Source organism: Chionomys nivalis, chromosome 25, assembly GCF_950005125.1.
Source record: "Chionomys nivalis chromosome 25, mChiNiv1.1, whole genome shotgun sequence".
Taxonomy (NCBI): Eukaryota; Metazoa; Chordata; class Mammalia; order Rodentia; family Cricetidae; genus Chionomys; species Chionomys nivalis.
The window spans coordinates 19107413-19312694 of record NC_080110.1 but is presented as its reverse complement, the minus strand read 5'-3'; the positions used below and the strand labels follow the sequence as shown (position 1 = coordinate 19312694).

Here is a 205282-nt window from a genome sequence, read left to right as displayed (position 1 = left end):
GGAAGCCATGGTGGAAGGAGTTGAGACAGCTGGTCACATGATATCCATAGTCAACCAGAGAGTGATTAACGCCGGTGCTCAGCTTTTTTTTCCAGTCTGGGACCCCAACTTATAGACTGGTACTACCCATAGTTGAGTGTGTTTCCCCACCTCCGTAACCTAATCTAAAGCTCCCTTGAAGGTATGCTCAAAGAATTATCTCCTATATAACTCTGGATTCTGTCAAACTGTCAATATTAATTGTCACACCTTGATTAACTTTATGTATCTCGGCTAATGAAAATTTTTATCAAACAAGTCTTTCATTTGCATGGTTAGAGTTACCTAAAGATGTATTATTTGAGGCTGTTGTGAAAGGCGTATTTCCCTAATTTTATTCTCAACCTGTTTGCTGTTTGTATATAAGGAGGGCTACTGAATTTAAGTTAAATTTGTATCCAGCCTCTTTGCTTAAAGTATTTATCAGCTGTAGGAGTTCCCTGGTGGATGTTTTGTTCCTTGATTTCTGTTTCCTTTCTGATTTTAAGAGGAGTTTGGTGATTGTGTGTTGATTGGTAGGAAATTTTCTGTGAGTCTGATATGTATGAGCACTGAAGTTTCCAGGAACAATGTGTTTCTGTGTATTGGGGGCCTGACATTTTGGGATAAGGATAGGCTGTGAGTTTGACAAAGGTTGATAGGAAGGAGGAAAACAGTGTTCTAGCAAGACATGTTCATTTAATCTCCTTGTCATTTAAATGTTTTGCTTTATAAGAGTTGCTGTGGTCATGGTGTCTCTTCATAGCAAGAAGAAAGCCTAACTAAGACAGAGGGGATTGGATCCTGAAGAAGAAAGACAGAGGTAAGATCCATTGAAATGTAGCCTACCTGCTTCCCTGTTTTCCCTCTTTCTTTCTTTCTTTTTTTTTTTTTTTGGTTTTTTGAGACAGGGTTTCTCTGTAGCTTGTAGACCAGGCTGGCCTCTAACTCCCAGAGATCCACCTGCCTCTGCCTCCCAAGTGCTGGGATTAAAGGCGTGCGCCACCACCGCCCAGCCAGTTTTCCCTTTCTTAACAGTATATCTTAAATCTTTCAATGAACTTACATGGCTGTCATTAGTCTATTTTGTCATCATTGGTTTAATTAATTCTTCATTTTTATGTCTGGAATTCTTTACAATTTTCTGGTTTATTTGAAAGGTATAATCAACATAGTTATATATATCCAACTATGTAAAACTTGGTGACTATATCAGTCAGAATAAACCAAGTTATGCTTTATTAAAAACTTATGACTAAATAAATTAATTTCTTACTCATGTAAAGGTCATGGCAGGATTAGGTGACTCATCTGAACAATTACGCCTATGTGTTTATTCTGAATTAAGGGATGCTTTGATCGTATGTGTTACCTATACCAACAAATACTTTTATAATCACGGTGTTAGAAAAATTATGATCTGGAAAAGCAGGTGTTGGCAATCATACTATCCTGAAGATAACCTTTGCTACCATATTATTAACCCAAGAAAAATCAAACAGTCATGCTTACCTTCATGAAATCAGGGGATGCCATTGTTCTCCGGGCCAGGAGCACAGAGGAGCTGAATACTGCTACACAGAAGACGCGACCACCACAGAGTACAGTGCATCTCAATACTGACACACAGAAAGGGTGACCCAGAGGCTGAGTCACTGATTATGGGAAAGAAGGGAGTCCAAGATAACAAAGAGGTTGTAAACTTAAGTAAGCAGAGGGCGACATTAATCAAACCCTAGGTTTCATCTGGAAATGATCAATTAGCCAAGATAGGACGTGGGCTTTAGGAAGGAATGGAATCAGAAATAATATGAGCCCTTGACTGGAAGGGTGGCCCAGCAAGTACTGTAGACAGGGAATTTTCAACTAGAGAAGAAAATGGGTGATGGTGTTGGGAAGCTAGCGTTGAGAAGATAGCAAGAAGCTATAGTCTCAACATAGTGGGCAAGCAGCTGGGGAGCAGGTCTGGGAAATCCATGGTTGATGGCCACTGAAATTCTAGCTTCACAATTGACTCTGGAAAATAAGATAAGGTTCCAGGATGTGATCCAGGATCAGAGATGTAATATCTCTACGAAGTATGAAAAGACCACTTCAGTATTGGATTTGAGTTTATGAACACATCAGCTATTTTCTAATTCTAGAAGAGAACAGCTATTATTTTTAGAGTAACTATCTTTAAAAAATTAAAAACACTGTACTGTTGTTGCACACATCACTATATAGTCATTTGTGTTGATCATCTCTTTGCGTAGAATCGCTTGCTGTCCTAAATGTCGCATTTTCCAGGGAGTCAACCCCATCTTGCTCCCGTGACTGAGTCTCATCAGCTTCTGCACTTTCTTCCTGGTAATTCCTCTTCTAAACCTCTAGTAGGTTCTCTATATCACTGTTATTGCCATAGCTCAGGCAAGAAACCTATATCCTGGAAAAGTTAAAGTTTTGTAATTGATCAATCTTCAGTCACATTGACGGATTCTAATTTATCACCCATACTGTAGGCTTCAAGTCAGAATGAATAATACATACACTCTGACTGCTTTAAAATGATTAAAATGTTTTCTGTTGACTTTAGAACCGAGGAAAAGACTAATACGGTGTTAATGATCTACAAGGACATTAGTCATTTGGTCACAATCTACATTTCCTTTTTAAACTCATGATGTGCCTTGGTCATCCAAAACAGCCTACACTGACTGTCCATCTGTGTTCCCTCTTGTCCCTGATTTGGCAAATTCTATTCCTCTTCTGTGAATACTATCTGCACCATTCCCCTCTAGATGATGTGAACGTGTCTTCTCAATCATTGCTAAAGTGTTCTTTGCCCAGTAGAACTGCCTCAGTCCATTTTCTCCAACTCTAATAGAACTCACGTGCCTAGGAAATTTATAAAGAATAAAAATTACTCACCATTTTATGTAGCATCTTGTTGGATGATCTTTGGATTGCCAGCCCCCATATAAGGACACAGAGACTTCTTGTTAATTATGAAAGCTTGGCCATTAGCCTAGGCTTGTCCCACTAGCTCTTATAATTTAACCTGCATAGGTCACAGAAACCATTGGCTTTGGTGAAGAGCCTTGGAAGGAAAGTAAGTGCCCACTGAGAGGACAGATGGCGTTACTTTGCTAAAGGTCTACTTGTGAAGGTTGATGGTTATGTCATCAACTCTGCGACCTTTCCCAAGAGCCTCACGCTTCTTTGAGTTGTAGTTTCCCATTCTGTGAAACCATTGTCTGCGAAGGTCAGCACCAATAGGATGCTGTCTGTGTTTACTTAAACACACTACCTTCACATACATCATCAAAGTTAATGTCCACACTAAACTTTTGAGGCAGATTCTATTTTTTATTCAGTTTTATAGAGTATTACTAAGAGGGGGCAGAAGAAAGAAACAAACAGAATTCTCAAGTTGGAGTCGTATCTCTTGCTAGTCAGTTGACACTAAGGATGTGAGAGGGGTCCAGCACTGGTGGTTGGTAGAGAAACAGGGGATCCTGATGTGCTCTGAGGCACAGTGGCCAGAACTTTATACTGGGTGGACTGGGATGGAAAGTCTGATCTATGGGTATTATATCACATGAGTTTTCAGAGGTGGTACAGATATTTTTGGAGGAAATGGAATCTTATGACTTTTACCTAGTGACATTTGTTGGGGACCATCCTTGACAAAAACCCCTCTTGCCAGGGTAGAGGTGTGGGGGATTCAGACATATTAATAAAGAATATGAAGACACGTGTGAAAATAATAAAACAGAAACCATAAAGAGTCAGGAGGGCATTCCAGTGAATACCAAAATCATCTGTGTTTAATTTCCCATATGTTTTTATACCCCAATACAAAAGAGGAAATAGGACAACAAAAGACTTCTTTAACATGATACAAAGGATGACTTGAACAGTTAATGCTTTAACACTTTGAGGCATCAAGTTGTTAGCATCCTGTTGTTTAGGCAGTGAAGTGAACCTAGACCAAGTATCCTGAAGGCAGCCACTCCCCAGGTAACCTCATGTCACAAAAGAAGGAGCAGAAGTACATTTGTATATCCTGACCATCTGTCAGGATGGAATTAGGCTCACATTTTTGGGCCTCCACAGACACTGATGCATTAGAAAAAGATATCTCAGGGGACCAAATTATACACTACAAGTAAAGTGTGGAAGCCAGAAGGAACATCTTAATAGCATATTGAGACTCAACTGTAGCAGTGTAGACAGGAAAAATTCCAGAGAGATTTGTGAGCATCGGGAGTCTGCTTCCCTAGACTCAAGATTTTGCCTGAGAAGGAATGGGACCCTGAGACTTGAAATAGGTATGTCCCTCTCAATGGACCTAAAAATCTTGAAATTCCAGATTTTCCTGAAACTCATGGTCTTTTAGAAGTGATTTCCTTGTCCTTATTTGAAGCCATTTCCCCCCCCCTTTGTGTTCCTTCTCCTCCAACATTAGAAGCTGAAGACACCTGTCTAAGTAGTTTATCAAGCCCTCTGCTCTCTCCTTATCAATTTCACCTGTAAAAATATTTTTTTGAACAGAGGTACTCTACCCTTAGAAAGTAAAAAAAAAAAAAAAAAAAAAAAAAAATAAGCAAAGCAAAGCAAAGTAAAACAAAACAAAAACCCCTACACATCATAGCATGGAAGGTCACAGCTCCTTTGACCCTTTAGGTAAAACATCTTCCTCAGCAATTTATACATAATCTTGTTGAGCATACTTCTATTTATATTTTTGTTATGTAATGTGCATAAGCACATTCACATGTGAGTGCACACGTTTTTCAATGCTTCTGAGTACCCATGAAAATCAGTGCAAATTCAAATGTCTGTAGTTGTACATGGAGACGAGAAGCTGAAGCCCAGTGTCTTCCTTGTTTGGCTTTTGATGTATATAATAAGGCAGAATTTCTAACTGAAACGAGACCTCACCAATTTGCTAAGTCTAGCTAGCCAATTTGCTTCCAAGATCCCCTGTCTCTGCCTCCCAAGGGCTACCTTAATTATATTCTGGCTGCCATTTCTGCTTGACATTTATGTGAGTTCTGGGAACTAAAATCCTGTTCTCACTGAGCCATCCCCCAAGTCCCTTGTGTGTCTATTTAAGCCTTATCGCATACAAATTTTGATTTGTTAATATTCAACTCATGACCAACAGCACTGTACTTAGCGTCTGAGTGATACTGATGAATTCTATTATCTTTGTAAAGTCCATCCAGAGTAGTTGTGTGTATGTTTCAATAGCAGGTCAACAGTATGTTTGCAAAATGATGAACAAAAGTTGAAGGAAGGAAAGCATATGGCATTCTAATAGACATTGAAATGATACTTTTTGCATTACGGGAGTTGCTACTCAGTTGAGAACATACTATTCTGTTTATTCCTCAAAAGTATAATGAATATTGATTTGGTGACTGTGGTAGTGGGTGATCATAGTGATGGTGGTGGTACTGATAAATTTTTAACACACGCCGAATCCATGATTAATAGAGACAGACTGTATGTTGTCAACCTGGAGGGCTTCATTGAGGAAACGAGTGTGTGGTTAGTTGGAGCTTAGTAATGAGGATGGGAATAATGGACAAAGAGAACGCAGTTCCTCATGGGTTCTGGTCCCATCACACTCTCCAAGTCCAAGGCCACAGATCTTCTCCTCACTCTAGTATGCCTTGTTTCCCTAAAACTGGATCCTTGAACTCCCAAGCGTATTATGGAAGGAATTCTCCAATAAGACACAAGAGACATCAAATTTATAGAATAAACATTATTCAACTTTTCTTCCTGTCTAAGATAAACTTCTGAGAATTAAAGAAATCTGGGGATTTCATTCTTGTAAAAAGATTTTATTTAAAAGGCTTTGGCCCATCCAATACTAATCTTCAAACAAGAACAGATTATTGCTATTATTTTGTTACTATCCGCGCACATTTGGCAGAGCAGAAATAAAACACTGGAGGGTGGTTAAGGGAGCCTTTCTTGTCTCCCACTCCCCAAGTTAGCTTGCATTATCTTTGGCTGTCATTGTTAAGTGGGAAAAAATGAGCTCTGCCCCCCCCACTCTATATTTCAAACATTACATCTTAATAGTGATAAAAATAGCATGTAGGTATTAGTCAAAGATTTGTTTTTTTCAAGACTTGGCTCAGTACCAAACTAAAACTTCCATGTGCTCCAGGAAACCTAGGGTTTCTCATAGGTTGCTATTTTTGAGGCCTGTTGCCATGACGACGGGCTTTACATCAGCAGACAGGGGATGAGGTATGAGTGATTTATGCCCACTGTTTGATATTTTAGGCCACTCAGCACTGCTCTTTTCCTTTTCTGTAGAACGAGTATACGAATATTTTTCTTGTAGAGCTTTTGGATCTTCAGATAAAGGAGTTAAAAAAAAATCCGCCCTCTATAGTCACAGTCAGGTCCATCTTGCCACGCGTGTGGCTAGAGCTGCCGTGCTGCTAGAGAAGAAACAGGAGTTACTGTCGCTGGTCATCTCTATTGAAAACCGTTCAGTGGAAACGAAAAGCCTACAAAGCATTAATTCTGTAATGCCAAATTGGGGATAAAAGCGTTTAAAATTATTATTTAAAGAAATTAGGTCAAGAGTGACTAAGAATAACTAATTTGCCTTTTAGGGCTAATCTTTTCCTTGTTAAGTCTAAGACTAAATGGTCACTAAGTAGAAAAGTTTGTTTCCCTTACAAAGGGGAAGCTAGCAATTCTTTGGGGTTCACTTGTGGCCCATGCTCTGTGGCCATCTTTGTTGCTGATTATCCTTTAAAGGAAAACGTTCACTGATCAAAAAGTCAGTTTGGATAAGGTCAGTGGTACACGTGGCTCTGACTTGCTTCCTTTTCGTCTTGGGCTTTTCTCTTTTGCCTGCCCAGAGGTCAGGGATCCCCTCCATCCAAAATGAATACGATGACAGTCTGAAAGTTTGTCCAAGAACTCAGGGCTTTGAGTGGTCCACTTGGTAGCAAAGACTTTAACTTGAAAAGAGTATTTATACCGAGCTTATGAACAGCGAGTGGAGGCGGAAATACACTTACGTAGTTGATTGTAACTATTAAAAACACCCTGCCTCCAAACTACTAGAAAGCCTTTGAATTTACAGGTAAGTAGTAACAAGTTCTCTATTTACAGAAACCAGTCACTGTCTTAGTTCCTTCAAGCTGGAGTTGGGCACAAGTCAGTTTTACAACTCTAGAATTTTTTTTTCTGCAGAGAAAGAATTATACAGCCAGGCTGTCATAATTGTGCAAAAATGAATAAATCTTTCCCTACTTCTGTTTCTCCAGTTCCTCTACTTTCACTCGGTCCCTTCCCAGGGTTCTCATTTCAAAAGGAGACAGTGCTGATATAGATAAGAAAACTCTTCCTTTCTCCCAACAGAATGCCATCTGAACATGGCCAAGCCTAATGTCGTGCCTGCTCCTTGGACCCTCTTGGTTTGTTCTCTACCTTCCCTATGGCCACCACAGCTTAGCAAAGAAGCTTCACTTCATGCATATGGGGCCATCATCAAAAACTACAACTGGACATAATACAGAGATTGATGAATTGTGGGGAACATCTGAGTCTATGGCTAAAGGAACACCATGGAAGAGGGGGAGGAGGGGGAAGAGGAGAAAGAGGGGGAAGAGGGGGAAGATTTTAACCAGAACACCAGGAAGTCTGCTGTGAAACAGTCTCTCTCAGAGATGGTTGCATAACAAGACTGGAACAACAGAACAAAATCAATAAACATGTTAACATGGGATGGAGGAAATTTTATGAGGCCCCATCCCTAGGTAAAGAAATAAAAGAAACCAGTGAATGCTGGGAGAAGGGGGGATTAGCCAGAGCTGTTTATCTGTACCAAGTGATCATCCCTGAAACCGTATATATACAAACAACAAAAGCAGACTCATCAGGTTGTATCTATATATATGTGCATACTGTTACATACAGTAATAATTAATGAAAAAGGCTATCATTTTGAGACTGGGAGGGCATGGGAAAGATTGGAAGGAGGGTACCTGGGAGAGGCTGGAGAAAGGAAAGGGAAGGGAGGAAGTGATGTTAAAATCTTATTTAATTGAAATATATTAAAAGTGAGTTTTAAAAAAGATTTGAAAAAATAAAAATTCTTTTCAGTTATCACAGCTTTAATATCTATGTAACATATAATGCACACATGTGTAAACATCTTCATATGTTCGCCTCCCTCTAATACAGAACAGACTTGATACTTAGGATTGTTCTCTTTAAAAATCAACCTGAATTAACTCTGGGTTCTCAGTCCCTGCTGATCAGAGAGCATTAGTAAACACTTGAAAATCTTGTAATGCCAGCACGCTGGTGAATAAACATTCAGAGAAAGGCGAAATGGAAAGCCCCAGTTTTTAAGAGTTAGCGTCTCTTGCTACAGTTCAAATGTTTGCTTTACAAGCACATTAGAAGTTCCTGCAGAACCTCTTGCTCTCTCTTTTGGACATATACGGCTTGCTCCTCCTACGGGGAGGCTGACGCTACCAGCAGAGTTTAAACAAAACGTGTGGTACAAGTCAGCACAGGCCGAATGCCTCTGAGTGGCCAGTGGGTGGAAGGTGTATGCAGGGTTTTTTTTTTTTTTTTTTTTTTTTTTTTTTTTTACACAAGGAATTCTAAGTACTCTGAATAGCTGGTTGTAAGAATCAAGGTGGCCACATACCTTCTCATTCTGGAACTTTTCCTTCTCGCCACCCCTTCTCAACATCCTCCCTTCTCATGTGAAGGTTCTTGAATGCTTGCCAAAAAATAGAAAGCTGGGCAGAGACTGTTTCCCCTCTCCTCTATGTTTTATTACAGCTACAGCATAATTCAATAAACACGATTATTTTTCTTCTGATAACAAGTTTATCTGGAGGCTGTGAGGAGAGACAGTATAATACAGATAGGAAAATATGTCCTTGGTTCTGCATTGAACTCATATAATCAAATTGTTACAGTGACATTTTTATTATGAAAGCTGTGTCTTAAGTCCTCATGTAAAAGACAAAGTGAAGTCTCATGCAAGGGGAGTATTTGTTAAGGACCAGAACTAATTATAAGGAAAAGTTGAGCTGTGTGCCCCCAACCCCCAAAAAGGGAGAAGTTGCGGGAGGTATAAGGCTGTGGTATTGATGTCTTCGTTGCATTAGAAGAGAAAACCCCTTGGGAAGGGCTCAGTAATTTGTTTCCTTTCACATTTTAGAAAAAAAATTCTGGAGAAAGGGCGTTTGGTCTCTAAGGATCAAGTCATGGTCTTAATTCTGAAATGCACCCTTGTGTTCTCTTATGCAACCATGTTTCCAAAACAAGTCCTTTTCTTTCCCCTCTCTTTTTCTACAGACTTCTGCGACTTCTAGACCCATTGACTGACACATCTATAATGCCTCCTGGACACCTTCCTGTGGGGGTAATCAGGCTGCTGAAGGTGGCCACCGGGCCACGTTGTGTAGCCGAACAGTTCGCTAGTTCTCGGGGTGTCACTTATGAGTGCGCAGAGAACACGCAGAGCCCACCTCCCAGACTGGCTGTGAGACTCTGGGAAAGCACTGGACAGATGTGGGTGTCCCTCTTCATCTGCAGCAGTCCAGGGACAGCATCACCACTGTGTTATTTCTGCCTGCTTGTCGCCTCAATGACCTTACTGCTCTTCCTCCCACGTTTGACCTTTTCATATGCTCCGCGTGTGAACTTCATCAGCCAGAGGCGTGGGATTAGCTTTTATTCCCTCCTTTCCATCACTTCTCTGCTCAACTTATTATCAAATCTTGTGGACTTATATTTTAATGATTTTGGGACCCATCTCATTTGTCTCTAAAGACACATTCTCTCTTATTTCAACTACATGAAGAGACTTTGGGTGATCTTGAACCTACTCTTGCATCCTTTCTCCTTACCATCGTCATAGTGATTGGAAAGAAATCTGACTGTGTTCACCTCAGCTTTTACAGTTTCTTAGATGCCAAAAGCGTTTACGAAAGTCCTACTGCCTGATCACCTCATGGGGAATCTCTCTTAACATTCTTTCTTTGCTCTTGGACCTTGTCACACCTATCTTGTTCTTCTTTCTCCTATCCTCCTCCCCTTCCTCCCCCTTTCCCTTTTCTTCCTTTTTCCCCTTCCTCTCTTCCTCCTACCCCCTTCCTCTTCTCTAGGTTTCATGTTTCTGAATGCAAGGTCTCCTCACTTGTTTTTCCCCACTTCCAGAATATTCTCTTTTCTCATCCCAGGGTTGATTATTACTAAGTATTCAATGCTTAGCTTAAATGTCATTTCTTTGGCCACATAACTCTTTGTCATATATTCAAATTAATTCTTGTCTTCTTTCCATAGGATTCATTTAAAATGTAAGCATGCCGCTTCCCAGCTCCCTTTTATGCGAGCACACAAGCTCCAGGAAAGCTGCCTTGTAACCCCTCTTCGCCTTCCACCAGCAGAATGTCCTGAACATATTTGGCATTCATTAAATGTTTAGTGCCTGACTTTGCTCACTTGGAAACTTAGAAATAGTTGAATATGTAGGAAGTCCTGTGTTTTAAAAATATCCACACCAGGTGTAAGGCATGTAGCTTAGTGATAGAATGCATAAACGAGACACTGGATTTAATCCAGTACCCCCACCTCTCTCCATATCTTTGCCAACAGTGGGTGTAGTTCTAGACAGTTGACAGAAAATACTCAATAAATGCTAACTTTTATGATTTACTTCTGAACATTCAATTTGATTGGATCTTATGGCTTGAGTTTTACATTTTAATGTAGTTTGTATTGGAGACAGTCTGATAGTTCCCTGACCTACTAGAGTTGTTCTGTGAAGCTGTGAATTCCGAGTGTCCATTTCCACTTTAATATGAAAACCATTTTAATGCTCGTAGGTGTGAAGCTTGAATTTGGTGCTGTGAAGGGACATAAAGAGGCAGCATGCCAAGAACCAACCGAAAACATCTTCCCAACCAACAGAGGAGATAAGAGAAGCATTTGGATATTGTGATTAGCTGCTTTTGCTGTCGATTTTACCAAAATCCCACCCGAATCTACTTAAGGGAGGAACACTTTATTTTGAATCACAGTTTAAATCCATCTTAGTTGTGGCAGAACAGCTCAGCTCACATCCCGTAGGGACAGGAAGTAAGAGAATGAAAAAGGATTCAGTTAGGGACAGTAAGTGTCAAGGAGCTGCCCCCCCACCCCCCGTGACCTATTTCCCAAAGCTTGGCCATCTCTTAGGCTTGTAGGATCTCCATAAATAGCATTCATATCACGCGCATATGCTTAACATATCCAAGCCATAATAATATCCAAACGCAATAGATTCATGGTGGGGACAGGATTTACTAAGGAACGTTCCAAACCCTCTTCTTGTCCCCCATCCAAAACTAGGAATTACAATAGCTGTAACTATTGTAACTGTAAGCATCAAGATTCTCTGTGTATCATTGCTTGCCTACAGTCACTCAGGGGAACTCTAAAAATATTTGAACTCGGCCTCAGTTTAATTTGAGACGCCACAGGACATGCTCTGTGCTGTGCATGGTAGCAAGCACATACATATTTGGGGAAGGACCCAGCTCAGTTAGGAGAGAAGGCCATGCTTCCTCATTCTTTGAGGAAGGCAGCCTTGGGTGGGAGGGAGCTAACAGCAAGGTGTTAGGGCTGGTGAGGAACTGCCTGCTCAGGCGTGTCAGCACAAGACACGTTCTTAGATGTCTATTAATGCCACAGAGAAATGTTCATAATCATTTTATACCACCGATCTTCAAAAACATCCAGGTGAATCTGTTTTTAGATTAGTAACCAAAATGTGTTAGAATGTGCAATAAAAATGTGCTGAGAAAAAAAAATGTGACTGAATTAGCAATTCTTGGCTTTGAGTAAAATTTATTTAAAGCTGTTCTAAGAATATATGTAATAGAAGTAAATGTGAATTATAACATTTGTGCAGGGAAAGCTACATCAAAATAAATTTAATTATAAATCAAGTGTAAAGTGTGGCAATGAATAAATCTAGGGTTCATCTTTTGTTTTAAAGTCAAGGTTATAGAGAAACAACTTAGGGTGCTTGCCTAGGTCACACACTAACTGTTTGGGGATGGTATCTTTCACACTGGCTAAATTTCTAAAGGAAGTGGAAATAATTCTTACGATGCTATTTTAAGATAACTTACATGTTATCTATTTTAAGATAACTTACAAGTTTAATCTTTGTTCTGCTCATTATCATTAGTTTTGAACAGTGTATTAAGCAAGTTTCTCTAGAGCATCAGCTCTCAACCTGTGGGTCACGACAGATCACCACATATCAGATACCAGGCATATCAAATATTTACCTTATGATTCCTAACAGTAGCAAAATTACAGTTATGAAGTAGCAATGAAAATACTTTTTATGGTTGGGGGTCACCACAGCATGAGGAACTGTATTAAAGGGTCACACAGCATTAGGAATGGTGAGGACCACTGCGCTAGAGGAACAGAACAAAAATAATGAATATAATTGAAAGGGGGTTTATAAGACAGGCTTGCGTATTGCCCAGTATTGCACAATGGTTGTCTTCACATAGAAGGGGTTGAGAACTTGTTTCTGTTTAGTTCATGAGGCTAAGTTGTTCATGGATAGCTCAGTTGTCAACCCGGAGAGACGCTGGTCTTCAGTCCATGTTGGAAGGCAGGTGGAGTTGGGTTCTGACGTTCGGAAAGGATGGTGGCCTAGTGGCAGCCATCGTTAAGATGAAGTCTCTAGCAAGATGCACAGGGAAGCAGCCCCAAAGCAACAGTTTTTTCCTTGGAGCCCTCTGCATCTAGTTAGCCCAGGAAGAGGCTGCCCGCATTTAGTGTGGGGCTTCTCACTTCAGTTAGCTCAATCAAGAAAATCCCTCACAGGTGTGCCCAGAGGCGTGCCTCTTAGCTGATAGCAGATCTAGCTAACTTGACAACCAAGACTAAGCAACACAGTGTGTAAATTATTGTAGTGACATTAATCAACAAATTGATTAATTTTAATCATATCCTATATAAATACTGAAATATATATTAAAATTTGCAATTATCATGAACCTTGATGTTATTATAAAAACTTAACACTTTTAAGGACATTTTTATATCTGCCAGGCAGACCTTGCTTCCCCTCAGTATGCTTCTCTTTGCGTACTCAGGTTTCATGATTCTGGATAAGAAATGGTAAATTGCAGTGATTCCAGTTAAAGAACACTCACTAACAGGAGTTTATGGAACAGTTGCCAAAAACCTTGGGCTTTATTGTCAATATGTGACATTATTTTCCCAAGAAGTCTTGAAAGGCTGGTTCCCAAAGGCACCAGGAAAAAAGTCACATAAACAACTTTTTTTCCACCAAAATATGAGCAGATTACTTTTTGTATCTGTTCAGTTAAATACAAGACCAGAGATAAGGGTATCATTCAAAATGAAAAGAAACAAGATCCACGGATTCAAATAATCACTGCTATGTAGTATTGACTAGCACGTTTGTTGACTCCAGAGTCATGGAACTTCATAAGAATGTTAGCATTCAGTGTCTGTGTGTGGCCACGTTTAAGCAGAGATGACAAAGGGAGGCCTTTGGCCCTTGGCAGCTGCTTCCTTGGATGAGATCATTATTTTTCCCTGTCCTCATTGGGACAAGGTAACCTCTATATTTCAAGGATTGTCTCCATGCTGATGGCATAGCATCTGGTCTGCACAGGGTCCCAGAGCCTCACACTGGTAATCATTTTTTTAGGTCTAATTCTTAGTGGATGGTCCACATTTTTTGTTTATTGCGCTTTTCCAGAGACTATCTTTTTATCTTTCTTCTTCCTTTCTGACCATCACTTTAGTTATCTTTTCTTTGTTTTCTATATGCATTTCCTAAACCAAGACATGCACAGTTCTTTCGGTACATATCCTACAAGAACTGAAGACTTTTGGAGCCATCTCGTGATACACAAACACACACCTATACTTTATGTGGCAATAATGCTCATTATGTGTGATGCTTTGGATTATATAATTCCACACGTTATAACCTTTTTGTCTATATTTAGTTAATTATTACATTATAGGAGATAATGTAGAAAAACCAATGTAGCCACAAATACTATAACAACACTACCTAGTCTATAAAATAGTCTTTGAGGTATTTTCTTTCTTTTTTTAAAATTTCATTTTACATCCCAAGCACAGTTCCCCCCTGCTTCTCTGGCCCCTTTGCCACTCCCCTAACCCTTCTGCCATCCACTCCTTCTAATGGGTATGGGCTCTCATGGGAAGTCAACAAAGTCTGGCATTAAGTTGGGGCAGAACTAAGCCCCTCCCACTGCATTAAGGCTGAGCATGGCATCCCACCATAGGGAACTGGCTCCAACAAACTAGCTCATGCACCAGGGATAGATCTTGGTCCTACTGCCAGGGTCCTCTTAGATAGTTCAAGCTTCATCACTGTCTCCCTACAGATGGAGGGCCTAGTTCTGTCCCATGGAGGTTCCACAGCTGTCGGTCTATAGTCCCTGAGTTTTCATGAGCTTGGTTCAGCTGGCTTTGTAGATTTCCCCATCATGATCTTGAACTCCCTTGCTCATATATTGCCTCCTCCCTCTCTTTGATTGGATTTCTGGAGCTTGACCTGGTGCTTGGCTGTGGATCTCTGCATCTGGTTTCATCAGTTACTGGAGGAAGGCTCTCTGATAACAGTTGGGGTATTCACCAATCTGATTACAGGGGAAGGCCAGTTCTCATACCTTGGTTAGTTTACTGGAAATTCTGTTTATTATTTGACAAATTAAAAGAATGTTTCTGTTTACCAACAATGTATTTGTTTTAATTGTTCACAAATTTTATAATAATAAATTGTTCAGGGTGTTTTATCCTTTGGTTTGTTCAAGCTGAGACTGCCCAGATATCTGGGACCAACTGCTGGCATGACTGTGAATAGAATTGTCTAAGATGGCAGTATGAGTTTCTTATCGCTGCCATAACAAATTATTTTGAACACAATGTACTATTTTCAGATAATTGAAATTAAAAACCCACTTGTAAATTTTAGTATTAGAAAGTTGGCATGTGGATATAGTTTTTAATTCAGGCATTGGATTAATTTCTTTTTAGTGAACCGATTTTAGAATATTTGAGTTTTGGCGTATTGACTTGATCTTTATTAAGTACATTATGTCATTTGAGTTTTACTGGAATTCTGATTAACACACTAATTCGGAATAATTCTTTTTGTGGGGGACAAGTGGGTGGGTGCACTTCATATCCAGTCTTCTTGATACAAATGATTTTTAATGCTATGACTCATATTGTAAAGTGTTATGTGTTGTCATTTTGACCCAAATTAGTGTCGTAAAACATGATCACTTAGCTAAAGTGTTATTTGGTAGATTTTTCTATTATTAAATTATTTTTTTCCATTTGCAGTTGGTCATAGTCTATATGGGCTTTTCTTTCAAAATGTGTAGAAGTTCTCTGCATTAAACTTTTACCCAGTGGTTTTAGGATCTGTTGATGATTCTTGCTTGGATTAATTATTATATGATTGATTACACCAAGGTAAATTTCTAATATTTGTAACCTTTATTTTTTATGCGTATGAGTGTTTTGTCTGCATATACGTCTTTACACCATATGCATGCAGTGTTGACAAAGGCCAGAGGAGGATCAGACTCATCTGGCGCCACAGATGGTTGTGAGCCATCATGAGGTGCTGGGAATTGAACCTGGGTCCTCCGGAAGAGCAGGACCTGGGTCCTTGAATGCTGAGTCATCTCTCTGGTCCTAGTTTTCTGATGGTAATGTTCCTTCTACGTGTGCATATTGGCTACTTCATGCATTGCTGGTTCAAAATGCCTGGGAAAAATAGCTTAAGGAAAGAGATTTAAGATTAACAGCTTAAAGTTACTTTGACTTATGGGAAATTAATTCAATCCCAAGGAGGCCATTGTGAAAAGAAGAACGAAACAAGGAAAGAGAATCAAATTACAATGTCTTCTGGCCTGGTCTTTGAACCACCTTGTACCACACATGACTGCTTAATCAGTCTCAGAGGGCCTCTTTCCAAGAGGCTGAATTAAACCATTGAGCTCAGGGATGCTATTGTCCTATCCTGAGGAGAAGAATTTAACCTTTAGTTCTTATGTCCCATTGCTCAGAGGATTCCTCTAAAACTGTTTACTTCCATGAACTACATACAGTTGTGCTAGTGTGTTTTCTGAGCACTTGTGGTGGGAGCATCTGCCTCAGTGGGTAAGTCGAAGGTAAAGGAGATGGAGGGTGGTCTGTTTGCAGGGAGTCTGGGCTATTGGAGAAGCTTATTGACGCTTGCACAAAATTTGTCATGGGATTGGACAAAAACTGTTGAGAGTATCTGTGGTGGGATAAGAGAGGTATCTGATAAAGCCACACTTGTTTCTGCTTTTGAATCAGATATCTGTTTTTATCTATGAAGTAGAGGCACAATAACAATCTATGATACACTAAAAATATAAAGTAAGACTCATTGTATATTCCCTAAATAAGACTTTTTTTTTCTGTTTTCATATTCATGCGGCCCATGAATGACTCAGGATTTTTTGGTTTAAAATGTTAGAAAATCTTGGATTTCTTCTTGCTCAGCAATTACATCAGGAGACTTTTCATCCTGACCCAATGTCCACAATGGCCACTGAATATTTTATCTCATCCTCCCTCACCTAAGCTACCATTTTCCCTCAGGTTTTGAGTACATTTTGCTCGGAACAACCACCTGATGTTTCCCTCTCCTCCCGCGACATCTTTCTTTTGCCAGAATAATCCTCCGGAAGCATCTGGCCATATATATTTTTTCTTCTTCAAAATATCAATTGCTTCCAAGAGTCTATTAAATTAAGCCTCTTTCTGAAGGAGGCTTACACAAATGTACACAAATTAACGAAATCTGGCTTTTCTAGTTCCTTCCATATCAGTAGTATTCTTATACTTAATTGCAGTCCCCAAACTGGATTTCCAGTATTCTTGGACACACTGTGCTTTCTTAAAGCATAGCCTCATCTTTATTCTTTATCAGTCTCAAGAGCCTTTCTTGCTACCACTTTGAAACCATCCCTTGGTACATCCCATGTACCAAGCATGGGTACCTTGGTCAAACCTGGTTTCATCATGACCACCACTGAATCTGTTGCCTTGATCTTTGCCTATCGTGTGGGCTATCATTTATTATTGGTGTTATTTTCTCCCCTTAAAGAGGTGGAAGGTTATCCAGGGTACCCCTTAGTAGAGCTACAGTAATATTTCAAGTATCTCTCTAGTTTAGGACCTAGGTTTAAGGCTGGGAAAAGATAAATCGGGCAGGATCAGATGATGGGAGATCAGAGGGAATTATACTGCAAAGATATTCATCCTTTGTCCTTCTAAATGAATTATTCTGGATTCTAGACATCTATGGGAAGATTTTTTTCCCCTTCTGTGTTGAGAAAGCTATTTTACATGATGGAGACAGATACAGAAAGGCGTTTTAAAGATAGCCGGGTGGTGGTGGCGCATATCTTTAATGTCAGCACTCGGAACGCAGAGGCAGGAGGATGTCTGTGAGTTCGGGGCCAGCCTGGTCTACAAGAGCTAGTTCCAGGACGGGCTCCAAAGCTACAGAGAAACCATGTCTTGAAAAACCAAAGGAAAAAAAAGAGTTTTTAAAGATAGTATCTAATATTTGCTGTTTTGGACCATCTGGTAAAACTGGGATAGGGACGGAAGACTATCAGGTATTGAATCCTAAGGTGGCCACCGAATCTCCTATATCCACAGTGTGCAATTACAAACTGACAATAAATGCAAGACATTTATAAAATGTGGCAATAATAGCTCAAACAATTAGTGTGGACACAGTCATCTGACATCGTTATGTTAAAGTCACATGAAATCCGGCTCCGTTGACTCATTTCCAGTCCTCGGCTGTCATTTGCTTTAGTTGGGTGGAGCTATTTTTACTAATCACCCAGGGAGAAATGAGTCTTACTGCATGGAAGCTAACATTTTGTACTAGTTAGAACATATTTTGGTAGGAAAAAGACGAGGGCTAAAAATAGCAACCTGGAAAAGCCATTTTTGTCAGGCCGAGTTGACTGAGAAAGGTCCTAGAACTCTAGTCTTAAAGATGAGATCTATTTTTCTTTTTAGTTATCTCAAGAGCGATGAATAAAAGATTATTTTTTTGGCAAATGGAACTTTATCTATGGAGAGGAGGTTTCTTCTAAGGAGAAAACTGGCTAATTTTGGCTCATTTCCCTAGGGCCCCAGTTTCCTATCTGATGGGAATCAAGGAGCTCGATTGTTTATACTTGAGCAAAGACAGCGGGGCCACTCTCTAGAGAGTGACCTCTTGCTCTAGTGACAGCCGCAGAATCCAAGATTCCGGAATTAGGATTGTAGGGCATTGGGGGTGCAGCTTCTTGAGCCAAATGTGATGTAAATGTGAGTTCTGGGAACACAGGACCTGTCGGTTTCGAATCTGTTGCCCTGATCACTTCCATACAGGATTGGTGATGTATCAGTGTGCTGGCTGAGCTCTTGGACACCAGATTCAGCCTGGTCTCCGTTTGGTGTGTGTTCAGACCCCGGTGTCATAATGGCAGAAAAGGTGTTTCTCCTTTCACCGATGTGATAACTAGCAATAAATGATACAAAGCAGCAAAACCAAAATCCCCTATGCTTGTGCACCAAGAAGTCATAAGAAAATGTTTAATCCCTAAAGGTGACCATTCCCATCATTTTGTCATCCTTCTTTATGCTGTCACCACGTTGTACTGATTTGTTGACAAGCACATCATATTTCACCAACAAATTCTGTATTGACTTACATATTGTTAATCATTAATATATATTTTTGTGTGTGAACAGGTGAGTGTAGACATGCGTGCCTGTGTGTGTATGTGCATGTGAAGTTGCTCTCCATCCTACTTTTTTGAGACAGTGTCTCTCCTCAATCAGAAACTCACCCATTCAGTAAGATTACCTTGTCAGAGAGCTCAGGGAGTCTCCTGTCGGTGTCGACACCTCTGGGGTTGCTTCCCAGCTTCAGCTTTTGTGTGGGTGCTGGGGTTTGAGTTGAGCTCTCCACGCCCGCACAGCCAGCTCTTTACTAACTGAGCCATCTTCCCAGCGCCTATCTTTTCTCTACATGGTAGGTACTGTAGTTTGGATGTACAACATCCTTCAAGCACTCGTGCATTAAGGGCTTGGTTCTCAGCAAAGCATCGTAGAGAGGTAAGAACTTCTAAGCAGTGAGACCTTAGAGATGAAGCTAAGTGATCTGGGGCATGCCTTTGACATGATATTGGGAGTCTCTCTCTCTTTGCATTACAGTTTTGCTTTGAGGCAAGTCATTTTGCTTCTTCATGGACGCCTTATTGCCATGTGTTGTCTCATGCCACAGAACGACAAAAGGGCCAAGTGACCATGGAATGAACCTTCTGAAGCTATGAACCGAAGTAAACCTTTCTTTCCTGTAAGTTGATCATCTCATGTTTTTGTTACAACAAAGGAAACTAATTAATATAGCAGGTATTCCTTACAGTTTTATGTTTAAAGATGTTATTTATTTACACAACTGTTTTGACTTGGTTTAGAAGATACAATTCAACTAAAAAATATTGATGCTCATTATGTATCTATAACTTCTTAATATCCAGATCTCACAAACTTGTTTCATTGGCTGTCTTTAGAAATTTAAGAAGCTTTGCTTGATTCTTTTTTTTATGACCAATTAATCTCTTATAAATCAATGTTTGAGGTTTTTAATCTTTTTTTAAAAATATTTATTTATTTATTATGTATACAATATTCTGTCTTGTGCGTATACCTGAAGGCCAGAAGAGGGCACCAGACCTCATTACAGATGGTTGTGAGCCACCATGTGGTTGTTGGGAATTGAACTCAGGACCTTTGGAAGAGCAGGCAATGCTCTTAACCACTGAGCCATCTCTCCAGCCCGAGGTTTTTAATCTTAAAATTAAACCTTTCACGTGTTTGCACATTTGCTTTTTGTTAGAGGAACAGATTGTAAGTAGCAATAGAGGAGGGATTTATATCCTTATGTCTCTCACGCTTGAGTACACGTGTTTCCACCATTTCCTGGGTTCCTTAAACTTGAAAAATGTACAAACTCCTTGAAGATACACATACATACATACCCAGATATGTGTACAGGTACACATTTACACACACATACACACATATTCACACACAACCTAAGGATCTTCTCTCCTCTGAAAAAAAATCACTCTCCAGTTTAAGAAAGATTGACATAAGAAAGTGTGATTTTATTTTATGGGAATTGTTTTTTATATAGCTGTAACTGGATTGTAGATTTATAAAGGAGTAAAATAAATTAAATGATTCCATCAACGTTAAAAAAATTTTATATTTTCACGAACATTTTTTGTTTTGTGTGTGTATTCTGGTCTTTTGGTAGTACTAGGACCAATGCAGTCTTTGGGGCAAGACAAGGGGAATGGTTCGAGCTCCTGCGTTACCCATTTTCCACTCTCACAGTCTGCTCTGTGCCTCATCTTTTGTGTGTGTGGGGAACCTGCTTTCAGAGCTGGGATCTTGTTCCCTCCGGAATCAGAAGTCCTGGGTACTCAGAATTTGTTCCCAATCGCTCCTCATCTCATTCTTGGAGGTAGCATAATTTCTATGGCTGGCGGATTGGAGTGGAGGGACGGGATAAGAGTGGACACAGAGGCCTGACTCCTTGCTTCAATTCAGCTCCAATATGAGGAGACAATCCTTCTTCTGAGGACCCTGTGGGATGCACCACGGCCTGAGCTGAGACTGCATTTCCATTTCCCATGTCTCATCTGATTTTATTCAAATCCTTGTAAGCATAACTGATGTAAACATCCCCAGAACAATCATTCATATGTAAATATCTGGCTCAAGAATCCGTACCAAAAAAATGGTGAAGTCAAGGAAATACTTAATTCAAATAAAAGAGAATGATTTCTAGCTGTGTTTAGTGTAAGGCAGGACAAGCGGGTCTGCTTCTCAGTCAGCAAACATCTTCTCAGCTCCTTCTTCGCATTTTCCAGAAAGGAAATTCTTGACTCTAACCCGTGGACTATAGATGTTGAATATCTGTGAGAACCTCTTCATTCTGGGACACAGTTTCTCAGAGCTCTCTTCTCCCTCCCTAGAGGGGAGGATCTGCACAACAAAGTGGATTCAGCTAACTCAGGCCAAACCAGAAGAACCCCTAGAACCAGCTCAAATGATCTTGTTTGGTTTTATGAACCGGCCGAGTAAATAGAACAATTAACGGTAAATCTTCGCTTTGGATCATGTAGGTGATATAACATTATAATGCAATATTAAAGCTAACAGAGCTTAGCTGACGTTATGAGCGTGGCAATACAGTGCAAATTAGGACTAGGAGTTTCTCCATGGTTTTATGGGGGACTAGAGGCCAATCCTTTAATCCTTTAGTAATCTTAAGTGGGAACAATTTGTATTGAGTTCCAGTAGCTGGAGGTGTGCCTGAATTACTGAGGAGTAAGAATTTGAGAAACGCACAGGGAGAACACAAGGCAACAGTGCTCAGAGTGGGAATTTAGTTTTAGAGCGTGATCTTGTAAACATGAAATAGAAAAGAATGCAACATTATCCTATGACTTGTATAAATAATTAGAGCCTCAATCCATCTTAGGCTCCAACCATCTCATCTCATTTGAATCTTTTTTTTTTTTTTTTTTTTTTGGTGTGTGGTTGATTTTTTTAAAAAAGAACTACAAGAACATCCCCTCCCCCCAGGATAATTGCCAAATCTATATTCTTTTCCTTTGCATCGTTCAGGTAAATTAACCATATTTGAGATAATATTTAGATCGACATACCTGGACACCTCTACCATCTGAATCAAGTTCTAGGGTAACCTTCCAAAATATGAGCAAGAGAAGAAATAAGCGAGCTGTCACCCCAGCAACAAAGCTTCGATGTTCCTTTTGCCTAGCCATCGACAGGCGTTGGGATGAGCAGTGGAACACAATGGCGACACCAAAGGCTGTCATTTCACTATGCTGTGGGGAAAAAAAAAAAAAAACAAAACAAAACAAAACCAAAAAAAAAAAAAAACCAAAAAAAAAACAGAAACAAGATGAGATGCCTAGTCAAAATGGAAGTTAGTCATGAGACACAGTGCAAGCTCCAGGGCTCGGCTAATTATTATTATCAAATGAAAGAGCTGGTTTAAAATGTGGCAGCCAAGAAGAACTCCAGATGTAGACTGAAAAGATAATTTCTATGCACGCTCTTCGCTGATGGTGTTTATAAAAGTGAATGTCAAGGTAAGCTTGGCAAGCAACAAAAGAGATGAGTCTCATTCCTCCGGGCCCCATCCCCAGATGCTGTCTTTTACCTTTCGGAGCGTGCACGGGTCTGCGGCTGGGTTTCTGCCGGGGAGAAGTATGCAAACACTCAAGGAGCAGCAGCACAGTCATTTGTCATGGGAGCTTTGTTTTCATTTCTGTGATTTGGAAAGACCAAGTTTCCAAAGGCAGAGGTCCGTGTCATTGCTCTGCACTCAAGTCCTTGCTTGCACTCTGGATGTTGTAAAGCAGCTAGGTTAAAAAAAAAAAAAAAAAGATGCGTTTGGATGAAAGAGCGTGCAAACTTTGAGTCGAATGCCCCCTTCCCGTGTCTTGATTTTATATCAAACAAAAGCAAGATTGTTTAGAGAGTAGAAAGGTGTGAAGAACACTTGTCAGGACCTTGGCTATTTTTTACTTTATGCATATTTCCCCCCAGCGACTGCATCTGTGCCATCAAGCACTATGTCATAACCCATGGAGCCAACAAGTATTTTGAAGTGAGAGTGCCAATGCCTTCTAGAATACGTTGAATTTAAGAATAAATGTGCCACCTAGTTTACCCATTAATTGATTGGATTATTTGTCTATGTGCTATTGAATTTTTAAAATTCTTCCTCTATTTTTGATCCTCTGGGGGGTAAATATTTGCCATAGATATTTTCTCCCATACTAAAGGATGTCTTCTCTGTTGATTGTTTCTTTTGTTGTGCAGAACTTTTAAATTTGATTTATTCTCATTTATCAGTCCCTGCTATGATTTTCTGACCCACTGGAACACTACGTAGGGAGTCCTTGCCTAGGCCTACATCTTTTTTTATTCCTTTTAAACATATTTTTGATTGGTTCCTTGGGAATTTCACATCATGCACCCCAATTCCACTCATTTTCCAGTCTCTCCATATCCACCCTTCACCCTTGTAGCCTCCCACTACCAAATTAAAAGAACAAAAACAAAACCGAAAAAACCCACTTGATTCCTTCTTCCTTCCTGGCTCTCCATCACCTATTCATTCCTCTTCGCAGCACTGGGAGCTGTAGTCTGTCATGCAGTGTACCCTTTTGCCCAAACAGCTTTGCTTGCAAAGTTCATTGCAATGAGTTGTTGGTATGGTTCAAGGTCTCCAGCTTCTGGTACACCATCAATACTGGACCCTCGCCGGAATTCCCCTTAGATACCCTGCTGTTGCCCTGAGTCATGGATATCAGGCAGTCATGGTTCTACAGGACCAGTTCCTTGTCTCACTCTAGCAAATCATACTCGTGTAGAAGTTGGGGTGGATCAACTCAGAGCACTGGATGTGAGCCTGGGTGGTAGCTGAGCTGTTCAGCCTGGACCTCAGCTAGGACCGCCCCCGCTCAGGCGTGGGGAGGAGCTATCTCTTTGTTACCTTGGTGGGGGTTGGTCTTGGCTCTCCTGAGTATGGGGGGCAGGCACAGCTTGCCCAGGGGGTGCGAGGAACAGGCCAGCCCAGCACAGCCCTTGGGCTTCAACAAGCTCTACCTACACGTTGAAGTGCTTATCTCTAGAATTTTAAAAGTTTCAGGTCTTACATTAAGGTCTTTATCTAGTCAGAATTGGTTTTGTACATAGTAGAAGATGTGGATCTATTTTCCTTTTTCTACGTGAAGTTACCCAGTTTTTCTTGATTAATGATGAATGTGGGAAGGTCCAGCTCACTGTGACTGGTGCCAGTTTTGAGCAGGTGGTCCTGGGCTGTAGAAGAAAGCAGGCTGAACAAGGCAAGAGGAGCAAGCCAATAAGCAGCAACCCTCTATAACCTCTGCTTCAGTTCTGGATTATTTCCAGAACAACTATTCCATTCTGCCAGTCTTTATGTTTCTGTGTTAGTACCATGCTGTTTTTTTTACTATGACTGTGTAGTACAGTTTGCTATCAGTCAGATATTGTGATGCCTTCAGCATTGCTATTTTGGCTTAGGATTGTTTTTAGCTATTTGGGGATTGTTGCTGCTTTCATACAAACTACAGAATTATTTTCCTAGATCCGTGGAGAATTCCATCAGAATGTTGGCTGGACTTTTTATTGAATCTGTAGATTACTTTTGGTCAGGTGAGCATTTTCTGTTAATTCTGTCAATTGAAGAACAGGTAGGGTATTTTGTAAGATAGAAATAAATACAGATAGCCAATCCATACACAAACTTTTTCAATAATGTAGTCATGATGTGATGTGGGATGCCCTTTTGTACGCTGTGAATATGTTTTATTAACGTTGGTTAATAAAGAAGCTTCTTTGGCCTCTGGCAGGACAGAATATAGCTAGGCAGGAAATCTAAGCAAAGATTCAGGAAGAAAGATGGCACAGTTGGGGAGATGCCGGCAGCTGCTGGAGAAGCAAGAGGTGACGTAACAACCCACAAGCCTCGTGGTATAATATAAACTAATAGAAATGGGTTGATTTAGGTGTAAGAGCCAATAAGAAGCCTGAGCCATCGGGCAAACAGTTTGTAATTAATATTAAGCCTCAGAGTGGTTATTAGGAACTGGCAGGAGGGAGAGAAACCTTCTGCTGCAGTGGTGGAAATACAAACCAAACTGCATGGAGATTCTTTTTCACACCAGGCAGATAGAATGATTAACACATACATATCCCCCCCCCCCATTTCCCTCTCTCTCTTGGTAAAGATGTGAGGGGAAAGGAATTTTTGTAGTGTAAATTAGCTCAGTGACTTGGAAATCAGTATGGGGGTTTCTTAACAATTAAAAATATCTTGCATACTATCATCATGGAATATATGACTGTTTCATGGTTTTAACTTTACTTTCGTTTCCAAACTTACCTACGTCCTCTGATATAAGCAACCTAACTTCCTCCTTGCTGTCGTTATTTCCTGATGCCTGAATTTGTTCTCATCGCTTCCTGAAACTTTTGACAGCCACCAGTGATGCTTTAGGAAGAGCACGTGAAGACGTTTTAAGGCTGATTCATTGTTTTGCCCTCCTCATAGCACTGGTCTTGTTGATCATCCACCCTGTCGCACAATGCTTCCTTGTTCTCTAAATTCCACAGAGCTATGAAACGGACTCTCAAAACCAGCATGTATTCTTCAGGTTAAAATCATGAAGTCATTTTTGATGCGCCCCTACCTGTTTCCTTCTAAGCCTTCCTATATTTCTTTTGTAATATTCTGCCTTTATGGCTTTAAATCTCACGATTCCTACTGTTGTCCGAGTCCAGAGGCATGTTTGTTGTTAACCGAGTTTGTTTCTTGTTCCAATAATTCCAAAAACTACTGTGTGTTTTTCCCTTCATGAACCCTTTTTTTTTTTTTTTACACTGAATAGGCTTTGCCATCATGTTCGGTGGATGGATTCAAGCTAGTGGCAAACACATCTGTTCTAATGATACATTTTTTTTTAATAATAGAAAAGCACTTCCTGTGAAGATGTAGGGGATTAGCATTTGCCATGAATAGATCAGGGCATTGCTCAAACCCTCCTCAGAGAAGCTTCTTGCAGTAGATGGGAACAAAGAGAGACCCACAACTGGACAGTTCGAAGAGAATGAGGGATTTTGGAGCGCTAGGTCCTAAACGGGATGTTTTTATCAAAGCCCTCCCCTCAAGGCTCAGGGATCTGAGTGGAAAAGTGGGAAAGGGGGCTCTAAGGGCCAGAGGAGATGGATGACTCTAAAGAAGCAGTGTCTTCCATGGACAACAGGACTGATGTACAATGAGCTCACAGAGACTTTGGCGGTATGGCATGGGACCCGCACACAACCCGCACAGACCTGCGCCAGATGGGATACAGCCCTGTGAGGGGGAATTAGACAAGCATTCCTTCCCCTAACCAAGAAGTTATTTGCAACTAATGCCTTTTGGGAAAAGCAAAATCAGTTTTCTCCAGTAGAGTGTCACTGATTACATCAATCACACTCCAGGATAGGCTCCATGCTTAGGAGGAGTTGACCAGAACAAAATGAACTCTTTGTTTTTTTGTTGGGTTGTTGTTGTTTTGGTTTTGGTGATTTTTGTCTTACTGGTTGTTTGTTTATTTTGATTATTATTATTTTTTGAGACAGGAGAGAGAGAGGGAACATTAAATTGGGTAGTGAGGAAAGTGGGGGAGGATCTGGGGAAGTCGGGAGAGGGAAAATACAATAAAACTATATTGTATAAAAACTCTGCCTGTCCTGAAACCCGCTTTGTAGACCATGCTGGACTTGAACTCACAGAGAGAACTCTGCCTGTCTCTGCCTCCCAAGTGCTGGAATTAAAGACATGAACCACCTCCATCTGGCTATTTAAAGTTTTAACACACAAATGTTCATAGTATCTTATTTTCTTTATTTGTTTTAAATAATAAAGTAAAATATAATAAGCTAAAACAAACACTAATATCAGAGTTAGACAAAACAAACAGAAAGAAAAGAACCAAGGGGAAGACACAAGAAAGAGACCTGCTCTTTTGAACACACAGGATTCTCATAAAAACACTAAACTCAAAGCCATAATCTATATGCAGAGACCTGGTACAGAACCGTGCAGGATCGAAGCATGCATCTGGGATGCATACTTACTTGCACAGGCAGAAGACTTAGGTTGGCAAGGTTTAAGAAGACTAAATAGTGAGGTTAGAGTTTCCTAAGCTATTTTGCCAAAGCATCATTTCTCTATGAGCCCCTTTATATAAATTTGCTGTTTTAACTATCTCAGCCAATTACTTGTTTTACAATATATCCCCACCTCTGGAACATTACTTATCTATCAAGCGATTATATGATCTTTCTTCCCAGACTACACGATTTTTATCTTTTCTTTAATATTTCCTTCACAGGTAAGATTACCAATCAGTTCTTATTTAAAAGAAACAGGAGAGAGTATCAGTTAACTTAGCTCTCTGTCATCCACATATGCTCCTGAAGAATACAAGGATTCCAAACATACTGGGAAGTTCACAGATTCCCGCTTGGCCAGGAAATCCATGCAGGCATCAAGGAAGCCCTGAAAGAAACAAGTGTCATGGCCAGATGAGCCTGTTCGGGACAATTGTCATTTTCACTGCTGCTGCCATGACCTTGACCCCACGCTGTCTCATGACCTTGACCTCAAAACTCTCCTTGTCCTCTGATAGCTCCCTTAGAACACCATAGAGCATCCAGTGAGACATCCATCCCCTGCGTGTTCAGTGCATGTTTCCCTTTGGGGTGGAATCTCTGTTCCTATAGTGTATGAAGAACATTAGCTATAACAGAGTTCTCAAGTTGAAAACTTTCGCAAAAAGGAGAGTAGACTATGGTTTAGAACAAGATCATTGGATACCAGGTAGATTCAAAATGACAAATTTCCTCTTGCCAACTCTTTTCTGAGCTATTATTCTAAACCCAAACTCTCATAGACTGATCTGCTCTTTAAGGTTTATTTGGTATATTGCCACCAACATTTAGTATTTTTTTTTTTTTTTTTTTGGTTTTTTGAGACAGGGTTTCTCTGTGGTTTTGGAGCCTGTCCTGGAACTAGCTCTTGTAGACCAGTCTGGTCTCGAACTCACAGAGATCCGCCTGCCTCTGCCTCCCGAGTGCTGGGATTAAAGGCGTGCGCCACCACCGCCCGGCTAGTATTGTTTTTTTTTTTTCAATATTCTTTACACTCAAAATAATGTAAACACATTGAGGGTAGAAACCTTATCTGTATATCCCTATACTCAGAAAGGACTTTCCACATTGCCTATACAGTTATAGAATATTATTTTAAGATTGTTACATTTGTTTATGCTGTGGAACATTTGTTTAATGATGCAAAGATGTGTTGCATTCTTTTAGGTTGCATTTGTTTAACTCTGTGAAGCTGGGTTACTTTGCCTGTCTAAACACCTGATCTAACAAAGAGCTGAACGACCAATAGCGAGGCAGGAGAAAGGACAGGTGGGTCTGACAGGCAGAGAGAATAAATGTGAGGAGAAATCTGGGAGAAGATCAAGGAGCGAAAAAAGAAGAGAACAGTCACCCAACCTGACAGCCAGACATGTAATAAGAAGGAAAGAAAAGATATACAGAAATACCAAAAGGTGGAAGCCCAGAGGCAGAGGCAGATGGGATAATTTAAGAAAATCTGGCAAGAAACAAACGGCGCTAAGGCCAAGCATTTATAAGTAATAGTAAGTTTTCAACTGTCTTTATTTGAAAGCTGGGTGGTGGGCCCCAAACAAGTCAAAGAGTAAAAAACAAACAAACAAAACAACAACAACTGAACTGCAATAAATATGTTTTTTAAAGATTATATTGATCATATCTTCTTTTTAAGGGGTTGGCGTCCTATGAGAATTTACGGTGTGTCTCAATTATTTTCATGTTGAATAAAACATAAGATGGCAAATAGCATTCATCACACACTTACTATTTGTCAAGGAACCATGGAAAGAATATTCTTTTCTATAGCAAGAATGAAAACAAAAACAGCTGAGGTCTACTTAGCTTTATAACCGTGTACGTGTATAACTCTGGGTGACTTCTGCTCACTTTTACATCCACTCCTCAGCAACCAATTATGGTGGGCACTATTGTTTGGATCTTTTATAGAAATGGATAGTATTAGGTTCTAAAGAGATGGTTCAGGAATTGAACACTTGTTGCTTTTCCATTGGACTCAAGTTTCAATTCTTGTCACCCATGATGCATGGCTCACAATAGCTCACCCTACAGGGTAACCTCACACATGTGGAAGACACATGAAACTATGCACATACATAGAAATAGATTCTTTTTTTTAACAAATGAAATGGGTATTATTGGTTATAGAACCTTAGGAAGTTTCTCAGAGTTTCATATCATGTAAGTGAAGAACTGGAACCCAAAGCCTCTTGGGTGTTTTATATTATTGGGTAAGCAAGAGCAGCAGAGGGAAGGTCTCAGTTCTCTGAGGATTGATTCCTTCAGTTTCTTGGGATCCATTATGAGCTCATTTGAAATGCGGATTCTCTGCGCCTCTACCACCTCAGCAGCTGTGGAGGAGGGGCTGGGAAATCTGGATTCCAGCAGACTCTCCTGATTACAGAGCACAGCAATGTCTTAGAACCATGAACTGACAATATTCAGTCTCTAAATGAGCATCCTCACGTGGCTTCTCACATTCCTGGGCTGTGCTGAAACCCTACTACCTGACAATTGAATTCTTTAGTATATCACTACTTGTTTTATTAGTATTTTTCCATATTTTGTAATTTTTCTTTTTCAAACGTCATTCCTTTATTTGTATCTGTATGGATATTTTTCCTGTATGTATCTACAGCACATGTGTGCCTGGTGTCTTCAGATGCCAGAAAAAGGCGTCAGGTCCTCTTGGGCAGGAATTACACACAGTTGTGAGCTGTCACGTGTGTGCTGAAAATCAGACTCCATATTTTTAAGCCTTGTACTAATAAATTTCTAGTTTTCACTGATTTTTTTTCCCACCCTAGAGTTTTTGGTGGTTTTCAAATGTTCTAAGCATACTCAGGGTTTAGTATTTGTTCTTTTATTTGCTTGGAATGTATTTTATCCAAACAGCCTTAAACAAGACTATAGGTCATAGTTCAAATTACCCCTACCAGAGACACCTTTCTTGCCCAACCCTTCTGGCTCTGTCATCACTCTCTGTGATTTGTCTTTCTTTTTACCTATGATGGATTTTCTAGGCTTCTGATATACTATATGTGTCGTGTATTTATCTTCATTTCTTACATTTTCCTTTCCCTTCTTCCATGCCACTAGAAGGTAAGATATACAATAGTAAAGATTTTTTATCGATTGTATTATCCTGTATTGCCAGAGACTTGAAGTTTGCTTAGCACATATTAGTAATTCCTAATTATTTTTTGGCTAGATTAATGTTCTCGCTTACATATAATTATACATTTTACCAGTTTTGTAAATGAGATTTTACTAATCTAGAATGGCTACTTTTTTCTTTTATTGAAAATAGATTTCTTAGCCGGGCGGTGGTGGCACACGCCTTTAATCCTGGGAGGCAGAGGAAGGCGATCTCTGTGAGTTCAAGGCCAGCCTGGTCTACAAGAGCTAGTCCCATGACAGGCTTTAAAGCTACAGAGAAACCCTGTCTTGAAGAGAAAAAAAAAAAAAAAAAAAAATATATATATATATATATATATATATATTTCTTTTTTATACAATATATTCTGATCATGGTTTCTCTTCCCCAAGCCCTCTGAGATTTCTCCCACCTTCCCTCCCATTTATCATAAAATGTGGAGGTAATTCAGAATAAAATCAATAGGAAACATTCAGAATTTTCTTCTATTAAGTCAGCTGTAGTTATCCAAGAGTCCTATGTGGTCTTTATAATGAAATGCTAGTGGCTACTATAATTTCATATTATTAATGAGTTTCTAGGCTAGTAGAGGAAAAAACGTCACCTAATTGATGTTTTACTAAACACCCAATTACCGCTTAGTTACAGATGCTCTTAGGATAATTCTTGCTGAGTAATTGTTCCTTTTTTGTTTACATAACAAAGGCCATTGGTAGCAGGTTTCAAAGGGATAGCTTTAGCTGCCTGCTTTGATGAACTTGTTTAGGAACAAAATTGACCAAAATCTCCTGCCAAATTAGATATTTGACCCAAAACGGATCAGAGCGCTGACGTTTAGCTTAGCGCTCAGGACTTAATCTACTTTTCAAACAATAATTAATGCTGAAAAATATCCGAGTGCTTAATTTTAATCCTGATTTTACAGATGAGGAGCCAAGGGGGAAGAAGTTAAAGGGCTTATTTAAAACACATCACAGATTCACAGCAAGCTAGGACTCCATGCGCGGTTCTCCGCTCATGTTTGGAAATTTGTTCCTGCCTTGATCTTCTGCTCGTACAATCGCTAGCGTCTAGGCCTGAGAAGTTGGTGATTGATAATTGGCCTTCTCCTGTGCTAATATGCTAACTGGAAGCTTCCATTAACATTTGATCTCTGGGCTGAGACCTGGCTTATGTTCATAAAAAGTGAATCTCTACCTGAATTTATGTCATTATTTTGGTTTCTCCCAACCCTTTGGATAGAAGAGTCAAACTGGTAGGCTCCATGAAAAAAAAAAACCACAAAGTTCCACATATAAGTTAGCAAAGAGCATATAATTGTTTACAAAGAAATCAGTTAATCTGGGCTCATAATTTCTTTCTTCGAGGCATAGATTCATCATCATATAACACTTGTAGACTCTCATAACGCAGTCAAAGAGATGTACAGGGGAATGTAATAAAATGCTCTATTTCTTCACAGGGTACAGAGAATTTCTGCTGAAGCCTGCCTATCTTTGGGTACGGGCTCCTTTATTTTAGGAAGAAAGGTTTCAAAGTGTAACTCTACTGTCAAGCCACTCACTTGTTGGTAAGATTATTTTGTCTCTCCCCTGCCTTCATAACTGTGGTTTGCTCCTCAAGTGATGGTTATGGTAAAAGTTCTCTAGTAAAGTTGTCGTAAGAATTAGGTGATGTGGTCTGGTATGAGTGTTTAGCACAGTGCTTGGCATGTGGCAGGAACAGTGTCATTACTAATATTATCGGTCCTCTCATCTTGTTCCTCCTTGATATTAAATGATGATGGCTGTTAAGTGACGATGGGAACAGTATCCTCAACACAAACAGGAATGGGGATAGTACGTGATTAGTTTTCCGCCCTTGTATTCCAAAGACCGGCTATGAACACTTACCCTAGTCAGACCTAACAAAGGCTGTAATATGACTATTACCTACTTTAGTTGTCAAATGATTCTGGTACTCAGCACAGATACTTCAAGCTACACTTAAGCAGCCAAAGTCAAGGAAATAGAATCTTTCTCTTTTAGAATAAGAAAGAAATGGCAAGAGCACAATAACTGGCTACAGCTGATCAGGGAGTCAGTTGTTTTAAGATAGTGGAATCAAGAAGGAAGGCAGAAATGCAAAGTTACTCTTGATCTGCTGTATTACCAACACAGATGCTTTCTGAGTGAGGGTCTGTGAACTGGCGGATGTGTAGCTAGTTCCTATCCTAAGCACAGCCGCTACACTTGTCTAGGAGGATAGACACGCAGATTGTCTTGTTTAATAAAACATCAACTTCCTTTCAGCAGAGATTGGAAAGCTAAAATTCCACCTTTCCCAGGCTCTATTAAAGCAGGGATGTTTGTCCGATGTGATGTGAATTGAGGGTATTGAACAGATTCATGTGAGGCTCAACTCAGATCTTTAATTACCCAGTGTACAGAGAAGGAGGGCAAGCACCTGTTTTCCCTAGTTCCTGGAACCAGGGCTGGTCTGGTGCTGTGTTATGTTTTACTCTTTTGATTTTTCTTTTGCTGTTTAGTCTTTTTTTAACTTTTTTGGGGTGAGCCCACCACCTGGCTCCCAAATAAATCACACACAGATGCTTATTCTTAGTTATGAATGCCCAGTTTTAGATTGGCTTGTTTCTTCCAGCTTTTCTTAAATTATCCTGTCTACCTTTTGCCTCTGGGTTTTTACCTTTGCTTACTTCTGTATATCTTACTTTCACTGTTACTACATGACTGGCTGTGTAGCAGAGTGTCTGGCCCCTGACGTCCTCCTCTCCTTTTTCTCTTGCTCCTCTTCTTCCTCGTTTCTCCTTCTCTTTGTCCAGTCTGTCAGCCCCGCCTATCCTTGCTTCTGTTTCGCTATTGGCTGTTCATCTCCTTATTAGACCATTAAACGTTTTAGACAGTCAACGAATCACAGCTTCACGGAGTTAAACAAATGCAGCATAAACAAAAGCAACGCACCTTAAAATAATATTTCCCAGCAGTTCCGAAGGTAGCTGTTCTAGAAGCTGCTGTCTCAGAAGTCTGTTTCTGTGGTTGGGCCTTGGCGCTTGTCCTAGGACACTTTGCTTAAGCTTATTAACTTAGCTATTCTAATCATTCTGTAAAACTCTTAATACTTGGGAAGGGTAGCATTCTCTTTCTGCCCAGAAAGGCCAACATGGATTCCATCTGCTGTAACTGAGCCTTGACCAATAAACGGTTTTCTCCTGGTTAGAATTTTCAGGGTTGAAATTCGAAGGCACATGGAATGAATTCCAACTTTCTTCTCATCTTTTTTTTTTTTTTTTTTTTTTTTTTTAATCTTGTCTTGGTCAAACTCCACTTCCCTCCTTAAATATTCCCTGATGCTCCCCAGCTAATTTACTTTCTTTGATCCTCTGGTTTTACAATTTAATAAGGGTGTGGGTTTGTTTGTTTTGATGTATTCTGTTTAATTTCAATCTTGCCTTCTTACTCGCCAGATGCAAATGCTTTGTGGGATGCACTATTAAAATATTACTTAAAGGTCTTTGCATTTCCACGGTGCTTATCAGGGTGTCCAGGTGTAGTGCGGGCTGGAGGAATTTACTCAGTATTACCTAGGCAGGCTCCCTTTGAAACACTGTGTCTGGGAGTCCTTTACCAAGACTTTGGACAATAACACACTTGCTGATGTTTGCTCAATCTCTCTTCCAATTTCTTGAGCTGCAGACCCAACCTATCCATCGTATCCATGAATTTCCACTTGAACACGCTGCTTGTACCCTAGGTCAAGCATTCTTCAAATGGGATTCATCGCCTGTACCCTCAAGCCTTCCTTTTCTTTCAGATTGCTGTTAACGAGCAGGAGACCTCATTTTCCACATCATCTAAGCAATAACAAGTTGAGAACAAAGCTGAACAGCAAGGATTCCAGAGGTAAGGTGACCTGGTAAGGCTCACCCTGGCTCTGTCACCTGATGATTTGGTTAAGTGGCTTCATTTCTGATTACTTTAGCTTTTTGTATAAAATGTGACTGATAACCACACCTTCTGTTAGAAGGGTTGAATAAATGAGAATATAGAAAATGCTTATGGTGCCTAGCTCATAGTGAGCATGTTTAATATTACCAAGTTTTTAAATTATCTTAGTGTTGTGTGATTCTTATTCAATAAGAGATTAAAAACCAGTATCTCTCAGAAAATACATGGATGTCAGTACATTTTCTATTTAGGCAACATCTACCCACTCCATATTTATGAAATTAAATATAGAATAACTTCTTTAAACTCACCTCATCTTCTAACTTTAACCTCCAAAAATTTAGCGTCCACAGATACAGTTAAACACTGGAAACCTGTTAATGAAGTATGGTCTGCTTTAGGAGAGTCATAAAGACCTGCTGATGTTTATATAGCTCTTCCAGATGAACAGTAAAGCTTGACGATTCTTTTGTACCTCTTCTTTTTAAAGGGAGGCACTGCCTATAATTTGTTAAATTTTGTGAGCTCTTTTTATATTGTTTAAAGTAGGATGGAAAAAGAAGCAAAAAAGTTTTTAAAACTAGGAATTGAAATAAAAGCAAGATGTGTAATTATCCTCCTACTACCTTTTAACCTTATTTTTAAACTTCGCTCTCTGCTGTACAATACAACAACTTGCTAATACATGAAGACATTCCACCATACCTGAAGCCTAGACAGGTTAGTGAACGTGTATATGGAGTTTAGAGTAGTCTTTTTCCTACTGTATTGGGAAAATGACTTTAGAAGACTTGCTTTTTAGCCATTAAGACAGGTCATGGAAATAGAAAATCGGCACATGCTCACTGTCTCCTGCTTTTGACCCGAAGATGCTGTTGCTTCCAGAAGATGTTATTGCCCTGAACCCCCACTCTTTTCTACCCAGGCTCTGCCATGGTCCTGCTCGGTACATACTCAGTGAGTAGAAAGACAGGCATCTTCTGATACCAGGCAGACTTTTGTTTACTAGTTTCTAGTCATGTTCTGGGGATCTCTGAGACTCAAAGAATCTACTATCAGTTAAGATTTTTTCATGTCTATTTCACAAATGGAAATTTCTCTCTCTCTCTCTCTCTCTCTCTCTCTCTCTCTCTCTCTCTCTCTCTTTCTTTTCCTTTTTTTTTTTTTTTCAAGACAGGGCTTCTCCAGGCAGCACCTGCTGTCCTGGAACTTGCTCTGTCCACCAGGTTGGCCTCAGACTCAGAAGATCCGGCTGCCTCTGCCTCTCAAATGCAGGCATTGAAGGCACACACCACCACCGTCTGGTCTATTTCCATCTTTTATAGCTATCATCAGAGTTCATTTTGGATAGGCTATATGGTGGTTTGAAAGAAAATGCCCCCCAAAAGAAGTGCCATTATTAGGTGGTATGGTCCTATTGGAGTAGATGTGGGTTTGTTGGAGGATGTGTGTTTCTGTGGAGGTGGGATTGGAGGGCTCATATATGCTCAAGCCATGCCCAGTGAGGCCGACCACTTCCCGTTGTTGCTGTGAATCAAGATATAAGGATTCTTAGCTACTTCTCCAACATCTTGTGTGCCTGCATGCTGTCTTGCTTCCTGCCACGATGATAATGGACTAAACCTCTGAACTGTAAGCAAGCCACCAAAGATTAAATGTTTTCCTTTATGAGAGTTGCTGTGGTCATGTCTCTTCACAGCAATAGGAACCCTAATAGGGCTTTGTAGGAAGCACAGAACGGCCATTCTGAGGATGTTTGGGTGGTGTTCTTTATATTCTATCTTCTCTCTCTTCGCTCCTGGGGTCAGTCAACTTAGGAAAAACTGAGACAAAGAGAGAGCTATCTTGCCCACTTAGTATACCCAGAGGGAGAAATTTAAATTTCTGAAAAGTGACTGAGGGTGGGGGAAGGGGTGGGAAACGTGATAGGGATGGGGAAGGGGGTATGAGAAGGCTAAGATCCCATAAATAGCACTCCCCATTAAAACCCACTAAGTCATGTGGACTCTTCTAGAAACTACAATAAAAACTTAAAAGAACCAGGAAAATAAATGTTGTATTTTCATTTTATGTGCCATGTCATCTTTGGACACATTGAGTCAGCGATTATATACCGGACACTGCAGTTGTACAGAGAGGAGTATTGAGGCCAGTTGTCTGGAGTTCTTCAAAGAGATGTAGTTAAGGTTCTGAGTTGTGGAATGAATGGGATTATTAACTTAAATAGTCTCATTCATTCCCACCCCTATACCATCAGTAAATGTAAGGTTTTTTTTTTTTTTTTTTTTCTTTTCAGCACAGCTTTTTTTCTGTCTATCTTGGTAGGGGTTACTATTTTCTAATCACTCAACCACTGATGCAATGTTTCTCTCCTACTTTTTGAAGACCAGGGAAGCCAGATAATATTCATTATTTATTACAGACACTTGTATGTGTGCCTTCTATTTCTGCCTTTGGCCTTCCAAAGGAGATGGGGCTGTGTCTTCTTTAGTTGGGTTCCTCACGACAGGGAAAATGAAAAAAGTCATCAGAAGGAAGCTGTGATGGAGCTGGGGATCCAGAAGAGAGGAGCAGTTTGGGTGGTGGGTGAGCCTGAGGCATGTGTCTCCCAATCTGTATTGATGGGAGATGGGCTCTTTCTTAGGTAAATAGTGAAACTTAATCAGGAAAACGTAAGTCTACTCAGGCAACTGGTAGTTTTTTATAGAAAGGGGTATGAATGACAAGCTGGGAAAGATGGGTCATGATGAACTAATCTAAATATTTTAATGTGGGAAAATGATTTGATAATAAAGGTTGAGTTAACCTACTTGACATGAATTGGCATAAGGCTATATACATGGTCTTTTTTCCCCCTCATGTATAATGGGACTTTTCTTATATTTTGCAGCAGATATGTTAATGTTTGTGAGTTTTTCCCCATGTCTTCATGGGAAGTTACATCATAATCTAAAATATTCCAAAGATTCAGAATTTGAAACTATAATAGTCTCTTAGATTTTCAAGGGGGACTCACTGTGCTCTTGAATTTGGATTTGGTGCTGGGATGAGTGGAAACAGTTTTTCCTGGTACCCCTTAAATCAGCTTGGGGGCATTGCTGAAGTTGCCTGTCTTTATTTAAAGTGATACTTGCAGAGGCAGACACACCCATTCGATTAAATAAGTGTTCTTATTCCCACCACCCCTCTCTGTTTATTTCCCACCTCCTGGGATACTGTGGCATTGGATATAGTTCTTGACATTAAATTCTTACGTTACAGGCCTTCACAGGAAACTCCTGAGTTAAGAACGCTGTTCTTCAGGAGTGCACCTCAGAGTTTTGTTGATGAAAGCAGAGGATATATGGATGTGGGTCCATCATGACTGATGTTGGTTGCTTTTGGTGATACAAAATCAGAACGGAGATGATAAACATGTGCTCAGTGGTACCCCACAGTCTGCTTTCTTTCTTTCTTTCTTTCTTTCTTTCTTTCTTTCTTTCTTTCTTTCTTTCTTTCTTTCTTTCTTTCTTTCCCTCTTTGTCTTCCTTCCTTCCTTCCTTCCTTCCTTCCTTCCTTCCTTCCTTCCTTCCTTCCTTCCTCCCTCCCTCCCTCCCTCCCTCCCTCCCTCCCTCCCTCCCTCCCTCCCTCCCTCTCTCTCTGCCTCTCTCTTTCTTTTTTGGTTTTTCGAGACAGGGTTTCTCTGTGTATCTCTGAGATCTCTGGGTATCCTAGAACTCGCTCTGTAGACCAGGCTGGCCACAAATTCACAGAGATCCACCTGCCTCTGCCTCCTTGAGTGCTGGGATTAAAGGCATGTGCCACAATCGCCTGGCTGAGGTGAGCCACTCTTGTGTTGTGCTCCTCAGGGCTGCTGCTTCTATGTCTAGAAGATTTGTCATCTTAGGAGATAAAATGTTAGTCTAGGAGGGGATAATTTACACTCCTAATACAACTCCTTGCTCAGATATTTCTTTGCACATTTAAAAGCACTTCAAAATGCCCTGCCACTTTGTGCCTCTCTTAATACGATGTCTGAAGCGGGGAGGTGTCAGGAACTGCAGAAAGGAGTATGTCCTCTTTCAAACAGAATCCTGCATGACCTCAGGTCTTTGTTCTCTGTAAATTTTCTCCAGATTTTTTTGTTTACCTTGCTGAGCCAAATTTCTTTCAAAAGAATTATAGCTGTCCTCTATGTGAGATTCATTTTAAAAATGCTTCTTTGTCTATGCAGCTATGATAGAATAATGTGTTCTTTGCTGAGCAGAATGCCAAGTAATTTCTTATCCAATAAAAATGAAAAAATGAAGCTGTTCAAAAGAAACTTCCAAATTTCTCTGCAAGCTAAGCTTCAGGGAGATGCCCCAGCAGCCCCGAGGACCAGTAAGTTCTGCCCAGGATCCCTCCATCTCTTTATCTCTCATCTGGGCAGTGGGCATTGTGATAGTTACTGGATGTTTGTAATTTCTAAGACAAAAAACAAATAGTGCAAATGCTCGAGGAAGCCTTGCTGCTCTACCTTATTCATAGCAAAAATCAGAAGTAGTCTTAAAATTCACTACCACTTACTGTCATTGGTTTTCAGTGAGTGGTAGGGGCCAGGACCTCACTGGGGTCATGGGTGACTGATGAATACAAACCCATTTGTTCCCTGAAAAGATGCTAGCTCACATAACAGTTTCACATGTTGTGAGAAAGTGCAGATTCTCAGAAATCTCATGTCTGTACACAGTGTTAGTGTACAAAAATAAGCGTAGAAAATAAGTAGGCAGAGGTGCTTTTAAAATGTCTTTTATAAAAAAGATAATTTCTGTAAATGATGCTACTTTCTATGTATGTTTTAAAGAACCAAAAATGCATCTGAATAATGTTTAATTATTTATGAAATTATTTATAACTGACATAATAGATAACAGAAATCACAGCAAAATTATTTTTAAAAATCCTCGTGAGAAAAGGTAGGTCTAAAGAAACCAACACAGATTTTTGCGTAAGTCCAAAATACTGTTTTATGTGGAGACATTTAAGAAAGAATTACAGCTGCAAAAATCAACAGACATAGATCTATCATGTTTGTATTTGAATTAGAAGTGTCTTCCCGGACTGTGGGATTTTGCCTCTGCTTGCTGTCTCCTTTGGGCTCCTTGCACGCTGTGAATGGTTCAGAGTGAAAATGATGATTGTAGTGAGAAGTGGGAAGAAGTACCGAAGTCAGTAACCATGGTGAGTGTGGATGGCTTTCCAGCTTAGGGGACCTGTGATCATGGCCTTCTATTTACAGAGAATAGCATACAGGGTTGAATGAAGCCCAGCAAGAAACGGTTGAGCATCCACTTGCCCAAAGCTTTGTCATCCACTTCACAGGTGCCAGTATAGTGAGTTGGTTAGTTAGTATAGTTAGTTAGTATAGTTAGTTCTCTTTACAACTCTGGGTCTTAGTTAATATTAGTTGTCGTTGACACCCTTACTTTTGAGATGAAGATATTAATGTCAGAAGTGTCAAGCAACTGTCCCCCTCTAATTCAAATAGTTCAAGATGAGGCATAAATGCAGGTGTCTTACGCCTTTCCTTTTGTCTTCTGTCTTTCCTTTTCCTACCAGAGACATCTTTCAGTGAGGATTTGTGAAGCTGAACCATCTTCTCTCAGTGCAGAAAGGATGAAGGTTGCCTGGGCATGTTGGGCTCATGGACAGAGAGAAAGGCCTGACCTACAAAACTATCACTTGGAGAAGAGTAGTGGTTTATGGGGTACTAGGAGTTGGGTAGCAGAGAACAGAGAACCAGTTTTCTTATTTCTTGTACTGTCAGAGATCACCCCCAAATAGTACGGTTTGATAAGGAGGAAAGAGGCCATTAGGAAAGTGGAGGGCAGATGCCTAATCAGTTTTATGTTTCATTCTTTGCTAATGAAGATCTTGATGATTTTTTTTCCCCTTCCAAATTCCAGCTCAAAGCTGAAAGGGCAGAGGTGCTGGAACAAATAGCGACAAAGACACAGTATGTTCTAAACCATGTGACAAAGTAGATGCAAATAAATAGTTGAACTTGAGGGCATCTGTCCAGAAGAATTTAAGGAGCCCAGTCTGTGACTCTTGGGTAATTTATTGTCATAGATGACTTTTGCATGTCCCTAAAATTTGAGGATCAGTATCAGACTCAGTTTCCTGATTCAAAAGATCCAACCTTTAAAAACCATATACATAGACTTTATTAGTCTTTAGCACCATTTTAGATTTACTATGAAGTTGAGAGAAATGCACACAGATTCTGTGTGCATGGTCTGTTTCAGTCTTTTGGGGCTGCTAGAATAAATTTCCCTCTGTGTGGTGGGTAGACAACAGAAATGTGTTTCTTATAGTTCTGGGAGGTGGGAAAACATAAGCATACATACACAGTTTTGGGGGCAGATGCAGGTCTGGAGCCTTGTACATGCACAACTATGTGTTCACTGTGTTTTCATATGGCAAAGGAAGCGAGGAGCTCTATGGGGTCCCTTTCATGAAGGCACTGCAATGGTGAATTAATCATCATTGAGTCCCCGTATCTGACCCAACACCATCACTCTGGGGATTAGGGTATCAATATTAGAATTCTGCGGAGATATATCCAGTCTGCAGCCTCCCTCCATACCTCCAGCATCTCCCTCTGTCAATATTCTCCACTAGAGTTATTAGTTTGTTACAACTGCAGACTTAGGCTGACACATTGTGGTCATCTAAACTCAGAGGTCACATTAGGGCTTCTTAAATTTTTCCCATTTGTGGCCTCATTCCCCTAAGAAACTTTATGCGACCTTTAAGTGTATATATAATAATAGATATTCAAAAAAAACATTTGTTAATAAATAATAAATAAATTTAAAAGCCATCCTTTGGTATACATAAAATTTTGTCATATATTAGGGAGAAACACAGTTGCCTGCTAAGGATATGGAAGCACTTGTCTATTATAATATAAAGGATGGAATCTTGTTTGAGTATTTGATACTGCAGGATAGAGCATCTTCAGCGTGTTTCAGAGTTGATCAGTATTTTAATTTTATAATCATCAAAATTATGTGGTTTTACATAACTATCTAGTCCAAAATGGCAACTTATGGTCATTTCAGAAATGGTTGGAAATTCTGCCTGAATTGCAAGACAAAATTTATTTAATAATTTTTTTTATGAAGCTCAAGTCAGCAACTCGGACTTTTTTGTTTGTTTGTTTTATTGAGACACAGTTATTAATTGCCCAAGCTGTCCTGGAACTAGCTCTTGTAGACCAGGCTGGCCTCGAACTCACAGAGATTCATCTGCCTCTGCCTCCTGAGGGCTGGGATTAAAGGTGTACGCCACCACTGCCTGGCTATAAGGCATTCTCATGAAACATAATCCTGAGATATATTAACTTGATACTTACATGTTGAGGCATGAAGATGTGAAAAAGTCTTATAGTTAAACCACGTGTTTCTATAAGAGTGCAAACCCTTGCATCTACAGTAAACCATCACAATTGCTAGCAGATCATAGTCTAGACTCTGAAGTTGAGGAGCTTTAGACAATGCGTACTGGCTTTGCATGGCATAATGGAATATGTAATACAGAGTGTGTGTTCAGAACCACAGCTTCAGTGCAGCCCTGCTATGCAACATTGGATAATGCTCACATTCGTTGTGTTTGTTTTTGAAATAAATTTTGGTTGTTGTATGTTGAAAAGTCTTTTACTGGTGTCATTTATATGGTGTGTGTGTGTGTGTGTGTGTGTGTGGTATGCAATAGACTAGTTACACCCTTCAAATGGGGTTCCCTCTTGGTGCTGTGACAGTCTATGGGTTTGTATAAGCTCATATGAACATGCATCCAACACAGCAATGTCATAGATAACAGTATTTTTCTTGTCTTAACCCCCACCATTGTGTTCTGCTCGTTTATCACTATTCGTCCTCCCCACTTTCTACCCTCGAAGCTATTTCTCTCTTCATCTGTTTCTGCAGTTTTGTCTTGACTAGGATGTTACATAGCTGGAATCACAATATGTAGATTTACACATTGTCTCTCCCCAGTTTGTTACATGTATTCAAGCTCCCTTCCTGGCTTTTCGTGGCTTGGTGGAGCATTTCTTTTCTAATTCAAATAGAGACTGGGCCTGAAGAATTCCAGAGGAGACAAGAACCAGTCTAGCCTCATAAGTGACTTTATCCTTGTTTCACTGGCAAACAGAAGTGAAACTGAACCTGAGCTATTTCTTGTAAATGCTAATATTAAAAAAATGAAACTAAAATTCAACCCATCAAAGCTACAAATTAACTTTTAAATGTATAGCTAGGGCCATCTCTCAGTGCAGACCAAGTAAAGGCAATTGTCTAGCCAGAACCAAACCAAATTATTCCTGCTCTACTCGTATATTGTCTTATAAAAGATACCCACTTGCAATTCTGCTTCCAGTGCTGTGCCATCCATAAAACATTATTTGTCCAAGTAAACGGTTTGTAATTCTATTGTCCCTCAGCTCACCTTTAAATAATGTTGACGACCATAGACTTGTTTTAAATAGACGATTTATTAATTTATGTACATGCTTTCATAAATAAGACTATTAAATATCCATGTACAAAATCGTGTGTGTGTGTATGTAACCAAAACTGTAGATTCTTCTGGTTAAATACTAAGAAGACTTATATTTCCATGGAGGGGGAAATGTGTGCTTGGTTTCATTAGAAATAGCCAAACCGGGGCTGGGGTTGTAACTTGGTTAGAGTGTTTGTCTGGCACGGACAAAGCATGATGGTGCAGACCTATAACCCTAGCTCTGTAGAGGTAGAGGCAGGAGGATCAGCAGTTGAAGGTCATCCTTGGTTATACAATGAGTTTGAGGCTGTTTCAAAACAAAACCAAACAATAGTAAGCCGCTTCCAAACTGTCTTGCAAAATGGCTGTATCATTCTGCATTCCCAACAGCAACACATCAGAGTGGCACCTTTTTTTTTGGACAGCCTTCTGGGTTCGAGCCACTCTATGGATATATATCCAACACTTTGAATTTTCATTTTCTGAAGATATATGATGTGACTTCTCTTTTCCCATGCTTGGTTGCCATCTCTGCCTCTTCTCCATTGAGGTAGCTCCACGTCTTGGTCCTGTTTTACAATTGGGGTGTTTGTTTCCTCATTGTTGAACTTGAAGAGTCCTCGTGAATTTTGGACGACGGTCTTTGCCTGCTGCAAACAGTTCTTGCTGCTCTGGAGTTTATCTTCTCATTGTCTTCACATTGTTTTTTTCATCTTCTCAGTTATTTTTTTTCGTGGATCTTGCCTTCTAAATTGTACTTTTAAAGTCATTGTTAAGTCACCCAAGGTTCCTCCTTTGTAAGCTTATATGAGTTTTCATTTTAATTTTAGGGTTATTATCTATTCTGAGACAATTTTCATGAGGATCTGTTTCTGGATACATTTTAAAATGAAAACAGCAGATTCTAGCACCTTTATTGAAAAGACTATTCTTTGCCGGAGATAAATTGACTGTTTTTATGAGTCTTTTGTATTCTGTTGATCTATTTGTCTTGCCTTTTGTGAATGTCACTGTCTTGATGATTGCAGTCTGACAGATAGTCATGTCACTTCTTCAACTTTAGTTTTCTATTTTATTAGCAGTGTGTTCGTTATTATGAATCTCTTGCCTTTTGACGAGAACTTTAGAATCAACTCATTGACTTCTGTGAAATGACTCGCTGGCACTTTGAATTGGATGGCTTTGAGTCTGTAGGTCAAATCTGAACTCGCAGACAAACAGGTTCTGCTGGGCAGATTCTCCTTTCTTTCTTTCTTTAGCCCTGAGTTCATGCAGCACTGCCACCTCTCTGGTCTGCACACCTTAGAGGTAGTAGACACCTACTGACAGGAATTGCTCTGTGGCTTCCTCATTCATGACTGTTTGCTCAGCTCCTGTCGTCTGTGTGATTGATGCCCTAAGTTAAACTTTCTGCTATGAATTCTGAAATGGTTCCTGGTTCTCTGGTTGATTCCTTATTGATGCTTGAATATAAAGTACTTAATATAATATCTGCACAATAATTTTCTTTATGCAATGGATATAAACAAATAGCTGATGTGGAAATTGGTTGATCTATAAGAATTTTAAATCTGAGTAAAGTACCACAGACTCCTAACCTCTTTTTCATAACTTCTAAATCTATAAAGCTCTGAAAACTGAATTTAAAATAAATGTATAGAAAACTCATTTGATTGCAAATTCTGACTTGAATTGATAAGAAGCTACCTGTACCTTCTATTTGGTTGTTTCATATACAGGCTTTATTGAATAAGAAAAAGATTAATGAATTTGATTCCAGAAGACAACCAGTGAGGAGGTCATGAGTTCAGTTTCAGGGGACCCTGTTGAGGAAGTATTGCAGTGAATGGAATTTGCACATAAAATTCCAAGTGACTCAGGGCTTGGGAATCCATTGGATCCAGGTGTAGGGTAGACTTTTAAAGACCCTATTACATTTTAATTAAGAAAGAGTTGTCTTTGAAATGGTGAATGGGAGAGATGAATAGGAGGAGTATTCTGAGTAAAAAGAAAGCTATGAAGAAAATCGTAGGAAAAGGGAACATTAATTAGTACATGTATGAAATACTATATATGAGCAGGAGTAGGTAAGAAAGGAAAATGAATATTATATAAATAATAAAAACTATCAGATATTGAATATTACTATTAGGAAATTGGGAACTTTTAAAGATAATGACTTTGATGTGCTGAAAGTCATTAAATGACTGGCTTGTGGTGGGAATTTTGGAGATGGGGTACAATTTAACAGGCTGCTTTAGTAGGATAGGCCAATGAATTGAAATAAAGCAACATAATTTCAAACAAATACAGATTATATGAATATAGAATCTATAAGAGGTGATAATTGGCTGTATGGGCATGGCACAGGAGGGGAAAGGGTGAGTATTTAAAGTTCTATCAGCAGAAATCTCCAAGGCAGGGGGAGGAGAAAGAGTTGGGTGATGAATGTTTAAGTTAGGATGTACTGAGGAACTCAAATACGAAAGCCATCTGGAGCTGGTGGAATTTACCGAAGATGGCAAATAAATACGAGCTTCCCTAAAGTCATCCGCGGATTCATGGGTTATGCAAAAGGAATTTCAAGTGTGTTCATCATTTGAATTTAGCATATGGAAATTTGACTTCGGAATGGGGAGATCTGCTTTCACAAGCTCTTCAAAACTAAAGTCTTGCCAATGCTACCATTTAAAATAGATTTCTGTAGCTAAGAATAGAGGCGCCTATTTCCACATTAACAATTCACTTCCCTAGCACATACACTGTGGCTTTAGAAGTGCAAGCTGAGGGGACACACAATTACAAAACAAAATTTCAGAACGAGTTCATGGTTTAGACTTTGTGATGATTTTGCATTACTCACCAAGGGCAGTATGAAAAGCCTAATTCCTCAAAAGTGGTTTTATTAGACAATTTCCCCCTTCCTTTGTGCAATGCCAGCCACCAAAGCCACGGACATACTTTTTTTGTTGCTCAAGTGGCATTGAAACCGCACTGCCACAGTGGCAGATGTGTCTCTCTTTATGGAGACAGTGCCTTGCTTACAGGCCAACATGGTCTTTAAGCTTACAGCTAGTTCCTTTCCACCACGTGGGTCTCTTGGCGGCTGGAATGGGAAAACCTGTGATATGTGTGTAGCAGGACACTTACATTCCTTCGCTAGGGCTGTGGTGACAACCGCCACAAACTGAAGTTTGCTATCCTAGTTTTGGAAGAGAAAAGCCTGACACCAATATGTAGTATGAGAGGGCGCGGACCGTTTTTTTCATCCCGGCCACTGGCTAGCTTAACCCCCAAAATAATCACACAGAAATTGTATTAATTAAATTACTGCCTGGCCCACTGTCTCTAGCCTCTTATTGGCTAACTCTCACATCTTGATTTAACCCATTTCTATTAATCTGTATTGCCACTTGACTGTGGCTTACAGCATGAGTCTAACCAGCGTCCTACTCAGGCAGGAGAACCATGGTATCTGCCACACTGCCCTTCTTCCCAGCATCCAGTTCTCTTTTCCACACCTATCTAAATTCTGCCCTATCAAAAGACCAAGGCAGTTTCTTTATTTAACCAATGAAAGCAACACAAATACAGAAGGACCTCCTATACCACCAGTGTGCCAGAGAGCTGTTGGTGAGGTGGTGGGATCTATTCTGGGCCTACGTCCTTTGCTTATGGACACTGTCTTTTTCTGTGTCTGGTCACATCATTCCCTCAATGCTTGCTATTCTCTCTGTGTATTTTTATTCTTTTATAAGAACATCAGTCACTTTGGATCAGGGTCTACACTGATGTTCTCATTTTGATATATTACTTTTATAATGACCGTATGTCCAAATAAGGACACACTCTGGGATACTCAGGAATCCACTGTGTCTTTTTGGGGCACACAGTTCCAATTATAATTGTATATTGTTATTAGGTGTGCTCCTATGACGGATGTGTCCCTTTTCCCCATTGTAAAAAAGACTGCTACATGGGTTCAGAACTGGGTAGAAATGGCTGCTGTGGACTCATAAGGGGTCTCCTGGATGATGGTCTGGCCCAAGTAGAGTGTGGATTACCAACTGAGAGGTGACCATTTGTTTATGGAGATGTCTCTTTACAATAATAATATTTTCTTGGTCTGGGAGTGTAGCTAAGTGACACAGTGCATCTCTGGTATGCATGAGACACTGGGTTTAACCTCAAGCACTGACATTTTTTTTTCTGTAAAAAATAAAAATCATATTATGAGTGCATCACAACTGTTTATCTGTGACTAAAAGCAATAACTTGGTTATGAAAAAACTTGAAGAAGGGCATTTTATTTTACTTGATTGTCATAATCATTCTTTTAAGACAGTGTTTATTGAAGCACTACTTTCAGTAGCAACAACTAAAAGAAGCACTCCTATTTATAGAATGTGTAAATAAACACTGTATATCCCTGTAAGAGTGGATATATTGTGCCTCCCATAGTTAACTTTTATTTACCTATGGTAAGTTTCTGATGGCTGGGCTTTGTTCTTTTCCCAACATAGAAATTACTTAAATGAATCAACTGTAGAACATATCATTTGTGAGATTCTATTGTTACCACTGCTTCATCATTCAGGGAGAAGAATAAAAAAAGAGATATTTTTTTTATTGAGGTGATGATCTCTAAATATCATAAAAGCAATGCAGTTTTAGAACCTAGATTCTGGCAGAAGGAATTCAGTCCCTTCTTGTACAGCGCCAAATCGAGGCTCAAAGGGATCACGTTTCTGAGTTCACCCTGGAAATTAGTGCCAGGATGAGCAGCAGTGCTACACAGTAGAAGAGCAGGCACTGGGAACTGACCCTTATTGCTGCTGTTTCACACACCACAATCTTTAAGATCTCCGGGTCAGGGTCAGTTGAGGGTAGGCTGATCTCAGCGAGGCTCAGCTGGGTGGTCCTGTGCAGGATCATCTGGGATCACTCATGGGTATGGACGTCAGCTAATGTGGGCTTGGCTTGGCTGGATAACTGGGTTTTGTTTTCTGTGTCTCATTCCTCCCTTGGGACCAGTGGGCCAACTTGAGCTTGCTGTCAAGGCCATGACTGTGGACCACGGGAGCAAACCCAAGTGCGTCAAGTCCTTTCAGGATATGTTATGGGATTCAAATTCTATTGATGAAGTCAAAAGGCTGCTGCCAAGGCAAAAAAAGAAGAAACACTCTTTTCCCAGTGGGCAGAATTGTGAAGTCACATGGAAAATGGTATTGATATAGGGAGTGCTATGATGAATTAGTGTTAATGAAGAATTAATCCTACCATAAATGGTACAAGATGGAAACGGGAGGAAAAAAAGGATATATGGGGTGTGTTTATTTCACTCTAAGAATATGGCACATGAATCTTTGCTTTGGGAAAATTAGCTCTCAGTTTATTATAACACAATTCACAATATCTGTATTACTGAATAATTATAAAGAATAAAAAGATGGCACTTATAAAATACTAGTCTTTGATCCATTTGGACTTGAGTTTTGTGCATGGTGATTGATAAAGACCTCAACATAAAGCCAGCCGTGCTGAAGCTCATAGAAGAGAAAGTGGGAAGTACACTTGAACACATTGGCACAGGAGAACACTTCCTAAATGTAACCCCAATAGCACAGACACTGAGAGAAACAATAAATGGGACCTCTTGAAACTGAAAAGCTTCTGTAAAGCAAAGGACACGGTCTGAAGCTGCAAAACAAACCCACACCAGTAAAGAATTATGGATAATAAAAAAAGGTTATTTATATGAGAGAAAAAACTTACAGATCACTGTCCCAAACAACAGTCCTCTCGTCACAAACAGGAAACAGAGAGTCTAGCAGCTGGAAGCAAGAGAGCACACAGGGTTCCAGCTGATTTTTAAAAAATAATAGACCATGCCCCAGTGGGCTGGTATCTTAAAGGCTATTGGCTGAAGGAGCAGAATGTGTTCCCGCAGCACCGGTCAACAAGACAAAATGACAGCCCACAGAATGCGGAAAGATCTTCACTACATCAGACAGAGGTCCGATCTCCAAAATATACAAAGACCTCAAGAAAAATTGGTCATCAAAAGGACATGTAATCCAATAAAAAAAAATAGAGTACAGACCTAAATAGAGAACTATCAACAGAGGAATCTAAAATGGATGAAAGACACTAAAGGAAATGTTCAACATCCTTAGTCATCAGAGAAATGCAAATCAAAACAACTCTGAGATTCCATCTTACACCTACAAGAATGGCCAAGATCAAAAACACTGATGACAACTTATGCTGGAGAGGTTGTGGGGGAAAGGGAACACTCTTTCATTGTTGGTGGGAATGCAAGCTGGTACAGCCCCTTTGGATGTCAGTGTGGCAATATCTCAGAAAATTAGGAAATAACCTTCCTCAAAACCAAGTAATACCACTTTTGGGTATATATCCAAAGGATGCTCAATTGTGCCAAAAAGATATGTGCTCAACTATGTTCATAGCAGCATTGTTTGTCATAGCTAGAACATGGAAGCACCCTAAATGCCCCTTGACCGAAGAATGAACAAGGAAAATATGGTACATTTATACAATGGAGCACTACACAGCAGAGAAAAATAATGACATCTTGAATTTTGCTGGAAAATGGATGGAGCTAGAAAACATTATTTCAAGTGAGGCAACCCAGACACAGAAAGGCAATTATCATATGTACTCATTCATAAATGGTTTTTAAACATAAAGCAAAGAAAACCAGCCTACAAATCACAATCCCGGAGAACCTAGACAACAATGAGGACCCTAAGAGAGACTTACATGGATCTAATCTACATGGGAAGTAGTAAAAGACAAGATTTTCTGAATAAATTGGATGCGTGGGGAACCATAGGAGAGGGTTGAAGGGGAGGGGAGAAACAGGGAGGGGAGCATAGAAAAAAGTTGAGCTCAATAAAATCAATTAAAAAATACTAGTCTTGTATATTTTGAATTATGTTAGAAAATTTCCAATTTATACTTTGGGGGCCAACATATCTAAAATTAAAGAAGACAAAAGTATACAGCAAATCAAGTATATAGTGATATTTTTGAATTAATGAAGAGAAAGAATAAGGGGAAACTTTCCTGACATTACGAAATTATTCAGTAAACATGGATGGAAAGGACAGAGAGGATATTCCAAGGGTAGAGGGGTACAGGCATAAAATCAAATGTGAAAATGATGTTGAATATCTCTAGATAAGCGCATTCCCTCTGTGTGAGGAAGAGGCAAAACACAAGAGAAGACCCATGGAGCTTGTGACTTGGTATGTTTTACTTTTCTTCAAGCTTCTAACCTTTTCCCAACTTTAACAACCATTATCTCTAACCCTTGCTAGAATGTGCATATTCTTATATTCTTTACTTATTGATTACTCCCAGGGGTCTACAGTGCATAAAGGATTGTATCTGATGTGGGCAGGGCTGTTGAGGAAGTTGTGACGGCGTGTTTGTTTAAAGGTAAGTGCCAAAGAAACTGACGTGGTCCAGGAGTCTAGACAGCCTGGATTTGCTTCCCAGTAATTTCTCTTCTCTTCTCTATGGACTTCCCTATTCTGCGCCCCAGGCGGGTGTCTACGAACAGCTGCAGCTGAGTTTTGTGGCCTTCTGGCTTCCATTTGAATTTAGGGCAGAGGATGTGCCAGCGGTGGCCAGAGGCTGGGAAGGCCTTCCTGCCGGCCTGAGGGCTGGACTGACTCCGTTCATAGAGGTCCACTTCCAAGCAGCAGGAAGAACCAGCCTTCTCTTACGGCTCCAGCGGCAGTCCAGTCTCCCCTGCATTCTGGGAACTGCTTCTCCCCTTGGCCTTCAAAGCCCGCTCCTGTTCCTCCTGAAGTACTTCTTCAGTTCCCCATACACACTTTTAAGGATGGCCCCTTTTTACTCAATCTTTTTAATCGTTTTCTTTTATGCCATCTGAGCTCTGTGGAGACCCTGACTGGGACCTGAAAGAAAAAGAATTCCCGTTATAAAGCTAACAAATGTGTTGAAGGGCAAATGTTGATAACGTATTTTCTTTGCAAATGTGGGGAGTTCTGGGGTTGTGATAGCTTATTTTATTTTTAGGTATTTTCATAAATTTGATTTTGGGTTGGATATGCTATTTTAGTCTATACTATTTGACTTTGCTGAGATACTAGGGATAGCATGAGCTGTGTAGTACAGAACCTCTCCCCTCTCCTCCTTTCCTTTCTCTTCCTCTAAGACTCTTTGCTTCCCTCTTTTTTTTGTTTCCGCCCCTACCCCCTCCGCATTACTTTTCTTAGTTTCTGTGTGGAGGAGGTCAAGAAAGCAATGTATCAGAGCAAAGTGATGTTTGGGCAAAACTGTAGAAGTATTGATTTGTGAAAAAAACCATAAACATTCAGGAAGATAATTTGATACTCATGATATCGTCATAAAGTTTGAGCCGCTAGCATTCACACTTATGCATTATACTTTCTCATGCCTTATAGGTTCTAGCCCAAACACTCTTCTCTCAGGAACTTTTATGTTTCTTAAAGTTTGTTTCAAAATCTTAGTCTACTTCCCCAACACCCTAGGGATTCTTTCCTATCCTTTTTATAATTTCCTTTTATAATTCCATTCTATGGCGCATTCAAAATAGGGGAAAGTGAATATTCAAAGAATTAATATTTATGTTGCGTTTTCCCTATAGAAAAACTCAGCGTAGCATGCAAACACCTCATGTTGAATCTTGTTGGGAGCTCACACTTACTGAATTAGGGAGAACGCAGGCTTGCCATCTGTTCCTGTGTGAAGCTAAGCCTCTCTAGATGGAATATCAGACAATAATCTTATCTGTTGTCTCAATGTTGCTTATTGTGCTTGCTGATTCACCCTTTGATGGTCAGTTTTTGTTTACATGATGTCACACTGACCCACTTTCTGTCCCCAGACTGTGTACTTTATGATTATCCTGACTCTCTTTTGATGATGTAGGTTTCCCCCCCTTCTCTTTCTTAACTTCTCCAATTCAGATGAGCAAACGCCTACTCTAGTTGACCGCTCTCATAAAAATGATCATCATTCAAATCTCTCGGAATAAGGTTGTTCTCATCACACAGATTGGGAATTGAGGCTGAGTGCTTTACCAGAATCATAATAGTATTGATAAAAATGGTAGTTGCTAAGGTGCAGTTAGTTGGAATTTCTGCTGTTTCCAAATTTTGTGTCTCACTTTGTAAGTCAACTTTTTTTTTTATTGAGAAAATACTTAGGTTAGAAAGATAAAAATGACTTATTTGGCTTAAAGTTAGGGGATTACTGGTCCAGTAATGTTTCAGGGAGGGAGGCTGAGGATATACACATTGCTCTGAGCCTCTGATGAGACAACACAAAATGACAAGTGTGTGACAGAGCAAACACGTGAGCTAGGAAGAAAGAAAGAGGAAGAGACTGGTCCTACTTCTTAAAGGTTGCTTACATACCATAGCCCCTGTGCTGGGTCATGATGTTTCATTGCAGCAATAGAAACCCTAACTAAGACAGTCCCACAATGTGGGATCTCATAAAATGTGGTCATACAATGAATAAGTGTGGAACGCGTAATATTCCCTAATTACTGGGATTGAGAAATGGCTTAAAAAAGCATGGGACAAAACCGGACTCGCTGAACATAGCGGACAATGAGGACTACTGAGAACTGAAGAAGAATGGCAATGGGTTTTTGATCCTATTGCACATAATGGCTTTGTGGGAGCCTAGGTAGTTTGGATGCTCACCTTTATAGACCTGGATGGAGGTGGGTGGTCCTTGAACCTCCCACAGGGCAGGGAAACCTGATTGCTCTTTGGGCTGAGGAGGGAGGAAGACTTGATTGGGGGAGGGGGGGAATGGGAGGTGGTGGTGGGGAAGAGGCAGAAATCTTTAATAATTAAATAATAAAAAAAAAGCTGTCACAGTTTAAAACAGGAGGAGAGAAAAGTTAAATGGTGGTAGACATCGATACCACAGAAAAATACTATGTTATTGAAAAGCAGGAGAGTTAGATCTTGGACAGCTAACACGTAAGTAACCTTGAAATATAAGCAAGACCTTCCTAAAAGGAATGTATTTCAGGTTGAGATCATTAATGCTGTCTTTATTTGAAATTTTGATATTTTCATGTATTTTTATATTGGTTTTGATTTTTAGGAATTGTGTTTACGGAGTTGTCTTAACCCTTGGGGGTCTTGGTAACCCTTTGAACTTTCTTCCTGCAGCGAATGAAACTTCAGCTCATTGTTCTTCTCTCAGGAACAGTTGTGACATTTTCCATGAAGTCACGGGAAATTTAGTGAGTAAAGGGTGTGAGTCTGTGGAGACGGTGGGGATGTGGAGAGTGTGCAGAAATGGGGCTTCACGTGGTCCTGAGGTGGCTTTTCCACAGACTAAAAGCTTTACCCTCATTTTTTCAAAAGAAAAATTGAAAGCATTTTTAAAAATTGAGAGAGACATAATTAGATTTGATTTCTGGAAGATCCTTTCAAAGAGAACTGAGTCGATGGGATTGACACTTGAGACAGACAGGAAACAAATAATTTCATCAAATAAGAGAAAGAGAAACTTTGGGAACCCAAATAAAAGCAATGAAGATAGGTAACGATTGGGGCAATATGGATTTATAATTGAGGTTTTCAGGTTTCTTTTGCTAATTATGCAGTTACTAGCTTGTTTCTCAAAGAAGCCTCAAGGATCGGTGTTAAGATGTCATTGTTTGATATCCCTTTTAATGTCTTACCTGTCTTTAGTTGAGGGGTGAAGCAAGAACACATTTGCACCTCTTCAATGCAATACCTTATCTGATGAACCCTGCCTTCCTTTGTTCCAAAAACACAAGCCGCAGGAAACCTCAGAATTTATCTCAGTGTTGCACCTCCTACTGAGGTCCAGAAGTAAATTAAGGGTGACAGTCTAAGGGATTGAATAGAGACTCTGGTTACCTGACAACCTTCTCTCGTTCATAAATGTTTCAGCTCTGGGTAGGAGAAAAGTCTTCTTCAATATCAATGTTGGATTTATCCTACTGTAGAATTTTTCCCCTTCATTTGTTGATTTAGTAACAGATTTGGCCCTATGAGTTCTTTAAAAAAATTATAGCCTAAGTTTTATAGGAGTAAACATTGATTTAGTGAAGGCAGCAAATATCTTTGAAAGACAATTCGTTCAAACATAACTCAACAGAGGTTATGGCATGCTTCATGACTTAATTTGTGCTAAATTGGTCGGGAATATCAGAGTTGCTATTCTGGGATGGTAAGCTATAATAATATGAAAATAATAGATAAAAAGGATAAAGGTCTGGGGATGATGGCATTTCATGTTTCTAACCAATTTGCTTTATGCTTTCAACAATATTAAAGTATGAGCTTGCAAAGACTAGAGCTAAGGCCATAGCAAGTTTTCCTGGAAAAATGTGTCACGTTGGGAGGTGATAAGTAACTTTATCTTGGCAGTGGTTCCTGGCTCCCTTGGAGCGTATTGTTTAATAGATTTTTTCTGAGTGTTTTCCTAATAGGGCATCTTCCTCACAAGCCTCAATGCCAAGTGCCTTATCCTGGATATTCCATGTTCACATTCAGCTTACTTAGGGAAGGGAGTTGAACAGCTTCTAGTGAGTTTGGGGAGTAGAATTTTGTAGTCATTAGGGTCCTGTCATCTTTGTCCTCCCTCTTCCATCCCCCCCTTTTCTTAACTTGGTGAATTGTCTTTTCCAGAAGTTTCAAATAACATTTCTATATTTGTAGCTAAACTATACCGACTCATTCCATGTTACCCACTCTCTGCACTTTTCTAACTGGATTGCTCATTTTTTGTCTACTTAAACTTGTAGCATGTGATCAACCTTTGATTCCTCCTTTTCCTTTTTTTTTTTTTTTTTTTTTTTGTCTTTCTGATCTCCCCACTCTCTTCTCTCTTCATGGCTGTACTCACAGCCGTCACAGTAGGGCACTTGTTATGACATTCCTAGACCATCAAAAACCTCCTCCCATCATCCTTCTCTATGCTTTCACCTCTCCCTATTCCTCCAATCTCTACTTCAAGCCAAGAAGATGATAATTATTATGTTACTCTTCTGTCATAATTAGGGGAGAGGATTTAGCTCAGCAATAGAGTGTTTATCTAACAAAGGAAAGGTCTAAGATTTGGGTCCAAGCACTGAAAAAAAAGTCAAAAATTATTATCTCAGGGCTAGATAGACAGTTCAGTAGATTGTCTTCCAAGAACAAGACCCTGAGTTCAGGCTGAAGAACCCCACAAAGCTCAAGAAACTAGGTGCAGCAGTACATGCCTTTGGTGTCAGCACTGGGAAGGTAGCAACAGGTGAATTTGTAGGGTTTCTTTGCCAGATAAGGATCTTTAGGACAGTGGGAGACACTTCTCCAGGGAAACGTGGTAAGGACAGTAGAAGACCCTTCTCTAGGGAATGGTGATCAGGACAAAAGGAGACCCTTCTCCAGGGAAAGGTGGTTAGAACAGTAGGAGACCCTTCTCCAGGGAATGGTGTTTGCTGCCTGAGGAACAGCAGCTGAGATTGCACTTTAGCCTCCATATGTGCACGCCCCCCAGACAGACATGTACAGACACACATACATGTATGTGTGCAGGCATACCCACCCACCTTTGTCTGCTTTTCCTTTTACCATTTCAGGCCAAATATCCCAATCCTGACCTATCTTCATTTTATTGTGTTTTCTTCTGTTTTCTATTTGAATTTATGTAGCATAAAACTTGGTGTGTGTGTGTGCACGTGTGTGTGTGTGTGTGAAGTTCTTGGAATGTTTTCATCATCACAGTAAGTAGGTTTTAGTTTTTTCAGTTCTCATCTCATGATGTCTCTCTGTATCTACACTCTTTCTTCATTCTTATCCTCATCAATCATCGGTCATTTTTCTATCCTTATACTTTTTCTTTTCCAGATCATGCTGCAAATAGAATCACATAGCTGAATCTGGTTCTTTCAATAGGATGATGAAATTGAGATTTATCCCTTTTCTTACACATACCAATAATTCATTCTTTTTTTATTGTTGAACAACAATTGTTCAACAATAATTGCTTTATATGGACCACCCATTTTCTTATCCATCCATCCATTGAAGAATACTTTATTTCATTTTGGGAAAATTAGATGTAAGTTAAATACAAATGTTTATATGTAGCTGCTTATATGAATATGCTTTTATTTCTCTAGAGTGAATACCTAAAGGTAGAATAACTGAGTCATTAGTACGTGCATATTTGACTATAAGAAACTGGCAAATTATTTGGTTGAGTGAGCACACTAGTTTAGTTTCAGCAGCAATGTTATGAGCATTCCTGTTGTTCTAGCATCACTAGCACCTTCCATAGTCTGTAGGTCTTGAAGTGTTGAATATTACCCATATAAGTGAAATATATCTCTGTATATCTAGAAAATCTAACTAACGTGTCTATAAGATTGACTATTATAATTGACTACCTATTAATTTGTATTTCTTAACTATACATTACATTTTAAATGAGCTGCACAAATATAATACCTTAAACAATAGTAAAATACACATGTACACAGTGTAACAAAATCAACCTTAAATATGGATCAATAGACCAAGATCCATGCCAATGTAAAGTATTCATTTTTATATTATATCTGCCTTTAAATGAAAGCAAATATTTAAAAAAAATCATTTTGGGAATTTGGGTGTAGTTTTCTCTAAACTGCTTCATGCTGTTTATTGGACAAAGTATTTTTAGGGTTCATGGAGACCTTTTAGGGGGATCTTGTTCCATCAAACCACATTAGCCTGGAGAAATCTACACAGCTTTCCCCAGCACCATTCACATTCTCCAGCCATGTCTCTAAGAGCCGGTGGCCAAATTAATCTTTCTAATGTATTATTGTTTAAAACGACCATTACCCAGAAGCCACCAACACCTATTAAAATACACATTTCATGGCCTGGTCTTCTTTTTTTTTTTCGGGGGGGGGTTTCGAGACAGGGTTTCTCTGTGGTTTTGGAGCCTGTCCTGGAACTAGCTCTTGTAGACCAGGCTGGTCTCGAACTCACAGAGATCCGCCTGCCTCTGCCTCCCGAGTGCTGGGATTAAAGGCGTGCGCCACCACTGCCCGCCTGTCCTGGTCTTCTGATGGAACATCCAAGGACTGGGAGTTGTAGTTTACTTTTATTTCAGTGTCTTCTTCATTAGACATTAAACTTTCCGACAGAAATGACAGCACAGTATATAATGGGTATATATTAAGTATTTACCAAATGACTAAATGAATACTACAGTCAATAAAAATTATTATAAAGAATAGCTGACATGAAACATTCTTATAAGCTATTTCTTTCAAAAGTATTGAAATTTAAGGCTATATCGTTGTGGTTCATGACCTTTTGGGAGGTCACATATGAGAGACCATGCAATCAGCTATTTATATTACCATTAATAACAGTAGCAAAATTATAGTTATGAAGTAGCAATAAAATAATTTTATTGTTGGGGGTCACCACAGCATGAGGAACTCTATCAAAGGCTCGTAACATCAGGAAGGGCGAGATGAGAACCACTGCTCTATCTTATTTTACCTAGTAAGGATAGTTTTAAAAAAATGCTCACAGTCAGGCATTGCGACTGATACCTGTAGTCTTAGCAGTTGGAAGGCTGAGGCGGGAGGATTGATGTCAGTTTGAGGCCAGTTTGACTGGATTCCTTACCAACCTGGGTTACAGAGTGAGACATTGTCTCAAGAACAACTCGACTAAACTAAAACGAAAGTCCTCAAAAGTGAAAACCATGATTTTATTATAGGAACACCCCTATTTTCATATGGACTTATGTTGATGTTAGGATGAAAGGCAACTTCTTGACTAATGAAAAGGCACCTGTAGCCTTCATGGCTAGACTCCAGTACAAAACCCAAACTAACCTAGCATTTCAGACACAAAATAGTTTCGTCCCAAACAATATTTCCATGATCACTATTTTTCTTTTCTGTTATACATTTAAAGCTCAGAGAAGTTGAAACTGTATGGTGCTGTGATTTCCACAGCAAATAACTTTATGGCAATTCTCAAGACACCCTTTACTCCTGACTCTTTCTGCCCTACTGACGAAGCCGCTATCTTTACTTGTATTGTTTATTTTCTCACGTCTGAAAGTAGCTTTCTGGGAAGAGGAGAATCCTCCCTTCAGTGGTTGGAGGAGGGAGAAATGGCGCATTTAGGGGAAAGAGTAATTAATATTACCGAAACTGAAGTAGTCTGCCTAGGCTTGTGCTACCCAGAGCTTGTGATTCTTGACTCTCCAAAAACACTGGACTCCAAGCTCTCTCACCCTTTAGTTAGAGTTGAACCCCCATGCATGATTTGATGAGTTAGTTATTGGGGGTGGGGTGGAAAGAATAACACCAAAGGGCTCTTTTGAAGCGGTCTTACAGCTTCAAATTGAATAATAGACTCATAAGCAAAGCTTGCTTCATGGCACACCCCCAACACACTCCTTTTTTTTTTCTGTTATGGATATCTAATATGAAAAGAGCAACTCAGTCACCCAAATGACAGATATTAGACTGTCCCTAGTCTACCTTGGTGTAGGGACTCAGAAGATTTAATTCAGTTTTAGAAAAAAGAAGAATAAGCTTACTCTTCTTGAAGTTAGTAATTTAGTAATTGAAGTTAGAAATGTCTTTCAAGAGGACAGCCAGCTTCTTGACATAAGATCCCATCTCTGGAAGCCCCCATTCATTCAATATGAGAAAATAGCTAACTCTTCATGCTATGGGATATGCAAGGTGAGCCAGAAGGAATTGATATTGTATTGATAAGTGACAGAGAGGAAGTAGGTGTCGTGTTTAGAGACATTGACTCTGAGGTCAGCCCACTTGGATTCTGATGCAAGGTTTGTCCTCTTATAAGTTAATATTAATCTCACGGTGTTGCAATTTCCTTATCTGTAAAATGGGATCATGACACAATGACCTCAGAATGCTGTTTTATTAATCCTATAATTAAATGAAATGATATGTACAAAACTTTAGTGTCGAGCACATTTGTCTTCAATAAATGCTAGTGATACGTATTTTACAAATGACAAATGGCTGTGTCTTCAGGCTTATGTAGGAAAATATAATAAGAATATTTAGTTAATGCTTTCATAGTATATTACAGAAAGGTTTGTGGTAGCCCTACAACAAGGTACAAACATAGTAATACATTCCCTAAAAATCATATGCATTCTAAGAAATGCATTAATTGTCATTGACCATTAGAGTATTTCCACAAACTGAATGGCTATGCTATCACCAGCAGATACAATCTTATGAAATCATCATCTATGTGTAGACAGCTGTTGTCCAAAGTGTTGCTAGGAGACACGACTGAAATAATAGTAGAATAAAGAAAGAAAGAGTTGAGTGAAGTCAACAGGGCACGCACAGCCCTGTGAGTCATATAGTCAGCCCTGCGATTCCATCTGGGAGAAAAAGAGTTTACGGTAGGCATCTATGACTAGCTCTCAAAACAGTCTTTGGGGCAATGCCCTTTCTGAATTTCCTTCTGTGCCCTATTGTATCTTATCAGTGTAGCAATGGCTTAATTTCTCCGAAGAAGGAATGTTTCTAGAGCGGAACTCACTACCGTTTCTTCCAAGTGAGTTGTTTCTTCCTGGATTCCTAATAGGCTAAAGGTTTGACTCTGTGATTAAATTTCAGATAAGAAACATGGAGTTTACCTCAGTCCCTTTTGGCCTTCATCTGTTCAATAAAGGCATATTCTGTATTTCATAGTGTCCCCCACCAGGCCCACCTTCCTGTCTCACTGGCTGATCTCTTTGGGTTCAGTTCCTCACATTTTACAAAGCTTTTTTTTCTTTCTTTTTTCTTACCCCCTGTTTTTCTTCTGCACTTTTCCCCCTCTCATCCTGATTCAATATCTTGGATACATCCCACTCAGATGCATCGTCCCCAGAGACAGAGTAGTCATATTGCTTACCCGAAAGCTTTGTGGGATGGCTCTGTGAGCAAAAGCATGAGTTATCAAGGCTGATGACATGAGTTCAATTCTCAGGTCCCACAGGGCAGAAGGAAAATGACTAAGTGACTCGCTGACTCCCACAGGTTGTCCCCTGACCTCCACTTCTAGGTGGTGTTGTACACATGCACACACACACACACACTCTACACTCATTATTAAAAAAATTTAAAAGCTTTGAGTGGTTTTCATTACATTTCAAGCCAAGCAAAACAACCCGATAATCATTTCCATCCCCTTCAGTCTTCTTTGGTCCTCACAAACACATAGCACTATTCTAGCTGCTATTCCGCAGTCTCTATGATTCTTTCCTTAGTTTTGTGTATCTGTTATGTATTCTCTTCCTTTTTATATTGCACACGACACAGAGGACACTGCCTTGCTATGGCAAAGAGTACAGTGAGAGACGACCCAAGAATTTTGGTTCCTGAGAATTCAAACTCTGCTGCCCTCTTTTGGTTGCAACAGACAAGAGTCCCAACTGCCAAATACGGAATCCTGCTGCCGGCCTGACTCATCTTTTCCTTTCGGTGAGAGCCCTCATGGAAACAAACAAGACAGGGTGAACTAATTCCACTCTCTTTTCTCATTTTTCCCTGACTTCAAAAGTTATTTGTTTAGGCAGATAGGAAGAAGATAACATCAGTGCAGGAAACAGAACCTTCTTATAGTAAGAATAAGCTCCAGGAAAGCCAATGGTTACTTTGACCACATCTATTACTCCTAGGATCTTCAGATTAACACAGACTTCCATGTTTATAAGGTAGGAGCTGACCGAAGCAAATGTTCCTAAAGGCCCTTTCAGATTGAGAATCAGAATTCCTGATTTAGGGACTGCCGAGGCAAGGGCAAGGTTATTTTCCATACTTCTATTAAGTATCCACATGAGTAAGAAAGAGAAAGGATGGCCTAGAAGGTGAAATTCTCCTCCTTTAGACCTCCTGTGTGTCAAGCCTGCATCAGCCATTCTGTTCTTGAAGATCTAGTAGAAACAAAGCAGAGGAGGGCTTGAGCCCAGCACAAATGAATGTCACATTTCTAAGAAATGATTGATGGATGAGACATTGATGGGAAAGAGCGCCCCAGTGACTAAGGGAATTTCGTAGGATAGAAGTTCTAGGGCTGTTGCTTTTCGAATGCTCTTACTGTGTCTTTGTTATGAATCTCACTGCCCATCCGAGGATACAGACAATGACAGCGGGCAGGCATACACTATTAATAACAGGACAGCTCGATTAAGAGTGTGAGCCGGGCGGTGGTGGCGCACGCCTTTAATCCCAGCACTCGGGAGGCAGAGGCAGGCGCATCTCTGTGAGTTCGAGGCCAGCCTGGTCTACAAGAGCTAGTTCCAGGACAGGAACCAAAAAGCTACGGAGAAACCCTTTCTCGAAAATCCAAAAAAAAAAAAAAAAAAAAAAAAAAAGCGTGGCCTTGTGCTTGATCTCACACGTGAATAAAACCCAGCTCCCTTGGATCTGAAAGGGAAAGGCATTCCAAAACTGAAACTCAGCGGGTGACATGAAGGCCCGCACCTCTCGGAGGAGGACGTAAAAAAGGCTGGCAGGACTGGTGCCTCATGCAATCTTGGCACCATCGTCGAAGAGGAGCTAATGTTAGCAGAAAGATCAGGTGTCCGACATGAGAAAAGCTGTTCTCCACTGTCCTGAGAAGGTCAGCAGATCCCTGCCCCTTCTTTTTGAAACATGATCTGGGGTCCACAAACAGCCACAATGAGTTGGATCGCTGCCGCGTGCTCTAAATTGGGCTAAAGAAGTTGACTTAGCGCCAGGACTTGATACAGGATGCAGCTTGAAATATTTGGCTGGGGAGGGGGTTGGGCCTTCTTTTTCATTTTCCACAATGCTATTTGAGGAGATAGGATTGTACAGGGACATCAAAGAGTAAATTAAGTGTGACTTGTCATGCGCCGAGCAGAGGAGAACCAGAGATGGCTGAAACTTTCTTGCGTTCAGTTCTAGTTCCTGTAGACCACTTGGCTGTATCAGGAAGGTGGTGTTCCTTTGAAAAGAGGCTGACCTCCTGAAACATAAGCATACACCTTGCGGAAAGGCTCTTCAGCAACTAAGGCTATCAGTCTTCCAGGCGAGGATGTGACTGCAGTGGATAAATACAGTGTCTTTTATTTGCGTGTGAACTGCCAGCAGCACCTCACTGGAGCTGAACTTTTGCTGTATAAATAAAACCATCTGGTGTATCTGAGAATTCCAGTCTCCAGAGAGCAGGATCATAAACAATCGATCCTCCCCAGGCTTGTCAGTGTTTTCGTTAGAGTGAAGCTTTCCCACAGTGCTGTTCTTCTTGCTTTAGCCTTTGTACTTTTCAAAAGAGTTTATAACGTGACTTTTCCAATCGGCATTTCTGAGGGAAAAAAGTCTACCCCATCATTTTGTCAGCGTGCCGGAAGAACAATGCATCTTTTCAGGTGTTTTGATTGATGGCTTTTTATTAAATATACACACAGGCAGATTGATAGAATGCTGGGAGAGGATGTTTTCTGATGGGAAAATGAGACAGAGAAGTGACAAGTTCAAGGTCCCAATGTCCCTTAACTATTAGCTTCTAAACATGATCCAGATTTTGTGAGTCCCAGTTGAATAATCCCTTTTTCCCCTCATGGTGACTTTAATTTGATGTTTATTTTTTTTTAGGCATGGTTAGCAAGCAAGTCTCTGAATTAAATATGGAGAACCCAGTCTTTGACCAGTTGACCAAATAAGATCCAACACACGGGACATTTGTTAAGTTTCTTGAGATTTGATTTCCTTTCTTTTTTTTTTGTTTTAAATCTCACCTGTCTTTCATCAACAATAATGTTCAGTATCAATCTACTTCTTAGAGAAATAATTTTGAAACTAGAATACAATGGCTTGGAAGACCAAAATGGACTCTTTGCAAAAGTCACATCATGGAATATGAACTAAAGAATATCCACATTCAGAAAGCTGAACGAGTGAACATCTGGGAAACTTTGGGAACAGATGAAAAGGCTTGGGTCCCTTATCTAGAAGGAAGGATTTCACTGGTCTGGGGGGCTCCCTAAGATGATTCTAAATGTTCAGGTTAGGCTTTTGAATAACTATTGGCTGCACCTGGAATTGTTGCACCTTCTTTGCTCAGCAATGATTTGAAGTGGACCTGATCAGGTCGTAATGGGAAAGAGAGTTTAGGAGGGAAAGAGAATGGTTTAAATAATGCAAAGCTCATTCCAGTCCAGTTTCTAGATCGCTGTTGTAGCCTTAGTGAGCGTTTTGAAATAAGACTCCCCTTATAGAGACTTCCCTTTTCAGCTTCAGAAAGAGGTGGCCAAGATCTCAGGCTTAAAAAATTGGTTCTAATATTATAGACTTTTCCTGGTTTTTGTTTGTTTGTTTTTGTTTTTTGTTTTTCTGACACAGGGTTTCTCTGCAGCTTTGGAGCCTGTCCTGGAACTAGCTCTTGTAGACCAGGCTGGTCTCAAACTCACAGAGATCCACCCCTCTGCCTCCCGTGTGCTGGGATTAAAGGCGTGCGCCACCACCGCCCGACTGACTCTTCCCTTTTGTCTGGACATAGAGCAGTGTTGTTATTAGTGGGAATTATGCTGGCACATCATGGCATTTGTGGCAATTATCTTCACCGCTGGATGCCTACACTGATACTTGCTGAGTCATATGTTTGGGAACAGTTTGTGCCCCGGATCTTAGCGGCCTCAGGAAAGAGCTTCCCCCAGTCTGGGAAAAGGCAGACTACAAATAGTATAAGGTTAAAAATCATACTGCTTCAAAGCGATATAAAGTTACAAGGGAGCACAGCAAATGCTTGTAGCTAATGTCTGCCTTTTCCTTTGTGAGTTGAGGCTTCCCTGTTACCGAGCAAGTATGTGTTGCTTGGTGAGAATCTATTCTCGACTTTAGCTTTTACCAGAATTATAAGCAATAGGTCACTACATCTCAGCGCAAGAGTGAATACATGTTTTGCTTAGTGGTAGTGTTCTTAGTTGTTCCTTTTAAAACATAATTCTTCCGTTACTTTGTAGTTCATGCTTTTCCCAGGTTGACGTAGTGAGCCCTGCTAAGTCTATAGTTAATAGAGAAGCCAGCTTTTCTATTCAGTGAGGCCGATTCTCCTATGAAGCAGGCTTTGCACCCCCACAGGGAAATAGGCAGAAGGCATGGGGTTTGCAAGCCTCAGACTGCTATTTCCTTACCTTCCAGAGTTGGCTAAATCTTGCCAAAAGACATCTTGAAGTTTGTTTTTATAATGTGGCTCTGAAATTATTGGATAGTGCCCAGAAACTGTTTTGGAATAAGAGAGGAAGAGCTGAGTGAATTAAAAAAAATAGCAACAAAAAACCCTTAATGTTTCTTAATGTATTCATATGAACTCAACAGAACCAAATATGGTTATACCTTATGAAGTTTTATTCTATTTGTTATTTTTCCTTTTAAAAATGAAACATTTGAACAGTTGACCTCCCAAGATAGGATACTGAGTTTTTATTGACATCTGTATAGGTTTTGATGATGCTTAGTTATAGAAAGTAATGGAGATCAGCAGGAGTGAGTTCTGGTCTCAGCTTTGTGACTTGAGACAAATGATAGTAAGCTCAGGGCATATGGGAGGAGGATGCAGGACCTGCTGCAGCAGGTGAGAGTTACTTTCCATTGAATCCTACGTGAGCTCTCTCCTTCAGAATTGCATTCAAGGACACCGACATCTGATGTCCATCGTTTTATCAGTCACCTGCCAGAGGACTCAGGTTCTTCTGAAGAACACAATATTTAGCAAATTGCTGTGAAAGACACATTAGCCCAGCCCTGACTGTTGTTTTTTCCTTTTACCGCTCAGTCTTTCTGTCTATGGAAACCACCTATTCCCCAGAGCTGTATCTTGGAGATTTGGACAAACTATATTTGTCACAGTTGCATGTATGCAAGATAAATGGTGAACTTTAAGAAGGAGTAGTGAATTTTTTTTTCTTTTGATGAGGCAGAATGAGCCCAGAGGAAACTTTCTGTTCAGCTGCATCTTCTGTTGTCAGGCCATGCCGCGCTGATGGTTTTATACCCCCCCCCCACCCCAGAACTCGAGCAGTACCAGGAGGCTCTGGCTTACTTGTCCAGCCAGAGTTGACCCCATAGCCCAGACCAAGATGGCTGTCGTCCAGCCTTTACCAGGGAGCCCCGTTTTCCCCACAGAACTTTCTCCTCTCCTGATTTCAAACTCTTGTTTCTTTCCTCTCACCGTAGGATGTTGCTTCCTCACAGTCTTGGTGGTTAAGCGGAGCTGTGCTCTACTACATGGACATTTCCGTTTGGAAACACAGTTTTTGGTAGAATACACTCTTAGGCCTTATGTAAAAGTACAGTTCTCCAAGGTGCTGGTGAGAGATTACTCAACTGCAACCCTGGTTACCAAAATAAAAATAGCTTGCACTTTTAACAAGCAGAACATTTTGAAAGAAAATGCTGTGTTAAATGGAGCGAAGAAAGAACATGTATATTTTTGTCCGACGTTTTATTATATTTTTAACAAGATCAAATAGCTGTCAAAAAGAAAAGCTTTTGGTAGTTTATTAAAATGATTACAAAAGTAGAAAGTGGCTTTTAAAAAATCCTACTTGCTCTTTGTGTGTGCGCATGAGCGTGTGTGTGTTTGCACTTAAGTAGTGCTGTGCACAGAGGTCAGAGACCAATGATAGGAGCTCAGCTGCCTCTCCCAATCTCATTCTGTGAGACAGAGGCTCTCACTAAAACTGTGTATTGCAGTTCCAGTAGTCTGGCTGTCCACGGAGCTTCTAGATGCCCCTGTCTCTAATTCCCTGGCCTGGGACCGGAGGCATATACACCCACACTCTAATTTTTACACGGTTGCTGAGGATCTGAACTCAGGGACTCATGTTTCTGTTTCAAGTGCTTTCCAACATCTCCAGCTGCTCGTATTTAATTTTTTAACCCATTAAAAACTGAGAAGTAAGTTCAGAATACATATTTTATGACTAAAATCATAAAACCAGCCCTCAGAAAATCAACAGTTTTCCAGTCTTAGATAAAATGGGCATATTCACAATATTTTTAACAAATGAGATATGATCTTGAAAATCATTAGTATGATCATAGCAAGAATTAGTGCGCTGTAGACATCTCTGAGAAGCCCCCTAAACCCCTTAAATGGAAGAACTCAAACTGTCCTCTAGATGGAGCACTAGGCTTTGCTTTATGAGGATAAATTTCCGTATTTTTGTGAACATACTTTTAAACTTTCATTGTAACAACAACAACAACAACAATAAAATAATGTAAAGAACTGTATTCTTCACTGTGGCATTTATTTCTGTGAATCCTACCTTTTAATGAGAAAAATGTTATATTTTGTGATGTAATTTATTCATGTAAGCACTGCAGCGAAGTCTATTCGTGTTTAGGTTTTTCCATGAGTTCACTGAGTTCCAGAACCTCTTGGTTTCAGGTCCAAGAGCTGGGGGAGCGGGAGGTGTCTGCAAAGGACTATGCTGTACTGAGAGGAAAGGGTGTTAGGAACTGGGACTGCAGGTATAAGACCAGGTCCCTTGTCTAGTTGGAGACATTTTTCAAAGGTGATTTCAGGGTCTCCCAGTAATCTTCATGAACACAAAATCTTTGAAGCCATCAATTACACCCATCTCATTTTATGAAAGAAACTGAGACCGAGTGAGGTGGCTGCTTCTCTTCCCTTCATGGAGGTGGTGGTGTAGCGCACAATAAAAGCAGCAGTGTGGTGAATCTTTCTTGTTTTTCGTGCCTTTTCCTAATGTCACTGTCTTCTTTTTGTTGTTGTTTTGGTGTTTTGAATTGTGTTCCTCTAAAGGTTTGGAGTCTTGGAAAGCTAACCAAGGAAGCTGAGGTGTCCCAGGAAACTTCTTATGTGTAACCAGACATTAAGCATGTGACCAATTGGTCCCTTGGGGGACTTCAACTCTTCAGCAGTTTGTAGGAAAAATGAAGCCATGGGAATGTCTGACCTGAGATGGATGATAACCTAGGATCTAAGACACCCGTCTTATCGTCCTCACAGTTCTGGGGAATTCCCCTGTAACTTTCTGGCAAGTTCCCCTTGTTTCTAAACTGGCTAAAGTTAATTTCTGATGTTTTTGTAGCCAGAGAACATTTCTGTCACATTTTCCAACCATGCAGCACGATCCTTACACTGCAATTTTAAAGCACTTGGGAAGATCACCAAGGATAATTCTAACTAAGCTACACAAGAAAATCAGAGCGCTTTTCTCTTATGACCCGAATAAGAAACATAACCACAGCTAGGCATCTTTTTAGCTGTGAGTTGAATTATAGTTATGACTAGCTGACAACATAGTTATAATAAATACTTGCATAAATGGAACTTGTTTTCTGTTATATGACATTATACCAGAAAATATACTAAAAGCCATATTGCAATATAGCTTTTATGTTGATTCTTTTCTGATTGTAAAATTAATATGTATTTTGCAGAGTTTTCCTCTAGGTCTTAAAACCTATATAAAATGAATAAACTTAAATGCATTTTCCTATTGAAAATGATAGAAAAACAAACTCCATGTTGCCAAAATACTACAAGCAAGAAGCCATAGCAAAATATGATGGTTGAATCAGACAAAAAGGATGAGAAATAATGAGACATGGAAGATTTTTTTCACCCTTTCAAATCATTCTCACAAACATCTGGCTTAGCACTGCTATTTAGAAAATAAGTTACAAAACCTCATATTTTCTTTTTAGTGTAATTCCTTTTCATGTATCTAGCGAGCAGACCATCCCCCCTTGGAAGAATTAAGAATGTCAATTTTAAAATGAAGTTGATGGTTATTAGTTTTTTTTTGGCTGAATTAGAACGAATCTATGGACTCACACAACATTGATTGGTGAGCTAACTCGTCTCCTGTATTCACAGCAAACTCCCCTAGAAGTCGCCAAGTCATTCATACCTAATGACATTTCAAGACAGAGTGCACAATTTGCCAGGGCCAGGACGTTCAGAACCCCGTCATCAACGTTGACTTCCAAAAGTGACCAGCAGAGGGCTTCTCTGTGCTTGCAACAAATGACTTGCTAATGGGCAATACCTGGCATAAATGGAAGAGAACCTACTTGATTAAATATAAGCTCAGGTTAAGGGAAAATCAGTTTTCTGCACACAAGTGCTGCTGGATAAAAATAAGGTAGAAAGATTGGTTACATGAACAAAGTTTATGTGACTCTGTTAAGTTTAATACTTGGCTTGCTAACGTTCTCCTTGAATGTCATAGAGAAGAGCATAGGTACAATCCAGCAGTGGGTGAGGCCCACTCGTGTTAGCTTTTGCTATATACAGTTCTCTAATGAGGCTTTTTAACTGGGGTACAGTTGTGTACTTGATCTAGTTTTTATTGGCTTGTGAACGATGATTAGGAAATTCGCAGGAATTTTACGAGACAGCTGCAATTATATTGTACTCAAAGTTGGCAAAACTGTGAAGATTTATATCATGGGAACCCACAGATGCTGCAAACCGTGGTCCTTCACGTTGCCCAGCGTGTGAAGTATTTACCTGTATTCCACTGGGTGTAAAACCCTGCTCACACCAGATGTCAGCACAATCGCCATTGAAAGTGTGATCCATACTTTTACAAGTCCGTAGATCCATTGGGCTCTTGGTTCACTGCTAAGTGAGTTGGAGGCTAGAGCTGGAAACCAGCCTGGTCTCAGGAGTGCAGGACAAGGTGTGGAGGACGAGCTGGTGAACAGAAGACTTGATGTGCCTGGGAGCCCTGATCTGAAATTGCTGTTTCTGTTTCCTTGGCTTATTTAGCCCTCCCTGGCCATTTACCAGGTGTGGTAAATGATTTTTTCCCATGAATGATTAAATTAAGTTTTCGTACTATCTCTTAAAATTCTGCTACCTTTCAGTGACACTTCATATGGCTTCTGACATGGTTGATGTACTAATACTGTTATTCATACACGTAGTGTGATTTCAGATTTATTATCGCCACACTCAGCTTGGTTGTCAAACTAATTTGATTTACTATTAATTTTTATTTAAGACAGCATGTCATGTAACCTGGGCTTCTTTCGGATTCACTCTGTAGTCCAGGCTGGTTTAAACTTCTGCTACTCAGCCTCTCTAGGATTAAAAATGTGATAACTGGGTGGTGGCGCACGCCTTTAATCCCAGCACTTGAGGCAGAGGCAGGCGGATCTCTGAGTTTGAGGCCAGTCTGGTCTACAGAGCGAGTTCCAGGGCAGGCAAGGCTACACAGAGAAACATCATCCCAAAAAACAACAAGAACAGCAACAAAACGTGTGAACTTTATCCCTGGTTTATTGTCTTTTTTGCAAACCAACAATCTGTTTTTCTATGTTAGAAACTTCCTTTAGGATTCTAAAGGTGACACACCAGCTCTGTTGAAGGCAGCTCCCTGTCATGTGTTTTATTGCTGTGTGTACCTGTGTGATGTGTATTATGTGCCTATTAACGCACACCCTGGCTTTAATACTCCTTAAGAGAAGATCCCTGCCTCCTCAAAACGGTCTCCTCTTCAGCATCCTCTCCTATCTTGTCAGCACATTAGTCTTTATGATACCATTTCTATCAGATTTAAAATAACCACCCAAAGTCACTTCCAGTACTCCACGTGATGTCAGTACTCTGGAGGCTGAGATAAGAGGATTTCATTATCAAGGCCAGCAATGTCTACAGAAGAGTTTCAGGCAAGCTTTGCTGCGTAAAGACCGCCCTCCCCACCCAAAACAAACGAATACCTGACTGGCCAACTAAACCAAAATAGTCAAAAAAAAAAAACAAAAAAACAAAAAAAAAAACCAAAAAAAAAAAACAAGCTAACCAAGCAGCCGCGCAAACAGAAACCGAATGACAACAAAGGGTACCTGTATCCATTTTCATGAATAAAACAACTTGCAGTATATTTCATGCTATCCAAAACTGTATTTTGTTCGAGGTCTGTTGTCATAAATGACATTACTGCCCATTCAATTAGTCATCCCAGAAAGCATCCTCCCTTACATTTCCTTCCTCTGAGAGCCACATTTGATTAAAGAGCAAATTCTATTAGTTTATTTCTAAATATACTAATATATAGATGGACTAATATCTTTCTTCAGGCTGCACATGTTCTATCCTAGACCAAATGGCTCTCATCTTTTACGGACTTTTACCATGCCTGCTTTCCTTCATTTACGGGTGTCCTTGAACACAGACTGGCTTTTCAAGTCGTCAGAGATGGGTGCGCGTGTGTAAATATCTCTGTGGGTTCATCTTTGCATGGGCGTGCACACATGCATACAGCCCTCTGCTGCTCCTTTGCTTCAGATGCTCCACTAGCTTCTGCGGTTTTTGAGGAAGAGCCCCAAGGCTTTGCTTTCTCCTCACTTTGCTTTCTCCACCTTCCAGCCCTCCTCCGGGCACTCCCTTGCCCATTCTGTTCCACACACACTAGGCCTCTCAATCAGCTACAGAAGCAATTTTTCCTGCTTGGTAGACTTGGGTGTCATTTAAAAATCACCTTTCAGATCCTCCATTTTTCCCAACTGTCTCAGAACACCTTGACTTTAATCACGTTCCCCATAGCTAATTAGTTTTAGAATGATTTTTACTATGGGATTGTTTCGGGGGGGCATCTTATTCTTTTCTTTATTTCCTTTGTCTAGTATTGTGACACCCATTGGGTTAGCTTTCCAAGTGGTTTATATGTCTTATTCTTTGATGTTTCATGTCATCGAACATAACATTTTAAACCATAGTAGTGAGATCTCTGAATTATTATTTATCTTTTTTTTGTGTGATTGGTTGGATCTTCCCATCTGTCTGCGTCTAGGAATTTCTGACTTTTCTTGTCTATATGAGCAGCAAAGTAATTTAGTTCTAACTGAAAGTAAGCCTGTTGTTAGACAATAAAACACAGAGCAAAATGGTGTAGGACAGTCATTCTCCCCCACCTTTTAATTTTTTATTTTATTTCTAAAATTATTTTTTTAAAGATTATAATCCAATTGCTTCATCTCTCCCCTTCTTTTCTCCCCCTCCAACCCTTCCTATGTATCTTCCTATATCTCTCTCTCTCAAATTCAAATATGTATAGGTGCATGTGTGTGTTGTGCATGCATGCATGTGTGTGTGTGTGTGTTTGTGTGATCAGGAAATGGAGAAGAGGATACCTTCAGAAGGGATTAGTATAGGCTGAACGTAATCTTGAGTGATTCCTGTTGTTATAAAGATACTGACCTTGACTCTCATTTATCTCTGGCTTCTCGTCTTGCTATGTGATCTTTTAAATGAGTTTCTGCCTGTTTGATCCTATCTGCCAGGAGGACCTTACGAGAATTAATTTCTCTTAGACTTTCAGCCTAAATACTTGTGACTTAAATATACCTCTATCAAAAGTAAGGCTATTTTGTGACAGCAACATAAAAATGGCCTGAGATGTACTCCTCAGGAATGGATCATTTTATTAGGTAGGATTTCTCAGGGAAATACAGTCAATAGGACACATACACATTCACACACACAAGTAATTTATAAACTAAACATTTATAAATGAATTGGTGCATGGAAGCTAAGAGATCTCACAATGTGCAACTAACAAGCTGGAGACCAAGAAAACCAATAGTTTCACTCTAGTGTGAATCTGCGTCTGAAGGAAGGGAAAATAACTTCATAGAAAACCCAGAATAGTTTACCCAGGTATCTAGACGTCCTGTCATCTAATGGAATCGACACACAAAATCAATCATCGTAACTACCCTCTCTTGTCAGCTATTATTGTGCAACAATTTCTGTAGTGATATTTCATTTCTATTTTAATAAATAAAGCTTGCCTGAAGTTCAGAGAGTAAAACAGCCTCACTGATCAGCCTTACATACCAGGCAGTGGTGATATACACCTTTAATCCCAGTAACCACACTAGTTTGCCATAGAAACTGGGCAGTAGTGGTGCACACATTTAATCCCAGCACTAGAGAAGAATATAAAACTGGAGGAGACAGCTCTCAGACAGTCTCATTCTGAGATTTCTGGAGGCAGTATCGCCATTTGAGAATGAGGTAGAGGTAAGAGCCAGTGACTGACTGTTTTGCTTATCTGACCTTCAGTTTGAACCCCAATTTCTGTCTCTGGGTTTTTATTAATTGTACTGCAAATTCTCCCCAAGACAAAAATCTTCCGTCTTGAGAGGAACTGATGAAGACTCAGCATACCTTCCTTTCTGGGAGGTAAAGCCTTCCATTTTGTAGGGAAAGCCCCTGAAATGCAGTAAACAACTGAAAGCTCCAGGAAGTCCCTGAATCAAAGCAGATTCTCTAGCCCTCACCCTGAACAGCTGGTCTAAACAGCAGTGCTGAGAGACGTTTTTAGACAAGCTACCATGCTAACAAGAGGTCGCCAAGCTGCCAGGAAAACTACCAGTTGAGTTCTCTGGAATAGGTTCAGACCAACTGAATTGCCTCTTAGAATTACTATCTGACATGTTGACCTGCCTGAAAATTGTGCAGTGAGCTCCAGCATTCTGTTTTTCATAAGCTCTCACCCATGCTGGGGTGGGATTTGGGTGATACAACTGTCTTTGATCATTTCTCCTTGTGTGAGTAACCTGTTATCTGTATTCTTCTAATAACCCTAGTAAAATCATTGGTTCATCAAGTTAGATTTTGGTTGCACCCTTACCTACTGTAGATTTCCTTTCTGGGATGAGTAGACATTTATTCATATCTCCCTAGGAATTGTGTTACACAGAATCTATGAACCATTGTCAACAAAAAATACTGATCAAGTTAACTCAAGTGAAATGGAAATCATCGGATAGACGTAGCCATGAAACCACTTGTTTCTTTGCCTCTTTCTTAGCAATTGCTTCCTGCTATTTCTTTCTGTAAAATATCTGATTGTGATTGCCTATTTAATAGCACAAACATGGATGATGGGTGAAAAATAGCTGCCATCTTCAATTCTGCCCAGGCCCACAAAGGGAGGGCCCACAACCTGAAGACGACAAATACTTTTTGTCTCTATCATTTATATTTAAGTAAATGAGAAAGATATGGATCAGTTCTAGGATTAGCTATGTGTTCATTTTATAGAGAACTAAGTGCTTATATTGGTGGACAGATGCTATAAGTGCTCTTTTGCTTCTATAGCAAATCGCCACAGACATCGTGACTTAACACAGCACAAATGTAACTGACAGGCCTGAATATCAGAAGTCCAAAATGGGTTTCGCTGGGCTAACAGCAACACATGGGCAGAACTGCTTTCTCCTTTGCCTTTTATGGTTTTCAAGTCTGTTTTCTTTCCCCATCAGTGCTTCACTCTGACTTTTTCTCTGCCATTACCCATCTTTACCCTGGACTCCCAGGCGGGCTCAAGGATAATCTCATCTAGAAAGCATAATCACGTCTCTAAAACCTGTGTTTCTTGAGTAATACATTTTCATGGTTCTGAGAATTAGGGACGCAGGCATCTTTTCCCCAGGGTTAATGAGAGAACGGCACACCACACCTGTTCAGTGGGGGTCCTGAAGGTGTGTTGCCATTGCCAATGGACCAGAGGCTATGAGAGGGAGGAACTGCTTTGGAGAAAAAGAACCTAGAAAGAGTAGAAAAACTAACCATGGCCATGTCATCTTCCCAAACAGTTAGCTTCTGCACAGTCGGCAGGGATGCTCACCATTAACCATCCCTCCTTAGTTTTTCACTTCTGTTTCTTTGTTTTCCAGAGGAATTTATCAACTCCACTGTATGTATAATTTGCCTGTACTCCTTTTTTCCTACCTGTTTTGTGTCCTATTTCCCTAAAGCCAGATACTCTCATTATCAAAATGTGGATGCCTCATGCCCTCAGAGTCAGTCAGAAAACATGAGCTGGAGGGGAGGAGGGCTTGGGAATCCATGTTTCTAACATGCTCCCTAGGTAATTCTTGTACACACCAGTTAAAGAACTACCGCTGTGTTCTAAGTAAAGTTGATAAACTTATCTTGTTAGAAGACTGGAAAAAGCTTCTATGGGGACTAGGACATTGTCACTGCAGCCTTTGGGAGGTAATAACAATTTTGTATGCCACTCAGTAAGAGTCTAATTCAGGCTGGGAGTAGGGAAGAGGTCACATTAAGATAAGGGGGTACACTCTTGGGTTCTTGACCAACTGTTATTTGATTCTCAAAACACAATGAAGAACTTGGTTTCTTCTGTTGTTTTCGTACTGATGTGTGTTCTGCTGAAAAATCACGGAAGACTGTATCTCCAAAGACCCTGCAGAACCAACCATCCCAATGCAGAGGACGTGTGTGATTAAACCCAGTTCAGGCACTAGCCAGCGATTACAGTGGCAGCCATCGTAAGCCAGATTGTTGCTGTTTGACCTGGGATCTTGGTGCGATAGCAAACCATCCAGTCATGGCACTGAGGATTCTGTCTGGTCTGGTTTTATTAATATCATTTTGTTAATAATATTAATTGTCAAATTTTACTTGGTTAATTTATGCAATATGATCCGATGATGAGTTGTTTTGATGCTACTTCTTAAAAAAACCCACAAATCTTGCAGTTATTTGTTTTGAATATATTTCCCTTATAATTAAATTGGGAAGGGAAGCCACAATTAAGCTGATAACAAATATTTAAAATACATCAAAGGAACAAAGCCTGTTTTTGATGGTCGGTGTTTTGGTTTTGATAATATGGTAATTTATAGTGATCTTTAAATTTACCATTTATAAAGCTGGGAAGAGATACATAAAATAGTTAACCACAGAAATCACTTGATGCCTCCACATAGCTCTAAGGGACATTCCCAGAAACCAAAGCCAAAGCAAGAAGAGGACTTAGATTTCCTTCAATATGGAGTCATGATTATGATTCAGACTCTAAGAACATTTAGGCTAAGAAACAAGAAACTCCTAGAACACATGATAGCAGTAGATACATTTTTGGGGGTATGGGGAGTGATAGATACATCCTAAACTCTAGTGATAAAAGGGTTCTTCCAGAAAATGCTAACCATATAAACAACACACAGTACTGCAAAACCATTGAGAGAGCAAACTACAATTCTTGGGACTGAAACCATTACTGCTTGCTCCCCAGGACCTTAAAATACCTTCTCTCAGCAATTTTAAAGCAGGTGCACACAAATGCTCACGATACAAGCAGGGATCACAGGCATGAGAAACTAGTTCCACTCACTTTAGTTAGTACCTCATGTAATGTTCTAGATCGTGTAAATCCAGCATGTGGTAGTAGTCTGGAGAACACGAGAGGTGCAGAAGTAAGATGTTGGCAAGAGGAAACGTGTTGGAGGAACATTACTTCTTTCCCCATTGGATAGTGCAAAACCAATCACTCTACAGCAACCTGAAAATTGAATGTCCTTATAATCTATAGCATGTTGACTTTTGGGTCTAAACTTTAAGTTGAAGTAATGACTAATACAGATATGATTTATGAAATATTACCTGTCCTCATATGGTAAAGCTAAGATAGATCTCACATCTAAAATAAATTATATGAAACATCTCAGGCATAATCACACAACACACAGCTTGAAAGCATATGTAGAATTCTTCAGATTATTTCATTGTAATAGGTAATCTTATATTATTATGGTATTATAATAAAAGAGTGAAACTCATAGTGCTAAAATTCATCTTAGAGATAGATTTTTTGGTATCTCAATGATAACACAAATTCTGGGAAAAAAATCATGGAACCAGCAATGTGTTAGGTTTAGCAAAGCAAATGAGGAATTTCATTTGTACTGAATTTGAATTTTACTAGTAGACTGTGATATTGTGACAGTCACGTGTTAGCTACTGTAGACGTGATCTCAATTCATGTAAATGGATGTTACGTAAATATTCTAGGGAAATACACTTTCTTCCAAGGCAATGAATTTTATTACAAAATCCCATTATCATTGATACACACACACACACACACACGCCACGAGGTCAGAGTTTTCCCATTCTTGCAAGTTGTTTTGAATGTGGTGGGTTGGGGCCAAAAGGTTGTTAGGTGTCAACTTTCTGAAGCTCATATTCCATGTGGGAAAATGCACAGTGCTTTGTGGCAGAAAGGGAACTGTTTATTGCTTGCATTTTGTGCTTGACTCAGGCTTCTTATGAACTTAGAATCTCTTCATAAAGTGGCAGATGACTCACATTTTGCCTAAGTTCCTTTGTCAGGCTAGAAAGAAATATAAAAGCTGTCATTCTGACAGCAATAATCACATGTAGAAATAGTCATAAATTCCCGTTTTGTGTCCCTGGGTCTAATCTTTCATCTAGACGCTCTGTTCTGTTGGAGCTATTCATGGAAGCCTATTTCGCTTATTTTAATGCTCACTACCATTTCAGGTAACAAGTTCAGGATGGAGTTAGTTGAAAAAGAACTTGGCATTTCGTTATTGCTTTCTTTGTCATTGTTTCTACTTCTTTTGAAATTTCTTCTCTATGAGAAGCCTTGACAGAGGGGAGTAGAGGGAAGGCACACAGTAAGCCTCTACTTATAAAAGAATGCCACATTGAGGATTATTTTTTTTAGGGTTGTAATTTTTACTGCTTCTTTAATAGACAAAACACCTTCCAGTTTCTGAATACCGAGTTTAAAAACAGAAAAAGAAAAAAAAATTCAGATGATATAGTCTTGGAATTTTCAATTTTACTTAGTGAAAATTAAAGTGATACTTTTGAATCAAAAGATGCCAGATGAAATTTGAGGTGAAAATTCAGTTATTAAATTTAATTAATTTTTTGTGCTCTCAAAGTTTATATGAGAAACGTGAAGTTCACATGACTTTCTAGGCAATTTTCAAGAGCATTAAAAATAACTAGGTTTGTAATCCAACTATCAAATCATAAAACTTCACTTTGATTTCATATCAAGAGTTTTCTATATGTGCATCATTTTTGAAAAAGTTTCAAGGCAAGAAATCGAGGTGTTATTAGCTAGAGAACACTTCTGAATTATGAATTCCAACATTTGTCATATCATACACTGCTTTATAAGCATAGCTAAGAAGCGTTAGTGTAGACTAGCCAGGGGAAGGGAAGCAAAGGCTTAGTAACATATGTTGATTTAAAGCATTTTACACAAAAAACTTACTTCCTTAAATCTGAGAAAGTTCTTTGGAAGGCAATTTTTTAAAATGTTCTAAACAGAGTGTAACCATTGTTTCTCAATGAGTCTATATTGGCACATTAAATAAAAGAGATGATTTTGTAGTTTTGACCGTGGCTTAATAGATACAAATTTCTGGACCATGTTTAGAATGTAATCTTGAACTACTAACTTAATTATCTGTGCAGACTTAGTTGTCCAATTAGTTCAAGGATAACAGACGATGAAATTTTTGGCAAATATTATTGAATGCCTGCTTTACTTTAAAACATATGCATTAAAACTTCAGAATGAGTGTGCACATGTGTGTTGTAGACAGGCACATAGCTACTTTTTAATGTTATTTATGTATATATTTCATGCTTACTTTTTATTGAGTGGGCATAATTTTTTGTTGTTGTTGTTTCATGGAATTAGGTGTTTTTCATCAATGGAGAATTAAGATCGCATGGAACAATAATATCACATGATCAGGGAATGTGGGACAATAACAGGAAACTGGGTATGTAATGGATATTGGATGTATCAGTCATTGGATACTTTGAACTTATTGCAAAGGAAGTGTCTGGGTAACACCAAACAGTAATAATTGCTATGTGGTACTGATGTAGTCAGATGTTTCTTCTTATTGTAGCCTGTCTGCTGAGTTCGATGGACAGGGGCAAGGTAGTTCACAGAATCTGCTCTAGGAAATGTGGACTCACTGCCTAAGCCTGGTGTTCAGTTGTTTGTGGGCTCAGATCATCTCTTTTGTTTCTCAGTACGAAGGATAACGTTTCTCTGATGCTGCCCTCGGCAGTCAGTCGCTTCTGGAGAAATGTGCCCAACTGCGGGAATAAGACCTCTTTCTTTGTGATCTAAACAGGTACTTACCATTGAGGATGGAAAAATGGAATATTAGGAAAAGTTTCTAGTACATACTGAGCTGTTTTGTTTCCTTTTCAAATCCGCATTTGTTCTAAAGTGTTTAACAGCTCTTTGGGCTGATGAAACCTTCAACTTATATTGGACCGTAATAGAATTTCAGTTGAAAATACGTGCACATAGTTTTAATTTAATTTTTAAGAATAAAATGCTATATTGTAGACACTGTAGGGAAAGTTGATTAGATTTCATTCCACCTGTCCTCGTCCTCAAAGGCTACTGTTTTGTTACTAAGAAGATGTGGATGATGAACCAGCACTTAGGAATTCAATGGTTATTCCATGACGTTAGAAGACATAACCAAGTATTGTTTGGATGCTTGCATCTTGCAAGGTTACAACAGGCTGATATCAGCTAAAGAGGTGTGTGATGTGCAGGTGTGTGGCCGGCTGTAACTGATACGGGCTCAGGCAAGAAGCTGCCTTTCATCGCTAACGAGAGACTCGGCCAAAGGGCTGAACGTGAGTTCTACAGCCTCAGATGCTGTGTGTAGCAAGCCAGGGTTTCCCTTCAGTCACTTTATCCCATATCTGTGTTCGTCTGCATCTGAGCCTAGGACGAGCACTCCCACTTGTAAGATGTCGTCATAGTGAAGACCGACAATTTGGCTTCCGTTCAGGGAGAGAGAAAGAGACTCCACTGAAATGAACATTGTGAGAAAGCTCAACTTAATGGTACCTTGGAGTGTTTTCTCGTTTCAGGTCCTGCTGTTTTCCTTACAAGGTAAGGACTTTCATGTTTTGACTTTTATTTATCATGAAAATCATTTATTATTTATCTTCATTCTCTCTTGAAATTTATATAGTTTCCTTTTAAGTTAGTTCTCAAGCATTTTGAAGTCATTAGAATAGGTATGTACTAAATAACGTTCAGGCAGTTTTACTGAATTCTTAAGAATGCAGAGAATTTTAAGCCTTTTATTGAAACTTTTTGAATTTTCTTTAGTGACTATTTAAAATCATGCCTTTGTCATTATACTATCAGTGTAACTTACTCCTATCAAACACTTTGCAATTATTTCCTTTATTTAAGCACTTGTAACTTTATGATAGAGAGGAATAAAGTGTTTGAACTTGCTTCATGTCATTAAAATCCCAAAGAGATCTAACTTTAGCATTTGAGGTTGTGAATTAATTTTCAATTTTTATAGCAAGTTTACCTATAAAATAATTTTTATTAAATTTTTTATGGAGATGGAATTTATTTATATCTAATTTTTACTTTTTGATCCCTAAGAAAGATTCTACATTTTGGAGCTTAGGGGGAAATGGAAGAAGTGACGGAAGTGAGAAAGATGCATCAAAGTCGCTATCTTCCTCTTACAATAGCACCTTGTTCTCAAGGAGAACGGCGTAGCTGCTGTGCTGGAGGACCCTGAGATTGGCTTGTTCACCATGATCATTTTGTGGCTAGCTTTACAGCATGCTGTAGCCTGCCAAATACTAAGCTGCAGGGCCAGACCGCGAACAGTTCTGCGATCCATGCCTAGCCCTCACTTCCTTGTGTGATGCCACTGTAGAAATCTACAAACCGTCACTATAGTTTCTGCATTGTTGGTCACCTCAGGTGTATCATAGGTTCTTCGCTGGTCAGTGTCCTCGAAAAGAGTAAAATAGCCAGTTGCGAGTCTCAATGCACATTTTAGAATCTGGGTAAAAATGATTCGTTAAATAGCAGAGCACAGACCAAGCTATTCGTGTGTGTTGCAGTCTCACCAATCTGTATTTATCTCTGGCAGGATACGTTTGTGCATCATCTATCCCGACAGAGACACCAGAGTGAGTATTTCTTTGTCCCTCTGCTCTGAAACGCCAAAGCAATGAGAATATGCCAAGTTCAACAGACGGCTTTGTCTTTTTTTTTTTTTTTTGTTTAAATAACAAGTGAAACATTGACCCAAAGCTTGAGATATTCTTCTTTGAAATATTTCTAAACATTAGAAATGAATGGGCATTGCTTTCCAGTTTGTAAGAAGATCTTGTTGTTGTCCACCGCCCGTAGGTCCCAAAGAGACATTTCTTTCATTTCATAGATTTAAAAAAGTTATATCCAGTAATATGTCTCTTTACATTTTCACATACATTATTGACTGCTAATGTATTATTGTTAACATAAATTAAAGCTGATTTTAGTGCTTAAATGACTAAAAATGGTTCTAGTAATAAATAATGAAATAGTTTCAACTGCTTTGCTTAAAAGCAGAATTATAGTAATTGGATTTTAAAAGAATACTTTTATTGACAAAATTAAAATAAAAATATCAAATTCTATAACTTATGTTATGTGTAACTTAGTGAACTAATGATTGGATTTGAATAGCTGGCAATTAAATGTCCTTACATTTTTATATCACACTACTTTTAAATAACATGGAACAGATGAAATTTGAATATTACATTTGGAAAGGTAAATGCCCCCTTGATAAGTATCTACTTCAACAAACTCACAAAGTTCTAGGGAGACTAGGCTATGCCTATTGGTGATATAATACTACATTATTTTGCTTGTTACTCAGTCTCAAAGTTCCTTCCTAAAATTCCACGTATATCAGAGCCCAGTGAGATTTGGGGCCAGTCCCGAATTTTGTAAAATGAGACAGCTTCACCACCCAAATCTCACCCTTCCGAAGAGGGGAGGGGGTCCTTTAAATGTTAAACCAAGAAAGGCCCCTTTGATAAAGGGATGGAGATCTGGAGGCAAACACCAGCTCCCTCTTGGGAAAGGCTGTTCAGGTTGCCCAGGGGCCTCTGACTACACAAGTTCTTTGTGTTTTCTTGCAGAAGTGAGTTCCATGAAAAGGGACAGAAAGGAGCTCTGTTAGGACCGCAGGTAGGTTAAGCCTCAGCTGGAGCGAGGCAGAGAAAGAATTCATTCTGCTGTGGCTTCTGCTGTCACATCAACAATGAGACCTTTGTGGAGGGAACGAAATGCTAAAAACAAGACAGGAAGGAGCTTGACGATGCGAAGGCGTTTCTCTGCAGCTTTTATTGTGTTTTAATTTTTGCGACCCTCCACTATAGTCTCGGTTCTCATTGATTTGTTTAGAAGGAAACACTTTGTCTTTCTCTTCATCCACCTCAGGAACCCACACATAGGCTTCAGTGTTGATGTGGATTGGATACCCATCTACTTGCTGGAACCTTTGAATGATTTAGAAATTAAATACAGTACTGGGCAGGACAATAGAAACAAGGCAAACACACCTAAGAAGAAATGGAGAAAGAATGAGATGACATGAGTTAGATACATCCAAAGGGCACCGGACATACCCTTATATACTGACAGACATCTTTGGTATTTTCTAAAAAAAACTAAACTATGGCTATTTCTGAAAAGCAGCTTACTGTAAATATGAGAACATTTTGCGTCCTTCTTCTTATATATAGAAGGGATACTGAGTAACACGATTGCCATATCATCAAAATATGTTGGAATGTTCAAGTAAATGAGCTTTAGGAAATATTTCTCTATGAAAGACAGATAATAAACTAGAGATTTAGTGTGGGGAAGACTTTTTTTGGGCAAGTAATATAACATGAGTATGTAGCTCTCAGACTTACTGTTCAAGGGAACCTTTGATAAATCCTGAAATCCAAACTATTTCTCTTTGGAAATTATTTTCACTTTTGGGTAGATGTGTGTCTACATGCCAGTATGTGCTCTTGAGCCCGAAGCATTGAGTTCCGCCGAGCTGGACTTTTCAGGTGGTTGTTGAGTTGCCTGATGTGGGCACAAGTAACTGAATCCAGTTCCTCTGAATTTAGCAAGTGCTCTTAACCAGTAAGCCGTCTCTTCAACCTCTGAAATACAAGTACTATAAGTATTTCCTGCTTGGTACATTCATCCTTTGTGGGTATATTTTATTAGAGTAAACTGAAGAAAATGAATAGATGCAGAAGACAAATGTGTAGCAGTCTTTCTCTTACTGCCAGCCCCCAAATCATGACATGGAGACTAATTATTAATTATGAATTCCTGGCCTTAGCTTAGCTTTTTTTTTCTAGCTAGTTCTTTTTGGTAAAACTTAAATTAAACCATTTTTATTAATCTATATGCTGTCCCGAAGCTCATTTTCCTCATCCACATACTGTCTATCCTGCCTTCCTGCTTCCTCTGCTTCTGGCTGGCTGGCACCCAGCTGCCTGCCTCTTCTTTTCTCTCTGCCCGCCAGCCCCGTCTATTCCTCCTCTGCCTAGCTATTGGGCATTCAGCTTTTTATTAGACCAACAAGGCGCCTTAGGCAGGCAAGGTGTAATAGTAACACATCTTTACATAGTTAAACAATTCTTCTGTAACACAAACAAATGTAACACATCTTTACTTAGTTAAACAAATATTCTCTTCCAGAACACAAATACGATATATTGACAATTTAGAAGACAAAACAAATTCAATTTTTTTTGTTGAAATTCGAGATTCTCGTGTGTGTGTGTGTGTGTGTGTGTGTGTGTTTGTATAGTTTGGTGTATTTGGACATGCCATTCAGACCCGCAGGGTTTGCATCTCCGTAAGCCATTGATTGATAACTTCCCCGATGCCCCGCAGGCTACTTGGCACCTTTGTTCCTGTGAAAGCTAGCCAGCAGGAGGAAGTTTCCTGCTCCACAATAATTTGGTTTCTTCATATCCTGTGACCAAAGTTTATTGTCCATGGCTTTGGCATTTTCTGGGGATGGAGATTGAAACAGAAGCAGATGCATATGTTTCCATAGGAAGTACTTCATCCATGGAATCATCTTCTTTGTCATGGGGTCTTAAAAAAAAAACCTAGAATCGCCATAGAAATAATAATTCAGTTTAAGGAGAATTCTGTATTTCAAAAGCTGCAGTAGGAGGATGATTAGTTTCAGTCTAGCCTGGGCTGTATAGGGATACCATGTCTGGGGACGAAACAAACCCTCAGAAGAATGCTCGTGTACAAAGAATCTTGTCTATCGTATGTAGCAGTTAAAATTTTCTGAAGGAGGGCGGTGGTGGCGCACGCCTTTAATCCCAGCACTTGGGAGGCAGAGGCAGGCGGATCTCTGTGAGTTCGAGACCAGCCTGGTCTACAAGAGCTAGTGCCAGGACAGGCTCCAAAACCACAGAGGAACCCTGTCTCGAAAAACCAAAAAAAAAAAAAAAAAAAAAAAATTTCTGAAGGACATGCTTGCCGGTAGAGCATATTAACCAAAAAGTTCATCTGTATAATTCAGTTGAAAAATCTGGTGGTGAAGATAAAAAGCCTCTTCCATTCTGGTGAGTGAACACTCTAGATTGTAAAACTGGTGTGAGCTGTGCCCTAAATGGGCATAGAAAGAGCTCCGTGGGTGGAACTGACCCAGTGTGCATTTACATAAGCATCTATTTCATCTGCCTAGGAGGGGTTAGGCTAATGTCTCCCCTCTGTTACCAAGAGGTGGATGCACTTGCTTTGCCTTGGTGTCCATTTTAGGCAGGATGAAGCGCAGGAGACTTGCTTGCCCTTCTGTTTCCTGTAGCCCGTGAACGCGTGTCAAGATCAATTAACATCGATTAAGGTCTCAAAGGAGAAATATGACAGGGAGCAACGAGGTCACAGTCACGCAGTGCACTGCTTAGAAAGAGGCTGGAAGGCCACGCACGTTCGGCTCATTCCTCTGCCGTAAGCAAACAGCCCTGATGGATGGATAACTGTCTGCAGAAATATGTTAGCAGTGACGTCAGCAAGGCAAGCCTAGGCACAGACTTCTATAAATGGCAGGCATGTCAGTGTTACAGTGCGTTCCCCGTGCAAGGCACATGTCTGTGGTCCTGAGCACCCTCCTGTGGAGGTGTGAGCAGGAAGGAGAAAGAACAGGCTGTCCTCTTTCGGCAGCTGTGTGAGAGTGTGCACCCACTGCCACATTCTTTGTCCTACATCCAATAATTCTCCTGCAGCAGGCACTGAGGCCAACCAAGACTTGGGCTGAAATCGCATTCCTATCCACAGTTCTGAACACCACGAGGCACATTCCCATTTGAACAGTATCTTTTGTTCCAGTTCAGTTGGTACTTGTGGCTGACATGCCAAGGGTCATGTTTTATACATATAAACAATAATACCATGCTTGTAATTCAGAAATTTCATGTCTTCAGGGATCTGTGAAAATAGCATTTCTGTTCAAATGGTTTATTGAGCCTGAGTTGCCATGAATTATTTGATGTTATGTACATAACACAAGAAAAAAATGCCCCACTTATCAAAGTGGTACACTATTCTAACTTTATATATGCTCTGAAGCTAAAACCGAGTATGAAACTTTATGCTAGCGAAAGGGCATTATGACCCTGGGTAAACAGAAGGGATGTTGAGTTGTCAGGGAGCTGGTGTACTAAGTGGTCATTGGGATTTCCTTAGAGAAGGTCAGAGTTGAGAGGAACAACAAAAAAAAAAAAAACAAGACATGCTTTTGCTTTAGTCCAGTGTTATAAAGTATACTAAGTTTAAAATTACATTTATTTATCTTTGTGTGTGTGTACACGGGCATGCATATATGCATATATATGGAGAGAGAGAGGAAGAGAGAGAGAGAGAGAGAGAGAGAAACAGAGAAAGGGAAGGAAGGGAGGGAGGGAGGGAGAGAGAGAGAAATAAAAGAGAGGAGGGAGGTAAGGAGAAAGAGAGAGGGGGTGCTCTTGTGCTGTGTTAGATACATGGATGTCAGATGACAACTTTTGGGAGCCTCTTCCTTTTTCCATCTTGTGATCATGGGAATCCAATTCAGGTCATTGGACTTTACCTGCTGAACCATCTTGACAGCCTCTATATTCCATTGTCAGTTAATAATAGTAAGGAGAAGTAAGCCTTTCATTTTTTTAAATAAATGATGATATTATTAAAGTGGTAATTATTTAACTTTATCCTCCTGATTCTATAAGGGAGATACTGGTATTCTTTTTTATTTATTCGGCCATGAGGCTAAATGGAGTAGATAATATATTCAAGTACTTAGGTCATTGTGAGGCAAAGTTGAAGTAGCTGTGCATTTGTCAGACATCAAAGATGATGGATTTATTTCCATTGCAAGGATTGGCCAAACAGGTTCAAAGATGGTCTATGCTCAACAATGTTGATGTCCCTTTGAATTAGGCGCTGGAAACAATATGGTGAAGTAGAATTAAACTTGATATCATGGTGAAACCATGGTCATAAACTGTTGGCTGAGTCTAACTTGTTTGAAGACAAGACAAATAAAAGTGGATGAGACTGAGCAGTGGCGGTAAAACATGGAGGATAAAACCAATTTGTGAGGAGGAACTAATGAACTTAGGAACTTGGAGATATGGTAGGGGAAAAGGAGTTTAGAAGTGAATCTTTAAGAGTCTTCAACAAATGGGGGAGTTCTAGTAGTATCAGGTAACATAGTGTGAGTTCTCCTGGTCAAAGAATGTACTAATGGTCTAGGGAGATGGCTTGGTATCTGCCATACAAGCCCAAGGACCTGAGTTTAGATCCCCAGTGCAAAGCCAGGCATGGCCTTTTACCCCTAAATCCAGAGTGGGGAGAAGGAGACAGGAAGATCCTTGAAGTTGATTGGCTAGTCAGTTTAACAGAATCCTGGGCTCCAGGTTCAATTAAGAGACCCTGTCTCAAAAAATAAGGAGAGTATTGATGAAGTCAACAAATGTTAACCTCTGATCTCCGTAGGGAAATGCATATCCTGTATGTACCCAAGTGAACGAGTAGACACATACACACAACACACACACACACACACAAGAAATACTGAAATGGAAAATGCTTTAATCAAGCTTGTGGCGTGTGAGGATGATCAGAATCTAGAGAAGAGAGGACCTTGCTCCTCACATCACTCTTCATTCTTATCATGACTCCCTTTCAGTTTTTTCAACATCATCAGCTACCTAATTTGATAATCACGTGACAAGGTTGAGTCTATGTCTTCAGGTAAATATAAAGTGCTCTTGGTAAGGATACAATCCCTCATTATATATGCAATTGGGATTGAGTTGGACTGAAATGCTCTAACTGATTAGCTCTAATAGCCTATAATTATTGGCAATAAGTCTTACCCTACAGTATTTCATAACGGTTGATTAAAACAATATCAGTTTCCTTCTTGCTAGTCTTCTGTGGCGAGCACTAAAGATTAGAGGACCCTTCTTTACTCCATTGCTATGCCACACGCTGAAGCAGGTGTCACGGCTGTTCCCATTTTACACATGGAGACATTAAGCTGATAGGAAATCTGCCTAAGTAGAGGTAATGTAATTCAGAAGTGTTTCTGTGAGTGGGGTTCTCGCTGTCTGGTACACAGGCTGGTCATCAGTGACTGCTAGTGTACGAACCCTGTGCATTTCCCCCCTACCTCATCTGGAAATGTCAGAGAACTGATACCCTGCTATGAAAAGTATCAGCTAATATAAATACAGTGCTTCTTCGGAACTCTGTTCAAAAAGGAATGATGGGCATGGGTAGGAGCAGGGGCGTTGAGGTCACAGAGGACAAATATCTTGCCCAAGTCACCGACAAGACAGAAAGAAGACTTGAAACCAATTTTAACCATCACTCCAAGGGAACCCTTCCTATCTCACTGAGATAATCTCAACGATAGCTTTCTGCGTTGAGTCAGCACTCCAGAGTTTCCGTATTTGCAGACACATTCCAGATTTTTTCTCATTTGCACGTTTGACGTATGGTAACTAAATGAGCTAATTTGTGTTTTTATTTCTCTGCTTTGAAGTTTGAAGCAACCTCTCCGAGATACTTTTTCCATGAAGCGATTAATTGGGGCGAGAGTAAAATCAAAGGTCAGTGTGGAGATCTGTTCCTTTGTGTATGGTTTCTGAGGCGATCCCTTGGGGGGGGAGTGTGTATATTAAATCGGTTCTTATTGTTTCCATATTTACTGGAGGGTACTGAGCCAGGGTAGTAATAATAGCTATCGTTTAAGCTCCTGTCCTATACAAATTCAAATTATTTTTAGAAATGCCCAGAGCTAAACATTTAGACAAAGCCGATGACAGTGTGACTGCAGAAAGCACCAATGAGTATCAGCGGCTTTTTCTCTCTCTTGCTCACAGTCAGTGTGACCTGTTCCTTCACACCCTGACATCCAAATTTTGTCTCAGCAGTTTACCAGTTCCATTACACAGACAGCTGATGGTAGCTTCAAATGTAAAGAAGCAGAAGTAATTCTTATCATTATGTTTAAGTCATAGTGATTCGTTTTGGATTCAGTTTGATATTTACTTTCAGGAGAGTAAGCAACTTTGTAAATACGTTTTCAAAAAGACGTATTTGTTTATCTAAATATTTAGACACCCACCCATTTGAAAAATTTAAACTACTTGACCCAAGACTAAGTTTAAAGGTAGGTGTAAAGAAAAACCAAAGTGCTTGGAAGTTTACGAAGAACATTATTTCCACCTGTATTTTGGTGAAATATAGTTTTAAGTTAAAACAGTTCATTTGTTTTCCTCGTCTAAAATTTACCTAGAGAGCTTAAGGCTTTGAAATGTAGAGAAGTCAGTGGATTATTTAGGGGCAAAATGACAGCAAGACTGAGTCCTTCTTGTGGTTGGCAGACTTCCTTGTGTTTCACCCTCTTCCAGACAGGCCCAGCTTCTTCAGCAACATTTCACAGTGACTCAAAGACAAAGACATTCTCTTCACTCCTGATGTGTTCCCGGGGTCCTTAGGACTCATTTGCCTTCTGAAATTCATTCAGGAGATACCTGTGAAATTAGGAAAAACTCATAGCAATTTGCTTCTTTTTAATGTGTATTTGGGGCAAGCTTTCTTTCCACAAAAAAAGTCCTCTTTTTTTTTTTTTTTTCTGATAACCAGAGGTGATTTTTGCTTCTGCCTCATCGTTATTAAGCACAGATCCCAAACACTGAGTCGTTTATAACTGAGCCTCAGTATTCATGGGCAAACTTCAAACGCCATGTGGCACCCTTCTCATCAAAGGTGGGTGTTTCCTTTTGGATTTTAGGCTGCCCTTGAGCCCTCCCTGAAGCAGCAACGTCTGAGTTTTTCTTCAGCACAGCGCTTGCTCTGGGAGAAAGTGCTGGTGGGATGCATTCCAAACTCGGTACAGGGCATCATCTCCAGCTTGGGTATTTCTGGTTCTCATCATCTGGGACAGGGATTCCTTACATGGGGACTTGACCTTTGGATTGCTCGAAGGAGGCTAACCTCTCTTCACAAAGTACTTTGGGACGCAAAAGCCTGTCTCTCTTGCTTCACAGGACACATAATGAAATGAATAGATAGAGATTTGATGGCTTAATTCTTATGCACCACAAGGCAAAAGGCCCAGGGTTCTGTTTAAGTTAATAGTGTTACAGTTAGTCCAAGCTAGAGCGTGACATATTGTGTTTATATGAGCTTGATCCATGCCAGAAGATAAGTTATTGTTTTATCCCTCAGGTTCTTGTCCTCATGAATGCCTTAACGGGGCTTTCTGTTCTAAGACCGGTACGTGTGACTGTCAAATATTCCAAGCTCTCGGGACAAGGTGCCAGATTGGTAAGTTTCAGGGATATTTATGAGAGAATTATGGGATATGAAAGAGAACATTAAGTCATGATTTGCTTGGAAGCGTTCGTCCCCTGGGATTTGGGACATTAACTAGACAGCTCCAAATTTATTTTCATCAATTTGAAGGAATTCAGAAACGCTGTAAAAGAACATAGCTGTATGCGCTTTCCCTTCCCACTGATCTCTGTTTGCTCGAGTATTTTTTTTTTCTGCTTCCGTTGCACTAACCGGTAGGACCATCTTTTCATTGATGTGTAGCTCTTCCTCAGTATATTTCACCACAAGCTTCTCTTTTTCCTATTTAATAAGTTGGATATTCAGTATATAGACTAGAAATAGTACTGAGAGGTCATCAGGTATGGGGATCGTTTTTCTCTTTAAAATATTTTTTATCCATAATGTCTAAGGGGGGATTTTATATTAATAATTATCAACGGATATTAACCGATATTTTACCATTTGGAAGATTATATGCTACGCATAAAGCAAAGTGTATTTTGAGGAATACAGACATGCTTTGGCAACTAGTGGCGTATAAGAGGTAAGCCGTCCTTAAACGTGAGTGCCCTCGAGGAAAGCGTGGAATGTAAGATGCACTGACAGGGACGATAGCCAGCAAAATGAACCCATCAATGTCTTTCCCTGAGTGGACCAAAGTTGGCCAGAGCTGATAAATTTAGGTAAATGTTTCAAAAAACACTAAACACTGGCCCTTATGTTTCTGTTTGCCTTGGTGCATATAACAATTCACCAAGTGACTTTTTAGCAAACATCGCTGCCTTTTACGTTATTATAAAGTGAATCATTTAAATATAAAAAAATGAAGGGTCTGTGAGATGACTCAGCAAAGAATCGCCTTGTTGCCAAGTGTGATGAGGGGAGTTTTATCCCCGGAACCCACATATTCTTAGGTAGAAGGAAAGAAGCAACTTCACAAAATGGTCCTCAGACACCTGCTTGCTTTGATACAATATGACCCTATACACCCCACATCTACAACACAAACACCAATGGTAAAATAAAATCGAGTAGAAGTTTATCTAGAGGAGAGACATAATCCTAACAGATGTCCTTTGATTTAAAATAAATATTGCTTGAAATTTCACCAGTTTGAGATCATCATTTTCATGATTCCAGGAAACTAAATGACTAATGCTTCCAGCTCCATTTTCCAGGCATATAAACATGATTTTTTTTGACCATCATTAATTTTCTCTCTGGATACCATAAAGACATTTTTGAAAGAATTATGAAGGCTGTGGTATTCTGCTGCTGTCCACGCTGCTCTAGGATACTCCATGGTGACCTTTCTTTCTCTTCTGAGTCACTCATTTGCGTTGCCGACATCACCATCTTTTGTATCGCCTTCCTTACTATTTTTTTTTCCCTGAATCTTTCTCTTGGAAACAAAAATTAGGGGAGTTTCTAACATAAGTCTTTTCTTCATAGCAACTCAGAGACTGGGTTTTCTTAAAGGAGTTGGGTAGTTTTAAGAGCAGCTGATAGTTCGATGCTAACTTATTTCTTCCTGTACCATGGACTACCCAACAGGAGGAAAAACTCATTTCAGTGAAAATTACAATGACTTCTCGTGACTGAACATTTTGAGACAGCTGTGATTTATTTTACACTAATGTTATTTATTTATTTTACACTAATAATACTAAATATTATTTAATTTCTTTTTAGTCCCAAACATGGGAAGTGGCAGAGATGGCATTTGCAAAACCTGGGGACAATATCACTTTGAAACATTCGATGGGATATACTACTATTTCCCAGGAAGTTGTTCTTATATATTTGCAAAGGACTGCGGTAACTTGGAGCCTCAGTACACTGTATGGGTAGGTAGTCCTCAAATTTCATCAATTAAAAAATTACCTCTGGTGCTCCAAATCTTAGGGATGATGAGGGAGGGGGACTTGATGGGGGAGGGGGAGGGAAATGGGAGGTGGTGGCGGGGAGAAGGCAGAAATCTTTAATAAATAAATAAATGAATTTATATGGAGAAAAAAAATTACCTCTGGGAAATAATGTATTTTAGAAATATTGGACAAATGATGAGTAATGGACAACAATTACAGAGCACACAGGGACCTACTCTTAATGGAATGGTCTAATTTTGTGGCCATATTAGTGTAATTCTATTAAGATGATGTCTGGCATGCTAGCAACAGGGACTGAATCCATGAGAGAGTGTCGTACAGGCTGTAGAGAAATATATGCTTATTACCACAGCTACTCTCATCAGTATTCCTGATATTTTTTTTTTTTTTTGGTAATTTGGAAGAAGGTAAAGTCAGATATTAATAATATTACTTATATTTTCTCCTTCCTTGCTATTTTGACTTGAGATGTCTACTTGCTTTCATGTTTTTTAAATGCCCCTCCTGGGCTAAGGAATGCAGCTCACTGGTATGGCAAATTTTTAGCATGCACAAAGCCCTGGTTTGGATCCTTGACTCCAAAAATGAGCGAGTAAATAACCCTATAAAACAAAAGCAACTCCTGGTGTGTAGAGGAAGCCATGTTTATGACAGCAACTACATGAATTATGTCATTGCTAGGTAGATTTGTGCTGCATGATAGAGTTCACAGAACTCACACTAGGCTTCAGAATTCCCAAGTCCAATGAAAATATCTCAAAATTCAGTTGCAGAAGAGCAGTAGCTGAGGCAAGGGCACCAGAGACTTCCTTTCTTGTTTATCAAGGCATCTCCAGTCACAAGTAGGGGAGTACTGTACTGTCCCATTTAAAAATGAATTCTTTATAGACAAAATGTTGAAATCTGACCTTTGTTTTTCTTCTAAATCATGTTGTAGTTGTCTGAATTCCCCCTTGCTGGAAGATGAAACATAAGTATATATAACTTTTACAAATCAGTTTAGAGTGAGGATTTAATTATAAGGATCATTTATTATATTCACAAAGCAAACAAAAAAGCTTATTGTTTCTTTGATTTCATGTTTCATTGTTTCTTTGGTTCTGCCTTTCATAGTATCGACTTGCTTCAGGTGATAAACAATCTATGAATATTTGTTTACATTTGAGAATACATGCTTAAAAATTGATCCAGAACCGCTGACATTTGCAGAGGGCTTGTTCGCCTAATGTGAGGCTGAGGAAGGACACTCTGGTTTCATCAGCAAATCCCCCTTGTATTGATGACTATCAATCTTCTCCATTTGCTCTCTAAAGAGGAATGCTTCAACAATCTGGATGGGATTGGATGATGGTTTCTGGATATTGAGAATATTTCAGTCAAATTCTTTCCCCTAGCCTTCATGTTTATTGTCTTTTTTGGTTAAATATGTTTTTTTTTTTTTTTTTTTTTTTTTTGGTTCCACAGTTTCCCCTCAAGCACCATCCTTTCTAGAATTTTCATGTCTAAGAGAAGTTTTCCTTAGCCTGGCATCTAAAATCCTCTCCTAAATCTTGATATGTATATTCTATATCTTCGCTTCACCTAGTACTTTTTTTTAGTGTTATCAACACTATATATTTTATTTCTATTTAGTTGCACATTTTACCTCTTTGTCTGTCATGGGATAAAAATTTAAGGGAGGCAGATATTTTTGTCTGCTTTATTGATGGCTATAGTTTTAGAGTGTGTATTAGATACATAATAAGTCGATAACATTTACCACTTACATATTGAATTAATATCTTTAAGCTGTCTTATTATTAGTGAATTTTTATCCTTTTCATATTTGAAAGTTCTTTTGCATTTGTTTAGCTACATATTTTTCAGTTACTTTGTAGTTTTATGACTTATATTTTGACTTTTGAGCCTTCTAAAATAAATCTTGAGCTAAGGTAAAAGAATAACATTCACTGTGTCTTTTCTCCTTTTCTGCTCTTTCCTGGCTTTGTGTTATTCCAAGTGAATGGAATTCTTCCTAATGTCTGAAGAAGCAATTTATTATTTAAATGGTTTCTTTCTTTTCTAAAGCATTTGGGAATAAAGAGAATCAATTTTTATTTTAAGCGAAGTCATATTCACTTTGTCAGCCTATAAATATTGCTTGCTATTGAACTCCATTCAACATTCTCCCATGATAATCCATAGATGCCCTGACGGGGCATAAATGCTGCAAATGTGTTTCCTTGTGGTGTTTATGATTCTTTTGTTAAACTAATTTTTCACTGTATGATTTATTCTAACATGCAGAAGCTAAGGTGAGCACACAAAATCCTGAATAACTTGCATTTTATAAAATTATATTGCTCCGTTTTTGAGGCAAATATTATTTTCCTCTCAAAAACCCTAAGTGTAAGTGTGGTCCTTACTTTGTAGGGTGTCGTGGGGCCTTTGATGCTGTGAGTTGTAACGATATTCCAAGGGTTTAATTGCCTACGTAGATACTTGCGGTTGTTTCCCATGATTTCCTTTTTGTTTTTCTCCCTTCCAGGTCCACAACAGCCCAAAGTGCCTTGGTTCTGTGTATTCTTGCTATCGTTCCATCAGCCTATTCTTTTCGAACCAAGAAGAAATTAGAATTTATGGTCACGAAATAAAAATGAATGGAATCAGGTAAGGTGAGAAAAAAAAATGATCTGTGCAAATGATAGAGGTTGATTGACAGTTCCGACGTCTCAGACTGGAAGGGAGTGGTGGAGAACAGGAATAGAGGGTTTGCTCTTCGGTTGACTTGTGCAATAGTGTCAGAGAGACCTCACACCTTCCGTGGCACTGGAGCCCACCAGGCAGCTGGGAATCTAGCTGGTCCACAGCCTAGTATGCATGTTGCAGATATATTTGCAAAGGTGCACCTATGATTGTCGTGTTCTCCTGAGGGCACAATCAAGAACTGTCGCTATATAGTTTAATTCTGATTACTTTGGGCCTCTTCAATATTTTCTCTTTCCCTTCACAGAACATCATACAAAAATTGACTTTATTTTCTCTTGGGAAGGATTCTGGAAGTCCTCCCAAGTCTATGAGAATGAGTCTTGGGGCGTCACTTGAGAGTTTCCATCGAAGCCTTGACAAAGACTCTGAGCCAGTAAATAACTGTCCTTGTGGATAGATCAGAGCAGCCACTGTGGCTTCCTGCCTGCCAACAGCGTGACCTGAGAGTTGTAGGGAAGGGGATGTTTATGTTAGACGGAGATTTCATACAGTTAGAACAGGGAATCATGGGGAACAATTTCCTTTCTGATCTAAATAATTACAAAGACACCCAGTTTAGAACATTTCCTAGCTCAGCTAGGCCAGAGAAAGTAAATAATGAGATGGAACAGTTTTATCCATCATTCAGAACTCACTGTTGGGTGTGTGAACTATGGGATTCCTTCTGTTGCTTTTCTTCCATGTAGAGTCAGCCAGAGGCAGGAGCAGCACGGTAAAAAGGTGAGCCTCAGGGAACTCCATTTGGTGGTGATTTAATTTTTGATGCCTTTTCCTCTTGGTGCAAAGTCTTGCCATATATCAGCAACCTTCTGTGTCATAAACATCAAGGAGTTAGAGATAGCCATTTTTTTTCTCTTAAAAATACATATTTAATTAAATTTACAGAAAAAAAGAGAGCTGGCAGACAGAGGTGGCTGGCAGTTAAACACAGCAAAATCCCTCTCTTCAGAGGTACACCTCCCATGAATTAGCACCCCATTAGTGTAAAATATGCTTATAAAATATGATCCACTGTTTTAAAATACAGATCTTTTATAAACTTGTAAATTCAAACAAGGAATATTTTTATTGCTGTTTCATACTGACTTTTGCTATGAATTCTTTACATTTAGTTTTTAATCATAACACTTCTACTTGTCACTTATTCTCTAGCCATAATGCATAGTTATTTCTATCTTCTTGTAACTATTTTCTATAAATATTTATATGTAAAAAAATCTTTGTGTAAATGGTCAGAGGTATTAGTGTTTCTTTGGGAATTATCTATAGTTTGCTTGCTTTTGCAGTTTTTGTTGGACAGAGCCCTGCACTTTCTAGAACAGAATTTACGAATTTGAATTTTGGAGAGGAAGGTGTGACTACATCTGTTAACTGCCTGCCTTACATCATGGCTTATAAATTTATTTTGATATGACTACCTCCATAAAAGTGAGCGTCTCAAATTTATTTTACGATTGGGACCTGCTCTTTACGGCCTCGTTTATAAATGGAAGGAGGACAGGGTTCTTTTGCTTTCCAAGTGACTCATTTTGCTTTTGCAATGCCCATTTTGTTAGTTCTTATTGGTTGGGAATAAAATCAGAGCTCCAGGACACCTGCATATTTTGACGATCACTTGTCTGTACTTTAGAACTGTTAATTTTGAGATGACCTTTAGCTGTCCAGATCAAAGGTATTTTTTAACCCTCATTCTATGACGTTGATAGAGCTGAAAAGATTATATGCAACTTTCAGCTGGATTTTGAAACAACCACTAAGTTGTAAGTATTAACTGTACATCAGTGGCATCTTCATTGTCTTTTAACTTAAATATTAAGCTTGTCAACAATGTTGAGGTTTCCCATATATTTAAACTTTTGGGGATTTCACTGTATAGCTCATTTGATAACTCTGTGTTAAAATTCTCAGTCGCCTGAATCGTCATAAGAATCTGGTATAACTATAACTTGGCCGTGGTTCAGATATTAGATTGTTCTGTTTTTTTTTTTTTTTTTAAGCTTATCTCTGCCTCAGACAGTTGGCCAGGTGTACATTGAGAAGCTAGCCGACTACATTCTGGTGAAAACTACCTTTGGCTTCTCATTGGCCTGGGACGGAATATCGGGAGTTTACCTCAAACTGTCCGAGGAGCACAGAGGGAAATCCTGTGGCTTGTGTGCAAACTACAATGGCATTCAGTCGGATGACTTCATGATTCAGGAAGGTAAGAAGATGGAGCACGAGAAACGGGTGCGGGAAGGGGTGTTCTCTTTACAGTCCTCTCCCTTTGGCCAATAGCAGTTAGTAGCCAGAAGACTTCACCAATTGTAGAAAATCCCTGGCTACCATCTGCCTACTCTGGTGATTTCAAGTGGAGGTCAAGTTGGAAAACATTTTCTGATTACTTGACAACGTTTGCTAGGTTGAGATGTAGGACTTGCTCTCATAGCAAATGTTAACTGAGCATTTAGCTGGTTTCAGGAGTTTGAGCGATAATATATACACTGTCATGGGGACTTGGGAGCTGTAGTGAACAAAATGTGGAATTTCCTATCCTTGGAGTTGATACTCTAGTGATTTAAACCTTTTGACTTGAATGCATTTACTTTAGGAGAAAAGCTATTTTGTATTCAGTCTTAACAGTAATAAATTATAAGGACTTCCAAATGATAGTTCTGTAAATACGATGAAATGAAGTCAGGCTTAGCCACTTTGCCTAGCAACTGGGGAAAGTTTTATACACCTTCCTAGTCACTCATTGTGTCTAAGGCATGAAACTCACCTCAGTGAGTCACTAGTAATGGAGTCTATTTCTGTTTGGAGACTACTGCGGGGTAAAAACACAGGCCGTAAGCATGAGTCAAGTACACACAAAGAAGCTAAATAAAAAGGACATTGCTCTTAGTACCAGGAGACCTGACCTTGTACCTCGCTTCCACTCTTACGTACTGCTGAGATTGGATCATTGTAAAATCTTTCCATTGCTGTAAAAGAGGAACACAGTAATTTTGGACTTATAGAGTAATAAGTGATAACAAAAATATACTTTATCATCTGTCATAATGTTTAATATGACCAGATAGCAACATTATTCCTATCCCTCATATCATCATAAGATTTTTAGAATATAAAATTCTTAATTTTCAAACAACGTCACAACCTCCAGCATCATTCAGCATTAAGTTGATTCTCTGAGAGTTGGAATAGATGTTATTAATTGCAAACAACTGCCTTTGAACCACAATTTGCTATATGATATTGCTTGTTTTGCATTACCAAGTTAATGATAGTTGCCTATTTATTGTACTTTAATGGGTGTTAAAAGAACATTTTAGAGCATGTATTCTGCAAGTCAGAATGTGGAATAAAAATTCTGCTTTGCTATTTATTGCATTTTTTTTTAATTTTAATGATGCGACAGCATTTATTTTCGTAGAGTGGCAAGAATAAAGTGAGACAGTTCCTGCTAGCACGTAGATTTCCCATCACACAGATACCACTCAGTTCATTTCATGTCCTTTGTAATTGTCTCTAGTGTCTCACAGGCATAGAAATATGTCTTTGTATGTCTTTTACAAGCCCTTAGTAAAATGCAAACATTTACTCACACTATGTGGGTAACTTATCATCAGGGCTAGTTCACGAAGAACTAGAGTAGAGAGCCTAGCTCCGCTGGGTCAATTTCCTAATATGTAGAATAGGAATAAAGAAAACAACCCTTGGTGCCTCCCAGTCTGTGAGTATCTAATGAGAAAATGGAAACAGAAGTGCTCGGGAGTCTGTGAGTTCAATATAAATGCACAGGATGAGGAACACTGGGGAATGGTCACTTTTATCCATTGAGGGCTGGGAATGAAAAGGTTTACAAATTTGGAATCTGGAGCCTGTTAGGAAGGAGTATTTGGAACTAACACAGAGTCAATCAAATGGCAGTTCAGGATTAATTTTCCTCATTGATCGATCTTCATGAAAAACATAATAATCAGTCAAGTTCTTAGTGTGGGAGTTGGACTAGATTGCTTTAGATGACATCCACCAGGACTTCCAGGAGCCTGGTGTGGAGGTGAAGATGGAGGGCAGGATCTACTCTTGTGAGGGACAGGAAGCTAGGATAGGCATCCATGTGCAGTGCTCTTGTGAGGGACAGGAAGATGGGCTGGACCTCCGTGTGCAGGAAGATGGGTTGGGCATTCGTTCAGGAGTTGTGGGACAGAGAGTGGTTTTTGGCAGTGAAGTAAGTGAAGGTACCAAACAATAGATGATGAGCAGCGGCAAGATTGGCAAAGTGGAAACTGAGTTAGTGCTGAGCTGTTGACAGGGAAGTCGAAAGACTCTTGAGTGACCGTGGAAGAAGTCCAGAGATGGCAATTGTCTCAAGGTGGGATTATTAAAGAAATCTCATTTAAAATAACTTGTAGGGACATAAAATGAATCGACTCTTCTATTTCTTCCCCTATGGTAAAATTCCAGGCAATTTCCAGAGGTGAGCGTGTCTCTAGTGTTTGCCTGAAAGTCAGCATGCCCTTTGCTGATCAGATCAAGAGTTGCATAGTTTGCTGGAATACTATTGAATACGCAGATTCCCAAGAGAAATGAAAACTATATTTCTCTTTGCACTCCTACTTATCTTTCAAAGATGACCTTGCAAAGAAATGAAACTGCAGAATTTCTGTTCAAGAGGGACAAATTTAATTTAATTTGTTGTTGAGAATTCCATGTTCCCAGCTCATGTCTTGGTCTTGCTTCACACCAACACAAAGGTCCTGGTGTACTCTCATGTCTCCATGAAAACTAATAGTACCTCTTCACTATCAAAAGTGTCCTGATGTGCTTGGCAAATTATTCTATGTTCAGCATCTTCCACAGGAGGCATAATAATTCTGGTTTAGTCTGCTCCTGAACTAACAGATATGGATTTAAAGTCTCACAACACACAGCACATATGACTCTCTTAATAATGCAATGTAATATAAAAGGTTGAAATAATTGGGAGTTTTGAAAATATTTTTATTCTTCAGATGGTGAAAAAATGGTATTCTGAAATGAAATACGGCTATAGCTTGACTTAAGGAGATCATCAATTTTTTCCACTTTAAGATAAGTGTTTTACAACAGGTTTTGTTCCATGTATAATGTTTCCAGCAATTCCAGAGATGATGAAGGAGGAAAGACATTCTTGTAAGATCAAGAATATATTTCAGTAAATATTAATCATTCATCTATGTTTTTAATTTGTTTATTTGGTAAATATAATTTGAGCATTGCTTTATGTTAGATATTAAACTAAGGCTACAAGAATAAAAGAGTGAGACTGGTATCATATATATTTTAGAAAGTAAAATAAATAAGGAGTCAAATTAAAATATAATCCTTGGGAGAAATAGTAGTCTTGATGGAAAGTGGGAACTGAGATAAGAACAACAGAACAATGTGTGTTGGCAGTGATCTAGAACTTGCTTTCAGAAGGCCACATTCAATGAGCCCTAAAGGAAGAGAGGAAACTGGTGTAAGAATGTTTTAAAATTTTTTTTCACTTTTACAATAGAAGGAATTGAACTTCTGGCCTTGTACACACTACACAGGGGTTCTCTCCCTATGCTACACCCTTGACCTTCTTTTCCTTTTGAGACTGACTCTCATTCAATTACCTAGCTGGACCTTGAACTCACTTGTAGCCAGGAAAAACTGAGCTGGAAGTCTTCATGCTTAACATCCAAGAAGAGAGATTTTGGAGGAGGAGGAGGCCCATGAAATCTTGAGCCCTGAGTTGTGAATGAGCAGCCCCCCCAAACCAGATGGTTGGAAAGGATTGTGTAAAAGCTGGAGTGGGAGGCATGAGGTAGGAATGGCAGGTGCCCACCTGTGCAGTCTTCTAGGTAATACGCAAGCTGGGACTGTAATATAAGGAGCAAGAATTCCTGTAAACAATGAATTTAACCAGAGTTTGCTAGTAACCCACAGATATTAGCTTACCTGTCTTAAATTGGTCAGGAAAAGTGGGGCAACATTTCACTAGAGATTTGGATTAATTAGTACAGTTATTGCCACCCACGGCTGACCTGTGACCATCAAGTCTGGATGGCAGAAAACCAAAGCTCCAATCTGAATTTCTCCTGTCTTAGTTGTTTCTGCCAATCCCATGAGATTTGAGATTCAGCCTTTGTCTGAATATGGGGCAGGATTAATTTCTATATCTTGTCTTGAACTTATTCAAAGGCCCAGTGGTGACACACTTAGGCCTGATCTGTTGCAGGCTGTGCAGTACCTGTTGGATCATATATGAACTACTAAATCTTGCCTCTTTTTTAAAAAAATTTATTTTAAACCATTTTATTGAAGGGAGATGAATGGAAGAGTAGAAGTGAAGAGGAGAAGAAGGAAGTTGGCTTTGTTAAATTGAGAAAAATGCTTAAGTACATAAATGTGCATCTAATCTTGCCTCTTAATTATTCTGGGATCAAATAGACTTTTTAATTCTAGAATCTGTTTAAAGCAGATGCTCAACCTATTGTTCATCATATTTGGGTGAAATAGGTTCACTTATTAGCATTATTTTCTTTGGGTTCTTTTCTAGTCTTTCATTGCCTATAGGGGTGTTTTCTGAAAAGTTTTTATGGTTTCAATACATTTTTAAACAACTGTTGTTTACTCCCAAAATGAAAGAGAACTTTAAAAAATGTGTGCCTGTGTTTGTGTGTGTGTTCATCTGTGTGCATGTTCATGCACAGGTAGATGTGTATGTGTGCACATATATGCATTTACCTGTGGAGACCAGAGGACAGCATCATCTTTCATTCCCAGGAATATCATGCACCTCCTTTGGAACACAGTCTCTCACTGTCTTGGAACTCAACAAGTGTTCTTAACTTTCTGGCCAGTGTGCCATAGGGATCTCTTTTTCTCAGCCTCCCTAGCATTAGAATTACAAGTGTGCACCACTGTGATTTGCACCACATGTTTACATGGGTTCTGGTGATCAAACTCAGGCTCCCATGCTTGTGTGGCAAACACTTATGGGGTGAGACCTCTTCCTCATCTCTGAAGAACAATTTTAATAAGGTTTGTGAAAATGCCTCCGATACAATCTGATACAACACCATTTATGCTTGTTTGCAATAGAGGACTACACAGAAGACATTGCTATGTTTGCAAACAGCTGGATGGTGCAAACTCTAGATGACCCTAAATGTATACTCACTCCCTCAGACTTTCCAAATCCATGTTCCAGTGGAATGCCAGCATTTGAGGTAAGTTTGATGCAAAAAAAAATGAGCATGTTGGACTTCATCCAAATCTTTTTTGGGTATTTAGCATTAGGCATTTTAGTGCAAATGCAGTATAATTAAATTATTGAATTCAGATCATGGAATTGCAAAATGGAATGGTTTCACATTAATTTCAGAAATAGTGACTATAATGGAATCCATCGATGTAGTAATTAAAAAAAAATACGTAGTTTGAAAATTGTTTACGTTTGATGAGCGCAGACTATCTGCCCTTTCCTGGTAAGAACACAGTCGGCAAGTAGATTAATACCAAGAGAAGGCGGGAATTCTTGTGTACCAGGAAGATGTTCTGATGATTGGCATCTGTTTCCCCCCACACAGGCAATCTTCTTCAAATGCCAGATATTGTTGCAATTCCCTTTCCTGAGCTGCCATGAATACATCGATCCATACTTATATATTGCCAGCTGTGTTAATGATCTGTGCAAGTAAGTGAAACAATGGGTATTTGGAGCATATTTCTTTATGCAAAAACCACAAAACACAAAACAAACACACACATAAAGTCTCAAGAGCAGATGTACTTCTGTGAAGCAGCCATGTCAGCAGTTAGCCATAGAAGGCTAAGTGTAAAGCCCAAACTGGACTAACAGCTAGTCATTAGGAACTGACTGTCTAGTGGGTAGCTATATGTTTCACAGAGCGGGAGCAGAATCCAGTGGCTTTTAAACATTTTGTGCCACTGTCCATTTTTTTAGATTCTAGAGGTGTCTCTAGAAACTTCTATGCAGTGACATTTAAAATCCTCAAAATAAAATAATTTTATGAAGGAAACTAATGAAATAGCCATCGAAAAGGTGAAAGGAATCAATATTTAATACATGTATGTGCTTTAAAATAAATTTCATATTTAATAACAGCTGAAATCTGACATCATGGGTACAAACAATAATTTGTAATTTCTATAATTATAATGAGAAATTAGAACACATGCAAAATAAATGAGACATGTTGCTGACAAAATCACGTGTTGCTAACATTTTGTGATTTGATTGATGCCTTTATGCACAATTGAAAGAAATGCTGAATTTCAGTTGGAGATGATTAGAAACACACTTTTAATGTTTGTATATTTATAGTCACAGATTGATTGATGTTATCCCAGGTTAACAACATCCAGAATAGGAAGTTGTCTAGGCAACAAATTGATCACACTGTGTTTATCGTAGTATTTAAGACAAATTACCGATTGTAACTATTTTTAAATTTTGTTTATTTTAAATTATCAAGTATATATGATTAGCCCTCTTGAAGATTCAAGAGTACATTAGGGATTTTGTATATCTAAATATTGAATTAGTCACAAGAAATATAAGTTGTGTACTTGAAAGCTTTTGTGGAACAGCTGACTAGGTTTTAGTTGAGTAAAGCCATCTGAATTTTTGATAGCTTGTTAAGATCTCTGCTTTTATCAAACGCAATAAAAAAGTCAAAATAGTATTGAAATTATGTTACTTGTAAATACTCTTCTTTAGATCAATTATTATAACAGTATATTGAATATACTAAGGTTTTCCAAATATTTTATGATTGGCTTTTGGTTTGCCTTTGAGTAGAGTGCAGTCAGGACTTGACTTGTGTAGATGGTCTCCAAATCCAGGGGTTCCTAAATGAGTACAAAGCTCTCAGCTAGCTTCTCCTCTCCACTGATGGCCCATGAAATTATTATGCATTTTTGAAAAAATTTCTTCCCTCTCTTTTTAAAAAGTAAGCACTGATTGTTATGTCTTTGTTCTTTTACTCAACGTGACCTTTTCCCTTTCAAGATTTGCAAAGGTGGGCTTGTCCCTTCTTTCCCATTTATATAGAATTAAAAATTGTTATTCTTTCCCCACAGTGGTTCGTGTTCACTGTTTCGAATTTTCCTAAGTTGCTTTGGCATAGGCATCTTTAACACGCATTTCTTTTTGTAGGCTGAGATAAAGACTCATTTGCTATATTCAAGAAGGTCACTCTCTAGTCATTAATTTGGCTGCTCCAATAGCCAAAGGAACAGTGGATAAACTTAACCAGAATGTTTATACTTCTCTCATTTAAAAGTTCAAGCCAGTAATTGCTCTTGGATTAACATCATGGCCCTTTTCCATAAACTTCACAGTGACTTTGCAGTCTTGTTGATACAGGGTGTCCTTGTTTCTGTTCTCAACTTCAAGGCCCAAACTGGCTCCTCTTACGTCTTCATGTTAACTGTCAGAAAGGGAGAAAGGAAACAAAGGAACAGTATTTTTAACCTAGAAGATTCATATACAATCCTCATTCTTAGTCTTTTGGACCAGAATGCAGAAACATGCCCGATACCTAGATGTACAGAAGGCCAGTAATGTCTCTTGTATTCATACACTCAGGAAATATGGATAAGTTTCTAATTCCGAAAATAAGGGAGATCTAGAGATGAAAGCATTCCTCTTCTATGTCCACATCATATAAACTCCCAACCTTTTTTTATTTTATTTGTTTTGAATCTCTGATTTTTCTTTCTCTAGTACAAATGGAGCAGAGCAGTCGTGTGCAGCTAATTTAAACTAGCTTGTTGTGGTTTAAATTAACTGACCCTTAAAGGCATGTGTCTGAAGTGAAAAGACAGGCTTGGGAAAGAATAGGAATCTCATATGGGAAGAAGGGCATTGCGGTTGAGTTTCGTGGACACTGCCAAAACAGAAGTGGAAACTCCCAGAATAAGTTTCCACTTCTCCTGGTATTTCCTTCTGGGTGCTCTGTACTGTCCTTTTTTTTTTTTTTTTGTAGGAAATGAATGATTCTTTTCTTTACCTGGACCATGGAACAGATTCAGAAAGATTCTGTTCAATGAAAAGGTGGATTGACTATGGACACACATTCATTTCTTGCTTCAGCAATGAGGGCTCTTTGAAATTGACTTGATGCCCATCATTTGTGCTTTCTAGTTAAGCAGTGTGGTACACATGGAAACATAGAAACCATGTTCCTATAGTTTCTCCTCTGAAAGCTGAATTCTAGTGGGGTAGAGAAGTGGGTTCCCAACAGTGGCACCCACTTTTGCCTCCTGCTTGTGATGGGCACAGAGAAATCAAGGGCTGCATACTAAGCTCCACTGAAGACATAGAATTTGATGGAAATAATACTTGTAACTATGCCTTCTACATTTGCTTCTAAAAACTTGGCAGCAAAGAAATGATTTTTAATTTTTGGCATGTTAGAGTCAATTGAATTAGAAACAACTATTATTTAATGCTTGCTTTTCTCACTGGAGTTAACAGCCAAATGGAAAATCAGCTATTTCCTTTCACCAAGTTAGGATAATGAATTCCTTCTTGAACAGTTTGATGTATTTCGTTAGGTGCCATAAGACTGTGTGCCTCGGATAGTGCCTCCCTGGAGTAATATAGACTCTCAGTAAATGACAGATATTTTGATATTTGTTGCATCGTTTGGCAAGCCCCAAATCACTTTCTGTGTTAACTTTCAAAATTACTATTAATTGTAAGAAACACTCATACCTTTTAAGGTAAACCGTGAGATTTCAAGGTAAATCTCTTCCAGAAATGCAACAGAAGAAGACTTTTCTGTTTTGTTCTCTGAGGATTTTCTGAGCCCCTGCAGTTATACGGACAGGTTTCTCTTTTGCCTTCTAAAGCTCAGTTAATTGGACTAGATAAGCTACTTGGCTTCACTTACAGCAGCACAGAATAAGGGCAATTTGAGAAGGTGGCTTTTATAACAAAGACTGAAGACGTTAAGAGTCACAGAGTGGAACATTCTTAAGGTCATTATCGTGTAAGATGCTTAACAATCCAATTTTGAGTACACACCGGGTTGAAAACCAAGCTCGCTACCTTGTTAGAAACCTGTTTATTTTGAAAGCGCCTAGTTAATCTGCTCTGGGAACTGGCAGATCCCATAAGAAATTATTGTTTACAGAGCTTCTAAAGTGATGGCAAGAAAAATAATTAGAGATAATTTACTTGTGGCAATGCTGTAAAAATGTCCAGCTTCAGTGAAAGGGCTCGGAAATCTCCTTTGAAATCTTAAGTTAAATATTATTTATTAAGTCTTTGAAAAATATTTTGGACTGTTATGGCAAGAACTGATATGGTATGAGCATAATCCTTAGGAGGGCCACAGACTATTGGGCAATTCAGAATGAGGTGTTTCCAAAAATAGTTCATCCTTGATATTTTTGTAGAAATACAATTTTATCTGTTTTTATTTCATTAAATTTTTATCTGCATTTAATGCCTATTAAATTCTAAGATGTCTAAAATATTTTGTGTAGATGTAAAAACACATGTGAAGGTTTAAAAATTTTAAATATAAATACTTTTCCTCATAGTTTTATTTGACCCATAGGAAAAGGGAAAGGCTTTGATAAAGGTGTTGATGTACATTGTATTAAATTTAGGTGGGTGTATTCATCTAGGATCTCTTGTATGTGTTTTCAACATTCTTGTCTCCTACAAGGTACGTCATGGAAGATAATGCATTCTGACCTTAACTAATGTTAGCGTCTTTATTGTACAAACCCTCATTGCTTTTAACTCGCAGGGGGTCCAATGTCCAAGGAAGATTTCTGTCTAGATTACCAAGTGTCCCTGGCTCAGTGTTTTCTCTCTCTCTTTTTAAAATTTTTTCTAGAACGGATGATGATGAAACTTACTGTCGGGCAGCCACCGAGTACGCGAGAGCCTGTTCTCACGCTGGCTTTCCTATTCAAGACTGGAGGGACGACTTCCCAGCATGCAGTACGTTTGTAGTTTCCAAGCCATGTATTTTACAAAAAGTTTCAGTCCTATCCTAGAATTCAGCTTGCCTAACTTCCCTAACACACTGCAAAACTTTAAAAAATGGCTGACATAGTTGTAAATGTACTAATTTCCTCAACCCTGTTTTTTGAAAAAATTGACTTGTGACCCACTGCACGCCCACTGCAGCTGATAAATGCGACGACAGCTTTGTCCACCGGGACTGTATCAGCTGTTGCCCGCCTAGCTGCACGTTTGAGAAGCAGTGTCTCGGGAGCAATCTTCACTGCCTTGATGGATGCTATTGTGCTGACGGTAAGCGCCTTGCGAAGAAACCCTGCCTGCACTCCTCTATTGTGGTACTCGGTTATGGGAAGGCCACATCTTGGTCTTGCTGTCCGTTCCCTGGACATCAAAGCAACCGTAACTTCGTACCCTCGTAGCATTTAATCTTTTAAGTGACTGAGAGGAACGTGTCCTCTTCTTCAATAAAAGGGTGTTTTTTTTTTTTTTTAAATTTTGCAAAAAAATTCAGAAACTTGGACACTAGTATTTTTAATTCCCGAGGTGATGAATGTATTCTTTCACTATATCATAATACTTTATATAATTTTATTTCCTGGACTATGAAAGTGAGTTTAGGAAAGAGTCTTTATATTTTTCCATGATAAGATTTTAGTCCTAGTGTAGATTTAATATTTGAAATGAAAATGATAACAGATAGTAGAAGTGAGCTTTAAAGTTATTGTATGGATAGACCATCTATAGAGAAGGCCAAAGATGTTTTCTAGCTTCCTCTCTCTCTTTCTTTGAGTGTGCACATGAGTAATTAATTATTGTGCGTGTAAGCATCTGAACGTGGAGGCCAGAGACTGAGGTTATGTGTGCTTCTTTATTACTCTCCACTAGTTTTTGGAGAAGGGGTCTCTCTGAACTGCGGAGATTGTCATTTTGGCTAGACTGGCTGACTACTAAGTTCTGGGATTCATCTGTTCAGTAACCCAGGGCTGGGATTGTATGAGCGCATCACTAGGCCTGGCTTTTCTGCATCCTACACGTACTCAAACCCTATACATACCCAGCAAGTACTTTGCGGACCCACATTCTCCAACATGTTCCCCACCCTTAAAAAATACAAATTAGCAAAAGAAGACTGGGCATGTAGCCCAGGGCTAAAGTACTTCCCTAGTATTCAAAAGACCTTGGTCAATCTCCAGGTCTCAAAATGAAAAAACATAAAGGTGTTAAGTGATTTTCCTAGCGCCTTTTTTGACTTGCCAGTGCGGCGAGCCAGTGGCAGTCTTGAGGTGTTTGCTTACAATCAAACACTGGATAAGGCTGTGACTTCAGGGCCTAAGTCCATGTGCTACGGTAGGCCAATCTTTTTTTCCTGTAGAAACTTGTTATGAATAAGATCAGCAGATGGAAAAGCTGATTTAAAATTTGCTCCATCCTCATTTACCTTCACAAAGTTTTAGCAAATGCACTTCATCGAACCAGTGAATAGCACTGTTCTTTAGTCTCTTTTATCTTTGGCTGATCAGAACATAAACTAAGGATATACTATCTCACTTTTTTCTTTCTTTTCCTTTAAAGTCCAGGAAGCATTTTTCAGCTTCCTTTCTTCTCTTTGATAGGCTTTGAGATTTTGATGGTTGAGTACAGGGAATCAATGTTGAAATCTAATTGAAGAAAACCTTTATAAGGGAGACATGACTGAGAGCCAGGTTGCTAGAATCTTCCCTGACAGTCAAGGAGCTTTTGTTTCTAGCACCTTCTATAAGCAAGGTCTCAACATTTGACTGAATTGTTGTATCATCAAAGAACGTAACCCTTACTATTTCTTTTGAGAATATAACATTTATTTTTCTTAAACAGGTCTCATAATGGACAATGGGACTTGCATCTCCTTGGAAAGTTGTCCATGTAGTTTCCATGGGTTAGCTTATTCAGTTGGTTCAAAAATTGAGCAAGAGTGCACTGAGTGGTAAGTGGTCCATGGGTAGAGAATAATTTCTAGGTACCATTCTCCTTAACAACTTGGTCATGACAGTTATCTTGTAGAATCTACTCATTGCTTAGTTTCATCTGTGAATTCTGAAACACAGTTTGTATTTTACTTGAACTGCACACGTTTGTTATCTTTATGTGTTTGTATTCTTATTATTTCCCTTGGTAATTTCATAAAATCCTCTGCCCATATGCCATTATATTTTTCATAATCATTAATTAACACAGGCTTTTATTCTTAGAACTAGGTGGTGCCCCTGGGTTTACATACTGGATAGTTTATAAAGTGATTGTCTATTGCCAATTTTTGGTCATGATCAGTAAGATTTACAATTTCTTATTAACCTAGTTCACGCTCTGGGTAAGCATAAAATTCCTCCAGGACATTCTCAGGCAAATGCAGAAGGCTACATGACCATGGTCCCTTTCTCTTTGCTGTCAGAATACACAAAAGACATACCATCGAATAACTAACCATGTTCTCAGATGCTGGTGTCATTGGAGACCCTTTCTTTCTCCAGAAACTCCTTGCTTTGTCAAGGTGGGAAGAAGCCTATAGTCTGTGTCTTCCACAAGAAGACATCTCTTTCCTCTTGTCCGTGGCTGGTGACAGTAAATAGATACATAATAAACAGCCATTTGTGAACCATCCAGTTCATAATGATTAGCCTAACTTTTTTAGAATACTAGTCAGATAATAGAGAACCTATTGTGTTTTGTATATTAACTGATATATTGAGGCGAATGTCAGCATAATGTCTGTGTCAGGCTAATATCTTTATGATTTTATTTAGTGTATGTGTTGGTGGAGTTTGGAACTGCACTGAGCATGACTGTCCAGGTAATTTTTCCAAATGTTAAAAAACAATCTTGAAATCTTAAAAAGTAGTTTTTAACATGGAAGGGAAAACAACACTGATTTTTATGAATGCATCTCATATATACCTCAAAGCATGTAATAACATAAAATTTGCTTGTATAAGATAATTGAGAAATTGAATACATGGTACCGTTGAGTAGGCAACTCAGGTAAAATTTTGTTAAAATGGGTAAATATAATGCCTAAAACTACTTGGAAAGACTATCATTTAATAATTTTTAAATGAAATTTAATGACAGTTTGTCAGATCAGTAAAACCAAATTTACACTTTAGATTTTCTTTTGAGGTATGCTTTTTTTTTTATCCTAAATTGTTGTCCTCCTGCTGTTCAGGAATTAACACATTTTTTCCTCTCTCCTTTCTCTGTGTTCTTCACCTTCCTTATTTATTTTGGATAGTTCAGTGCTCTGTTGTGGGCGACTCTCATTTTACCACCTTTGATGGGCGCCATTACTCTTTCATTGGCTTGTGCCAGTACATCCTTGTGAAAGGAACTGGAAAAGATAAATTCACAATTACTTTACAGAAAGCTCACTGTGAACAGGTAAGCACTAATGCCCAACAGTAAGCAGGGAATGATCATATTTCAAACTTCTACTTCACATTCTGATTAAGTGAAAACTCTGATTAACAAAATAGATCATTAGTCTTAATGTATTGCTTTTTAATATGTCATTATTCCTAATAAATCATAAAAGAATGAATAATGCTCAGTGGTAGTCATGACATATATTGATGATGTGGTGAACCTTGACTTTAGATGTATTTACACTTGAAAACAAAATTAACTCAAAGTTATTTACGTATGCTTCTTTTTGAAAACATGCATGATTTCATTATAGGACTAAGCCTTAATTTATTGCCAAACTCTTTGTGTAACAGGGTATTTTTTGTATAGGATCCAGTAGATTTCATATCATTCTAAAGGGATACATAACATGTAATAATATAATATATAATTCTTTGACTTATTATAATATTGATGTTAGGTCTTTTCTTTAAATAAAAACATCATTAATTTGTTACAAAAGGAAAAGTAATTTCAAAAATTTACCCACACCTTTAATAATCAGCTCGAGTCATCCTATAGAAGAGTGGGGATGGGTAAAGGATTGTAGGAGCCAGAGGGGTCAAGGACATCACAGGAAAAGTCACAGAAATAACTAACCTGGGGTCTACAGAAACTCAACCAACAATCAGGGAGCCTGCGTAGATTTCACTTAGGACCTCTGCATGTATTTTATCGTTGTGTGGCTTGGTGTTCTTGTGCAACCCCTAACAGTCAGAGAGGGGGCTGTCTTACATTCTTTTGCCTGTTTATATTGCATCTTTCTTTTCCTATTGGATTACTACATCCAGCCTTCATATGAGGGGAGGTGCCTAGTCTTAGGGAAACTTGGTAGGCCATGGCTGGCTGACAGCCATGAGAGGCCTGCCTTTTTCTGAAAGGAAACAGGGGAGTGGATTGGGGCCAGGAGGTGGGTGGAATGATGGAAGAGAAGTTGTAGTTGGGATGTAATATGTAAGAGAAAAATAAATACAAAATAATTCCAATAAAAGGCCATTTTCAACAAACATTATTAACTAAGTTCTTCCCCCCTCCCCATCGTTTGTTTTTGAGAGAGACTCTTGCTATGTAGCATAGTCTAACCTCAGATTTTTAACACGCTTCCTTCCTCAGCATCTGGAGTGCTGGGAATGAATATTCATGTGAACCAGCATGCCTGGCTCCAACTTGATTCTTTCATTGAAATTTATTAGTGTTTGAATTAGCTTTAGAATGAGTCTTAAATTGTTGGTCTTTCTTGACAAGTTTGTCAGTTGTACTTGCTAAGTGATACACCATGTATCTTAGAAGACAATTGCTGGCACTTGACTGAAAATGTTGCTATTACAGTTTCTGCAATCTGTATCATATTTGATATATCATAGCCAACCATACATTGCGAGGGATGGGATTACATGAAATGGATTATGTATCAGTTGTTTCATTATATCTATCACCAACACCAAGCCTCCATTATGTATGAGAAATTATTATTATTATTTTTTTTCTTTTGGTTTTTCGAGACAGGGTTTCTATGTGGTTTTGGAGCCTGTCCTGGAACTAGCTCTTGTAGACCAGGCTGGTCTCGAACTCACAGAGATCCGCCTGCCTCTGCCTCCCGAGTGCTGGGATTAAAGGCGTGAGCCACCACTGCCCGGCTATGAGAAATTATTTATATGTATTCTTTTTTCTGTCTTCTCCTTTCTCTCCCATCCTTCTCCCACCTTCTTGCCTCTGTCTCTTCTTTTCTATCACGAATATTTTGACTTTTGTGCAGAACCTGGGTTTGGTCTGCCTTCAGTCGATAACTCTAATACTGGAGGATGATTTCAACAAGCAAGTGACACTCAGTAGGGGAGGCCAGATCCTCACCAGTCCCAACCACGGCTTCACTCTGAACGGTAAGAAGCAACGCTGTGCGTGCATTAGCATTGATAGCAAGCACAATCTAAAGAGTTTCTTCTTGTTCGATGACAAAACATTTACTGGGTGCTTGTGTCCTTCTACCAAAATACTGGAGGGCATCATATTTACTATTTTTCTCAAGTGGCCTAGAGTTTGCACAAGCAAACAGATTCTCAAAATAAAATGAGATAGACTCAAAGATTTGTGGAGGATTTTGTGGGTTCAAATGAGGAGTAGCCCATTCAACACTGGGCAAAGGACTTTCTGGGTCAAGAGAAGATTTGAAGCTGAGAAATTCTTCGGGTGAAAAGCTGAGATAGTGCTATGGAGGGAAGTAAGGGATAAGTGTGTGAAGCTTGTTTAGGGGATAATATAACCGAATTGACATAGCTACATCCTTGATAAAGCCAACAGAGACTATCCAGAGCTGACATCAGGAAAGCAGGTGGGGTATGAACAGTGTATCAAGGGCTTTATATGTGGTAGTTTCCTGAGATGGACGTTGTTGATGTCCACATCGAAACATAGATATTAAGGATATTCTTTTGCTCTCCCAGTGAGAACTCTCAGCCATGTTCCAGCTTGTGTTACAAGGCACATGTCAGTGTCACACAGGTATCATGTTAAGAAAATTCATACAGAAGTCAATATAAAATAGTTATCATTTTCAGAAATGGCAATCTCATACACATTAGCCAAGCAAACAGTGAGTTTTAAGGAGTTGTAATTTGTTTCTTTCTTTTGTTTTCCTTTTTTTTTTTCTGACTATGAGGACAGCACTGTGGAAGTGATTTTGAGATGATAGATATCAACAATACAACATACAGCATGCTGTTTAGTGAGGCATGGAAGAGCCAAGGAGGAGCTGCTCCAAGGCAGAGAGAGTAGAGACGGGGGAAAGACAGACTGATGAGGGTCTGTCAGAACACAAGTGGCCAGCACTTACTGCTGGATTCATTGGCGATGTTTGGGGAAGACAATGAGGAAAATACAGTGACCAAAGATTTTTCAGGTTTATGGCTTTAGGGACCAAACTGAGAAATTTAAAATCTTTAAAAAAAATTGACAGAGGAGCAAAGAAGAGCTTTTGGTGACAAAGTCACTCTCTTAGTTTTGAACATGCATTTGTCTGTGTTGTGTCTCATAAAATAGTGATTACCAAGAGCTATACTTTCCATTTCTTTTTGTTGGCATTCATGAAAATATGGAATAAATGTAAGGAAATTAATACTTCCTAATATATCATGCCCCCTTTAGGATAACATGCCCTGCTACACCACGTCACATACATGTACACACACTTCATCCCCCATAAACATACACAAATGACATATACACACAAATATACACACACACAGGTCACATGCCACACCTCCACCCCCAACCCCCCCATATAACCATACACCTCATCTCTGCTACACTATTCATTCCTTCCACACTCAAACATATACACGTACACCACACACAAACACACACACTATAAAAAAGATGATTAGAATTCAAATATCTAAGACCTACCACTTTAAGATGTTTGACAATGGAAATTATGTGTTGATAACAGTCCATATGGAATACTGCCAAAGACTGAGAAAGTGAAAGACGGGGAAGGAAACAAGAAGCTACTAGGAAAGATTCATCCCTGGAGCATAGACAAGTCCTGCCAGCTGGCTACACACTTGCAGGTGTCATAGAAAGAGAGGCCTACCGTTACCCTCGGTCACCTCAGAACACTGCCTCTGTGCGACAACACTCATTTATATATGTTATTTCCCTCCAGGCATTGTGGAAATCCAAACCCTGTCATCCTTATTCATTCTTCTGAGAACCACCTTTGGCTTAAAGATCTTGTTTGCTATTGATGGAGAAAGAATTTACATACAGCTCTCCAGTGCATGGAAAAGAAGGACGTTAGGGTTGTGTGGCACCTTTAATGGCAACATCAGAGATGACTTTCTGTGAGTATGATTTATGTACAGCTCGTTGAGTTTAATGACTGTCAGTTTAGAGGAGGGCGATTCATTAAAAATGTTTACATAACGGATAGGAGGTCAGCAATCGCTGGCTAAGCACTTCCCATATACCATCATATTTAACTTGTATAGCCACCCCCACATTAGTGTTCTTGTCTCAGTAATTAGAGAAGAAACTAAGACCCCAAGGGGACAAAAAAGTCATTCAAGGTCACTTAGGATTTCTTAAAGTCTCCCCAGTCAAGACCCTTTTATCCATGAACTTTTATGCAGTACTACATTATATATATATATATATATATATATATCAAACATATAGTGATAATAAGCTATAAGAAAATTATTTTAAACAATCCTTTGCTATAATATAATTTTACTGTTTAAGATGAAAGCAAACTTACATAGTGAGATGATGATTGTGTTTTTACACAATCAATTGAATTGAATATGCCATACAGCCAGATTCAATTGAATTGAATATGACGTACAGCCAGATTCACCCAATATTTTGGTTTTATAAACATCAATATTGAGAATGCTGTTTCACATAAAAACGTAGTAGAAAATGGTAGAGCTGCGTTTAAGGTCATTTCAGATGTTCTTGAAACATTTGTCCTAACCTCAAGCCAAAATTTGATGACTTTTAAAACAAAACTCAAATCAACAAGTAAGATGCTTAAAAAAACAGCAAGCATTCTATCAATACAGTCTAAAGATAACATTAATTTGATACTTACATGAGGGAGGAATGATGGTAGAAAATATTAAAAATACACTTTCTAAAGCAAAGCTGTTGTTTGCGTAAAAGCAAACATCTTTGTGTGGTTTAAACATTGCAATTCACAGCATACAATATTCTCCAGCCAGAGATGAGGTGCTCCAGGCAGCGTTTGTTGACGTATGGCATGACAGTACGTAAAGTGGGTAGCGTACATTGTGTGTGCAGAACCAAAGTTGCCGTAAAGTCGTGCAATGCCTCGCAAGTGATTGCTGAGAGAAACACCTTGGAATCACAACGTATTTAATGTGATGTGATTGTGTATGTGTGTGTGTGTGTGTGCTGTGCAGGTCAGGAGTCAACCTAGAGTGCTGCTTTTCGGGGCCACCCACCTTGCCTTTTGAGGCAGGATCTCTATTGGTCTGGAGCTCACTGATTAGTATAGGCTGTGTGCTCGAACCCGAGGACTCCAGCTGACTCTACCTTCCCAGTGCTGGGATTCTAAGTGTGACCACCATTTTCTACAGGGATTTTAGGGATCAGAAAATGTCTCATGGATTCAAACCTGCAGTGCAAGCTGACGTTGGCCTTGAACCCCTGATCCTTTTGCTTCCACCTCCCAAGCATTGGTATTATAGACACCTGTTCCGCATGTGACCTCATTTGTCTTGGAATTTAGTTTGGGAGGTTGCTGTTTCAAAACCCTTTGATTGCTGCCAAACTTTTCATGACCACCTTTCATTTGCACAACTCCATATGTGTCATGACCACACTTTAAGATAAACTGTGAACTAGCCCATATTCTGGAGTGATGCTTGACTTGACTTTATGCAATGGGACTCAGGATGTGGCTCACTGCTGCCTCCTGTGCGCACCTCTGCTACGGAGCAAGTTCAGTCATCTGCTTTTAGAAACTTGCAACCTTTTAGAAAATCCTAATGTCATTTGTATTAATTATTATTTACAGTACGTGCTGGTTTTCTTTGGCACTACTGTTAGTTAGGAGACAAATTTTGGTGTCTAAGTTCATTGGATTTTTCTGAAAATTGCTGTTGCATTGGCAGAGAAGCGATAAATTATGTCTGTCTCCTTGATATGAGAATGTGTTTTTGCAACACCTGTTCAAATCAACAGTTCCCGCTTCAGGGTCATGATGAGAGTGCCGGTCCGTTGCTCCGAAGCCCCCTGGGAGCCAGTTAAGTGATGACTGGGTACTCATCCTCTGCAAACTGATGTTGCGCTATCAAGGAGGGATTTTAACCATTAGGAAACATGGAATTAAAAGCTAACAACCCTGGCCGGGCGGTGGTGGCACACGCCTTTAATCCCAGCACTCGGGAGGCAGAGGCAGGTGAATCTCTGTGAGTTCGAGGCCAGCCTGGTCTAGAAGAGCTAGTTCCAGGACAGGAACCAAAAGCTATGGAGAAACCCTGTCTCGAAAATCAAAAAAAAAAAAAAAAAAAAAAAAAAAAAAAAAGGCTAACAACCCTGATGGCTGTCAGGAGTGGTCAGGAGCTGGGCTGAAGGTAGGGCTCGTGTTGACCAGTGGATGACTAGAGGTCTTCCATCCAGCACAGGAACAAGTGTTGATGTGTTAGTTACTTGAACATTGCAAAGAGGCTAAATGGCAAATTTTCTCATGCAATAATGACAAGAATATGAGGTGGCATCTGTGTCCGTTAGCTCGGCTCAACCGTTGCAGAGTGGATACGTGTAACGTTAAAGAATTGTATTGTACATACAAAATGCATACAATTTTAAGCTGGCCCGTAATATCCATATAAAAGATTCTAATGACAAACTGTTTGGTGACAGGTGAGGCAGAAGCTAATAGTGCACATAATATATTGAGGTAATTTCAAAATAATAAATGTTGCCCTTTGTGGTCATAACCAGAAATAGAGTATAAGCTTAGAGGTCACTGTGGGCTGAGCATCCAGGGAATATGTCACAGAAGAGCTGTTCTCTAAATAACATGTGTTTTTTTTCCCCCAAACAACTCCACATATAATCTTTCCCTCTGTGGTTTTTCCCTTTGTAATCTTAATCGTAAACTCTGGTTTAATAATCAAACCAAGAAGACAGTATTTGCTTTGTAAAATTGAGTTTATATCTAGCCAAAGTCAAATCTGGATTAGCTGTGAGAAGAATATCATTTATTGGTTTTCGTACCAAACCGCCAGGGTTGTAATCATTAGGATGCTACTATCCTTGGTCGCTATAATCGCAGAACTTGCTCATTCCGGATAGACAACCTAACTGACCAGAACTTTTAACCATGCATCAAGAAGTTCACTGAATGTGTAATGAAATAATGAGAGCTGATGCTTTAATTAAAGTTTCAAAAGTAAAGTTTATCTTACATTATCTCTAACGCAATTTATTTACTTTCAGATTTTTTTTTATTTACTTGAAGTTAAAATAACAATGTCTCTACCACATTTTCAAAACAGAAACCAGGCTAGGAGGCTTGGCTCAGATGTCCAGAAAAGACATTAAGCCCTCTTTCTTGGCCTTGTCTGTCAGAATGGGTTAGCAGTCAGAGTTTAACAGATGGCAGATCTGTCTGCCACTCTCCGAGGCACCAGTCCCCTCCATGCATAAACATTCAGGCGCGATAAGGATGTAGGATAATATTTCAGTCAGAGATAACTCTTGAACATTGTTTAGCTTTTCAGCTAAAGTAGTTAAAATTCTTTACTTGACAAAGGTTAATGCGAATCTACAAACATAGTTTAATGGAAAAATATTAATTGAGAATTTATTTTACATGCCCTGTTAGAGTAAGTCAGGTATGATGAGCTGAAAGGCCATTTTATAAAGTGAAATACAATAAATAAACAGGCCTACATTCTGGTTCCTATCTTTAACCAATTTATTGTTTTAAGTCAACCAAGTGAAATAAGAGAGCCAGGCTCCGGGTAGCTGCTCCTGGGAACCCTGAGATATTTTGCTTTCCCTGGGAGGAGGCAGGGAGAAGGAAGGCAAGGAGGGACATAAATAGAACTCAGGCAGTTTCTTGAATTTTAATACCTTCATCTGAACAAAATGAGACGTTTATTTTAGCCTTCTTATAGTTCTTTAGCATCCTGGGGGCTTGTTGGGAAATAGGAAAAGGAAGGAGAGGATGCACGGGATGAGGGGAAACATCATCCAATGTCTTGTATACCATTTTCTTTCTCTCCTTTCTGTGCCGTTGAAGAACTGGTCTCAGCTAGCTGGTGACCGAAGCACTGACCTTTTAGCGTGCTGTGAGAGTGGAAGTCAAGCCTAGACTTCTGCTCAGACACATCGTGGCTGTGAGCACAGGCCTATATATCCTTCAGGAGACTGGATTTGCTTTCTGGACCCGTATAAGTAGATTTCACAGGCCCTGGACTGATAGGGAAACACTTAGCCAACGTTGGCTGTTGAGTTAATGAGTTTTGAGGGCCCCTGAAGGTGGAACTTCATATTTGCTCCCTTGATATTGAAGTCACACTTTAAAAGGGTGGTTTTTTCTCTTCTGTTTTGGTCTACTGGGGAAATTGAAGAAGTGAGGAAATTTGAAGGAAGGGTGACGCTCTATCACTTTTTACCCCAATTTTAATGGTATTAATTTTGCTCAGTATTTCAGGCCTTATATAAGTTGATCTAAAGAGTCAAGAGTATAGGCCATTTTACCCTATGCTATTTGCCATTAGCTTGAATAGACCATAGGAACTTTGCACTTCTACATTCCCACAATTACCCTAATCCACACTCAGACTGTTTGGTTATGTGGGTACTGTGGGAGCCAGGGCTGATCTTTTGTTTTCTTGGATACCAGCTTAATGAAACTGATCAACATTTCTCTGAGGTACTTTTTTGCTTCTTTTATAAAATGGGCATAAGGAGGATTTCTTCACAAAGCACAAATGAAGATTCAATCACTTTACATATGTCGATAATTTCACACCTTGAAAAATCTCAAGAATGGGAAGCTGAAATGTTTGTTTCTTAGAAATTGCTAGCAAAATTGAAGTTCTAAGATTTACTTAAATATTAAGAAAAGGAACATTTGCTTACTTGAATATTTGAAGGATATGCACGAATAAGGTGAATGAGAGAGACGATGGTGAACATTTTCTTGGCTTTCCAGCTCTCCATCGGGCATGATAGAAGGAACCCCACAGCTTCACGCACATGCGTGGAGAGTTTCCTCCACTTGTTTTGCTCCTGTCCACGTCCCGATGGTGGACCCCTGTAATATCAATCAACAGAACAGTAAGTCTTCCTTTTCGCACGTAGACTTAAGGGGAGATGCTCAGTATGCTACTCTAATTTTATAACATTATGCTATGATTTGAAATTATGATTTATTCATTAGGTAAGAGCACTCACTGCCATTCCTTATGTGTTTTTGTTCAGTCATATGCCTACATCCATGCCTGTTAAATGTAATTAGGGCTATTTAAAAGAACAGAAAACAACCCATTACTTTGCATTTAAAAATTTATACATCATGGGTATTTATTTTTTTTCTTCTTAAACACAGTCTGTGTTTTGGGGTTTTTGGATGCTGGAAACACTTTAACACTGCTGTCAGACTTTAGGGATGCTCAGCTTCAGTTTCATGGTGTGATAACTCAAGGTCATCACGAATTTATTCCTATGCACAGCATCTATTATAGCTTTATGAGCAGTGAGTCCATAATTTAGTTTGGATGTGCTGGGAAGAACAGATAATCTTGCTCCTAACACTTAAAAAAAAAGAAATTAGATGTTTTTAACTTGATGAGGAGGATTGTCAATCTCTCTCGTTAATCTCAAAAGTACTGGAATCTTGGCCTGTATCATTTATTACTTTGACATTCCATTTCCATTTTTCCTCCATTCCATCCTGATACTTCAAAAATGAATTCACTTCTTCAACTAATCTCATTTGGTTTTTGATATCTTGTTTCCAACATTGACGATTTCCTTCTTGCTGTTGCAGCGACTTTATTATTTATCAAGTTGCCCCGTAAAGGTTTCAGTGGAGTTCTTGCAAAGCTCTGCCTTCTAGCTGTGCTTCTTATCAGCCCCCACTGTGCCCGTTTTACCACATTTTTCATCGCTTTGCTTACACACTTGATGCCTTCTGTGCTGTATGCTTTAGAGATTTTCTTTTTTGCTTTTGCTGTGCACTATGATTTCTTGAAAATCCCAAACACGCAAATTAAGAAAGACCAAAGAAGAAAGGAAAAATTGATAAAAAGACACTAACTTTGAACCAAACTCTTGATATTTTCTCACAAGGATCTTCTTGAGTTACCTCTTATACAACGGCAGCACGATTTGATCTACAGTTTCTTAGAACACAAAGGAATGGCTTTATCGGTGTGTTCTTTTACTCTTTCAGGATTCTTGGGGTTAGGACTGTGTCTCCCAACTTTGTACAGTCATTTGTTTTACATATGCATGCATATTTAATGCAAAAATAGTGTTTAGGTAACTACCAGGGTTTTTATTATTAATAAATATGTCAGATCTGGGAGGAGTTGGAGGAAGAGTCAGGTGGTGAATATGATGAAAATGCACTGTATTAAATTCTTAAAGGATTAGTGAATATATGTCATATTGCAATTAAATATCCTTGGTGTCCTCAACAAAATCAATTCAGTATTGTTCCTTGAAAGTAAAACTATCTGATGTCCATCTGCCTCTCAGTCACAATGACAATACAAAGACTGACTGGTTTTTATCTATGAGGAAACCAATGCATGTAAGGTACACTTACATCAAGGAACCACATACCTCACCTTTTCTCTTTTTTTCTGAAAGATCTTAGCTCCCTGATCTGGTCAAACTTGTTTTGCTTGTCCTACACAGGAATGCATTTGGTCAAGGACTGATTTGAAGTTGGCAATTGTACAAATATAATGACAAATACTATAATTCAAATACTATGATATTTGTGTGTCCGAGACTTCAAAATATATTCCAACCCCTAATTTCTGTTCATTGTTCACCCATTCTTTCACACATAGATTTACTATCCAAACAAGAGTGAGCTATTCATGTTTGCTAGGTATTGGCCACTGAATTGTGTAGATGTTGAATCGAATGACTGTGACATCTGCCCCATTGTCTTTCACCCCTGAGACTCCATTGGAAGGAATGCAATGATTGCTAGACCTGGAGTAATGTGTTTTCTATAGACTTATTGGCCTATCCATTATCTGGAACCACTTTTCTCATGCACAGAGGCCAAGAAGTAATAATTGCCAGGTCCTCACAACAGGTTTCCTGAGGCGATCTTCAGGCTGGGCTGATTGAGGCTACCACTTCTGTCAGTCTTTCTGTTGCTCAAGTTATTCAGGTACACTGTAGTTTTGGCTAAAAGACAATTGAATGTGGCTTCAGTGCTGTTATCTAGGTTGCTCAACATATTGACTCTCGTTTAAAGTAGCAATACAATTCTAGGAAAGGGAGGTACTTGAGTAGGTTCGGTACCCCATTCTTAGGGTAATACCTGGCCTCGTATACGAAAGATTCATGGCTTCTTGTTCTGTCAGTTGGGTACGCAGCCCACTGTGATGTCATCCACCAGGAGCTTTTTGCTCCTTGCCATGTCTACGTGAGTCCAGGGCTGTACTATCAGCTGTGCCGCCATGATGCATGCAAGTGTGGAAGCTCCTGCCTGTGCAATGCTCTTGCTCACTATGCCTACCTATGTGCCCAGCGTGGTGTGCCCATTGATTTCAGATCGCAGATCTCCTTCTGTGGTGAGTATGACTGCACAGGCAGATGACCAGGTACCTGTTGATAGGTTTGTATTCACCATTGCCACTTTTGACTTTATAAAAGAGATGTCAATATTGTATGTAAATTATTTGAAGTATTCTTATAGTATATAAGTACTGAACATAAATGAATACAGAGTTTATTTAAACTAGATATACGTTGTATAAAAGAACTTATAAGGATTAAATACTATAGTGTTTGCTTAGTATGTGAGAGACCCTTCACTTAAATCTGTGGAACTAGAAAAGGGAGAGAAGGAAGAAGGAGTGAAAGGAGGAGAGAGATAGAGAGATACACACACAGAGGAAAACCCTAATAACTGTTATTTATTACAAAGTTGGAGTATGATTATTTATCTTGAAAGAAGCATTAGAAATAGTTGGAAAATTTTGAAAATATTCTTATCCTGGAAATGTCATATCTAAACAGTGAAGAATATGGAAGAAGATGATGCTCTAAGTGACAAAACTGATCTGTAGTTAGACAGGTACAATATGTAGTAGGCAGTTGCTAGTTCCTGTTCTTGATTTTTAATACTTTTAACTATGATGTCTGCTGTTCCATGTAAGAGAAATTCTATATGTGCCCTATAATTATTTTTGCAGCACAACTCTTCGGTCTCCTGGTTTTGTTTTGTTTTAACTTTTTTTTTTTTAAAAAAAGGAAGTTTACTGAAAACTTAAATTTATTGTTTCACGCAGCCCGCTCTCATGTTATAGAAGCAGAGCTCAGGGCCTACAAGGCTGGGAATACGAGCCCATTGACCCTTACACATCTGACCCCTGCCCTAGTCCCCTCTTCAATTGAGGCTTCTCATCTCTGAGCAGTCACCTATGGTTCTTCCAGTCTCTTGATTGATGCCATTAAAGGGGGCCTAACCGTTAATGGCAGAGCCATCTCTCCAGCCTAGCTCTTCCATGTTCTGGTTTTTATAAGGGTTTTCCCGTTTTCACAAGAGTGAAATCTAAGATCTAAGACAACTAGGATCAATACCCTTCCTCTACTTTAGAGTTTGCGCTTTAGTTCTCTCCTTGCTTATGGTGTCTGGAATCCTCTCCACTTCAGTACTCACACAGTTACATTACACACCTAACATTATTTTACTTATTTATGAATCAGAATGATCAAGGTGTTTTAGTGTATTTTAAATCTTTGTTTGCCTTAAATAAATAAAAAATTAAAAATAATATTCTTACTAATTCTTTGAAAATTTCAAATGTTTTTAACTTACTATTGTATTTCTGATGTTTTTAACTTACTATTGTATTTCTGAGAACTTTATGTGTGAGTTCTATCATTTCCCCTCTCCTCCCCCCCGACTTCTGCCATTTCTCCCCACTCCCTCTTAAAGTTATGACTTCTTCTATAATTATTATTACTACATATTTATGCATAAATACAACCTGCTGAGACTATTTAATATTACTCATAAAAATGTGTTCAGAGCCAAGCACTTGGAATTGGACAGCCTATCAGGGGGCTTGTCTCTGAAGAAGATTGATTTTTAACGGCCATTAATTGTCAATAGTTATTCATCGAGGTATAGGAGCTGAGGAGATTTCCCCCATCCACACTGGTATGTTAGCTGGTGTTGTCATTGTGTAGATCTATTTTAGGTTATGTTTAACTAGCTGCCTGCCATTTTTAGTTCCATTTGACCTAAAGAGAAGTTGGAAGTTTTTTGAAAAAAAAAGTATAAACATGATTTTAAAAAAAAACAAACACTGTATGGATCAATAAAATCAAATTGCATCACATTTACAGACAAATGCTTATTTAGATTTCAAGAATATGGTTAATGAGATGATGACCATACTGGTTAGTTTTTGTCTACTTGACGCAATAAGAATCATCTGGGAAACAAGAATCCCAACTGAGGAAATGGCTCCATCAGACTGGTCTGGTACCATAACAGTGAGACATCGATTGTGAACTGATGAAGGAGAGCGTAGCTCACCACGGGCAGTGCCACACCCAAATAGGTTGTTCTTGGATTGTTTAAGAAAGGGTAACTAAACATGAGTCTAGAATCAAGCTAGTAAGTACCTTTCCTCCGTGGTACTCGAGTCCGGTCCTGCTAAAGTTCCTGTCCGACTTTTCCTTGTGATGGACTGTAGTTAGGATGCGTAAGCCAAATAAACCCTTCCTTTCTCAAACTGGTTTTGGTCAGTGTTTTATCAAAGCAATGATGAGCAAAGTAGGGCAAAGGAATAGCACTATGAAGATTTAAATGTCACACAGGAAATCACTCAGACTCTTAAAAATATCATCTGTAAGAATGAATAAATATGGTACAGGAATTAAGAATGGCACAGAATGTCTAAGTTAATAGCCTCTCGAATAGTAATTTCACTTCCATGTTATACCCTTAATGAGGCCATCTCTCTGTTTGTCTATCTATTCTTTCATTCATTCCTTGATTTTATGCCGCATGCCTTATATCTACTTTGGACCTATGAGTGAGCATATGTTTCTACGCATGGGGGGCTGTGTAAGTGACGCTTGTTTGTCCACAGCCGTGGTGTGTCAGAAGGGCATGCTGTACCATCACTGTTCCTCATTCTGCCTCCGCTCCTGCACCTCTCTCTCCTCCCCTGAGCAGTGCAATGACGACTGTGCAGAAGGATGCAACTGTCCCGAAGGCAAATTCTATGAGGACACCCTTAACTTCTGTGTGCCCATGTAAGTCACAGAGATGGCTGGAGACAGCCAGATTGTGTCTGATTTCCCTCTGATAGGTCAAATGAACTTTTGCTCATGGTTCTTTACATGGCTAAGTATCTTTTTCCTTGTTTTGTTATTTACTTTTTTCTTAATGTGCTGAGATACTCACAGAAAGATACAGAAAGCAGTTAAAGATTCCACCAGTTAATCCTGAGGCTTTTTCCTACTTGATTTCTCCACACCCAAAATCACTAGCAAGAATGACATTTCCCTGTCATATGAGTGATAAGATTGAAGGACCCATCCTCAGAAAGGTCTTAGCCCTCAGAGGAAGCAAAGACTTTGGTTTGCACATAGGAGTAAAAGACACAGTGGATGTGTTTTTCTGAAATGTATTCGGAGACTTTTCTTGGGACTTAACTAGCAGTTCAGAATTATTTTGATCTTCAAACTCTCTAATTACTATGTCCAGTTAGTTTCTGCTATTTGCACATTGGAACTGTGAATGGTGACACCCTACAGTGACCAATTGCAGAGCAGGGAGTCAATTGCCATTTCAATTGTGTTGGAAACATTTCATATCTTATTTTATTTACTTCGCCTTTCTGCTTATAGCTATCACTGCCGGTGCCATTACAGGGGGAGCATTTATCAGCCTGGGGAGCTCATCCCAACACCCTCAGGATTATGGTAGGTGTCAACGAATACATTAACTCCATATATATCACATTGGAATGTGGAATAGGAAATGCCCGAGACATGTACTGGTGAAACAAAACCCTTTAATAGGTTTTGGTGGTTTAATAGATGTCAGGAATGGGATAGTAATTCAGACTACATCCTGAGGGCTTATAGGTTCATGGCTCATCTATTGGCTCAAAAAAAAATCAATTCTGGAATGGATCAGAACAATAACATACATAGGGGTCACTTATCACCTCCTGACGTATATCAAAACTTGTTCAATAGCTCTGATAGGATAACACCCATTCCAGATATAACCTGTCTACTAAGTGAAGACATGTCCACATAGCGGGACAAGTTTATCTACACCTCTCTCCCAGCATCCTCCTTCCAGCTCCCTGCAGGTTCTCACAGCTGATCTTTAGATGTTGATAATGCCAACAATTGTACAGAGCCAGAGTGGTGTGTTTTCTGTTGTCCTGAAACTGTTCTCAGTCTGCTGTATTTATTATTAACTAAGCACTCATGACTGTAACTGCAAGAGATAAGGGTCCGCCATTTTATCCCAATTCATACAGGAGCAGAATGAGGCACATGTAATTAAGCAACCTGATAATGATGCTGGGGTTTATGCCCTGGCACCTGGCTTGGCAGGTTTGCCCCTCGATTTCAGACCTTGCTTCATAGCTCATTTTGTATCGACGATAAACTATCATTCACATTACTTTTTATAATTATTTCCATCTCCCCCCGACCCCCTGATCAAAACACAGAGAGACCATTGCATCTTGTGTATGTGCCTGTATAGAATATACCACTATCTACAGTTTCCCAAGCTAGAAATCTAAGACTCGTTCTGACTCTTTTTTTAATGCTCAACACATCCAGCCTTAAAGACCTTAACAATCTTGGATTTAGGTTGATTTTATTTTTTTTCCCATAGGTGAAATGCATTCCTTTCTTCCCATCCCACTGCCTTAACAATAACACTCAGCTCTTCTTTCCTGCACCTTTTTAACGATTGCCTTCATTTTACATTGTTGTAACAAAATACCAGAGGTCAGGCACTTTATAAAGGTTTACTTAGCTCAATGTTACAGGAGTCAAGAACATTGGATCCACAGGGAAGAGAGAATCAAGGGAGCCACCTGCTCATAACAATCACCCTTGTATACAGTCCATTTCTGAGAGATTAATAATGACTTGTTTCAGGTAATAAACATCTTTATCTCTTCCAGAAGTAACCCCCCGTGACCAAATCAATTTGCGCCTTAAACCCCACCTCTTAAAGTTTCACCTTCTAACAGCGTCATTGTGGGCTCCAATCCTTAATATGAGTTTGAGAGCGAATAAACTCCAGCAAAACAATTGCATGTAACTCTCTTTGTCTGTGCTCTCCTCCCAAGTGTTGGAAAATCCTTCTTTGCATTTAATATCCTGAATAATATTTATTTAAATTTAGTAAAATTAAAACCCATCCTTCCTTAGTGCCAAAAATAAAACCAATTAGCACTGTGACCTTGTTTGCTACCCTGTCAAATGCCTCTGACCCATGAGAAGTATCCTAAGAAGATCTGACTGTCTCGGTTCCTCTATGGTATTTGAGGTATGAATATACCTGAGAGACATTCTATTGAGAAAAATGTGGGCACATGGTTTGCATGTGATGTGGCCCTTTATATGTCAGTTTCTTCATTTTGCAAATACAGAACACAGGCTCTGCCCTAAAGCCGAGGGGAAATCTGTGCTGGAGTCCCCAAGGACTGGTGTGTGTTCCTATTATGTTATCATATTAAGGAATTTGAATGCTTCGCTTGTCTGTATATGGTTTTCTCCTAATGTCACAACCAATCGCATGGCTGTTGTGACTCAATTCCTCTTTATTGATGCTGCCCCAGAATGGTGGTCTTAACATTCTAACTAACCTTCTCACTTCCGTGTTTAAAGACTGTGGTAGCTCAACTCAGAAGGAAAAAAATTAAAGCATCAGAGCAGGGTCTGGCTTTACCTCTTTTGCTCTCCATATCTCCTGGCACTTGATTGAGCAGAACAGTGGTTTGTATCTTGTAGTTTGTATATTTCCACTAAGCATTAGAATCTTTCTGTTATCTAAGGCATAACCCCCTTCTATCCTTTAGAATTGTGCAGGGTTTATTACCCCTGACTACCTAAATGTCAGTTATGAACAGATTTTTAAATTTTTAAAATATTTTTTATTCTCTTAGATTTTAAATGTATTTGTGTGTTGAGTATGTCACATTGTATAAATCAAATTGCATCTTTTCCCCTGTTGCTAGAAGCACTTGGGCCAGGCCATTCACAATAATGCCGTATTTTTATCCTCATGTCTCTCACAAGGCCGCTTACATGGAAGCGTTTGATAAAATACGTTAAAATGAAATAGCTGTCTTTAATAATTATTTATATGAATCACACTTTGGCCGTCTATAAATTAACAATTATTTTACTTCTAGCCAGTGTTCAAACGGGACTGTGAAGTGTGATGAGACAGCAACCCCCTCTACTGGTGAGTTCCAGATAAAGATTTTCCTGTGGAGTGTGTATCTCAAGAAATGGCTCAGCGGTTAAGAGTGCTGCCCGCTCTACCAAAGGTCCTGTGTTCGATTCCCAGAAACCACATGGTGGCTCACAACCGTCTGTAATGAGATCTGGTGCCTGCTTGAGGAAGAAACCTGGTCAGTCATCCTCATCAATTTAGACCATGAAACCCAATATGGACAAGTTCAACAGAACCGCCATCTATGGGCTGCCCATACATGCTTCAGCATTGCCAGGGCAAAAATTCCATTCATTCAGTTTCACGTATCTCAGACACTGCCTCTTACTTCTCTGCTAGAAGGCATCCAGTCCCTCCCAGGCTTTGTTACCCAAGCACATGCATATAGTAATATCACGTAGTCAGCATAGCATTTCAGTGGTTCCTGACTTTCTTCACATCAAGAGTTAGAGTATATGAGGGACAGTTAGAGAGGTGAGCATATGAGGCTGCCCCCAGCCATGGCTCTCAACTTTCCTGATGCTACAACCCTTTAATCCAGTTCCTCATGTTGTGCTGGCTCCCACCCGTAAAGTTACTGAATCGCTGCTTCATAACCACAATTTTGCTACCGTTATGAATCATAATATAAATACTTTTGGAGGGAGAGGTTTGCCAAAGGGGCATGACCCACAGGTTGAGAATCCCTGGATTAGCACCACAGCTGATCAGCTGAAGCATGTAACCTTTATACTGTCCACCCAAGCACCACTTCAGGTGCTAACCCAGATGCTGGCTGTAACACTGCTGTGGATCAGAAACCAGAAAACTCTGTCTTGGACTAACACTTCACAGTTTTTAATGTGTGCACAAAGTGCTGGTGATCTTGCTGAGACCTGGTTCTGATTCAGGAGCTATGCTAGCGATTCTGAATGTCTACCAATGGCCAAGGTATTGTCAGTGCTCCTGGGCCCTGGGGTGTGTCTGGGTAGCAGGGTTCTAGTATTAGTTGCAATGAGTTGAAAATAGCAAAGGATAAGAACATGGTGGCACACTCCTATAGGCCAGCAGTGAGGGGGTAGAGGTAAGGCAATCCGGATTGCAAGGCCAGATTCAGCTATGCTGAGTTAGAAGCAAACATGGCTTCTGTAAAATCCCATTATAAAACTGAAAAGTACAAACAATAGGTTTATAAAATATATCGGTTACCATTTCTCTTAGAATGTCACCTTCCCACTGGAGTCTGTATCCTGAAAATCTTCCAATTAGGGAACTGTATAAATCTGTATTCCTGTCAGATAAAGAAATAGCCTTAGATTTTCAGGGACTACAGAACAATTCTGAGCAAATGACAGTTCTTGGTTTTCATTCTGATAGGTAGTGAGATTTAGGCTCTGTTGTTTACTTGAATACCCAGCTTTTTATCATTATAACTCAGCTGTGAGCTGAGCCTCGTGGTGCATATCTACCCTCCCAGTTAAAGAAGCTAAAGCAGAGGGAGGGATTTAAGGCCAGCCTGGACTGCAGAGGGAGAGCCTGTTTCTTAGAACCCAAAACTAAACAATAAGATCTCCTTTGAATTGTATGTTCTAGATTTACATTGTCGTGATTTGGGTCAGTCTGGGGCTTCTCAACAGGCCCCATATACTGGGCCTCATAGTTAACACGAGCTACTGGAAACTTAACTGTTCGCCTCTTCAACAAAGCTCATAGTTGAATCGAAGATGCTTAGGTAGCCTGCTTTCTCAACAGAGTCCTCACCATTCTATCCCTCCGATCCTATGTAAGGGTTTTGATTCTTGACAGACCCAAAGCCTTCTGGAGAAACAGGAAGTCCATGTCATGCCTCTGTAATAGTGGTTACTTTTGTACTTTAGAGAATAGTAAAAACTGATGAAAATATTTATTCATAGGTTAGGCAAGTACAAGGAGTAACATATATTGATTATGACTTTATAATTGTTGAAATATGGGTTATAGTTTTCAGCTCTTAAAAATTGGTGTGTTTGATTAATCAACATACCCCCTTTTTTGTACTTCAAGAAATTAAATTAATTTATTGACGTGTCAGAGAAGGTGGGTACGATTTTCCAGTTTGAAAAAGCTTTTGGAAATTTTGATGACTGAAAAATTCTGACTAGATAATGTTGCTAAGCTCATCAACTCAAGGATCAATGAATGAGAGCATCCTTTAGTTACAGCAATGATTTGGTCCATGAATTTTGTGCTTAAGTTTGTGAAGCCAATACAAGCTAAAGCCATGTTATCCTTGCTTGTATTTGAAGTTCACGCCTGCCCAGAAGGGAAGGAATACTTTGACTGCAGGTTTCCTGACCCCGAATTACCAGCTGGTGGTATAAATTGTGAGACCACGTGTGCAAACCTGGCCATGAACTTCACCTGTGCCCCATCCTCACCCTGCATAAGTGGCTGTGTTTGCGCTCCAGGGTGAGTTCCCTTATCTCACTAATGCAATCATTTAAGATTTACAGGAAAAGTACGGGTTCTTCAAAAATATTCATGGGGCCAGCCAGATGGTTTAGTGGTTAAAAGAGCTTGCCTTGTGAGTCTAATGACCTGAGCTGGATCCCGGGAAATCATATAAAAGTGGAAGGAGAGAGCTGATTCCAAAGAGCTGTCCTACCTCCATAGTCAAAGCAGGAGACACTTAGGCCCATGTATGCACATCCACACACACACACACGAACTTACGCATGCACACACACACACACACACACACACAAACTTACTTAAAAATATTTTAAAACCATTCATTCAAGAATAGTCGAAATCTTTGTTTTGACCAGTGGTTAACTTTGAGTTGTTAGCTACCAGACTATTCTATTTCTAAGGTAACTCAACATTGTGCAATGTAACTGGAGTCATGTACCAAATTGAAGAAGGTGCACATTTTAAGATAAGGTTGGGATTTCTCCCTTTTCAGCTGCAGGTGGGAAAATGACACCATCAGTTACCTTTTCTCAAGGCACCATGTAGGTATATATACATCAAATACGTTCCATTGATGCAGGGATCATCAGTGACATTAATTTGTAATAGTGAAGCCGACTGATTTAATTATAAACATTTCAGGTAACGATATTGAGGCTAGACAGGGGGTTTCTTTAAGTGGGAACTCTGACCGCATTCACACCAGAGCTTGAATTCCTGCTCTGCTACTGTTAGCTGAATGATTTTTTTTTTCTACACATTCCTCTGAAGCCTCAACTAGATAGGCATTGTAAGATCTGTAAGATATTATAAGATAAGTGTGTGTATGTGTGTGTGTGTGAGTGTGTGCGTGCATGCGTGTGTGTAGAGTATGTTCAATATATATGAACCACAATTTAATTGCAGGGTATCTATTCTTCCTTCATTTCCTTCAGTTGCAGAAATATCGTGTACCTGTGGTACATAGAATACAGAATAGAATAGACAGACAGAATCTGAAGGCTGTTAGCTCCCTTGTAAGTGCTCATATAATCAGGTCTCCTTGGCTCTTGCTTGTCTAATGATGGATAGAGAGAGGGACATCTCAGGTAAATGGGTCACTCATTCTTCCTCAGTGAATACGTTCCACAAAGACATTCCCAGGAACAACTCATAAAAGTCAGAGCGCAGGAGGGACAGGGCTTGTGGCTTGCCTCCCAGGAGAATCACCTTTATTTAAATGGCTCCAAAGAGCCAAGTATCTGGGAATGATGTCAGTCTGTCTAGAAAAGGGCATAGGAGGGAGAGAAAGAAGGTCACAAAAGACAAGAGCCCGCAAACAAGAAGAGCAAAGACAGGTGGAAATCAGGCCATAGAACAAACAAGCAAGGAAAACAATTTATCTAAAGGACAAGGGAAAGGGAAGTTTTATTATAGTCAAATAATTAAAACCGGCAACATGACTTGGTTTGTTTGATTGTGACTGTTGGGATGAATGACCGATTAAAGCTATATCTAAATTTTATTTCAGCGTCTGATTCTGTTTGCTTCTACCTTTGACTCTCAGTTCACACTTGACATTTATTTCCTGGCTAACCTTATTAAGAAACGTAGAGAAGTGCCACCTCTCTTTCCGTAATTATATTGAAATAGTGCTAGAAAGAACTGAGATGCTTCTGGTTGATTTAGAAAAAAAAAAAAAATACAAACAGAAACAATTCTAGTAAAAGGTCAGTGATGGTAATTAAGTTATCTTCTCTTCAGTATGACCTTTTCTGGCTCATGTTGAGACAATGCCTTAGTATATCCTATATTTTCTGGGATCCTGATAGGTTTGGTGGCTGTAAAAGATCAGACGTAGTTTAGAAATCCTTGCCCTAATGCAAAATCGAGGGAAAGTCAATATAGGTGGCTTCAAATATTGGTCCCCCTTATTAAATAACCTTGGGGTATGTTTACCCAGTTTCAATTTCTTTTAAAAATGAGTGTAGTGGTGTTTGTTTTATGGATGGCTGAATACATGACAGCAGACCAGTTACATAGTAGGTGCCTAATTGGTGCTTATTGCCCGCTTCTCCCAACCCCAAGCCAACCAGAAAGACACAAAAGGACAGTGTCTTCCTCCTTCTCCCGGGCTTTAATTAGGTGTGAAAAACTCATCAGTCATCTGTATAATCACTTAAGACTATTGTTGTGTCTGGGTCTACAGAGATCGTGGTCCATTTGACTGAAACAACTAAGGTTTATGAAACAGTATTTTGGGAAGGGGATTTAGGGGAGGCATTAAAATACATGTGTAAGGTGAAAACAGATTACAGTAGTGCATTGTCGTTAGGTTAGTGAGCCTGTGGCACATTTGAAGATAGTGTCTGTGTAAGAGTAAACAAAAATACTTGCTTTTGTTATTGGGGTCTTTATCACCACCTAATCAAATATTTAGTCCACTTGATTCATCCTCAATGAGGAGTTGATACAGATTGTTAAATACCGAAGCTGGTGAGGAAGTTAGGGACAGAAAAGACAGAAAAGAGAGAACTAATGTGAGACCTAAACGATGAGAAGAATTTTAGAAAAAGAAGATTTAGAGTCAAGAAGATGGGCAGGTTTGGGAGGGTGAGGTAAGGGTGTGGAACCTGAGGAGTAGCTGGTCTGTAGGAAAGAAATTGAATCAGACAATACATCATTGACACGCACAAGTTCCTTTATGCAGTCTTTCTCACCACAAAAGTCTATTCCATGGCTAAATGATAACAAATACCATTTTCCTCCTGAGTAGTGTGTAAAGTCTAACAGACTGTATGCACCCGTAAGAAAGCACCACACTGTATACAAAGCTATGAGGACAGCAGAGGTCTAAAAACACACTTGTGGTTATTTATGAACTCAGGATTCAAAACTTTAATGTCAATTTTTTTATTGTTCTGGGGATGGTATTCAGAGTTTCATACATGCTGGGCAGCTTATGGATATTGATGTAAAATCCTCAGTCCTCAGCCATATGTTTTATAACAATGAATTATAGCATTTAAAAAAATCCATAAAAATGCATTCTATATATTTTGGTAATAATATATTTTGGTCATTTGTTTTTGTATTATTAAAATTATTTAATCAATTAATTATCCATATACATATTAATATCAATTAATTATCAAGGTTCACTCAAATGTTGCATTTTAGTGACTTTACTATATACTTAAATAATATTTAAAGTATTATAATTATATTTATTATTATTATGCTTGTTAATTATCTTAATTTATATACAGGATTTTAGGGAAAATATAAGAATATTGAAAAATTATATTTATAATGAGGGTATTGATATATATATAAAATGTATGCAATGTAGATTTATTTAATCTTAATATCAGAATATTTTGATAGCACTTTATTTCCTCCAATATTATGAGTTTGAATTGTTACATTACTATTAAATTATATGTACTAAACATTTTATGATACTAGATATCTTTAGATAGTTTGTTCTGTGGTAACTTTTTAAGATGGGAAAACACTCAAACCGCACATTCGAAACAGCATACTAGCATAAAGGAAAGTTAAATACTTGATATATTTCATTTAAATACACCTAAATCAAACTGTAATAATTTTAGCACCGAGAAACAAGCTTGTTTGCTCTCTAAATCCTTTAGCAGAAAATATTATTGTTGTCATAATTTATTGTTTTACCAGGAACTGTCAGACAACACGGCCTCTTTTAGTAGCTAATAATGGTGACAGGGCCACCCATTTTCTCTTCAAATGTGCTTTTTCTAGAACAACTCACCATGTTATAATATACTCTCGTTTTTTATAATTATTGCGCTATATAACAAGAGGTCAAATCATACTTGATCATGTTATTGGTATTTATTTAGTTAGCACTGTTATACATGGGAACCTTATGGGGGAAAGAGGGGAAGACCAGACTCAGTTTCCAATGCAAACTCAGAGTTGAGTATGATAAGCCCGAGAGCCTGCCTGATGCTTGCTGGTTTCTCTACTCATGTGACCTCTTCATTTGAAAGAATGGCCGAGCACAAGGGAAAGTGCTATGTTCCTGAAAGCTGTCCTTGCATCTGGAAGGACTGGGAGTATGTCTCTGGGGAAGTCATCTCCACGCCATGCTATACCTGGTAAGGACAGCCGTTTATTTCATGGAAGTTTTCCTGAGCAATTGTATTAACTTCACTTGTTTGACTGCCGAGACTTGACGTGTCTGATTAGGAAGAGGGATTCATAACCAGGCTTGCCCATATTAGAGCTGGAGGCTATTGGAGATTGAGCCACTATTTTTTCTGATGGAATAATGGCATTTTAAGTGCATATGTGTTAGCCTAGAAGTAGGAAATAAGACAACTTGGCAATAATAGAGAAAAATGACGAACATAAGAAAATGCTAAGTGTTACTAAGAGCTGGCCTTATTCAATAGAAGTTTTATTGTTTAGAAGTCAGTGAGAAAAGTGTCATAAAATAATTATTTTTTTGCTAAAATTTCTGTAAAATATATGCAAGTGTTCTAAAATTTTGATTATAGAATCTTGAATATAAAATTTTCATTCAATTGCCTATTTTCTGTGTGTCCCAGACTTAATTTTGGTGTCTGGTACTATAAATGAAAAAACATGACAAGTTTTCCCCTGTAATAGGTGTTATCAGAATAAATTGGTGATATTTATAAGGATTATTGACTCAGACTGCATCTGAGAACCAATGTTTAGGCTATTAGAAAATTGCTACTGTTGGCTCTCAGTAGAGCACTGGCTGCTGATGCAGAGGACACTGGTTTGATTCCCAGTTCCAGGGACTCCAAGACTCTCTTCTGGCCTACACAAGCACTCTGCTCCCCATAGTACATAGAAATACGTTCAGGCAAAAACACACACACACACGTATATAATAAAAGTACTAATTTGAACCTAATATCTTCACAAGATAATTATTGTTATCTTTCAATAGCGTTTGTCGGCGGGGGATGTTCAATTGCACGTATTATCCATGTCCTGCAGTGTGCACAGTATATGGGGATCGACATTATTATTCCTTTGATGGATTGGAATATGACTACATCAGTGATTGCCAGGTGTTTTTGATAAAGGTTGGTCATAATTACTTTCTTGGTTTGAACTCATATAAAGACGATGTGACGAACAGCCTGCTGTCCATGGCATATCACATTAGTATTTACTACTACTAAAACTTAGGAAAGCCATAGTGTTTTCAACTTATTTCTCAGCTTTAAACTCATCTTAAATTTTCTTATTTGTAATGGACACACTAATTCTTCAGCCACATACCTTTTGCCTTGTCTGTGAAATGAAGGTAATGAGGATACCGATCCCAAGGATAGAAAGGGCTTGATTACACAGTAATTGTGCATTAAATATAAATCATTTCAATTATTGTTAGCTTGGTGCAGTGAATATACATATAACTCATTAAACCATATATTTTATTCTTATGAATATAAAAACCAACAGAGATTATTTTTGATTCTAGAAATGCTATTTTGATGGTATACTTTGTCAAATTCCTGGATTTGTATATATATGAGAAAATCTTAAAATTTCTTATATACAAAGTGTATAGATAACCTATATGCACAGTTTGTTTAACCACCCCTGGCCCCAGAATTAAATTTCTAAATAAAAATGTGTAATTTTTTCAGTGAAGTAACACAAAAACAATGAACTGGACACCATCCACCAGCAAATACATATATGATTAATTTATTTTTCTGGGCACAGCTTTTATCTTAACTTATGTTTATGTGTGGTTCCGTTCTGTGAGCCCTTCTCTAGGAAGTAGAGTAATTATGTCCATTTTGAACAGTTCTACAAAGTAAAAAAAGAGACACTCTAATGAGCCTTTTGCTTATAAAGAACTGAAGTTCCCCAAGAACACTTCTGTCACGAGAACCACAATCAGCATCTTTGAATAGCCGTTTGTAAAAGGGGCCATACTTTCTGAATGATTTTAAGTTTCTTATAGAAAAATAGTCATGGATTTGGTGTTATATAATTATGACATCTGTCATATGTGTTTATATTTTTAAAATTTCATACATGAATGCTGCATTTGCATAATTTCCACTTTTTCCTCTCCCCTTCTAATTCCTCTCATGTCCACCCCTTTCTTCAATTTATTGCCTTATCTTTAATTAGTTTTTATACACACACATCTATAAATACAGCTTGTTGAGTTCATTCAATGTTACTGATATGTTTATGGATTTAGAGTTGACATATGGTGTCTAGATAATACTGTTTCTCCCTGTGGATTTTTATCTAGGAGTAGGGTCTGCTGAGATTTACACTATCCACAGCACACTTTAACTAGATTTATCATTACGCAGGTGACAGCATTTGTGAGAGTTCATGTGGGCAACTTTTCCTTCATATATATATATATATATATATATATATATATATATGACACTATCTCATAGTGGACATCCAAGTCCTCTGGCTCTTACAATCTTCCACTTCCTCTTCTGCAATGATTTCTGGTCCTTAGGCATGGGGGTTGTACTTTAGATTTATTGGTTTGGGGTTGGACAACCCAAGGTCAGATGTTTTCTGCAGTTTGATTATTTATGACTTTCTGTTATGATCTCTGACTTTCATGAGGAATGGGAGCTACACTAGTCTCTAGGTATAAGGACACATATTTAGAATGGAACTAGAGATTTAATTATTTTAGGAAAGTGGCAATAGTATGATCTCTTCTAGATTTCATGGCCTCACTAGCCACTTGGAGTTGGCAGGTTTTATAAACCAGGCATGATTTCCCTCTTATTTAGTGGGTCTTAATTTCAATGTACATAAATTCTACCCCTAAGCTGTTAATTCCATCCTAGATATAAGAGCCACTATTGTACCCCTGGGATATCTTACTTCTGCTGATCATTGTGTTATTGAGGCTTTATATTTGGGTAGGACTATTGGTTGCTTTTCTTCCTTTGCAATTTATATGCCATCTCTGGTTATTACATGTGATGGCTAATTTCATGTAAGCTTGACACATGCTATAGTTGTCTGAGGGGAAGGGAGCTTCAGTTGAGAAAATGCCTCCATGAGATTGAAAGGAAGGCAAGACTATAGGGCATTTTATTAATTATTGATTGATAAAGAAGGGCCCAGATAATTGTGAGGCATGCCAACCCTGGGCTGATAGTCCTGAGTTCTATAAGAAAGCAGGCTAATCAAGCCACAGTGAGCAAGCAAATAGGCAGCTCTCCTCCATGGCCTCTGCATCAGCTCCTGACCCCATGTTCTCACCCCACTTGAGTACCTGTACTGATTTCCTTCAGTTATGAACAGCATAAGCCAAAAAATCCTTTTCTTTCCCAGCTTAGTTACAGTCATGATGTTTCATCACAGCATAAACACTCTAGGACACTCTGAGAGTTAGTCTTCAGTAAGAATTCCAGAGCAGTTCCAGCTCAATTCTTCAAACCCTGCATCTGAAGTGTGTAGTGTTTTTGGCAATAGGGTCCTACTTTCAAGGACTGGGAAGCAACCAAGGGCCACATCAATTGCCTTCACTTTTGGGGGAGTCTTTTGAACTCTCCTGACCACCAACTCATTTCAAACATCCTTCCTGTTGTTTATGCTTTCTTCCTTTCTCACTGTTTGTATTGACCTCCCTCTAACCATCTTCCTTCTTCCTCGTTGGGATTTTGTGCCCAATCTTCCCTCCTGTGTACTGGGATTTTGTTTGGTCTAAGCTTGTACAAGTCCTTGTGCTTGTATCACCATCCCCAAGAGTTCATCTGTGAAACTATCTGTTACATCTGGAGAATGTTGCTTCTTTGTTGCTACCCACCACTGCTGACTTTTAGACTTTTTTTTTTAACCCCTTGTTGCTTAAGATCTTTGAACCTTATGAAAGAGAGGGGTGACATGTTCAATCCTTTTAGGACTGGACATTTCATAGTCTTTATTATGGGCACATTGACCAGCTGAAGTCTCTGTGTTAAATGCCATCTATGAGGCAAAGCATCCCTGAGGAGGCCAAACACATTTTCAAACAAGTGACTAGGCAGAAAATATTTTTTAATATTTATTTATTTATTTATTATGTATATAACATTCTGTCTGTTTGTATGCCTGAAGGCCAGAATAGGGCACCAGACCCCATTACAGATGGTTGTGAGCCACCATGTGGTTGCTGTGAATTGAACTCAGGACCTTTGGAAGAGCAGGCAATGCTCTTAACCTCTGAGCCATCTCTCCAGCCCCAAGCAGAAAATATTTTTACATAGAGCATTTGTTTAGACCAGGAAAGTATGTTTGAGTATTTAATACTGAATGGTTGTAGTTAGTTTTCTGACTGGCACTGCAAAGGGACAGAGTCACTCTTCCGAGTATCTGTAGCCCATATTCATCTTAGTTTGCTACCATATCCTCATGGTAAGATGAATACATCCTGTTCTGTTTCACATCTTAATAAGATTGCCTTCCTGTGTGTAAAAAAATGCACCCTAAGAATTATTTGCACAGTGTATTAGAGGCAATCCTACTTAAGCCATTCATTCAATGCCTGGTTGAAGATCAGTTCACTTAGTCAAAGAAGACTTGAAGGAAACCAGTTCCAGAATTGTATCTACCTGTTTATCTGGCAGTGTTCTATTTCCAAAGAACATTGTTTACTGAGTTTTAGGACTAAGTTTTTGCTGAATTTTATTGGTAATCTAAAGAAAATGAACTTAATGGTGAATAAAAAGGTAGGAAAATTTCTTATGATTTTACTATGGGAAATTTTACTGGAACTAATAAAACTATATCAGGGCCCCAAATGTTTCAGGACAAATTGACTATGACACTCATGATAAGATAATAAAACAGAAATCTAAAAAGAGAAGCCATCTCATTTGGTCACAAAACATAATATTGTGTGCCAATGATAACTTAGTGATTAAGCAATTTAGGCTAATTTTCATAGTCTTAAAATAAGATTATGTCCAATTTCTTGGTGCTTGAATTCTTTCCAGTTTCACTTTTTTAGTGGTAATATTTCTTAATGCTCACATCATGTGCCAAGACTTCCCAAGGCCAAGATGTCCTTCTGGAAATATCAGTGCTTCTTTTGAGATGGGAGGAAGTATATTATTTTCTTTCTCAGACTTCAGAGTTGAACTCTAATTCTGTGAGCCCATAGCAAGTAGCAGGCACCTGTTAGACTTCTTCCCACATAACTTCTTTTAGATAAGGATTCCAAGTTCTTCTTAGCAGATCCTTCAAATGTAACTGAATTCCCTCAGCCCCTGAGAGCTTTCTGATTTCATTATTCTGAAAAATTTAAACATTGCTTATATTTTCTCCTCAGTGTTGCCTTATGTGTTTTTCTACAATGCCAGTCCTAGACTCAGAAGCTGGGGTACAGTGATGAACAAAATTCATGTGTGTTCACTTTTATTTGATTCTTGGGTCATAGGGAGAATATTATTTAATTTATATAAAACTACAAAGAAAAGAAAATAATTACTTAGATGTGAAATCCAGTTTAAGGACTTTTTTGGTGTGTGTGTACATGTGGATGTATAGTGGCCAGAGGCAGATATTGGATATCTTCATAAATATTTCTCCATTGTATATTTTGAGACAGAGGCTCTTATTGAACTTGAGATAAAAATTTGGCTATCCTTGAGTTCCAGGAATTTATTTCTTCCTAAGAAGTGGAAATGGAAATATGTGCTACTGTGGCTTTTTTTTAAAATATAGATTTGGTGACTCAAGTTATCCAGCTTATATACCAAACACTCTACTGACTGAGCACCTTCCTCTAAATCTTTTTTGTTTGCATCCTGTTTTCGAAGTCACCCTTGTCTTCTTGTTATTCTTCTGATTCCGGTCCTTTGTTTTTGATCACCTGGTCCTACTTTTGTGCCTCTTTTCTCCAGTTTTCTTCAGACTCTGGTTCTAACAAATTCTATATTTTTATGTGTGTTGCTTCCCTGAAATTCTGCCTTGCCACTGTTTCATAATATCTTGCAGCTGCAAACCCTTCTTTATTATTTGTTGATTCACAGAAACCTATCAGAGGGGACTTGGTGTGGAATGGTTTACCTTAAAGGGGGTTCAGGCTTATGTGGGACAGGCGTTGACAATGGCCTGTCAAGCACAATACTATTCTACTTTGAAAGGTGCTAACATCTCAAGTTTTGGAATCCTTTGGAGGACTGTTGTCTAACTGAGCTTTTAGAATGAGGAGAATAAAAAACTTTGATATTGACCTTTCCCATCTAGCTTTGTAATTGTTCCTGTGTTGCCTAGTAACTCTGCCACATTATTTCCAAACCTAATATTAACTTGAAGTAGATCAGGAGCGGGAATTATAGACACATAACCCTTAGCGTTGCTATTGTTTCAGATTTCTGTCAGCATAGCAGGGTGTTAGGAGACAGGCCATATAATATAGAATATTTCTTGACATTTCTGATTTAATATAAAGAATAGAGCTAACGCTGAGTTACTTTGATTAACGGTAACAGAAATGTAATTGTAATAGAAGCTTTGTAGCCCACTTTTCTTGTCTTTTAATCTAAATAACTCTTCCCAAGAGAAAGAACAAACAACACCCTGCATTATATACTCCTTTCTGCTTTGAAAACCGTTCATAAAAACATAGAAGTGTGGGATTAATTTTTTAGTAGAACAACGCTATAATCATCTTAATGGCCTTCATTTTGCTGCTTTTCAAAGTTCAGGCAATGCTTTGCAGAAGGAGCGTTCAGGAAGAAGCCAAGAGCTCCCAGCACCCATCAAGGAGAAGTGAATCACACAGACACATTAATTACACTGTCAGCACTGTTCACCAAACCCTCTCCTGTAGGCACTGCTGCTGGAATTACTAACAAGCAGGAATAATTTTTCCAAACTAGGAAGCATATTGATTTAGCATTCCTATTTCTAGTAACCATGATAAAAAATAGAGAAGGGAAATGTAAATGAAGGGGAACCATAAAGGCAAAGGGAGAAGCTAGGGTTGCTTCATCCAAGGTAGCATGACAAGAGAAAGAGGGAAAAAGGTGATCAGACATCCTAAAACTGTCTCAGCGCTTGGAGGTTGAGGAAGGGAGACCTCTACCTCCAGGTCTGCCTCTGCATTCTGGGAAAACCTATTCAGAAGCTAAAGGCTAAGAAGATAGTAGTGCAAGACAAAATTGATCCACTAAGTTGAAATTAGATATGAAATAGGAGAAAAATAAAAATGAAGGAAAGGAAGTGTTCCAGGAAGCAACATCTTTGGACATCCCTGGCATGAGCATGGATGCAGGCCTGCCCTTGTAGAGTCTTTCATGCAGGTGCAGGCCTGTGTATGTGTGGTGCACTCTAGTCTATGTCTCAGCTCGGATTTCTGCCTCCTTGGAAAATGCATGATTGCAATTCAAAGCTTTTCTTACCAGCTAGTGGTATTCTGCAGGTCATAGCTCAACCTGTAGTCCAGTGACTCTTGGGGTAGGCTCCTGAAGTGAGCCATGATGGGAGGGCAGTGGGCTCTGGAGTCACTTAGCTGTTAACTCATATGGTGATGAGGACTTACATTCAAATTGAAAAAGGTTAAATCTCTGTTAAGTGACTTATTATGTTAGTGGTTATATATTGATAAAGAGAATATAATGGTTGACAAGTAGAGCTATGATGGTTCTGAAAACTTTGCTAGAACCAAATTTAAAACATATTAGGTTAATTATTTAAAGACTGGTATTCCAATAGAATATTTTCTCATTTTCAGTTAAGTATAATTTTTATTTTTGCTTTTGTCATATGATCTTTTTCAATTTGAATGTAAGTCATTATAAATATTGGTTGTCTTTACATTTGTTAATAAAAATGACTGGAACTGTATATAGTATACATTTGTGTCAATAAAGTGTTCTTGACATATTTCAGAGTACAGATGATTCTGATATCTCTGTGATTGCCCAGAACAAGAAATGCTTTGACAATAATATTGTTTGTTCTAAAAGTGTTTTGATATCAATTGGGAACACTGAAATCTACCTCAATGAGGCTCCTTACAAACAGGTAAGTGAATTCTTTCTTTCACAATAATCCCAACTTGTTCTACTGATATAGAAAACGGACTAGAAATGGTTTCTATACTTGGATACCTCTGATTATAAGTAGTTAGAATATCTAAATTTTTTCTTCCTTGGTTTGTGTTTTGGTAAACCATACATGGCTTGCATCTTCTGCTTATATTGTTTGTTGTCATACTTCAATTATTTTTACTAATTTTTCTTTCCATGATCAATTTTCTGGTTATGAGAACCACACCTATGTGAGTTCCTCCAGAAGCCTCCAGTCTGTCTTCCTAATTCTTGTAGCCGGGCGGTGGTGGCGCACGCCTTTAATCCCAGCACTAGGGAGGCAGAAGCAGGCGGATCTCTGGGAGTTCAAGGCCAGCCTGGTCTACAAGAGCTAGTTCCGGGACAGGCACCAAAGCTACAGAGAAACCCTGTCTCGAAAAAGAAAAAAAAATGTTTAAAAAAAATTCTCCAACCAGCCCCTTCCCCTTTATTCCATCCCATCCATTGCAGCAACAGTGGCTTTCCCCGTATGGAAATCTGGTTTCTTATGTCAGTTGTGCTTCAAAATTTTCAGATGTCTTTTTATGCCCTGCCAGGTTCTCACCAATTAGGCTCTTGTCCATCTTTCCTATCTCGCCTCTCATGGTTTTTCTTTTTCAATCCCATATCTCACATAGGTTGAATCATTTTCCAGTTATTTACATATTCTAGGTTCTTTTTACTCTCATCTGTACCTTTAGAGAAAGTGATTTATGAATACATCTGTCTATTCACCATATTCTGTGCAGTATGTCCCATCTCCTTCAGGAAATGTTTCAGGATGCTCTCAAAGACCCTGTTAGATCCCCCTCGGCTCTTAGTCAAGTTCTGTGTGTGTTTTTCTGTCTTCCCGTGTATCTACGAACAATATATGAAATATGATCATTGCGTTTTTTATTTATTCTTGAATACCAAAAATTTGTCCAATTAAAAGATAGAATTAGTTTTATTCATTCACCTTCTTATTTACTAATTCATCAATATGTTTACCATATACTAAAAGTCGCACCCAGTTTTTAGGCTGTCATAGTGAAAAGACACTGCTTGCCTTTTATATACTCAGGAGAATAATGATTCTCTAAAGGAAATAAGATTGGACAATGTGACGTGATGCGTCAGGGTCTACATAAGCTCCTAGAAGAACACCTGGGAAAAACCACTAACACTAAAGTAACCCTCAGTTTTGAAGGAGATTTGGAGCATAGACTTGGGAGTCACTCAGAACTGATTTAGCACCTCCACCCACCACCTACCTGCTGTGGCATTCCAGCAAAGTCTCTTGGGCTCCTCAAATTTCAGCTTCCCCTCAGCATGACTACAAAACCACCTTCTTCGGTCCCATGAAGATTAAAATGGAAGTCAGTAAAATGAATTTTAAGGACTGACCCCCTTCCTTATATTTTCCTTATTTTCATATAGAGTCAGAAATTGAATTATACACTGTAAGAAGAGATGGATGATGATAGATAATAGATGAATGTAGATAGATGAACGAGGATCGATAGACGAGGAGTCGAAGGATAGCATTGCAGGGAAATGATCACACTCAAAGGAGCAGAGTTGGAAGACAAAATGTCATGGTTGGTTTAACAATTGGCTTAGGTTGAAACAAAGCCCCTGGGATAATAGAGCAAGGGTGTGGCTGAGAATCCAGAAGGCATGTGGGCAAGAGGGCCTGCCAAGGGTTTTAGGCTCAGATCGGAAGCTCCTGGACGGCACAACCCACGTGTGCTTCATTTTAAAGGCAGTGAATTTGTTGATTTGAAGTGTGTGATCTGACGATGGTTTTGTATAGCTCCCTGTTTCAAACAGAATTCCCAGAACACCATTTTGCCAAGTTTTCTTTGAAAGAGATCTTCATGAAAGTCATCTGGAACATTTGCTGTAAGGGTCAGTGGCTAAGTGAAAAGACATGGCAGAAAACATGAACCCTAGTGCTAAAAAGAGGGCTATTTCTCAGTTTTAAACAAAAGGCCACACTTTTTCATTTTGGACAGGTCCTATAATTTGTATAATCTGTCCCACCCCTGGATTGTTTTTTGACATTTGTGTTACTTTAGTTTTCAGTCTTAACCCAAATTCTTCGGCTACAGTTTTAGAACCTTGGATCTCAGGTAGGAACACAAAGAGTAACAACTCAGCAATCAGACAAGACAAAATTCCTTCGACAGTCACATTGACATCTATTTTAAGTAATCCCAAATGTTCATCTTAGCCATTAGCTAGATATTCATTTATAGATGAAGGTCTCTTTATGATCAAGGATGCTTTTTCAAAAGGGGAGAAATTGGTTAAATGCTCATATAAAGACAATTTGGCACATTTCTGAAGTGGTAATTACAGCTCCGTGTAACTCCCGGCCTCCAATTTTCAGCTGTACACAGGTGTTGATGAATCTCCTTTATTTAGACCGCGAGGAATGAAGGAAGATTAAGAAAAGTCACAAGAATAGTTTGATCCCACAAGTTCCCAGCTGAAATGTCTTTCCGGGAGATCATAAGTAGAAATCTAGCAAGTGCCACTTACTTCATAAACTAATGGGCTGTTCACCCAGGGAAATGAATAAACAACCCTCTGCCCTTTGTATAAATGCACAATTATAATTCAATTAAACGTGCCAATTAAAAATCTTTTACAAATTTTCCAAAGCTGTGCTCGGAAGTGTTTTAGTGATCTCCATTTCTGAATTTATTTTTCTCACATCGTTCAGGTTTGTTTGAAGTGCTAGTCTGCTAAAGCCCATTTCTCTTCTTTGGGCTGTTTATTCCTGACTCTTTGAGATAGACACTTTAGCTGATTTACTGAAAAGTAAGGGGCACGGTCATTTCTTTTGATTAGGAAGCACATTCTTGTCGCAGGCTGCCTCACCTAATAAAACGAGCGTCTTATATCTAATGGCAACTAGCTAAAAGTGTGCTTTTGATTTGGAGTCAACTGATTTAAAACCAGGCTTCTGGAATGGGAAGAGATGGCAAGGCCAAGTCAGGTGACAAATGCAGCAGCAGCAGCAACAACAAAAACCACATCAACAAAAACTACCGGAAAGTACAATGAAGCTAAAAGTTGATGGTGTAGCAGAATAATTTGGAGGCATAGCAGGTTATACAAATTGTGGGGCATCCATCAAATGAAAATGTAGAATCCTTCGGGGAAAAGCTTCTGTCCCCCCTTCTTTTGTTTGGTCAGGATGCTTTTCTATTCATTTGACATGTGCCTTTTGAGCACAGATGTCCTTTCATGGTGGCTGTAGACCTCCCTAGTGTGGAGCTCCTCCTCTCGTCACTTTTGGCACTTGGGTTCCATCTTCAACCTACCACTGTGCTGTGGATGAAGTATAGCAGTGGTCCCCAAGCAGAGTCCAGGAAGCAAGAAGCTGAAAATCAGTGCCGAGAGGCAGGAGATGCAGGGCATAGAATGGATGTGAGCGAGGATGTCGTGGCACAGATGTGATCTTCATCCCACTGGGCTTGACTCACAAATCATAGATTCAAAAGAAACTCGATTTCAAGCTGGAGGTTACAGAGCTTTAGAATTCTTAGTGTGGGGCATGTCAATCAGTTTATTTGGGAGTGAGAGTTTTATGGCCTCATGACAGAGGAAATCAAAGAGGGAATAAGTCAGTTATGCCAGACTCTGGGGCTATAGTACTTAGCAGGAGGATATCAAGTGCACAGATTTGAGATGATTCAAACAATAATTAGATTAGCCTAGCCAGTAAGAATAGGTAATTGAGGGGTAGAAGAATTTGAGGCTAGGTAAAGCCAGTTAACAATATAGATGGTTATATATTTGCTGTGTACAAAGTAACTATAAGCATAATCTTGTTATAGTAGATGGAAAACACCTTATAAATATGACTAAGTCTATTTCACCTGCCCTTTGGAATGTTTGCTTCAGTACCACTCTAGACATTAGGCATTCTCCCACTACACTTAGTTATATTCAGAGAAGAAAAATGGTTGAAAAATTTCATATCTGTTTCTAATTTTTGTTTCCTTCTGGATAAATCAGTTTTCTTCTCATTAATACAACCATGCATTTTCAAGATCATTTTATGAGCTCTATTCATGGCCATGGTCATAATGACAGGTATTCTCATTTTCCAGGGTATTCCCCATCTAATCCCTTTTACCCTTCCTAGTTTCAAATGATTTCCCTTGAGTTTCCAAATCATAGGCTATTAGTTCTTTGATCAAAGCCTTTATTGACTGTATTTTGAACAAGTGATAGTTACTTTGTTAGGGTTACTTGAGTGTTGAGTCCCTAGGCTTCCTTTGTGACGGTACCTATGCTACAGCTCTTTACTGCTTTTCTTAGCCCTGAATGTATCTTGGATGCCCCGGCATCAACCCTTTGTCTAAGTCATCCCATCAGTTTCTGAGTCTTCGTTTCTTCTCCATTCTCACTGCAGCTTTCTATGCAGATTCTTTCCCAAGTATAATGCCTCCCCTTGTAATCTTTCTAAAATCTCTTTGATAGTAATTCATCTCTCCTCTCTGTCTGTCTGCATCTCTATCTCATTCCCATATACATACTTCCATGTATGTCCGTATATGTATATGTATATATTTGTATTGTGCTTTCTGTTTTCAGTTATCAAACTTCTTAATCGTGAAATTTTCATTGGACTGTGAAAGCACTGTATCTTACCAAATGTAACAATTCTGTTTAAAGAATTCATTAATTCATTAGTTTAGTAACATTGGAAGACTGATTTTATGCTGTAGAATCGTAAGCAAGGATGCATTTTTCTTTCGAAGGGAAGAGATGCCTCTTTTTATCCTCAGTCTTTTGTATTCATTATCTGATTGTTTTCTGAGTCCTTTCTCTTTCTCTTCTCTTCATTGTCACTGGATTATTTTTTTTACCTTCCCCATTGTCTCTTGTTGAGCCCATCTTGTTTTTATTAGGAATATCATTCTAATGTATTTCTTACTTAATACATTGTTTTTGTATCAGAGAGTTAAAAAAAAAACATAGCAAACAATCATGTTAGATAGATACTGGAAAGCATTAATGCCTCACCTTTGGTTAGAGAGTTTGATATCCATTCTAAGACATTTAATCCTTTTGGAAGAAGCGTTCAGGTTTTTTCCTGGAGAGCAAGCCTGCATACCAGTTGTGGAAGGCTGGGCACAACATAGTAGTGTACTTCCCAGAGGAAGATATCACCATTCTGTGGGACGAGAAGACAACCATCCACATCAAAGTTGGGCCACAGTGGAAGGTAGGCCAGCCTAACCCCTAAATGGGATGCAATAAGTGGAATTGTGTTTATCTTGTTTATCATGTTTAAAGAAAAGAAAGGTCGAACAAAAGATTGAATTTGTAAGGTAAATTCAGTTTTAGAAGATCTCTTTTTAAAAGTAAACTATAGAGAGCTATGTTTGATTTAAACTATGTTTGCAAATCTTCTAGTAATATACTATGTGTAGGACTTTAGGAATTGGGGTCAAGCAAGTGATGTAACAGCATTACTTAGCAATATAAAGGACTAGACTACTAGTTTGTATAATCGGGGCCAATCTTACTTTGTTCTTTTTTTTTTGCTTTAACACCGTACTATCTGTGGTTGCTTCATTCGTGCCTCTTCTTTCTCCTCCCTTGAGTTTTGTTATGTGAGGTTTTTTTTTTTTTTTTAAAGATTCACTTATTATAATAATCTGTTTTCTTTATTTTGCTTCATATTGTAGCTTTTTAAAAATAAATTCACATACAGTATAAAACTGTTGTAGTAAGTGAATAACAGTAACTTTAAAATTACCTTTATGGTTCTGTATATTTTGAAAACTATATGAGTCTTGATCTAATATTGGAGCTTTTTACAAAGCAAGTCTACTAATACTGAGTTTTCATTGATGCTTCCCCCTTATTGCTAAGTTTTACCTCCACATCCACAAAATGGAAAAAAAAACATTGTGTTTTCCTTCCCCAAATATCATATATGTGGAATTTTAGTAGTTTTTGAAATCTCCCGTCTTTGACTTGACTAAATAAATATAAAATTCACCCATATGGTATTAAATAATGTTTTTTTTCACTTTATAGTACTATTGTAACTAGTATGGATGTGCCACAGTTCATTTACCCATGGGTAGAAGTGGTAACTGGCCTTCTATAGAAATAGTTTTAAAGACACAGGTCCCTTGCAGTGTCTGCTTTTCTGAGCATGGGGCGTCAGTCCATGTTACTTCAAAGGGTTCCATTCCAGGCATCACTATGGAGGAGAGAGTTCAAGGAGTATCAGTTCAAGGCTTTAAGCAGAAGTTCCATTCTTGTTGGAATATTATCCATTTTTGATCACCTTAGAGGATCCTGCCTCTAAAAGTATTTTTTTCACAGTATTTTGAGAAAATCCACTAGTCAGTGCTGATATGAATAGATCCCACAGCTACTCCTGCATCTTTTCACAGTCTGTAGTGACCTAAGTTAGTTTTTTGTTTCAACATTTATACTGGTACAGAACCTTAATATATATAGGTTTTTCTTCATAAAAATTATTTATGCTTATGTAGAAGATATATGTATCAGTATATAATGTATGCACATGTATATATTAATATACTTCAGTATATACTTTTCTACTTATATTGTTAGAGATATCATTGCTAAGATGCTATAGTTAATATGGATAGATAATTCTTGGAAGTTGATAAAATATTTAGGGGCTGTTAAACATTACAAATGAAATTTAATCGGCGTGAAGCTATTTTACTAAAATATTTATTTTAAATTATTTCTATGAAAGTTGTTTATATATTTTAAATTATTCGAGTTTTAATACATGTGTTAGAATAAAAAGAAAACATTTCATCATAATTTTATTTTTGTAGAATAAACTGGCAGGATTGTGTGGGAACTTTGACAAGTGCACTTCAAATGATATGACCACATCGAATAACCTGGAAGTGAGAAATGCACAGGTGTTTGGGGACAGTTGGGCCTTGGGACAGGTGAGTTACAGAATTTAGAACAAACCAAAGAGCATTCCAAAGAGTCAAGTTACTTCAGTTATTTTTTACACAATGTTATTATAAGAATGTATAGTGATGAACTTTCATACTTACTTTTCTATGTAATTCTTATGATAACTTATTTTGCAAAAGTTATTATTATCTCCACATTTTAGATAGAAAGTTTGTGTTTCAGGAAGGTTAAATGATTTGTCTAATACAAATTAATGTACAGAGAGTAGCAAAGGTGACATTTAGATTTATATCTTCTCTCATGTCTCTTCAAGCATAGCAAAATATCTTCTGCTCTATAGCCATTCAGCAGATTTTGTTTAATATGTATCTTTTGTTTTTATTTCAAAATAAGGGTTCTCTGTAGCTTTGAAGCCTGTCCTGGAACTAACTCTCACAGACCAAGCTGACCTTGAACTCACAGAAATATGCCTGCCTCTGCCTCCCGAGTGCTGGGATTAAAGGAGTGCACCACCACCACCTGGCCAAGATAATGTCTTTTCTTATAATATAGATACAGCTTATGAATATGATAGTCTCTGCCTTTGAGGATTTTCAATGCTTAAGTCAGTAGGTGACTTAGAAAATTACTAAAAATATATTGATATAGATAGGCATTTTAGTAGATATGCATATAAGTAGAGATTGTTACAGTCCAAGGAGGATTCCTGGAACAATTGATGTGGAAATAAGGCCTTTATCATGTAGAAGATACAAGAAGATAAAGTTTTTGCAGTGGTTCTCAGCCTTCTTAATGCTTTGACCTTTAATACTGTTTATCATGTTGTGATGACCCCCCAAAACCATAACATTATTTTCATTGCTACTTTATTATTATAATTTTTACTACTGTCATGAATTATAATACAAATACTTGATGTGCAGAATATCTGATATGTGACTCCTGTGAGGGTCGCAACCCACACGTTGAGAACCACTGGTTTATGGATAGGAGGATGGAGGAAAGGGAGGGAGTCACCTGGCTGATCTGAATTGAGATGGAGAGAGTATGGAACATAAAAACATCTCATAGTGTTCATATGGTGATGACATAGGGCTAATACCCTAAAGACCAAGTATAAATCTTAACAGGGGCAGAGGCTTTTATAGTACAGCCAGGTTAGCTCTTAGGGGGGATTTAGAAAGCTGTAGAAACTTGAGACCATAAAAAACAAAAGCTCCCAATATTTGTTGAAGGACATTATTGAGAAGGATGGATTTGGAAGACTCAAAACAAACAAACAAACAAACAAACAAACAAACAAAACCCTTTTACCTTCTGGTATCAGAAATATCAGCTGGAGTTCTCCCCTAGACAGGACAACGAGGAGATATATGTGTGCAGAAGTTGGGCTCAGGATATACGATGTATTGAGAAAGAGGTGATGGAAAGATTTTAGCTTGAAGCACAGGTAATAGCTCTGGCATGTATGTAGGAGAGATTCATGTTCATAGAATTTTTCATGAAAACACTGCATTTGTAAAAAAATTCAAAAGATTAATGTCTCTCTCTAACATCTGTTTAGTATTTAGCTGTTTATCTTATAACTATGTAACCTCTATGGATAAGAACAGGAAACAGGCAAAGAATGTTGAAAGGGTTAAACTCTATTCGATGCCACTGTCATGGGTGTAGGGTGCTTTGATTTCAGAGTTGAACCCCTTTAAGGTCTTTCATTTCCCTTTGTTGCTCAACAGTGTGAAGATCCTGTTGAAGCACTGAAGCCTTGCGAGGCCCACCAAAACAAATTTCCCTATGCCAAGAAAGAGTGCTCCATTCTGTACAGTGATGTTTTTGCTCCGTGTCGCAATGTGGTAAATTGAGAACTTTCACTGAAATCTCAAATATAGAGACTTGCTATTGCATGTGCTGAGATGAGTGGGGGTAAATCCAGCAACTCGTGTTTCTCAGGCATCCTATAGTCATCTCTAGGGGACCCTTGTTAGTGTTGCTTCTCTGTGAGTAACAGGATCAGTTGACCTCCTTTCTTCCTCAGCCCATCTTATCTAACAATGTGCATCTGGAAATGATCATCACAACTCTAGTTCATGACATACAATTTATTCACAGTGTTTTTTTTTTTAAATATGTGTAAAACAAAAGGGGAAATAGTCATGTCTCTGTCATCAGAGAGTATTTCAAATGGACATTCTTTTCAACGTAAGTATAGTTTAACAGGATTCCTGGTGACATATTTAAAATAGTTTTAGAAGCTATTTTAAGAACATAACTTAAATATCTAAGCTCCTTCCTCATATGATAATTTTGGGCCCCAGTAGAAGTTGGGAAAGTAATTTAGTACAGTTCTTAAAGCCAAGAATACCTCTGCCACATGCCCCCTGTTTTCTCAAAGAAGTTACTTGTGCATTTTTTTGGGTTGTGAGGCAGGTTTGCTGTTTAGTTCCTTGGAACACCATTTTTACTTGAAAGAACAAATTATAGAAAAATATGGTCATTCAGACAAGAATATTTGGTGCATATTTTCTTAAGGAAAAGAGAATAAGTTTGAGGCTTCAAGGCAAACATCTGATGGCATCTGTTGTCCTCAAAAATATTTAAACTTTTTGAAGTGAAAATAGAATTTTGCAAATCTTTCCATTGCTGTGGGTTTAAAAGTTTTGAGATACTTTTCTGAAAATACAGCTGATTGTTGTAGGAGGCTGGTTGTTTGTTCCCACCTGCTCAGCCCTGAAATAATCACCCAGAAATCATATTATTTGCAATGCTGTTTGGGCAATAGTTTAAACGTATTTCTGGCTAGTTCATGTTTTAAATTAACCCATCTCCATTAATCTGTGTATCACCATGAGGCTGTGGCTTACCTGGTAAAGTTCCAGCATCTGTCTCCAGTGGGGCTGCATGGTTTCTCCTCAACTCCACCTTCTTTTTCCCAGCATTCAGTTTAGTTTTCCTGGCCTAGCTTTGTTCTGCCCTGCTTTGCTATAGACTCAAAGCAGTTTTGTTATTAACCAATGATATTCACTGCATACAGGGGGAATCCCACATCAGCTGATGATATGAATTAATGTGACCTGTTGTCTATAATTAAATTCATTAACATCCATACCTTTGTATACTACACATTTTCTCAAATAATCAATACCCAATGATATGGAATCACACAGGAGTTAAAGATTATTTAACTTAAAGGCAAGTTAAACCTAGAAAGTTTAATCAAGCAAAGTACAGACTTCATTGGTATGATTTCAGACATCCGTTTCAACCTAGTCTTTGTGGATATTAATGTGGAATTCCTTAAAAAATTAAAACAAGAACTGTCCCATAACCCAGGCACACCACTTATCACCATTACAAAGGATCTACATCCTAGTATGGAGATACTTTCTCATTCAAGTTTATTTATGCATATTCAAAGCAGCAAGGCAGTTCTATCAGCCATCCAAATGTCCATCAGCAGGTGAATGCATAATGGAAATGTGGTACCTGTACACACTGAATCTTGTTCAGCTGTAAAGAAAAACGAAAATGGATGGAGCTGTAGTGTATGGACTCAGAAAGGAAACAAAAACTGAAACACATGTTCTATCTCTTAGACACATCCTAGCCTGTAATGTATACATGTTTACATATAAATAGATGTAAGAGGATAAAGTCTAAAAATGTAAGAAGGAAACCAAGAAGGTAATTAATAGGTGATGAGGAAGGATAGGGAGTGAGCTAAAGGACAAAGGGATATATAAGAAGCAAGGAGTCCCCCCTCTGTCCCCAAGAGGCTGTGAGGGGGGAATCAGGGATAGTGGGGGTGGGACCATGAAGGAAATGTGGGGAAAGAGAAATCATGAAAACATGATTGAAAATGCCATAATGCTATCTAACACAATATATCCTGTTTTTTTTTTTTAATGAAACAAGAAAGCTACAGTTATGGATATAGCCTAAAAGATTATTATCACAGTCACCCTCCCAATGTATTAAGTACCATTGACTTTCTAGTTAGATGTACATAGAGAACTTTCCTTGGATTTTAGCCAAAACCAAGCCACAGCAAAAATAGTACAGCATATCGAATGGGAAATCAGATACGAGAGTCAAGTTGTGTCTTGTGAAAGGTTGTTAAAGAAATCTGCAAAAATGTAAAGCATTGTTCTCTCCACTATTTTAATTTTGCTTGATCGAATACAGGGTTTTATTAAAATATATAATTTATGTTAACATATGATAAGTTTATAATTATTATTTTAAACACCTCAGGGGTAAGTTTTAATATGATAACTCTGCTATAATATCAAAAAGTTTTAGGAACTTAAAGCGAGTCCAGGACTGCTTGCTACATTAAAAGGATATGGGTAGCCTAGAGTCTTGTTTATAAAGAGGCTCCATTTTGAGATTTTTATGCCTTTTGAGACCATAATTCCTTGCCAGGCAATATGACGTTCATTCTGGACCCATGCTACAGTTTCAAGGCTCCTCTCCTGGATGCTACTTAAAAGATCAACCCATGCATTGGCACGTAACATAAAACACAAATAGCAGACACCAAGCCTTTCATTTGTGACACATTGTCAATCCTCTCTATTCAATCCAGTCAGTGATTTCACAAATGCAACGCAAAGGAAGCAATTAATTGAATATGAGACATTTCTAAGAAACTGCCATTGCCACTCACTCACCACCAGCATACTGCCATTTAGGAGCCGAGGAAGTAAAAGAAAAAAATGCAAAGCGCATTTAGAAATAGAGAAAGCTGCTTTGATGCCGGGTGATTATGCCAAGAATGAAACAATCCAACGATACACTTTTCATAAGTCTGAAATCTGCCCTATTGCGGATGTCAAGATTGATGACTCTGTTATTCTTACTTGTTTTGCTAGTTCTCTGAGGTGGCAATTGTTTAGTAACTCCGTTTCCTTTGGCAACCCCGTGGGTTAAGACAATTAGGACTGTGTGGGTGGCGGTATTTAGTGTTACCCATCGTGAAAAGTGGGCAGTTTCTCTTCGCTCAGCCGTTTGAATGTAATCACAAGCGGCACTTATTGAAATCCCATTATCTTGCCTTTTACTTTCAGATTGATGTGACCTCTTTTGCCAAAAACTGCCACGAAGATACGTGTAACTGCAACCTAGGTGGCGACTGTGAATGTCTCTGTACCAGTGTAGCCGCATATGCCTACAAATGCTGCCAGGAAGGCGTGCCTGTGCGCTGGAGGTCGCCCACAGTTTGTGGTGGGTATCTTGCCTAGGACGTCATTAAGTGGATAGTTTTTAAGAAGATCCGAATTGTTTGTTGTTTTATTGTGGAGCAATTCCATGGAACTCATGGAAACATCATTTTTAGTTGTCTAAATTTCATAGTCTTTTGACCGTCACCAATTATCATATATCAAAGAGAAAGAAATTTGCAGTTTTCTCTTATGTTTGACTGCTGCTCCTGCAACTTCTGAAATAGAAATTGCATACAATCCTCACAGAAATTGATTGTGATCCTAATCCTCTTATGCCTGTGAAGTTTCATCCTTCTAATAAGAAGGATGTTCTCTTAAAAACCCATCTTGATTTCCTGTCAACTTTGACTCCTCGATAATTTTATTTACTTATGTAGGGGTTGAGTCATCTGAAGAACAGATTCCAATTTGGACAGTGTCTATGATTGACTTCTAAATTGCCAAGCATTTTTATCTACTTTTAAAATAATGTCACGAGTCCTCCTTTTGTGGAACTCCTAACAGCAGGAACAGGGGGCTGTCTCTGACTCTTTTACGGGCTTTTGGAGCCCTATTCCTCATCCTGGGTCGCTTTGCCCAGCCTTAATAAATGGGGAGGTGCTTAGTGTTACTGCAACTTGACATGCCATGTTTTGTTGTTACTGATGGGAGGCCTCTCTTTTCCTAACAGAAATGGAGGAGGAGTGGATTAGGGAATAGGGAAAGGGTATGAGATGGGAAGGAAGGACTGAAAGGAGAAGAGGGAAGGGAAACTGCCGCCAGGAAGTAGAATAAAAAATAATAATGTCATGAAATCTATCTTGTTGAGACACATCGTCTTAAAAATAAGCATTGAGTAAGACCTGGATGTGTGCACCTGTTTCCCGGCACTTGAGAGGCTGAGAAGGGAGAATCAGTGTGAGCAAGTTTGAAGTTGACCTAGGCTGTAAGCAGAATTGTTTTAAGAACATCAGCTTTACCTCTGCATGAAAAAGTACGTGTTCTCCCACACATGCACACGCAATCGCCTTGGCTCGTAGGCAGTTTCTAAGCAATGGTGTCATTCTCTGTTATTTTATGTAGTTATTACTAAATGCCTGTCCCTTTGTTGCACATTCATGGACAAATAATATGTAATTTATATGCAACTTATTATTTATTTTTCTTTCTTTTAGCTCTTGATTGTGAATATTATAATGAAGGTACGTGACATATTCATGACTATTACTGCAGTATTCTGTCAGGCACATTTTCAGATAAAACTTTTTGAACAATTTATACTGTGAACAAAACACAAATAATTTATGAGTCAAAGTTACGAAAGCTTTTCTTTCTACATTTGATCTAATTTAATGAGGACTGATGCTGAATTTATTTTCTAAGAATCAAAGTGTATAATTTAGGTTATTTGTACTTAAAAGGTCTTCCAAAAATACTTTTGGCATGATGCAAATGAACAAACAGTTGAATTAATTTTAAATAAAATGCAAAAGTATATTGAAGGCATATCTTGCTTCATATAACCATTCATATAACTATGAGCCCTGTTCAAAGGTCTTAAAATTTCCATAGTTTTAAGTTCATAATTCCATATAATTGCAGTGAAATATGGCTTTTTGTAAATAAACACACAATTGAATGATAAGGTCAGACGAATTAGCATGTCAGTCATCTCGACATTTACTCTTCGTGGTGAGAACACTTAAAATCCTTTCTTCTAGCTGTTTGGTATTTAAGCAAAAGTAATAGTAAGGCTTTTGTTATTCATGACAGCATGTTTAATCCTAAAGGAAGTTAAGCTCAATAAAATAATCCAGGTAGGATGAAATTTTCTTTGCTTTCATTATATGTGTTATTTAAAATAGGCTCACAGAAATAGGGACAAATGTGATACTTGGCAGAATTTGGGAGGGGGAGGGTTAAAAAGTAAAGGACAAATATTGATCAAAGAATAGAAAGTTTCAGTTTGACAGGGAGAATAGATTCTAATGATCATCACACAACCTCGTGGCTACAGATAAATTTTATTATATTGTGGAAAACCAGGAAACAAAGAGACGATGATAATATTAGAAACATGTTTTATTATTATTGCAAGGTTATATATTATCAACTGAATACTTAATATAATAACAATCAAAATTCTCAAGCCTCAGCAAGCATCCAGGCTTGTGGCGTGAAGTCTGACTGGGTGTTTTACACACCTGTGGAAGAGGTGAATGAGGACTTCAGCAAAAAAAGCCAGAAGGCGTCAGATTTGGGCTTTGACTTTTCTCAAACTGTCTAATGAGAAAGATACAGTCACCAAAACATAGTTCAGACAAGTAAAATGATCTGGAGAGGTGACATCTTGTCGGTACTTGGGCATACTTTGGACTGTAATTATTGGATAAGGAAGTTAGAATGATGGCCATAGAAATCCAGGACCAGAAACCAGTCTATAAACTAGGGAAATAGCTAACAGTTTAGACTATATAAAGAAAACTTCATAACTTCAAAGACATAAAAATGATTGAAGCCAAAGAGGGGGGAGCTAAATACTTTTGGTCATTTTTGTTACATTTATAGAAATTGAATGTATATAAATCCTTTGGGCTCCACACAAAAATGTAATTGATCCACTAATAATAGCAGCAGTAATAACAGGAGTAGCTTTTGTTAGCATTTTATTTAAGAGACATGAAGAAATGAAATGACATCGCCAAAGGCCCTTGGTAAAACATGTGGTCATCTGGGACTTGTAAGCAGTATGCCTTCCAAGGCGCTGAGCCTGAAGTCTGTGCTACCTGGCCAGGTGTGGTTCTGTGCACAAGGAGGATGACATTGAGTCGCTGCTGTGCTGTCTACATTCTGTAGACAGAATCATGTGAGAAATACTCGAGTAACTTCCTCATTTAAACCTGCATGGAGGTGAGCACACCCACACCTCCATGCAGGTCTCCCCCCATGCTTTCTGTCCTCTGCCCTGCCTTGTACACATCACTGGAGTCAGGCCACTCTGAGTCATTAACGCTTGCTGCTTGGTCCACATTACCTTCTGTTAAGTTTGCCACAGTTGAGAGTGGTCTGTTTTCTATTGTGTTACAGAATTCTCAAACCTTTAGTGATGTTTATAAGGCTGTACTTATAGCATCAGGAAATGAATACAGGACTTCCAGCTCTGAGAATACACTAGTAGGTTCAATGGAAGGGCAGGCAAGAAATTGATTTTCTCCAATTCAAGTAATAGGGAAAAGTGTCAATGTGCCCAGGAGGAAGAGTTTGCTGCAGTGGACATAGGTAACTGAAGAAGGTTATAGAATTATGGAGATTGATTTCTATTCTATTGTATTGTATTATATATTATATTATATTATATTATAGAATTGTAGAGATTGTTGATGGAAGTCACTGAAAATCAACAACACTGTTTTAAGTGACTTCCCTCAGTTTGTTTTATTTCAAACAATTTTGAATTGTTTCACGGCTCTTATAAACTCCCTTGGCTTCTCTGGACATGAGCAGCTGAGCTCTCTCCCTTGTTTATCTACAACACGTCAGAAACTATGCTCTAAAGATAGTTAAATTGGTCAAGGAAAATACATTTATTTTTATATAATTTAATTAATATATTTTAAATATATATATATACTACATACTGTACTACTTTTATTTGAAAACTAGTTGTTAATTAATCTGAATAACTTTTTAATTGCCAAATATTTATGAAGTATTTTTAATTTTAAAAATTTAAAGTCCCATGCTAATCTGTAATTATCCTACTTGTAACTTCACCAGGACTTGGAGAAGGACCATATATGCTGGCCAGCTATGGGCAGAGTGGCCTTGTTCTTGGTGCCAACCTGACCAGTAGAAGCATTTTTTCTTTGCCAAGAAGTAGTAATCGTGGTAATTTGTTTTTTATTTTTATGATCACTCCGGGCCTTTTCAAAGAGAAGACATCTTGTAAGTATAACTGAAAATGTCAATTTAGTTCTTCACTTACACCTTTTCATTAAGTATTCCCCAAGTAATAATTAGATGCTTCATACGCTATGACATTTTCTAAGTTCCCCAAATAATATAATAAAATCTTGGCTTATTGTATTGGCATTGCTATGTTAGAACTGCTGATGTCTGAGCGTTTTTTTCTTTTTTCTTTTTGGTATTAAGTAACTCACTGGTTAAATGTTTACAGTATGAACCACAGAGCTTACTTTTTGAAAAAAAAAATTTAAAAGACAGTTTATTCCTCACATTTAATTTTAATGGGAGGTTAAAGTGGAAGGGAAGGGTATGATTGACATCAGATGACTGAGCATGGAGGCACACACTGGAATGTAGAAAGTCAGAGATGGTCTCTGTCCTCAGCCACCTCCTCTGTCCTGGTCTCAGGTGTTGACTCTGCCTTCATTCACTGGCTCATATCAGAAGTTTGTGTCCTAGGCTTGTAACTACCTGGCACCTGCTCTTCCTGGTGGCTGTGCCCTTCTGGCCAGTAATGCCAGGCTATGTTTCCATTGTAGTCTACCCAGAACCACACACAGCTTTTTCTACAAGCTCAGGAAAAACAATGTGAAATGAATGAATCTGATAAAATGCTCACTTTTCTGAGAAAATGCTTCCAATTTTCCAGTTTGAATGATACCTTCTTTCCTGTAAAATGACCTCTGTGTTTCTCAAGCATCTATCAGTCTGAAGTTTTATGTACGTTAGTTGCAACTGTTTTTCCTTGTATAAAAATTTATCTTATTTTATTTTGTATCTTGGTTCCTTAGTCATGATATTTGCAAGTTTTGAGGACAAAAATGCATGTCTTTGGTAGCATTGCATTTGATAGATGTCTTGATTTTATAGTTTATAGTGACGCCTGCTTTTGAAAGAGACAAATACTTTTTTAATAAAATTAACTCAATATCTTAATAAAAAGTGTTTATAGCAGGAATCTTACATATATAAAGGACAATTTCAAATCAAATTGATAAAATGCAATCATACTTATTCAAAGCCTGATGACTCATTAGCCATTTTGTCATCTTTGGAAAATAGATTGTACTATTGAGTAAATAACATTTTCTCAGTGTAGCAAGATCCCCTATATGGCCCAGTGTTCCTCTAAGACCCCATTGATATCAAAGCACCGTTGGTTACACTCTTAGATTAGTATATTTTTGTTCTCTTAGTCTTTTCCATCACACAGGTTAGTGGTTTGCAGGTTTTCTATGTGAGATTATTACAGCTTATGAATATAGATTCGTATTATTTTTGCATAATAGATAAATTCAAAACAAGAAAACCTGTCAGAGATTGGGTTTGGGAGGGTTGGCTCATTGTTATTTACTACACCTAAAGCCTTACCTTTTCTCTTTGAAATCTCATAATTCATGTCCGATGTGCCTGAGATGGGCATTCATTTTGTGAGGGGATGTGTTTGATTATTTTCAACCTTGCAAATGAACAGCATGATGCCTGTGTTCTCCCGAGACTCCATGTCATCAAGACACTCTGTTTTACAGCATTGGCTCTGGTTTCCTTGGAATCTGCTGAAAGGCCAAACTACTTTCTCTATGTTCACGACAATGGCACTCTTAGCTTGTTGATGTGGCAGGCAAGCTCGGCATTTCATCAGAGGGCAACATTTTTCCACCACCAAGGCCTCTGGATTCCTGGTACCAGTGCATTCGAATTATACAGCAAGAAAGGTTTCTTTATTGTTTTCACGGATTCTGGTGTCAGAGTGTCAAAATACGATGATTCGGAAGAGTTCAAGCAGTCAAGCAGCTTCAGCATAGAAGGTGGGCTTCCTGGGAGCTCCAATGAGCGAGTACGGACACATGTGCCATGCAGACCTTGTCAGATGCCAATGTTAAAAATCCGATTCTATGAGCACACTTATGTGACCCTAACCCTTCTACCTATCAGGCTACTGAGCTAACTGGGCGAAATAATACTGATTTTTATCTACTGTATTTAATGCATGGATATAAATGGCTTAGAATAACGTAACTAACATTATAATTATTTCCCCCAAATATTGTTAATAGTACTTACTAGGCTTTGTCATCAAAACCCACTCACGTCCCATGAAATGGTCTAGTTTTTGGATCTACGTTTTTCCTATAACACAGCTTCTTATTAATCTAATTCTTAGACTCGAAGACAGCATTATTTATCTTTGTCTTCTGATTTCAAGAGTGTCTCCATTCATCAACCCCTGGAAAGTCTCCTTTGCTTCGTAAAAGCCTGGTGTGATTTCCAAGAAAGACTGCAATCTACAGCTGAGGAGATTGCTTTCTGACATGTGGGACTCTGAAGGTTGGGGGTAGCCAAGGTCATCTAGGGACATTTCTTTTCCCTTTTGGCTCTTGAGTAAAAGTACTGACATGCCTGCATACCATTCTGTAGAATGGTGTGATTATTGTACTTGATTGTATGTAAAGTTGAACCCCAAAGCCTCCATTTCCCCTTTAATCCAGAAGTCTGCTCTACTAGAGTCGGATCTAGCAGCCCCACTCAAGGTCTAGCAAAGGACAGTCGATGACATCATCAGAGACACTGATCACTGGAGGCTTCGTCCACTGAGAACCTAAAGTCAGTCCTCCTTCAGGACACATGAGCCAGGAAATCCAGCTCAGCTCTGCAAACACAAAGAATCCTCTGAAACAGCCCATTTCCTTCCTACACTTTAGAATTGAAGTCTTCAGCTGGGCGGTGGTGGTACACGCCTTTAATCCCAGCACTTGGGAGGCAGAGGCAGGCGGATCTCTGTGAGTTCGAGGCCAGCCTGATCTACAAGAGCTAGTGCCAGGACAGGAATCAAAAGCTACGGAGAAACCCTGTCTCGAGGAAAAAAAAAAAAAAAGAATTGAAGTGTTCTGCAGATTCAGGCACAGATTTAAATGATCTCTTATGTAGAGAAAAACTTGCCAGAAGGCCTTCTCCGTGATGTGGGAAAGAGATGTAGTGCCAGAGCTTGTAAGAGAAAAGTCTTTAGCCAAACGATCTAGAACTACAGGACTTATCTTTCAATCCCACTGATTTGTTGTTTGTATTCAAGCAGGACTTGCCATGTATGAGAGACGTGGTAAGTTCTGTGGGAAGGACAGTGGTAGGACACGCTCCCAAGAGTTTTGTCTTGAGATGTGTGTTTGGTCTTACTGCTTTCCTGCTTGTTTGAGGCTGGGAAGATGCTCGATTATTATAAAGAAGGCATGTTTCATTTCAGATCACAAATGATGTTCCTCAGCAGAGCTGTGCAGGAAAAAAACAGAAGTAAAATCACAGCATAGAGAGTAAAATTCTCAGCTACAATAATGGGGAAATCACTGCAAGCATAAACACGAGAGAAAGGAGGACGTTTAACTCTTTGGAGGCTAGGTCTTCATTTAGTCACTCAACCCAAGCACCCAGATCTTCTGGTCCCCAGGGAATTGTAATGCTTTTATCTGACGGAATATTATGATGAGAGAGAGGTCAAACACAACACGGGTTCTTATCAGAAGTTAGTTTTCAAAATGTATGTGTCAATATGCTTAACTCTCCTTCTTCTTTGCTCAGAAATCCAGGCAGTGGTACCTTACAGGAGGATGTGTGAGTGGAGATACGAACCTTGTGCTATTCCTTGTTTTAAAACGTGCAGCGACCCTGAAGCTCTAGCCTGTGCTTTTCTCCCACCGTAAGTAACATTGGTGCATAAACCTTTAAATTCTTTGAGGCTGGATCATCTCAGCCAACAGCCTCAAAGCTGTTCTGGATATAGAACTCAGAGGAAACTGCAATAGAGATGCTCTAAAACATTGGATCATCTGGGCCATTCACTCCTCTTAGATTTTTCAGGGGGGGGCTTCCCTGATCAAACCTTATTTTTCTTAACACAGAATGAATCCACAGCTTCTCACTTCCTGTGGAAAGGAAAACAAAGTAACGTATCTCTTGACTTAAGTTTTGAAGTCATTTCCAGAATATACAGGTTGGATAAATCCAGCAGCATTTATAATCAAATGTCTTTTAGCAGTTCTTGTTCCTTCCTCAGCAGTTAAACAATTTAAAGATGACACAATAATAAACAGTATCCAGATTCTCTGTGTATTTTCCATATTTACACGGAAGCTAAGCAGTGGCGGATGGGAGCTGGGAAGGCTATTGCTTCTCTGGAACCCAGGTGGCTAGGTTTGGGTCCCAATTCCTAGAGCTGGAATTCCAATCCTAGCTTTGGCCTGGGCTGGTGGCTAAAAAGCCTCAGGTAAAAGTCAGGCACCAAATGTAGCATAATTAATTAAAAACTCAGAGAGGGAAATTGGGGTTCAACCTGAATATCAGAAAAGCAAAGCAGCCAGGCACTGGCTCTTACCTCAACCTCAGTCGGAAATGGTGAACCTGCCTCTAGGAATCTCAGAATGAGACTGTGTCTGAGAGCTGTCTCCTCCCATTCTATAATACTCTCTAGGGCTGTGATTAAAGGCATGTACTGTCCGCTTTCTATGGCAACTAGTGTGGCTACTGGGATTAAGGGTGTGTGTTACCACTGCCTCGTCTGTAAGGCTGACCAGTGGGACTGCTTTACTCTCTGATCTTCAGGCAAACTTTATTTATAAAAATACAAATAAAGCCGGGCGGTGGTGGCGCACGCCTTTAATCTCAGCACTCGGGAGGCAGAGGCAGGCGGATCTCTGGGAGTTCGAGACTAGCCTGGTCTACAAGAGCTAGTTCCAGGACAGGAACCAAAAAGCTACGGAGAAACCCTGTCTCGAAAAACAAAAACAAAAAACAAAAACAAATAAAAATACAAATAAAATGCCACTACACATGTGTATGGCTTTTTCTAGGAACTTCTGTTCACAACAGTGAAACTCTTGGAAAGTTCAAACCGTTTAACTCCACGGAAGACTATATTGCCCTTTGATGAGGTAAAGAAAATATTAAGAAGAGAAATTTACTTCTAATGATATCAAATTTCTTATGACTGAAAATTCTTCATAGGGTCTAGTACCCTGGACATAAGAAAGAGGCAAAATGGAAGCAGGGAGTGTAAGCATCTTTCATAAGAAAGGGGAAATGGACCCATAGTGGGGGGGCATATTTTGAGGTCATTTTACACTAAAGATCTAGGAGTGCTTTTTGCAGAATTATTATTACTATCAGTACTATGAAATGCTCCAGGCATGTGACTAAGTAAAACCTAAGCCATCTCAGGAATTCTCAGTCTTCACAAAGGAGACAGACACATAAGCAGGCTCAACAGTTTGGCAAGAGCTAGAGAAGGAACGAAAATCAACAGAACATTCAGTTTGCATTTTTGAGGGCTGTAGAATGGCTAATCTCATCCCCCCCCCTTTTTAGAGCACTCTAGCTGAGGCCCAGAGAAGTCACTCAGCTCTCCCTAAGGCACACAGTTTGAAGAGAGAGGGTCTGATCCACTGTGCCCTGTTCACCAAGGGCTGTGAGTTGAGAGGAGTGAGGAACTTCTGATTTGTTATCTTTAAATTGAAACTTGTGTGCATGCGTGCACGTGTGCGTGTGTGTGTGTGCGTGCGTGCATGTGTGTCTAAAGAAAGAAGTGTGATGTGTGATTACCTTTTGGATCTCTCATAGTCACAAGTGCATCTCATTATGCCCCTTCTGTGACCACATGGTAATGATGACCCCTGGAGAGGAAGTGAGCAGAAGACACATGTGTTTGTCACTAGGTGAAAAGCCAGCTGTAACAGGAAGTGGCGTTTAGGTGCTCTTATTCCTTTTGTAGCACAACCAGTGTCCGAGGTGACTGATGCCAGCTCCCCCAATGTCTCCAGTGTGCTTCCTTGAAAGACTTCCCTTTCTGGAGAGGTTGAGGGGTGACTAGAAGATGCAGGGAAGCTTTTACTTGCCAAGCTCTCCCATTTGTGCATATCCCTTGCTGTCTTGTCCTCTACTCTGAAGTGTCTGTACCAACTCTTGATTGTGCCTGTGGCCCAAGGGGACCCATTCACTAAGCTGGGTTTCAATATGCCCCTGCACCCCTCTTTCAAGTGCCCAAATGAATGATCAGTCATTCCTGTCTCAGATTACTTGAGTTTCCAGTACCAAGCAACTGCTAAAGATTAAAGTGTTCCCTGAAAATGAAAGCGGTTTGTGAGAAAATGTGTCAAGCAGTGTACTGTGGAGCACAAATATAAATTCTTCTTATTATGTATCTTTTATGGTCATTCCTTTACACCGAGGTATTCTATCTATTTGTTGAAAGTTGGTCATAATATTAGCTGTATGACAAAGTAAAGAGAAGTCTGTTATATGTGACTATGGAGTTACTGATAAGGGATAAAATAGTGGCTTTTGGAAAATGGCTTAAGAGGATAGGTATGAATTCTGTCCTCTACAAAACAATTGCAAAATAATTGAGTTAAATAAAAAAATAAGGATGACCTCACTTAACGATAATCCACTGGCTTTAGCTTGTCAATTTTCCTGTAACTTTAATTTTTCTTCTGCTGCCTGATAAAATTTCAAATGGGATTATATTGTCAATTAGAGTTCCATTATTCCAGTCCATTGTATGATACAAGCAGCTGAGCATGTATAAGCTGTTTGTATTTTAAAAGATGCATTTGTACATGTGGAATCTAAGATATTGCTAACTAACTGTTCATACTTAAACCTGTTGGGCAGGAGAAAGCCTTTGCTTCACAAACACTGCCCTCTGCTGCTGACCCGTCATCGGTTCAAGTTAGTTCACCCTGAATGGAAAACTGCACGTCTTTGTCCAACCTATTAATGCCTGAAGCAATTGGAAGTGTTTAGAGATTATTAAAAATATTATTACAGCCTGCTAGTGCATTTGAGAGGCAGATAATCAGGCCTTTTCCTGTGAGGATTTGCATTAATTCTCTCTGGCATGTGTGAATCTAATAATTGGACTTGGCTGTACAGGGTGGGTTATAGTTCCTTCCAATAAGGAAACACTGGACTCTGAGCTTCATCTGGATGACAGGAAAATATGATTTCACTCAGACTTTGGTCTGACTCCTAGGCAGAGCAGTGACCTACATGCCATCTTTAGGTTTGTGCACCCAGTGCCTAAGCCCATGACATCTCGAAAATTTTGAGACTGTCCTTTTACTTCTGTGACTCCTACAAGTAATGGGGTTTCTTGTTTAAGCCACACACTTCTTGGGTCTTAAAACTGGTCTCTCTCCAACTCATAATTAGATATACTCTCAACTATATCACTGAAGGAATTTGGGTACAAATATTAAATCCCCCAAGAACTTGCACCTCTACCGTTATTCCTCCTTATCTGAATGAAACAAAAAATAAAACCCTCTTCTGTGAACCACTCCATTTCTTTCCCTGTGACATCTCAATTCTCCTTTCAGGGAGGTTAGGGCTGAATAATAGGCAGCGAAAGCCACTGTTGATGTTGTCTGTCCTACAAACCTCCTCAGGACAATAATAGTCAAACTTCATAGTAATCTGCTCAGATATTTGGAATATAGAAGTGAGAGTAGAGTCAGAAAGATGACTCCATGATTAGGTGTGCCTGTAGATTTTAGATACAATCTGAGTTGGGTTCCTGCTCTTCACAGTGCATATCTCAAACTGTTTCCAAATTTCCTGAGAAATCGCCACACTGATTTCCAAAGTGGTTGCACAAGTTTGCATTCCCACCAGCAATGAATGAGTGTGCCTCTTTCTCCACAACCTCTCCAGCAAAGGCTATCATTGGTGTTCTTGATTTTAGCCATTCTGACAGGTGTAAGATGGTATCTCAAAGTTGTTTTAATTTGCATTTCCCTTATCGCTAAGGAGGTTGAGCATGACCTTAGGTGTCTTTTGGCCATTTGAATTTCTTCTGTTGAGAATTCTCTGTTCAGATCAGTGCCCCATTTTTTTATTGGGTTCAAACTGTTTCCAGGGTATCTGATGCCCTCTTCTGACCTCCGTGAGTATCTGCACACACATGGTATACTCTCTCTCTCTCTCTCTCTCTCTCTCTCTCTCTCTCTCTCTCTCACACACACACACACACATACACACACTTAAAAATAAAGAAGTAAAGTTCTCCCAAGTATCTGATGACGAAGATTTTTTTTAAGTATACTAAACCTCAGTTGCAAACATTTAATGCATATTTTTCTATTTACACTTTATTTCATTTATTTTTTCATTTAAAGGGTTGAAGGATGTTTGCCGCACTGCCCCAAACATATGATCCTGGATGAGGTGACCCTTAAATGTGTTTATCCAGAAGACTGTAAGTGTGGACCTTGCTGAATTTACTGTTCAAAATGAAAAGCACAGATAATTTTTTTCCTGAGGAAAATAGCTACAGTCAGAAGTTTGAGAAAGACAATAACTTATTTCAATTTCCCCGTCATCAGGCTGTTTTATAACTTCCCAATTATTTTCTAAAACATATCTATCTTGCTTCTCATATCTCTTTCTTATGATTTATTTTTGTTAAGACTGTGAGATTTTTGATTTTTATTGAGCTCTACATTTTTCTCTGCACTCCTCCCTGTCTCTCCCCTCCCTTACAACCCTCCCCCAAGGTCCCCATGCTCCCAATTTACTCAGGAGATCTTGTCTTTCTCTACTTTCTACTTCCCATGTAGATTTGATCTATGTAAGTCTCTCTTGGTGTTTTCATTATTGTCTAAGTTCTCTGGGATTGTGGTTTGTAGGCTGGTTTTCTTTGATTTATGTTTAAAAGCCACTTATGAGTGAGTACATATAATAACTGTCTTTCTGTGTCTGGGTTACCTCACTCAAAATGATGTTTTCTAGCTCTATCCATTTTCATTCAAAATTCAAGCTGTCGTTATTTTTTCTACTGTGCAGTACTCCATTGTGTAAATGTACTACGTTTTCCTCATCCATTTTTCGGTCGAGGGGGCATTTAGGCTGTTTCCAGGTTCTGGCTATGACAAACAATGCTGCTATAAACACAGCTGATTACATGTCTTTGTGGCATGATTGAGCATCCTTTGAATATATACACAAAGGTAGTATTACTGGGTCTTGAGGAAGGTTGTTTTCTAATTTTCTGAGAAATCACCACACTGACAGTCAAAGAGGCTGTCATTCCCCCCAGCAATGCAGAAGTGTTTCCTTTTCCCCACAACCTCTCCAACATAAGTTGTCATCAGTGTTTTTTAACTTGGCCATTCTTACAGGTGTAAAATGGAATCTCAGAGTTGTTTTAATTTGCATTTCTCTAATGACTAAGGATGTTGAACATTTCCTTAAAGCCATTTTAGATTCCTTTGTGGAGAGTTCTCTATTTAGGTCTGTACTCCATTTTTTTATTTGATTATTTGTTCTTTTGATGACCAATTTCTTGAGTTCTTTGTATATTTTAGAGGTCAGACTTCTGTCTGATGTGGGGTTAGTGAAGATCTTTTCCCATTCTGTAGGCTGTCGTTTTGTCTTGTTGACCATGTCCTTTGCTTTATAGAAGCTTTTCAGTTTCAGGAGGTCCCATTTATTAATTGTTTCTCTTAGTATCTGTGCTACTGGGGTTATATTTAGGAAGTAGTCACCTGTGTCAATATGTTCAAGTGTACTTCCCACTTTCTCTTCTACAAGGTTCAGTGTAGCTGGCTTTATGTTGAGGTCTTTGATCCATTTGGACTTGAGTTTTGTGCATGGTGATAGATATGGGTCTATTTTCATTCTTCTACATGTTAATATGCAGTTATGCCAGCACCATTTGTTAAATATGCTTTCTTTTATCCATTTGATATTTTTTGCTTCTTTGTCAAAAATCAGGTGTTCAAAGGTGTGTGAGTTATTATCCAGGTCTTTGCTTCATTTCTATTGGTACTCCTTTCTGTACTTATGCCAATACCAGGTTGTTTTCAGGACTGTAGCTCCGTAGTAGAGTCTGAAGTCAGGGATTGTGATGACTTCAGAAGTTCTTTTATTGTACAGGATTGTTTTGACTATCCTTTTTTTTTTTTTTTTTTTTTTTTTTTGCTTTTCTTTCTTGTGATTTTTTTTTTATCCTTAAATAGTCCCCTTGAAGGCAAAGAGCTGTATGTGTTAGGAGAGTCTTCTTTTATGTCAATACAGATTAAGGCAGGGTACCTCTGTTTCTTTGCAGGCATACCACTGATTCCCACAGAACCTGCGCTAGTGCCACCAGGTAAGGAGACATACCCAGGGATTTGGGGAGTGCTACAATTTTAAACAGCAAAATTAGCATCCAGCAATACAAGCCTGGGCCCATTTATCCCAGCTGCTAGTACATGGACTACCAAATTGACAAAAACTCCAGAGGTGGATTTTGTTTTTTTTAAGGGGCTGTGTGTGGATTCTGCAACTGGTCCAACTCTTTCTCCATTTCAGATTATGTAGGTTAGTTACTAAGGCTTCTTCCAAACTTATGGTAGTGGAGTTGGCTTTCAGAAGATGTATATAATCCAGGTTTCCTCTGGAACTTTCCTTGATATTTTGGATTATGTCCGGACTTCTGAGGAAGTATTTGGGGCTCCTACCCTCATATTCCTCCCTCATTGTGAAACTTGCTCCATGAAATGATTTCATAACTCCACTCATAGAGTCTTGCCGAGATTAATATGCTCCTCCTGGGGTTGTGATTTACAAAAGTTTAGTTTTAGATACTTATATTTGGTTAGCCTCAGTTGAATAATATGTCTGGTTCTCTCTGGGCACTTGGTTAGGGTGGGGACGTTTAAAGCTCATAGCCTCTATCTTATTATAAGTAATTGTTGTCAAAGTATTGCAAAACAAAGAGCACTCCATATGTATAGCTTCCAACTAAGCACGGATCAAAAGTATTCGGAAAAAATATTCCTGTGGGTTAATGACATATAGAATGTTCCTCTTATATAGTAACATATAAAATATAAACATATAAAATGTTCCTAAAATATAAGCTAAATTATTGTTCATGTAGCCTTTACATTATACTAGGCATAATGAAATTGACAAAGTGATCCTGAAGCATTTAAAAATACAAGTATTCTGGAATAGCCCAAATCATCTCCAAAAAGACCCAGGGAATGTGGAGAGTCACACGTCTCAGTTTTAAATGTCCTGGGTTTGTCACAAGATCTCAGCCAGCACAAGTCTACAGTCAGATACTGCTGGTAACCCCCGGGATGAATTTAACATCATTGAAGCAACATTGACCAGGAAACAATGTGTCCTTTGCGTTGAAAAACATGCAGCCACCAGTTACTAGATTCCTTTCTGATTTTGTGCTGTGACTAAACGAGAAATTGGTATGATTTGACTTCAAAAATGACATTTAAGTTTTTATTAAACCTCACTCTCTGCATGAGTCAACATCTAGACATATGATAACATGAACACTGTTTGTATGATCAGTGAGTGGGATTTTAACTGTTCCTCAAGTTAGAGACTATAAAATAGGACACATGTAAGGTTTAATTGCAGAATTCACTAAAATTATATAAGAGTTATCTTGTAGATTATGATAGACTGAAAATTTCTCTTCAAAAATGTGTATGTCTTCATCTTCTATTGGTCTATGTGTGGCATTTCATGGCAAATGGACTTAACTGATGTGAAGTAGTTGATTGATTTGTGACTGGACTTTGACATGGGAGTCTTGGACTGAATTATCCACATGGGTCCAATGTAGTCACCAGGTCAAGAAAATGATGTGACAGCAGACACAGGGGAGAGGGGGAAGAGAGAGAGACAGAGTGATAGAGGTAGGGAGAGAGAGAGAGACAGAGAGAGAGAGAGAGAGAGAGAGAGAGAGAGAGAGAGAGGGAGGGAGGGAGGGAGGGAGGGAGGGAGGGAGGGAGGGAGAGAGAGAGAGAGAGAGAGAGAGAGAGAGAGAGAGAGAGAGAGAGAGAGAGAGAGAGAGAAGGAAACATGAGCCAAGGACTCCAAGTAATCTGGAAGGGCCAAGGAAACAGTCTCCCCTAGAGCTCACAGAATGAAGCTATACCAATGCATTAATCTTGGCAATCTCATTTCTAAAGCTGCAATATAATAGATTGCTGATATTTTAAGCTTCTAAAATTTGTGATAATTTGTAACAGCAATGGGAACCACTGTGCGGTCTATTTAAATCCTGTAAATGATAAATTACAATTCCAGCTAGGGAAGACTCCAGCCACTTGCCTTGGCTGTCCTGTTGTTCTTCAGACTGACTATTTTAGGCATGATGTCAGTACTGATAGAGAATGTTAGAAAGTATCTTGCAGATAAGCCTGTTGAGCCTGTGTGTCGGTCTCTCCATCACACTCACACTGGGTTGCCACATGGTCCAACAGAGCATCATCTGTTCTGCCTGAAAAGAGACCAAACTGGGGGTTGACAAGTGAAAGGGACTAGATTCACAATTTAACATTGAAACGCAGTGGGGTTTTGTAGCTCCTGAGGGGTATTCGGTGATTCCCTTGATATTTTTATTTGTTCAGATAGTTGTGCTACATCATCCTATCAATGAGACTGTTTATAAAAGCATCACTAAGTGGTAGTATTCTAGAATCAGGAATCCTGAGTTAGAATTTGCCCATGCTATTTACCAGATTTGTCAATGGCTTCGTTTCTACACCTGCAAAATTACAAAGTTATTTTATTTTATCTAGTTTGCTTGATACCTGGAAGGAATGAGTGAAATAGACAATGTAAAATTTCTAAGCACAGTTTTAAAAATCACATTTAGCATCCTTTCGTGGTCACTCCCACCCCATTCACAGGGATATGTTTTTACTTCTTGTAGATGAAGACATGGTTACTCCGTCACATGAGACTCCAACAACAGGTTTGGAATGTGAGGTATGGCTGTGTGTCTCTTTCAGCTGCTCATTGTTTCTATAGCGCTTATACTAGTCTGTGTATCATTGTACAAACACTAACTCCCTTTGGCACAGTATCCAGTTAATTGCTAAAAGAGAAGCAGGATATACGTTGCATGTTTATAACTGTAATTTCATTGTGTGTGTATTATGTGTGTGTGTTTGTGTGATGTTTGGGCATGCATGCACACATATGTGTATCATGTTAAAGCCAGAGGACAACTTAAGTGTTGGTTCTCAGGACTCATCCACCTTATTTTTTGACAGAGTTTCTCAAAGACCTGGATCTTGTTGAGTAAAAAGTTCTGGTTGAACAATGAGCCCGGGCATCTACTGTCTCTGTCTTTGCAGCTCTGAGTTTACAAGTGTGCACCTCCTCCATGCCAGGCTTTTTAGCAGAAGTTCAAGAGCCTGAAGTCAAGTTTTATGCTTGAAAATCAAGCACTTAACTTATTATTGCATCTCTATGATCCACCATTGTGCTCTCTTAACTAATTCAGAAAATTCTTATTAATTGATTTCTGATGGCAATAACAAAAACAAAGTCATGGTTAAGTAAGAACTTAAGAATCTTTCCTTGATAATTTGTCCTATTCTAGTTTGGGTGTTTTAAAAAAGAAAAAAAAAAACCTCTTGCTTAAATGTCTGATACTTCTGATCTCAAGTCAGTGTTAATGTAAATCTTAAGTATTATATTGATTATTACAGAGGTGGTCTGACAACAAGTTGTAGCGAATTCTGAATTATCTTTCAAAAGGTTTTTGTTAATTGCGTGCATACTTATGAGAACAATGTGAATGTGAAATTTAAACTCCAATGAAAGCATTAGTTGAGTTTGAGATGTTAACTGGTTTTGCTCTTCTGTTATCAGCCTCAGCAGTTTGACCCTGTTTACAACTGTAGCCAGTACATCTGCCTTAATATGGAATGGACCTTTTACAACTGGTCGCTGAACTGCCCAAAGGACTTGGAAATGCCGGACTGTGGCTTCCGGGGGTGGCCTGTTCAAGTGAACAGTGATATATGCTGTCCCGAGTGGGAATGTCCCTGTGAGTTTGCATTTCTCATACAGTGAACCTTGTCTCTGCATCAGAGAACAGTGTTGAGGTTTTTTGTTTGTTTTGTGTTTCGTTGTTTGTTTTGAGATTATCATGTCAATATACACACACAAACACACACTCACACAACCCTTTTCCCCATATACCTCAAGAATATTTTAATGAGGCTTTTAAAAAATGTTTCCCCATTTAGAAGTGAGTGCATTAAAACAGATTCAGAAAACTTGAAGGCATTTTGGAAATAAAACAGAGCCTTGTAGGAACAGAATGACTCTAGTAATTGACTGTGATCCTGCTGCCCTGCCTATAACAGGTATTAGCATCTCAGGAACTTGTTACGGCAGAGTGCTCGATCCCATCTCTAGATTTCCTGGTCCCTGGAGTAGGACTGGGTAATTTGTGTTTAAAAAAAATGTATTTTTAAGCAATTTTATATATATATTTATATGTTCCTTGGTTAAAAGTCTCCCTCATTATCCTCTCTCATCTTCCTCTCCACACAGAGATTTGAGCTACAAGAAGAGGAAGTTATATTTCCCAGTAAGGTAGCCACTTGTACATTGTCCCCACCCATGGAAATAATCCCTATCCATGATCACACAACAAATCCCAGTTAAGTGCAGTGGGACACACACACACACACACACACACACACACACCAAAACACAACATGAGAGCAGCAGGGGAGTTAGGAAGAAGGTATATTTTTAAGAGAGAAATTAGTTCTAAAATTCAAATAGTAGTTTAAAAACTTCCACTCCGCATGATTTTGTCCTAGGTCGGTGCTCCATGTTGTCAGAGCTGAGCATCATCACATTTGACGGAAACAGTGCTGCTCTGTCCAGCAAGGCTTCTTACATCCTAGTAAGAATCCCAGGGGAAATTGTAGTTGTTCACATTGAAAAATGTTCCATGAATCAGGTACGTTATCACCCATCTTGTGGTCATTTCTTCCTAAATCTGTAGCTCATTGTAACATCCTGGATTCCACAGTGATAAAATACTAAATGAGACTGATCTCTTAGTATTGAAACAAAGAAAATTTTTATGAAAAAGTATTTGTCATAGATGTATAATATTACTCTGATGGTTTTGAAGGATAATCAGTGCATTTATTTTAAATGTGTGTCTTTCTTTATTCCCCAGAATGGAAATGCCCTTAAAAAACCAGTATCTGTGAATAATTTAGTAGACTCCTTTTGCTTCTCACTAAAACTATCTAACGTCATAAAATTTTAATTTGTTTTCAAATAAAGCCTTCTTTTGGAAGAATCTCGGAACTTTGTTTTAAGAAGCTAAATGTGACAATATCTACACACAAAATACTCATTAATAGAGCAGCAAGAAAGGTAAGAGCATGCAATTAAGATATGTTCTCACATGGGATTAGAGGAGGAAATTATGCAAAACAATCATCTCCACAAAAGGAGGAATTAGACATGAATGTATTTTTTTTATTTGCTCTTCTTGTGGATAAGTATTTTTGTCATGGAAAGTTAAAGGATGTGGTTTTTTGTTGTTGTTATTGTTTTTATTTTTTCTTTCTTTCTTTTTTTAAGGATGTGTTTCTTAGTTTGGTATTTTCCCTCCATCTATGTGAAGGCATTTCAAATAGTTACCCTCCATGAGACCGATGGAGGGCCACATTACACCTGCTGCACACTCTCAGATGATGTGTGAGCCACCAAACTTCTTCTTCCAGAACTAAGAACTGTTTCAAGTCAGGTGAAGGAAAGGATGTGGAGAGGAAGGTGCACACTGTAGAAAACAGCAGTAGCAAGCACATGCCAGGGAAGACCCCTAGGAGAAAGGCAGACTGATAGCTCGTTCGGGAGCATTGACACCACTCTATTTTAATGAATAAATACTAACTTGTAAAGAAAAATAGCAGATTCAAATTTATTCTAATAACCTAAACAAAGTGATGAAATGCTTGAAAGGAATTGAGTGTTTTTATAGGAAAAGATCTAATCTGAGGAATCTGTTTAGCATGTAAAACTGAATTAGCAGTTGAATATATCATTTAGATCTAAATGGTTCAATCTAAAGAATAAGGAAAAATGTACAAAGGTTTTGCTTTACATGGATGGTCTACTATCTTGCTTTCTAGACATAATTACTGTATTGCCACAATTCTCTACATTATATAATAGACTTAATATTAAAATGAATATAAAATATGATAGTAAAAGAGTTTAACTAAGTAAAACTTAAAATATGCAGGTATGGTAATTTTTAGATGATAGCACTTGCGTTTTTTATTTTGATAGAAGTTGATAGAGTATATAGTAAATAGCCTCAAATATAGTAAATGTTATTATTTTGAGCATTTGGATAGAGGGGATTATTATTTTTATCCTCAGTTGAACATATTCCTGGACAATTGCTGGTCATTTGTTAAATTAATATCTAGCTATTAACAATATTATTTGAAACGATATAGCACTGATACTAATATTAATTAACCTGCAGTTTTGTGGCTTTTGTATTATTGTCTGGTGATTGAAAAATAAGAGTTATAGGGGTTAAAATTATGAGCAATATATCAGAGAAATACAGAAAGGAAGTGGTATACTCATAGAGGGGTCAAACAGGCTGTGTGGAGATCTTAAAGAATAGGAAGAAACCAGGGAGTAGAAGAGGCAACAGGTTTAGGGTCTAAAGATGGAGATCCAGAAGATTGGTGAGAGAGTTAACTACCAAAATTGCTGTTACCTATAGCTCATGGTTCTATATCAGGGTAATGACCTCAAATCACTGTTTTTGTTTAAAAGTATAATCTCCTTGGGCTGTCTACATTAAAAGTATCAAATAGACATGCTGAAAATTAAGTTCAAAATCTCAACAAAACCAAAGAAGCAGAATCACTGAGATTTGAAAGATGATTCTTCTGAACATTATTACTCTTGAATCTTGGGTTAGAAGGATCTCTGTCTTAAATTAATACTAGTAAATAATGGTCTGGTCATCATGTGGAGGGAATCAGACTAAAGAAAATATGTGAAACAAATTTACTTTTCAGGAAGAGTAAAATGCAAAGAGAGAACACTGAATATATCAAGGCATAGCAAAGGGTCAACAAGAAGACTAGAAGTTATCAGAATGTGTAGGGTGGCAGAGAAGTAAACTTTCACACACTAAAAAAACCCTACATTATATAAAAGGCTAATTTTATTTTCTATATTTTAAGAAATCTTCTCCTAAGGGCTATATGTATGTTATTCTAGGTAGATGTGGATTCTATTGTCGTGCCTTTGCCCTTTTCAAGTCAAGAGCTGTTCATAGAAGATTCTGGCACAATGTATGTAATTACTACTCCTGCCGGGTTAGTCATAAAGTGGGCTCACCTTACAGGAATCATAGACATTCACTTCGGACCCCAGTTTAACTTGTCGTCCTATACAGAAGGACTCTGTGGTGAGTTCTGATGTTGATATCTCTTGTTTTCTTACGTGTTTTCCTTTTTACATTACATTGTTTTGGACACCCATGGCCCACTTTGCAGACTGAAATGTGATGGTCATGCTCAATGCTACATGAGAGTACTTTAGAAATCAATGACTTTCAACAAAGGCTAATAAAGTAAGGAAAAGTATTTCAAGTTAGATATTCTATTTAAACGCACATTTGTTGTATCTTATTACATATGTATTAGTCATCTTTACAGAACATTCTTAAGTTGTTAAGTATATTTTAATTCACTTAATTTTAGCCTCTATTAATATATTGGTTCCAGAGTTATTTTAATTTATGTGATTAAAACACAATGTATAAAGATTAAAGGCTTTTATATATTTGTTTCTTTATTACATTTTAATGTCTGAAAATGTATGTTTATGGGAAAAACATAAGCCATTTGGAAGAGTTTAGTGTTCTGAACATTCATGCCAGTTTTATCATAAAATGTATGCTTCATGTTCACCTTTATGCCTAGACTTAATTTTATAATATTCAACACACACACACACACACATGAAATTATAAGTCAAACTGGACATATCTACAGCCATATAGCAAAAGTTTGAAATTACTAGATCTGTTGTCTCTTAGAAAGTACAGTATAAGGGCCCTTCACAATGTGATCTAAACACAATATTACATTTTTTGGAACTGAATTTATGTTAATATTTTGTTAAATATGGTTTATATATTTCTTCACCTACTAAGAATATTTAACATTGACCATAGCACAAACTTCTGTGATGATTTAAGATTATCATTCTCAAAATAGTTATTATTGAGTGTAAATAATAATTCATTAGTTATTGAGTAATAAACCCAACTTTGGGAATTCATAATCCTTCCTAGGATCTATCTCTTCTATGTAGTATGTTTTCTTATTTGATTGTCATGATATTTTGCTCTTGTGAAGCCAGTCATTTGGCTAACTAGATTCTAAATAAACAGTGTAGGTCAGAGACTAGGGTTACAATTGTGCTAGTCACAGATCATTGCCTAAGTACATAATTACTGTGGTAGATATATGGTTAATTAAAGTGATGTCTGTGTTTCATCAAGACTGCTAGTCTGAGTGCTGGCTGAAGAAACTAGTCAAAAAGAGTGAGGCCCAAACTGAGAGGATGCCAGATGGAACGACATTATTATATTTTTTTATTTTAAAAAATTTTTTATTTAAAAGTTTTTTTTTCATTTTACATACCAATCAGTTCCCCCTCCCTCCCCTCCTCCTACTCCTTCCTACCTTTTCCTCACCCAACCTCCCATCCACTCCTCAGAAAGTGTAAGACCTCCCATGGGGAGTCAACTAAGTCTGGAATACCAAGTTGAGGCAGGACCAAGCCCCCAGTATCACAGCTGAGCAAGGTATCAGTCCATAGGAAATGGACTCCAAATAGTCAGTTCATCCTGGTCCCACAGCCATTATTGGCATCAAATTCTTCATTGTATTGCGAACCCCTTGCATGGTGGGTAGAATGAAAACATTTTTGAAAATGCATTTAAAGCTAACACATAGTTTTGCTATTATTTCTCATTATAGAAGTTTAGATGTAAAGAACCTAGACTACTTTGATGTATGAAGTTATCTAGAGAATCTGACAGACTTTACTCTTGATGATATTCCTGTCTTGGGATTATAGTTTGATGCTTAAAGAAAATGTTTAATTCACATGTTTTATGGAATAAATTCCCGAGAATTAAGAAAAATGACAGTTTAAATTAGGGTGGGATTTGGGCGAAGTTTGATTAAGGCCCTGGGGACATTTTCTATGCCATTTTTGACTCTAAACTCCACTATTGAAGAGTAAACTAATTTGTCTGGCCTTTCTCAAAGAAGCTCAAAACTAGAGCATGCCAACAAGTCTGAATACTTTGAAAAAATAGTATCTCTCACCACTAATCCTAGTTCATACACTGACAGTGATATCCTAATATTGAATAAATCTTTGTTCCTCAGGTGACTGCCATCAACTGCCTGATTTTGTCTGGATTGTTTATGATCTGTAATTTATAATTTGTCTAGATTATACCATTTAGTTTCTTTCCTCATTGCTGTTATATGATATCCCAACAAAAGTAATTTAAGGGAAAGTATTTATTCTGATTCACAGTTGAAAAATATGGTATCCCATGGCAGGGAAATCAGGACAGCAGAAGCTTGAAGCAATGGACTGTGTTATACTCACAATCAGGAAGCAGAGGGCGATGAATGCTTGTCTTTATCTTTGTTCTTTCTGTTAAGTCTAGGACCCAAGACCAGGGACTGGTGCCTCCCACTTGTAGTGAGGATCTTTCTACTTCAGTAAACCCAGCCCACATATTTCCTCACAGACGTGCACAAAGGCTAGATAATCCCTCAAAGGTCTGTCCATAGATTGATTACTAAATAATTCTACATCTGCTCAAGTCAATAGTTAGCACTAATTATTACAATGACCCATTCCTGGAGTTACGTCATAAGCTACATAATAAAACAGAAACAGTTATTTAAAGAAAAACTTTACTATGTTTATACCAGGTTTTCCTTGTAGAATGGAAGACTGGAATTCATTCGTCAAATATTTGCTGTTCTGGATACTGTAGGAGCAGAATATCCATATACACAATCTCCATTTTCATTTAACATACACATTTAATAAAAATACATGATTTTAAAGTTTCTATCAATGCCAAAGTTAAGAGATAACCAAATTCAGATGCTTATAATTTCATTCAAATATATTTGTTTAAAGCCAAGTATTAAGCCAATTGAGTTGGTGATAACGAAGGTTTTTGCCATCTAAAAGCTGCATGTGCTTTCAAGGAATTTGCAATGATGATCCAGACGATGACCTCAGGATGCAGAATGGCACCATTATTACCAACATGGAAGACATAGAGTTATTTATCGGAAGTTGGGAAATTGATAAATCATTTGAAGTCACAATGAGAAGACCCGTTAGGAACTGTACTGAACATGATTGCAGCCATTGCATCGAGTTATTGAACAGAGACGTTTTTATTCTGTGCCATGACAAAGTAAGTTAAAAGCAGTCAGAAATGAGCAATTGCATTCGAGATTCTGAGAGAATGAAAAGCCCTAAGCTTCCATTTTTACTATGGTATTCTACTGAGAATAGCTTCTCTTTGGTCTTTCCGTCTGTATGTTTGAAGTTCAGAGATGTTTAATCTTCATAAACTTATAGAGACAGGATGGATAATTGTAGTTTTCCCGCCTCTGCTTTGTTAGAATTGTATAACTTTCAGGGAAATGGAATTTTCCCATGAATAAATTCCTCTAGCCAAAATAGATCAATGGTGCTTGATAACCTTGTGTAAGAGTTAAGACAGTGAAGTTTTAATTGATTCCTATGATGCTCACCCTCTAGTGTGAATAGCAGCCATCACTGGATAAATTTGATTGATTTTTGTGTGCTCTTGTTTCCTCAATTTATGAACTCCCCCCTCCTCACTCTCTTGCTTTCTCAGTTTACGTGATTAGTAGATAGTTTCAGAGATCCATGTCAATAAAAAAATATTTCTTGTTAAAGAGAAAAGGACAGACTAGTACAAAATTTGGTAAACCATTTATACTAGTATGTATTAGGAACTGTGCTGGAATTCTGTGATGCACAGATAAGGTCCTCCCTGTGCCTCTAGTTTAAAAGAAGGGGAATCGTGAACCGATATTTACAATACATGGTATGGAAATACGTATGAGTTCAGCTTTAGAAAAGTCTTCGGGAAGATTCACATATCTGAGCCATCTAAAACCTCATATTGCCAAAAAAGGAGAGGGGAGAGGGAAAGATCTTGACATAGAAAACAATGTGGATAAGAGAATATTTGGTACAAAAGTCCATGCAAGGAGAATACTGAGGCATTTTGGTGCAGTCTATACAGGTGAAGGGCAGTCTAGGGAGAAGAACGAGGAAGTTATAGTTCAGAAGAAACCCATGTGGATGACCGTGCTAGGCAGGCAAGCATATTCTACAGTCATATTTTAAATGCATGCACATAAAAGTGAACACACGTGTACTTGATTGTTATTTAAATCTGTTTTAAAGCATCATCGTTTGTTTTCCTTTATATAGTCTTGTTTTGGGGTGTGTGGCAAAAACGGTTTTGAAAATTGAGGTTTAAGAGAAACTTTGATGATGTTAATTTACTACTCTAAATATTTTAACTTCGTTGAAGTTGGGCCTCACTATGTAGCTCTGGCTAACCTGAACTTGCTATGTAGATCAGGCTGGTATCAAACGCGTCAATCTTCTTGCCTCTGTACCCCATGTGCTGGCACAAAAGGAATGATCTTACCTGATTTTTCAAATGGTTTTGGGTTAGCTCATGGCCTTTGGGGAAGTTAAAAGTGACAGAATTTTTTTATATGGTAAAATGCATCTCTAGGTCTCACCATTGGACTTTTGTGGAAAGATGTGGCTCAACTACACCTATCTCTGGAGCTATGAATGCGATGTGATCTCTGCCTATGCGGCTCTGTGCAACAAGTTTGATATCTGCATTCGGTGGAGGACACCTGATTATTGCCGTGAGTGACTGCTAGCACAGTGATGTCTTCTAACCATTCTAGAGCATCCTCCTCTTCCCAATCCTTTCTTTATTTACTTTGAGTCACAGAATGACTTAGGAAATCGAACGTGAATGGAAAATGAAAACAAATGTCACACTGCAAGTGTTGTCCCTGAGTTTCAGAAATATGAGGGAATTTGGCTCTGTATCCTTTTCCTGTTCCCCTCTTGGTGTGTTACCAGAGGAATCTCCACTCCTGATTCACCATGAACATCTAGCATCTCCAGTTTCGCTAGACACGCTGATATTCTTCCCCATCAAGACTGTACCAATTTATACCACCTCCCACAAGCTGAATATTCATTTTTAAACAGCGTGACTTTTTATGAACAGTAGAAATCAACAAGAATTTCTTAAAACATCATTTAGAAACTGCTCAGCAATGCTTCTTTTGGCAGTAAATGATTAAACCTCTACAACCAGTGAGCTCTCTCTCTCTCTCTCTCTCTCTCTCTCTCTCTCGACTTAGTTTGAGTTACATATTTAAGGAGTGTTTCCATGATTATCTTGGAGAGAAATGGAGAAATTGTATCTTCTCTGGCTGCATGGAGCAGTAGTTTTGTAATAGTGGACTCAATATATTTATGTGAAAGAAACTTAGACTGGAAATTAGAAATATATATTTCATGTGAATTAAAGAAACCCTTTTAACTACAACACTGAATACCATCTAGATACTTGAAGGATGCCTTTGAAGTCACCAGGCTTACGTTATTTGTTATGCAGTAAATGAAAAATAATCTTTAAAGTGAAACCATGCAAAATTTGTATCTGCAATGCAGGCTGACTGCTCTTTCTCGACCAGAATTCACGTAGATTACGTTGGTTATTAGCAAATTCTGTCTTTTATTGCTGACAGCTTTGAGCTGCCCAGAGGGAAAGGAATACCAGCCCTGTGTGAGGCCCTGTGAGGCAAGAACGTGTCTCAATAAATGGTTCTATGGGCACTCCTCCTGTCTGAATTTGAGAGAGGACTGTGTATGCAAGAACGGAACCATTCTTCACCGGCCAGATAAAACCCTGTGCATCCCAGAGCGAGAATGTGGTAAGGATCAAAGTGTAAAGTGATTGCCCAGGAATCCAGCCATCATACATGTACAATATCTTTTAAATATTGGGAATATATGCTGAGGGAAGTTCATCAAAGATGGCCCAGGTGTTGGAAAGGAAACGAATTTGTAATTTGCTTTTAATACGGATTGAGTTAGAATTAAAATTAGGATATTTGATAATGATGGTTCTCAATCTTTACTTGTGTGTATGTTAATAACTAGGAAAGAGCAAGGCAAATTAAAAATTAAAAGTAATTTGTGGAGTCAATTTAAGTTCTAATTATTTTTTCTGTAGTGGTTCACTTTTGCCTCCGTGATTCTGAGGCTATGTATGGAGAAATTAACAGGACTTAGTCCCTATGGTCATAACACGGAAACATAAAATAGTTAAAAAAACATTTTGTGCATTCAGTGTCTTAAGAAATTAAGAATGCAGGAAATGGTAGATAGCATTATTATCTAGGGGAAACACTTAACTACTCTATGTTCATATTCAAATTATTTTTGGCATATTTTCCTTATGGTTGTGACTGATTAGAAAAGCGCAGGATTCTGAAAGTTGCAACACAGCACCTTGTCAGTCATGTGGGTCTTAAATCATGGCAAGAAGAAAAGAAATTTTGCTAATGATTAAATGAAGGGCAAGTAGAATAGAAATGTAAGGATACTTTGAGAAACAGGTTTGTGACTGCCGGTAAGGAAAGTGCCCATAGAAGGTTGTAGAAAATAAAAGTGTTTTCTGTGGACTCCATAGTAACTTTGGTTCAAGAGCAATGCAATGTACTAGCTGAAGAAAGAAACAGAAGAATCTGAGACAGTATAGATTCATGGCCTGCATTTTTATTAGTGGAAGAGTAATGATTCAAAATTTAAGACGTCATGACTTGACTTGCTGTAGGGCCAGGTTGTAAATGAAATAACATTGTTGATCTTTTAAAGTGTGCACTGACAGTGAAGATCAACCCCGCAGTGCTGGGGAGATTTGGAATGGGGGCGTTGATGAGTGTGCCCTCTACAAATGTCTGGAGGATGGAAGCATTATTCCAATAGAGCCCGTCTGTGAAGAAGAGCCCTCCCCCATTTGTGAACGAGAAGCTGAAGTTGTCATGAACATTGTTGATAAGTTGACCTGTTGCTCTAAAGAAGTTTGTGGTATGTGAATAAACTCAAGCCTTGTAGATATGCATGCCAATGACTGTGAAAAACACGGCAGGCTAACTATGAAGTACTTCCATAAATGCCATTTTCTCAAAATGGGTTATAAAATTCATGTTAAAATGCTTGCCAGTAACTATTAATAATATTCAACAACTTATGACAAAAGGCAGGGCTCTGAACCTCTGATTCATGACAATAAAGGATGCAAGAAAATCCCAGAGGATCCTTAGAGCTGGTGCAATCTCTTATACAGCCAGTTTTGTGCCTGTTGGGCTTCATTGGAGTGAAAACACATTTGGTAGAGCCATTTCCCACTCTGAGATGGCAGCATAAGCCCACTCCAGTTGGGTTCACTGCTACTGTAACACTCTCCTGCTTATTTCTAGGCTGCGACATGACTTTGTGTGACACAACCATCCCAATATGCACAAGTAATCAGAAGTTGATGGTCGGCTATAGCGCTCTTTCTTGCTGTCCACAGTATGAATGTGGTAGGTCAATCTATTAGGGAAAATAAAGCTCACTGTACATTCTAAATAGTCGAGGAGACTTCCTTCCTCTGGGTCTCTATGGATGGAATTTATTGTAAAAGATTGTGAAGTTGCTAATCGCTAAAAATGCCTTTATATTAAAATTGTCACTGAATTCAAAGAGAAAAAAGCAATAGTCTCATTTTAATTTACCCATTGTTTCCCTCATACAAATTTTCAAATGTATTTGTGATTCTGCAGAATGTGATACATTGAAATGTCCCAATATTTCGACACCAGATTGCAGAGAAGACCAGTTTATGCTTCAGGTTCAACAAGGAGAACCCTGCTGTTTCTACCCTTTCTGTGGTGAGTGCTCTAGAGATAATCCCAGCAGGAAGAGAAAGGATCTGGGAAGCATCTATTTGCTGTGACTCTCATGGGACTTGTGGCAAGCGGTATTATGTTATCTTGTAGGGACTGCTCTGAATAAAATTGAAAGAAAGCAGAGGACATCGTAAATGACTCTCAATAATGTTACTGCCAGTACTTACCCTATCAACAAAGCTATGTGTACCTCTCAAACATCATCCAAATAATAGAATACGGGCTTTTCTTTAATGAGACAAATATCTATCTTTTAAAAAGAAAATTTAATATGTGCTAGTCTAGAAGACCCAACTAGAGTAACATATAAGACCATTTAATAACTTAATGTCTACATACCATCTGTGAACTATGATGATCCATAGAGAGCATAGGAGAATCAGACACATCTAGGAAGTACCCGACACAAAGTATTCTGTTTGTTAAACTAGAAAGTTAATAATAAGGAAAACTCTTTCCCCCCCAGTTCAAGAAAATCATCACACCAGTAATCAAGACATTTCCTCGAATTGAGTTGTTTCCTTGACTGCATGTGCCTAGATTAAGTTCCAACAATGATTTAAGGGCAAGTGCAAGAGTCAAGAGGAAGAAGAGATGGACCTGTGTCTGCATCTCGTTCTAGTGTACCTCCATTTCTCACTGAAATTCCATTGAAAGAGATTCTGATAATCAGGCAGGGGTTTTCCCACATAGTAGCTGGTCAGGATGTAGCCCGTTTATTAATAGTCCTTGTAAGAATTGTGTAAATGAGTCATTTGGCAGAGTCATTCAGAAAATTATCACTTCTGGAGGTAGGTATGAACAAGTTCCTCCCACACTGTTCAACCATAAGAGGGAACAATCAATGGCAGAAAAATAAGGTAATTCCAAAAAAAAAATCAATCAATGTTATGAACTATGATATCAATGAATCAGTGCTATGAATTTCACTTTCAATAAGAATACATTCTGGAAATAAATGGCTCATATTTCTAATAAGATATCCATCCCCTTTTGTATTGTGCTTGTAAAGTACAAAGACAGTAGAGAGCTATGTGTTATTTTCCTACTTCCCAATTAACAATATTCTACTCAATTTTGGTGTAGTTGATAATCTGAATTAATCATTAACTTGATTTTAGTTTAATATGACTTTGGCTTCTCGTTTAATCTTCAGTGTGTGAAGCATGCACAGAACCAGCTCCGCAATGCGCTGATGGGGAATTCCTCACAGTGGATCTGAATACGACACATTTATGCTGTCCGCAGTACTCTTGTGGTAAGGCCACCTTAACTAATAATATTTTAATGTGTCAACAAAAAGTCCAAAAAGATATAGATGTTTAAGAAGTCCAATGGTGCTGTTAACTTAGACCCCTTTGTCAGGACTTTTCACGGGATGAGCTGGGCTAGATCAACTAACGATGGCTGAACCCATGCTAGCCATAGGAGTACATCACAGCGAGAAGTAGAAGAAACCCCTGGGGATGACAGCAAGCTAACGAGGACTGGCAAGTCCATGAGATTCATCTTTTCATCTTTCCCCATTTGAATTTTCTTCCTAGTGTGTGAGCCAAATCTTTGTCCTCCACCGTTACTCAACTGCGCAAAAGATATGGATCTGGCGGAAAAAAAAGTATCTGGACAGTGTTGCCCAGACTGGCAGTGTGGTAACTCATTTCATATTTTAAAATTTCGCAATAATGAGCTGATGTGTTTTGACCCAGGTGAACATGTTGGTTTTTTGCCCTTTAGAGTGCAACTGTGAAAATCTTGTCATGCCAACTTGTGAAGTGGTAAGAATGTTTATTTTGTTTGCCTTATTGTGTTGTTCAAATCAGTGTCTTCTCCATTGATCTGTCTTATTTCTGAGTTATTCAAAATTAATGGAATTTTCCTTGTTATAGTTTACTGATATAGATCAAAATAATGACATTGTATCATTATAGTTAACTTTTTCTAGTTTATTTAAGAAAGTGGCCTTGCAAGGTGTTGCAGGCTTTAATTCTAGCACTTGTGAGGCAGAACCAGGTGGATCTCTGTCTCTTGGAGGCCAGCATGTCTACACAGTGAATTATAGGCCAACCAGGGTTATATAATAAAATCATCAAAAAAAGTGAGGTATAAAATATATTATACTCTAATGCAAAATTATTTAACAGACAATTTAATCTACTAACATTATATCAGTGAAGATGTCAGTCATTAAAAGGAAGTAAACTATTGAAAAAAGCTGTTTTAACATCGAAAGGCGTCTTAAATAATTTTTCCAGAAAGTGCACTTGTAATGCATACTTTATAGCAGAGAAAGAGGTTCAAACATGTAACGCTGCATCTTTTCTGGAGTTATCTGTGAGTATATAAAGAGAAAAGTTTCAAGAGTTTTATGTTTTAAGGCAACAAGGTTGCCATAACTATTAGTAAAATGTGACTGGTGGTGTGGTACTTTTATGCCTTTCATCAAACTTCTACCTTCATTTTATGATCTTAGGTTTTCCTACCGTTATTTATCAGAGCAGATATTGTCTTCCACAATGTCATTATGTTTACATTTTCCTCTTTTTCTTATATATACTCTCAGCCCATTCAGACACCCGAAACCCAAGTTTTGTTGGAAAACACATGAGGAGTAGTATCAAGCAATGGAAGTCTCTCTTTTATTTTCACTGTCATTTAACTTTACATTTTCTCAGGTGATACCATCTATAGTTTACACAGAATGCTGGGGATTTACAATAACCTCCATAGTAGTTACTTTTTTCATAACCAAGTGCCAGGAAAGAAGTGACTTAAGAAAAGATTTGGCTTCAATGCCCAGGGGATATGCCCCGTGATGTAGCGAAGGCTTGGCAGCAGGAGAGGGAGGAACTAGTCGCATTATTTCTGCAAATGGAGTTTAGTGCTCAACTGGTGTCTTCCCTTTTTCTTACTTATCCAGTCTGGGATACATTCCATGGCATAGTCCTACTTTCATTGAGGGTGTGTCTTTCATCTTTAGTTAAGCTTCACTAGCAATACCCTCATAGGCAAGGCCAGGGCTGCGTCTCCTAAGGGATGTTCCCAGTCATGTTGGCAAGGAAATTTAGCTACCATAGATTTTATATGAAGTTTTCATCTGATTTGTGTGTGTATTACAAGCACATTTGAATAAAAGTAGGATCTTGACTTCTGTCCCTCTCAGGTTCGTACTTAACATCAAATCTTCAGGAACTAAATTTTTATATCATAATATAAATAAGAAAGTTGAGGCTTATAAGGGTGAATGATTGATTGTCAGGATTCAAAGGGTGTGTGAGTGTGTGTGTGTATTCAAAGGGTGTGTGTGAGTGTTTGTGTGTGTGTGTGTACTGGATCCTTGGCCAGTACTCTTGTAGCCCACGTAATATTTCAGATTAGATCTGGGGAATTTCAGTCATGACTAACCTCACACAGAGCATCTCTGCTAGCCTTGAAGATATTTAATGTCATCTGCTTTCAGTGTAGTGTAAACCAGTTCTACAATGAGAATGGTTTCATGTCCAATTTGAAAAGTTGGGGTGTAATGAATATTGAAAGGGTAGGAGATATGAGAACCACTGTGCACTGTTTGAGGTGATGGAAAACCGTGCACCCACTTTCAATAGCAGTGTCTTAGATCACTGGGTTAGACTGGGTCTTGGACCATTTGATCCAAGACCTTACCCACAAGAATGAAGTGAATGCTGTACAGAAATTTGTTTTTAAATATCATACTAGCCAAAGAGTGAAAACAACCCAAGACTATAGAGTTTACTACTAACCTTAAAGACCAGTGATGCTTATGCAGGAGCACACCATCTTATCGAATGTAATATGAAGTACTGGTAAACAATAATAAAGATATGTTCTGTTAGTGGAATTGGATCCCTAAGAGATAAATGTACAAATAAATATTTGGGTATGGTCTGAAAAGACTTAGACAAAGAAGGGACTATTATTAAATTGAAATTTGAACATTTGAGGAAATACTGTGTGTAATTATGTCCTTGCTTATTAAAAATTGAAGATCTGTGGTAAGTAACCAGTATAGAAACATGAAACAGATCTCGTATTTTTATCCGTAGAGTACCATTTGCATGGTAGAAATTGATTAATAGTTTTTTAAAAAATGTATCATTAGAAAATTTTATTGCCAATTTTCGTGCAATTGTCTTTAAAGTCATAAAAGAACAAATGAATTAACACATGAAATTACAATTTATAGAATGCACCAAAATAGAATGAAGAAAAATTAAGATAGTCATATGGATTTATTAGAATAACTTCTTTACATGAAGAATCAAATTCATTTTATTAATATGTTTATTAAGATTAAAGGCATTGTGGAAAGGGAAATGCTTACAAGAAAACACATGAAAATTTAAGGCTGGCCTTGTGATTGCTTAGAGCAGTGGTTCTCAACCCTTCTAATATAAATTAATATAGTTCTCATGTTGTAGTGACCCCCCCACCATAAAATTATTTTGTTGCTACTTCCTAAGTGTCATTTTGCTATTGTTAGGAGTCATAATATAATATCTGATATCTCCAATGGTCTTAGGCAATCCCTGTGGAAGGGTTGTTAGACCCCTAAAGGGTTCATGGCCCACAGTTTGAGAACCACTGGTTTTGAGGATGCTGAACTGTTTCCAACAGGGCAAGGTTTGAGTCTCAGTCATGACAAAAAGTTATTAATAGCTTATACAGTACTGTTGGAATCCAGCTTTAATCCTGACCACGTTGTATACACTGGCCTATTTATTTCTTTCCATAATGCTAAGTGGCCAGCAGAATCATTATGCCTATTTTACAGGTGAGGGAAATAAGGCACAGATTGGTAATGTGCAGTTGTTCATAACTAGTAAAAAGGGAGCCATGTTACAATCCTGTTCCTGAGTTGGCTATTAGACACAAGGCTAGACTCATTGCTTTTACTCTATGTACTCGTCATAGCTGCCATGCTGGGATGTAGACCTAAGAGCTCTGGACCGCCTCCAGAGAGCAGATGACCACATTCCAGGGCTGCAAGCTTCCTTTCCTCCAAATTGCTCTCTGGAATCTCAGAATCAAACACATTTAGTAGGACTTTAAATTTAGGACAAATGATAAACAGTATCATGCCCTCTTTCGTTTATTTAATAGATAAAGAAATTGAAGTTCTAAGAAATTGAATCGTCTGTGCTGGGGAGATAGTTCAGTGGGTAAGCTCACTTCACAGTGTAAGGACTTGAGTTAGGATACACAGCATCTATGTACTTCACCTGTATCCCCTGTCCACAAGAGGTGGAGGTAGAGGATCCCTGGGGTAAGTTGGCTACCTAAAGAATGGATGAGTACAAGTGAGACACGTTGCCTCAGTGTATAAGATGGAGAGTGACCAAGGGAGGCACCCACTGTCCCCTGGTTTCAGCATACATGTACATTCTCAACTACACACAAGACATACATGTGCCCATACATACGAACATGCATATACACATACCCCCATACAAGCATTGAATAATCCACAATAACATTTTTATTGTGATTTTTTTCCTGACTGTTCAGAAAATCTAAGCCTACCTTTAGAAGATTTGTTAAGTATCTGGGTGAAATTGCTTGTAATGTGTATTTTCAAAAATGACCATGATAAATCATATGACAATTTCTTTCTCATAGGGAGAATTTGCCACAATAGATCAAAACTTTCAGAGTGACTGTGGATGTATACAATATCTTTGTGGTAGGTGTTTTCTTAAATACTTTAAAGTAATAATTGTTTCTTTTTGGTGTCTGTTGCTTTGCATTTATATATTTAAAATATTTTCTTTTATAAATATGGTATTTATATTAAGTTGATTGCCAGTATTCTAATAAACAACTCTTACTTTTCCTTCATAATATCTCAAAATGTTCTGAGAAATTTTATAAATCAGAAGAATGAATTTTTCACACCAGAACTGGAATTATTTTTCTAAGTCACTTTGAAATATGCTATCTACACCTTGGTCTTAGCCAAAATGCCTTGAAACACTAGATCTGGGGGAAAGGAAGATTGGGGGTAGAGACTTGGAGGGAAGGGAAGGAGGAGAAATTGGTCAGTGTGTAGTATATGAGAGATGGATAAAAAGTTATGCTATCTAAAATTGTGCATATTTTTGCTCATCATTTTATGATTAGTATTATTTGAAAGCATGAGGTGCTGTATTTTCATACTAAGATTTAGTGTGTTTACAGAATGTAGACTGTTTCTTCAAAGGTTTTAAATTGTTTCAAAATTTTATATGAGCAAACAACAGCAAGACCTCAGACTTAGAGGCAAGGAGAGCCCTCTTCCAACCTGCTCTAATATGCCACCATTCAGAGATGGTGGTACATTATCCCTGAAGCACTAAGAATGGAATCATTTCTGTTAGCATAATGATCATTAAAATCACAAACTGTAACAGAGTCCCACAATGAAGGGCGCTAATATTACCGAATTAGACGCTGAATCCATCTACATCCACGTTAACAGTGGTCATGATCTGTGTTCTGGAGATGGAGCAGAAATGCCTTGCTCATTCCTGAGACCCCTCATACTTCTGGAAGTTGCTATAAAATAAATCTTTTCAAGCATGCTAATACAAGTGATTTTACAGATTAATTTTTTATTATATATTAAGGAATAGCTGTGCTATTGGTGTGGTTAATGTGGTTAAATAAATTGTTGGGTTGCTAGATATATGTACCCTCTGACTTGATTTTGAAAATTTGGTTGATCACAATGAAAATATAGTCTCAAATATAAGTTCTATTGATTGGTAAATACAAAAGATAACATTGTGGTTTTTTTTGACCATTCTTTAGAAAAAGATGATGTATGTGTGTTTCAAGAAGTATCAGTACTGAATCCTGGCCAATCTCTGACAAAGTATTTGGAAGGGGATTTTTGTTACACAATAGAATGTCTGGAAGACAAAGATAACAATACAGGCTTTCATACTTTTAATGTTACAATGGTGAATTGTTCAAAAGCCTGCGATGTTGTAAGTATTCTTATAAGTCGTTCTGGCGGCCTAGTGAGTTTAAAATTTCCAGTTAGAGGGTTTGAGCTTGTGAATGCTTTATGGATTATACAATTGAATAGCTCCTCAACACTATTATTTTATGAGGTATCTATTCAATGCAGATTTTTGCTTTACCTATGAATGACCTTGAACTTCAAGAGTTGTAATGGAGAGCTTTCTTGCTTGGTTGACCTAAGATTGTCGCACCTGCTGGATGAATGTTGCCTGTAGATGTAGAGGTTAATGTCTACTTCATTTATACGCTGTCTATCTAAAGAAAACTGGTTTCTCACACGCAACTTTAGAAATGCTTACAGATCTTCAGAGAGAACACCTTCAGAACTAACTCATTAAGATGCGAATACTGATGGGTGACTAATACTGTGCCTGTTCATTATATGCAGCACCAGATTTACACTCCATCTCTCAGTGATTATGACTGCTGTGGTACCTGTAGAAACATATCCTGCAAATTTCACATGGACAATGGAACATCAGTTATATATGAGGTATGAATTTTTATTTTCTGTTAAAAATATCATCTGCCATACCTCTGCCCACATTGCACACCTATGCACAGTGTACACCTCCCACATGTTAGTGTATCTTAAACTTTTTGACATTTTTGATTATTATGTAAAAATTTGTTTATATTGCTCCTTAAGGTAAATTTAACTTGTACTCTTACAATTTTTCAGGTATAAGAAATGAGTTCCAGGAAAGGCTGGTATCTAATCAATTATGAAGATATTAAAACTTAGTATTTTATGGAGCCATTAAACTTTTATTTTTGATATATTGGATATTGCTATTTTCTGACTTTGCATATTATTTTTTATCACCACAGAACTTAAAGATTGGGTTGGTGGAAGATCTGATACCTTTTATAAGTTAAGATAGGACCTGGAACAGTGGTTCTCATCCTTCCTGATGCCGTGACTCTTTAATACAGTTCACCACACTCATGTTGTGCTGACCCCCAACCATAAAATTATTTTTGTTGCTACTTCATGGCTGCAGTTTTTCTACTGTTATGAATCATAATGCAAATATTCTGAATTATTCTGATATGCAGGATATCCAATACGTGACCCCCAAATGAGTTTTAACTCACAGGTTGAGAACCATTGACCTAGAGCAAAGAAAGTGATAGAGTTCCTCCATTATGAAACCAAACACTTGCTATTGTGTTCTCTCTCTCTCTCTCTCTCTCTCTGGCTATCTCTCTCTGTTTCTGTCTCTCTCTCTGTCTCTCTCTCTCTCCATATGTGTGCATGTGTGTGATTTTGAGATACAATTGGGGAAATTTTCAAATGGAATATGCCCCAAGGAGCTCTCTGTCTTGTTGTGGACTTGGTTGAATATTTAATGAATTTATGTGTTCTAAGGAATGTAACAGATCTTGGCATGAATAGCTGTCACTTTCCTTTTCTTTCTCAGGAGGGGAGCTCCTGGCACTATAACTGCACCACGTATGAATGTGTTAGGACTGATGAGGGAGCCACGATTCTAAACTACAGCATGGTGTGCCCTCCTTTTAATGAGACCGAATGCAAACTGGTTTGTACTTCATTATATCTCAAGAAATTTTGCATTAACTGTAACCTAGGAAGTACCCATTAGACTCTTTTCCAAGGTCCTACAGACACTGTAGATTATTTGCACTGGTCAATGTTTTTTCTTTGCATAAATAAAATATCTGTTGCAGTTCTTTAGCTTGCTATTTTGAATTTAAATTTGACTTCCTATGAATGGATAATTTGCTGTCACTAGTTTATTTATTTATTTATTAAAGATTTCTGCCTCCTCCCCGCCACCGCCTCCCATTTCCCTCCCCCTCCCCCAGTAAACTCCCCCTCCCTCAGCAGCCCGAAGAGCAGTCAGGGTTCCCTGCCTTGTGGGAAGTCCAAGGATCTCCCACCTCCTTCCAGGTCTAGTAAGGTGTATGTAGATATTGAAGAATAATTGAAAATTCCTTTGGTCAGCAAACCCTACTCCCTTCTAATAAAGATAAATGTGTTACCTAATTGAGTTTTACCTTTTTTTCTTAGACAAACTCATAGATGTCTTGTGTCATTAATGTGTCTTCACCTAGTGACATTTACCTTGCTCCTCTGATACAGGCCACTGGAGAACTTGGTGCTTTTCCAGAGATTCTATAGTTTTGCTCCATTTCACCCTCTATTTTCTAAAAGAAAAATCGATTAAGGGGAAGATTTTTAAAGGGTTATGATTTTTATTTTAAATCCAACCTTTTCCAGTGTTAATTACTTAGACAATCAGTCTTCAGTGAAAAACAAGATTTATTCAGTTGCATAGAGAAAAACCATAATCTCACAGATTTTTTTTCCTCTGTAGTCACACCCTTAATAGTGATGGCCAGCAAGCTATCACATGCACTAAAGTTATATTTAAGTTCTGAAAGATGGGGTTTGTTTGAAAAATAAAGTATTAATGAAAAATGTATCTTCTTAACATTTTATGATATTTAAAAGTTTATTCTAATTTTATAGATTAAATAATTTTTTAGAAATGAAGTGAATGACAACTTGTTAGAACATAGCTTCCATTATTTTATTATCTTAAAATATTTGAAGCATTAAAAATATTCCTTAAATAGCATTTTTTAGTACTTTTTGTATGAAGGTAGAGAAAATGCAGTTTTTGAAGAAAATATTGTTTCAAAGAAATTCTTATTAGGAATTGTTAACTTTTAATTATTTTTCTATAAAGGCTTGTGATAACTGATAAAATATTATGAGAGTTGGATTTCAATCCCAGGTTAAGAGGAAATGGATGAACACTGTGTCTTTTCCCTTTTCCTCCTTTTCCAGAATGAAGGGATTGTCAAGCTTTATAATGAAGGCTGTTGCAAGATCTGTAAGTAGGGGTGTAGTCTGTGCGGAAGTAGAGTAGTTTTCATGACTTATGTGGTTGTTGGGGTCTCTGAACAGTCTGTTCCTAAACTGTATTTGGTAAGGTCTGTCATTTAAATGCTCTTACAATGTATGATTGATAGTCCTGTATTCCAACTTTTTATATATGAATGTAGATGATCCAAGCTATATAAAAGGAGCAAACAGATATTACGCATGTAATTTCTAAGATTAGAGTTTGAAAAAAAATTAATACTGACTATATGTTTAAATAAATATACCAACTTTCCAATCTAATTATATTTGTGTTTTAGATTTGGAAAGCATTTTACATGGGCTTGTAATATTTATTGATTTTTTTTATTTGTAATTCTGTGGAGGTATGAGTATGTTCACATGAATGTGGTTCATGGAGGGGCCAGAGGTGTCAGGTCCCCTGGAACTGGATTTACAGAGAGTTGTGAGCCGTTGATGTGAGTGCTGGGAACTGAACTCCAGTCATCAGCAAGGACTCTTAAGCACTCGATCATCTTTTCATCCCCTTTCTTAGGCTTTTTAATGAACAAATACATTCTCTACTTTTTTTCAGGCAAACGAGAAGAAAGAATATGCCAGAAAGTCATCATTAAATCAATCATAAAGAAACAGGATTGTTTAAGCCAGAGCTCTGTAAGTGGGAAAATAAAGTTGGTTACATAAAGAATATTTGTGTTTTTGGAAATCTGTGGGTCACTGACACATGGCAGACTAATATGCCAAGAAAACAGCAACATATAGTATTCAACTTTGAGAGCATTCCAATACTCTAATATTAAAATATCCGGTTTCTGAAGAATTATAAATTATTCTTAGCATAAATAATCAACAGTTCTCAGTGATAATTGCAATCTAGAGAGATAAATGCAATCTACATATATTAGACTATTTTCTCTGAGTAAAATTACAGAGCTAAAGACAAAAATGTAGTCAGAGTTTTTACTTTACTCCGTTTAGTATGGTCTACTTAATGCTATGCTGTACTTGTACCAGAACGGAACACCTGGGACAATAGGATTATTGGGCTGGGATTAAGTCATTCCACGTTTCTATTCAGTTATTCTTACACGTTTCAGTTTTGAATTATGTAAGCATTGCTATATTCAGGATGGCCACATAAAAATTCTTTGATGTATGTATGAGTCATATTCTTATGTAGTAGTTCCATAATCTTTTAAACATATAAAAGCTTGGGACATGAAATGGTAAAAGAGCTCTTACGGACTCTTTGGAGGAATCAAACAACCACCAATGCTGGACGCATTTGAAGATCTTTTTTCCCCTCGTTTTCTGTCCTCGCAGGTGAGTGTGGCATCTTGTGATGGGAAGTGCCCATCGGCTACCATATATAACATCAACGTGGAAAGCCACCTGAGGTTCTGCAAATGCTGCCGTGAAAACGGAGTGCGGAACATCACCGTGCCTCTGCACTGCTCGGGAAACGGCACAGAAGTCATGTACACGCTCCAGGAACCGGTAGACTGCACGTGCCAGTGGAACTGAGCGCCTACATTGGAAGAACTCTGCACAATCGTGCCGTGCCAGGCAAACATCAGCTCATCGCGCTTGTGCAGCCACATGGCGGAATGCACTATATAACAGTAACGTGTTCCTAACGTTAGTGGAATCGGACAGCCTAACAGTCGGTACAAACTGTGTATAGTCTCCATAGAAAAATACGATTTATAGTTTTATGTTGGAGAATAAAATTACTCCAAGTTTTTTTTTTAGCTGAAATGCTGTTGTATTTATTATTGCAGTTTTGGGCGAATTAAAATATTCTTATAAAGTAGAAGACTGTGTTGCTGAATTCCTTCCATTTCAGTACCTAGTTCTCTCTCTCTCTCTCTTTCTCTCTCTCTCTCTCTCTGTTTTGATTTGTAGTCTGCCACATCTGTCTAAATCTAGGTAGACTTTAATTTCTACTGTGTACTCTGGCCAATGTGATTGGTTATAATTGGCTGATAGATAACCAGAGTTGTGTGCTTAGAAACAGAAGAACCAGGTTGTTAGTTTAGTTAACACTTCACCAAATCTTAGGAATGTTACTGCAGATCTCTCTCAGTTTTCCAGATGTGACCTTACCAAGAACACTTTTGTGACTTCTAAAAACACACGTAGCAACAATGTGGTAAGCTTGTGTTAAATACTAGACTACTTTCTAGGTCTTTTAGGTTCTGGTTTCATGCTCTTTTATTGTAAATGATACAGCAAGGTGACAAAACGTCACATAATCTTCCATTATTAAACAGCACTGGATAGGATTAAAAAGCTTAAATCCAATATCCATTTTGAATGCCACACCTGCAATAATAGTTATTTCAATAATAAGAAACAGGAGAACATAGCATCAGTCACTACATAGAGGAAGACTTGGAGCTATATTTTTTATACCATTAAAATTATTAATTATATTGTTCTTATTTAGCATTTAGTTCTTTTATTTATAACCGGGGACTATTTCTAAATATATCTGCACTCCCTGAAACCCGAGACCTACCTTTGCCATTAAAGCTGCTGCTTTGTCAGTGAAGAGTGATGTAAAATTATCTGAATGTATTCATAACGATAGAAGGCGATGCTCTTCTCTGAAACGACCGTGAATCGTTGACATTTGCAAACAATCTGCTCGGAGATCTTTGCAAACTCCCAAATTCTTTCTGGCATGGAGTATATAATTATTTGAGTTTCTACCTGAGTCAAAAGAGAATGCCTCAGTGTGATTCTGAATGCCAATGAAGTTCAATGTCAATAAACGGACATTAAAGTTTCATTGAAAAGCCAGTGCTTGAGGCTTAATAAGCTAGGTTCGGCTTGAGCTGAGTGACTTGTTTTCAGATATTAATGTTTCCATTTAAAAATTATGCTTCCAAGAAATGCTGTGATTATGAAGTGTTTGGATCCCCAGGCTTGCTAAGAAATGGGTGAGTGTTATCTGGAAAGTTCCAATGTCTACTGTATATGAAAAACGATTTAACTTGTTTGTTTTAATATCAGTGTTTTCTATAGATATAAACATTTCTGTATCTGTGATTATTAGCATAAAGATTGAATTAAATGTTTTTGTTTAAATATATTAAAATTTTACATAAAATGTCATAGATGTCAAGCAGAAGTATGTAATACATGTCATCTACCACTTTCTTTTAAATTCCACTCTCTATTATTAAATAGAGTGAGAAGAAATATTCTTTTTGTATTTATCAACAACAAATAAAATAAACACATGTTGAAGTTCTATGATGTATTTGGTGCTGTTCTAAATAATAAGAACAGAGGCAAAACAAGACAGATATGCTCTTTGCTTCTGTACAACTTAAAGTTTAAAAGGAATTCAGTATTTAACTGGTTACATAGATGAGGAAATCTAGTTGGAGACCTAAAAACTTACAGGAATGTAGTGTTGGCTATCTTTCAAGTCAGCAGAACTGTAAAGATGGACATTTATAAAAATTGATTTTTTTGAGCTATCCGTTTTTCTCTGCTCCTCTCCCCTTCAGCCCTCTTCCATGGTCCCCATGCTCCCAATTTACTCAGGAGATCTTGTCTTTTACTAATTCCCATGTATGTCTCTCTTAGGGTCCTCATTATTATCTTGGGATTGTGATTTGTAGGCTAGGTTTCTCTGCTTTATGTCTAAAAACCACTTATAGTGAGTTTATGTGATAATTGTCTTTCTGGGTCTGGGTAGCCTCACTCAGTATGATGTTTTCTAGCTCCATCCATTTGCCTGCAAATTTAAAGATGTCATTATTTTTTTGGAGATCAGTCCTCTGTCTGATGTGGGGTTGGTGAAGATCTTACCCATTCTCTGGGCTGCCATTTTGTCTTCTTAACTATGTCCTTTGCTTTACAGAAGTTTTTAGTTTCAGGCGGTCACATTTATTAATTGTTTCTCTCAGTGTCTGTGCTACTGGGGTTATATTTAGGAAGTGGTCTCCTGTGCCAATTTGTTCAAGTCTACCTCCCACTTTTTCTTCTATAAAGTTCTGTGTGGCTGGTTTTATGTTGAGGTCTTTGATCCATTTGGACTAGAGTTTTGTTCATGGTGATAGAGATGGGTCTATTTTCATTCTTCTACATGTTGATATGCAGTTATGCCAGCACCATTTGTTAAATATGCTTTCTTTTTTTCCTTCTTTGTCAAAAATCAGGTGTTCGTAGGTGTGTGAGTTAATATCCTGGTCTTCTATTGGGCTCCATTGTCTGTTGTTATGTCAGTACCAGGCTGTGTTCAGTACTGTATCTCTGTAGTAGAGTTTGAAGTCAGGGATTGTGATGCCTCCAGAAGTTCCTTTATTATATCAGAATTGTTTTGGCTATCCTGGGTTCTTTTGTTTTTCCATATGAAGTTGAGTACTGTTCTTTTGAGGTCTGTGAACAATTTTGCTGGGCTTTTGATGGGCATTGCATTGAATCTGTAGATTGATTTTGGTAAGACTACCATTTTTACTATGTTAATTGTACCAACCCAAGAGCATAGGATATCTTTCAATTTTCTGGTGTCTTCTTCAATTACTTTCTTCCAAGATTTAAAGTTCTTGCCATACAGGTCTTCCACTTGTTTTGTTAGATATTTTATGCTATTTGTGGCTATTGTGAAGGGTGATGTTTCTCTGATTTTAAAGATGGACTTTTAATGATGGCCATCAAAACAGTTGAATAGTCACTTAAACAAAAATTATTTGGGCTTATGTATTCACTGACATCAGAATGAACTGAAGATGAATCCATAATTTCTATGTGAAATGAATAGAACTTCTAACAGGAAAATAGGGAAGAGCTTAATTGTCATCTTGTACAGGGGGAAAAATCATTCTACATTTGACTCAATATATTGCAGCCTCCACACAAAAATAAATAACTTCAATAGGAAAATGACATGAGCAAAATCTGCACGAAAATAAGAAATGTCAAAAGAAACTTGAAACAAGAATAGTGATATTTCATAGACAGGGCTAACATTTCTGCATGCAAAGAGCTCTGGAAAAACATAGGATAAAATGACTGACCAAAGAAGAGCAGACCATGTACAGCTTGTTCAAAGAGGAACAAACAGCACTGGTGGAGCTTTAAAATGAATGCTGAAGTACAATCAATTTCCCACCAAGCTGGTAAAATTAGTTAATTATAATTAATTAAATATATATTAATGTATTTAATTATAAGATTAATTATACTTTTAAAAAATGTCTGTGTGAAGTTAAATCTCTCTGATATTATTTCTGATGACTAAAAAGCATAGAAATCTTAAGAAAGTTTTAGCAGTATATATTAATATTAATAAAGTGTTTTGGTTTGATCAGCCTATGAAGGAAATAGATCCTAAACAGTGCATCTGTACAAACACAAACTGGCATTTGCCCAAGGCTATCAATTTTTATCAGAAAACCTTGTAATCAAACAAATGCAAACAGGATAAATTTTGTAAATCTCTGATGTAATGCTATTATGTATAGTGCAAACAGAGTTGTGAGAATCCCTCTGCAGTTGGTGATGAAATCGGTGGGTGGCTGGTGGGAATTTGCTGGGCAGGTAGGGAAAAGATGCAGAATTCAGTTTCCCTCCTGCTGGCTGGTCTATGAAGGAGCTGAGTGAAGTTGCTAGGCTATACCCATTACCACTGATCTAGTGGCAAGAAGAGAGATTCCTGTTAGGAGTTGTTAACCAAGAAACTGTACAAAAGGGTGAGATTGAAGCTAGTGGGGGCAAGAGTCTAAAGAAAGGAAAGCAACAGGACCCAGTTAAGTAAAAAGACCTCTGCCACTTGGAGGTCATATAAAAACAGTAAAGGAAGGAAGCCGGGAAAGAATGGTGAGAGCTTCAAGTAAAGCTTGAAATAGTAATGGGGAAGTCACAGAAATCCAGAGAATGCAAGAGGTTGGAGTAATCTGTTAAAGGCTAATGGGAAAACCAATTTGTAGAAGCAGAGTTCATCATTTATTATTATCATCATCATCATCATCATCATCATCATCATCATCATCATCATCATTATTAAAAACCATGTTGAAGAGGCAGAAGAGTGACTGGCGGGTAGAGAATTCTCAATGTGCCCATTACACCGTTCACACTGCTCACACTTCACGCTTATCTGTCTACACCTGGCGGCACTGGATACTCTTGGACCTTGGTGCTTGCTTTTCTACCTGGCTGCTGAGGAGCTTGGGCAGATACCTCATAGCCCAGGTCTAGTGTGCCCAGTCAACTCTGCTTCCCAGCTACTTGTAGACCCCCCTGGAAGCATAGCTTGTGAATGACCCAGAGCCTGAGGTCATCCTGTCAGATGAACCTGTCAGTGACAGGCATAGAACCAGCAGGTAAACTTGTTTCCTCTATCCGTGCTCCTAAGGTGCAGGGCTTCCATTTGGCGTTTGGATTACTTTCGTGTTTCCTGGAAGGTGTGGAACTCTCTAGCAATGGCTTGTGCTTGGTTTTATGGAGTCTTCCCTTCAGTATATACACATACATTCTGTACCAGTATTTCCAGATTCGCTAGGGAATATAAGATACAATTTTTAGCATATTAAATCAATAAGTTTTTTTGTTTATTTTATTTAGCTATTTCCTATGCCATTTTGAGAAGAATGGGAATCAAATTTTCACGCACTGTTTATCTTATTTTATTTATTTATTTTTTGTTGCTGTTCAGCCTTATATTATGCTTGCCAGCTCTTATAACTTATTTTAACTTGTTTCTCTTCATACACGTCTTGCTTTGGGGCTTTGCACCTTTCTTTCATTCTGTACATCCCTACTGTCACTGCTTCCTCCGTTTCTGACTGGCTGTTGCCTGCCTCTCTCCTCCCTAACCTAGATGCCTCCTTCTGCTTATTCTCTCTGCCCACCAGTCCTGCCTATCTTTCTGCTGCCTAGCTAATGGCGGTCAGCTTTTCTTAGACCAACTGGGTGCTTTAGGCAGGCATAGCAACACATCTTTACATCGTTAAACAAAGGCAGCATAAGCAAATGTAACACATACTTACACAGTTAAAGTAATTTTCCTCAACGTGGACCCCTCCATCCACCTGGGAATTTAGCAATCTGAGTATAGTTCATTTGCAAAGCCTCAGTCCAGATAGCTTTCCCATCTCAGAGCTCGTAATCTGGGTAAGGACATAAACACATGAAAGGTAAGTGTTTCTACTAGAACAGAACGATGTTCTAGAAAACAGAAGTTCAGATGCTGATGCTCTTTCGATTTCAGTGAGTGATGCATCAGGGCTCCATGACAGAGAGAAGAGGAAGCTGAAGAGTGAACGTGATGAGGGGCATTGTAGGTCACGGACGGACGGGCTTCTCAGTAAGTGCTCTGCACAAAGATCATTTGTTTATTTAACTAATATCCTTCTGATTAATCCCCCAAAACTTGTAGAATCTAAAAGAAGACAAGATCAATGTTTTATTTATTTATTTATTTATTTGGAAGTAACTGCAGTGAGCCAAGACTGACCCAGGGAAGAAAGATCAGTGAGCCAAGGCTAACCCAAAGAGGAAAGATGACAAATGTTACCTGGGAAAGATGATGCTGAATTGCCCTTGGGAGTCATTCAGACTGACACATACCCCTCCAGGAGCTATAAATACAGTTTTGAGTCATTGGAGAGAAATGAAATCCTAAGCAGTTTGACTAGAAATCTTGAATATGGCTGAAATCATGAAGATGAATGAGAAAGTCCCGATCAAGTTTGCTTTTAAGCTGCAAGGCTAGAAACTTTCAGAAACTTCAGTGAAGCCGATTAAAAAATGGAAAACAAAAAAACCCTCACAGAAACAAAAATAAACAAAATCGAGGAAGGTTGAAGTCTGGGTGGGTCACTGAGGAAGATGACGAAATCAAAAATGCATGTGCAGGGTCACTTGCCAAGCACGGTAGAAAAGACTAGGGTTCCATACTGTTAGGTCCCACACCCCAAATTGCCCCTGACAATATTGTAGATGACAGACTGGACTCAGCTCAGGCCGGACTCTGACCTGATAAACTTTACTCAGCGTTCCTAGGAAACCTTGTGAAGTAGGTTTCTGTATGCCAGGGAAAGCCATTACTTTCTTATTCGCCCCACCTCCACCCACCTCTGCAAAGGGCGTCTAGTTCTCTATAAACTCCAACAGATCAAAGCCCCACACCGCTTCCCAGGCTGTTCCAGCTCACTTCCCTTCCTCCTTCTGTAACCCCTTATAACTGCCAAGACTTTCTCACTCTTTTTGCTGGAGAGCTAGCCATGACATTTGTAACACCCCTCCCCCCCGGGTGATTTCACTTCGCCTTTGCTAACACATACGAAGTCACTTGTATAGCCTTAACCCCAAGCTAAGGCTGTTTATAGCCACGTGATCTGTTCTGTCTCCTGCCTTTCATGAGATGCCAGGTTCTCGCTTGCGTTGCCCTTCATCGCCTCTGCTTCCCTCGCCTGGTAAATTCTGAGCACAATTCTCCACTGATGTTTGGGGACTGCCTCCCACTCTCCCCCCTCTTCAGTTCCGCGTCTCCATGGAGACATTTCACTCAATCCAACCTCGGGAGACAGCGTGGTGGGCGGGCAAATCACCAGCACAGCAGGGAAGAGGCTGAGTTCTGCGAGCAGGAGGAAGGGCGCTAGGTGGCTCCTGGACTGAGTTTTGTGATTCTGCGGACATCTCCTGCGCAGGGTGGGGGTCTGGGCAGGCAGCAGGGCGTCGAGGTGCCCGCAGGTATCTCTACCCTGCAAGCCCTGCACTTTGAATAGCTAACCCTAGCTGAGGTTTCAGCTCTTTTCCTTCCTGCGTGCCGGGGTGCCTGACCGCCTAGGCCAGGTTAAGCAATTTAGAAAACTGCCCTTGAGAATAGCCAGACTCTTTCTTTCCACAGTTAATCAGAGTTTGCACCACAGGGGTGGCAAAGTCTCTCCACTCTACCTTCCTAATCCTTACCAGCACACGTCTTTCACATTCTAATTTACCTGTACACGTGGGGATGGATACTCAGAACAGAACGTTCAGGTCAGATTGCCAATAAAACGAGCGCTGGGAAAGCTCTATGGTTTTGTGGCAGGGTCTGAATGTTTGAAGGTTGGCGATTTCTTTTCTTTTTCTTTTTCTTTTTTTTTTTGAATTTTCAAGACAGGGTTTCTCCGTAGCTTTTTGGTTCCTGTCCTGGAACTAGCTCTTGTAGACCAGGCGGTGGTGGCGCACGCCTTTAATCCCAGCACTAGCGTGGCGATTTCTTTTTAACTGGCCCGTGTTTTCTCTAAGGCAAACACCTGCTTGATAGGAACCTAGGAGGATTTTGTAGGAAGAATCTTACTTTAGGGTGATCATTTGAATAGATAGAATATATATGTGAAGTACAGTCCCTCCCTCCCTCCCTCCCTCTCTTTTTTCTTTTCCTTCCTTCTTTCTTTCTTTCTTTCTTTCTTTCTTTCTTTCTTTCTTTCTTTCTTTCTTTCTTTCTTTCTTTCTTTCTTTCTTTCTTGATTCCTTTCTTGTTTTGAATTTTGTTTGTTTCCCCCCACCTTTCCTTTTTTTTTTTTTTATCGAGGCCTTGACACAGGGTATTTATTATTCTATAGCTGATAATTCAGGTAAGCATATTTTTTAAGTGTGACCTGAGAGTTGGGTTTCTAAGGCCTGCCTCATGAGCTTTTAGTCAAAAGTGTTTTAAAAGTAAATTGAGTTGAAACTGCCCTTGCATATTTTTCTATTTAAATCTCAGTTTTATTAACAGTATTTGCAATAGTTTTCATAATGATGGTGTCATTTTAAGCTGTGAGGGATTACTTCCAATGCAGTACCCATGCGTGGGCGTTCCAATTGTTCTTCTATTGAGGTTAAATAGTTCTGCACAATGAGATGTAATTTTGTGTAATTGTCTGCTAATTCATTTTATTTCCAACACTTTCTTCATATTCAATTAAAATGATTTCTTGAAGCAAATTATTGTCCTACTTATCGAAAAGTACTGAAGCTTCTAATTTTATTAGATGGTGAGTATTATGTATCACATACTCATTAATGCCTTTATACTCACCTGGATGAGCAATCAATCTAAATTGAAAAGACAGAATATTGAACTAACCTTTCTCTCTCCTCTCTTCCCCCCTCCCTCTCCCCCTCTTCTTACACACACACAGACACCACACACATACAGAGCCAAGTACTTTAGTTTTTGTTGGGACCATTTGGAGTCCTGGCCTCCATCTGCTCTTCCCTGCTAGTGATCTTTATTTTCCTTCTGATTTGAGCTACTGCAGGCTGTGTCAAAGTTGTTTACCAGCTCTGCTTCACGAGCACGTGTTGCCTTGGCTTTGATGATCAGAGGATAAGGTTTTCACCTGTTGGTTCACCTGACTGTTGGGTATATAAGCCTCTATGGTGCTTCTTACTAGTGACTAGAGGTCCGTGTCTCTGTCTCACTGTCGTTGTATGTTTCAATCTCCAGCCCCTTGCCTGAAGTTCGCGAACTGTATAGTAGTGCATAGAACACAGACAGGCATTGTGCGATGCAGTTTTGAAGCTAGAAATACACATCTTTGATTGAGCTGTACACACTTTACTTTCCAAGTGGAAAATCAATTATTCTACTGCTCTGGTTGCACTGTATTAAGATAAGACAGCTCTCAGCGAGGCCCTTTTGACAGTCATTAACAGTCAAGATGCATCTGACTTGAGTCTGTCGCTTTGGAAAATGGGGGATGCATTAAAGGGAAATAATACTATCAGATTCAACACTTAAGAACATTTTCCTTTGTTAGGTGTTGCAGCTATGTGCATATGTAAATAACACCTGTTTCCATTCCTAACAAATATGAGATTGGCCAGCAGGGAAGGGATTTGGGAAAGGGTCTGACAGATGAAGCATTTCAGGGCTGGTTTTTCTATTGTGATAAACACAGGTCTGTCTCGGTGTCTGTTGGGAGTCACTCCAGCAATGCTGTGGTGGCTCAAGTGTTTGAGACTCAAGTTCCTTATATAAAATGACATGGTATTTGCATATAACCCGTGTGTATCCTGACTTTGAACCAGGTCTAGACTATTTAGGATATTCCAGACACTATGAACATTACACAATAGTTATACTTTATTGCCTAAGGAATAAATCAACATTTCCCAAATATTTTTGACCTGAGGTTTGTAGGGGCCACAAATACAGAACCCAGAAGTCTAGAGGGCTGATCTAGTATCAGTCTCTTAAAACTTGAAATCCTTTTTTATTTTTTTTGCAATTAAATGAAAATAAGTCATATTGGATTCTCTAGTTTATCAATCATTTTCATAATGTATAAATCAGCCAAAGAACTAAAATGACTCAAAGTCAACCATTCTGTGCCCAGATGTCACATTGTGTGTCTCATCTGTGGAGCACACACCATTGCTCTCTTAGGTATTGAAAGCAGAATGGTGGTAAACAAAGGCTGGGGAGGTAGGGAAGAGGGAGAGATGGGGAAAGATTGACCAACAGGTACCAAGTTGCAATTAATAGGACTAGTCTAGTGTTCTGCCTCATAGGAAAGTGTCCACAGACAAGGGTTTTGCTCTGCATTCTCAAAAAGGACACAGGATTTCACCCGAGAAGTGATAAGTATTTGAGGCAGACACATTTAACCTGATTATGTAAGGTATACATGTAATGGCATATAGAATACCTCATAGATATATGTAATCCCCACCTCTTTATGGATCAATCCAAATAAATTGAAAGAAAACAATAAGTAGCAAGTTATACCCCTGTACTTTCTGAAGGATAGAGAGTTACTAGCTGGCATATTTTTATGGTAGCTCACAAGTTCTAGTCAACAATGTAAAATATTTCTTTTCTCCTTCATCTTTCTACTGACTATAAGCAATGCCAAAGGACTTTCTTTAGAACTCCTGATTTGTAGGATTGAGGTATCAACCAACAAGAACTGATACATTATCTCCTCCAAACTGGCTGCTGTCTCCAGGCTTTCTTGATGGAGATCACGAAAACCAAAATGAAGCAGTTATTCCAACTTTTTCTAGAAGGTGAAAACTTTTGAAATCAAGAGACCAAGAATACAATTCTTTGCAAGATTGTCTAGTCCTCTGAAATAAGAAGAAAGTGGAAGCCTTTAAAAGTGAAAGAAAAATAAATCTAAAGTTGAGTTTCCTTTAGAAAGAAAAACATCTGTTTCTTCTAATGGAGTTATAATTGCACACTAATTCTGCACAAGTAATTCTAGCAGCTACTTTCAAATGGCTTAATTGGTGACAACTCATTTCCTACTTGATTAATAGAAACATTAACATTTTTATTGGCTTGGGAGATGTATGAGTAAAACACACGGAAAACCAGGAGGTTTGTTCTGTGAAACCTCTAAATATGTTAATGAGGGTAGTTATATGACAATTATATTGCTGAACTGCTCTTTAACATGGCATGTTTCGGTAGAATCATGTTCACAAGGAAAAACAGTTATCATAAAATGACTGGTGTAAGTCATGAAAGATAAACCAGCAACACCGCAACACCCCCAAATCCTTCACCTCTTGTAGACATTTAAAAAAAAAAGAAAAAAATGGAGAGAAAAGTACATTTGTATCTTCACATCTCAGGTCAAAGAATCAAGTAATCATATGGACTGGTCTCAATGATGTGAAGTCTGTAAATGTTAACTATTGTGATAAATAGAACTTTGGTCTATGTTCATCCATCCATCCATTCATTGCTATTTAGTCCTGATTTCATTAATTCAACAATATTTATGATTTAATATACTAGACATAGCTTCTGTATCTATAGAATATTTCTGTCACCCTCCTTGGTAGGCATCAGGGTCTTGGGCTGATTACCTTTTCATTATGGCCTTCCCTTGATCAGTCTAGAATTCACATGGGTGAGATCAACTCATCGATTTCATAACCTACATACAGCCTTATCCATCTCAGTTATTAACTCACCTTCCTCCTATGAGATTCAGACATGCATGTTATATTCTTAATGAGTGGTTAGTCTTTCTCACAGATATTTCAACATTGCCATGTTGAATGTATGATATCCCTCATGTCAAATGTGTTCCACTTTCTGCATTTATCACCTCTTCGACAAATATAATAACTTAATCCAGTGAGGACATTTTTTCTCTTTCATTCTTTTCTCTCCGTACATCTAATGTTAAGATGCTATTTTTTACGATTTCAGTGAAATGGAGCTTGTGCTTGTGTGGGATGTCTCGAAAACTTTCATTCTGGTCTGTGATTTGCCTCATCCCTAGCACAATCACCACAGCCAGTTCATGATCCTTTCTTCATGATCCTTCTACATTTTTCTAGCACTCAGAGGATCACCTCAGTGTAAAAGAGAGAGGAATGCTAAGTTGTCCTGAGAAATCTGTTGTGGTTGTCACAGGCAAGCTTGATTGGTGAGCATGGGTGTGTCAGCATGGGTGGATGAGCCTGGGTGGGCGAGCATGGGTGTGTGAGCATGGGTGTGTCAGCATGGGCGGGTGAGCTTGGGTGAGTGTCCATTTCTGTTTTTAAAATATTGACTGCATATTTAAAAATATCACTTTGTTGAGGCTTATGTTGATTATTCAGTTTATTAATTCTCAGGGTCGAATATGGATTTGACTATCAAATCACAATTATAGACATGGATTCTAAATCCCGAATCCATTTGGTCCACTTGAACTCTTACATTGTTTAATCTCCACTTTTTCCTCCTAGTGCTTCTAGAGAGAGGTTAATATTTCATATTAACCTTGACTGTAAAATAAATTTATCACAAGATTTTCATAAGAGAAACAATTGATATGAATACTACTTCCCTAGTATTAGATCTGAAGAGGAAGTTGCCACCTTTATTCAGAGCTTTAGTTTCTCATGCAGTGTGGTGATCTGACCTCTAGGGGGCAGACTCATCACAGGAGTTTTGGAAAATTCACTTCCAGTCTTTCACATGGAAATTTTTGAGTCTTTGTGTAGATCACAGTTATTAATCTATCGTGTTATTAATATTTATATTTATACCATTTAATAGATAGTGTATTTGTAGACTATAAAACACTACTTTTTAAAAACAATGAATCATGAAGCACATATCCTGAGTGAAGTGGGTATTTGAACATGCTCTATGTAGTTACCTTATTAAGAACAGAATTTCACGATCTAAAATGCATACACTCTACAGTTGAGATAGGAGGAATCAAAACCCTGTCTATGCACGTCCATAGCATACATCCTATATTCACCGGGAATATTTGATATTCTTTGAAAACAACAGAAGCTTCTGCTTAATGTTTATCCAAAGCAAGAGCACACATTCATGTACCAAATACCAGAGAAAACATTTTCCCAACTGGCTACTAGTAGGCAGCAGGTGCTTTCTCTTCCTGGGACTTAGACAAAGCACCCTTCAATTGCCAAAGACTTAGTTGGAACCCTTACATTTTCGGAAGGTGTCTTCTCTCTAACTGCCAGGTGCACTG

The 205282-nt window shown here is 38.6% G+C and overlaps 1 protein-coding gene across 4 annotated transcripts; it reads left to right on the top strand.

The window, feature by feature from the left end:
- Window positions 1–78296: 78296 nt before the first annotated feature.
- On the top strand, window positions 78297–192362 carry Otogl (otogelin like). Of its 4 annotated transcripts, XM_057757956.1 has the most exons (59): window positions 78297–78375; window positions 79391–79430; window positions 80433–80481; window positions 86354–86420; window positions 88045–88143; window positions 89845–89999; window positions 92569–92690; window positions 94787–94992; window positions 99888–100015; window positions 100376–100482; window positions 104666–104772; window positions 104962–105087; window positions 106651–106759; window positions 107577–107623; window positions 108062–108207; window positions 109988–110111; window positions 111893–112070; window positions 116924–117048; window positions 119322–119531; window positions 122067–122232; window positions 122830–122904; window positions 125373–125425; window positions 127681–127843; window positions 131857–131964; window positions 132789–132927; window positions 139727–139861; window positions 144983–145132; window positions 146739–146858; window positions 148569–148685; window positions 151899–152055; window positions 153209–153235; window positions 155811–155978; window positions 157529–157807; window positions 159570–159687; window positions 164162–164241; window positions 166093–166163; window positions 168350–168353; window positions 168721–168770; window positions 169662–169839; window positions 170627–170769; window positions 170995–171018; window positions 171105–171197; window positions 173076–173265; window positions 176111–176325; window positions 177694–177835; window positions 178736–178921; window positions 179868–180080; window positions 180473–180577; window positions 180818–180925; window positions 182100–182201; window positions 182488–182592; window positions 182678–182718; window positions 186578–186641; window positions 187748–187926; window positions 188352–188456; window positions 189388–189507; window positions 190782–190827; window positions 191413–191492; window positions 192162–192362. In XM_057757956.1, the coding sequence occupies exons 1-59, from the start codon at window positions 78297–78299 to the stop codon at window positions 192360–192362; spliced, it is 7044 nt and encodes a 2347-aa protein (XP_057613939.1). The 4 variants fall into 4 exon arrangements, with proteins under 4 accessions (XP_057613939.1, XP_057613942.1, XP_057613941.1 ...); XM_057757959.1 differs by lacking the exon at window positions 139727–139861; XM_057757958.1 differs by lacking the exon at window positions 168350–168353 and having other exon boundaries at window positions 78324–78375; window positions 144986–145132; window positions 166093–166134.
- Window positions 192363–205282: the final 12920 nt, after the last annotated feature.

Coding starts and splice junctions, on each gene's coding strand:
- Otogl (XM_057757956.1), top strand. CDS start 78,297: ATGAACATTGTGAGAAAGCTCAACTTAATGGTACCTTGGAGTGTTTTC. Junction 170,770..170,994: donor AAAAATGTTCCATGAATCAG/GTACGTTATCAC, acceptor TTTATTCCCCAG/AATGGAAATGCCCTTAAAAA. Junction 190,828..191,412: donor TGAAGGCTGTTGCAAGATCT/GTAAGTAGGGGT, acceptor ACTTTTTTTCAG/GCAAACGAGAAGAAAGAATA.